We start from the raw sequence: 288,358 nt of genomic DNA, 5'->3' as shown, positions 1-288,358 counted from the left end.
TAAAGAGAGAAGGATCTGGCCATGGTCCTAATACATGGTCCAACTTACTATAGTCAGTTGGCATAGGTGTTCATATAACCATAGATATATTTACAGGTAATTTTTTTTTCCTTAAGGAGAATGGAATGGAATGGAATGGAATGGAATGGAATGGAATGGAATGGAATGGAATGGAATGGAATGGAATGGAATATATTACATGTGAAAGGGATTTACAACATTCTTCTGCACTAACTGCCAATGTTGCCATATTGTTTTAAATGCACAGAGGTTCAATTTGTAAACTGCCATCAGGCTCTCTCTTGTAAGTGCTCATTCTTCTGCAGAAAATGTGTTCTATCCCAAACTGCCCTGCATCTGTTGTCTTTCCAGGAATAGACCAGGCAAATTACCACCACTGCCAGCAGGAGAGAACGCTTTTCTTTACATGCACCTTACCTGCCTGCCTTTTAGTGTGACATGTAAAGATAAAGGTGTGTGCAGTCTGGCATACCAACATGACACTGCACCCATCCCCTCAATGAATGATCAAATGTCAGTGTCAACTTAATCAAAAAATGGAATTTATCAATAACCAAGAGGCCAGCCTCTAACATGGTTTTTAATCTTCACATGGCTATACAACAGAAATAAATACAACATCTTCATGATGTACTCAGTACCAGTTTGGCAGGTTAACAGGTGTGGGACAAGTGAATGAGGAGTAGAAATGCTACTTATCAGAGAACATATTGAAGAGAAAGCTCATTTTTCAAAAATTATGGGCTTTTTATTGCTGGTAATGGATAGAATATTAAAGTGAAGTCTATATTTCAGAAATGGGAAGACCAAATGATTTAAAATCTGTTTTATAATGACCTGCCTGGGAGGGAAGAATCAATTTCTTTTACAGCAAGAATCTGTTAATATCATGGGAGTGAGGAACATAAGACAATGAGGAAAAGAAAGGACAGATCCTTTCTCCCTTATATCCTTTCATACATTTAATTAGACACTTCTGTCATAATTTCTGTACTATTTTTTAAGCAAAGAAACTATTCTTAAAATAAGAAAAGAAACATGCTTAAAATTTATAAGGTACTATTAAAAGAAATGTGGTTACAATGTTTTGCGAGCTGTCTTTTTATTAACAAATTATAGGTGGTACATTTCTTCCAGAAATTTAGCCCACTTAATTGGACTGATACTCTTCTGTAATATCTTAAAGTTCACTTTCCTTATGGCAATATAGGCCAAAACTGTCAGTACCGAAAGCTATTTAATGTGATTTCTGTCTTAGCACTGGCAGTGCTGGATTCTCCTTCCTAAAATCAAAATACTGACTTTCACTAAAGCACACTGAGTTTTGACAACTGTCTTGCACATTTTCAGGCATTACAGAAAACAGAGGTCAGAGCTCACCACCTCTGCTTCTTGTTGTGTGTCCTGCAAGTCAAAGGTCTGTCATCCAACACCAAGATTCACCTCTTTAACATCCCCTGCCACTTCTGCACTGTTGCATGTGGACACTGCCTTCATCCTTTGACACAGGTGGGTTCCGTGGGTATCTTGCACCAGGGATAAACATGTTATGCTGATCCTGATGGCTCAGCAGACACCTAGCCTCAAGCAGAGGATGCCAGACCTCTTCTTCCAATACAAAAAGTACATATAAGAAAACAGAGCACTAGACATTACTCACTATTTCCCTAAATTCTGTTTTCTTCTGATTTTTCATAGTTTTCATACTTATCTAATCCCATTTTCTCCAATAATCAGTGTTCCGTAACTCTTTCCCACTCCTAAATTAATGAATTTAGACAAGATTGAAGGAAAAATCCAGGCTTATTAATGGTAGGGGATGTAAAAGGTCCTAGGCCCAGACACCTACCTATACCAACAGTTCACAAAGGACATCTGAAGCACATAAAACTGGCCTTCCAAGCAACATTGAAACAGAACAAAATGTTATTTCCACAGCATTATAGGTCTAAGCACAGAGACAATTAAATGCTAATAACAGAACCTGAGACAGATCTGATAACCCTTTGTGCAAAACTCTGCAGGAGAATTTTTTAAGACATTATTTTATATTAAACAATAGATTTTACAGATATTGTATTTTGCCTTATTAAGTTCCCTATTTCTGCTTGCTATAAGGAAGCATAAGGCAAAATAAAACCATCAAAAATTGTGTAAGACAATGAAAATCTTCCTTATGATAGTCAAACAAGTCTGCCAGAAGGATATGTATCTGTCCTTGTGCTGAGCAAATAAAGAAGGATTGCAGTGCCTCTTTCCGCTCATAGCAGAGATGCTAAAAAGGCTTTACAGAGGCACAATACAAGGTTCTTTTTATTTCTGCCACACTCTTCCATATCTTTGCAAAAATTCAAAACCAGTTGTAAAACTCCAGCCACACTGAACATTAGATATGTAAGGCTGACATCCTTGTTAGGCATATGTTTCTAATTATTTTGTTTACACTTTGCATTTTAAAAAGTTCTGTAAACTTAAAATTATTAATATAAATCCATAAATTGCAAATGGCAATCATCAGGATATCAAAAGCAACATGTAAATATCTTGCTGACTTAAAACAACTAGAAAGCAAAGACAGTATTTATATGAGCTAAGTTAATTTTTTTTCAGGAATACTGCTCAAAATAACATCATGTTAGCACATAAAACAATTTCACATTTTATAAAATATACTGATTTCCTAATGAGACATAGGAACTGTATCTTGCAGGAAGTTTTCAATGAAGTAGACATTTAAGGAAAAGACTGAAGGCTTAACAATGCAAAGAGATTATTTGGAGCTCAGCCACAGTCATCCAATAAAAATTGATCACAGCAATGACAGGTTAGAGTAGGTCAGAACCTAATCCCATGGCAGTTCCAAAACCAGACGCCATTTAATAGGTGCATTGGTTTTGCATGGCTTGGGTTTTGGTGGGGAGCAAAGAAGCCATCCACAGAAGTGATTTTCTGTGAGAGATTCCTCCATGCCTGGCAAATCCAGTCTCTGGCTGGTTCTGAGAACAGACATGCTGATAAGCCAAACAGAAAAGTTGGTAATGCCTCTGTGATAACATCTTTAAGAAGAAAATCAAAAACATGCACAGTTCTTCTTTTCTGACAGGTGAGGAGGTGCAGTGGCCAGGGCCACGTGGCTGCTGCCATCTCAGCACGGCCCACGGTGAGCTGTGCCTGGCCACTTCTAGCCTGCCATGCCACGGGCAGAAAGGCAGGGGTGGTGGCACCAGCTGCTGTTTCCTGGCACCACCACACAGCCACATGGTTGCAGACATCTCAACACGATCTGCAGTGAACTGGGCTTGCTTGGCTGCTTTTGAAGCCAGCTGTGCTGCGGGCAGAAGGGCAGGGATGGCGGTAGTGGCACCTCCTTGCAGGTGCCCCCATCAAGAGAGGCGCTGAAGGGTGCCAGCACCATGGTGGTCAGAACTGCCCACTCTGGGGCACACAGCCAGTAGCAGAAACATAGTGAGCCACTCTTTGGCACGGAGCCCAGATGAGATCAGCCCTTCAGCACTGCAAAACCTCGTAAGAACTTTGCAACTGATAGAGCCTGAGAACAAAGAAAACTACAGACAATAATTTTCTTCGAAATCAGAGAAAAGGAAAAGGTGAAAACACTTGAGGAGAATCGAAATGGCAGTACTGAGGTCACTAAAGAAAGAGGGAAAAGAAGTGCTCTGAGTGCCAAAGACAAAATTTTCTTCTGTAAACTGTGGTAAAAGAGTACAGTTAAGTAAACTGTGTCGCTGCAGCTCACTGGGTCCACGAGAGATGCAGAGGCCCAATCGCACAACAGAGCGAGTGGATGCCTAAAGGAGGCACGTGCACTCACACAGACAAGCGACTCACAGGCAGCAGGTTGGGAAAGCCCATTTTGCCTGTGAGAAGCATTCACATTTGCACCAGATTGAGTGGAGCTGCTGCCCATGAGAAGAGAACCAAATTGGAGAGGTTCACAGCGAAGTATCGCCAGTGACAAGGAGACCCTGCAGTACAACAAAAGAAAGACCCTTCTTTCCCTGAACAGCCAGAATAAAATTAGAAGTGATAAACTGACAAAAACCCCGTTTTGTCTCCCTGCACTATCGATGAGAAAGAGGGAGGGGCTGGGAATAAAAAAGTGCTCTAATAGTTTGTCCCTCTTAACCCTCTTTTAATTCTGATAATAACAAATTTTTTGTTATACCTTCTAAGTTTGAGCCTATTTTGCCCTTAGTGTTTTCTCCTAATCCTGATCTCAACACATGAACCGTTTGTGGTTTTTTTTTTTCCCCTCCACTGTTCAACTACAGCAGAGGAAAACAAATGAGTCATTTTTCATGGGTATCGAATGTAGCATCAAACCAAAACTTCAGGTTAATATTAAGTTGTAATATAATAAGAAGTTACAACCAGAACTTCATATTTCCCCTCAGTCACATTTCTTCATGGCCATGAAGTACCCCAGCACAAGTGGAAGGAAAATTAAGACACAAACAGGAAGCTGTTGGTTGCTTAGAATATGGATTATTCATTAAAACAATATACCTTGAGTAAAATTACCAAAACATCACTAACCTAACATTTTAGTAAGACATGAAGCAGCTGAGGATCTGTAACAAAGGTGAAAGTTAAATGCACAGAAAATAATATTTTTGAAAATACAATATAATTCTTCCTCACAAATTTTCATGCTCCTCAGTGATCTGCCACAAACAGTTATTACACCCAAATCTATAACATGTCATTGAAGGTTTCACAGCCAACCACAACGGAGTAACAGGGGATAGGAAGAGTCTTGAATTCTTACTGCACATAACTTAGTTTTGATTTTTCTTTATTTTGTCTACTAGAAATACAAGACCCTCAACACCATAAATCAGCAGATTTACACCAACTTCAAGAAAGATTATACTATCTCCCCCTCTTGTGGATGTAGCGCTAAGCATTCTGCAGCAATGTTCAATGGAAGAAGTTCTCCAGAAAGGAAAGAACAGGTGATTAAACTCAACAGTTTATAGCGAGTTCACAGTTTACGCCTTCTGTTCTCATCTACACCTGAAACCACCAAACAGCTACACACTACTGGGTGATGTCTGATGCCAGAAATGTCTCCTGATTACAACATAAAATCATATATATATATTTTGCCAATTTACATAGAGTCTATTTTACTTTATCTAGCTGAGACACAAATAAATGAATAATTAATATATGTACAATTTGTCATCTGACATTTGAAGACAAGCCTGTCTTCAGAGTAGCAAGTTCTTTGCTACTCTGACAGCAAAGAACTGGGATAATGAAGGAAAGGAAATAAATTTGTTGTACATAATCTGCTACTGATTTGGTTTTTTTCTGTGAAGCCATCAAGGATATCTGTTCTGTTGCAGCTGTCACATCACTTCACAAGCACTATTTTTATTCCAAAGTTCAAGAGAAAAGAAAAAAGACATTAGTAATAAGAAAAAAAAAATAAAGGAGAAGTATGTAAAGACATTTTTGAAAAGTAAAGAAGGGACACAAAAATCCCCCTAACTACTGTGAAGAGGAAAGGGGGAAACAAAAACCAGTAAACATTAAACTTAGGAATTTCAGAGGATGGGAAGAAAAACAAATAACATTCAGCACAGCAAAGCTTATGTACTAAATGTTATTGTTTCATCAATTCCTCAAAGCTGCTAAAAGCTGTCTTTGTATATATAGCACTTTAAAAGTCACAAAAGGAAATAGGAAAATAATTAAATGCACTAGATTTTTTTTTTTGGAAGATAAATGCTGCTAACAGAGTTCTTTGCAATGGTTCAAAATTAATAAATAACACTCTGCCATTTTTTATTGTAATATTTTATTCCTGCTTTTTTAAATTCTTTCCTTAAAAATGTTTAATGTTTTTGGGTTTTTTTTAACAGAATGTTTTACAATTTCACCTTCTTAAATTTCACCAGAGACTTGCAAGTCAAACCAGATCTCACTGATTTGATATCTGCATTTACATGGTCCAATGAAACGCAATGTGTTAGTGTCATTCTCTCCTGAAGGTGAGTTTATTAGCAAGCTCTCCCTCCCCTGTTTCTCCAGTAAGGTGATGTGATTATCAGGGGTATCAAGGAAGATGTCAGCAGGTGGATAGAGATGTAAGGTGCCACTTGGTTTTCTTAGCTTGTGACCTTTGCTCACATGACAGTGAAAAACACAACCACATCATTGACACAATATAATTAGGACCCTTGCATTTCACCAGGTCAGGAAAAGAGACAAAAGAGCAATGCTTGTTTTGCAGCCCCAGTAATTAGTCCTGGAGGATTTCTCCAACAGCTACTGTTGGCAAAGAGAGCCTATGGAAAGAGCCACCACTCTTCCTTTACACGCCGGCTGAGGAGCCTGCTTCCTGCTTGAAATTCAACTGAGCACAGCTCTGACCTTTACTGTCACATTTTTCATTTCATCGACAGTTTACAAGGCCTCTCCACCATGCAGGTCATGTTTTAGTTTAAACAGAAATACTCTCGTAGGTGTTAGATGCTAGTTAATGATTATACTGAAATCATTCTAATTAGGCTCTGTTGTTACATGCTGCCCTTTGGGGACTGCTGCTGTTGTCACATAAAGTATTTTGTAGAAAAATAATTGGCCTGAGATCTTCTTTATTCTATTTTTTTTTTTTTTTTTTTTTACTTTTTACATGATTCTGTATTTGATCATGAGAAAGACTGCACAAAACTTTTAGCAATGGCTCCCACCCATCATCCCCCAGTTCAAGAAATGAAAGCAGGCAGGAAGACTTAACAGACGCATGACACTTCTGAAAATTTATTAACATGATCTGGGCAGGGAAATCTGTATTTTTTTTTTCATTTCCTAACCCACTATCTTGTCATTTCTCTAAGAACCTCGTTCATACTGCAGCCAGGGGAGGTTTACAGACCAGAGAGGCACTGCTATGCTTTATGCACTGGTGGGATGACTAGGATTAGGGAAAGGAGGAGGGAATTTGAGTCTACTGAAGAACTGAGAAATAGGACAAAGACTACAGCAAGTAGCAAGTAAAGAAATGCAAATGGAGTAGAGAAGGTTTAATTTCAACCTTTTACATTTGGCAAGGGACATTAATATATGTTAGAGTGCTAGAAGGGAATCTCAGCCAGTACACCTCTCTCAAACATGTCTTCTTTCAAAAGATGTCATGCAAATGCCACTCTTTTCTGTGTAGCTTAGATTTGTAAAATGTAAAGTGGATCTGGATGGGGAGGAAAAAAGGAAAAAAAAAAAAAAAAAAAAAAAGGAAAAAGAAAAAAGAGAAATCCTAGAACCTGAATTGCAGAAACTCAAATCACCCTGTTACTAAAGTGATAGTCAAGAATTCAGAAGCTTAAAATTAGTCAATCTGTAAAGTTCAGATAAACTCTCTGAAGATATTCAGGGCCCTTTCAGTACAAGACAGAAACTTCTTGCTTCATTAACTGTTGTTTTCTCTTTTCTAATTTATTAAATTATCTTTTTTGTGATGGGCAATTGAGTTTATAGTCAAGATGGTGGTAGTTCAGGCTGTTGAACTGTAGTCTTCTTTTTCTTAGCAACAGTGTCAACTGCAGAGTTATCAGGACAAATTCTGCAGTATTTGTAAAGCAGTAAATCCATAATCACTGTATTCATGGGAACAGATTTCCAGTTTGTACTCCAGATACACAGTAGAGTTGGCTGATTACCTACAAGGATCTTCTTGTCTACGACTACTACTAGTCTACAGCCATGGCAATATATTACTAATACCTTTATCACTGCCTAAATGAAGCATCAATAATTCAATTCCTATTTAAAAAAACAGGAAATTATTCATACCATCAGCCCTCACCATCAATAACAGAAGTAAACCTAACTATCTCATTATCCAATTGCAATGTGTGCAAACAGAACTGCCCGTTGTTGACAATAAATATTTGATAAGTGAGGAAACAGGAAGGATAAACCAAGGATGTATGGAGTGGCTGCTTTATAGTTACCACAAGAATTGACCCAGATGGCAATGGTTTACCCTGCTTGTACCTCAACTTATTTTCTTTTCATCTCAACAAGAAAGTGATCCCAGCTGGCTGGATATCAACCATGGATGCAAACCATCTGTTCTCTCCCTGTCTTTGTTTATGGTATTAAGTCAAGCTAAATACCCAGGTTCCTATCAATTTCTGCAATTCCCACATTGTTTTCTTTTAAATTAGCAACGAAGTGATAACTGCGGGGATCAATTAACAATATACAAATAACAAAATATTTACTTGCTAAGGGTACTTGAGCATGCTGTGATTTTACCTCTGTTCAGGAAAGGCAGTTGCTGATTTTAGTGTAGCTTTAGCTTTATATTTACCAGTGAAATCTAAGCAATCTATTTCTACAGAGCAGAGTTTGGCAGAATGTAATATATTTTATGTGTCAATTATAAAACTTGCAAAGAAATGAGGAATCAGCTTTCGGAAACACCAACCAACAGCAGAATCAGATGTCCAGGATCTAAAAGTCAGCTTCCCTCCTATTTGGAAGATGTTTTAAGCTCAACCACTTTCATCTGGATATTCACCACCACTTTGCTCAGAGGACAGTGATTCCTAGAAACATGTCACGATTTATTACTGAAATAAAATCACCTGGATGTTACTTCAGGAAGGATACACTGGTAAGATACACAACCAGCATAATTCTCCATGAGATCAGTCTACTCTTTCACACTGGGCAATAGCACATCTCCGGTGAGATCAAAGAGCATCTTTCACATGGCTGACTGCAAAGCCTAAGCTAAGCCAGACCTGCTGCTGGGGTATGACACCATGCTTTGCCTCCAAGAGCCTCAGAAATGGTCCAAATGTGTGTGACAAAAGCATCCAAATCTGTAAAACCATCTGCAGTCCAAAAGATGAGCCAGTATTGCTTCACTTCACACATGTCAGGGGTGCTTTGCAAAAGTGAGAGGACAAGAAAATGGTATCACTGATAAAAGGGTTAAAAAACAAAAAACGGATTTCTAGTAGTCATTTTGCAGACAGTGAAGTGAACCTGTTTCCAAAGGGACAGTGCAAGGTCAGTCTGACTGCACCACATGAAGCCTACATAACTCCTACAAGAAGAAGTCAGCTTGACACAGGAAACTGTAGTGTGTCCTGTGAAAATAGCTGAGATCCTTTATAGTAACAGAGCTTAGGTGTGTGTGTACTGTCCACCAGGCACATTCTCTGGATGGTGTTACTGTGCTGATAAAATTGTTTACTGAAAGAACAAATCAAACATTTTTAAACATTTAAACATAATTCATTTATGAAATATTCATCTGTCCAAAAAAATTCCATTATAAAATTGTAAATAAAATAAAAACAAATAATTGAATGCAAATAAAAGAGAAAATTATAAAGGAAAAAAAAAAACCCAAGCAAAAAAAACCCAACAAAACAAAAAATCCACAAGTTCCAGGCTGTCTCTGCAAAATTACACATCAGTGAAGGGAAATTATATACACATTACCACACCTACAGCCTTATACCCAGCAGGACAAAAAGCACAACTTACAAGCACTAACAATTCCTGGCCACCACCCTACCAGACACTGAGCAAGCAATGTAGCTCTTGCAGGAGTCAGTGTTAGGAAGAAATCAGTTGTGTCAGTTGTGGAAGAAATCAGCAAGTACTGAGACTATTTTGCCCAGTACCAGTTGACACAAATATTTTCCTTGCGCAGTGCTTCTATCAGCATGTCTCAGTCTGCGCCAATATGGCTCTTCACCCTCATGGTCATTTTGATAAAGAAGAGCTCGCTGCATTGTAATTTCCCTTCCTCTCTAATCCCTTTCTGGATGTCTTTCTTCAGAAATTTCTTTCAATTTCATCTTAAAAATTTAGTGAAGAGAATAAGAGTGTATGAGGCCTGCTCTGAGAATTCCTGAGAAATAGTGAGTGAGGCACAGTGGGGAAGAGGGCAAGAGATGCAGGGGAAACATTAGATGAGGACCAGAAGTTAAAATGCTTTATTTCAAGAATAAATGGAATTTTCATATTTCTATAATACTTCTATTAACTCTGTTGTCTGCAAATATTTTTACAAGCAATAGGAACATACACTAGCCTCCTCAATGGAAAGTACAAGAGAATTGCTTGAGTTGACATTAAAGGATGAGCAAGTCACTCATACAATATCCAGTATTGAATATTTAATACAGATATTGCCAGTTCTATAGTAAATAAAGAGACTGAATAAGTGAGATGACAGAAGCTGAATGTGATGCTGGTTGCACTCCTTTAAAAAATGCTAAAATCAAAAAATCGAGCCAAGAACATAAAAGATATTGTCAAAACATCAGAAAGAAAAGAAAATTTGTCAAGGTCATGGTGTGAGTCATCTGTCTCAATTCTGTTGACAGATTAACGTGTATAGCTAAAAACTATGGTGCCCTTTGCAAAGAACACAGTGTTCCATATATATCCAGTGTAGATGCAGCATTGCTGGAAAGGGCCAGACCTTTCCACATTAACAGCAGAAGGTGTTGGGTATATTGGATAGATATCAAATGACAACCCTGTTGTTATTGAAACTCTCGGGGGTGGAGGGTTGTCTGTTCAAAATTAACGTTTTGAGATATCAGCTTTATTTTGGGAAATACTTGTGTGTCCCTAGTAATGTTTTTTTTACTAGAATATCTTTTCTGTGTGTATTTGTCGTCTCACAATAAATAATCTTAATTTGTTTAAAAATGCGTAGTGAAATCTCCAATATTTTCAGTATTTATGGCTCCTAGAAGTACATAATTGCACAACTATTAACTTTGTTTAAATTTAAAATCTTGAAAGGAAGTTAAATTCTCAAATCAGAAAAAATAAATCAATCTTTTAAATTATTTTTCTTTTCATCTTATTCCTTCTGTTCTATAATTTATTTTTGGTCTTTGCAAAATGTAGTTCATAGATAATCTCCTTGGTTAGCACCAATTTCATTTGATGAAACTTTCCTGCCCACCACCTCCACATATATCTCTCCCTCTTCCCACTCTTGACAAAGACAAGCAGTGACTTAGACAGTCTTGGCAAGCTGTTAATGCTGTGGATTAGTGTGTTCTGCCTTGAGTGAAATCAAGTTCTCTGCCCTTTGGGGATAGCACAGCTATCAGGTTTAATTTCATTTTCTGATATTTTAGCAGTCATGTCAGGACTGCTGCAGACAAGTGAGAATGAAATGCCTTTTTGACAACAGTCTTCAGCACACCACAGGAAAGGACGTATATGATTTTATATGAGAAAGAGGAAGTCTAAGGCTATCGAACACATAGATAGGACTAAATCAAACATCAAAGTGATAGATGATAAATATAAGTGGATATACACTTGATACATTTCACAGTGTTTCCTTTTATTATTTTCCAGTTTTGCTACATTCTATGGGAAAATTTAAGTCAGTGTAAAAAAAGTTACAGGATACATACCTTTATAGCTTTTTTCCAAGTTGGAAAAATTTTTTATATTATCCTTTGTCTGATAAAAATTCAGAGTTTTCTGAATATGTAATAATATGCTAAAAAAAAGTGAAAATATTTAGAGTAACCAGTGAGAACTCTTACTTTGCAAGGGGATTGAGATTCTGAGATCAAATTTTGTTTGTCTCATAAAATCCCTCAGCACCTTTATACTGAAATCCACATTAACACAGTGAGTTTTATCCCACAAGTGCCTGAAATTCCTCCCCAGTCACAATACACTATTAAAATTAACTAATAAAAAGCAGATGTAAGATCATTATCTGTAATGAGTGCTTTCAGCACTCGCTACCCACTAGCATCTGACAAAAACATGCAAAGCAGACTGTGAAACAAAATTATGCAGAAGCGGCAGTAGTAAGCAGTTTTTGGACTTCCACATCTTCTGACAAGTGAATCATTGACTATAACTGATTGTTTTAATAGGTTTGAAAACCAAATGCACTGAATTCAGGGGCAAAGCAGTTGATGATCTCAGTAAACTTTGACTCTGTATTAATAAAGTTAGAGGTCTAAAGTCTCTAAAATAGAATTCTTTTGGTGATATGAATGAAGGACTGAGAGCAAAGATTGCATTACTGTCATTCATGGATTGGGGGAGGGGTGGGAGGGATGGAGGGAGGAATTAAAAAGGATATCAAGGTGCCAAATATAAAATTCAAACATACTTCTGCAATCAATCATAGTACGTGAATGATCCCAGCACTTCTGTAGGAAGCTATCTATCTATCTGGAAGAAATCCTCAGGAAGCTTATTAGCTGCGTCCAAGTTAAATGATAGTAAAAGGCAGAGGTTCTGCTGTAAAACAGGTTTCTATACTATAAATCAAAACTTCTCCTAGGAATACAAATAATAGGAAACAATTATATAAAAGTATATTTAAATGAAAAAAATATTAAAATAAATACACATATTACTAAGCCAAGTTCCCCTCTTCATGCATTTCAAAGTTTCCATTGACTAGTGTAGTGGCTTGGTGGTGTGACAACAGAAATCAAGATACTGATGAACTGGGAAATCACTGTCAGCTATTGATGCCCCACACTTGTGAAATGTAGAGGTCTGGTTCCTGGTAAAAATTTCCATTTCTTGGACTGACAGGCTGTACAGGTTGGACTGTCAGAGATCCTGGGTTTGGAAGGTCAGATTTGCTGTGATATATATTTCCCTACTGATAACGATGGAGGGAGGGCTGCAGCGAGGTGTTGGAGTGTCCCTGGCACAAAAATTTGATGCCCAATTAGGTTTAGAAATAGTGACAAAGAGTTGATGCCCAATTAGGTTTAGATAAAGCTCTTCTCTGTAAACCTCAATTACCTGTGATGCCTTATGACATTCAGCGTTTACAAAGTATAATTACACAATAGTGTCTGACATTTAACGTCTATGGATAATTTAAAAGACTTCTACTTCAAAAGGGCTGCTCATGAGCAACAGTAATCACTTCAATTAGCTTGGCACCATTACAATGTAACAAGACCATTTGACTGCCTATTAGGACCAGCCAAGCTCTTCAAGTGTGTTAATTTAGCAGTCATTGCTAATTTCTGGGCTTTGCTGCATTTGCATAGGAAAACATAGCCCTGTTAGCCAGAAAAGGAGTTTCATTCCTGCAGCAACTTCCTATTCTTAGTGAGGTTTTTATGCTGTTGTTGTTTTCAGCTAGAAACATATTTCAAATTGTGAACTATTAAGAGAAAGAAGAGTTTTATTCACCAAGGGTCTTTTCAGGATCTATATCTTAATTATTAATATAGTTTCCAAGTTGTTTTTTTTTAGGCACTCAAGACAAGAGATCCCTGGATTAAAAAAGAAGCGGGGCAGGGGGGAAATTCTCTATCCCTTCCATGACTCCTTTATGTAGTATTAAGGATTTATCCTGTGGGAACTATCAGTATCTTCAGGTTTTTCCCAGAGCTCGTCGAGGCCTTGTTTAAATTTACTGGCCAGTCAAAGTATTATGAGGACTGGGACCAGATACATCATCACAGATGCTTCCCTATTTTCAAGCACTTGATATATAGTATGACATTCGGCAGAAGCAGGAAAGCTCTGTGAAGTAGAAGAGTTGTCCAGGGAGAAACTTTATCAGTTTAGTAATCCCCTTTAAACTATTGGGACTAATCAAAGGATAGAAGTGGAAAGATAAGTGTTATTTGTGCCTCTACATGATAATAGGTAGGCTAGGATGGCTATGAGTAACCAGCAAAAGCTGAAAGTTCAGATCCTATAAAAGAATAGTTCCAAAATAATTTTTTTTAAAAAAAAACTTTCACAAAACCCAAAACCTAGACCAGACAATATGAGGACTAGTTCTCCTCATGAAAAATCTCACACAGATGCTGCAATTCACATGAATATAAATTGAACAACCCATTTATTAATTGGAAGACTTAAGCAGTGAGTGGTCAGCATGTATAGCCCTGCTATAAACTCAAATGTGTCTTGTCTGTCACCTAAGGGAAATTTCAGAATGTCATCGCTGCTTTCCATTACAGTGATGTTCATTTATTAAAACACTTCTGAGGCATCATTTCTGTTAGGGATTAAAAATATAGACTTTACTTATAATGCTTAGTATTTCTACAGTACAGATGGTGAATTAACTCAAATACAATAAAGCAAGTACCTACAAGAAGAAAACTTCTGGCAGAGGGATAGCCACAAAAAAAAAAAAGCATTCCCTCTCAAGTAAGTCTAGTGGGCTTTTAATAATTCTAGTAACAACAGTAGTCCAAAATATACTTACAACACCTAAATATCATTGTAATTTGATCTTTTGGATAATACCAGGGAATTGCAGAGGAGACAAGGCTGAATATGAGCCAAAAATATGCTCTCACCACAAAATAAGGCAAACCTCATGGAGACTACATTTGGACTTCAGCCAGAAGATGGAGGAAAATTATTGTATACTTTCTTTGGCAGTGCTAATTTGGCATCAGCAATATTGTGTTCAACTTTGGCACCATTTTCTGCATCTTTTAAATCAGTGACTATATTTTTAAGAAAATAATCTTGAAGATAAATGCTGAAGTGACCTAAACCTAAACCTAATCTGTGTATCCCAGGTCTGGAATGCTTACAAACCATACCCTACCCCCCTCCCCACCCCCCTCCCCCATAATTTTCTCACATGCCTTCTTGAACTTCCAGCTCCAAGCTAATGTATATGACAAAATTTTTTTATGTCTTTCTAATAGGAGCAACAAAGCTTACGAAAAATGTGAGTGAAAGTCATTTCATTTCCACTGGTTTCTGTGATGAAAAGTTAACCCCTACCACTTCAATGCATCATTAACCATTCCTTATAGTCAGATGGGAATCACACCACTAATGAGCTAAATACTTAATGACTTGAAGGTTGAAGGACTGAAAGTCACATCATTATATTGCTTCTTTTAGAAAATGAGGTGAGTTCAAAATCCTGACCATGTGTTAGTAGGAGCAAGCAATTACCTCTATATGATAATACAGAAATAAGGGGAAGTGTCAGTTAAAATTGCCTTGAAGTGGTCAGGTGGAAAACTCAAGCAGAATTCAGTGAAAGGAAAAGTTTCATGCAACATTTTCCCTTCATATCAATTTACCTCCTTGACCAGAGCAAAATTGAGCTCTGTGTGTTTGTACGTTATTTCTATCTCATTTTCAAAGATGTCAGAAAAGTTTAACAAAAGTTCCAAATGCATTACAGCTGTAGAGTACATGAAAATTACATATTATCATAATGTAGGTCAAGGAAGATTTGATTTATGGTTACCACAACATCTTGACACATAATTTTGCAGCAGTATAACATTTTTAGAATTTCCCAGGAATGCTAGACACTAGCAACTCTCAGGCCCAGCTTTAAAATACAGTATTAACATAAATTTAATGCAATATCAGACAGCATGATTCTGGAAATTCCTTCCATATAAAAGACGTTCTTTGGCTTTCCAGAGCTGGAGAAACACTTCCTCTTTGTTTTTCTACCTTCAGCATCATAGGTAAGATATGCAAGTAGAGAAAAGGGAACATCTCTGCTTGTCCTACAGTGATCCATTTGCTGATTTCCTAATAAATTCATAAATACACACAGAGAGACAGACCTTTGTAAATTGTTAAAAGTTCCACCCCTGATCTTGTCTAGGATTAAACAGGAAAAGAATAAAAGTGGACATTTTCTTCCAGTTCTCTAGTGTAACAAATACAGCCTGCACAAATTGCAAGGACTACCTCTGACAAATACCAAAACCACCAAGAGGATTTCAGACCAAATTTTCAACCTCCATTTTCTTCATTTATTCTTTCACAAAGTAATACAATTCAAAGACAGAAAATACAGACAAATGAAAAAACATATAATCAGCTTTATTGTACTTTTCATAGAAACAATCAGACAATTTTCTTTCTTTAACCCACAAAGAAAAAAATAAAGAGACTGAGAGAGAGAAATTGATTATATACATAGGCAGGAAATCAGAATGATACATTTATAAGGGGAAAATACCAGTATAAACCTGATTCATCAGCAAAACTTCTAGGAGAAAAGGGCACATGACATATTTGTTCAATATTGGAAAATCTTCTTTAATTTACCCACTGTAACAACTCCCTCAAACTTGCATCTTTTATCAGAGACAAGGCTCATCAGAACATCATTTTACAAATTCTTCTATGGCCTTTCTGGTGTTATTTCTTACAATAAACTGGCCAGTATATGATTACTCTTTACAGCACAATTTTCATGGAGTCATATGCTCCTTTCAAGGTCATGCTCACTGCGCTCCCCTGAGGTAATTTGTTTGGTGTGGAAGAGGCCTCTGTTTCTCTTGTGGTCCTTGTGCTCACACTACCAGAACCTTATCCCATCTATGTAGCAGCTTTCTCATTCAACAGCAATTTCCAGCCTGACTCCTCAAAGCTCTCTGTGGACTTCATGAACTTCTGCCACCTCACCCCTTGCTGGCCTTCAGAAGCAGGTGAACTAGAACAGCCAGAATGAGTATTCTGACTGGGGCTGCGCTATAACACCTGAAAGAGAACTGAGAAATTAATCTGGACCACAACAACCTTATGCTTTGTTGAACAGAATGGAAGCAGTTCTTATTAATATCTGTACTCAATGAACTTTTTCCTTCCAACTCATGCCATTAGTGAATGTGGTTCACTGGATATTATGTTCAAAGGTTTTGTGTGTCTGTAATAAAGGATGCCAAAACACCAGAGGAACAGAGAGCAAAGGAAGCAAGAAAGCAAAAGATCTAGACACAGCCACAGTAGGAATAGTAATGTGACCTGTGAAAAACTGTCAGAGATCAGACTTTGGGACTGAACTGGCTCGGAAGGTGAGAAAGCAGTAAAGTGAAGAGGCATAAGCTCCTACTCTACTGAGGGAAACAGAACTTCTATCTTCTTTTCCAATAAGCATAATAATATGTGTAACAAACATTCCTGACTCTACCTGGAGTTTCTCCCATTAGTGTGTTTTCCAAACACTAACCTTTAGCTATTCAGAAAGCACAAGGCTCCAATGTAAATCATCATATCACTGAAGATTATAGGATAAGAAAAATTCTCTCCCATTTTCATGGGAATGAATGGGAACGATAATGGCAGGAAAGATGAAAATCTTGGCTCAAATTAAACACCTTTCTCCTGTTATTCTTTCCAGACAGCCATTACTTCCTCTTTTTTCTTGTTTTTCCTTACTCCTATCACTCCAGCATATATAGTTGCTGAAGGGGCTCACACTTTGGCACTTGAGAGTGACAGATCTCCTCTTCAGGACTTTACATGACTTTGCCTCTTATGGAAATTTTTAATTTCCTCCTCATTGTACCTAATTCCTCACCAAACCATCAGAATAATCCACACATCTCATACAATATGATGATCTTACACCAGGTAACTGAGAGACAGTTGTATATTACATTTAAGGGAAGCAAATAGCAATCCTAATTTTCATTTCTTTTCTTCTATTCTCTCCCTAATATAGAGCTATTTCCTTCTGCAGCCAGGGTGTGAAAAGGGGTGGTAACCTAACTCTGACTGTCCCCATACATTGCTCTTTTACTCCGTGTAACTTGATGTAACATTTATTTCTCTTGCACAGGTGACAGACACCAAAATATTCAAGGTGCCCTGAATCACAGTTGAAACATTTCTGTGAAGGACACTGCCATATTTCTTACCCTAAGCAGCCTTAACTGTCCGCAGCATGGGACTAAAGAGGAGAGTATTAGAAAATTGGCACCAGCTGATCGACTGCTCTAGGGTCATATCTAACACCTAACTGGTCTGATGAAACATGAACTTTGGCATCCATAAAATCAGCACCAAGATTGATGGCAGTGAGCAATGAAGTTAACCCAAATGTTCTATCTCTCTGTGGATTCATCCTCCACGTGGTTATGGCTAGCCCAGTAACAAGTCATCAAGATTTTACCATCCTCCTATCCCAAGACCAAAGCACATGACTACAAAATTAAGTAAGTGTGAAACAAAATCTCTCAACCTAGTAATAGCCAGTGTTAATTTACTAGCTTCTGTTCTGTTAAAGCCTTTTCAGCAGCAGACAGGAGAGAAAAGCTGTCTTGTTCTTGCTTGCAGGGGTGTTTTGATGAGCTGAAATTTTATCTACACTGACAAGACAGTAGTGAGCAAGTGTCAGAGCGTTTTTATTCAGATCTCGACCACACCTTTGCAATGCTTCTTGCATCTCTGGGGACTACAACAGAGGAAAAAAATACAACCCAGATAATAAAACACACTACTCTGACTTTTCACCCAGCTTTGGTTAAACCTCTAGCAGCCAGAATATACAATCAGATTAGTCAAAATTATACGACCTCTCCCCTCTCAGAAAGATAGTCCTGAATCTAAAGTTATATACACATTACAGCAGGTGGGTAAAGGAGATGGTGCTTGTGTGCCAGAGCCAAAGAAGGAGAGAATACAGTCTATGTTGCCACTCCTCTCCAAAACAAGAAATAGTCAAGCAAGGAATAAAATACACGTGAAGGGAATTTATTTTATTTAATCAGCAGAAGTAAATTGTAAAATTACTTCTTCCCTTCACGTCAGACTATTCAATGATTCTCGAGCCCTCTCCTGTTCTTTCAGCTGAGGAGACACAGGGCATCTTTGTCAGCAGAGGCAGCTGCTCAGGAGGCTGAAGCCATCTGTCCACAGCTGATCAACTCATCCCTGATGCAGGTGAATATGCCCTCAAAGAGTGGAGATGTGAGAAATAAATGTACTGACTTTACACGAAGCAAATTTTAAGAGACAAGACACAGTACAGAGACAGGTACAAAACTGAGAAGTATTTTACAGTCAGTGGGTGAAGTAAGAAAGAAGTTCCTTCCATAAATGTAAGCAATCTCTGCTCCAGTCTTTGCTGAAAGGACTGGCAATTCAAGGAAAACTGACTTAATACAATTGTAATAATTTACCCGAAAAAAAAAGCACTATGAGACCAAATCAGTACTTTATTATAATCCTATTCTTCCAAGCTCACCTTACTCAAGAGAAAAGTGGCACACGATGAGCAGCTCGTTTTTACTTTCTAGCCTTCACTCAAGAGACTAACCACATATCAAAGGATCTTATAATGTGCATCATTTAAGCATCAGCATAAGATGCCCCAGTACATAGAGTAGTCCAGTACATTTTACAGGTGTATTGCAGATAACATGTTTTTTTTTATGTCTCACTACATAAGCCACTGAACGCAAGCTAGGGTATTTCAAGGGATTCCAAATTCCTTAATAAATAGGCATTTTCAAAGTGTTATTTTTAATAGTATAATTATATTCTCTATTTCAATACTCGGTTTCCTAAAGATACACAAAATTAAGAACCCACAGTGCTGCATAGTATACCATAAGATTATTATGAAATCTCAAAAAGTCTCACACAAAAAGAAGCTGAACTCCTTTTGACTGATCCTCATTGTAAATATTAATAAATAATCAGAGCTAGGGTCCATTCTAGCTGTCATGCTATGAGATTGACATTTTGCGTGTTAATCCCCATTTTTTTTTGTCTCATGACAATGGTAAGAAATCATAAAACTCTAATTTAACCTAACAACCAAGAAATATTTTAGTAGCATAGAGTCATATTTAAAATAATACTGATTGTAAAGTTGCACTTACACTAGCTATTCCAGGGGCAAGTGCCTTTCTGAAGTTTCTCTTTGACTCCCTCCTGGCACCAAGACCCAGCTTTCTTGCCCTGTGTTCTCCTCCTGTAAAAATATGGAATTATACTTTTTCCCTAGCTACTGGGGGGAAAAGCATAGCAGCGCTGTAACCCTCAGTGATGTTTGTCTATATTGGACAGCTGGTGGTCCTGTTTAGAAATCCACAGTCACATTCTTAACTAATTAGTTGAAAATTGAAATTCAGTGTTGGAGACCTCTAAGGATAACCCTTCTTATATACATACATAAACATACAGGGTGATGAAAACTCCAAGGTCACTTGGAAAAGAAAGGCTTTGGATTCATTCTGGACCATTTCCTTAAAATGTGAATTCAAGGCTAAGAATCAAAAGATCTGCAAATCAGGTTGGTGGTAAGCTCTTGGTGTCCAACTGTAAGATAAGAATTTAAGACTGCTTTCAGAAAATAAGCCAAACCTCACAGCCCAACCAGAGTTAGAGCCCTGAGCCATCTGAGGCATGTGTCAGAAAGCTGGATGAGAACACACAGTCCAAGTAATGTGCTATCCTGCTCCTGACTCTTAGCAGCATTAAAAGTAATGTATGTCCTATTCTTTAGTTGTCTAATATTAGAACTGGGAAATTTTCAGCTTAATAATTCTTCTGAGGTATGCACTATCATTAGTTATTGCAATTCTGAATATTCTTGTTAGCTATCAATGTCCTACCCTTTTTTCTCATTCATATTAACTTTAGTTTCAGCGTCATCTTTACAGCAAGGAGTTCAGAGTTTTAATTAACATGGTATGAAAAGACATTTCCTTCCCTTTGTTCTGAGCCCACAGTAGAATTCAGCTGTAATGAATCAACTCTTAACCTGCATTTCCTAAAACACTAGATTTTTGTCTTCTTTTCTAAATGTATAATTCTAGAATCAGCTTCAGACACGTGGATCTCAAATCTAATTCATCCACATTCAATTGCTATAGTCACGAGAATAAAATAAAATTCTTTGTCCTCTCTCTGATTTTACTACTCAGAAACAAAGACCAATGGACTTTAGAGTGATTTCCCCTTTGAATTTTGTTAACCACCATTTGGTTTTTCCCTTCTCACAGCCATACCCAGGCCAAAAATAGCGAAGTGAAAGTGATATTTTTCCTGAGTTCAGTCAATCTTACTACAGAACATCTTATGACAAAAGAGACACTATTTGGCTGTGTAAAAAAGACACTATTTATCTCATTAGAGAGCTTTTCTGGTTTAGATTATGCAAGGCAGAAGAAGCAAAGCCAGTACTGCTACAGGCAAAGATCAGAATTTTCCTCATCTCACATTCCAGCTAACAGCTGTAGGTCTGCCCACTTCTATGTGTCTAAATGTACAGTCTCTCCTGCAGACTTCCCACTCTTACCAGGCAAAAGCCTGTTAGGCTGGTAGCATTTTTACTGCTTTCTCCATAGCAGTCATGCTTTCTTGCTGAATTCCTGGATTAAGTGTATTTTAGTCAAGAGCATAGGAGTAAATAAAAACATGGGGATTTTTCTCCCTTTTTTATGTTTATCCCACCATTTTCACATGCTGATTCTAGCTGCTAAATTAAGTGCTACCAAGTCTTGCTGTTTCATCATACCTGCATGTTTATAGACACAGAGTCCTTGACCAGCCAGATCTAAAGTCATTCATGTCAGTCAATGAGGAGAAATCTTATTTGACTGACACAGATTATTAGTAGTACTGGCATCATTTTAATTACAGTATTACATACATTTTATATGGAGAGATTCTGCCTTACTTTGCCTTATCCAGAACTGTAAATCCTTCAAGAAACTCCATGTGTGTACACATGTATAGTGTGTGTGTATATATATGCAGTATACACACAAGTGAACTGAATCAATACCCCTTTAAATTCTAAAGGCATCTAGTCACCTCAAGCAACATCCTCCTGTCAAAGGGGGAAAGAAATGCACAGGTACAGAGTAATCCATGCAAGTCAAAGAAGAGCATAGCTAGAACACTCAAAGGAGGAGCAGCCTAAGAGCTGCAGCAGAAGGGAGCCCTGACCTGATACAGTCTTCTGGACACCCCAGCAAGTGCATCGTGTTGTTTCCAACAACAGTCCAAGGTGAGAGGCACAAAGTGGTTTCTCAAGCAGCACAGCAAGCAATATTACTAGCTCTGTTGCACAGACAGAAAATTAACATGCGTGCTCCCCAGCCTGCCCCAGGCGGATAAACCTGCTGCCTGTCAGCTTGCATCCTCGTAGGCAGGAGACAGCAGCTGGGGCAGCCGCCAGTGCACACTGCCTGACAGCACCCTCTCCAGAGACCTGATATTATTACAGAGTGCACCTCTCTCTCCACACGCTGAATTAACTTGTTCTGACTGTGTGACAGCTCTGACGACTGCCCGTGCGGATGCAAGAAGCCAGGGTCACATGCTGTTGCGTGCATGGCCTGTCACCAGCCGTGCCACTAAAACCAGACAAAACCTTGTCAAGGGAGATAAACTCCTCCAGAGGCAGAGGTAAGCGACTCAACTCATGGCACAGCTTGAGAGGGTTTTGATCAAGTTCAAGGACAGTATCTTCTGACAGGGGAGCTGGGCATAGGAGGGAGTGAACACACACACACTGGAACACGCATGCATGCACACACATAAAGAAAAAAGCAAAGGCAGACAGGTTCAGCCGATGGAGCACAGGCAGGAATGCTGGTGGGGGCACAGCTTGCTGTCAGCAGTCTCATGATAAAAGGGGCAAAGGAAAAAGCTTCCAATTCTCACTGCAAAATAACATCAAAAGAGAAGAAAACTAAAAGCATGTCCACCCACTTTGAGGTTCTGGGAAAAATTAAGTTAGGGAGCAGAGAAAGTGAGTTTGCAAAATAATGTCCTGTTAAATTTAGCAGTTAGCTTCTGCTGCAGATGATACCTCTGCTCATGGCACACCTGGTAAACCTAGCTGAAAAATTGCTTAACATTAAACTTTTTTTCTTCATCTTTCTTCATGAGCCTTTATCCTAAACATGAACCCCACAGGCAATTGTGCTGACAGTATTTTCAAAGAGCTCCTACAGAGTACTCCCTGCTCTGCATCTCAGTGAGCTGTACTCTAAGATAAGGAAAGAGTGGTAGGGCTAAAGAACCCACCAATTGTTATATTCTTTTTACTTGAACCACAGAAAATTTCTGTTCTACTTCTTCATCCTAAAATACCAAGGAAATGTGTTCATTCCCTGTATTATTTGTCACAAAAAATACTAGGTGTCTGAGAGATGCAATGTTTTTTTTACTGTTCACATGAAAACACTCAGCTTACCAAGCATGTTTTATCAGTATATATGGAAAGCAGTTACTGGAAATAATGTACACTTTGGAAGTCATATTTAGTCCAGATATGGTCTCTCTGCTTCATATTTCTGCCATAACACAAAGAAGCCTCCCCACAGTCTAAATACCTAAGGAAACAGAAGCTTCTGCTGCTTTACATTACTGGCATAGCACAAAACTACTGGAATATGCTGCTTTGGCCCACCGACTTTGCTAGCAAAGGGAAAACAGAGGCTTACAACAGGGAGCGTATTATTTTACAAAAAACTTTTTCTTTTCATGAGCTCTGCAAACAGAACCTACCCATGGGAAGGGTGTTACCACCATTCAGAGTAAATGAAACACTATGTGTTCATCCCATCAGTAATAAAAAAGAAGTTTAAATGCACACTAATGTGTTAAAAAAGCAACCTTTCATGCAATTGCCTTGTAAGTATCAGGAAAGTGTGTCAATTAGAGAGAATTGGTTGTAAGAGGGGATTTCTACATCTTTTGTCCCAGGCCAGAAGTGATCAAATGTGATCTTTTTTTTTAACAGCTCCTGTATGAAAACAGTTACTGGCCATATTCCAAAAAAATCACAGGAAAATCAACTCAGTTGGGATACATTCTAGTATTAATAGGATCCTGACTACAGCTCCTACCTAGAAACAATGACAGTGGGATGGCATCAGTTTATTTTGCTTTTGTCTGTGCCATAGTCTTTTCTGCAAACCTCCAAAATAAGAAAACTTTCAAAGTTTAATCTTCCATAGAATATAAAAATGTCATTGAGCAAGCAATGAGCCACTTTCTGCTTATTTTAAAAAACATATTTGGCAACAGAAACCTAGTACTTTTCTGAAGTGAATGGCATTTTTCTTTGCCAGTTAGTGTTTTTTAAAAGCTTATTATGTAAGGAAGCAAACTAACATGTGTCTATTTGCACTGTGTGCAAATAGTGTGCAAAATGTGAAAAATATGCACAGCGTGAAAAATGCATATGATATGGCTCTATGCAGATAGTTACTATATGTATTATGTTATATTGATTAGTTTTGCTGTACTAACATTTTAATAGTATGGTAAATGCAGTTTTGTAGTTTAAATTAAGCTTTAGTAATTAAAATACAAACTATGTATGTGGGGTTTTTTTTAAGGAATGAGATACTCACTTCGAGGTAACCATCACAGAATACCTAAATCTTCCAGAGAAGAGCAATTTACAGGTTTTTTTATCAGAAGAAGCTAATTTCTTCAGGCCTTGCTCAGACTTGAAGATGCCATGGGGATTCAAGGAAACAGTTGACATATAACAGACAGTTTCTTGTTTTAAACAGAATGTATGCATAACTGTGAAGTATTATGAATATGCAACAATGTATTGTTATAAGGGTAATTCCTTTATTCATAAGGCATGCTTTTCATGACTTAGTGTCCGAGAGCATCTGGACGTCTGTAATTCTTTGCTTTTTATTGTCTTGTAATTGTCCTAACTCTAATTTTTTATTACTCTAATTGTATCGCTATTTTTATAACCATTTTACTATTATCAAAATTTTACAATTTTAAAAACCAAGCAATTGGTGTTTTTCACACACAGAAACACCTGGAATAGAATACTTTCAGGGTAGGAAATACCCTGAAATACCCTGGAATAGAATACTTTCACGAAGTAGGAAAACGGCGGCTTTTAAGTGGGACATGCCCATAGAAGGAGAATGGGGTGGGTATGTGTAAACATAAAACCAATAGGGAAGGGGAAGGGGAGAGTGCATACCTAATGTGCCAGTGAGTGAAGGAAAATATCACATTGACAGGGAAGTTTCCAGATAAACGGGTGTAGCAAATAATGACAGACAAGGTGCAGGGACAGGATTTGGAAGATAGACAGGGAAGGGTCTGGCAATAAGGGAGGTATATCCCAGGACTGACACAGGGAAAGGCAGGAAAGCAGGTGGAAAATAACTTTGGGGAGAGACTATTAGGAAAACTGAACAGGGGTGAATAGGGACAAACCATTACAATTATGTTAAACAATTTCTTATACATAAACTTCAAAATCCCACTACTACAATACTGAAAATAGTATTGTACAGGAACTTCTAAAAACGACAAGTATGAACCAAAATCCAGACACAGATATCCCAAAGGTCTGAAGGGATTTTTTCTGTGTGAGCTCTATATGTGTGATCTCACAGAAAGACCTAAAGGGACCAATCCCCTGTTCCCTAGCAATCGGCAACCTCAGGCTAATGACCAGCCTTAACTTAAAATGAAAGAAAAGAAAATGAGAATTAAACTACTTTCTTATGTCTATTCATTCACAGGAAGCCTGTGATTTTCAGAGGAAAGTCTTATGAGTGGTGAGTCAAAAGTTCCAGAAGTAGAAGATCTGTTAGCACAATTTTTTTCACTTCTAGGTATTTTCTTCCATAGGCTTAATGAATTTTCATTCATATTTTTGAGTCACTTCTCATTCATCATACCTATCCAACAGAAAAAGCACAATTTTCTATTGACCTTGACAATCTTTAGACTTCTTCTAGGCTATAATATTCCTTTTTATTTTAAGAGAAAAAAATAATCAAGGTTATAGTCCTCAGGATCATGTAATGAAAATCCTTTAAAGCAGAACACAAGCATATCTGGCTGAGAACAGTGTAACCAAAACCAGCTTACCAACTTTTCCTGTCAGTTTATCAATTTGAAATAATCATGATACTCCTGATCTTTATTTAGTACGGAAGTGGTACAGAGTGTCTGGTCTGTAGAAGAAGCTTAGCACATTATGTTTCATACAGATAGGAGAGGTTTAGCACATCATGATTCACACAGGGAGAATTGTTCTCTGAGACATACATCTTTTTCATCTCTCTTAGTGATTAGTTGGGGATTGCTCTCTCCTAACCTTCAGGTTCAAAAATAACTAGAGGTTTTTACCCACAAAGGGAACGGTCTCCTGCCACCAGTGACTAATTATCAAGTTATCATTACTTTACTTGTCAACTGTCAATAAGGTAAGTCAATAAATAATAATAAATAAATATGTGTAATAAAATGCTCTAGTGCCTTACTGTCTAATGCTGAAACTATAACAGAGCTCCAATCAGCAAATTTCTCCAATCTATCATGGTTTGCAGATAGAACACATCTTGGTTTTTTGTGTTTGCTACATTGGAGGCTGTTCACTGAAGCAATTGAGAATTGCTGTAGCAACACTACCATGCAACACATTGTCTGTGAACTGAAGTAGGTATGTTTAGCCTTCTAACAAGACTTTGTTAGCAGGCTAAACATATGATAATGACAGTTCAGTGCATTTGTAAACATCAGCTTTTTATTCCTAACTCCAAAGGAGATGGTACACAAATACACAGCAAAAGTCAATCACTCAAAAAAAAAAAAAAAAACCTGAAAGGATATGCCACTTCTGGATGCCAGTGGGAGGAATAATCCTACCCAGATTCTCCACTTTTATCTGGGGGCTAGAATATGACTGCTTCTTGAAGCTTGAGGAATGAAAAATCCCAATTCCATTTTTCATTGCTTCTGGCTGAGATGGAGCTCATTTTCTTCAGAGCAGCCCAGAAAGTGCTGCTTTTCTGATTAGTGCTGAAAAAAACCCTGATAACACAATCCTGAGAGCTACTGGTGAACGGTGCTTGCACAGTGCCGAGGCTTTCTCTGTTTCTCATCCTCCCTGCGCCTTCCAAATGAGCAAGATCTGTGGGGCAAGTGCCTGAGAGGGGACACAGGTGGCACAGCTGGCCCCAATGGGCAAGGAGATGCCCCATGGTGCCCAGCAAGCACAGTTCCAGGAGGGAGGCAGGAGGACCAGTCAGGCTCATGGTGTCTGTGTTCCCAAGCCCGTGTTAGGTGTGCTTGGGGAGTCTGCTGGGGCATCCGCTTTGCCCAGGGGAATCCCTTGTTCTGCTGGGCCTGCACGTGCAGCTTTTGTGTCACAGGTTAAACTGTCTGTGCCTTCACTCATGAGTCTTCTCCCTTTCCTAGTATTTCATTCCTACCTGACAGAAGCGGGGAGTGAGGGAGTGGCTGGAGTGAACTTGGCTGATGGCTGGAGCCAACCCACCACATACATGCATATGTACTGTTTCCTTTCAGCAAAAGTTCCTACTAGCTATAGAAATCACTTAGAACAAAACTAAGATAATTATTAGGGTTCCAATATCTTTTTTTGCATCTCTTTTAAAACCCATATTTATGCAGTGGAACTCTGAACATGTGTCTGTTGCTCACAGTCAGAAGCATTTCTCACAGACTAACTGAGCACCTTTTTCTTAATACTTATTTTTAATTCAAATATTTTAGTATGAATTATTGTCCAGAAAAGTCACCAATAAGGCAAAATATGTTTTCCACACTGGACAAAGAAAATGGAAAGGTTATTGCATTGTATCTTCCTATCTGTGTCCTGAAAGAGTCCATAGAAAATGCTGAGAAGACACAATAGTTAATTATTTTGTTTATTCCAGCATGAGGGAAGGCATCCCAGACATGGAACTTACCCAAAATGCTTCTGTTCTGCTTTTATGTCCACAGAATTCTCTGGCTTTGCAGTAATTCTGTGAACATACTTTGTAACATGGTGTCCATATCCAACCATGTTCATTTTGCAAATAAATTTGACATAAAAATGTTATTTTTAATACTGTGATATTCACCTCATGCAAGTAATGATACACAATTACACAACCATAATTACACTGTTAGGACTATATGTAGAATGTAGATGCTTTAATTGGGATTTAAGGTGTTAATTTAAACCATTGCAAATGGGGGTATCTCTCCATAAGCAGTTATTGCAGAGCAAGAGTGGGCTGCTGTGCCTCAGCCGCTCACCATGGAGATCCCTCAGTGACAGAGAGGATTATACAGACTAAAGTTCCTCTTCTTGCCATTCTGAACTGTTGCCTCATGATTTAGCCGGAAAAAGTCCTAAAGCTGCTAAGTGGGCAAATAAGATTAACAGTTGGTGTACCTAGTTGGTTGTTTGCATCTTCCCATATAGCAAACTTCTGGATTATGCTACACTGTTAACTTGCTTCAAATCTTCTGACCCAAAAGAGTGGTCCCCAGGTGCCCTATTAAAAGAACTTCACAGAAAAATAAATTTTTTTCTTTCATGGAAGCACAATCTCACCAAGGGTTAATTGTCTTTGTTATCTCAGTGAGGCATAACCTGAAAACCACTACCAAGGGGTCCACAGCTGCAGTATCTTGGCAATAATTCTTTTTCAGCATATTTACAGTATGAATACTTTGTAAGGTAATATATGCTTACTGTGTTGTAATCTGAACTAACCTAATCAATATGGATGTACTTCATATTCAAGTTCATTTTGTAATTGTACTTGCCAACACAGGGTTTTATGAATATAGACTATAAAACAATTAAGAAACATATAAAAATAATACTTTTGACATTTTTACTCATACTAAAGACTCCTAAACATCTGTGCTTCATTGGATTACATTACAAGCTTATATATATATTTCAGGGCTCCCAGCAGGACACATGAATCTAAAATGAAGGTATAATTTATTATCCCTATCAATGAAATTCTCTAGATTTCAACCACTGTGGAGTTTTATGGTGAACTTCTGAATATCAAAATTCCATTTGCACAGCTGACCCTTGTTCAGAATCTCTGGCCTTGACAAGACTCATTTCAGTATATTAGGCATTAGGATTTCAGATCATTTAAAAAGGAAGTTGTGGGATTGGTAATTTTCTCTTCTTCCCCCCCCCCATTCCCCCTCCTCCCTTCCAAAGTGTTTCCCCTTTTGTTCTGCGTTCCCTTATCACTCCCCCTCCCTCTTTGTTCCCTTATCACTCCCCCTCACCACACGGTCTGTCCCTGCCCCCCCGCCTTTCCCATCGCTGTCCCCGGTGTTTCCCTGCCCCTCTCCCCTGCCTCCCGTCCCATTGGCCACAGCTCAGGTCCCCCCCGCCCTGGCACAGGGTATAACCAACCCCCGGTTGGTGTCCCGGTGTCTCGGGAACACGCTCCCACAATAAACACGTGTTTGCACCTGAGTCCCATGTCGCCATTTCGTCTGTTCCCGCGCTAGAACTGAGCCTCGCAGAGCCGAAGGGGAAAAGCGGCCGCCGCTTCTCCCCTCTCTCGCCATGTCCTGCCAGCGCCCACCCGGAGCTGGTCTCGCACAGCAACAAATGGTAGCAAAAGATGGCTATTTCCATCAATTTGTAAAAGGGGGGAGAGAGAAAGGAATTTTGCCGCCGTAAGAGCTCTGCAGACGCTAAGAGGAGTGACGTGCCGAGCAGAAAACAAACCTGAAGCTCCGGAACTCTCTTCCATCCTCGCCAGTGTGCTCTCTAACCCGCCCGGGAGCAGCCGCGCTGCGGGGGCAGCTGGACTGCAGGGGCCAGGAGCCGGGTAGACTTACCTGAGGACAAAGAGGAGAGTTTGGCAGAGGCTCAATGGACTGAGCTCGAAAAGTGGCCTATCAGGGGACGGCATCTGAATGGAGACCAGAGGCTGACAGTGGCTGAACCCAGAAATTCAGGGGACGAACTCTGGGTTAACAGGAACACCCAGGTCTCTGGGAGAGCCAAACTACAAAAGAATACGTCCTCAGTTCAGCACGATGTTCCACCGCTGAGGAGAGAGATTTCACTGCCCGAGCCCGGAGGGTAAGTTGGGTCAGAGCAGGGTGGGACCCTGGCGGCGGCTGAGCTACATTTTTTTCTTTTCTGAGTTTTAACCACCGTCCGCGTCCAGACGGGGACTGTAGCCGTGCATGTCCCCGGTGGCCGGGAGGCTTTTACTTTTCCGAGGAGGACACAACATCGTTCGGTCTTTTCTGGGGTAACTCATACTGGAAAGCTCCTTCTCTTTCTCAGAAAGCTGCCTTTTCTACCCTCTCCTCCCTATTCTGGGCTATGAGGACGGGGGGGGTCGAAAGGACACCAATGGGACAGAATTGTAAACAGTGACACATCAGGTATGGGAAAATTGTTAACATCCTAAGAGAGGCCCTACACATCCATGAATTTCATCAGCTTCCAACCGTGTCGGGCCCCTCTCCTGTAGATTTCCCCCTTGGCTTCTGTGAAGCCCCACCTTCCCTTTTCCCCACAGACTTCCCCAAACCTTCTCCCTTGGGGATGGCAGCAGCCGAGCCGCCCCAAGCGCCCTGCCGGACACTGTTATCCTCCCTTAGGGGCGGCACTGGCCGTGCCTCCCCGGGTGAGATGCAGTGCACCCAGCACCCCCTCCCAAGATGGCGCTGGCCATGCTACAGGGATCCCCTTTTCCCACCTTGATCCTTCTCTTCCGCCCACATTTTCCCGCTGGCCCCACAATCCCCCAATGGCCCTGCACCATCCTGCAGCCAGCCAGCCCCTACTGGGGGGAGGTGAGGTTGGATTAATCCCTCAGTCCTTCTTCTGGCCCCCCCTTCTCTGATGGGAGGGATTGCCAGAGGGGCGCCTCCATTAGAGGACCTCCCTTTGTAAGAGAGCTTGCCCCTTTGCTGTGGGGGGGGGGGGGCCTTCGAAGAGAGTGGAGCTGTAAACCCAGATCAGAGCTCCGCTGGTTTTTATCCCCTGAAATGGTGGTGCCCAGGTTCACCCCTTCATCCCATCTCCTAAATGTACCTTGCCCAAAGTTCCCTTATTATTTCAATACAAGTTTTCCCCATTGCTTGTGATAATTTGGAAATAACTCCTTGGATTGAGTTCTATCTTATAGAAGGAAAGATCATCCTCTCTAACTACTGCCCACAATGCTATGCCAACTTCACAATCAAATAATCAAATTGGAGAAACCACATCACTGTTCGCTGCCTGTTTCTGCTCTGCTAGAATTTGAAAAACCGCAAGCATCTCATCATGAATCCTGCTTTCATCCTCGATACAGAATGTGTTTATGATCATTTTGTACCCTTTATCTTAAATTGTAATGTGGAAAATATTTTTGCCCCATTCATTGTAACTATGATTGGTGTATCACTTTCTGATGTCTCTTTGTAACATTGCTAATTTTTTTTTTACCTCAAAACTCCCTTTCCTTTATGTAAATCCAAAAGAATGAGCTGCGGGGTTTGTAATTTTCTCTTCTTCCCCCCCCGCCATTCCCCCTCCCCCCTTCCAAAGTGTTCCCCCTTTTGACATGCATTCCCTTATCATCCCCCCTCCCCCAGCGGTCCCTTGTCCTGACCCTGCGTTCCCTTGTCCTTCCCCCTCACCACGCGGTCTGTCCCTGTCCCCCCGCCGCCTTTCCCATCGCTGTCCCCGGTGTTTCCCTGCCCCTCTCCCCTGCCTCCCGTCCCATTGGCCGCAGCTCAGGTTCCCCCTGCCCCAGCACGAGGTATAACCAATCCTCGGTTGCTGTCCCGGGGTCTCGGGAACACGCTCCCACAATAAACACGTGTCTGCCCCCGAGCCCCGTGTCGTCCTTTCGTCTGTTCCCGCGCTAGAACTGAGCCTCGCAGAGCCAAAGGGGAAAAGCGGCGCCGCCTCTCCCCGCCTCCCACCGTGTCCCGCCAGCGCCTGCCCAGAGCTGGTCTTGCACGGCAACAGGAAGTGTATTGAAAAAGAAAGTAATTGTTACATTTTTTTGTAATTGCTGTTAACAATTTAACAATTGTTACAGCAATTGTTAAATGCCGACATGAAGAATTCCTAGCATGAAATATGTGAGTCTGCTGTTGTTCTAAACTGTTACAGAAAAATACCACAATTTCAATGTGAATTTAATATTTGGTGGCATCCAAGTTATTTGAGTCTCAATAAGTATGACTGCAAACTTAGTATAATAAAATAAATTACTGGAATGGTTTAAGCCCAGCTAGAGATTAAGCACCACACAGTCACTTGGTCAGACCACTTGTCTCCCCACACACCCCAGTGGAATGCAGAGAAGAACCAAATTCTAAGTCTGAGTTGAGATAGGAACAGTTTATTAACTGATAATAAAGTAAAATACAATAGTAATAGTAAATTATAATAATGATTATAATAAAAAAGAAGCAAGAAAGGGATGTACAATACAATTGTTCACCAGCTACTGACTGATGCCAGACCTTACTTCCCAAACCCATATCAGCCTGCCTGTCCAGGTGCCCCCCCCAGTTTACATACTGGGCCTGACATTCCATGGTATGGAACACCTTTTGGGGACTTCAGGGCCACCTGTCCCAGCTGTGGTCCCTCCCAGTTTCTTTTGTGTTTATCCTCAGCGGCAGAGCATGAGACAAGGAAAAATAAGTCCTTGACTCAGGATAAACACAGCTTAGTAAAACCCAAAACAACAGTGTGTTATCAACACCATCCTCATTCTGAAATCAAAACACAGCATTTTAGCAGCTGCCCAGAAGAAATTAATTCTACTCTGGCTGAGACCAGCACAATGGTTAAACAATTCCAGTTTTCTTTTATGTGTGTGAAATGAGACCTTTTCCGTCTTCTAAAAAGAAGAGAAGAAAAGCTTATAATAATGCACGCACATACACAAGCACCTCCTCCTTCAAAACAGAGGTATATGCCAGTATTATATTCATATCTATGCAGAATATTCAATTCAATACCAATTATGAGACCCAAGATCAGAAAAAGGTCTCTAACAAATACCTTTTACAAAAGGAAGACAGGAGAGTTCAGCTCTTTTTCATAGTAATAATATTTCCAAAACCTTACACTGCTTAAATTGTTTTGAAGCTGTATATCACAGTCAGCAAAGAAGTCACCATTCCTCCTTCACTTACACCATTTTGTATGTGCAATTCATAAAATATTTACATATGTTCCCTCTTTTTTGTTTTGGAAAGCAAAATAAAGATAAACCACAAATTTTGTCAACAGCATGTGTATGCAGAAACACATACATGAAGTAGGGTAATTAGTTTATCTTTTATCACCTTGGTAAATTAGGGGCCCTCTTATTACATCTTGATTATGTTTGCAATTTTCTGATACCAAATGTTGCTTCCACCATCTTTCCACCACTTATATTCTCTTTTTCTTCTCTTCCTGTCTGCTTTCCTTCTTTCCCTCACTTTTTAATAGCTTATAACCATGCCTTGTTGCATACTGGCTGAGAGCTCTTTCAAGTCCCAGATGCAAATCCATAAGTTATAGTGATTCATAAAAATAAGATTGTCATCATTATTGTTCAATTATTGCCATGTCTGAGAAAAGATTCTTCAAGTGATGAAAGTGTCTTCACTAATATTTATAATCTGCACTGAAAAGTATTAATGAATGAGTGGGTGTACATTCTGCTGAAATGCAGTCGTATTTGATTTATACTAAGTCCAGGTCTGATTGTTAAAGCTAAATCCATTAAACTGTCTCTTAGATCTGCCTTAATGTACTTCCCTGCATACAATAGAGTTTAAACATTACTTAGCTTTTCATTATTGGTTGAATATTTGTCTTTATTAGATCATCCTATGATAAATGGGACTTGGAGTATTTTGAAAAATACCAGTTTATTAAAGCTTCACTTATCAGAAAAAAATATTTTAAAATTATCAGCATGTTTGCTAAAAAAATAATCAAGTTATGCTAAAAGTGTAAGAAGAAATTCAAAATATTCAACCTTAGTTCATAAAACCAAGATGCTCAAAGAAGAAATTCACACTTCATCTTGGGGAAAAGAAATTCACAAACAGTTATCATTTGGAAGGAAAAATATACTTTGTTTACCTAAGCTGTCACCTTCTAAGTGTCTCCAAGGGGGTAGGTTTTTTTTATCTAGCTCAAAATTCCTCTCTCCTTAAAAAAAATCCATTAAACAGAAGTGTAAATGGCAAAGATAGGGTAGGGAGAACATGGATAACACGTAGGAAATCATCAGCTTCCAGCTCAGGTTAGGCATATCTGCAAGGGCCATTGAGTATTAAATATGAAGACTGACTACAGCATTTCTTCTCATCTACAAGAGTTTTCCATTCACAGTACATACAAAGCCAGAGACAAGTCAGTCTGGGTTGTATTTATGATACTGTCCATGCAACACTTCTGTTTTTTTTACCTGATGTTGGCTACAATCAGAGAAAATTTCTTCTATTAATATATTATTTTCAACTAATTTTGCTCAGGAAGTAAAGCCTCGTAGGCTTGATTCTATCTTAAGAGGAGTGATCAGCCATTGCATAGAATGCAGCTCATTTACAAGTAGATAATCCTTCTTCTTTGGTGCAGGAGACATTAAACAACATAGCTTCTCTCCTTATATTCCTGCTGTTCTTCTAGACAAATCTTTTAACTCCCAAAATTTCTCTCAAGCCAGCAGCACCATAATCTTCTCAAACATCGTGGGCTCTGATATTCTAGCCCTCTCCTCTCCCCCCTGCATTTTCTTGTCTAAACTCATATTACAGAGCTTCTTCATCAATTACCAAATAGTTTTGTACAGAGTACAAAATGTGCATAGTAATACGTTGTTACCTGCCTGCCACATGCATTAAATGAACTAATTTCACAATCTAGTGCTGTCACTGCTGTGCATGACAGGTTAGAGTCAGAGTTGTGTCTTTTCACCATGCAAGATCACTAGCAGCACAAGTTTATCAGCTCCCTGAGGGTCCCATCTTTCTAAGGGTTCACAAAACCCACACAGTACATGGAACACTGGAGCTAAAAACTGTCTCTGAGGAGGGAGATAGACCTGAAAGTTCCATGCACATGGACACACGTCAAAAGGCAGCACCTGTGCTTCAGAAAGGATAAGACCCTTGTGCAATTTTTACATTGTCCCTCACTTGGAACTCTGTCTAGAAATGCAGTATAGATCCAAGTGTATAAACAGCTGTAAATTATAGAATCACTAGGTTAGGAGACACCTTGAAGATCATCAAGTCCAACTCATCCTCTAACACCTCAACTAAACCATGACATCAACTGCCACATCCAACCTTTTTTAAACACATCCAGGGCTGGTGACTCCACTACCTCCCTGGGCAGACAATTCCAGTACCTTATCACTCTCTCTGTAAGAAACTTTTTCCTAATATCCAACCTGTATTTCACTTGGTGCAGCTTGAGACTGTGACCTCTTGTTCTGTCAGTTGCTGCCTGGTGAAAGAGACCAACCCCCACCCAAGAGACCAACCCTGAGCACCATTCAGGAGGTTACAGAGTAAGATAAGGTCACCTCTGAGTCTCCTTTCCTCCAAACTGGCCACGCCCTGCTCCCTCAGCCATTCCTCACAGGGTTTGTATTCCAAGCCACTCACCAGTCTCATTGCCCTCTTCTAAATGTGCTCAGGCATCTCAGCATCCTTCCCAAACTGAGGGGTCAGATCTGGACACAGCACTCAAGGTGAAGCCTCACCAATCCCAAGTAGAGGGGAAGAACGACCTCCCTGCTCCTGCTGGCCACACTATTCCTGACACAGGCCAGGATGCCATTGGCCTTCTTGGCCACCAGGGAACACTGCTGGCTCATGTCCAGCTGGATGTCAACCAGCACCCCCAGGTCCCTTTCTGCCAGGGCACTGTGCAGCCACACTATTAGCCACAGCTGATAATGTTGCAGGGGGTTATTGTGGTCAAAATGCAGGACTCAGCACTTGGACTTGTTAATCTTCATCTTATTTGACTCTGCCCATCCATCCAAGTGTTCCAGGTCTCCCTGCAGAGCCATCCTACCTCCCAACAGATTGACACATGCTCCCAGCTCAGTGTCGTCTGCAAATTTACTAACGAAGGACTCGATGCACTCATCCATGTCATCTATAAAAATATTAAATAGACCTGATCCCAGCACAGAGCCCTGAGGGGCACCACTGGTGCCTGGCACGAACTTCTGAAAGTTCGTGAGCTAAAATCCCTCTGCCCTTCACAGAGAGATGGAGCCCATCTGGCTCCAGCAGGCCAGGTGCCGTGAAAGTAGCCCTATGATCAAAGAACCCAAAATTCTGCCAATGGCACCAACCCTTGAGCCACTTGTTGATAACGTGGGCTCTCCTATTCCTTTCATTAATTTCTTTGCCACCAAAGGGACTGAGCAGAACACTACCTGCTCTCTGGCTCTATCAACCACTTGACCCAGTGCCCTAAAGTCCCTTCTCATTTCCCTGGTGGTCTTCTTTTCAATCTCATCACTGCCAGCCTGGAGTACCAGAAGTGGGTAATAATCAGAGGGCTGAACCAGCCCAGGAAGTCTCTCAGTGATATCTCGTACCCAGGCCCCAGGGAGGAAGCAGACTGTTCCCCTCAGTAGGGAGTCACCCACTATGACTACCCTTCTTTTTAATGATAGAGGTGGTGATCTGTGTGACAGATAAAGCATAACTGGGAGGCCCACTGGGCAGATCATTTTCTTCTACATCCTCTGCCTGATCCCCTAGATCCAGGGCCTCATACCTGTTCTGAAGTGGCACCTGGGTAGATCTTGTGGGTCAGGAGGAACTTTTATTACCTCCCTAAGCAGGGACCCATTTCCACTCCCCTTCATCCACCAGATGTCCTCCTGTTGCCTGACAGTGGGAGTCATAGGAGTCCTCTGAGTCCCGGTGGGCCTCCCTCAAGGATGGAAGAGCAGAACTCCACCAGTCTATCTCCCTTTCTCTTTTCCTAATACTCCTTAGTCTTTCAAACTCCTCCCTAAGCTTGGCCACCAGCAAAAGGAGATCATTCACCTGTTCACACCACAGGTAGGCTTCTTCTGCAACACCCCCGATACCACGGATAAGCTCAAAAACTCCACACAGGAAGGGTTCTGGACAGACACATCTTTTTTGGAGGGCTCTTCTTGGCTACATTTACTTTTACTAACTGCAGTTTTTGACCGTGTAAAAACCATTACTAACAAAAAAAAAACCCAAAACCAACCAACCAACAAAAACACAACAAACAACAAACTAAAAACCCTATTAGCAGGACAAAACCTGCAACACTGTCTGCTTGCCCTGCCTGTGCTAACTCCCACGAAAACTGCCATGCCACACCCATTCGCCCACTCCTGTTCACTGTGCTCCCTAAAGCCCTCTCTTAATCACCCCACCGCTCGCTGGAGGAAAACATTATTAATAACATATCTGGAGAAGATTTACGGAAGTTCCACAGATTATTTTTATATTAAGTTTTCAGAATTTCATTCTTCTGAATTCTTATATTCTTATCTCTTTGGAGCTGAAAAAACAGAACTCAGTTTTCCAAACATGGTCCTGTCAGCACAGGCAGCCTGGGTTTTTTGCCTGTGTAATTCTGGACTTGGCCAGCATGAAAATATGCCACTTTGGACTGGCAAAAACCAGTTGGATATGTTTGGATATGTTGGATATGTTTGAACTCAGTTTTTTCCTAAGGTTAGGAGGGAATTTCCTTTAAATCTGTACCTTAAAGCTGGTTGGGATATAAAGGGCTATGAAATTACTTGTTCTTCTTGCTAAAAGAGATTTGCCCTTCTTTTAGTGTGTTTCCTTCCCTAGGTCTGACAAAATCAGACTATCTTCAGAGGTGACATCCTGTTTTCCTAGCTGGAACAGGCTTTGCTGGCTTCCAGAACTAGCAGGTAAAACAAATTTCCAAGTGATACAGGTTTATTGCAAGCATTAGAGGCTACTTGCAGATGAATGTTCGTTCCTGATAGTACCATGAACCCTGCTATCATCTATCTCCTAGAGAAGACTCCAAATTCTACAAAACATTTTGGCATCTGCTTAATGGCAACTTAGCGAACAGAATGATAACTGAATGTAGATTACCAAAGACCAGTTCAGGTCACAAAAATTGTATATGTTAGAATCTGGAACTGTCATAAAATCCCATTAAAACATCATGTTTTCACAATTCATAATTCTGTGACCTGCTGGTATACTTTTCTTTTGATTCCCTTCTATGACAGAGGCTACAGAAATACTTATCACAAATACTAAATAATATAGGTGACTAGAAGAATATATACAGAAATTTACAAACATGTGGTACTTTTTTTTTCATTGTTTTGATTTTATCTCAGCATTTCCAGACTTCTAGACAAATAAAAGAGAAAAAAAGTAAGAAAACCCACTTCCATCTCCTACTGGTTTCCAAGACAATTTTTTTTGTTAGTTTGTTTTTCTAAATAATTATATTTTCTGAGCTCATTATAGTTAGGAGTGGAGAAGAAGGGATATATATTGTCCATATCATAAAAAAAAAACACAGTAGATGCTGACCATGGACTTTTGGGAACACCACCATTTTTAATGTGTTTGCCTGGCAAGGTTTTAGTAGTAAGAGGGTTGTGGCTACAGAGTTCTTCTGTGAAAAGCTGTCAGAAGCTTCTCCCACTCTGATCAGAGCCAAAGCCAGATGACTCCAGGATAGAGCTGCTGCTGGACAAGGCTGAGGCCGAGCCCATCAGTGATAGAGGTAGTACCTCTGGAAGGACATACTTGAGAGAGGAGGAAAAAACTTGCTGTGCAGCAGTAGTCAAAAGAGTGAGAATATGTTAAAGGACACTCTGTGTAGACACTCAGATCAGTGCAGAAGGAGAGGCTGGAGGTACTCCAGGTGCTGGAGCTGAGATTCCCCTGCAGCTATGGAATAGTGTGTGGAGGTTCATGGGGTGCACAGATCCACTTGCAAGCTGTGGAGAACCCTACACAAGAACAGGTGAGGGAGAATCAGAGACAATGTGTGGTGAACTGACCACAACCACTGTACTCTGTACCTCTCTGCTGCTAGAAGGAAGGAGGTGAAGAATTCAGGAGTGAAGTTGAGCCCAAGAAAAAAGTGAGGTGTGAGGAAAAGGTGTTTTATTTCTCATTACCCTACTCTCACTTGATTGATAATAAATTCAGCTTTTTCCCCACATTTGTCCACAACAGTAATTGCTGAGTGATCTCTCCCTGTTCTTACCCCGATCCATGAGCTTTTGTTGTATTTTCTCTCTCCTGCCCAGTGGAGGAGGGGACAGATAGAACCATTTTGGTGTGCACCTGCTGTTCAGATGGGGTTAAATCATTACACTTTGCTAGCTAGCTCTGATGGCTGAATTCCTGCATCTTGCTTTTCTGTAGTTAGCACAAAAATATCACACCAAATGTGCCAGGGGATTTGGATGATCCCACCATGTATTTTTGCCTGCTGAATATGCCCCATGTGCCAGATCAGATTGCTTAGGTAGTTATTAGGTTACATGGCCATTCCAACCTACCTGAATTTACCAGATTATTTGCTAATGGACCTAGGAAATCCTCCTCTGAGCAGAGCCCAGATTTTAGAGTTCCACAACTCCATCCTAATTCCCGGTTTTAGGATTATTACTGTGCCTCTTAAAAAGCAGAGGTATCAGTATGTATTCTCTTTCAGACCAAACTGATAGCCAGTGCCTATCATAAGGAAAATTATGTATGTCTTATTACAAGATTTGTGATAGCACTTCTTAAGCAAATTGTACCTTTATGAAATTAACTTATTACTAACAATAATTTAGATCTGTTTGCAGTACTGTGAATAGAGAAAAGGGAAAGCACAGATGTCAAGAATTGAAATCCAAGCCAAAAAATTATATAAAACCTGTACTATTCTCTCACCCATGTTCAAGATTCCTCTAAGGGAATGTCAAGGTTCATTAAGGAGATAGTGGAAGAAACTTGTCATGACAAGTTATTTTGCCCACAATTAACTTGCACAGGGAGCCGTGTTTGACTTTGGCTATGCTAATTCCCAGAGAGGTCATGGGTTCCCCATCCCTGTGTTCAAGGCCAGGCTGAGTGGGGTTCTGAGCAGCCTGATCTAGTGGAAGATGTCCCTGCCAATGGAACGTGATGATCTTTAAGGTCCAACTTGATGATCTTTAAGGTCCCTTCCAACCCTGATAATAATTCTATGATCTTATACATTTACAGTTATCAATCTGCTGCTCCCACCTAGTGTGCTTCTGTAAGGTCCTTTAATGTCATGAGCATAAACACGCAGGTGCTTTCACAACTGGAAGGTGTTTAAAAAAGGAAACATCTTTCTATTAGGTATGCACTTCCTAGCTGAACGCATATTTACCATCTTATGGTTTGATCTGGTTTCCAGTGAAGGTAATAGTCTTTCCATTTCAGTGGTAGGCAGAACAGAATTTTAATTATCTTTCTGCGGAAAAGAAAACACTTGAGGCTAGTGAATAATAGGAATACCTCATATTTCTGTGCACCCTGGAATCCCACCACAGTAAATTGCCACAATTTGTGTTTCCCCATGGTAAAACTTTGCAGAGCAAAGCAGTTTTCTTTGCTTGGTGTCACTGTGCACCTTTAGTGTCTGGACACAACTCAGAGATAAGCATGTAATTAAAAAAGTACTACAGATAAGAAACAATAGGCCAGCAAACCATCCCATTAAAAGGCTAATAATAAATTCTGAAACCCAAGTTTTAGTCATAAATATGCTTACTTTAGCTGAACAACTATTTATAATTCATCATTTTGGTAAAAAAGGGAATGGTTAATTTGCCCTAGAGTTTCACTTCTCAGTCTGGGCAAGAAAAAATTAGTGATTAACGTTTTAAGGAGCACAAACACACACACAGAACATACCAGACTTGAGAAATAAATGGGTTGTGCCAGTATGTAGTATTTATGACCTTCAAAAAGAAAAATATATTCTAGGAAAAAAAATAAGTAATATCTTTTTCCTAATATATATTTCTCCTGTGCAGAGTTGAAGACAAAAAAGGAGCCCTCAAGAATATATCTGTTCTCACCAGATACCATATGGTGATAAAAATTTAGAAATCAGGTCCTGATGGAGGGAACAGCTGGCAAAGAGTAACTGTCTAATCAGGAATTATTAGACAGTTACTATGACTCTATGAAAAAGAAAAGCAGGACTTGATCCAACATTTCCCATCATGAACTTGCTGGTAAACCAACAAGTTACTGAATGACTGGATTTTTTTTTTTGCTGAATTCAGTCCCACAGCTCCAAGAGCTTTCAAGGAGAATTCAATCTTAATGCATAGAGACAAACTTCCTCATATAGACTGTGAATAGCCCCATTAAATCAGTGGGGCCAACACACAAGTGCCTTAGATAGTATTATTTACTTTTCATCATATGACTGGAGTCTTACATAACTTTACAAGGAAAACAGGTAGTCTGTCGCCAAAAGTCCTTTCTGGTTATGTATACAGTCACTTTGCTTGCAGCAATGTTTTATCAGTGTTGTACAACTGTCCTTATACACTGCTTTAATAATTAAGTACATTGTGCACTAGATTGGGAAAATACTCATTAAAAGTGTCTACAAGTATTATATCCAAGTCTGAAAAACAGATCTGAATTTATATTCCCTGTGTGTTAGTTTCTTGCACAGCATCTAACAAATAGACCTAGCTGTATTCTCCCTTATATTTTATCTTGGTGTAACTCAGCTAATTTAATTAGTTAATGGAATGTCTCTTAGTATGCGTGTAGTGTTAAACATTAATTTTTCCTCAGAGGTACAGAATGAGTTTGAACAAGAAACAAGACTCACTGAAACAGTAAGCCCCAGGGACATATGGAACAACACTTGTAAAAACATACAGCTTTCTAGGTCCTGCTAGGTCACTGAATCTCACTGTCTTCCGTTAAAGTTGGCCATTTAAACACTTCTATGTTTTGGTGCATACCAGATGCAAGAACACACAAACTTTCACTCTGGTCAACTAAGCTGTCTTAGCCCAGGGCCTGTAAAACCTGTTTCAGTAGTAGCATACAGGCATGTTTGCCTACACCCAAAGACTTCTGTGTGTCTATCTATCTATCTATCTATCTATCTATCTATCTATCTATCTATCTATCTATCTATCTATCTTTCTATCCATGTGTGTGCATAAATATATACCTATGCAGAAGTGGGGAAATATGGCTTGATGTGCCTACCTGTAACTTTTCATACTCTTCACCTATGATATTCTGCATGCATGAGATACAGGACTGACATGGACAGAAGACAGTAAGGTATAATTTTTAAAAAGTTACATCTGTGATTAATATTGCATCCATAATGATAAAAGTTTGCATGGTTCCTCTATCTAGTGAAGTTATTGGCAGGACTATTCATGGAGTACCATGTTTTAAGAAAATAGTTTGCTGAATTTGCAGTGAACTGACTCAAAACTTGTAGAGATAAGCCCTGTTCCCAGAAGTCTACCATCTTTCCATCTAGTTCATGCCTTTTCACAGTATGCCATGAGATACTGCAGGTGCTTTGAATACATTCTGCATTATCATCACACCCCTAACCCCCCTAAAAAAAGAAAGTAAAAGGAAAAAATAAAGCAGCTGTCATTAACTTATGGTTGACCATGAATTTGAAGCAAAATGTTGAAACCATAAGGTGCTTCTGGATGACTGTGGTATATGACAGAAGTTTGACAGGCAACCCCTACAAGTGTCAGGCCCCCAAAGCAATGAAGCAGAAAATAAAAGTGCTCCCAAACATGTTTAAAATTATTCATCTCACTGTTTTGCTTTGAAACAAGGAACAAAAATGGAAGCATTCCTATTCCCTATTGAAAGTAATCACAGTTTTATATCCTGCAGTATTTACATAGGGAGAGCTGTTTATTTAGAATCCTTGGTGATAAGGACACGGCAAGCTCATAACTTATTATATATTCTCTTTTCATTTTGTCTTTTTTGGGGCTAGAATTATGTATATTTTATGATAACCCAAAATGACTTATACATAAAAAATACAGACTTTAAAGATAAAAAGGATTAGTAGCAGGTAATGCATTTTCCATGAGTGGCTATAGGGCTCTCAGTTCCAGAATGTACAGGCTGCATACAAATGAATTGATAAAAGTCTGAGGCTGCGGATGGGTAGAAAGGCTCATGCTTTGCTGGAGATGATTCTTAAAGTTACAATAAATCAGACAGACAGTGTCGGCCTTTGAGGATAAACCTGTGATGGCTTGTTGTGCCTCTTTGAATCGCCTCAGAGGCCCAGGGACTAAAAAGTGCCTAGATGTCACATTAAATCTACCAGGAGGATGGAGCACTTCAAAGAGGAACGCAATCAGATCTGATAGAAAATACATTTTCTGAAAGCTACTGACAAAAAAGTAATCTTTGATGTGGATGTTGAATAACAATTGATATTGTCTTTCCTGACATTTTTCATTATTGCTGTCTTATACAGCCTACTTCATGTATTAAAGCAATATTAACTGTTTGACAGGGACAAATCCTCAAACTATCACATAAGCAATTGTTTCTGAATTGTCTTAGCCCGCTGCCTGTAAAAGCTGTCCCAATAACTGCTTTTAAATATGATGGTATACTCCTTTCCTTGACTACCTAGACAGTGTCTGAGCTTTGTATAATACAACAGATTCTAGGGGATATTAAAAATGGTTAGGTGGTTATGAGGTGTCATTTGATTATAAGTAAGTTGCAGCAGTGTTTTCTGAAGGTGACTTTTAATGAGAGAAGTCTATAAAAATTAAGTCCTTATTATTCCCACTCTACAGTACACATTTATAGCAAGTATATCTACCCAGAAATTTTGAATCTCCTATAATACTTACAGCTTAAAAGAAGAAAAAAGAAATGTACATTTATGCAATGGAATAAAGAACTCTGTAGCAATACAAAATATGCAGATAAATCACACAGTTTTTACTGGAGAGAAAATCATGCAGATCTAAAGGGTACATGTCATTTGAAAGGGCTGAATCCCTCTTGAGATTTGATGTCTTAACTCCCTACTCTAACAATGTGCTTCTTTGCCAAAGATCTCTGTGCATCTAGAGCCCCTAATTCCTGGATGACCTCAAGCTACTGACAGGGTAGCTGTAGGTAGGTGGAAAGGTAGCTGTAGTTCTAATCAGGCTGGTATACAGGGCTTAATTGCACTACCACCAGGGAAAGGCACATGCACAGGAACCCCAACCTGAAAGTAAATTGCAACAGTGAGGTAATCTACTGCTCTCAAGCTCTCACATGTTACTCGCATTTCTCACACCATAAAATAGTGAAGCTGTAGATGTCTCTGTTTACTTCCAATTTTCTTGACAGTCTTCAGTTTTTCACATGCCTGGAGGGTGGTTTCACCAGTTTTTTCTCCCTTATCATGACTATCACTATCAGAGCCAGCACCAGGAACCTTTTGCAACCACTCATTTCAGACAATTGTTTTTTTTATTGAAGAGTCCCATGGTAAAGTTTTCTGTGAAGTCCCTACCCAGGGAAAATGTTTAATGGTTTACAGTTAACCTACTGTATAGCATAAACAGAAACTAAGAAATTTTTTTAGAAGGATCCATAGAGAAACTGAAAGAACATCTCTATCAGGATAGAGTAAGCAGCAACACTGACCAACTGCATAGTGTGCAGATGTAATGCGTTTAATATTTTAATTGAGCAAGAGAATTTGAAAGAGAGTTCAGCTACACCTCTCTCTGCTACACAGAAACACACTTCTGTTGCATTCTCACAGGGAGGACAAGTTTCATTTGCCACTCTTCTGCATCACTCTTTGCCTTGCCAGTATATGTGCTCTGGAAGGCGGTCATCCCCAGGAGGACAAGAATAAGTCATGCTGCCACTAACATTTCTGCCAAAACATAGGTGATGCATGAGTGGTGCTGAGTTGTCAGATTCCCTGGGGCAAAACATTCAGACATACTTTGTTTCAGCCCAGAAGGCAGTTGCTGTCTTCTCTTGAATCAGACACAATGAAACCGTCTTCTCTTAGATGACTTGCAATTGATGAATGACTCTACTTCCACCCTCAAAATAAATAAATAAATAAATACATAGGGAAAAAATACATCAGCGACATTCTGAAGAGCTTCCAAGGTTATTTTCTTATCTCCCAAGCTTGACTCTTGTTTTACTCTTTCAGAGTTGACCAAGGCCAAAAACATCCTATATATACTTCAATCTGAAGTCCTCATTGGCCCCTTTAGGACTCCAGCTCCTTGACACTTCAACTCCAGTTCCTCCAGGAGGGATTTCTTTTCTTTCATGCTCTCTATTGCTCTATCCCTGGTGGGAGTTCATCCACTCTCAGGTTTCCTAACATCTTTCTTCTGAGTTATTGAAATGAGGCTGCTTGGCCAGCTGAAACTTCTTTGAAGTCAGGGGATACTTCAGATGTCAAGTCATGAAATTTCCTCTCTCTTTACTTTAGACTCTTGCCTGTGTTTGTAAAAATCTATGAACTATTAACCATTAAAGCTCCATACACAGTGAACTCCTGGCACTAATTTTGTAATCCTACAGTAAATGGGGAAAGAAAACCACAGAAATTACACTGCGGAAATATTAGAAGGATAATTGTTGTTGGGGTGGTGGGAAAATAAAGACTCATTAACTGTCAAAAGATGTGTAAAAAGCTTATAGTTTTGCTTTTTTGTTATTGAGGTCAAGCTAACAATACTCCCTCTGCATAGGTCATGATTTGACAATAGAGAAAGTCTGGCTAGCACCACTTCAGAAATACTGCAGCCACATGCTATAAGGTAGCCAACCAGTAAGAACTCATACTGTTGCTTCCCATTTATCCGTAATTTTCTGATGGATTTTTACTGGGCATGCAGGCTTTACAACAGATACACCATTGTCTATATGCCTACACCCAGCAGACATTTCATCCCACATGCTCTGATACTGACAGAAACACTGGCACATGCCCTCCCATCACTTGTGCTGCTGCTCAGTCTGGCAGGGTCTGGCAGCACACAGTTCTGACACTAAACATGGGGCAGCTGCCACTTCCCTTGCTGGTTTGGGGCTTAATTATATAAAGCACAAAAATAGAGTGTGCTACTGCTAAATTCAATAAATGACAGTAAGGAGCTATCAGCAGGTCAGTGTGTGAAAGAAATCCAGTTTTGCACTAATAAGGACAAAGCAGCTGTGAGACAGCTGATTTCCAGGGCAAGCAGCCAGAGCAGTTGTCTGGGACTCCAGGCTCATGGTGACCCTCTCAAATATGAATTTTGGCTACATTGAAGGGTCAGGAAAAGGAGGAAGAGGGGAAATGTCCAAGTTGTGACTTCTTTCCATGTTTCCTTAAGCAACCAAGTTGATCCTGCTGTGTAGCTGACATCCAACACAGCATCTGTACAGCAACTACTATGATTCAACCCAGTTCCATGCAGAAACCACAGTCCTCTGCTTCAGCTGATCATTTTCACATGCACAGAGAATGGGAGTGCCATGACATCTTGGGGGCTTTGAATCACTGCTGCCAGACAGGAGGAGCCCAAATATAGCACTTCATTTTGCTTATGCACTTTTTCAACTTCTGCACACACCTCTGCATATTGAGCTGGGCTTAGAGATTCACAGCTTTCCTGAGCAGATCTGTGAAAGGATGCAAATTGCTCCATAATTACTTAGATGCCTTATGGAGGCCTGTGCACTCAATGTCCAATTTATAACCAATCAGCCCTGTACAACAAGCACCTTCACGTACAATAACAGCTGATTCTGTCTGGCTCTCAAATCTTAGAAGTTACAGCCTGGCAGGATATAACAAGACAGTTTTATAAAGCTGTGCAAGTAAAAAGAATCATCAAGGTCACCATTTTCAAAAGTACCCAGAGCTGCAATGAAAGGCTAAGCAGATGGTATATGGCACAGAGTCAAACCTCTCCTAACTATGGTCTTTTTTTCCTCAGCTCTCCTGAAAAAAATTGTGTGCATAATTGTCTACATAAAATCATGTCTGATTTTCAATATTTTGCCTTAAGATCATTAAACCAATATCTATTATACTGTCATGTTTTCAGAAACAATCTGATGTACATGCAATTCTTTGTTGTACCTTTGAACTGGTAAGCGCTTATTCATAAGTAGATATTTGTATGGCAGAGAGCACTAGAATTCAAGATTATGGAATTCTTACTTCTTTCGGAAATACACTGATTTAAAGGGCAGAACTATTACAGAAACACAAAGTATAGTTTTCACACTGCTTATACCAGGATCGTATTCTTGAGTTCTATTTCCTGTTTTATCATTTACTCTTTGTCCACTCTGTGGTTTTCGTTGTGGGTTTCATTCATACTGTAAATTAAAGGAATTGCATAACTAGCAGTTAATTCACTAGAGGCTAATAAACCCACTACATGAACAATGTGGGTTGTTCCAACCACCAAATTCACTCCAGCCACTCCCTCACTCCCCGCTTCTGTCAGGTAGGAATGAAATACTAGGAAAAGGAGAAGACTCATGAGTGAAGGCACAGACAGTTTAACCTGTGACACAAAAGCTGCACGTGCAGGCCCAGCAGAACAAGGGATTCCCCTGGGCAAAGTGGATGCCCCAGCAGACTCCCCAAGCACACCTAACACGGGCTTGGGAACACAGACACCATGAGCCTGACTGGTCCTCCTGCCTCCCTCCTGGAACTGTGCTTGCTGGGCACCATGGGGCATCTCCTTGCCCATTGGGGCCAGCTGTGCCACCTGTGTCCCCTCTCAGGCACTTGCCCCACAGATCTTGCTCATTTGGAAGGCGCAGGGAGGATGAGAAACAGAGAAAGCCTCGGCACTGCGCAAGCACCGTTCACCAGTAGCTCTCAGGATTGTGTTATCAGGGTTGTTTTCAGCACAAATCAGAAAAGCAGCACTTTCTGGGCTGCTCTGAAGAAAATGAACTCCATCTCAGCCAGAAGCAATGCGATGAGAAATGGAAATGAAAATGGAATTGGGATTTTTCATTCCTCAAGCTGCAAGGAGCAGTCATATTCTAGGAGAGCTGCACTGGCCCCCAGATAAAAGTGGAGAATCTGGGTAGTATTCTAGCATTCAGAAGTGGCATATTTTTTAGTAACCTCCCAAGAGACTAAGGCAAGTATTTCTCCATTGCTAATATATTTCAAAGGTTGTTCTGCTCAGCAGATTTTCTTGATGATATGTTCTTTCCCATATGCCTTTCTTCCTAATTGATTCCTCCTGCCTGACAAGGTCTTCATAGAACTCCCCATTGAGGGTTCCATTGACAATCCAAGTGAAGTACAGAAGATGGTACCTAGATGTACTAAGAGCTGTATCTTTTCTCCTCCTGAGGCAAACAGACTGAGACTTGTGCCCCAATAACATCCTGACATCTGTCAGCTGAGGGAATACAAGACCCAGCTTTTATTTTTTCATTTCAGATATATGTAAATGGTTCTTCTGCTCTGTAATTACTTTGCTGATAATTACACAATTACTCTCATTTATTGTAATCATTTAAAAATGAGTCGATGTTAGCCTAGTCTAATTTGCAAAATAAATTAAGCAAATTATTACTTGATCTTAAATCAAGTAAATCTACCCCTCCATTCAGTTTGCCTGAGTGGTGCCACAGCCCAGTGGTATGCTGCTGGACATTGATGGTGTTCATGACAGATGCAATTATTGCAGCCTCACAATAATGCAGTAGGGGGAAGACTCAGGGGTGTTGCTGCCTCTAGTGTGGAATTTCACTTTTCCTGAGCTCCTGTTTAAACTGACCACTTTGATCTTTCTCATTATGAAGATTTATACCATCATCTAGTGGAACTCCCCTTCAACTGCAACTCTTTAACTCTTTTACTCTGCACTTTACATGCAGCCTGAGAGGGGAAAGGTAGGCAATGAGGTTCTTGTATTCAGGTTACTAAATATAGAAGGATTTTTGACATCTCCAACAGCAGAAATATTTGACATAATAATTGCAATTAAAATCTTGTTCAGTATTTGCCTAATGTCACATTAAATCCATATAATGCTGCTGCTCCCCCATCCATCTCTCAGTGTTATCCTTCAGAATCTAGAGACATAAGTACAGCAGTAACCACAGATGAATTTATTGTACAGAGAGGAAAAAAATCCTGGTTTAAAAAGCATATTATAAACCAAGAGAATAAACATGCAGCCTATGCTCTCTCCACATCAGATGATAAACCATGTCTGAATGAAAAAGGTATTTCATCCTAATTTCTCATCACATTTGAATAGACAGCATTTCCTCTTCTCTTGTTACAATCACTCTTGTGTAGCAATACACAATGCTTTTATCAGGCCTAGAAATGAGTTGCCATTCTCACAGTTAATTCTTTTAGCTCTGAAAAAATAGCATCAAAGATATTTCCTTATTCAATTCAGGAGTTCCCCCAGACATCTTCCAAATGAATTTGTCCTTCCTAATGCAGGAAAAAATGGGGACTCACCTATAGTCCCATACTGCTTCAGGGTATCTAGAGGAGCTTCCCATTGGCAGAAGCAGCATGCTAATTCCATGGCATGGAGTTGATTAAGAGATTAAATCAGAGGTAGTATGGCCTTACATGAGTGCATCAGTCAGGAAGTGCATTTCCTGTTCAGGGCTCATGCCTCACACACTGGTTCCTGACTGTGTATTTCCCTCTATAGCTGTTGACGGAATGTAGTGTACACCTCTCCTCAAACCTGGGCAAGCTGAGGAGGAAGCCATGTGCCCCCCAAGCTCATGAAATGCACATGGTGAGGTGCACACCGCCTGCCCTATAGAGTATTGCTCATTTTTGATTGAGCTGTGGCTGTTGGATCACAAGGATCTAAGGAGTAATTCCAATGACTATCCCCACGCCAGTGGCCCATGAGGTCACACCCAAGATCATGACAGGATCTGTACCAGGTGTCCTCTTCCTGTTTCCATTTTGTGATTGTACCCAGTGAGCAGCTACACCAGTGCTAGCCCCTCTACCCCAGAGCAGGAGCGGCACCTTCTATTTCTTTTTGGTACATACAGTTATTTTCCCACAAAATGCTTTGTGTCCTTTCTACTGTTGCAGCAATAGCCAGTTGATACTGCTGAAAGCCTTTCTGGGGAAAAGTGCTGACCATGCATCCATGCTGTAAATTAGTTTGCTTTCACTCTGATTTAACACTAACATAATTTTCTGTGACCAAATGCCTGATGCCTACCCCTCCCCAAAGGCATGATTATACCTCTTCAATCCCAGGCATATGAGTTTCAAAACAGTCAAAAGACAATGCAAAGGAGAATAGTAATCCAGTGTAACAGCACTTCTCTTATAATAGAGTGTACTAGAGAGCTACAGTACAGCTGTTTCATCTAATCTGAAGCATGTGCAGTTCATATTAATAGTTAATTTAATCTGCTTTTAAATCACAGTAAGGTAAAAACAACAAAAAGGCGTGACCTGTCTTTCCTGGAGGAGCCCAGTCACGTTTCTCTCCAACTTCTCCATGTGACAGAGCGGTGCTACAATTAAAACACAATAATGTGCTTGTTATTCAAGTCAGGCATTAGTTCTAGTAATGGGGTGCTTGGTGGCGAGATGGATTTCCTTGTTAGGAGCTAAGCAGAGGATTAGCTGAATTCTCCATGGAGAAATCTTGATTTGTTCAAGGTCTTTCATGTTTTCTACAGAGAAGGGATTATGTCTACTTAAAGAGGGGGCTTGCTTAAAAAGCTACAAAGTATAAGAAAAGGATTTAGGGCAGTCGGGCCTGTGGTTAAGTAGCTGAGGGGTAGAGGGAGTTTTAAAGCAGTGGATTATTTAAAGCCATAAAGTTCAAAAAATAATTGGTTTAGCACTACTGGGTCAATGCAGAGTAACATGCTGGAAAGGCAGTTAAGCATAAGCTAATATTCATTTTACTTCAGCTAATTATTGCAAGGATTCTGAGTAGAGGGTGAAAGAAGAAATGTTCTAGCTCTCTTCTTTGGTGTCCAACCATACAGCATGCACTCCTTAGCTTTGCTATAGATATATGTTGTGACATGCATTACTCACCCAGCACAAGAATTGCAGAGGACTCTTTTTGAAGCTCTAACACTGTTCTCTTAATGAGGACATGAAGCAAACCATTAAAAGCCTTTTAGAAGCGTTATAAAATTCACAGTCTTCTTGCAGCCTCCTGTCTCAAAGGCAAGCTCTGATCCGTCTTCCCCTCCTTCTTCAATATTCTCTGGCAATATCATTAGTTCACTTTGACTGCAGTCAGACTTTCATGATCGTCAGTGTCTCTGCGACATCTAAGCAGAAGCATCCTGCCTTCCAGCCTGTTCAGGGGAGTGGCCCAGCCCCTGGGGGCCATGCCAGAAGCCTGGCAATGCAGAAGGCACAGGGAACTACCACACTACAGTAGAGAGCATGCTTTCAGGGAGCAGAGAGCATTGAGGGAACAGATGCAGGCTGCAGTTCACCCTTTAGTCACAGCAGAGATCTGATGACAGCAGAAGCAAATCTCACCACAGCTAGAGAGAAAGCCCTGAGTTCTCCTAGACAGACAGGCCAATCCTAATGGATTAAGGCATCTAGAGATATTACTTCCATAGGCAGAATAGCAAAATTACTCATCACAACCTGAGGACAACACAAGCACACAAAAAAATGGATAGATGGTTGGAAGCAGCTGTTTAAATATCCTGTTGTCCAGGATGGACAACAGCTCAGGAACCAGAGGGTGGTGAGAAAGAAGGTGTCTTTAGTAATTCACTGGGAACAGTTCAGTTTAATGAAAGCTAATGAAGAAACGTTCACTAGGGTGGTGGTACATATACTCTCCAGGCAGAAATACTCTGGGTTGATTGTGCAGGATGGAAAAGAAGTGGATGTAGCCTTAATTATGATACAAAGCAATAAAAAAAAGAAAGCGCTTAGATTTGGGTGTCACGTGAGGAAACTGAAATGGGCTTGTCCTTGACTTGTGCAATTCTTATATATTCACATGTGGCATATTGCATACAGTCCACAGACCAAAGTATGTTGACAAACAGGTGGGGAGTTTATACCAGAGCTTCCCAAAAACTAAGGTTCCACAGGCGAATAATGAGGCAGAATTATAGGAGCTAATTCTGCATGACAGCCTGGCTAAGTGACACCTCAGTGCATAGTGGGGAAACATAAAAGGAGATGTCAAATATTCTAAGCTAGAAAAACATAAGTAATAAATGGAGCTATTTAGAGAATGCATAAAATATAATGGTATGAATGGATACAGAGTCAAGAAGATGTTCAGAATGAGTGTCTAAAATTTACTGAAGTAGCGAATATCCTCCCCAAGGGAAATTGCTAACATAATTATTCTGGAAAAGTAAAATGTGTATAAATTTATGATTAAGAAATATATATTAGAGAAATGCCACAGGTGGGAAAAAGGAGTGAATTTTTGTATCTGACATGCACAATATGAGTCAAGGTAAATTGGGATCTGGACAAAGCAATATATTTGGCAAATACATAAACATTTGAAATGTTTATTTTGGTAGATTCAGCCAGGCACTTGAAAGCCATTAATATTCATACATTCATCCTTGCAAGGGTTCTGCAAGGTAAGAGGACACATTTATTAGCATTCTATGGGTCTCTAATTGACACAGTCTAAGAACTAAATTCCCAATGAAATCAGGCAGCCACACTTACAGTTACAGACCTGACCTAGCTCAAGCCATGAGTTTGAGTGTGTTTGCCAATAGAGTTAACATATACTTTTTTCTACTATCAATGCAGGTGAGTTTGCATTCTCTGCCATGACCGTAGACTAGATTCTTTAGCGGTTTGTCCTTTGCATAATTTCATTTCCAAAAACCAGTAAACCACTTTTATCTTATGCTCTTATGATAATGCATGTCCTATTCCTGGCTCTTAGTACAGGTTGCCTATGTTAGACTTTCAAGAAAACACTGTTCTTCATTTTGTCTTGACCTAGTCCCCCCTCAAAGTGAAATATCAACATTTGCAAACAGTATATCATGAGGGGAACTAATTTATTCCTTTTTTTTTTTTTTTTTTTTTTTTGCTGATTCCTTTGGATGAAAGGCAGGATACAATTCAAAATACTGGATTTTTCTTGCAAGTTCAATGCCATTGAAGAGGTGAAAAGGTTCCTTTGAACAAAAGCTGTTGATTTATCTGCATTTTAGTGGCTTCCTTTGTTCCCTGAAGCTGCATATTTAAACTTTGCTATGCAGGAATTTATTACAGATACAGGAAGCCAGAGCAGCCTTTTTAAAACTCAACTGCTCTGCTCAGACCAAAGTTTAGGGATGAAGTAAAATTGAATCCACTGGAATTACATATAATTGCTTTTTCTGTCTCAACAACTTTATGGATTTGAAAAATAAAAAATACAAACAAACCAACAAAAAAAACCCACCCAAATGGAAGCAACCAACTACAGTAATGATTATTAAGAACTCAGGTAAGAATATCTAGCCCCCATTTATTACCTTTCTCCTTGTACAAATAATTCATGAGTATCTGAAAACACTCTGTAAATTCCCACTTTGCTCACTCAACACAATAATTTACCACCATTGCCTTCTAGCGTCACACATGGCATCTCTTCTGCATGAATACCCAGCAGCTATACAAGAGATGCCAGTAAGTCGTCATTACCAGCATGGCAAAGAAGCATTTGACTGTCGTAACTCCCAGTTCTCAAGCCAGGCACACATTTTTCACATCCTGATTCATCTTCAGAAGTGGAAGTGACTGTGTGAGGGACTGCAAATAAGCAAAAGCATTCATACTGGTAATGACTTGTAACTACTCTGACAGATGGGTAGTTTTGTGATAAATTGAAAATCGCATGATGGCGGTGTTTATTATTAATTTTGATGCTTCATTTTTTTAACTTCAAATCAAAACAAGACTGGAAGGAACAATTTGGGTAATACAGTTGCTATTTAATCGAGTGTACAGAACACCCACTCTGCACAAGGCTACTCACTAAGTGCTTTTGGAATCCTTTATCAAATTAATACATGCTGATACAGAATACAAGCAGTCCCCAGGAGAGTGGCACAGGACACCAAGAAAACAGAACCAGCCTCACTTTCAAGAACTGCCTTTCCTGTACCTGGTGAGGTGTCTGAATGAAGAAATGCCTGTAGCCCTCTCATCAGGTGTCTGGATATACTGCTGCCAGCCTGTCTCAGAAGCAATGTGGTGCCTGCCTGACAGAAACCTCACAGCCCTGTAATCCTTCTCATTGGAAAAACAGCTTGAAGGGACAGCCAGAACAAATCTTGTGTAGCCATGGTGACTAAATCCAGCTGGTATCTATTGAAGTCTTCATCCCCTTTCCCTTATATATATAAGCACATAGCCCATGTAATACATTTGACACCATTAGGTGTTCCTGTCTTCATGATTTTATCCTTCCTGTTTTAAATTGCCTTGGTTTCCATGCAGCTTTTTGTTACTTAATTAACAGTTAGAGTTTCCAGAGCACTATCTCCATCATCTCTGGTCCATGGAGAGAGACAGCAACGGAATAAGGCATTGGAAGGGTGTTTGAAGAAGGAAGACTAAAATTTAAATCTGAATGCAATTCAGCTGATTTAAAGAAACAAAAGCAATCAAAAATCATCTCTGATTCACCTCTGTACCTCTGAATAACAGGTACCAACTAAATTAAAAAAAGAAAAGGAAATGCCTTATTTGTAAGAATCAGCTGAATTTTACTGTACTGCATACGTAATGTCTGCATTTCATAGCATATCCAGTGAGAGATTAATCTCAAATCTCTGTCTCATCATTTCAAATATTTCCAGTTTCAAAATGCCCTCCTTTGTAAGTGGGCTTTTGTGCCTGATATATATTTTTTTAACTGGACTGGCATGGCACAGTAGAGACATCCAGTGGTTTGTTAGATTATTAACATGACTGAAGATATAGTACAGAGCTATTTCCATTAGATAATGGTCATTTTAATTTCACTTCAAATACAAATTTAAGATTTTATATTTATCAGCACTAATTTGGGAACTTGCAGCAATTTCACATCAGATATTTAATTTGCCACACATCTAACTAGTTTCTAGTGATTTATGTGAAACACGGGCTCCATCTGTACTAAGGTGTAAATTTCAGTCATAGTCAAAGTAAAGCTGTTGAAGTCAGTGGAGTATTGTCAAGTTACTGTCAGAGGATTTAGGCCTATCTAGTTTGGAGAATTTGAAAGGCATGCCTATTAAGAGTATAAGATTCCTTAGAAGAAAATACTGGTTTGGCTTGACTTACACTCTCCATCTAGGAATGCTGAGAGACAGAATAAAGAGTGTGGGCTTACCCATCTTTGCTAACTCACTAATTAGCAGCAAATATATTACAGCACTTGAAGATGGAAGAAAGATTGCTGGGAGCCAGCAAAGATCTGGCAGTTGAGAGGAAGAAGGCAGCCCAACAGACAGACAGAGACAGAGATTTAGCAGCTGAGTGATGGGGCTAGAGCTCTGGAAACACAGAAATAAAAGAGAAATGAAATTTTGAAAGCAGATGAGGGGAAGAGACAAGCTAGCATGACAGTGAACTTTGGATCAGAAAAAGTCAACATCAGAGAATAAGAGTCAGTTCTGACTTACAATCTGTAAAACTCTATTTAGGTTCAGTGAGGCTGTACAGAACGTAAGTCAGGGTTGCTTGGGTAGAATAAAATCCTCAAAAAAACAAGGAAAACCCTAAAGCTAGCAGGCCATAGAGAAGCACAAAGGTATGCAGCTAGTCAAAGAGGCTGAAAGACTGTGATTTATTAAAGTGCTGCCATTGATAAGAGCTTGATCTTAAACACATTTAACCCAATAGGAGTCCTCTGGGCCCTGGATCAGGCTCTGAAAGCTCAGCATTGTTTGACTGACTTATAACGTGAATAACAGCATGTATCTTTTCTATTGACAAAAGTGAGGAGTTTTTAAATTGCTTTAGTTTAGGCAAGTTATTTACAAACAAAAAGCAAAGCTGGTGAATGCACAGTGTCCTGTTAGAAGGAGACAGAGGGAAGTTAACACTTACCAGTATTAATTAGTAGTTGGCATATATATACACTATACTATATTTACTGTTCCCACATTTTTCACCCTTATAATAAATACACAGCAGAGAAGTGAACACTGGTTTAAACCAGTGTCCTTTTCCTTGTGGTGAGTACCAGCATGCAGCCAGGGAGAAGTAAGATAAGGCCAAGTATATCCCTATGTCCCATTCTACCACATATTTGCTGGTCACTACATACCTCTGTTATAGGTAAAAATAATCAAGCCAAATTCATAATTAATAAAAGAGATTTTTATTTCACAACCGAGATTCGGCCTAAGATAGCCACAATCAAAAGGCAGTGCCAAGACTGGGATCTCAGCTGGGTGAAACACAGGTCCAACCTCTACAGCATAGGGTCTCCTATGTTCACGGCAACTGCTCTGTCCAAGCAGTTCTTATACAATCTATTCTGCCTGAGGCAGGGTTTCTTTTCTTCTTTTCGGAGGTTCACATATTCATGTAGTTTCTTTTCTCTTTGTGAAGCTGAACAAAAGCATGTCTGGGAAGTGATGTATGCCAGTCATAGAGTTACTGTAACTCGGCATTGAGATGTGTCTTCCTCATGGCTCTGGCTATCTCAATCTTACATATTTATCGAGTATTGGGTGTTCTGTGGGTGTTCCTCTGATCACCTTGGGGAATGACCCATCTCCAGGCAGCTACACAGCTACGTGTATATGTTTGCAAATTAAGCCCTCCTCTGTCTTGTCAGCTGTGGTTGCAACATATGTGAGGCAATCCCCTGGCTCTGGCTTGCATGCTTAAAACTTTATAAGAATATTTCTTGCCAACATAACATATTTTTATATATTTATCTTCATAGGCACGAATTATCGAAAACACACATAACAATCCCTCCCCTGCTACATAAACATATTAATTTGTGCCTTTTCTAAAAGTTTTACATTTTTCGATTATCTGTGGATTTTCCCCGAACCTGTGCAACTACCCCATACTCTTCAGTACTCAAAAAAATTCCTAATTCTCTCCAGATTCATTATCTCACTCTTCCTGTGGATTTTTTTGGTACATCTTGTAAACATTCCCTTCTCCTTTTATTCATTCTTCAAATTTTGCCAAGGCATCTGCTGCTCTATTGTTTGGGTCTCCTTCCTCCAATTTCATTATTTTTGATACTTGATTTAATTTTCTGGTGGCAACTTCCAGATCCATTGGCATGGCTGCTACTTGCATGCCCTGTACCACTGAATGAATTAGTCAGATAAAGTAGGGTACCAAGCAGGACAGGAATGTAACCCCAGCTATTGAACATAATATGAAGAATACCACTTTCTTCCACCAAGCTCCTTCAAACAGATGATCCCAATGGGATACTCGGAGGATGGAATTCCACTACTGGACTGGGATATGTGCTACCCTTTTAATTTCAGCTGCCAGACCTCTGATGGTTGTCCTGTAAGTCTATAAATAGGTTTCGATCTGAGGCAGGCAACCCCCAATTGTTATATTGTGTCTCCAGGTAGTCGTATTGTTTACTTAGGATTTTTTAACTTCTCTTGTTATTTCTTTTTTAACTTCTCTTGTTGTTTCTTTTTCTCATTTCTGACTCCTGTCTTGTTAGCTCTTGTGCTACCTGCTTCATTTTACTCTCTGGGTTTACTCCCTCTTTATTTCTTGAAAAACAGAATATCTTATCAAATTGTAGACAATCCCAGTCATCGTGATCCTCAAGGAGGTCAAGAACAACCAGCGCATCTTTGAGGGAGAGTTGTTTTCATATTTCAAGTTCTTTCTGACTCAGTATGTTTTTTCTCCCGTTACACACATTCCCAGCTGATTATTATCATAACACAGTTGGCTAGCCTGAAAGTAAGCTACAAATACTGACTCTATTTTCCCTCCAATCCATACCATGTGGTTACATTTATCACAGAGAAGAATAGGTGTTTGCCCAACATCCCTTTTAGATATTTTGTGCTTTGACTGGCCATTCTTAGAGGTCGCCCTTTGTAAGTAACACTTTATTTTTTTCCTTTAATTTGCATATCCCCTGCTGAGTGCTGTTTACAGAAATTGTCTGCTTAGTTTTACCCTCGCTGCAGTTTTTTGGGGCTAGGTATTTTGGAGCCTCCGACTCTCCTTGTCCACCCTGGACAGTCTGCACACATTGTCTGCAGCCACTACCGGGGCCACGCCCCTCTATGCTGGATGGGTTATCCAAGTGCATCCTAGTCTTGAGGCACATGGCTTGACTCAGGTTCATCAGGATCCCCACTATTAGGTATTGCTCTGCCTTTGCCTACGCCCACTGGGTTGCCACCAGCAGTGAGGTAAGCCATCTTCTTAGCAGCAAGAATAGTCTTCCGTGGTTTCATACCTGTACCAAGCTGCATACCTCCTTTTAAAGGCACTCCACCTCGATAGTTTAACTTAGATAGTATATCTGCGCTGCAGGGTACTTTGTTTAATCTCCAGCACTCAGTGGTAATGATTTGAGCCTTTGATCTTAGTTTTTCTCCCAGCCTGTTTTGAAACAAGCAAAACCAGATCTCGGAGTCTACTTTGATTATTCCCAGACTAGTAGCAAGCTCTAAGACACGGTTAGTTAGGCACTTATCGCACAAACCCTTCGGCCAATAACCCCTCCTACAATGAGTGACCCAAACTTCATTACGATACTCATATTTTAAATGTACAAATGGATAGCGTTCACAACCAGGTTCTGTGCACCTTATCTGATCTCTATCAGTCATTTACTTGGACAACGCAAGATTATCTTTAGGTCTCCAGGGGGAGAGGTGACTTTCCACTCCAGCATCTCTTCCCAGTGTCTAGTCTTCTTCACTCAAGACACTTGTGTCTAATCTTATTCCGCTGTTCGTACTGCTATGTCTGTATTTAAGAGAACCAGAAAAGGGCCTTCCCAGTGAGGAGGAGAGGGGAGGCTCCCTCCAGGTTCTTATGAGTACCTTGTCCTCGGGTTGTATTTTATGTATAACAAAACCCAAAGGGGTATTCTGTTATTATTCCCTGCTTTCGCAATTCCTGCAGATTCCTGCTTATGGCTATGAGATATGCTGTGTCTGTCCATCCTCTATCCTCTGGTCCCCGACTAGCATACCATGTTCATATGGCATCCCATATAGCATTTGAAAGGGCAATAGCCCAGTCTCAGAATGAGGCATGGTCCAGATATTTAGCAAAGCTAAGGGGAGACACTTTAACCAGGACATTTTTGTTTCCAAAATCAACTCTGCCAATTGAGCCTTCAATGTTTGATTCATTGTCTCAACTTGTCCTGAGCTCCAAAGATGCCTCGGGGTTTGGTATTCCCACTGGATCCCTGGAGTGTTGGCTAGTTGCCTAATAATTTTTGAGGTGGAGTATGTATGTCCCTTGATCCAAGTCTATGTATTTTACTAACCCGTACAGGGGTATGATTTCCTCTAAGAGAAATTTTGACAGTGCTTGAGCCATAGCCCTAGGGCTTGGAAGGGCTTCTAGCCAGTGGGTTAATTTGTCCACTATTACCAGTGAAAATGTCTATCTCCCTACCCTGGGCAGATAAGTGAAGTCTACCTGAATTATTTTGAAAGGTTGATGTTCTACTGGGCGTCTTCCCAATGCCACCTGTCATGCTTTAACCCAATTAACCTTTTGACTAATCATACACCCTTGCACCTCTTGTTTAGGCAAAGAATCTCAGAAATTGCTCTGCCAGGGCCTGGGCTCCCCAATGCATCTGTTGGTGTAATTTCCCCAGGATTTTTCTAGTATAGTCCTTAGACAATAGCTCTCTCCCATCTGGCAATTTCCACTTACCTCCTTCTAATCTGCCTATTTTTTCTGTACCCCTCAATTTCCTTCAGGGAAGGATGCGGATGATATTCCCAGACCTCACATTCCTTGATTTCCAGGAAAGCCGCATTCTTGGCTTCTTTATCTGCTAAATTATTCCCTCGTGTTTTGAACTGCATTCCTGTTTGGTGCCCTTTCACATGGACAATCAAAATTGCCTCTGGTCCCCTGATAAACTTTAAGATTTGCCTTATTATTTCTTCATGCACTAATCCTCGTCCCCGAGTATTGAATAATCCTCTTTCTTCCCAAATTTTTCCAAAAGTGTGTACCACCCCAAATGCATATTTTGAATCTGTGAAAATTGTTCCCTTTTTCCCTTTTAATTTCTGTAAAGCCCTTAATACTGCATATAATTCACAAGCTTGTGCTGACCACCCAGCATTCAAGGGTACTGATTCTACTACTTCCCCTATTTTGGCATTCACTACTGCATATCCTGATTTCCTTTTCCCATCTATGACTCTTGCTGATCCATTCACAAACCATTTTTCCCCTTCTTCTAACTCTTCTTCTTCCAAATCTGGCCTTATTTTCATTTGCAGCTCCATCACTTCAGCACAATCATGGATAGGCACTCCTGAGACTTCCCCAAACAGGAACTGAGCTAGATTTTGTGCTGAGGTTGTTTGCAATTCCAAATCACAACAGTGGATAAATATAGTCTCATACTTTAAGAGCCTAGCATCAGTAAGCCATTTGTCTGCTTTTTGCTGCAAAATAATCCTTACAATGGTGTCCTGAAGGTCACTTTCTTAGCCTCTTCTACTAATATTGCCACTGCCACAATTGCTTGCAAGCAAGTAGGCCACCACCTGCTTACAGGGTCTAAAAGTTTTATCCAAAACACGAAGTATCCAAAACACACGTACCACCTCCACATGAAATTTTTTTAATACTATTGGGAATAAGCAGCACAGTTTAAGAGAGCAAAAAGCAGTACTTTACATGTGCCAGAAGCATTCTCAGTCTGACCTTTTTCTTGCAGTTAGACCTACATGTAAATGTCTTAAGACCCTCTTACTCTGCAGATGAAGCAATATTGCAATGTTTTTTATTGAATGTGCTTTGGAAAATTACATATCAGGAGAAACTGTAAAGCATCTCTGCAATGTAAGAATTTGGCTTCATTCTCAGCCTTGACTTGATACTATACAATTGCTTGCAAGACCTTAATTTCTACACTTGATTCTTTAAAGCCAGAACTTTTCACTCAGACTTGTTGGCATAAGCCAAGAATTTTTCTACCCCTATCTGAAGTGCATTCACAGAGCTGAATTTGAGGGCAAGGTAAATAGAGGAATCATTTCTTCAACTGAACAAAACAGCTCTGCCTGCACTAATGCTTTTTAACATCTGCAAAGTGAGGCCAAACTTCAATAGTTGACAGACCATTGTGTTGAAAGAGGTGATAGGGCAACAATTCAATTTTTTTATTGAACCATGTTTCAAAAATTCAGTATGGGCACATATTACAAGCTAACATTCACAGTGAAAATAGATCACCAGGTTTCTAGCACAATTAGCACCTACCACATTCTTCTCATGATACAACTGAAATATTACAGGTGACATTCATGAGCAGTTTTTCTTCAGTGTCTAGTATGTGACAGAAAGAATGTATCATGAGTTTTTATAACCTCTGCTCAGTCAATAAACTAAACAAAACCATAGCCTTCCTCAAGCTGCCTACCAGCTTCTCCGTACCAGCTTGGCAAAGTAAGAGCAGCTTTAGGGACACTTTAATATTCAGTCTCCATGCTTATTAACATACTGAGATTCTTTGGCTAAACATATCCCATGATCATGTGGCAAATTATTCTCTTTTCTGTCACCCCTATTATTATGGGGAACAAAACTGCCTCATGTTTCCTGTCTCATTTCATGTAGATATCAAATGAAATATTGTTCAAGTTGGCACTGCTGAAGAAATCATTTGCACCTTTATTAAAAGTTAACAGAAGCTGCCAGCACAGGAATTCACGTGGTCAGCAAAAACAAGTACTTGAACCCCTCACAACTCATAGAGGTTCATTACAATATGTATTTGTGTAAAGATAAAATCTAAGAAATTTTTTCTTTCAAGGCATCTTCTTATAGGCTGTTGACCAGAACCGAGAAATTGAGTCACTTCACAGGCTAGAGCTTTAGATGGATTTTGTTGATTTTCATTTCCATTCTCTTAAGATTTCCACATATGTTACTCAAAAGAAACTCTGAATTCAGAAATAAAATTAGGTATTAAATGTTGAGTTAAATTTGAATACATTTAATTATTCTGATCCCTTGGGAACTGAAAATCTATTAGGCATTACACAGACCAGGAGATTTAAGACAGAATTGTATTTCTGATAGGCTTTAATCCATAAAAATAAAGACAGAGAAACAGTGATTTGACCAGAGATATTTCCACCTCAGGCTGAGCTGGCCAGCCCTTATTTTAGCTCAGTCTTCACAGCATCGGTTTTGTGTAACATTTCTAAGACATTTCTGCTAGAGCTCCTTAGAAAAAATTATTTTCATTATTTTGATGGCCAAGCAATAAATCACTATTGTTACACTGCCAAGGTTTATGAGGATTTTATTAACATTAGAGTCCACTTAAAAGTAAAATTTCATATTGGTGAGAAAAGAAAATTCACCGTAACCTGTGCATTTATCATGAAAACCTCGTAAGTGAAACAACCTTTTTTAAATAGATGTCCTTTCATTCTATGCTAGCTACAGAAGGTGCTAACAAAAGAAAAATAGCAATTGAATACATACAAAATACCAGACTGCAGGGCAGCCCAGGATACAGTTGAGGCAGCAGGAGATTGCAACTAGCTTTTCTTCTGAGCTCATGGGTAGTTTTCAAATATCAAGGTCTTCCAGCTGGATTGTTCTATCTCTTGAATGACTATCTTTTACCTCTGTTCTTCATAACTGTCAGTCCCATCACAAAATATAACTCTCCGGATAACTACTTAGACCACATAAATTATATGTAGTACAGTGGGTGGAAAGTTGTATTCTTTGCACATTGTACCCCAAAAGGCACAATACAGGCTAAAGTCTACCAGCATATATCTGACTGACTTTCATCAGCTCAGAAGCTGAGCACTCACTGCCATTAGTGGTGCAAGACCCTTAAAACAAAGAGAAATTCTTCTTTTGCAAATGAGGAGCCTTGAGCAGAGGGAGTGTAAGTGATTTCCCCAGGTCACAGGGAATCATGACACTCTGCCAAGGGGTCTCTCTGAGTCTCTTCAGATTTCGGTTCAGGGCACTGAGGTCGTTCCAGCTATGCTCTTAATGGCCATCTCTCTGGGACACCTGCAGTCTTTCTCACTTTAAATTCTTATGTAGCTAGTTAAGAAAAAGGCTAAGGGATTTTTCAGATAACTAAATCTGCAACATATCTAGAGTCCTTTCAAAAAGCCTGCTTTGAATGGAATGGACAGCTACATTAGAAGAGATACGCTATGATGAGTTGAAGAATGCAGGGCTCAGATGATTGATTAACTTGTCATCCTAATTGCCTCTGGAAACAGAAGGAAGAGGGTATTTTATTTTTAAATTTTTGTCTAGGTAATATCTAGTGAAGCTGAAGAATGTTTGCATTGTCTTCCACTACATGTGTGAGTAGAAGAAAATGAATGTGAGGTTTCTCATGATTTCTGTGTGACAGAAAAAGACAGAATCAAAAAGTAGTTTTGAATCTATATGCAGGAGATATTTATCATAGGATTTAAGTGTTGAAATTGATTTAGAAGAGCAAATGATGACTGGAACTTTTTCCTAAAACCAAATCTAAATTTTATATTTTAAGGAAAACCTTCTGGTTCAGAAGGATAGGAGAGAATCAAGCAGATTCCCTGTTCCTTTCTGCTCCTAAATATGTCTATATCAGCAATTACTATTAATTCTGCCAGCTTTCACAGAACTCTCAGCCCCATGCTTCAAAATCAAGAACTACACATAGCTATGAAACTTAGTTGAAGTAGTCCAAAACTGAAAAACAGACAGGAGTAGAGGACCTTCATAGGTGAAGAAAGAAGTCATAAAAAGAGTTAAAAGGGAAAAAACATTTAAAAAGCCAAATCAGGGAAATACCTGGAGCAATTATTTACCAAAATATCATCTCTACCTTTTCTCTGCCTAAATATAAAGAGCTCAGGGCAATGCTTACAACTTGTGTGAGGAACTGATTAATTTGTCTCAACTTTGGCTGTCTGTGGGGGATGGGTTGTACATTCGCTATGTCCAGGAGGCAGCCAGAAGATGAAGGAAAACCTTGTCTCTGGGGGGACTTTGCCTGGCCACCATTTCATGTCTCCCAGGGGACAGGCAGTCAGCAGAGGGAAAACCGAAGGCACTGAGCCCAGAGACACTGCAGCCGGCCGGGAACGGTCTGTGCCAATGGATTGCACTGGGACATCGGGCGGGGCCAGGGTCTCCCGTCAGCAGGCGGACTCGGGGAGGCGCCGGGGGCATAAAGGTGGCTGCACCGCAAGCTCCGCGGCTGTTCTGGCCCTTGCCTTCCGTCACTTTTGGGGGCTTTTCGAGCTTGCTTTGGAAGTTCTGCCTTTTGCCCCTCCTGCCCTCGCTGGCTCTGGCTCGCCCTGGCGTCCGTGCGGCCGCCCCGGGTCCCTGCCCCGCGCCCTGCGCGCTTCGTCCCCGCGGCCCCGGCCCCGCCCGGCGCTGCCGCCTCCGGCCGGAGCCGGCCCGGCCTGGCCGCGACCTGCCCGGCTGTGCCCGACCCCCCCGTGTCCGGGCTGTGTCCGGGCTGTGCCCGACCCCCCCGTGTCCGGCTCTGCCCGGGCTGTGCCCGACCCCCCCGTGTCCGGGCTGTGCCCGGGCTGTGCCCGATCCCCCCATGTCCGGGCTGTGCCCGACCCCCCCGTGTCCGGGCTGTGCCCGGGCTGTGCCCGACCCCCCCGTGTCCGGGCTGTGCCCGGGCTGTGCCCGACCCCCCCGTGTCCGGCTCTGCCCGACCCCCTCGTGTCCGGCTCTGTCCGGGCTGTGCCCGACCCCCCCATGTCCGGCTCTGTCCGGGCTGTGCCCGATCCCCTCGTGTCCGGCTCTGTCCGATCCCCTCGTGTCCGGCTCTGCCCGATCCCCGCTCGTGTCCGGCTCTGCCCGATCCCCTCGTGTCCGGCTCTGCCCGATCCCCGCTCGTGTCCGGCTCTGTCCGATCCCCGCTCGTGTCCGGCTCTGCCCGATCCCCTCGTGTCCGGGATGTGCCCGATCCCCTCGTGTCCGGCTCTATCCGATCCCCGCTCGTGTCCGGCTCTGTCCGATCCCCGCTCGTGTCCGGCTCTGCCCGATCCTCTCGTGTCCGGCTCTGCCCGATCCCCTCGTGTCCGGCTCTGTCCGATCCCCGCTCGTGTCCGGCCGCCGCAGAGCCGTGCCCAGCCCGGCACGGTTCCCCCTCTGCGGGACATCGACGGCACCCCCGACCTCCGGGGCAGCGCCCTCTTTTCCTTCTGTCGCCTCTCCCTCTCTCTCTACACCCTTCCCCCCCACCATTCTTTGCCCGTTTTTCTTCTCTTGGTCTCTTAAGTAGGCTGTTTTGTTTTGTTTTGTGTTTGTTTTGTTTTGTTGGGTTTGGTTTTTTGGGTTTTTTTTGTTGTTTTTTTTTTTTTTTTTTCTGGGGGGGGTGTTTGCTTTTGTTTGTTTGTCACCAATAAACGGTTCTCAGATACAATGTTTGCCTCATTTGGCTTAATTGCGTTCCTGACCATCTATTTTTAAAAGAACTTCTTGCTGTTCCCCACAGTGGAATGCAGCAACTTGTTACTTATTATACTGTAAAGTAATGTCAAGTAATACAATTCAATTTGGACTCACACAGCATGACCATCGAAGCAATAGCACTTACAGAAGAAGCAGTTACAAAATAAATGGTTACTTGATGCTGGAATTGTGATAATTTTATCCAATCTAACTTTGAGAAATTGCTAAACTTGTGTTCTTGCTCAGCAGTATTTCTTATAGAAAATTGACAGAAATATGTTTATATTATCAGCATGTTATACCAGTGATTTCTTCCTCAGTCCACCCATGAGCCCCTCTACCCTGGTTTGAGCCCTTTTCACAATTAATTTCAGCCCCTTTTGCTTCCATATACATCCACTGCCATTTTTACCTTGTGCTTCTCAAAACCCCTGTCTGCAAAATGAATTTAAACCCATCCTGGGTGCAGAAGAGCTATCACTTGAAGGGAGTTTTATGCCCTATTTCCCTGCTCACCAATGTGAAGACATCTGCCCTCCACTGACTGTTCTCATTCCCACCAGCTAGCCCCAGCTGCCAGAGAAAATCTGTCCACTTTGGGAATGGAAAGGGAAACCATTCTTCAGCCAACCACTCTTTATCATTGTATTAATAACCATGTCCCCATCTGTCCTCCATGTCCATCTGCTGTCCTCTGTCTTATGCTGGGCTTGGAAGATCCTTGGTGAATGCATAGCTCTTGGTGACTGTATTTTTGTCATACTTCCAAAAAACTGATTAGACTTAGCCTTGATCTATGCATAACAGATAATTTAAGAGAAAGAGAAGGAGGAATATTTTTATACAAGGAGACTTGTCACCTGCACGCCACAATATGGTCCTGGAAAGGCCACCAACTGTCTGCTCCTGTTCTGAGATGGGAGCTGAAAACAGGATCTCACCTATCCCACTCCACCTGAGGACTGAACTAAAGACCCATAACCAACTGATCAGTCTAAGTCAAATGGATTTTAGGAATCTGAAGTCAGCCAAGGGAGGCAGTAAAATGACTAGCCAAAACACATGACTGAAAATAAAGATAATCTTTTTCATTAGAACAATGTGGGATCCATAGAAGATTTGCATGTTTTCTCGGGCGAGGTGGGGGTGGTGGGGAGGAGTTGTGATTGATTATTCTTAGGGGTCAGTGAATGTGGCAAAAGCAAGGACCTATATTCTATCTATAGCAAACATACTTAGTAACAAGTATCAGTGTGCTGGAAGTATTTAGATTCATGGGTATTTTTTATGACTATTACACTAATGGTGTGTAAGTCTTTAGATAAATAAATTTATAAGACCCTGATACTATAGTTTTAACAACATTTTGTGTTTCAGCTCTTTCAGCATAGCCACAGGACAGAGTGACATTTGCAGAACAATGACCATGAGCCATTGGAAATTCTCAGGATGACACACTAATTTCCACAATTCCAAAAAATTTTCTGTCATTCAAAAGAGATGTACCAGAAAAAAAATAAAATACTTTTTCTCTCCATTAATTTTTTCTGAGTTATCCAGTTGTAATATTCTCTTACTATTTTTGAAATCTCACAAAATATCACAAAATGTGCAAAGGCAATTACATGAAATGAGAAAGCCACAGGCGCAGCATTGTCTTGCTCAACTCATTGGAATCTGTCACTGAACAAAGGAACCAGAAAAAAAAAAAAAAAGAAAAATAGAAAACCCACTGTGTTGGAAGAAAAAATGTTCATGCAGGCGCACAAACCAATAAAAGCAAGGAAGTTCTGAATCCAGGTCACTGTGGAGTCCTAAACACAGGCCTATTGTGTTTTGATGCAGCAGAAGCCCATATGGTCTTCCATTAGAGGGTCTCAAAGCAATGGGCAATGTTACCATACCATATGTGCTGATTTGAACTACTGTGATGATTTATGTTAGTGAGCATAAGGATTTTTTGCCTTCCCATTTTTTTCTTGTTCTGTTAACAGAAGCCTACAAATGGACAAACCTTGTCATTGGGGTTTGCAGCATTAATATTAAATTTTTCTCTGAAAAAAAAAAGCTAGCAAAATAACTATAAGGCCAACAGAGATGGACTTCATGTTTAAAAGTGAGTTCTCTAACCTGGAACTACAATTTTCTCCCAAATGAACGATCCCAGTTTCTACTTCAGCTTCACACTGCTTCTAATCAATTCCCTGCTAGGAAGCTACAAAAAGGCAGTGGCCAAAAATGAACCTTGCAGAAATTTACCTTTCAGAAACTGAGCCCCACAAGGCAGGATTGTTTCTCAATTTCCCTTTTAAAACAAAGCAACTGGAAGGATAATCAAACATTTAAAATGTCAGTGAGTAAAAAAAAAAAACTCTTGCTTTCTGGGAGAAAGAAACAGTAATATAGCTAAACAAACAAGCAATAAAAACCCAAGTATCATCTTTCTATTTATCCATAGTACAAACCAGAGCTATCCATGGCTCTCCTACCATGGATTGATTCTGTGCATAAAAGTCACCACACAAGATCCAACAAACGTGCCACTCATCCTGTTCTGCTGAGTATTGCAGACTTAGACAAAAGATCATAAAAAAGACAAAACAGCCCACTAAACACAGGAGCAGATTTCTTTCTTGTCTCCATGCTGTTACAGCTCTAACTACCCCACCCCACCAAATGTCATTGTCAAGTGTAACTGCTTGGTGAAGACACAGGTTGTAGTCTACAAACTCAACCAGTTGAATAATTAATTCAGCTGACAGTTGTTGCTTTTCCATATTTATAAAATGTCAAGACAAAAATGGCATAGAAGGAAATTTCAACAGCACAAAGATAGGGGGTATTCGATCCCTTATAAAATCTTGGGCAGCTGCCAACCAGCCATAACAAGTGTTCTCCTTTGACTCAATGTAATCTTCCAAATCAACTTTCCCTACACCTTTTCTAAATCTCAGAGAAATACCAAGTGCTCCAATGTCAGATGGGGCTCTGAGCAGTTGAGCTATTGGTTTAAGAACATGGGGAGGAAAATTTGAGGTAACTCATCCAGTTACATGTACATAGCTTTGTGTGTAGAGATGTATATGGACTGTATGTGTAAACACACTGACATAAGGTTCTGGTAGTTTTACAGATTCTTTCTTTATCATCAGCACATTTGCAATTGCCTATGAAGCATGGGAATTAAATCAGAACTCAAATAAGCTGTTCATATAGTTTATAGAATTGACTAGCTAAGGCAAGGCACATTCTGCCAAAAAGCCAATTACAAGAAGGATCCACACAATGAACTCAAGGAAAACCCATGGGAGTTTCTGTTAGGGCAAGGTGAACTGAACTGGGCAAAGAGAAGCGACAAGCCAGAAAATATGTGGTTGTCCAGAAACATATGCAAAAAGAAGTGCTTAGGGCCAAAGTGCTGGCTAGAAAGTCAGCTTGCTGACCACAGGCAGAAAAGCAGACTGATCTCATCCAGTAAATGTAAATCATGTCATTCCATTAAGTTATTCTGAGTCTAGCAAATAGAGCTCTTAACAGAATCCTTAATCGTTGTGTTTTGAAGTTGTTTAAATGCTAAATCTTTTGACTTCAGAGTGCCAGATCTCAGGGAGGACAGAGCTCTGTTTGGTGAGAGGGGATGACAGGGCCAGAAAAATGCACAGAAATAGCAGAGCAGCTTTCTCCTGGAGTGAAGACCTTCTCACTGTAAGTAACAATCAGGTAGTTCAGACATGAGGAACCTGAACATGGACGTAAGTCCATGGGACTTCATGAGCTGCATCCCAGCGTCCTGAGTGAATTCACTGGTGTAGTTTCTAAGCCATTTTCCATGATACTTAAAAAGTCATGTCAGTCAGGTGAAGTCCCAGGGGACTGGATGAAATTGTGCCCATCTTTAAAAAGGATAGAAAGGAGGACCCTGGGAACCGCCAACTGGTCAGCCTCCCCTCTGCGCCTAAGATCATGGAACAGATCCTCCTAGAAGCTGTACTAAGGCATAAGGAGGACAGGGAGGTGATCCAGGACAACTGACAAGACCTCATGAAGGGCAAATCTTGCCTGACCAACCCAGTGGCCTTCTATGATGGGGTAACTACATCAGTGGAAAAAGGAAGGGCTGCAGATGTAATTGTCTGAATTTCTGTGAAGTTTTTGACAGTCCCCCAAAACATCCTTCTCTCTAAATTGGAAAGAGATGGATTCAAGTGTTAGATGGATAAGAAATTTGGATGATTGCATCCCAAGGGTAGTGGTCAATGGCTCAGAGTCCTGATGGATATAAGGGACAAGCGGTGTACCTCATGGGTCCATGCCAGTGCTGCTGCCTTTTCTAACCTAGAAATGAAGCTCAAGATAATTTTAATATGGGAGGTAATATAAAAGTGGATCTTTATTGAAGGTGTTCAGGGGTAGTTATGGAAAAATGTCCAAAAAACCTGCACATACAGGGTGAATACAGTTTTTATATGTTTAGCAAATTAGCATAATTGACAAAAAAGCACCAGTTAAGAGGACAAATTATGATGAAATTTTCCCCTAGGTCAAGCTCCCTCTTTGGAGCCCCCACCTTGGTGCTAGCTCTAGTTTGTTTATGAAGATATATCATGAAGAGTTGTTCTCAGCCTTGGTTCTCAGGAAGAACCAAGATAAAATAGGGGTCTTGTATCCCCCAGGGCTTGGAGTTCTGGAATCTGCCTAGGAAAGAGCCATGGAAAATTACTGAGAAAACAAGCCACTAATACAATAGGCTACAGAGCTAAAAATATATGTGCAAAGAATACAGAGAACATAGGAAAAAGTGCAAACCAAAACAACATCAGTACCAGTGTTATTTAACATCTTCATTAATTATATAGATGAAGGTATTGAGAACACCCTCAGGAAATTTGCTGGTGACATCAGGCCAAGTGCTGCTGTTGTCTGAAAGAAAAATGCCATCCAACGGGACCTGGGCAGGATCAAGGGCTGCACATCCATGGCAATCGCATGAGGTATATCAAGACCTCATGAGGTATAGCAAAGTGCTACACCTGGGTTGGAACCCCTGCTTCCAGTTCCAGCAAGGCTATGGAATTAACAGATGGAGAGTGCCACTGGGGAGAAGGACTTGGGGATGCTGGGGAATGAGAAGCTGGACATGACCCAGCAATGAGCACTCACTGCCCAGAAAGCAAAACATGTCCTGGGCTGCATCCAAAGCAGTGTGGGCAGCAGGGTCAGGGAGGGGATTCCCTCTGAGACCCCACCTGCAGGGCTGCATCCAGCTCTGGGGTCCCAGCACAGGAAGGACATGGACCTGTTGAAGAGAGTCCAGAGGAGGGTCACAAAAAGAATTAGAGAAATTGAACACTTCTCCTGTGAAGAAAGGCTGAGAGAATTGGGACTGTACATCCTTGAGAAGAGAAGGCTTTGGGGTGACCTAATTGCAGCCTTTCAGTACCTGAAGGGAGCTGCAAGAAACATGGAGAGAGGCTCTTTATTTACAAGAATAGGGGGAATGGCTTCAAACTGAAAGTCTGTAGGTTCAGATCAGATATTAGGAAAAAATTGTTCACTATGAGGGTGGTGAGGCACAGAAACAGGTTTCCCCGAGAAATTGTGGATACCCCATCCCTGTGAGTGTTCATGGCGAGGCTGAGCACTGAGCCACATGGTCTATTGGGAGGAGTCCCTGCTCATGGGAGGGGCATTGGAACTAGATGATCTTTAAGGTCCCTTCTAACCCAAGCCATTCTAAGGGTCTATGATTCCATGACTCATTGAGCAAGTCCTTGATTTGGCTACCAAATAGATAGAGCATGGTGGGATGGATGGATGGATGGATGGATGGATGGATGGATGGATGGATGAATGGATGGATGGATGGATGGATGGATGGATGGATGGCAGTTGCCCACCAAGCTTCTCCATCACTCTTGACCTCCACAGAACACAGGGGAGAAAATAACCTGGACAAAAATTGGCAGTCAAGATAAAGGCAACTTAATAAAGCAAAAACAAAGGTTATGCACAGAATCAAAGGAAAAGCAAAGTTTTGTCCTTTATTTCCCCATCACCAGATGATGTCCAGTCGCTTTCCAGGAAGTAGGGCTTCCAGATGCATAGTGGTGGCACTAAAAGACAAATGTATTAATAACAAATGCCTGCTCCTCTCTTCCCTCTTTCTCTTAGTTAATATTGCTAAGCAGATGCCATATGGTATGGAATATTCTTTTGGTCAGTTTGGGTCAGCTGCTTTGGCTGCAGTCTCCCAACATCTTGCCCAACCTCACTGGTGAGCGGGGAAATGTTGGAGGGCCTGCACTGATGCTGTGACAGCACTTCTCAGCAGTAGCTAAAACCCTGGTGTGCTATCAACGCCTTTCTAACCACCAGTGCAAAGCTTGGCACTACAAGGGCTGCTGTGGGGAGATTTAGCTTCATCTCAGCCAGAGTCAATACAGTGGCTGAGTCCAGCCGTAGATTACTTCTTTCATTCATTTTTTGCATTATGACAGAATGCCTCACAGGGAAGCCTAAATAACTCCACTTTATCAGTTCTTAAAATAGAGTCACATGTCATGCAGAACTTAATGAACTTGGAAAAAAACAGTTATCAAGTTGCAAAAAAATCAATTTTTTTTTTAACCCTTTTTATTTGATCCTAATCACTGTGTGCTATAGGCGGTCAGTAGACACAGGATTGGAAGACAAATAAATGCACCCTGGCGGTTGGCTCAGCTGCCACTGCAAGTGCTTTCTGACACATAATTAGAAAACAAATGGAAGATTAGCTTAATAATATTCATTAGCATCTACCAAAACGAAGAGTGTTTCTTGTTCAAAGCATGTTGGGCTTTTAGATGAGTTTAAGAAAATTCTGTATTTCCACCCTTCAATTATGAGAAGATTGGGGGATGGGGCAAGAAGGGGAGGGAGGAGAGGTGGGGGAGAGAGGGGGAGAAGGAAGAAGGGGGAGAGAGATCTTGAATAGGGTTAACCCCTTTCTCTCCTGTCCATTTTATTTATTAATGTGTTTTTTTCCACCAGTCTTTCTCCTAATCGTCAGGGCAGGAATAGTTAACAGAGAAGCAGGGCCTCCTTTCAGGCATTGTTGTTTTTCCATGCTCCCTTTCTCTTTTTTTTTCTCAAATTATCCTAAGTAAGGATTTTAATGATATTCAGAAATCACGGCTGTCTTGCTGAATCGCTGTAGGACTGACCTCCCTTGACAGTTCTTAAATTATTCAGCTATCAAGGGCCTGCTAAACATTAAATTAAGCATCCTCTCTCCCCTGTCCTAAACCATTAAGTTATGCAAATGCACAGATAATGGGGCATATGACAGCTGGAGGCATTAATCAGGCAGCTCTGTCTCTGGGCTGTTGTTATGTAGAAACTGCATCTGCCAACAGACAGAAGAGACACAATTAGATCTCACTTAATGGAATAAGAAGAAACTACTGAGCTCTCTACACTCCTGTTAGGTTGTAGACCTGGGAGGGAATAAGGCACTTGGGAAATCTCACTCGCTCTCTGTTTCCCTTGCTCTCCTTTTTTTTAATACCTGTTCTTCCAATTGAAATGAAAAATTACCTGTAATTGTTATCATTTGCAAACAAAACCTGTCAGAAGACCCACCCGCTGTTTACAATGGATGTTTTTCTTGTTCCTTGCTAAGGTTCTTTGGGGAATTTTCCTCCATTTGTTTTTCTAACTAATGCTCTGTCTTTTGCAGGAGGAGGGTGGAGGGGGGAAGGAAGCAAATAAATAGGTCTCCCTTTACACCATTCAAATTACTGCTTTGAAAATGAACTGGCATGCTCAGTCATAGTGAAGAAGCATATTGCTGAGGCATGACTCAGTTTTCCATTTGTACATATGTGATGATTTCTTTCTTATTACTTGCTAATTATTGGAGACCAGTCTTTGCATGCAGATTTTTCTGTCACTTTTAACACATTTTCCCCTCCAAAATTTCTTCTCCGCTCTAATGAGGTGGGTGGGGATGGTGCCCAGAAGGTTAGGGATGACCTATGAATTTTTTTAAGCGGTTTGGAAAAGAGTCTAAATAATTTCATGCAGCTTACTTTAAGAGTGGCTTTAAAAATCCTTGTTCAGAATTTGGGCTGTGATGGAACATAGATCAAAAAATAGTGAGTAAGTGGGTAAGTGTGCATGCATGAGTCACTGTGTTAGAAAGCAACCTCTTTCCTATACAGACTGACCTTATGTAATCTGCTGGAATTTCTCAAAGCCTTCATTATTAATAAAGTATATGGTGGAATTTTCATACTGCAAAGATCTTTCACTCATGGTAAGCTCTCCCCTTCTCTCTGAAAGAAAACCTACTAAAACAACTTAATCCTTTAGACAAAATCTTTAATATAGCAATTTTCTCATGGAGAACTGTCTTGGTTCAAAAACACAGGCGTCTGCTAAGGAAGGAAGGAGCCTTTCTTGAAATTGAAAATGTAAACCCTCTCTCTCCAAATTATTATAGTTTTGCAATTAAGGGGCTCTCAGGCAAAGATATGGGAGTAGGAATAACAGATCTTTATTAAGAATATAAAAATAAAAATGCAGTAATAGAAAACAACACTGACAGAGTTAGAATACAACCTGACACCTCTTGGTCAGGGTGTTGGTAGCAGTCTAATTAAATGGTGGATGCAGTCCTCCTGGAGTGACAGCCATGATTCTGCTGAAGCAGTGATCCTGTAGAAGAGTGTAGTTTTCCTCCAAATGTCCGGTGGTGGTGTAGATGGGCCTGGTCTTCCTATGGGAATCCAGTGGGAAAAAGCTGCCTGTGGTGTTCCAAAACTCAGATTATATCCAGGTAGGAATGCTTGGCTCCTCCTCCTGGGTGGAGCATGTCACATTGGGATAATGTAATTTTTGTCATTCATGCAGTAAGACTCAATGGCCCCTTAACACAAGATATCTCCCTGGAGGGAGGATGGGTTGTGGAAGATATAAAGAAAACTGCTCCACCTGGTTTTAATGGATGACCTATTAAGAGAAGATAACTGCCCAACCTAGTTTTAACAGATCTCAATAGAATACACACCCCCCCACCACATCTTGTATTGCAACCTAAGTCAAGAAGCTGGGCTTTTAATTTCAATTATGTGTTAACTTACTTAATAAAAGCAAACAATCTTTACTGGTACCAACTTTGATTTTTGGAAAGCAGTGTCTTTTTTTCTGGGACTAATGTTAAGATTAAAATGTTCTTGAAGCAGTGGAACAGGTTACTGAGCATACATCAGTATGCAAACTGATGCTACTCAAATAAAGCCAGTATATGCTGCATGCAATTAGTAATACGGATCTTTTTCTCCCCAGCTGCCATGATCAGAACTTCTGCCAAAGGTTTTACAATCCAAACTGCTACCTGAAATATTGGAGCACTTAAAATTGCTCTCTATCCCCACACACAAAATAGTCACATCCTCTTTCACTACTGAAAGCCTGAGACCCTATGAGCTTAAGTGTCACTACAGGCGAGCAAAGCTAGAACCCTGTCTCTAGGGAGGATGAGAACAAATCTCAGAATCCCAAAACTCCAGGTCTTCCTTAGCAATCCACTTTGGGAAAAAAAGGAAACACTAGGATAAAAATTTTAGATGGTCACACCTGCCAGATTTCCACACTTAGAAGAGAGAATGATAGAAAATGCAAGCTGCTTCTCTTATTTCTATGACTGCATCTCTGACAAGCAGCTGGAGATCTAAGACCTTAAAACAATAGATCATGAAGCAGTACTAAATTAATGATGTGACTTTCTAATTACTTCTATTCATTTTGGTTTTCTCTGTTCTTTTTATCTCAGGAGTACTGGGAATTTGGGTCAATATACGTCATCTCTATCTTCACTTTTTATGCAGAGGACAGCTTTTCCTACTGGTCCAACAACCTTCAAGGTAGGAAAAATAGGAGCCAGGTAGAACATAATACCACCAAATATTACTCCTTTCATTTTAATTTTTGATAATCATAGTATTTCAGACACGACTTCAGCACAGATTGGTTGATGCGTTTGCTTCCAGTGATCATATAGACTTGTGAGAACCCTGGGCTTTGTCTGGGGCCTCGTGTGGTGGTAAAGTCTCTCCTCCAACCCATGCTTCCAAAGAAAAACTCCACAGCCTCTTGTTGTTCTGTCTCAAGGCAGTTTCTTGTGAGTTATCTAAAAGATTGTCTTCTCTGACTACTGCGGTTTGGTCAGCAGCCCAGGCAGAGGCACAAACACACCCTGACATCCTCTGTCAGCTGTCTTCTTCTTCTCTCCCCCCACCCAGGGCTGCTGCTATCTTTTATATGATATATTACATATTACATGTTATAGTTTTCCCCCAATACCTACTACCTATATTACAAGGTGCTTTTCTACTCTAAACCAATCCATAAGTGCCAGCATCACCAAGAACATGGAGGCAAGGAAGGAGGAAGAACAGGGTCAGCCCACTTTCCTCCAACTTAGAACTTCTGACTCTCATGTACAAAGTAAAAACCCCCCTGTACAGGTGCTAAAATCCCCCTGTACAATACTAAAAAAAATTCCCCTCTGTTTTGTAACTACTTTTACTATACTATCAAACCCTTTGTGACTGCTTGTCCCACCTTTAAAGTTGGTAACTCATTCCATGGCTCAAACTCAAAATCACAGCTGTTTGCAGCTGCCTGCGAGGATCTAAAATGCTTCTGGCCAAGGCCTGGAACCTCTAAAAAGGTCTGAGAGACATTTTGAGTTCCAACATAGACTCAGGTATCATTCCTCTTGTTTACAAAGTGCTCCCAAAGATCTGGATCATTAACTTCTCAGCAATAAAAAGGACATGCAAGCTAAATACTGGTTTCTTCAATATTGAGATGTTGGATGGCTTCTGATTTGGGTTTGCAAATCTTCATTGAGGTATTTTACTTTGAAATCAAGTGATAAACAATTAACATCTTAGCTTTTCTGTAAGTCTAGAAGTATTGTGTCAAATCAATAATATGTGTATAAATTATTGTATACAAATTCTATGTGTGTAAATTGCATCAGTTTCTGAATCCTTCACTGGAGGGGATGGGACAGATGCAGAGAATCAAACCCAGTTTGTCCCATATTATATGCTTTGTGACATTTAAGGACTTTCTAGATCCAATTCTGAAACTGTGCTGACTATGAAGCAGCAATCCATTAACAGTAAATACAGTTATTTTTGAAATTCCTCCATGCCAATGCATACTAAGTTTTCAGTTGTATGTTTTAGAAGAAGCTAAATAGAGTATCTGACCAATCTGAGTGCTTGTTCTGTGTTACGACAAGATAGTCATGGCATTGTAATTAAATACCTCTATAAAAATGCCTCAATAAGGCATATGTATAGAGGACTTACAACCGTTCCAAAATTTATCTAAGGTAGTCTTGGCCTATTACGCTACTTACAGTCTAATTGCAAACTTATAATAAAATAATCTTCCTTTTCTGGCCACTGGTTATATTTTGACAAACATATGTGGGAATAATTTCTTGGGTGATCCTGTGTAGCAGGTGAACTGTACAAAAATATACATATATATTGAATTCTATTAGCAGAGATTGAGCATATCAAGAGACAAAATATTTCATGATGCAGAAAATTTTCCTTGCATGATGGCATCATACAGAATCTAGAGATCAGAGCATATATCTGTGTTTTAAATAAGAAAGTGCATGCATATTCTTATTGTGACTGTTTTTATTGGTGGTTAATAAAATTTAATATAAAATATTAAATAGGTTGCAGTAGCCATTCATGTACATTCATGTAATCACCCTGCTGTTCATTTGTTTCTGGCAGAGTTGCAACCATACAGTGCTCTCAGGCTGCTTTATAAAGGAGAGTGGCAGCACTATCTTCACAGTCTCTCTTAGGGGAAAGTGTGTGTTCAGCAACACTTCTGTAAGTGAGACAACAGTGGAGAGAGCAGCACTGAAGTTGTTGATTGGTGGAACAGCTATCTTACTCTTGTTTAAGAAAGCTTGTCCTCAAATATTATTTTAAATTGATTTATAAGCACCATAATTTATAAGCACCATTATAATAAGGCATCCTGCCAATATATGTAAACATTAGTTATTTTTACTGTTTGGAATCCAGAAAAAGTTGTACTGTGATCTTCATATGTGTTTTACACTACATATGTAGGTACATTTATTTTGAGATGAACTGGAAGCTTAAAATGTGCAAGAGCAGATAGTCCTATGCTGACTTTCTAAATATAAAAACAGAATTTACAATGTGTTCTTTATCTTGAATCTGCAAGTGCTTTTTCATATATGCTGAGTGGCAATATGTATCAAGCTAGGACTGAATATGTAGATTACTTTTTGAATGGAAGTTGACTATGAAGAACACAACTTCCATTATGCATACATATGTACAAATATGCTCTTTGTGTTTGCCTATTACAGTGTAATACTGGACTGTTGTTTATATTTGCCCCTTCTTCAGGCACAATTTTTTTGCTACTTTGTTACCTGGGACGGAGCTCAGACTGCAATGTTTCTTTGAAATTTATTTCTATCTTTCAGAAATTCAAACCTTCTCTCACAGCTTTGCCACCAACTTCATGACAATAGGACTGCACCTAGTGTAGTAATTTAATATGAAGTTACATTGGCTTAGCCTATTAAGGCAGTAAACAACAGCTTTCACTACTGTATGGTGAGAAACAGTTACAAAAATATAGCAATTAAGACTTATGTTCTAATTTCAGTCATCTACATCAGCAGAATTACTATATTGGTCTTCCATGCTAAGCTTATTTCTGATATTAGCTGTTATTCACTGGCTCCAAAGCAGAACTTGATAATTTCCTGCTTGGTGCTTTCCTTGATTGCTTTGACTGATTATCTTCATACAACTTCTCAAAATGTAAAAACTGACTCTGTGTCTTTACTCATTTCTTATGTTTTCATGTCTGGAACATGATCATTTTCAAGTTGCACTCATTTTGTATTGAAGGATATTTTGTACATGTCAACATTTCATACAGATTCCTATCCCTCTCTGTTTGTAATCTCAAGCATGTTTGGGTTTTATCGTTCTGAAAGGAAATACATTGTTTCACACAGTTCTGCTCATGTCATCTGTGGACACCATTAGACCTTACTTACTGTTGCTCAGATACTATATTTTCTTTTCACTTGCTTTTACAAATAGCCAGTTGTTGAAATCCTGATCTCTAGTGACTTTTGCCTACATTTTGATAAAAGATTTTCTCACTGTCGCTTACCAGTTGCCTGAATTTCCCTTGCCACAGCTCACCTTTGTCCTCACATTTACACATTCTGTCAAGGCTTGTATTTCCAAATCTGTAGGGACTGGCCACCTTTCTCCATTCACTCTCCTTTGGAAGTCAGCCTCCACCTGAGTACTCATGACCCACCTGCTTCCAAATGCATCCAAAGATCTAGCAGATCCATAGTTTACTGTCCTGTGAAATATAATATTGGGCAGTTGGCAGTCTGGAAGGAAGAACAAAATTATCACTTGTGCTCATGTGCTATACACACAGGCAAAAATTGCCATCAGGTTTGCCTCAAGACTTCCTCAGTGTGAGTGTTTCCTGGACAGTCATCAGCAGAATTCTCATCACATCAATAGATGCATCCTTCTCAAACCTATGTCAGGCTGCTTCTGATCATTCTGCTTTTCACTGTCATTAGTCAATAGACACTAATGCAAATCCACTGGTCTTCCACAAATTGATGATCCTTCATCAGTAACTCAGATCCACCTCAATAGATTAAGCAAGACCAGCTTCTAATCAGGCAAGAAATTTGGCCCTGTAATTAACAAAATTTTGCCATACCTAATTTCACCATGACATGGGAGTTTCTTCCCATCTTCTGCAGAGTATCAGGGCACTGTCTCTTTCGTACCACTCCTCACACTGCACTAAAGTGAGAACTCTTAGTCTGCACATCCTGGGCTACAGGGGACTTTCAAAACTGTCTGTCAGTCTACTGAAAGTGTATTTTTCTAGGATGTGATTTATGCATCTTCTGGTAGTCAGCATGTGAATTTACACAGAATTCTTTTCAGAGTTTCCAGGTTTTCTATTAAACTTTTACAAATTTGTTAAACCATCCATTGGTCATTCACATTCTATTTTCACCTGTCTGATTGATTTTTATAATGGCCCAGGGAGCAGCAGGTTTCCAGTAAACACAAACTGGCTCTCATAATCTATTTCACTCACTTCCACCAGACTACTTACTGGTTGTTTTCCTCACATTGTTTTATTTCTGATAGTCTTAGACATTGAGATTCCCCCCCCCGCCCCCCGCCATTGTTTTAGCCTATGTTCCATAATCACTGCAATCTATTATCTATATAGTCTGTATAAACAGGGAGATATAAGATATTCATATAATAAGATTTATGAGATAAAAGATATCTCCTTTGTATTTAGTATAAAATCTGTCAGATATATACTTCTATTATGTATCTCATATATAATACATTTTTATATCTTGACACACACATTCATTATAGAGATCAGCACTTCCTGCATGGAGAGAAGTTGAACTCTGAGCCCTCAGGCCTCCCTAATTTCAGGGTCATACTGAAAATGATAATAATCTGTGGTTTATTTTGTCATATTACTTAATTAATCCAGAAGCTCTTGAATTGCATTCTTTCACTGGATATTAAACCAACTTGTCAATTGTAATTGCAGAGTGTGCCTTTTACCTTTCTTATGTCGTTCAGGCCAGTTCTAATGAGTCTATCTTTTCTTGCATGATATTGCTTTAGTTCAGTCATTTTTAGTCCAAAGGAATACATGGTATAGAGAGCTGAAATAAAAAAAATGGCCAGCAAGTTCATGAAATAATACTCTTCATTCATACATAAACTTAATTAATATTTCAACATATTTTAATTATACAGCTGTATCTGTAGAAACATAAGACTTGTACAGATAATGCTAATACATCAGTATTCAGTAACTTCAAATTCTTAGGAAGTTTCCACTCTGAAGTGTTGAAGATGCATCAGTCTGTTAAAATGGGCTCACAGTGCAACCCTGCCACTTATAGAGGAAAACAAGTACTTCCAAGGAATATCAGGTGACATTCAGTACTTGTAAAGTTGCTTCTTTCTCTGTGAACAAGCACACAAAGTTACTTTTAAAAATTAGGTGCATAGCTTTCTTGTCATCATTTAATTTTTGCCTTCCTTCTTCTATTGACGCTGAACAGAAAAACATACACAAAGAAGAAACGAACAAAGCATTAACAAATTAGGGTAAATTAATGACATTACATCCATCACCACTTGAACCACAGGAATATCTACCAGATATGAATATTCCTGGCCTTCAGAGAGACATAACCTTTGTGTCATAATTTCTGTTATTTTGCCCACCAAATATTCTAGAATCAAGACCTTTGAGCAGCTCCCTTAAGTACACGAAATTTCAACCTTTATCATAACTGTGAGTATGATCAGGCTCAAATTAACAGGCACATGTGTAGTCACAGAGATTTGCCAGCTAGAGACCATAAATGAGCCTGATCCTTTTTTGTCCTTTTTACAGAACAGTCCACATTTTCATTCCTTCTTGAAAGATGTGGTCCTCACAAGTCTTTCCAAGTATCTATATGTCTGATGTTTAGCTCCAGTAGTAAACTTTTGTATATTTCCCAGGGAGCTGAAACCCAAAAACTACTGAATCAATGCTAACATGTGATCTGCTCATCTTGTTTATCTCTTTGTGAATTTGTTCTGTTTATTTTCTCAAGCGTATTTAGTGTGCAGTCTCTTTGTGGAGTATTATATATTTCTAAATAATGCAATATTTCTGACAGAATTTTCATGATGGAATCATTGATATTGATGTGACAGCCTTAATATCTCTCCATTTATTATTATGAAGTATCTTTGCTATGATACAGAAAGTAGTATTCTTCACTCTATGTGATTAGTTGTGCTGTCTTAAAATAAAATCATAATTCATTCTGGATAGTGACAGTGATCTTGATAATCAGTAACACTCATCTTCAGTGTGATATCCATTCCCCAACTATTCCTTTCATTCCCCTTTATAAGGCAAAATCGCAGATTAGACAGATACCTCCATTACTCACCTGAGTCATCAGTCATCCCATGAACCGCAGGCAGGCAGGGTACCCCAGCTGCACATGGAGCATGCTTCCACAAGGCTCCAAAGATACTGTTACAGATGAGAAAAGTAAACCTAAACATCAGTAAAGGGAGAAACTGAAGCTCTTATGTAACCCAAAGTGAGTTCTTTAAGGTTTCTCAAGTGTTGTATCAGCTAGAGCTCAGCATCATAATCTCATTTAGGCAGGAAGGCAGGCAGGAAGTGTCTACAGTTACCTTTTCTTAAAATTTCCCACTGGTGCTATAGTTTTCTTGTAGTTCTGTCTGATTGTTTATGGCTAAGTATTTTTTAGCTGCTCAGAAATCAGCTCTCTAAAACTCCAGCAGATTGTTCTATGCTAATCACTATTGCCAGCAAAGATCTAATACAGAACTGACATAGCAGTTGCTTCATTTTAGAAAACGGACTGTAGAGAGAATAGTACTGCCACTGCCACATAGCCCAAGCAGCTATTCCCAGACTGCTTGAGAGCTCATTTTGCTGTATATATTAAAGGTATGGGCTCTGGCTATGCACTGTTTCAGCAACAATAGTTATTAAATAGCTCAACACATCCACCATCAATTTACTATCAGTATTGTTCTTGTTTAAGGAACAATTCCCAATGCTGCTTCTTTTACCCAGCTGCAGATTCCCCATCCCTGGAAGTGTTCAGGATCTTGGATGGGACTCTGACCAGCCTTGTTCATGGCAGGAGGGTTGGAACAAGATGATCTTTATCTCTTCCAGGCCAAACCATTCAATGACTCTATGATTTTATAATTCTATGATACTGCTAGAGTACGGTGAATCTCTCTATAGTAAAAAAAATTACTTTTAGTTTACTTTGTTGATCTAAAAGTCACAGAGATGCTGCACCTGTGTAGTCCAAACACATACTTACACTAAACATCTGGTTTGCATTTTCTTCTTAATAGTATAGAAGTCAGCCATGTTTCAAGAGGTTTTAATAGTCCAGCAGAGTAGTCCTTTATTTTATTTCTGTATATTTTTTGTCACTATGAATTGCTTTCACATGTGGAAGTAAGATAGTTTTTGGCAGTTTGGAAATGTTGATTTCCTAGTTACAATTCATAACAACACAAGAAAGGCTGGGTGATTATGGATCTGAGAGAAGGACATAAAATCATCCAGAATTGAACTGGTATCTAGAGTAGAGAGTAATACTGACAAATTTGGATAAATTTGGATAAATCATCTCCTGAATTTAATTGTACCTTAGAGTCCTTGGAATTATTTTTACACAATTTTACTGTACCAAAATTTAAAGATTATTGGTGTTTTCATTTTAAAATGTTGTACGCAGATATAAAACACAAAAGCAGTATCACAAGCCCACATAGAAAACTACTCCTACCATTCAAAAATTTGTCCACAGTATCACTTTGTTGCCTTATCATATCCAGCTCTTTCCCATGTCACTAAATCAATTGATAGGATTCATTTCCAGTGAGTTTTGTTTTCTTAATATATGACTGCAATGAAAAGTCCATCCTCGGACTCTTTGCTGGCCAGCATAAGCAGTCTCAGTTTAACTCTCAGCAAGGAGGGAACCATTTCAGCAATCAGAAAAAGGAGCAGACCTTCAATCTCAGCAGACAGACCTTGTGTGTACAAGAAAAATTAATTCAGGATAGGCTTCTTCAGAGATATGGCTAGCTCACATTGGCCAAGCCAGGCATGTTGTTGTACTTCTGCTGTAGGGAAAGAGCGCTCAGGTTTCCCAGGTGCCAAACACTCAGCAAATTTCCTCAGCTCTGCTCTCACTGCAAACTACGAAGACTGTAAAAGTTGTGCAGTCATGGTTTGCTATTTTTTTTTTATGCCAAGAGGTTTTGGAAGAAAACAGTTTTAAAAATCTTTATTATATCAACTCTTTGCTAAGAGTTCTCAAACAAAAGAAAGCACTGCAAAACACTACATGCTCATGGCAAATGGTGCTCATAAAAAAAAAAAAGGTGCATCTTTCTGCAGAGACGAAATAACTTTCATGTGATTCAATGTAATTTTTCTATTGGCAATAATACCTCAAAATCAGCTATAGGCAGAGACAAGTCTATCTGTGATAGAAATAAGCTAAGAAATTACCACATTTGAAGCAATTAATAAAGGAAAAATATTGACCCCTAAAAAAAATGTTAGGGGCAATTTAGAAAGCAATATGATATATGATAAAAATATTATTTTAAATCAAACATAGTACTTGTAAGTCACCAGCTGTATTCACTCTACCCATTTCTTTTCCAAAGTTTAGCTTTTAAACGTGTCTGTGCATCTGTCTTAACCAAGTCTTTGTCTCCCTCCTGTGTTCAGAAAGTTATTAACATGACTTTGACAGAAACAAAGATCTTCAAATATTTACAGTCACTGCTTTAAAATAATTTTTTTAACCCAGGTCATATGTAAAGCATCATTAATATTTCTCAGATGAAGTAAATACTTTCCATATAAAGGCAAATTCACATCTGATAAAAGCAGGTCAGAAGCAATTGCAAACAAATAACAAAATAAATTTGCAATTTATGATTGATTTTTTTTCCCTGCTAAGATACTGCATCTAAAATTTCTCGGTACTTGCAATATAGTAATTTTCAAAAACTTATCCAAGACCTCTAAACGTTTCTTTTAACTGTCAGACTGCTGAATTTACATGGTGTCATCAAGCAGTGACTTTCAAAAGCATTAACATCAGAAGGGGGAGAAATGATTAATGCATAGATGAAACATATCATTAAATCTTAAACTAATCAATTATTAAATTCTGCAATATCTTAGTAAAGTTGCCTGGGTTTATTTCCAACGGGATTATATGGAGCTAAGGTGGATATGTCATACATTTTTGATGTACACACACATCTATGCTTCACTCATTAAGTAGTGTGAGACTGCTTTAAAAGACAGTGCATGGGAAAGACCCTTAAACATGTATATAAAATCTACCCATTTACTTTTCCTTTATTTTCCTTTTCTTCATATTTGCAACAGCCGAGACAACTGTGTTTGTGAAATTACAATATGTGGTTTGTTGCTGTATTTTTACATTTTCTAGTGATGAATGTGTTCCCCTTTTTAAAAGAATTTGTAGAGCAGAGTCTTTCTCTTTTGCTGTAAGAGAAAAAATTTCCAAATCACATCCCATTATTTGGAAGGCACTGCATCTGATATTTGAATATTTGAACCTCCAGGGCAGTAGAAAAATTGTTTCCAAATAATAGACACCTTTTTGTATGGACTTTTAGAAATTTGTAGAAGAATATTCCAAATATTTCCAACAACAAAAAAAAAAAAATTATACACATGGATTGCTACTGTCCATGTATTCAGCATAAAAAGATTTTTAAGAAAAGCCATAATTTCAATCTAATGGAAGTCTGGGATAAACCCACAACACAGTATCTGTCTAGTTACATGTCTTACTTGCTGTAAGCCTATTCCATCAGCAATGGCCTTTAGTCTTCCATTTCTCTTTGCTCCTATGTGTCTATAGTTGTCCAAAAGGAGAATGAGGACCTTAAGCCAAACCTTTTGTTGCTTGTTTATGTGCTTTAGCCACACACACACACCTCAAATTCAAGCCTGGTAGATTGCTTTCCAATAAGCTGAGGCAGATGATCCAATTCTAAAGGTATTTAAAACATTAAAAAATGCCTTTTAAAATGAAAATTACTTTTGTAGTCCTTCTGTGGAATTTGGATATATTTCCTATCATTTCTATTCCCACTTCTTGCTTGCCCAAGAGATCACAAAAATCCTCTGGATAATTCTTACTTTGGTTTGGTAAAATAAAGAAATGAGCAAAAACACCTTTAGGCAAAGAATCTTTTATTTTAACCACCAGACTGTAAATAATTTGGTATAACATAGCCAATAACTATCTAAAATTTGCACACTCTTATTATCATTGTGAATTAGTTAGCATACATTGAGTTATTGCAAACCTTTTGGGGATCATACACTAAAATGCTACCTCATGCTTACGTTTTTGACCCAAAGGAGGAATCAAAACTTTTCTTCAGTGTTCAACTCTCAGTTGCTCTAATAGAAAATATTAGCAGCTTTCAAATCCTTCTATTTTTTTCAGTCACTGGAATTCTCTCTTATTCAGCAGTCTGTAATCTGATTTTCTATAAACCTCTACCTTCATTGACTTCTACAGAATGGCACACATCTCTCTGAAGTTGTAACCCGTCACCCTGGTATGTTATTGCCATTCCTGTTTCAAGGAGAAATTAAATAGTTGTTAGTTTTATGGCTTTAAAAATCCCTCCAACAGGGATAGAGACTACATTGAAGAATTTCTCACTGTAACCTTTTCTCACCTAGCTAAAGAGAAAGGCAGCACAGTAGAGCTAGAGTAAAGCATGTTCACAGATTTTTCAGCACTTATCTTCTATACCTGCATTTGAATATATTTTGTCTCCCTGAATCTTTGCTTTCCTTCTTTTCCATTTTCTACAGTTCAGAAGGTAAATGCAACCACAATAATGTGCAAGTTGGATTTGTAATCCATCCTGAGAGGGTGAACACTAAGTAGGTCACAAGAATACCGATACTGATGGGGTGGTTTGCCTGTGGGGTGAGGAAGAGCTCCCACACTTCTGTCACACACCTTTTGTAATGCAATGTGATAGAATTATCTTAGACAAAATGTCAACTCAAGTAGGCTTTTCTTAGGCCTTCAGAGATGATTTTGCTTAAGTGATGAAGTACTTAACCCACCACTCAACACCAGTTTTTAGTAGTAACATTATTGAAAATTAGCTTTGAAATAAGCAGAGGAATGAGTGCTTTGTTTGGCAATAGATGTTGCACAAATTCAGCTGCAGTTAGACAAGCCAAGCTTTCAATTACTGCAGACACCATGGTGGAAAGAGGACCAGCATGTGGGCAGTAATTGTTTGCTTTACTCCTGTATCCTTTGATAGCCAGCTGGTGATGGATGGGAAGCAGTGTAATGATGCAGACTCTCTCTTCTGAAAGCCGTTTTGTACAGCAATCCAGATACTAATAAAACCCCATGAAATACCATATTTTTACGAACTGCTAAACTGATATGACTGTTACATATTGATAATGGTAAAATGAAGGAGTAATTGGCAATAATTTATTACCCTTTTCCTTGTGAGCAAATTACTTATACTGCTAAATTATACCAGTATATTATGAAAATGAAGTCGTTCTCTTACCAGGCTACTCCTCTTACAGCTAGAAGCTATGTCTGCTGGTTTTGCATCTTTCACTACTGTTGAATTGTGAACTCCATGCAAAAGGGACTGCTCTTTCTTTTCTTTTTGTGATACAAAGAATGCTACGATCCAGACAAGGATCACAGGATTAAAATCTTTTAACAGAAATAATGGCTCCAAAATATTTTTGTAGCCTAAGGTGATTGAAAGAAAACTTCTTTATACAGCATATAATGATACAGTCTAATTTCCTGAACAAGTAACTGATTCAAGATAGTAAAGCAACAAATATCCTACTGAGGAAAAAAGTTCAGAATTAATTAAAGAGGAAGAAATAAATTATCTGAATAATTAAAAAGTCATCTCTAGTTGTTCAAAGCAAGATGAGCATACAGGAATATCTCTTTAGTTCTCATCTCTGAAAACAGATCATAGATTACCTCCTTGGGATGAGAAAGAAATTCATTAGTTCCTTAGTCATTCAGTGGAATCATTCACCTCAACAAAATTTGTTTTCAGTCAAGTTTGTAATTCCAGAGATGTAATAAATACACCAATAGCAGGGAATATCTTTCAAAGAGCCAAAGGAAAGCTTTTGATAGCCACATTGACAGTGGCATGAGGTCTCCTGAGCATTCTTTTTTATAGGAAATGTTTAATTGCTTTTTATTGAGCAGAACCTTTCCTTCTGCTTGTAAAAGAAATTATTGCTTTCTGCCTCTGGTTCAGTCAGAGGAAGTTAATAGTCCCAGTTTCCTCTGGCAACAGACACAGTTAATGACTGGAAGACTATCATAAACAGGGTTTATTGCCCAAATTACAATCCAGTTCCTAACCAGCCTTCTCATTTCAAATTGCCCTCCTGGCATTTTGGTGATTTTTCTGTCTTATTATCTGGTTCACAAAGACAGTTCTCTGATATTTAAAAACTTTATGTGCTTCTTCTTCCTTTTTAAATTTTTTTTTAATAGCATTCACATTGCTGGAAATTGTTAAGTTCAGTGTGAAAGGTATATTTATTGACTTCACAACACCAAAGTGCTTCTCAATAGAAGTGATGCTTCAGCATGCAGCAAGACCTATGTCCAAATAAAAAAAATTAATTATTCCTTCTCTGCCCTGAAGCTGTTCCTTCTGGTGTAATATCTAAGTGCTGTTATTAAGGCATTTGTTTAAAAAATACAATTGTGTAGGAAAATACTTGTGAAATCTTTAAGGTAAAAAATTAATAGATTCTACACATATGATAATTATTCTTATTATGACATCATAAATGCACAGAGAGATTTGCCGTTAAACAAAATTCTCTGCTTTATAGTGCTATCAAAGTAGTCAAACATATTGACTAGGTGTAACTGGTACTATGGTTGGAACACATCATGAAATGAGGAGACTTAAAGAAAAATTAAGGCAGATTTTCCCTAATTATTTAGCAATGAGAAGTGTTATACAAAGCAAAAACTAAAAATTGTATTTCTTTGAAGGGGATCTCAGAAAGGGAGATTTTGGGATTGCACACTAGAGAATTTCTTTGGTATTACACCTCAAACTAGGCGTCAGGTTTTCTAAACAGATAGATACATCCAAGACAGACATTAACTCAGAGTGAAATACAGTAGCAAGAAAAGTAAAAGCCACATTCCTGTCAGGACAAGGACATAATTACAAACACTGCATAAAACTAATCATTGATTGTACTGTCACAGATTGTCAGAGGTGACAAAAGTCTACCAAGAACATGGGTTTGAAATGTGATCAAGTCTCACTATGAACTCTAAAAGTTATTACTGCATTTATAACAAACAAGTCTCCAGAATTTTACATAATTAAAAAATAAAAAACCCAAAACAAACACTATATGGGAAAAGAATCTTAAATTGTGGGAGAAAACAATGATTATTTTTAATTATACTACCCACTTCCTAAATCTCTGAAGCATCTGAAGACTTCCAGCTCTATCAGGGCACCTCAGTGATGCTGTCATTTATAATTCAGACCAGTGATCTTTTAAATTTAAGCGTTGCATAACCATCAGCATTGCAATTCTGAAAATATTTACTATCACTGCATCAGGATTTTTGCCTCTCATATTGGTATTTTTATACTCTAAATATAAATAGCTGTATATATTATGTCTTTTAATTTTTTATTGAACAAAATGAGGCTTCTATAAAGAATTTCAAGACTAACAGGAAAAAAAAAATCTATGTAGAATAGAGGTAACATCTAGTTTGCTTATGGCTAAGGATTCATTCAAGGGTATATCCATGTCTCTGTAAGAGGTGTTGCAACAGGCACAATAAAGATAGTAAATATTTTGGACAATCAGCCTAATTTATTAGCATGCCTAATTAATATTTATAGAACATTTCAATATCTAACTATGACATACTACACGATTGAATTAAAAATCAACAGTAGCAAGTGACAGAGGACTGTGTAACCAGGGCAAGTCTTCCAAATATTGCTTATTTTTAGTGATAGTAAAGATGGTAAAAATAAATGTATTCTTTCTAAAAAGCAAAGAGTGCTTTGAAGCACAGAATCTTAAGTTCAGTTTCAGCCTTACTATATTCTTTACTTACTGTGTCAGTATTCTCTTTGGCTCAGAAGCTCATTTTGTGCATAGCAAGATACAGAATAATAATACAAAAGACTGCAGCTGATGACCGATCCCTTAACATTTTTTATTTTGTGTTATTGCTGTGATATACAATAGGTGATTTCCTGAGTCTGGTACCAAACCAGGGAGTCACAGACCATAGTAAACATACAGATTCTCCAGAAAAGCTGCTCCCAGTTTCTGCCTGGGAATGGAAAACTCTTCCACAACATCAGCAACAGCTGCACCACAAACATAATAAAAGAGTTACATCAATCTGATGTAACTCTTTTAGAGTGGAGAAAAAGCCACTCTAAATTAGCCCTGCTGAGCAGCACCACTTTCAAGAGACCTCTCCTTCTAATAAAAGCCATCAGACATGAAATTTGTCACTCTATCTTTCAGCAATCAAGTGCCATCATTTCACTTTGACAGCAGAGAAATGAATTAATCTCTATCAAAAATATCAAATAGACATACCTTGAGTAGCACATGAAAGTGAAGTTTAGGGCTAGGTTGTTGTCTGTAGCAGGTACTTGTTTCAACAATTCCAGAAATGGGAGAGAAAAAGGGTATCTGTAGCTAAACCAGAGCCTTACAACAGTGATGGAATTGCCACTTCAGCATTTCTACTCAACATGTCCATTTTAAAGCTCTCAATCTATGTTTCAACCTGACTAAATCCTGAATGTCTTCTCTGAGTGACAAGTAGACAATCAGAGGACTTGGAAATTAGGGCCTAACATGGGAAGAACATGGTACAAAGATAGCACCTTGCAGAGCACCTCTTAGAACAAAACTGCACCTTGATGTTTTCAGATACCACAGTCTGAGTATAGCACTTGTAAAGCCCCATCTTATGTCTGCCCTACTCACAAAAAATGTCCCAACACTCCACACACCTGCAATGCTGGCAATCTGACAACTGTCTCACTGCACAAACCTGCAGATGGGAGAGATGGGTAACAGGAGATGGGTAACTGAGGCTGTGGGAAAACAGGAAAAGGATAACCTGAGATTGGTCTCATTAAGAGGAGATAACCCCTGGAATAGACTAGTTCTACATATTCTGTGGCACGTGAACTCCTTCCTCTAGTCTGGGACACAACAGATTGGCATTATGGTAAACTCAGTAGCCTGTAGGTCTGTTGTTAAGAAAGGCAGAACATGTGTCACAAGTCCTACACCATACAATATGATTACACATACCTGTTAATGGGACCTTTATTTTTTAAGTGAAACAAAATCCAAACAGATTAATCTGATCCTTCAGCCTCATAGCTACCATATGTTGAATGAGAGGATAACTGGTTTGGAGTTCTAGGAGTCATAAAAATTCAATTTATATCCATTTATTCCCGAACTAAAAGGATATGTGCAGTAAGATATTATAAAGTATGGTCTAGTGGACTATTACAGAAGCATGGTATAACTATGTGGCAGAGAGCCTTTACTTTTCATCACTAAATAATTCATTAATGACCAATTAAAGAATCCCCCTGAACTAGCTCATTTGGTGTTAGAGGTAAGTTTTTAAAGAATATTTCAGAAAGCTAAGTTGTTACTATGAAGCATATTGGAAAACATGGTGCATCAGAAGGATCTACACTACTATTAATTACATGTCAATAAAGTCCATTATCATTCATCCAGTTATACTTCCAGCAGTATTCAACATTACCTCAGGAAAATCAGATCTGGAGCATACAACACTCCCCTTAATGTAAGTGGCAGGAGTGATGCAGCTGCAACTAACAGGGACACCACAGTGCAGGCTGTTGCTATCAGTTATAAGGAAGAAACTGAAATAACTTTCAGTGACTGCAATAAAATGCACTGCCTTGTATACAGCCTTGCTTTACTGAAATATTTACAGATATCTTACTTCAATATCTATATGCTGTCTCAAGACTTTGGGTAATTTCATAGCGTATACTCAATTATTGTCCAAGGGAAAAAAACACAAGATGGACATTGTTATAGGTAAAAATTATCAAGCCAAATTAATAATTAATAAAATAGATTTTTATTTTGAAACCAAGATTCAGTCTTAGATAGCCACAATCAAAAGGATACAATCCCCGCCGAGCCCAGGATCATTGCTGGGTGATCCAACCTCTACTGCATCAGTTCCCCTCTGTTCACCAATGCTGCCTCTGCCTGGTCAGTTTTTATACAGTTTGTTCTGCCTGGGGCAGAGGTTCTCCTATTCTTCCCATTGCTTCGATATTAATGGGGTCTCCTTTTCTCTGTGCTGAGCTGGACAAAGCTGTTTCTGGGAAGCGATGAATGCTGATGTTGTGTTATGGGAACCTGGTATTGGGATGCATGTTCCTGACATGCTCCTGATGACTCTGACTATCTTGATCATAGATATCTCCTGTGTATTCATCGCTGAGTTCTCCTGGATGGTCCAGGAAAGGGCCCATCTCCGCACAGAGCCATGCTTTTTCATTTGTAAACAAGGTCTTTCTGCTTGCTGCCAGTTGTGGTTCTCCGACCTTTCCCCAGTTGCAGCTTGTGGTTTAAAACTGAGATTTTTTCATACAAGCACCATTTATTACATATATATATATGTAATAAGCATGAATTATTCCATAATATGTATTACAGGCATCACAGTTTAAATGGAGGACACAGAGATTCATCTACCTCTCTACAGAACAGCAGCAGCCACAGCCATGAAAAGCCTTCAGCTGTCAAGCTGAGCTATTTGTCCTTTGGTCAGTTTATCCCCAGTTGTCACAGATTAGGAAAGAATTAAGAAAACAAAAGGAAAAAAAAATTGCATGCATCACCAAAAGAGTAATCAGGTTATTTGCTCCACAGCTCTTGCAAAAAGTGCCACCAGGACACAGTGCTACCAAATGAGCACCAAATAAGCTAGACCTCTGGAGAGCAGGTTTTTTTTTTTAGAGGAGGAGCCCCAGCCTACTGCTACCTGAGCTGATAAGGGGTTGGTTGAAAGCATGTGGCTGGAGCCTGTCTGTTTCTCCCCTTTGAACTGAGGGCAGATTCCCCCTGTCTTTATACAGCTCTGTGAGGAAATATACCTAAATTTTTGGCCTTGAAAGCAGCATCTCTCCAAGAGCACTGTACTTGAGAGCACCTGACTGAACAATCAGCAGCAAAAATGGCATTTGCTAACACTGGTACCCAAACCATGACTTCTCACCCTCATTCCTTCTCTTTTGCACTTCGTCAGTCCCCATGTTCCTGCACTGCAGCCACCTAGCTTTGTATCTCCAACACCATTTTTATCTATCTCCCTGCAAAGGAAAGGCCCTCTGGGGTCCTAAGCCACCAATGTGACTTCTGAAAATTCATAGCATGCCCAAGTTTAGGGAAGGAGCAGGAGTACTTCATTGTAAGGACTTTTAAAACTTCTGCACCAGTATATGGGAACTTGCCATACTGGGCATCTCTTCTTTACCGCCAACAGATCTACTGTCTTTCTGGAATTCAGAAACAGCTGAACAATTTCTCTCATCTTTGCTACTATTTCCAGCTCAGTTTCTGAGTCCCTTATCTTCTCTTGCTCAAAATGTTGTCTTAAGTGTGAATCCTAACTACCTCTGTCTTAAATACATGTTATTGAATAATGTTTTCTTTGTAATAGGACAATAAAACTCTGCACCATATTTTGTCATAGGCTGCACAAATGTAATTTATAGTGTGTTTTATGCTTATTGTCCCTCAACCAATGGAAATTGCTTTTCCTTCTCCTTTACCCTAGCATGGGACACTGTGTGTGGCCAGCCAAGTTCTGATTGTGTTGCTCTCCTTCATTAGTCCTCTTGTATTCCACTCAGTAGAACCAAAAGTGGCAGCAGGAGTGTTGAGAGCAGTGCAAGGTTTCTGGGATCATTGCTATTGCTGCGATGAACTGCAAAGGATCCTGCAATATACTGTAATCAGTTGCACATCACCTTCAGCCAGCTAACCTACTGGACTGAAGGTGTGAATGGGGAGATTCAAGAAGTGCCATGACTCAGAATATGCCTGGAGTAGGACATACCAAGGCTCACTGCTAGTGATGTCTCTGGCTTCTCCTCTAGAACTTCACATCTTGTTTCTAAAACTAATAATCTGGTATCAGTTCTCTTTAATAGCACTGTAAAACAGAAGTAATCTAAATTACTTAAATGAGCATAAGTAATGGAATGAGCCTCATAAAAATTCTCTTTTATCCTACATTTCAACAGTAATTATATTCTTTTCAGAGAACAATCACCACTTTCTAGAACTGAGCTTTCAATAGTATTGCAGTAATTTAATATAGGGACTGGAATTTTTGAGACTTCATTTTAGAAAACATAATATCCCTTTCAGATAAAAAAAAAAATAAGGTAGGCATCACACTAAGAATAAACTCAAAGCAACCCCCACACTCAGCAGCCTGGGACATTTCAGCTCCTAAGCTTCCTGATATCACAGGTTTTTGAGATGGGTTGCTAGAGAAATATATTCCGTAAAACAACCTAAAGATAATCCAAATGTAATCAGTCAGACATGTAACAACCAATTCACTGCCCTTTCAATACCTAAATGAAAAGAATTTCTCTTTCACAGTTCCACACTGCAGTTCCAGGAGCTCATGATTTCTCTGGGATGTACAGCAACTTGTCCACTAATTGCCTGTGGCAATTGGAATCTTCCCCATTTGTGAGCCACACTGGTGAACTAAGGCAAGAGATTTAGGCCTTGCAAGTCACATCAGAGCTGTGGCCATCTCTGGTGATGTCCTGAGTCAAGTAAAGCACTGCTTATCTGGAGCTTCACTCTTGTGCAACTTATGAACTATCTTCTGTATTCTTGGACCTCTGCTCTACACAGAGCTGAGTTAGGCTAAGCTATTAATTGTCCACAAAAGAAGTTTTTGTCCCAACCTAAACTACAATTTGCTCTGCAATGTGTAAGTTTGTTTAGCCTTAAAATATGCATTTTCTGACCTTTTATGACCTTGCTTAGAATTGAACTCACACCTAAACACTGATCATCTGCTTTACACTGAGTAGGGCGCCATCCCAATGTCTTTTGCACAGACAGGCACACAAAGCGTTTGCATGCACTTCAGCAGAGAACAAGAAGTATGATACTGTAAATCACTGACCCCCTTCTGCTCTTGTGGATCTTTCCCATCAGTGTCTCCTGAGACAGAGAACTTCCCAGCCTTTCACAAATTTCTTTCACAATTTTCTAAATGGTTAGCCTGTAATCTGACTGAGATCAGACTGAGACACAAGGTTATTCTCCATGTGTAAAAGACATTACAAGAAGCCTTCCACATTCTCTGGGGTTAACACAGAAGATAATGGGTATCAACACTCCAGATTATTTATGCTTGTCTTTCTAACATCTTCCTCTTTGAATACAGTTTCATTCTTCCACAGACATATACTTCCTATCTAGTTCTGTCTCAGTTTTATTCCAGAAGGAAACTGCTTTACAAGATGCCTTTTTGCAAAATATCCTTCCTTTCAAAGACATGGTGAGAGCCATACAAAGTGTGTGCTGCTTCATATTGCATCCACAGATAACTAATCCTTTAAGTAAATTCCTCAATGCTTTCCATTCTGTATGACCATTCTTGATATAATAAGCTCTGAATTTTCTACAATCAGGAATGAGAATCTAAAGTGAATTGTCTAAACAAAGTTTTTAGGAAAGTGAGAACTGGAAGTAAATATACTGAGCACAACAGTCTTCCATTGCTGTTTGCTTTCTTTCAGTAAGGATTTGGAAATGCTCAACTGCAGTTTGTCTCAATATTTAAAGGTATTTAAAGTATTTTCAGTACTGCAGAGCTGTGGCAATTCTGTGCTTGAACTTCCCCTATTATTCATTTCTCCCATTCTGAACATCAATTGTCACACAAATATCTATCATTTTGCTAGGTGTCACACTGATTGTGGTACAAGTTTTGAACTAAGATTTATACTAGCATTTTTCCAAAGTAAAATGTTTGCTTCATCACAGAGTGGTTTGTGTTGTAAGGCGCCTTCAAAGATAATCTATTCCAACGCCCCTGCTGTGGATAGGGACTCCTTCCAGGAACATGAACAGGTTGTTCAGAGCTCCATCCAAACTTGAACACTTGAACACTTCCAGGGATGGGACACCCACAGCTTCTCTGAGCAGTCTCTTGCAGTGCCTCATCACCCTCATCATAAAAAAAATATTCTTTATGTCCTATCTAAACCTAGCATTTTCAGTTTAAAGTTTAAAACAGTTATCCCTTTGTCCTCTAAGTACAAGTCCTTAGAAAAAGTCTTACTCTGTATTTCTTTGTATACTGAAAGACCACAGTAAGGTCTCCCCAAAGCAATGTCAATGGAATAACTGTGGAACTATTTCCATATAGGATAAATAAGTCATGTTTAAGGGTATATATAAAATCATGAGAATCAGCACGATCAGAACACAAACTAAAACTTCCTAAAACAAGGGTATCTAATATTCACCTATACATGGTATCTTTAAAAATATAAAGGATCTGTAGTTGATTGTTTTGAATGCATTCCCTTACATGTGTATCACTGAATGGATAATGGAGGCATTATGGTAGGTCATCTGCTTCAACCTTCCTGCTCAAACAGGGTCATCCTAGAGTAGAAAGCACAGAATTGTGTCCAGATAATTCTTTAATTTTCCCAGTGAGGAGACCCCATACACCCACTGCTGTGCACAATCTGTTCCAGGGCTCAGTCAAGTTCTTCTTTATATTCAAAGAAAAGGTCCTGTGCATCCATTTGTGCCCACTGCATCTTGTCCTATTGCTCAGCACCACCAAGCAGAGCCTGGATCCATCCTCTTGATGCCCTCCCTTCAGGAATTTATTGACATTGATCAGGTCCCTTCTCAGTCATCTCCGCTCTGTGCTCAACAGGCCTCCCTCCCTCAGCCTTTCCTTGTAAGAGAGATGCTCCAGGCCCCTTGTCAGCTTTGTTTTTATCCACTGAACTTGATCCAGCAGCTCCATGTCTTTGTTGTGCTGAGAAGCTCAGAAGTGGACATAATACTCCAAACATGTCTCACCAGGGTTGAGCAGAAGACCAGGATGATCTCCCTTCACCTGTTGTCACTGCTCTTCCTCATGCAAGCCAGGACAACACTGTCCTTCTTGGCTACAAGGGCAAAATTTGGGGTTATTTGCAGTACTAAAAACTCAGAAAAATTAATTAATTAAGTTAAAAAGCTTAATATGGAATCCAAATTAGATATTCATAATTCACAGGGCAAAAAGGGTTCTTTAAGCATTCATACTAATACTTTTGTTTCCATGGCTCTTATAGGAAAGACTCTTCTTGCAAAGAAATAAAACACACATGAGGGAAACTTGCTTTTTAAGGAAAAGAAGTAGACCAGAATCTAAAATTCTGACACATATTAGTCTTGATTTTCATCCTGAAAATGACAAAAATCAAAAAGTTTCAAACACAATGGTACTTCACATCATGACACGATTAGATTTTATTTGTTTCACATTATTTACTTACTTTGAATAACACTAAGTTGACAGAAATCTCCAAACAGTAGTCTTAAAATTATGACTTTTCAGATAGGAACGTAACTCAACCCTAGCACATTCCACTGACTTGCTCTGAGGTTCCATCAACAAAGGGATAGTGCATCATTATCATTAATAAATTGTTACCACTGTACTGATGTTACACAAAAATTTAAAAAAAAAAAGAAATCCCCATTATGTGTCAAAGAGTTTAGTCTGAAACCAGCTGTAGTAATGCTAAACACTTTGACAGTAGCAGATAGCTTCTTCACAAGTTAAATAGGAGATTAAGGTCAATATATGAGTAGTAAAGTCACAAGCTGAGAAAAAAAGTAACTCAAGGGTTCCACAACAGGAGAGCCTTCAAAGATCTTTGCATAACCACAGTGACTTCTCTAGCCCAGAGTATAAAAGAGTGCAATAAGCTAGAAGGACCAAGTGAGAAAGTGGGACCAAAACTACACTTCAGTGTCAGGAAAAGGCAGAGAAGACTATTATTTACTCCAGCTGGACAAAGTTCCACATATAAAAGCCTACACAACTGAAAGAATGAAAAGGTAGAGCAAATACTGGAGCAAATAGAGCACTTAAGAAACACCAGACAAAGAAGTCTGCTGCACTTCAGGCTCAAAGTCAGCACAGAGAAAGTCACAGGCTCGTTGAGTGGAATACAGCAATCCAGTCTGGCACCAGGTCAACAAATGAAAAGCAAATTCTTTGCAGCAGCAAATATGTATGCTCCAAAATAAGAATGTAACATTAATAACCTAGGCGTTTATTATACAAAATGCATAGAGAAATAAAATACATCTTAGAAACTGATTTAATCAGACTCATGAATCTCAGCTTTAAACTAATAAATGTTAATCGGAAGAAAGGCCCAGTCCTGCAGACTTTAAGCACAATTACTTGCAATGGTTATGACAGTACTTCTAGCACTGGAGCAGTAGTCTGAAGGCCTGATTCTCAAGTTAGGAACGCCAGTGTTAACTCCTAAATACTGCTGGTGGTACACTGTTGCAATATACCCCATAAATGAACTAGATGACCCTAGAGACCATGTCAGTTTACCTTCATTATGCAGAGAGTATTTGTAAAGCATTACAGAGAGCTTATGACAAATTTTGCTTCCTGAATTTTACTAAAAAGAAGGCAGTACTGAAGTCAGTTGTAACTAGAAGTGAGAAAGAGACTCAGATCCATAGCATCTTATAATGTTATTCATGCTTTAACCACATATTTTCAAATTTTGCAATCAATCATGATCAGTCTGGGGATCGTCACCTTCAGCAAAGCCAAAGTTGCCACATTACTGCAAGACTGGGCTTCTGTTCCATTCAGTTAATTAAAATTGCTACAGGAACTAAAAGAAAATAAAACTTGTGCACTACAGCTGTGCAGTACCACCATAATGTTAAAACCCTTTAGCTTTTATTTCGTAGATGTGCAGCATGGCTCTAACCCGTGGGTATTTATGACTGATGCATCTGCATGAAGCTTCTCATGAATGTTGCAAGCTTCTGAACATCTTCTACAGTCACTGCATTATATAAAGAGGCACGGATTCCTCCCACAGACCTAAATTGAAAATTAGAGAAAAAAAAACAAATCCAGGAAAGTTTTCTATATTCTAAAAAAATACATTAATAGCAGTCACAGACATTTAAATCTATTCCTAGTCAAAAATTTTAAAATTCACATTTATGTGCATGGGAAGCAATATTTAATTCTTCAAGGCAGGCTTCCAATCTACAGAAGCTTAGTATTTATTAGCTGTTTACAGCTCCAAAGCTGTAGCCCAATGATATCAAAAAACTAATCCCACAAACATTATTGAACATGGGAAAGAACTCTTGCAACCAGGCAGACAAGCGATCTGAGAGATTTTATACACTGATACAATATGACCTCAAAAGATATCTGGCGTATGCACAGAAGCAGATTCGCAGAAGAAAGCAGAATTAAGGATAAAGCTCTCTGAAGCCCACCTCTTCACCTAAGCAGTAGCTGAGCCACCAGCAATCTCTGAGTACAATCTCTAGACTGCTATTCTCAAGTGTTGCCAAACCAGTGTTAGAAACAGCTTATGCATGAGAAAGGCTGGTAAGTCAATGCGCAATGCCTAGTGCTGTACCACTGTAGTAATAGTTTATTCTGCACAGGACAGAGATTCACTTGACTAATACTTACCGATGTCCTTTCAGAGATATCATGTTAAGTTCCACAGCCTTCTCAAGAAATTTCTTTTCCAGAGCTTCATCACCCTTGACACTGCCAATGCGGAAAGGTACATTCATTCTGCTTCGGTTTTTTCTCTCCACTGGACATCTAGAGAGGTTGCAGAATGTAATACTTAACCCACTTCATGCTAAATTTGAATTTCAGATATATGCAGTTTGAGAAATTAATAATCACACCTGTTTAGAACCAAAATCAATCCTTCATAATCAAAATTGTAATTATTTTATGTAAAAGAAAGCAATCTTCCTTTTTTAACCAAGTATAATAATAGAAGTGGTAAAGTATAAGGCTTATTAACCCTTCCTGTCATACTCAGAATCATGCCAGAGAAATGGACACAAGGCTTGTATACAGACCAAATTAAATAAATAAAAAGAAAAAAAAAAAAAAGAAAGAAAAATAAATAAACAGTTACTTTGGATAGGTAAGGTAATTACAGGGAATTTTAACTAAGTCTAAAGCAGTTTCTTCTCTTCCTCTTCAAAGACTGACACTTCTCAACTAGTCAAAAGTGCTACCAGAATCACACTCAGCTAAACAGAAATAAAGGAAGTATAAGAACACAGCATAAGTAAATTTTCATAGACATTAGAAACGTCTGTTAGTGATTTCAGTCCATCTTCTAAATTAGCACTACTCAGAATCATGAAGTAGAGAAGAAGTATGTCTAGAACAAATCTTGCACTGCATACATGGCCACAACATTATATGAGATGCATCACAGCTCCTTAATTTCTTATAATACCATTTAATCTGAAGTGGATATGTGCAATTTCTCTTCAACTATTTTGTCAAGCTAAGAAATTACTGGGGAAGAAGAGAATATTTAAATATCTTTTTTAGTGTTTCTACTTATAAATGAGATCTGAGGCCTTCATATTTATTTTTTTCCAGGGCTATGATGTAGATTCTTGCAGGCATTCAATATAAATGAGTTTTCATAAACTGCACGTGGATTTCATACCTATTATTATGCTATTTGGAAAAGAATGTGTTTCATTCTTTTTATTTCCTCTCCTGTTCCGTTGTCCAGATGTCTTCATGATGAAAAGAAAAAAGAGTCATCATAACACCTTCCTGTGCAAATCTTCTACTTCAGGTTCAACCAGGAAAATAATGTTTTAAAAGGCCTATGCTTCTAAGCACTCCCATATCTGAATTACTGCAGCCATGCTTTAGTTTTTAGAATATCCAGTTGCTACTGAATATTCTATCCAGGCAATCTGATGTAATTCAGTGCACAGACATTGAAAAACAAACTACAAATGCCACAGAGCACTTCATGGAAGAAAGGGTCCATTTGCTAAATGGCCTGTCACATGGCTTTCTCATGGAAGTGTGCCACAGATTAAGTGCCATGTTACAGCTGGGAAGGCAGCTTCAAATTAAGTCTTCCTTTTAGTTATGGATACAATTTAAAAATTCACAGTCTTAACTGTATTACTTAGGAAGCTGCATACAGCTCACTTAGTGAAGCTTGTTCTGCTTTCCCAACTGACTATTTACCATCCATTTTGCATTTCCCACTCATTGCCTTACAGACCAACTTGCCAGATACAGATTTCTGTTTCTCAAAAAATGTTTTTTTCAAGGCTTCATTTGCTTTCTGACGTTTATGAAAAGCCCCTGGGATTTCCCTAGAGTAGGATCACAATCCTGATCATGGTGGTGCTAAAAGCAAAGCTGTTTTCATTAACTAAATGAATAAGAAGAATGTATTAAATATTCTGATTAAACTTTATCCCTGACAATTATGATACAGACAGCTTTAATTTAAAATCCAAATTTAATTTGCTCTATCCTAACTTGGACTTGAAAGTAAATTAGGTCCTCCCACTGTTGCTTTTACACTGAAGGTGAAAGAAAATCTTTTGCAGTTTCATGGTCAATTAGTAGTCTGAGCTTGGCAAATATTAAAATTATTACAGTATCAGCTTTTTAACTAGGTCCTGTGAGCTCAAAAATACCTTGCAACTCTATGTAAAAGTCAAGAGGATTAAATCTGCTTTGGAATCAACTGTGCATAAAGTACATAAAGAAAATGTATTCTATTTTGAGGTCTGATAGTGTTTCAGAACTTAGCAGAATTTGCTAATAAAAATGCTCTGCTTGACAGAGAAAAAGCAGAGTCTTTGACTCCTGAAAGGGGGTAGACAAAATACAATGCAAAGGGGCCTCTACAATTTCTTACAGCAATTTTCTCTGTTTTGGCCTATGTGTTACCAAGAGTGTCCATAAACATACAAACCAGAATCTGCGTATCTGTTCTTTGTATACTCTTCTCCCACGCTCCTGTTTTATTAAGTTTAGAATATGTTTTTAGTAGGGTTCACTACTGATCTATACACAATAAGGTGAAATAACTTCCTTCTGGAATGAGACTTATCCATGGACAGCTACCAAGAGAATGGTCTGCACAAATAGTCTCTAGGAGTCCTCAAAAAAAGTGAATTCAAAAATACAATTAAACTCTCCAAAGTTATGAATGTTTGGTTATGTAGCAAATATTGAAGCAAAGGGGGAAAGCACAGCAACTTACACATAAAATCCATTAGATTTGTCTATAATATCATAGATCATCCGTGACTTGATTAAACTGAGTTTATCCATAGCTGCAGCTCCACCATTATTCTTTATCCATTCTAGTACCAATCCCATGATATAAATACTGCCAAGGGAAAAGAACATTTTTCAGTTAAATTATTCAAACAGGAAAAGAAAAAGTCTTGTCTAATAGTTCACAAAATGTTTCAGTAACAAAATGCCATGTTTGATTTAAGGGCACTTAAGATTAAAAAATCAAAACCTAGACTATTTTACAAGTTATGACAACTCTAAACAGACAATGTTTTCTGGATGAAATATCCTGAAATTTAAATGCCACACATATCTGTTGGACCTGTTTTAATCCTTTGTACCACATAAGGACATGTTCTGCAGACTTCCTGCAGCCCAGCCAGGCTCCCAAAGACATCCCCAGACATGATGCATGCACTGTTAATTCATTGCCCACACAACTCCCTGTCAGGTCCAGCCCAGAAGGATTACACAGCTGCCTACAAGGAGCCAGATTTAGCAAAAAAGTTAATATCATTTGCCCTGCGCAGCTGCCCTAGCAAAAAAAAAACCCCAAAAATCTCAAATACATGTACATTAATATGCTAGAAACGTAACCATATTTTCACAAATGTTAAAAATAAGAACTCTAATCCCATTTCTGTCTACAAAGACCTTTTGCTCACATGAACAGTGAAGTTTTGTGAAACAAATTATGATGTATCACACTTGACTGTTACCAGTCAAGTTCTTAGTAGAGATCTGGAAGCCTACTGGTGTCACATGGCTTGAGACCAAGAATTCCAATGCTAGTCACTAAGTGCAACATAAAAAAATCCTTGACGCCTTTTGCCTTTGTGCTTTTGCTACAAAACTCAGCTTGTTCAAGTTCAGACATTTCCCACGACTACAACAAATAACATAAAAACCTGCTCACAAGTTTTTATGGCCTATATACAACAAGTTCATTCTTATGAATCCCTTCATTATTGATTCCAAGGGAGTGCTCAGAGAACATTACCCTAAAAGTTTCCTTAACACATATCTTGTAGGAGGCTGTTTTAAATTTTGCTGCTTTTTATTTCTAAAGGGATGCTAGTACCAAATCCTTGAAGACTTCCAAAAGGTTGCAGAATAACCAATGTTACAGACTGACATTTATAGGGAATACCTTACTGTTCTAAGAGCAAATTCTTGCCACATTTATGACATCACACTATCAATTACACCAGTGTAAATTATTTAAGTGAAGTATAGACAATGCCCTTGGCAAATATACAGGGCCACATTCACATCTTGCCCTCACTTCCTTGAGCAAACTTTTTGGACAAGCGAACTCTTAGAAGTCAGCCTTATAGTCATTCACAAAAACCCAGACAGCTGAAACCTTTTATCCTTCTTTTATGTCAATCAAAATAATGTTTCTGGAACAATTTTAAGTGCAAAATGCATTTCAGAGCTGGCAAATGAGATTTTTATAGCAAAATCATTGTTAATTTTAGCTAAACAGATTAGGGTCAAAGAATCAACTATATAGTGCCATGAGGTTAAGCCGTTAGCATCACCTATATTTAACATCTTGCTGAAGTAGTTTTTGCAAATTTAGTTTATATTTCTTGCTTGTTTGCCAGCAAACAATTAACAAGTGCAAGGAAAAGAGCAGAGAAAAAGAGAACTAAGAAGCTTTGCCAGTTCCTTAAACTGGAACAGGCAGTTAGAGCCAAGCCAAACAGATGTGCATCCTGCCAACATTTCAGTCTGTTACATTCTGGATTCTGGAGCATACTCCAATGTGAGTCTGTAGCATGAAGTGAAATCTGGCAAGATAGTGATGAGAAAGAAGAAACTGTTAATTCAACTTTATTTTCAGTTCCCTTAACCACCCACTACTCTGTTAAGGCTACTGTCAGATACTGAGTAACAGCTAAAACAGCACTTTCTCTTCAGAAGTTCTTTGCAATGGCTAAAATAAGGCTGCAGAATCTGATTTGTTTTGCTTTTCAAATCAGAGGAACAACACTGTGTCCAAGTACTGAGATTAAATAGAACTTCAGTTTTTCAAATGGAAATAGCTTTGTACTTGGAAAACATGAATGGCCGGATTTAAAACCTGGCATATTCAAGTATACAGTGTCCAAAAACAGTATGTGTGACTTGGCAGTCAGGCAAATAATCGATCATGAAACAGAGGTTTCATCAAGCACTGGAAAAGACATACATCCTGCCTATGTTACAAATCTACACTGAGCACTCCAAAATCTGGAAACACTGAATAGCTAATTCTTACTGGGCGTACCCAGCCAACAGGGCAGACAGGCTGCCAGTAAGAATGCATAATTACAGCACTATATACTGTACAGTATGCACACAACTTGGGGGAACAAGTTCTGCACTGTAAAATGTAGCATAAACAAATGTTCATAAGATTTACTGTTCTGTTGATAAAGATAGCTGCTCCTATGTCATGGCAATAGTACACTGCAGTGACAATCAGAAGATCCAGAGATACTTAAATTCAGTGAAATTTGAAGTGATACTAGTTGTAATGATGGGATTAAGTTATAGGGTTTATACAAAATCACTGAACTTTGGGCCTGTACAGTTCATTTAATGCGTGTTGGAGATCATTAGGTAACCTAACTTTGCAATTCTGGAACATACAAACAAGCTATAAGAGTTGAGACTAAATATCAGTATAAAATTCCATTATGAAATTATCCTGAAAAGGAAACCTTTATTATCAAAGAAATTTTAAAAGCTTCTGGGAAAAAAAATAACTAGATTTTTTTTTTTAAATAATAATTTCAGAGGATGCTGGCAGAAAAATTCTTCAGGATAAGAACAAGTAGATACTACTAGCTCAACAGCTAAACATACTAGTAGTAAATCACCATTTCACTAATTATGAGAAGCTACAAGATAGCAATTTTTAAAAAGCAAGCTGCAGTCTGATCTGCTTCTTGTATAATAAAATCATCAGGTACATGGCAATTTTATGATTTTGATTGCTAGCAATGTTTATAAAGCTAGGTCAATTTTATCTTTGGATTCCAAACCAAACACTGTGGCAGTCAAAGAATTACACAAAACTCTGCAAGAGAGTAAAAGCAAAGAAACTACTAAAATGCCTTTTTAAAAATTCTTCTACAGTTTCATTTCAAAACCAACAGTAGTGAAAGATGTAGAAAGAGCAATAAATATTTTTAAATATTAAAAGAGTACATATTCTTGTAATATATTATTTAAAACTTTAATCACAATATTATTTACCATTTTCTAATAAAGAAAGTCAGTGAGGATCTGGAGGTTCAAATGCTGAGAACAACATCAGGAAGAAATTAATTCAAACTGTATTTAGGATCAAGAGCTAAGTCTGAGTGCCAAATTATGTCCTTGCAATGAGAGAAGCATCACCACTGAATTGGCTAGAGCTGTGCTCATGTAAACCAGAACAGCATCCTGAAACTTCTACAATGGAACTATGACATGTAATATTTACTCTGAAAAAGGTGACATCTTCTGTGGCCGAGTCACACTAGGCAATGCAAAGCCTACTAGTCACACTGCTGGACACTTCCCATGTTCTCACAGGAATCACATGAAACACTCCCAAGGTATCAGTGACTTGAGGGCAAATATGCAGCTTTGGAAGCTTTTCTAGATAAGACTGGGAGACGGCAGTGTGGCAGCTTTCTGAGTAAGGGGTATCACATAGCAGGGTGAGTTACCTGTAGCATGGTGGAGTGTTATACAATGAGCTATTTGCTGCCTGTGTTTTGTAATCCAGTACAACAGGGCATTCCTTCAGTGCAAATCCCAGCAAGTCCTCACGTACTATTACAACAGTAACTCCAGCACAGCCAACATTCTTCTGAGCACCAGCAAAAATCACACCAAACTTTAAAATGAAGAAGAAAAGAACTTGGTACATGCATTCACTTGTAGATCTTATTACTGAATAATATCCCAGGCATACTAGTCAGCTGAACATAACAAAGAATGTGCTGAAAATTAGCAAGCTGTAGGTTAAAAGAAGAGTTAGCAGAAGTTCTGGTTTCAAAGTGCGCTTAGTTTGCTAAATGTATATTTAATAGCTACAAAAATTCTCAAGACAGCCTGTTGCATTTCACACTACTCCAGGCAAATTCCTACACAGTTCACAGCATTTTCAACCCATCTAGTATTTCAGAAAAATTATCATAAACTCCACCTGTAAAAAGAAGCAGATCAGAAAAGGAGAAGCTGAATGCATTAACAACTACTTCCTTTTGCTACACACAGGTAAGAAAGGTCAAACACACTATTTCACTAGTCAATAACACTTCCACTCATAGTATACTTTACAAACATAGTAACTGCCTATGTACTATCTGTGAAACAGACACCAGAATTGTGAGGCAGAGGAAGTTTTAGGAGCTTAAAAGAGGTTACAGATTTTTCATGTAACAGGCAGGATTAAAAAAAATTATTAACAGTACCCTGCTGTACTATCTACAGACTAAATATTATTTAGAAGATATTTATTTTAGCTGTTATTTTATTTTAGCAAGTACTTTCTTCATCAGTGAATATCAGACTAACTAAATAATCTTGGGCAGCTATTAACATGAACAATTTCAACATATTTCAGTATGTTTTTACAAGAAAAAGGAAAAGTGACCTTGAAATCACAAACCTGAAATTTCAATACCTCTATCTATCATCAGATATTCAATTAACAAAATGCGACTTTCTTAATTTCACCGCTCAGCATCTCTAGCCATCCAAACATTCCAAAGTGCTTCACTATATGCATTAAATTTTGAAAATGCTTTGTGCAGGTCACTGTGTCCAATTGTTTACCTTGGAAACATCGACAGGTTTGGACAGGAAGTTTGATGACATATCACAAACCAAGACAGCTCCTTTGACATCAGGTACAAAGTCAAACTCCACACCATGAACAGTTTCATTAGCACAGTAGTACACATAAGATGCATCCGGATTAAGATTCCAAGTGCTTGGGTCAGGAATGCCTAAAAGACAAAAGAGAAACTCAGAGGTCACTGCAGACAAGTAATTTTCTTGGCATGTAGTTTTACCTGAACATTAAATTTAGTGCCAACAAAGAACAATTTTGACACTAGACTATTAATAGTCTATAGACTATCAGTCATGTTGTTACCAGGAAGATAATGTATCTGCAAAGCCAACACATTCCCAAAATTCTCTGGTGCATTCCCAAAATTCTCTTGTGAGCCATCATTAAGTTTGAAAAACCTTTTGATTTTCACCCCTTATTCTTCAAATTATTTTCCTCCCATTTGCAATTGCAGACTACTGTCCTAGGGGTTCAAAACAGCATTTCAAAGGAATTCAGACACTAAGTAGAATCTTCCTGCTGCCTTTAGAACCATGAAACATCCAGATTCTCACCGGCAAAGTTCTCTATAAAACTCTGTTTCAGTGCAATCCCAGAAGCATTTGAGTCTTGCCCAAGCTGAACAAACACAAGGTCACCCACCTTTCTCCCACTTTAAGCTTTGCAACTGATTTACCAAACTAAGATCTCCTCTGTCAACAGGCAATATACAGGCATGTCCTGACACCACAGAACAGGTTTGACATAGAACAAATTGTTGCTCTCCCTTTCTTTACTCCTCCAGGTCCTGATAGGAGGTGGAGGGAAGGGTGGGAGATGGCAGCATTGACTTCATCATTATTTACTGCCTCTCCTCTTATCCACAACTACGAAATGGTGAATTATACTCCCCTAGACTGGACAGTTGTAGGTTCAATTCCTTCCTGTGCCTCACAGAATATAAACATACTTTCCAAGTTAGTACCCTAATTGCCAGTTAATACACTAACTTATGGGGATATTCTTTGTCTTGCTGCCACTCTTTTTAGTTCAAATGTTGTAATTTGGACCAGAGGGAAGAAAAGTGAGCAAAAGTAACAGGAATAAAAATTCATGTGTTCCTGCTCCAAGAATTATTTATGTATATTCAGTAACACATTGGTGGGAAAGAATAATTTAGGAATCCTTAAAAGCAGGTAACAGAATTCAAGTCTCCCATATCCTGGGTCAACAAGGTTAAAATCTCAGAACTGCTTCTGAATTTTAGAGCAATCTTATTACAGAGTGTACATTAAATTGAAATATGTCACAATATCCCTCTGAATAGCTTAAGAACTAAATAGAAAAAAAACAGAGATTCCAGACAATTTCCCTACTTAGACACTTTTGTCTTGCCACTTATTACCTGGCATTTGTTCAGCTCCATTTCAGCATTTTTTTTTTCTGGTGGAAACTGTTAAGCCATTTAATAAATCTCCCAGTGTTGAACAAGGAGGAGTATGGCAGACATTCTTTAGAGTTCTGGGCAATCAACTCTAGTTAACATTCAACAGCCCAATAGCTACATTGGATCCATTTTTAGAGCAAGTCAAAAAGCTAAGCATTCACATGGAGAGATGTAATCATCAACTTACTTGTGTAGGTTCCTAGTTTGGGATGAACAATATTTACTTTGGCATACTTCTCTGCTTCTTTAGCTGCTTTTGCCGACCAGCCTCCAGTAACCACATAATCTGCCTGTCTTCCCTCCTTTAAACCAATAAGGTTAAGCGGGACTGCACTGAACTGAGCAGATCCACCTCCCTGAAGGAAAATAACTTTGTAGTTGTCTGGTATATTTCTGCATAAAAGAAATAACCATTTATGTTATTCCCAGGTGACACAGGATGCATGCATAACTTTTCCTTTTAAAGTTTGATATTATGCATTTAACCATGACTGAGGAAGAACACTGTCATTTTAGAAGACTCTGCCTAGAGGTTAGATGAAGTCCCACTAACTTATCTTAGCACTGGTCTTGAGAAACAGATTAAATATTTAAGAGTAAATGCTGTGAATTTTAGGGATAAAAATTTGATGAAAAAAAGTTTCTTCTCCCCAGCCCTGACACTGTGTGAAACAAACTCACTCCTGAGTAGCTGTACACACAGACTTGAGAGACAAACCATCAAAATTTATGCTGACTTTTAATTTTATCTATTGGTAGCTTCATGACTTTTCTGCCATGAAGTCACCAAAATGCTTACAGTAGCACTTGGCTTTGAGACTCTTAAATTTGAAAGTGCAAGAGTACAGTAAAGTGTACATGCAGAGCAAGTGAAATAGTGTCTCATACAATCACAAAAAATACATATTCAAATATTTCATTGAGATCCCTTTGTCAATGATTCTGGCTGGACTGAGGGTGAAGCATTTGTGTTAAATGACCAACATTAGTAACTACTGTGAGAACAGTAATTCTAATCCATTATATATTTATTTCAGTTTTTTTTTAAATGTGTCATTCTATGAATAGGAAAAGGGCTCTTGCTCAGGGATTCTAACACTGATCCACAGAGCTTTTGTTAATAAAATAGGACTTATGGACAACATGTAGATCACATTTATATCACTAGAGAACTGATTTTTATTATTTGCATTTATTTCTTTTAGTCCATGTCCTTCATTAATTCTGTGAAGGTGACGAAAATCAAAATTTCAAAAAAACTCAGCTAGACATATAAAAAACATCTTAACCTAATAAGAATCCATTGTCACATGCAAAAATACAAGCATCAAACTTACATATAAGAAGATCAGCGTCTTCCTCAAGGTTATTACTCTACAATACACAGTAGCCATGCATGAAAAACACCACCAAAGATGTGCTCTTAAGAAAAGGTCTCCACATTAGACATTACTGATGCAACTAGCACACACATAACAAAAAAAATAAGAAGAAAGTAATTCACTTACAGCAATTCACGCATGAGATTTTCAGTTGTATTCAGAATTTTTGTGAAATCTGAAGACCGATGGCTCATTTCTTTGGTGGAATAAAGAGAAGAAATAACATGAAACAAGATGGTAATACATTAATTTGATTTTAAAATTGTTAAGCTTTAAACCTTTTACACTACAGACCCAAAATGCCTGAAGGTTGTCATTCCCAATTTAAGTACTTAAATAATCCTAAATACCCAAAGAACACCTATACCTGCAATCTTGTCTAGATACAGGCAAATCCTGTTCATTAACATTTGGCACCCACATGACCTTATCACCACTAGGATCAACCACATTTGTGGGTAAAAAAATAGTCTCTAGAAAGGTTTCATTCTTCCTCATGTTGAGAACCTTCTCTGCTGCTAATGCTGTAATAAGCATGTAACAGTATATACAAAGCACAGGAAAAGTACAGGTTTTGTTCTCTTACCTTTAGCAAGGCTTCCTCACACAGTAAAGCTAAATAAACATTAAGGACAATTACACAGTAATTCCTTTAAAATCCATAGGCTGTCTTCCATGTGTAAGTGTACAGTTTAAACATTAATCTGCATTGTGTGGAGACATCTGCATGTACTTTTAGCAACTAATACAACGCAAAACCAGCTTGATGCATAAATCATTTGTCCAGCTGGGGCTGAAAAGCCAGCCAGCAGGAGAGCACTGCCTTCCTAGTGGGACAGATGCTATACATCTATATGGTATCTATACACATCTGTACAGACACACAGGTATTAGAAATGGAGCCAAAATACCAAGATCAGAAAGTCTAATTAAACAATTCAGTTAAAAAACAAATTCATGAAATATGTAGATTTTTTAAGTCTTACCAAGAACACTTATACCAAGTCCTTTGTAGTCCACCAATTCTTTCTGTGCTTCTAATAATACCTATCAGAATAAAAATATCCAGAAATAAATTAAGGGACTTTTCCACTACCTGGAGTCTCTGATGCATCATGCCTACACCAGCTACCCCATATTGCAATAAGTTGACACTTGTCAAGTGAGATTAACAGAACTATAGTTACCTATAAAATTTTGCTGTACCTAGAAACTTAAGGCTTTTCATAAGATAGCAAACTTAAATAATATGCTTGTTGTGGAGACAATGTTGTAAGTTATTATTTCAAATGCTACATTGCCAGATTTCTGAATGATTTCTAGGAATTGAATGGAACTCTTAACCTTTACAGAACACCTAATGTTTGCATATATACTTTCTAAGCAAGCATCCTAAATACCCACTCCCACCACTCCATCCTGTGTCCTTTCACTTGACCTGTGCAAATAGGAAAGCCAAAGTATTGAAGAAAACATAACCAGAAAGATCAGCTTGGGGAATTTGATATCTTAAACTGAGCCAACATGACAATGACTGGTTTCACAAAATGAAGTTCCACACCTTTTGGAGATGAGTCTCTATCTTATTGAAAGTTAAGAAAGAAATTAAGCAAAATTTTGAGAAAACAAAAAAACAGGTCACTAGCCAAGTAGTGTTTCAGCCATCCTTTTTTTTTTTTTTTTTTTTTTTCTCTGCCTTCTCCCCTGAGTATGAATAGAGTAGCATGAAATTCCAACCACTGGATCTGCAGCTTCTGATTTTGGTAAATTCTTGTCTGAGAGCCAGAACAGTTTGGATGCTCCTAAAGGAAGCAGGAGAAGTGGCTGCCCCAGTAGAACCAAACAAATGCTGCACATATGCACCCTAGCATCTGACAAGAAACTGCACACTCTGGACAATTTCAGGAATAAGAAATCCACCTTCTTGACCGGGTATCTGTATGGCCTGTCAACTGTAACAGCTGGCTACCAAAAGGTCAACTAAAAGATTGTGAAGTTTTAACCACCGCATTTTACAAGCAAACTTATCCATGACAGAGAAGGAGGCAAAAAAAGGGAGAACATGCAGACTGTTAGAGTAGCTCTTGCTAAGCTGCTTCATAAAATCCAATTCTGTCTATAACATTCTTTATCTGAAAATCTGCACATGCCTCAACAGACATCTCTGACACACGTTATAATCTGTTAATTGCTCCATCTTCTTGCTTTACCGAGTCTGTGTGCTTCATGGGCAGCATCAGCCCACGATCAAGAGAAATAAACCATCAAGGTGATACAGCAGCCTACACAAGAGCACTGCATTCTCAAGAGGGAAACTGATTAATAATAGGGAGCTCAGCTGTGCCCACCTGCACTCCTCAAAACTTAAATCCAGTTTTTAATCATTTCTGTCAGAGAATTGGGTATGGAGGCAGCGTCTGTGAGAGCCCCTTTGGAATCTAGTGCTCAACACAGAACAACAAATTTCTTTGCAACGAATTTTTTTGCAACCTTATCCACGGGAGGGGAAAGAAACCCAAACAAAAACAGAAAAGAAAGTTACTCTGCAGCAAATCTGTTTATCTAAAGGATTTTTTTTTAAGAAGTAACGCAAAATAACAAAGAGTACTATGAATACCACAAACTATGAAGGATACTAAGAAATTAATCAAAAAAATTCCACAGTAGATAGCCCTTAAAAGGAAAGGCACATACAGTTCGGCAGAAACCACCCCTCTCTATATGTAATCCACGGCTGCTGATGCAACTTTCCAGAGGGTTGAGTGTACACAACATTCACTGTAACTTCATGTAGAAAAGCGTCTCGGGGAATTACCAATCTATTTACCAACTGACAAATCTCACACTCTACAGAGCTATCTTTGTGCGCTTAGGTCCTACTTCCCATCCCAAAACTAACGATATAGGAAGTGTTGGTACCAACAGTGCATCCAGCACTGAAAAAAAAAAAACCAAAAAAAAAAAAAAAAAAAAAAACAAAAAAAAAAAACAAAAAAAAAAAAAACAAAAAAAAAAAAAAACCACCACCACACAAAAAAACCTAGAGAGTATTAGAGAGTATTCGAGGAACCACACTCGAGCTCCTTTGCAAAAATCCGAGCTTATCGGGGCAGCTCGTTGGAGAAGGGGGGAGACAGGAGGTTTCGGCGCTGTGCGGGTAAACTGCAATTACGATTTCTTAGTTTCCCCATCCCTCGCTTCGCAGCCGGAGTCCCGCGGGGCGCCGGGGACGAGGGCGCCCAGCCCGCCGTGCCCCAGCCCGGCCCCTACTCACGGAGCGCGGCAGCTTCGCCGGCCCGGCGCCGAAGTTCGCGACCTGCCGCCCGCCCTCGGTAGCTGCCATGCCGCCGCTCCGCCTGCTGCAGCCGCGCCGCGAACCCCTCCGCTATAAACCCGCGGGGGCCCGGCACTTTCCCCTCTGTCCCGGCCGCCCATTGGCAGCGCTGCCGCGGGAGGCGGCGAGAGGGGCGGGCGGCGAGAGGGGCGGGAGGTGAGAGGGGCGGCCCGCGCCGGGCGGGCGTGTGGGCACAGCCACAGAGAAACACAGACACAGAGAAACACAGACACACACACACACAGACACACACACACACACACACACGGTGAATGCACGTCACACTGTAACTTCCTGCCTGTGCTTCCCCCCCACGCGGGTACTGCAGCAGCGCTGGGATGCTTCCTCCAAAAGCAGTCTGCGTGAATGCGCGAGAACTTAAAAGCAATGACGATCCACAGTTACAGTGAATTTTAGGAGATCCTTCATATGAAATGACAAAAGGCAACGGACAGAAACTGATGCACAGGAAGCTCCAACTGAATACAAGAAAGAACTTAACCATGCAAGCGATCACGCACTAGAACATGTTGCCCAGAGAGGTTGTGGAGTCTCCCTTGCTGGAGACACTTAAGAACCATCCAGGTACAATCGTGTGCAATGTGTTCTAGTACATCCCTGATTAAGCTGTGACGCTGGAGATCACCCACTGTCTCCAACCAGACTATTTTTGTGATTCTGTGATTCATCTTGAGAGATGGGTTTACAGTACCCAGATCTTATATTTTGTGTCACTTTCCTTGTAGAGGAGGAGGATCCCTGCCTTCTATAACCCAACAAGTGTCTGCACGTTATGCACTTTCTCCAAGCCAACAAGTGTCTGCATGTTATGCGGTTTCCCCAAAAAGTCCATTGCAGGCAAATTGTTATTTGAATTTCATCAGAGAGTAAAAACAGGAGAGCTGTGAAACTTGATCATCTTCACATAATGGATAGCATAGCTTGGACTTGTCGAGGTTTGCCAAATCCTAGGCTAATATCCCTGAATACTAAAGCATTCCTCCCACATGTATCTATGGAAGTTATCTGTGGTATCTTGGTTCATTGAAAACAGAGTACAACTGAATTGTTGTAACAGAGACTTTAGCTCCTTCCATTTTCTGACTGTTGATACTGCCTATGAAAAAGTATTTACACTTTTTCTTTTACTCTGTCTTGTTTTTCCAGTTATGCATCATAGTAAATACAGCTATCTTTACTTTTGTGTTAATTACGCAAATCCAGGTTCATCTGCAGAGACTGATCTGTGGCACTTGAAGGGTCAAATTCTCTGTCAAATGGTACAAGTTAGGAGCATTCTTGGAAATCATGGTTTTGAAAGCTTATATTGGGTGAACTATGAATACTGGGATGATTCCATGAATTCCATCATGGACTCGTTGATTGAAGTCAGTTTTCAAAGTTATTTTAAAGGCAGTAGCAGTAAACCAATTTTGACAAAGCAAGCCATGAAGTATGATTGAAAACAGATAGGCATCACAGAGTCCCATAATATCTAAGTACCTTCAAAAAGATTGATTCACAATTCTCATATGCAGCTGTATAAAGCACAGCTCTTGAACACATTAGATTGCCCAGTCTTTCCTACAATGCTGGCCCTATTTTAGTCTCATGGGTGCTCCCCAAGCTAATCATCAACATTAATCATCTGTAGAGAAAACTGCCAGTATCAATGTCTGCTATTTTGTGAATTCTGAGATGTATATAAAATACATCATTATCAGTTATTTCACCAAAGAAATAGTGACTACATGAATTTGTCCCTTTTTCTATCAAGCCAGGTGATACCTGGAACCACAAAACTAATTTACAGACCACAGCCTGATATGGTATTTAGTTGAAAAAGTTTCATCTTAAGGAAGTTATTTTGTTTAAAAATTTGTAAACAGAAACATTGGTATTAGAGCAAAGATAATTTTCATTTCAATGAGAGTTACAGCTTCAGAAAAATCCATCAAAATTGCCTTCAGGCACCAGAAACCTCCGCAGTTTTTAAGAGATAATAGCAAGCTTCGCAGACAACACAGGCTTGATACATTATATTCAAAACACCAAGATAGTTTTAAAGTATGTCTCACACTACAATACCCAGAACAACTATGTTACTTCTTAGTTATAATTAAATAGAAAATGCTACTGAAATGTTTAGTAACATAGATGTGACTAAAAATTTAATTACTTTTACTGGTGTTTCAAATAGAAATAAGATCAAAAGATACAGGCTTCTCATGAGTTTTTCCAGTATTAAATCTAAAGCACCTGTGTAGTCCCAGAGCGGCAACTTAAAATTCCAGTCTGCTAGGAAAACCGTATCCAAGGTAGTAAGGGGGAGTGGAAGCAGTCAGAAACAGTGTAGGTTGGGGATTCAGGTCAGGAAGCCTGCCCACTACTACAAAAAGTGCTTCAACATCCCGCCAAGATCAGACTTGAATCTAATTGTGTGGCACAAACCACAAGGGAAATTAAAACTTTGGAGTTAAAAATGTACTTCAAATGCTGGCACAAAGAGCCAGAAAACAAAAATAGAAACAAGGCAAGCTAGTGCTGGTATCAGCTCAGAGCACTGGTGGAAATACCAGGTATTGGAGTTTTCAGTTCACCGAAGTCTCATCCTGACCAGAAGGGTCAAAAATAGCAGCTCCCACAAGATCAAAGGACAACTCCACTGAAAGTCTTGTCACCCAGAAGCTCTAGAAAACCCTCTTTGTGCTCTGCATTGATGGGAAGTATATAAAATTGTAAAGAATGTATGGATGTGAAATTTTTGCTGTGGACAAGGGTGATTATGCTTTTGCAGACAGAAAGACTAAAGAGAAATAGTAAAGGCCACATTTAGTTTTGTTTGTATTGGATTAAGATTTCTCCTATTTTAGTAATTTACTAGCAGCAATTATAATTTCATGTTTTAATTACATCAGAAGTCACGAATTCCATCATGGAATCATACCAATAGTTCATCCAATATAAGCTTTCAAAACCATGATTTCCAGGAATGCTCCTAACTTATACTACTTGACCCTTCAAGTGCCACAGATCAGTCTCTGCAGATGAACCTGGATTTGTGTAATTAACACAAAAGCAAAGATAGCTGTATTTACTATGATGCATAACTGGAAAAACAAGACAGAGTAAAAGAAAAAGTGTAAATAATTTTTCATAGTTTTCAGTGAACTTTTATTAGGCTCATTGTGACTTCATGTTATGCTGGGCAGCAAAACCTTGATCAACTCCTGGAAAATAACCAGCTCACTCAAGGAGAGCACATGTACATAAATTCCCTGTCTGGTTCCACAAATGGACGTCATTATTTTAAGACAAATAATGCTGACTACATAGCAACCTGGCAAGCATTTCAGGAGGCAGCTGGGATGCCTGGTCCAGCATACCAGTGAGATGAGCAAATTTTGGTGAAACCTTACACTTCAGTGGTTCAAAAAAATGTTTGGGGCTATTTTGTTTTTCAAAGATCAAAGTCCTGAACTGTGAAGAGTAGGTGTTGGGAAGACTAAGTGAAAAGAGAAAAAGTTATTGAGCTTTATGAGTAAACAGTTCTCTAGCAAATAGCTAGTCTATTGATTTCAGGCTTTTAGGTCAAACAAGAACACAGACAATTATGTAAAATATTAACTAACAGCAAGAGAACGAAATTGTTTCTATTCAAACTCAGGGTAGAAAATGGTTTCCTAATAATTTAAAATAAAAATATTTTTACTTTTTATTATAATACTTTACTGTTAAATATGTAAAGAATATATATGTTTATATGTGTATAACACTTTTTGTAAATTAGTTTTTAATAGTTAGAAAAAGCGTTGGAAGTTCTGATGTATTCATGATAGCTCAAAAAGAATACTTGTCCCCTAGTAGCTTCAATCTATTGTCTTTGCCAATTTCATATCCAACTATATATAAAGTATGCACCACAGTACGAGAGCAATACCATAGCCCTAGTAACATAAATCAGAAACATGAAGGATTCTTCAACAGAAAAACAAAGGTTAAGTACTAATCCACTGAAAAAAAGTATGCCCATCTAAATTGCAAACTGCTTGGTTAATTTTGCTTTAAAATATTGGTTTTGAAATAATTCATACTCTAAAATGCAAATACTGAAAAGCAAGTATTTAACACGAAAGGTATTAAACATCACCTGCATTTGGGCATGTAATATATAAATTGTTCTAAGTTCTTCAAGGTACTTTTAGGGACAAGAAATAGATTCCTAACTCTTAACCTTACAAATAAAACACTGCTGAATTTATAATTTTATCCAGCATTTCTCAGCAATTAGCTTTAGAATTTTAAATTTAAAAGGGGGAACAGGTAGTTTTTTTACTGCTGAATATGCAGATTGCATGTAATCATTTAGTCAGACCAAAATCACAAACAAAGAATAACTGAAAAATTAGACAAGCAGTTGGGAAAATATGTAAAAAATTACAGATTATTATATTACCTTCTAATATTCTGAAGTGACAAAGTCTGTACAAAGAACATACTTTCATTGTGCAATTACTTGTGCAATATTGCAATAGCTAAGGTAATCTTGTGCTATTTGCTCTGTAGGATTGAATTGAGGATTCATGAGTTTTTTCGTATTTGTCAAGCAACTGGAGTCAGGAATTTCTACAGATGCTATGTGTTCCAGAAATCACATAGCAGATGATTGAGTAAAAAATAGTTATGGGCTGGTTTTTTTCCCAGTTCAGGCTAAATCATTCTGCCTAGCTCCTGTATGTAATTAGTATAGTCTAGTTCAGTTAAGCTGCAAACCACCTGCCTGTGCACAAGGACAAGAACAAGATGCCAGGGCTAAATCCCAGGAGTTTTAAAACAATGGTAATTTTCTTAGTTTTACATTTTCACATTTCTCTAGGTCCTGAGAGCAATCTGAATTAGACTATACATCCTCCAGAGGCTCCTTCCAACATGTGGTATTCTATGATCAGCAGACATAGCACTAACGATGGTTGTATTTAAAGGCTTCCTATAGCAATATTTCTGAGCTCGTTTTTGACTCTGAAACTTCCACTAATTTTCAGAATGTCATAACCACACACTGTTACGCAGGAATTGATGTTTGCCCCAAAGCCACTTCTGCACTCCCACTGGAATACACTGAAAATAAACACTAGGGAAAAACTGTAATCAAATTAACTTTATTAGCTCAAATATCTGTGATAATGAAATCCGTATTTTGAGTCCCTCATGTTTAGTACAAACTCATGGGTACCATTTTAGGTGTATCACGTTTTCAAAACTAAAAATCTAGTGACAAAGAATGCAAATACAAAACAGGAATACTAAGCAGTATACAATGCTCTAAAAAGTCAAAGTCTACAGAACTTTACAAAAAATTCAATAATTTTACTGAGACATCCAAGACATAATCTTGCAAGTCTCAAGAACAGTTCAAACATTCAACCAACTTCAAATGCTGGTAACACTTGGTATACTTTCCTGTATTTCAGAGACAGATCCTACAGTATCAGTTCCAGAGCTAACATTTACTACCTGAAGTCTACTTTTGTCTCCTCTCACTCCATTACTTGGACTTGCAGTTTCATTTGTTTCAAGGATGTGTTTCTTAGAGGAATAATTTTTGCTTTTTTCATCAGGAATACCATTGGATATTCTGCTATCATCACTTTTGGTTTGTACGCTGGAATCAGCAAATGAATGCAGACTGGTAGCCAACTGCCTTGCTGAGTGATGTCCTTTTGCTTGTTCATTTTGTTTGACTCTCCACTCAGATAATACTGGAGTACTACTTCGAGTTTTATTCTCTTTATTTTGGTTAATTATTTGAGCTTCATTTTCTTTCCACAAACCTGGCTGATACTGCTGTCCAGAAGCCTGAAGTTCTCTTATTTCTCTAAGTGATGAAAAGGCATTATTCACAACCATCTGGGACTGAAATGTGCCAGGAAGTGGAAGTTGGATGTCCCCAGCCCTGTTCTGAAACAAAAGATTCCAATGAAAAAACAGGCAACTAGAGGGGAAAAAAAAGCAGTTTTGTAAGTGCCATATATACTGCCATATTGAGTCTGCAGAGCAAAATACAGTTTTTACCTCGTAAGATGTAGCAGAGCAAAAGCAATTAAACAATTTTTATCACCCTTCAAAACAGATTTCTGAAGATTGCTAGGGTGATAATGACACAGGGTAGGCACATTACGGTTTCACATATAACTTGAAATTTATACCAGAGATATGTCAGTTACACAAGAGCAGACAAAACTTAATCACATCTATCATCCCAAAACACCTGCAATTCCTTATGTTTCCTAGCAATTCACAGAAGTATAATCTCAACACTACACCACAACACCCAGCTGCTACAAGAACCCAAACTAATCACCAGTATTGGGAGGTAAGAACAAGAGTCTTCAAACTGCAAAACTGGAAATTCTCTCCACACTGTTAAAACAACCGCCAAATTTTTAACATTAGATTTAAGGAACCCATTTGTTCTTGAGGAATTTAAAACAGAGTGGAAGACTTTGGATATAAGAAACACACTGGAATGCAGAGTGATTCTTGGTATGACAGTTTTACTCAATTTAGACATAACTGTAGTCCTCCAGTATCTAAATTTTTAACAGCCTTAAAAAAGCCTGGGTCTTTTTCCTTTGTTATAGGGATTTTAACATATCCTTTGAAAAATCCTCAAGGTTTACTATTAATGCACACAGTAGAACCTAAAACCTTATGCAATATTTAAAAATACTAAAAATGTGTAGTTGCCTGAAGCTCGTGTCATGGCCACAGGGAAATCTATACTGGACATATACACTATAATTACTTAAATAATTTACAATTTTCAGGACATATACAATATAATTACTTACTAGATAATATACCATTTTCAGAAGGTACCCCTGTAAGACCAGGGTTCTTAGAAACACTATACTTCATTATTAAATGTTTCTAAAAAACCTTATCATGGTATTTTCCAATTTGAATGGATGCATTTCACTACTGGAACTTCCTATTTCAGACTAGTAAACAACACAATTACCACTAAAGTTTAACAGGTTACAAAATACTTCAGTTTGTGCTCCAAGTGTTAAACACATTAAAAGCTTACATTAATCAGTGAATTATTATGCTATGTATAAATGCAGCTATAGCAAAGGGTTCCAGTAATAATTTCATGAATCAGAGGGGAATTAACAGCTGAAAAGTGCATTAAACAGTATAAAGCAGAATTGCCTCCAGCATTCCTTATAAAGACTTACTTTGCTATTCTCAGTATGCTCCTGTCTTTCTTCTTCAAAAGACTTCTCCTTTACCATGTTCACAGGCTTACTAAGAGTAGCATTCATATGTGGATGCCCCAAAATACCAAAATCTGATTGATCTATCCCAGCTAATACAGCAAGTTGTCCAAGCCTGTAAAATAAATGTTTAGTAGAAAATCACACTAACCATTATTACTTTGAAAGACCAAACATTCAAAAACAGAAGTAGAATCTGTTAAAGCTTTGAACATAGTTTTCCATTACTTTACGTGAAACTCAGAGTATCTTAACAAGACAAAAACAAGTAGCTGAAAGTATTTTCTTGTCTTTGCACAAATTAGCCCTCAAATTCAAAACAAGTGTTACAAGGCTGAGAATGAAGCTCTTCTAGTTAGCAGTGAACTCAGAGCAGCATACTGGCAATGAGATTCCCTGTCAGGCAGAACAAAGATTAACACTGCCATTCAAACAGAAATTGGTGCACAAATAGCATAATCTCTTTACATGTCAATGACAAGCTTCATAAATACCATTATGTTGGGTCATGTGCCAGCTTGTAAGATGGCCAAACCAATCACATGCGGGTTTTAAGCCTCAGTAAAAAGTGGAAAGGGCAGACATTAACTGATAGCATGGCATATGATATATATAAGCTTACTGAGAAGAGTATTCTTCATGACTGGGATTCTTTAACGTTCAGTGAAGCTCCTTATTGCTATGAATAGACATAGGGTCCATAGTAAAGAAACTTATTTCATGTGGTAAAAATGCATTTTTCCTTTCCTGAGAAGTTTGAAACTCCTGTGGTAATGGCAATACTACAAACTGATTGTCACAAAAATTAAAATAAAGCCTTAGGGTGAAATTTACAGTAAGTTAGAATCATTGAATCATGGAATCATTAAGGCTGAAAAAGATCTCTTAATATCATCAAGTCCTGCCATTAATCTAACACTGCTAAGTTCATCCTTAAACCATGTCCCTAAGTGTCCAGATGTTTTCTGGACACTTGCAGGGTGGAACGTTCCTGGACAGCCTGTTCCAATGTCTGACCATACTTTCAGAGAGGAAATTTTTTCTAATGTCCCTTCTAAACTTCACATGTCACAACTTGAGGCCATCGTCACTTAGGTGCTGAGTTATATCACCACCATTTGGATAGGGAGGACAAATAAAATCTTCTGTGATATTCTCTGAATACACAGAGTAAACTACAACACATATTCATATCATTCCCTTCTTGTGGATGAGACTGCTGTGCTTGGTCATACAAGCTTTACAAATTGGGTTCAAGCTGAAATTGTTTGAAAAATGGGAAGGATAAATCATCCTGACAAATTGCAGGTACAGTGGTAATACAAACTTTAATTAATATTCTCTGAAATAACTGTAGTAGTAGCAGTACTACTAGTAACAATATATAGTGACTTAAAATACAAAGGCTGGAGATATAAATCCCATGTATCCCAGTACATACTGCAATGTAGATTTCCATACTTCAATTAGTGAATGGAGAGCACAAGGTAACAGGACATTGTCTGAAGGCAGTTCAACTGCATTTTAAGCCTTTCATATTAAGGGAATGCTAAGAGCCAAAGGTGATCACTAAAGACTTGTAAACAGGCTTTAATAGAAGCTTTCTACTCTTTTGGCGTAGGCTTCTTGAAAGCCTTTCCCAAAGTCAGATACATGCTCAGCTGTAGAGTGCTTAGGTCATGCTTTTGCCACTAGGAAAATACTAAATAATAGGTACATGGCTAATTTATTTTCCTTTGCTCTCTGAGAGTACAGACCTAGAAATCTGGCAGGGTAGCAGGCAGCATACTTCATTGAAAGAGTAGTTTTGGAAAGATCTCAGGAAAAACAGCAAGACTTAAAGTGACAACCTACCCAGCACCTTTAAGGAGGTCTAAAAAAGCATGAAACTTTTGAAATGAGTTCTCAATGCTGCCTAGAACACCTTCATCTTCCAAAATCATGCTGGTTACTGATTGTGCATGAAGAACCTCGGATAGGGAGATATTTAGACTCCTTAGTCTTGCATTTTCAATTTCCAGCTATGCAGGGGGGGGAAAAAAAAGAAAGAAATTTCTTTCATTTTCAGTTTAAAAGACCCAAAATATCAAACCTCACCTGTTTAAGCAGCATCATAACTGATGTAACAAGATGCAGAGTTGGCTGTACCACACTCTTTCAAGGCACTGTTACATGAGCTCTGTGCAGGTCTGCTTATCCACAGCTGCAGTTCTATGCTAGCACAGATATTCCTGCAGGCACTCAAAACCACTGGCTTAGCACTGCCTTCAGTATGTACAGGATGTTACAGATCAAGTACAAGCAGAAAAAATTAGTTCACATATTGTTTTACTTTGCTTGTATTATATGACATGTTAACACCAAAGAATTTATTTTACTAGTAAAAAATTATTAATGAAGGCCAATGTCTTTATATTTACCACTCTATACTGGGGGGATGCATATGACTGTTATCTCTCCCCTGCACTTGTATCTCTCTCCTGCCTTGTATTTTTTATGAGGATGAAAAAATTATAGATTGTATAGTGGACTGTAGGTGATAAGCAACAAAATAAACACTTTTAGAGATTAATGCTTATTCCATCTCCTGGTACAAGGTGCCAAGTCCAACCAGCCTAGCCTTTACAGAGGAAGATTTCTTGTAGGGGGTGTTTAGCCTAAAAAGCATTTAAGGATCTAAACAACAGACAGGCAGCAGAGCTCACTGTGCACATCACATTAAACATGAAGATAGTCACACAAGAGGTCAACAATCTGTCTTTGAGGAGTGCAGAGTTCTTGGTGGATATCTGTTCCCTGTACTGTGGGCTATCACTTGTTGCTCATATTTCAAAGGATACCACCACTTTCACTCCCCTCTAAATCACATGTAAGGACCAAGTCCAGTTGCTTACACTACCTTACACTCAACTATATAACAAGAAATTCTGCTTATTCATGCAGAAGAATATTTTTAGGTTAGCAACAGTAGAGGAAAACAGATCTTGCAATTCAGCTGTGGTAAGTTGTTTAGTTTTGTCAAAGTTGAACTGCACTTCACAACAACTGACATGCAGAAAACCATCCAATATGGTTAATGCCTGCAAAAATAAAACTTAAAAACCAAAGGTACAGAATAAACCAAATGGAATAACAGTTGTGACACACAGCTTTCAGCAACAATCATGGTAAGTGAGTTGGGAGACAAAGAACTATCCATGTGTACATACTGCAAATAGATTTAATCACTTTCTTGAGAAAAGCAAGTATCAGGATGCCCCAGATCATAAGTGTTTCAGAAAATGAATAAAACACATTGAAAGAGTAGCTTGAGTTGGAGTTCAAGGCTCTGGAACAGAATCAGTAGAACAAACATTACTAAACACAGATTTCATCACTGCCCTTAAGACCAGTAAACGATCCACGTGACTTTGAACTGAAACTCTGGAAGCTACCACATTAGTCATCATGGATAATTACCCCTAAGCAAGTGCATTCTCTGAGCAGTGTCTCCTTTAAAAGTAAAGATCATTAATAGTTAAGTATCTTTACCTCTAGTAATCGTTCCTCAGCTTTTACTCTAGCTTTCTGTTCTTCCTTTAGTTTTTCCATGCATTCTTCCAGCTCCAACTACCAAAACACAGATAAACTATCATGAAGTTTATCTCAAAATGCCACACTAACATGCAATAAAAAGAAAACAACTTAGCAGCTAACAAATGGCATTCCAAACATACCTTCTTCAAAAATACAAGACAGAGGTCTACCAGTACATGGTAGGATAATATTTTGCATCTAGGATGCAAAATATTAAGACAGAGAAGTAGAATTAAGTGTAATTCACTTAACAGATTTGTAAGACTTGAACAGATCACATGAAATTACAGTCCAAGTCTCTTTGGTCTATGACATAACCATCAAGAATGCATACTCTTCTCTACTTCACCTTTTCAAGCATCATTTTTAACTAAATATATCTACAACATCAAAAGCTCAAATTGGGCTCTAATAAGAAATCCTTAGCAGTTATATCTAGATTTTCCAACTATACTCTTTATCCAGGATTTTATTCCTTCCTTTATTCCTTCTTATAGTTGTAAGAATACAAAATTGTGAAGAACTGTACTCTCAGTAGTGAGAATACAAATTCTGAAGTGTAAGAATTATACTCTTTCTAATTGGTTTCACTTAGGTCTTCAGTAAAAAGTTTTTCACAATTCCTAATGTTGCATTAGCAACAATAAAAACAAATCCAAAACACCCTAATAAATATATTCTAGTCTTATTCATAATATGCCTAAATTTGTATTTTAATTAAAATCTGCTTCAGTAAGAGTAGCCAAGATTTGCAATACCACATTTTCTCGCATCCCCACAGAGCATTATTGTCTTTAATTACAGTATCTGAACTAGAAAAACACATAAGACTTTTTTGTTCTTGCACACCTAAACAATCTTCTGGTTCAAAAGATGAAAAATGTTCAAATTATCAAGCTATCCTATTTTTCAGAGGTTAGACTACACAAATCAACAGTATACAAAACTTCTCCCTTTCACTTTGTATACAAGCAAATATATGTAAAAGGACACTGCATTTTGTACACACTGTGTCAACTAGTTCTCAAGAGAATCAAAGATTCAAGTAGTACTGAAATAGTTTATTCACTAGTAAAAGCTTATTCAAGTGATGCTACTGCACTACACATAAGCAATCAACTGAGAAGACTAGTGTGCAACAGAATGCATAGTAAAAATAAGCCTTCTACAAATGCAAAGGTGTTATAAGTTGCAAGGTACTTTTGCAACTGGTTCCAAGATGCAGGTTCTAGAAAACTCTATGTAGACTTCCTAGTGACAAGCACTCAAAGTGATGATTATGGGTCTGTCACTATTCCAGTGAAGCCCACTCCTAAAATCCTTAGACTAGCATCGACCAAGCAAATGGTGCAAGTAGAAAGTTAGTCATACCTTTATCATACTCATATTTGAGCATCAAAACAGATTTAGCACTATCTCTAACCTGTAGGCATAGGGTGGAGGGCAACTACCTAAGGAGAACCATCCACAAATACCATAATCTTACTGTCATCTACCTTTGAACATGTGGAAATAATGGGAGCTATAGAACTTCTACATAAACAGAAACAGCACAGAAAGTAGAAAACATAATGTTCTGCACTGACAACTTGACATGTAACCTGGAATCCCCCAACCTAGCTTTGAAGATCAGTATTAGCTATCACAGACTGAAGAATTCTTACCCTCCCAAATAGCGCAGATGCATATATATGATTATTTGTATTTGGAAGTTTCTAGGACATAGGCTAGGAACTCTATTTCTAATATTTTATGTTATGGACATATTTTAGATAATTTTAAAGATGAAAGCACTGGCCTTTTTCTTCAAATTGCTGGTTTGTAATGTTAAAAATCAATGGCTTAGACAGTAATCAAATTATTATGATTTTTTGAACAGAAATGTAGGTGTTTTATCACACTCTAGATGTACATAGTATTTCATGGTTATGGGCCAAGTTCATAACAAAACTGAACACTGCACTTGCACCTCCTTGTAAGCAATATCAAAGCCAGCATTTAAAGAAACTAATTGTCACCATTATATTACAAGTATATATACATTTTTATCTTTGATTTGCTTTTAAGAAATTCATTAGTTGACACAACGCCCAAGTCTCTGTGCCAAAAAAAAAAAAATAAAATTGATATCAGAGTTAAATGTACATCCAAGCTACAAGACTAAGGCTTCAAATACTACAGCCAAAAAAGCAGCACTGATAGACTTTAAGATGAAACTGAATACCAAAATATAGGGAGCCCTCAGAATTACCACAAGCAGTATGTCTGTTCAACACTAGACAGAGGTATAAAACTGAAGTTTAAAAAATATATATTTTAAAGAATGTAGTAACTGATCAGCCATGTTCTTCTATTTAACTGCATCATACTTTAAAGAAATAAACAGTTACAGTGCAATCTCTACTTCTTTGCAATTCACAAAGTAGTGAGATGTAGAAAGAGCTGCCCTGCTAACTCAATTAAGGGTGAAGTTCATCATATAAATCCCTAGTTAAAATTTAAAAGTATGGGAGTTACCTCAACTACATACTTCATCAAAACCAACTGTGACATTTCATTCCCTCTAGTGGAAGGAGAGAGTATTTATCAGTTCTCATTTTCCATTTAAGCAGATACTAGGCTTTCACTGGCCAAGGCTTTTTTTTTTAGTGAAAACACAACTAAGTACTATTTGTTTCATTAAGCAGTATGCTTAAAGTCCCTTTTTCTGCAGAAGGATGTAGAGCCTTGCATACTTAAGTGAAAGTCTAGTCGTTCAGTCACATCAAGCGATGTTTAGAGTTTTTTTTTTTGACAAAGCAGCAGTTTAAGGAACTTCCACCTCTTCCTGTTTACTCCCACTCTGCATTCCCATCATTGCTCTAACACAACTGGTTGTCCCATTTACTGAAAGGCCTGCTACCACCAATTACACTGGACTATTTTTCCATTAGATCAGTTCCTCAAAGCACCTCCCCTCCCAAGCTGCTGCACAGTAACAGCTGTTTAATGACAGTCTTACGACCAGATAAATGTGAAGAGGAGCACAAGACAAAAAGATTGAAGTAAGAAAGGAAAAGGCACTAAGTGACAGAGGGAAAAGGGACAATTCAGTGGGGCCAATCTGGTGGTCTGATTGTGCCATAATGTGAAACACGCTTTGTGTGAAGGTAACAAAACAATGGGTGAGGCACAAAATCAGGTGCAGAAACTGGTGCTATCTGATAAGCAACCATGGCCTAAGAAAGTATTTTGGTTTTCAAATTCAGAAAGTCATTAAAATCTGGACCTTTACAAGTACACAAAAACCAAAATTTTGGGGTAGGTTGCCAAAATTTGTGGGTTTCTCTCTAAGGAAGTTCAAATTGATCACAAATTGTCTCTTCCTTATAGCTGCCCTACATGTAGTACTACAGCTAACATCAACGTGTTACCTGTAGTATGGTCAGTATGACATCCTATTGGTCAGTATGACCCTTCCACAAAGCACAAAACACTGCCTGCCTCTGCTGTGTGATGTGAATGTAATATTCTTCCCTCTCCAAACAGTAAGAATAAATACATCAAAAGCTTTCTACATGCATAGTAGTTCCTACACAGATGTTTTCAGAGCAATTTGCATATCATACAGAATTCCATGATTTCAGACACAGTGCTCTTGGTAAAAGTGTTGAAGCCACCACACAGCACAACATCAATACATTGCACACTAACAGTAGAAACTGCCATTAAACTGATTTCCAGCAAGATGTGAAAACCTTGAAATCTTCCTGAACAAAAGCTCTAGGGAGAAGATCTAAAGAAAAGTATACATCAGCTGAAAAGGCTGGTTGCTATTAAAATACTGCAAATATGCAATCCTTTTGCTTTCCACAACTCTATCCTACCCGAAACATTCCCACTACTGATAAATCTACAGCAAGTTAAAATTTAATTTCACTCCTCTTACAAAAAGACAGGTATACAGCCCAGTATTTAAACATACAACCAGCATATTCACCCAGTGTGGTGCTCTGACAATAACCAGGAAACACTAACTGTAGATCTTATTTACAGAAGTAATCATTGGTTCCTCTGAAAAAAATTTAAATCTTAACACTTCAGAAACAGTTAACTCATTTATTCTGCCTGCAGGTGTTACTTTATAATAGTGCTAGATTACCTCAGGAGCATTACAGAGCCGCTGATATATATCTTTTTTCCACCCCTTTCTTTTGTAAGAACATTCCCAATCAAGACAAGTAAAGAAATAGTCCATTTCACTACTGCTAAGTTTAAGTATTGAAGTAGAAGGAATAATAAAAAGCAAATTAAAAAAATTACTAGGCTCAATTATAAAATGGAACTCAACCACTTTCAGTTATTTTTGTAATTATTTTTAAACAACAGTAATTTCTATATTTTAGCTCTTAGAAACAACCCTAAGTTATTTTTGTAAAGGAAACACTTGAAAGAAAATACTACAGGCAATAACACTGACCAAAAGATCTGTGCACTATGATGCAAGATTGAACACAGAAATTACACATGCTGCAGCTGTATTAAGTTATTCTGAAATCCTGCTCCAAAACTGATTATTTGCTTAATTACAGTTTTCTGAATAAAATATGCTTGAATTTATGTAATTTGCCTTTATGGAGTCTAAGACATGGAACCTGTTGTTACCTGTAACTGTTGATATTGTGCTACATCAGTCTTATCTAATGATTTTGACAAATCAGTCTGCTGGACAACATCCTCTATATCTTCTGTGTCTTCAGTTTCAGATGTAGAAGCACGTTCTAGTATCACTTTCACAGGAACACCTGTCTAGTTATACCGGAAAAGAAAAACAGGCCCACTCATAGCATTAAAATGTTCAGCAAAAATCAAAGATTAAATAATATCAAAAGTCTAATTTAAATAAAGTTGTTTCCCAGAGTCCTTTATAATGTATACACATTGCCCAGCCATACAACTTTGAAATAAATTTGCATTAAAAAAACAATCCTATGTGTGCCTGTGTTGAGTATTTGTGGTGAGGATTTAGTAACAGAGTCAGCCCCTGAAAGGCACAGCCAGGGCTGCCCCACACAAAACATACCAGTCCCAGCTGACCCACCACAAGGCAAAAAAATGCCAGACAGGAACAAAAAGTGGGAACAAAAAGAGTGAGAAAAAGCAGAGGGAACATCAGGCTGGGAGCAGGAAGAGGCATTCCATGGTGGAGCCAATACCCTCATTCCAGCCAGGGAAGACCCATGTCAGAACAGAGGGATGGGTCAAAGGAGCTGCTGCCTACAGGCATCCTGTGCCAGCCCACGTTTCCCCAACAGACTGCAGTCCACAGGAAGCCTACACCAGAGCAGAGGATAACTGGTGGCTTCTGCAGCCATTGCATCCTTCTGAAATGGAAATGAGATACAAAGGAGAAGGAAGAAAGATGGGGTTTTTCTTCTCCTGCTGGCAAAGCAGCTCACAGAGAGGTGCAAAAACAAGTACATAATCTAAGACAGGAGAGATGGCGCAGAAAGCATTCTGAGAAAAATGCTTTGGTTATTCTTATTGCCTAAGGAGGGATTGTGCCTATACTCCAACTCAGTTAGCTGGTAAGACTAAGAACCCAAAAGCTACACAGATAGAAATGGAAATAAACTAAGTATCAAAGAAGCTTTAACCAAAGGCCGATATAAACTACTTTTTTTCACTCCTGTCAGTAAGAATCTTTAAAATTATGCTCCTGTCTTAACTTTCAGACAATGAGATTCTGTTAAGAACATTTTCCCCTTTTTTCAAGCATCTACCCACTAAAAACAAAATCAGTGTGTGAGGAGAAATAGTACCTGAATCTTCAATGGCAACTCTCCAGCACAATCCGCTGCCCTGCCTCTGAAGTTTGGGGAAAAAAACCAAAACGATACTTTTGAGGAAAGTAGGTTTATAATGTTCCAAACACAAGATTCTAGGACAGGTGAAGCAATAAGAATAAATAAACAGCATCAGACACTGCATTACATCCCTGTAAGCCTCATTACATTCCCATTTTGATAAGTACTCCCTAGTTAATTATGATTTAGAGCAACACTACTGGATGCTAACATTAATATCTTCAGTACATATCTTACTTAGTTAATTATTTTGAACTAAAGTCAAAAGGAGAATTTGGTCTTCAGAGTTTATGTGCAGCTTAATAACCACACTTGCAATAGAGTATTATGGAATTTTTTGTTTAAATAGTTATATAGCTTCCATTTTGAGAGGCCAAGATCTAGGGAATGGATTTTAAAAACAAAAACAAACAAGAACTGTTTCAAAAGACGACTTTATTGTGTAAGTTTTATTTTAATTTACAGGTCTTAGATGATCTTTATGCTGAGATAGAGTGGGGTGAAGCAACAAAAAGAGGCAGGAAAACACCTAAGCACTATGAACTGGATCTCAAACCAACCATACTACAAGTTTAGAACACTACCTTGCCTCTTCAGCTATGATACATTTCATAAATCATTATTAACAAAAGAACAAGCAGACAAGGCAGGTTTGGTTGTGGTGGGGTTTTTTGCTACATATGAATACTCCTATGGCTATCATGTATTTTTGTGCATTTAAAATCCTTACAAGAGAAAAATTAATGTAAAATCCTCAAAATTTATATAACAGGAAGAACTATGATGACATTCTGTGTATAATTTTCAAATCGAATTTTAAAATGCTAACATTGCTCTCTACTGTATTTATCATGCAAATTTTATTGTTTAGTATTTTCTCTTGTATTATAAAAACCTCACCTGTATCTCTTTGCACGTTCTGCAGTCCGCCAGGGAAGGAAGCCCCTTGTACCTGGTGGTAGTGGTTTTGGTGAGTAACTCTCTCTCACAGTGGAATTTTTTTTCCCAGGACTTACAGATTTTTTAGATGATAATCCTGGATTGAAGAGTAAGACCAGAAGAAAAGAGAATTCAATACCTTATTATTCACATACCAATTCATAATTATTAACATACTCATTGTTCATAAAATGTTCTATGTAATAATAAAGACTGTAAGAAATCTGCCACTCAGTCTAATTTTGCTAAAGTGTCCAAAAACTTGAGATTATAAAATGGTATAGTTAACTGCTGTTAGGTTGATACAACACAAGCTGGTTTTCAAAAAAGAAGGCAAAGCTTTGTAGCAGAAGAGGTTTAGATGGTTTTAGACCAACCACATAGATAATAAAGGCATATGTTTGAAATTGCCCTCTAGTGGCTTTAGAATGAAGAACATTATTTTATTTATGGGCAAAATAATTAAAAATAAAGCTTGTACAGAACACCAGCAATCTCTTCCCTTCACAAGACTAATAAGAAAAAGTAGGGTTCACTGGTCTGATCTTTTGTTATTGTTTAAATCAGACAGCATCAAAGTAAACTCAGAAAGAAACCCAATAGGGATCATCATTCTACCTCACAATCTCTCTAAGCTAGAAACTAGTAAGTCTTGAAAACTAATCATGTTGTATTTCCTACAGTTAATCTAGTGAGAACTCGGGTTATCATTTCTCTAAGATGAGTAAAATAACTGATTTTGTAATGGTATAGAAATGCATCCCTTAGTGAATGGGAGTCAAAATATCTATTCATTCTGAACATAATAAACAGGATGGTTTTCACCTTGACTCCCTTCTTCACTTAAAAAAAACAACCTGAAAGCACATAAAACGAACAACCCCAAAACAGAAAAGACAAAAAACCACAAAACTCTCCACAACCACATTTGCCAGGCATTTTTAGTTTCCACCACCACCCTGATCACTTACCTCTCTGCTTCCAGATAACTAAAGTGAAGACAAGAGACAGTGAAATGTATAACAGTGAAATTTTTAGTAGCTTACTGAAAAATATTTACTATCGCAGCTATCAGTACTTAATTATAAATATCCAAGATACCTATGTTATTTTAAACATACTATTTATAACAGGTTTACATGAAGTTAAAGAAAAAATCTTAAAACATTTTGTACATCAGTTAAAAATGCTTGTTTGTTTGTTCTGGCAGAGGACAGCCTGCTACAGAAAGGTTACAACAGTAGACAAGTAGACAACTTGCTACTGCCAAGCTCTGAAGAAGTGAAAGCTTGTGGAGACACAGAATAAATATGCCTGATGCTTCCACAAATTTTAAGGTCAGCATATCCCACCATTTTTCCAGCCATGTATCTAGCAGCACTAGAAACAAGAGCAAGTTTCCTACAGATACCAATGATGATAGAAGGTGCATTATATAATTAAGAAGAAACAGAATGGGTTTTTTTTGAGACAAACATTCTGTAAAACACTAACATTTAGACACATAATATATTTTTAATTTAAACTCTTAAGCATTAAGATAAAATTTCCTAGACAAAATGTACTATAGGCAGAAAACAAAGAATTACCAATACGAATAGTAGCTTTTCCTTTCCGACCACTTCCTAGGACGATAGTTCTTTTCTTTGGCTTAGTTTTCAAAGCATCTTTGGAAGATGGAGAAGTCAGCCACTTAAACTGGAATTTGGTTTATATTTTAAAGAAAAAAAAAATCTGTTCAGCAACTGAAAGTTGGAGAGGAGCTTATTTAAATTTAAAGGTAGTTTGTCAGATATAGAGAACACTGTACTTACAGGAAACTACAAACTGTAAAATCAAGAAAAAACTGAAGTGTAACAAGGCCCAAATTTAAGCAGATGATAGTCTACCAGAAAATGTTCTCAAAACACCACTATAATATCCCATCCAATATTATCCTTTCTCCTGTTATCATTCTACAGCAAAAATGCCCCAGCATCAACCCTATAAACAGGCAACCCTGGCTTCTGCACTTCATTCTCAGACAACTGGATTGATAGGAATGACTGGCTCAGACCAAAGTAATAAAAGCTTCCCTAATGTGATTTTGTATTACTGATAAAATCAGTATTTTAAAAAACATGAAGTTTATTTTTATTTACCTGTAACGAAAATTCATCCTTACAAAGTAAAAGCCCCAAAATAAAATCAAGACACAGTGATAATCAAAGGCCACAGCTGTACATCAAACTTCATTTCCTTACAGCAACAGCTCTATTCCTAAAGCCTCCCCTTGCCCTCATAAAAAGTTTAAATACTCCTGGTAGATATTCTAAAATTACTCTGCACTTACTTTTCAGTGTGCATCACTAATACAGGGCCTAGTGCTGGAGCAGTCATTGAAGAAAATACAGATGACATCAGCACAAGCCTTGTCTCACATAGCCCTTTTAAATCCCACATCAGAGTACTAGGAACAGTATGCCAGAACTATTCCCATTTAAAGCACCAGAATTATTAAAGTGCCATTACTGTGCTCTAAGTTTAATTCAAACATAGTCAAGGAAATTTTTTTTTCTCTTTGGATACAATTAATGCTTGTATAAATTTTGCTGTGTCTCCTGATGGATCTGGTCCCTGTGCAAGCAAATTGATCATTTTAAACTAAAACACACCCAGAAAGAGTTAAATTAAATTACAAGCTTCTAAGGGCAAAAGTAATTTTAATTTTGTTTTGCTAGACACCTAAAAGGGCAGTTTTACTAGGTTAAACCAAAAGTTCATCTTGCACATAGCCTGTCTCATCTCTGCTGTTGTTGTACAATATTTAAGCATCTAAGTATAAAGACAGCAAAATATAAAATCAGTGTTTTGAAAGTATCCTGTTTTGTAGATACCTTCAATGGATTATCCCTTGAGCTAGTCTCCGAGAAACTACACAAACTTTCATCACCTATTACACTTGGTCATATCTATGATGACAGTTCACTATACTGCTACACAGTGCTGCTAGAATATATAGCTTTTGTTTTAGCAAAAGCATCAATTAGCAGTAGACAATTATTCCTGCAAACCCAAAAAAAAAAAAGAGTCCAGAAGAGAATCAACCACATGCTACTGAAAAACAAACACCCACATTTTACACAAAGCAGGATGGAAGAAAAGACAGCTGTGACTAGCGGAAGCAAAGCTATGTAGCAAACCAGTCGTAAGTTCTTCTTCATCCATGTTGTTAATGAAGAACGAAGAATTACTAGCACTGCCAATAAAACTTAAAATACCACACTAACTGGCTGAATATAGTACTAATGTCTTGAGTCAAGTAATCTTTCAGCATATGAAAGATTTCCCAGAGTTGCTTCTTTCTGTGGCCTGGATATCCAATTATCTTTAGCATTTCCAGGCAGATGTTATTTTCATGTGATCCCTGTGATATTTTTTAAGTTTAAATTGCATCTGCCAAGCAGAGAAAGTACCTCTTCACAACCAACTTCAACTTCTCAAAAAGGTATTCTAGAGTTTGAAGTGGGGAACTGTATTAATCCTCCAGAAATTCTACACACAAATTTTTACTTTATTAGACAGTCCCTACACATCCATAGCTCTGTCTTTATTTAGTCTTTTCAAAAAAAGAAGACATTAAATACCAATACAAGAACTGGGATTGCTGGGACTCCTTTGAGAACTGAATCAGATTTCTGTATATTTCAACAGCATACCTAATCATAAATGGTTTTAGATATTCAGTTTATGCACATTACTGTGAACTCTGTGTGAACAGTTAGACAAAGATGAATGGGGGTAATGCACTGTAACTGAATTCTGTTTTCATAGATGGTCTGCATTGTAAGGACAGTCCTGAGCAACTTTAAAAAATTTGGTTACAGGAGACAAGAAAGCACTAAATTTCAAATTGTACTTTCCTTTACTTTTTAATTAGAAGTTAACTCTTACCATGTTGACAAGGATATACGTAGTAGAAAGCCCTCTGGCAGTCCTATATTTAGTTAATATTCTATGGTAATGCCCAAATACACACAGATTTTCTTTTTTCTTTCCACTAAATGTATATCCAGGTTTTATGACATGTGACACCTTTAATTCCATAAGAAATCATACAGAAAGCCCAATACATGTTTATCATAGTGGTTTTAGGTTTCCCCCTAGATAGTGGGGTTTTTTTATTTATACTGAGTCAAACATCTGTTTAGAACTAAATAGTTGTTTTAGATTCATTTTGAAAAAAGTCATCCTTAAAAAATTAAATGCAATGGAAGCTACAAAGAAAATCCCAAACTCATTCAAAATGTGTAAAACATACCTCTGAGTCAGCACTGCTTCCATTCTTGAGAACTCTTTCAATAATCTGTTTCATTAGAACATGACCTAGAATGAATTAGAACACCTTTTTAAGAATTTTCTGTAAGAGACAACACTTTTTGTGAACAAAGAGATCACTGAATAGTAAGTACATATTACCTATCCTGGTTGTTTTCCCATTTTAAAAATGTTTAGCAAATTATTGTGGCATGTTCTTTTTTTCTAAAAGCAGTTTACATTTCCCCATATAGTTACTGAAGAAGAAAAAAAACCCCAAAAACACAAAAAGAATAAATGCAGACACAGACACATACCAATTAATGGATTTTTTCTTACGTCAAGTACCACTAATGTTGTATTAGTTTGAAGAGCATCTAACAATGACCTCGCTCCTTCATTGGATATTCCACATTGCTGCAAATCAAGCGCTAAAATGTTTAAGGAGGCAAAAAAAAAAAAAAAGAATCAGTGGAGGTACTACATTTAGTTAGTAATTTAATTTAATAGTTAATATCTAAAATAAATTAATCCTGCTGAAAACCTCTATTTCACAGGACTTGAAGCATGAGAACTAAGGACATGATGGTAACAGTCCTGTGTAAAAACAGGAGTATTGCTTTCGAAGAAGACAACTAGAACTTTTCAACATTAAGAAATAACTGTTAACATCTGCAGAGGAGGCAATATGAACCACTCTACAACCACTGTGGGCAGCCTGTGGCAGTGCTCAGTCACCCTCAAAGTAAGAGGGTGTCATCATGTTGAGGAAAAGCCTCCACAGTTTTCATCTCTACCCACTCCATCTTGCATTGTCCCCAGGTACCACTGGAAAGAGTCTGTCTCAATCTCCTTTACATCCTCCCTTCAGATATTTGTACACCTTGATCCCATTCTGAGCCTTCTCTTCTCCAAGCCAGAGCCCTAGCTTCCTCAGCCTTTTTGAAATTAGAGCTGCGGTAGTCCCTTCATCTTTAGTGGCATTTCACTGGACTTGCTCTAGTAGCTCCAGTTCCCTCCTGCACTTCAGATTCCATGACCTCACTTGTGCTGAGTAAAGAGGAAGAATCACCTCCCTCAACCTGCTCACAAAGTCCCTGCCTAACGCACCCCAAACACTACTGGCCCTCTTTGCGACAAAGGCATTCCACTGTTTCATGGGAAGCTTATTATCCATCAGGATCTGCAGCACCCTTTTTGAAAAGCTGCTTTTCAGCCCCCGCATGTTCTAGTGCACAGATTATTCCTGTCCAAGTGCAGGACTTTGCACTTCCATTTCTTAAACTCCATGGAGTTTCCATCAGCTCATTTATCCAGCCTGCTGAGGTCCCTCTAGATGGCAGCACATCCTTGCCTTTCTAGGGATCCAAGTAAGACGGCAGTTGCCTGCATCCTTCTTCCCAGACTTCTTGAAAATAGGCACATTAGCTATCCTCCTTCAGTCCTCATGCACCACCTCCCAGTCACCACGATCTTTCAAAGACTACTGAGAGCGGCCTCAAAATTACATCAGCCAGCTCCCTCAGCACTTGTGAATGCATCCCATTAGGGCCTACGGACTGCTGCTTGTCCAGTTTGTTTACGTATTCTCTAACCTGATCCTCTTCCATCAGTAAGGATGTTATCTGTACACCTGCCTCAAACTAAAAAACCAAACTATAAAACAGATTATTTTATTCTGGTTATACACACAGAATGTTACGATTTACACCAGCACCATTAATAATTTTGTATAATTACTAGATACAGTGATAGATATACTGTAGAACAAATTCATTCTCAAAGATACTGAAGGACAATACTAGATAACACAACAGTATTCTGATACTTCAAAAGAGGAGATTTCTTTGAAAAAAAAAGAGTACTCTTCCCAAGCTACACAGGTAAGTTATTCCTCTGGCTGCAACTGTTATAACTGATAATTTTAACTGCCTGCCACTACTGTATTTTAAGAGATGCAGTAGTGAGACATAGAAATAGTAGAAAAGACAGTAGCAGAGAAACAGAGATATGGAGATCTTGCTGAAATCCTTACAGCAACTAGTAATAACCAGATATGAAGTATATCAGGGATTTGCTGGTGTAGGCCACATTCTACATTATATGGAATATCTCAATACCTGTGTATCAGTATGTTTATAGTTACTATACAAGGAAACTCCTGAATTAGTTTGCTGTTCATTAGTAAAAGACTTAGTAATACCTTTTAGCCAAAGGTCCTCTCCTAGACAGTCTGCAAAGGCACTTGCTCCTCTATCTCCAATAAGCATGTTGCAGTTCAAAGTAATCCGTCTCAAACCCGTCATATATTCAAGGTCAGGTCTCCTGTAACGTAGGCTTTCAGCCCATGCTTCACCATGTCTTCGTATTGCCTGGTGCTTTGCAAACAAAGAAGCTGTTACCAAGTGAAATGGCAAAGCCATAATTGACAACATGATCACAAATTACCTTTTTTTGTAAACCATATTCTATGGCTTGAAAGCTGTTATAAGAAATATATGCTGGTATAAGTACACCATTCCTGAATTCAAGAAACATAACTAATTTTTAAACCTTACCGGTAACTTGAATCTGTTTTGACTGCCCAGTTTGCAACACAAATTATTAAACCTGGCTACAAAGTATTTTATCACCTTCTTTTGACTTTCAAGGCACATTGCATAGGAAATAAATACATACTATAAATAAATACGAAATTTTGTGCTTTCACAGAAATCACAACTAACACTAATTAAAACATAGTACTAGGCAGAAACCTTCTGATCAATTAATCAGCAGCTTCTAAACTGCAAACTTGATTATTCTTACCCAGAGCTTCAGAATACTTGAGACTCTTCTCAAAATTACTGACAAATAAAGAAGCACCCTGGTAACAGGCCTAGTCTTCATTTAAAGAAAATACTCTACTATTTATAGTTTTTTTCTAAGAAATAGCGAATTTAAATTCCACACTAATAAAGTAAACAAAGTCACAGCTTTCATAAGACCATACAGTTAATTTTGGTATTCACACAAGCTCCTCATGCCTTAATGGATTTTGAGCTTTAAAGCAGAAGTAAAAAATTTAATTGATTAAGTTCTTACAAAAGACTCCATTCTAAGAAAGTTGATTAAACTACCTTTAATAAATTTGTTATATGTTCTGCCCCTCGCCACGTGAGGCTACATGCTGTGAAGTTTAGAAATCTGATAGTCACTGTATTCTTTATACTCTGACAGATTGCTGAAGAAAAAACAAAAGCACACGTTATCTATACACAGCATTTCCACGTTATCAGAACACACGTTTTCAGCGGCCTATTAAGAGGCAACTTTAACAGCCAAAAGCTTTGACAAAGAACTAGTGCTGAAATACAGAGCATATTTTAAATACAATTAATGTGTCCTAAGTTTATACATTTCTAGTGCAAATGTTCAGCAAAGAATATCTGAACAAGCTAGAAAATATTTGATTTCAGTTAATTTATAGAAACTTAAACAAATCAGGAAAGGGTAAAGAAATATGAATGCTGTTTTAGATAAAAAAGTATAAACATCACTATAAAGTAGTATAGATATTTACTAGCCTGAAGTGAAGAAATTCAAGTCTTTAAATGCTACTAAGTTATGCAGAATAAAGTGAAGATTGTTCTTATAATCTCCATAGACAAATTTAAAACAGGAATAGAAATACTGAAAAATTTGCTTACCTATTTGGAAACTTAAAAGAGAAAAGTATATTTACAGGTTGTGATTCTGAACTTACTTTCCAGCCCTTCATCTCCAATTGGACAGTGGGCTAAAGAGACACTCTCCAGAGATGAAGCTGTGGACAAGCCCTAAAGAATAAAACAATGTTATCTGGCTTGAAAAGCAAAAAAGAAAAAAAAATAAATAGACAAGACCAAGTCACCCAAACTGCTCATCCTCTGTTCCTTACAAGAAACTCTAAGGGATTCAAACAAAGGTCAAAACCAGCAAACCTTCACCTCCAGTTTAAGCGGGTTCATTTCTTTAGCACAGAGGAAGCTTGCCCGTGGGCAACCAGCAGCAACCTCCCTCCCTAGAAGCCAGTCATGAGCAAACTGGAGCTTTTCAGTAACACATCTGAAGATCAGTTTTTATCTCCTTGGTGTCCCACAACTTCCCTTCTATAACATACACAGTGGTTTCAGTCATGAGCCTAAGTTACATGCCTCAAGCACACAGCAGAGATACTGCTAAGATCTTTCTAGTAAGCCTTGTGTTTCTATGACATTCAGTTAAGATCAGTTTATACTAAAAGTCTCAGCAGAATCATTCTACAATCATTCACGTAAAGACTACACAAAGATATCTTAGGAGACCTTGCCTGCAACAAATATATGCAAAGATTAGTTGCTACTGTTCTCTGTTCTGGGCATACTTCCCATTTATTTGTACTATTTGTATCTTTTGTACTATATGCACTGTGTATTTGTACATACTATTATATTCTCACCTTTGTTAAAAGTGCTAGGTCTCTTTCCCTCAGAAACAAACCCTGCAGTTCTAAATGTTTTAGTACATCTGATATACTGAGGCAGCCTTTCACAGCTTTGCATAGTTGGCCAGTCAAGTCTTTTGATAGAGTTGCTGGAATTCTCCTTCTAAAGTTAGTTTTGTATCTTTCAACACCTAGTGAAAAATAAAAACTACACATCAGTAAAATCCAGTCCCTGTTGCCTTAAGAGCAATTATAATCATACCTTCCTTTTTTTGTGTACTTTCTTAAATTATAATAATTCCTTAGGCATAACAATTCTTCCCCCCATGTATTCAATCACACAGAAGTTTTACGCATCAAGTTTTTAACATGAATACATCAACATACTTATCTTTTATACAGACCTGATTCTTCAAGACCATGTTGATGTAAACTTCTTATTCCAATAGAAGTCAGGGTCTTATTATGCCTGAGAGCATTCAGTAGTGGTGCCCAATCAGTATCTTTGATGTGATCTACAATTAGATCAATAGCATCACGAGTCACATTAGCCTTCACAGCTTTCAGTGGGAGAGAGCCTTGAAGTTCACAAAGATGTTCATAATGTGAGTAGAAATCCAGCATGCACCGTCTTCTTAATTTGACTGACTCAATCATTTCTTTTATGTGATAAATTTCTCTCTAAAATAAGAAAGGGGAAAGAAGACAAACTTTTTTTTCAATATATAACTATCCTGCATCACAGTGCCAATTCAACACATCCAAAACATGAAAATGTTTCTGGATATTGTACAGCATTTACACATCTTTAATGTGTAACCAAAAACCTTATGATGCTTACTACCTGTGCAAGTAAAGCTGAATGAGTAAAGGGCTGAGGGAAAAAAACCCAAAAAAACAACACATCTGCATTTTTATTCTCCTCACTCTAATAGGTATATCAAGAACACAAAAGCCCTGATCTTTAAGCACTGACTGTTGTAGAGATCTTTTTATCTTAAGATTTATCTCTATAGCATCAAGGTCTGTCCAAAAGCCTTGGACACTCCCTGACCCACTATCAAGGGAAACATACAGAACAGGTTTACTTCTCTACACAGAACTAGTTAACTTCTCTGCTACTTTAGTTCAAAGTCTTTATTATAATCACACATAATAAAATTTATTTTCTAAATATTTTTGCTATTGCATACCTGATATACATATCCCAGTAAAATTCCCTAAGCACTTTTCAGGCATAAGGTTTTGTTATACTTTAGTACCCACAAAGAGTAACACTAGTAACTTCCAAACAGAATCTCTAAATACTGTTATGACATAGCTATTAAGGGTTAAGTAATTGTACCATCTCAATAGGGACATTTGTCAGTATATTTAGAAGATACATTTATTTATTTATTTATTTATACTCAGGACAGCATTAAGCATTTCACATAGGATATCAAACATTATTCACACTGTAAACTTTTTTCTTTCTTGCACACACCAGAAAGATTTAACCAATCTTCTGAAATATTCTGAATGTCTAATTAAGGCAAGTTATACTGGACATATAAAAGCATGTGAGGACAGCCATTCATAAAAGCATAATTTAGAAAAATAATATATTGTTAGCATCTAAATGACTGGAAATATAATAAAATACAAACTCTAATAATACCGTTTCTCCACACCCTTTTACTTTTTTTTTTATCTCTGATTTACTAGCATTTAACGACCACACTGTGGCCTCAGGAACAGAGATGACTGAATTAAAATCCAACACTTCAGGTTCAGAAAATGGCCATCAGTTTTACGGCACCAATGGCTTTTGGTAATGTATCAATGTGCAAAATATTAGCCTTTTTTCTCCAGAGCATAAGCAATATTCTTTTCACGGGGGCTTTCACTGCAACACCTTGACACTACAACTCTAACTGAGAAAGGAACTCTTGACCCTACCACTAAAGTTTAACCCACTTGTAGGAAGACGAAAAGGGACAAATTAATCAGACACACAATGCTCGCCAGAAGCGCTCCGGAACGGGCATCACCCGGTCGCTCCCGCACCCACAACGGCCCCACCGTCCCCGGCCCTGACGTCCTCGTCTTCCCGGAACCGACTCCGCGGGCACCCCCCCCCTCCGCCCGCGGGCCCGCAGTTACCGCTGCTAGCGCCGCTAACCGGCACTGCCCGGCGTTACCCGCCGTCCCCGGCGCTGCGCGGCGTTACCCGTTGTGACCCGGCGTTGCCCGCTGTAGCCGCCGTTGCCGGGCCCTGCCCCGCGGTGCGTTCCCGCCGTTGCCGGGCCCTGCCCCGCGGTGCGTTCCCGCCGTTCCCGCCGTTCCCGCCGTTGCCGGGCCCTGCCCCGCGGTGCGTTCCCGCCGTTCCCGCCGTTCCCGCCGTTGCCCGGCCCTGCCCCGCGGTGCGTTCCCGCCGTTGCCGCCCCCCGCTCCTGGGCCCGGCGCCGCTGGCGCGGCCGCCGCGTGGCGCGCGAGGCCGGCCCCGATTGGCCGCCGCGCCGCCGCCCTCCCGCCCGCGTGCAAAATGGCCGCGCCCGGCCGTGGCGACGGCGGCGGTGTTACATAGCAACTGTACCGCCGGAGAGAGTACCGCTGCCCTTTCCTGAACAACAACAAACAAACAAGAAAAAAAGGAAAAATATCCACCCCCAAACATACATACAAAAAAAAAAAAAAACCCCAAAACAAAAAACCCCAAAACAAGCAAAACAAAACCAACAAAAACCAAACAAAGAAGCCCAAACCACCAAAAAACCCAGACCCATTAAACAAACCAAAAGCCTGCAACGCAGTGCTAGAAGAAAGCAGGCACTACTTCAGCTTTCCGTCCGCAAAGCACGCGGGTAAGGAGCTCCACAGGTAGGGAAACGTTTTGATATACAGCAGTATTCACAGCCAGGAGGCCTGAGCCGTCCAGGAGGGTAACAACTCGTATTTCACAGCTGTGATCCCAATTAGGTTGCTAGGTTACATCCACGGGATCACAGAGTTTTCATTAATATTCAGTACAGTGCATTTAGGGCAGAATAACTCAAAATGGAGTCCAGGTGCTGCTTCTAGAACTTGCAGTTCATTCATTGATAGGGACACCAGCTAATCAGGAAAAATTATTACTGTAGGTTGATGACTAAGAGCAATTTGGTTGTTTTAAAAAATTATGCTTCTAATCCACTCACAGGCAGCAGGATTTAATTTCTAAAGGTGAGCAAACTTCAGAGAGCTTTCCACAGAAACTAGACAGGCCGCTGGAACATTCAGAGGACACTGTGTTTACACAGATGCAACGTTATTCACTGTCTTTGACTGACATCAGAAGCAACTGAAGCACCTTAAGTGCTATCAAGTGTACCAGAACCAGACTTATTTCAGTAAGTCTGATATCACCATCTGTACAAATTGTCTCACTGTGATGTTTGGGAAATTCAATGTAAAAGAGAAGAAACGCGGTATCATTATCAGTGAAATGGCAAACCCAATGTTTCCATAACTGTATGACAAAATATTTCCTGTGCTTGCCATAACTCTCAGTGTCACAGACCAAACTCAAGCAAAATAAAATTCATATATTTTCACGAATCTTTACTTTTAAAGGTTTCTTGTTCATGCTACTTATTTACACAGATATCTCCAAAATTGAAATTCAAAATCTTGCTGAGAAACTGCTTTGAGTTGCTCCCTACCAACCTTGGTTTTCTTATAAAATAATGCTAAGTGTCCCTTTCCTCTGCATTTGATTCAGTGCTTTAGATTTGGTTTCTATTTGCAACTCTCAATTTTTTCTTTTGGTTTGGTTTGATTTTGGTTTGGATGGGTTTTTTTTGGGGGGGGATTGGTTTTTTTTTTTTTGGTTGGTTAGTTGTTGGTTTTCGTTTTGGTTTTGTTAGTTTGGGGGGATGGGTGGTTTTGTTTGGGGTTTTTTTTGGTTTTTTTTTGTTTTTGTTTTTGGGGTTTTTTTTGTCAGTTTGTTTGTTTGTTTGTGGGTTTTTTTTGGTTGGGTTTTTTTTGTTGTTGTTTTTGTTTTTGTTAGGTTTTTTTTTTAATTGGGTTAGGGGTTTTTTGCTACACAGAATTTTGGTACACTTGACACAGAGGTTTTGGTACACCTTCCAAAAGAGAGGATTACTGGGGAAGTGTCAAAAGTGTTCTGTGTCTATCAGTCATTGATAGGCCCTAAACACAGGCTTTATGTGATGATGTCTCATTCTGCATTCTCGTGTCTCATGTGTAGGCCTTTTGCAGTCCACAGACTTCTTGCAGAGCACACCTAGTGCAGGTAGCTTGGAGTGCGAGCTGCAGGTTGTGCTCTGGTTGGTGGGACACAGCTGCAGCCCCAAACAATGAGCTGTGTACAGGCAGCTCTTTTCTGCCTAACAAAGAGCACAGCACAGTCCTGGAATGCCAGCCATCACACAGAGCCTCTGCAGTGAACAGTGAATACTGAGAAGAACCTAGCTGCCACATAATTTTTACTGCTTTATGTTTTCTCTTTGCTTAGAAATCTCACTCATTTTGCAAAAAATCCTATATATTGCATTTGCCACTATAATCACTACTTTCTTTTGTAGTCAAAGGCAGTTCCCTTTACTGTTTTAGAGCTTCAAAAGCATAAAGTAATTTGGTGAGATACCAGATGTCTCTGTAGACAACAGCCCCAAAAGAGACCCAAATCTGTCACTTTGGCAAATTATGTCTTCTTCCCCAGTCATCATTTTGCTGAATTTGTTGAAGCGCTTTTTGTTCTCACTGTTTTCTTCCTGTATCTCTCCAGGCAATATGCTCTTGTGAGTTTCTTTTGTATAATTGTATAATTTAACTATGTATAATTTAATTTTTTTATCTGATTCAACAGTACAAGCATTTCTCAGTCTCACACGATAACCAGTGTTAACTTTTTTAGAGATATTAGGAGATGAAAAAGGGGCTGTGCAATCTACCGTTAGTGGGTGGGCAGCAGATGTTTTCTCTTGACTTTATGAGTATGTCTGGAAGTTATCCTACTTGACTGGTGTTCTTCCACATTATCACTTACTGCCTAGTAAGGATGTGTTAAAGGAACCGTTTCACATTTTGTCCTTTCTCTTTTTTTTAACTCCTCTATCTAGCCTTTTAAAGCCTGCTTCCAAGCTGTCTTGAAATAGCTGTCTGATTCCAAAACTAAATAGCTAAAAATTATTTTCCTCTGTTCTGCAGAATGCCAGTGCGGTTGAATGCTAAGTGCAAAAAAGGAAAAAAACAAAATTTCCAGAAGTATTTGAGAGGTTTCAGGAGCTGCTTACAGGGCAGCTCTGTATAGCTTTTGTCCAGCAGCCTGAGAGGGTCTTTTATTGATAGGTGGCAAGGTTCATCAAGCAAATCTGTATTGGAAGAGCCCGTAAATCTGCCCGTAAAGCATTGAGGAAACAGTTATTTTCATTCCGCCATTATTAGATAGCTTTATCATATTTTTATTGGAAGCTCATAGTTGCATAATGACAGTGCCCAGTGCTCCTTATTATATTATATATTATAGATATAACAGGACTTGACCCTTCAACACACAGTAAATGTGACAAACTACAGAATCTCAGTGTCTACTTCAGGGCAACCTAAAAGTACATCAAGTGAAAAAGAAGAAAGAGTCATTGTTTTCATACCAAGAGATCCAAAAAGGTATGAAACTTGGTCTGAAGACAGAAGTTTTTCTGATAATACTCAATTGTACAAAACATATACTTTCAAGTAGAATCCAAAAGGAGGAATATTGTCTGTCTTCATTCAAGATTTGTTATATTAACACATAAGATTATGTTACAAGGGGATTCTAAAGCCTGAAGAACACAAAATTTTCAAGATAAAACATCTCCCAGGCGCTTTAAGGAAGCAAGACACCCAGAAAGCTACTGTAATTGGCACTGCTGCTGAACAGCCAGGTAACCCCTCTGAATGCCTGTGCACTTTGACCAGAAGAAGACCAACCAGAAGCAATTACCAGTACAGGCAGAAAATGTTCTCTTACAACTTTTATTGCCAGACCTGTTCCAGAGCTATACTGGGTAAGATTGGACCAAGTCAAGAAATTGAATTAATTCATTAACTATTTAGTGCATAATTACAAAATACTTTTAGTTCTTCTGTTCACCATTCCATCATTACTAATTTAATCACTTTTGATATTTTTACAGAATATATATTTGTCATGGTTTAGGGATGGTATTCTGTGGTCGCCGTTGAGGCAGGACAGGAAGGAAAGAGCTCTAGTTCAGAAGGCTAGGTGATGTGAACACTAACTACTACATCACTCTTTTATAGAGAGCATCATGCAGACTAATTTAATAGGTCCTAAAGTAAAAACATCTCAACCATTGGTGTGCAGTGAATGACATACAGTGGCAGAATGTACCTATAAACAACGTAAACAACAAGGAGAGATACAGAATTATTTACATTCCTTTGCAACTCTTTCCCAGGCTCTAGCCTGGTTAGAAACTCTCCTTTCTCTCTGACTGAACTGAGAATACCCATATTCCTCTATTTAGTGTTCCCACCAAAGCAGTCAAAACAATGCACTGCTTGCTCACTACCCTTCTCCTCCACCTCCCTGTGTGGATGGCTGGAGAGGAGAACTGGAGGTACAAAGGGTAAAGATCACAGGTTGAGATAAGCACCATTTACTGGAAACAGCAAATGAAATAGCAAAACAAACAATAACAGCAACAATATTAATTGTAGCCCACAGGTCCATTTAGATTTAGAACTAGTCAGATGTGTTCTGACCTGTTTTCAGCACCCTTTTGGTGATTGCCAATATCCGACTGTATTTTCAGTTGCTAAAGCACAACTGGTTTATAGTGACAACTTCTAGAACCCCTTTTGAGCTGTAAGTTTGAGTTAGGCATTATAAAAGCATCTAAATGTGTCTTAGTGTATTTTGCATTCTGAGTAGAATAATTTTTTTTATGCCAAATTTTCCTATGCTTCCTCAATCAAAAAAAATAAGCTCCCATTAACACTTATTTTATTGAAAGAAATACCTCTTCTGTGGCAGTCTTCATCTTTGGTCTGTACTCCATGAAAAGCCATTTGTTTGAGTTTAGTGGTAGTGGTTTTCCAGAACAAAAAAAAAAGACCAAAATTACAACAAAAATGCTTTTTGATATGGAATCACTTTTCTTCATATAATACATATAATAACAAATTTTCTGGTTATTAACTTCTTCCAGGGAAGATTTACTTTTATTTACAGAGGATTTTAATACTGTGCTGGATGCTGTTCTAGAGGTCATACAACATTCATCAAACATGTCTTAACTATTAAAAAGAGCTTGAAATAACATTGTTTTGGCAAGATGAGGCAGTTGGGATGAAATAAAAAAACTATAGCAAAATTTTAATATTGTTGTTTAAAAGTCTTGGAGGAGTGAAGTTTTTTCAGAAGTAAGAGCTGGTATTATTCTACAGAATCCAAACTAAAATCTGAACAAAAACTAGATAAGGAAACTTTGTCTATTACAGTAAGAAAACTCACTTGATTCACTGAAGGTTCTGCACTACCACTTGAACTTTCTCAAGATGATAGTCATATAGAAAATTGGAAGACTGGAAATTCAGCAATTAACTGAAATGTATATATGGTTGATAGTTAGAAAACAAGAAAAACATCCAATTTTCCCAGAAAAGTCATACTTTTCAGAATTGTAGACAAGGACAAAGCAATTTTCACAGCAGTGATATATTAAATTACCAAAATATTTGCCCAACTCAGGAAAAAAAAAAAAGTATCCAGCATCACATTCAGTTCATGTGGAGGTAGGAGGAGACACAGAATGAAGGAGTGGGAGTATAGAAATACTCCCACTATAGAAATAAAGAACACTAGGAGTATAGAAATGTAGGAGTAAATAAATTGTCCTTGTTCTAAGCTGGTATTTATTTAATGGCCCTTAAGAATTGCCTAAACAGATTTTTTTGATCAGCAAGTAAGGGTTTTTTTCCCCTTGGATTTCACTGCCAATAGTGTCACAATCTGGATGTAGATTGTTCTTTTCTCACTCATTTTCCCCCTGTTCTGATCAACATAATTTCATGGCTTTTTCCCCTGCTTTCAGCTTATTCAGCTTGAATACCCAGTTTCAGTTTTGTCTAGAGAAGTAATAAAGAACTCTTGGTACTGGCAGAGAAAAATATCAGAGGAATCCAATCCAGTGCAATCCCTAGTACAAATACAAGCTGGGCAGACAATGGAGCAAGACTAGTCCTGCCAAGAAAGACTTGGGGGCGCTGGTAAACGAGGAGCAATGTGCACTTGCAGCCCAGAGCAAGCAGCCGTGTCCATCCCTTCCAACATAAACCATTTTATGATTTTGTAATTCTAGGAATGGCATTTCTGTGTGTTCTCCAGCATGTGTTAACTGCTGAATATAAATCCACTGTATGAAAAACATTTTGGTGCATTTTAGGTAACTATTAATAGATCACCTTCTTTACATTATTGAGCACTGACATCTTGCAAATTCAGATCTCCAACTTGTAAGGAGAACCAGCACAACACAACAGGCACAAACCATACTGACATTGTTTCTGATGCAGTTTAAGTTTTAATGACATGGTAATGCTGGAATTTTTAGTCATTATTGAAATTATTTAGTTGTTGTATATAGTGCCTGCTCATTTTACACTACCACATGAAAAGTCTAACAAAGGCTCAAGTTTTACTGTGGCATGTGAACTAATGCACATGTATGTGCTGTGTTGACCTTGGCTGACTGCTGGACACCCACCCAACCCAGGTGCTCTTTCACTAGTCTTACACACAACAAGGGAAGATAAAATAAGATTGAAAAGCTCATAGGCTGAGATAAAGACAAGGTGAAAGCTTACTAATTGTTATCATAGGCAAAACAGACTTGTCTTGGGAAAGATTAATTTTCGTGGAGGTAAGAATCAAAAACACTTACCTAATCCCTTTCTTCCCAGCCTCAGCTTCCCTCCTTCATCCCCAGCTCCCCTTCTTCCTCCCATGTCAAGTTGCATGAGGTACTGCCAGTGCCTGTATGATTATTGGGAAAATGTAAGTCATACAGGATTGTCAGTCTCGAAAGATTCTGAAGTTTCTGAAAACCAAGAACAAATTAAAAAATATCATTTCTAATTGGCCATTGTTCTGGTTTTGGCCAGGAGAGGACAGGATTAAATTAGGAGGAGCATGACTAGGACAAAGAGGTTATTCTCGATGACCTAATATCATTGATGGGGCAGGGTGAAGGTCAGGGTGCCCTCTCTTCTGGCAGAATGGAGTTTATTCCAGTAGAAAAAATGTAGCAGAAGCCACCTTGTGTTGTTTATTGTCATGGGGTCTGCAGTGAGCATTTTTGCATGTGAATCACTCTCTTTTGTACACTCCTGTTATTAATATTGTTGCTGTTGTTGTATGTTCTCTTATTTCATTGCTGTAAATTGTTCTTAACCCATGATCTTTGCCTTTTGTACCTCCAGTTGTATGGAAAGGAAGGGGAGAAGCATATATTTTTCTTTTTTTAGTGGGAATTGAGGAATACCACCTCTAAGCCAGGACTGCCATATATCTTTAAAGATAACTTATTATCTGTATAACAGAGGCAAATGGATATCTGCTGGAACACCAGCCCCAGAGACAGTAAAGAGCAATTGGTAGTGAAAGTCAGTACTGCCCACTCTATTTCTAGCCAGGTCAGAGGAGCAAACCAAACTTAGAGTGAATGAAACATATACAAAGTAAACATCAGTAGTAGGTTGATTTGTTATAGAAAATCTTTTTGGACAAGGAGTTACATACAATTGCCATCACAGTTGTAAGAGATCATGTTATCCCAAAGAGTACAAGATGAGAATATCCTCCTACATTGAGTGGTAAATAGAATCTATGTTAATGTCTCAAGTGATGGTTTCATTAACAAAAAAAAAAAAAAAAAAAAAAAAAAAAAAAAAAAAACAAAAAAAACAAAAAAAAAAAAAAAAACGAGAGAAAGCAAAGCTAGAGCTGGGAAGGTGCATGTAGAGATGTACAAGTATGCAGTCCTGAGAAGAGTGGGAAAGAGCAGTAAGGCAGGAGTAAATCAAAGCACCTGAAAAGTGTTTTGAATGCAATGGGTCTTGTCACGATTAAGTAGATAGCAACATGAAATCATTCCACTGTCATAACATGACATCATTGTGAATAATACACTGATGCTGTATGACCCAAGATCAAATGCTCTCCTCTGACATGTTTCAAAAACTCCAAGAGAAGGCATGCCTGTTTGAAACCATATTCCCTTAACAATCTTCCATCATATTTCAGTCTTTCTTTACAGGTAGATTTTCTTTCTAACTTTAGATTTTACTAATGAAATGAATTGACAGACTAGCATTCAATTTTGTAGAAAATCAACAGCTTCAATATGGAGGATGATGCATTTTTTTTCAGGGAGGTAATAATAACTGTTTAACTTTTTGTTTTTTCTCATGTCTGGTAATGAGAGATATTCTTTTCTTGACTCAAATTGATAAACGTATTATCCAAGTTGATGATGCTACTGTAATTTACTGTACTGAGAAAATGCCTTTCTGTACTACCAAAATAGGAATGCAAGCACTGAACAAAGTCACTGTGCTTGACTGTGTTCACACATTTTCTTGAACAGCAGAAAGATGCTGAATTGGGAGTTTTAGACAATATTTGGCTAATATTGGATAGCTAATTTTTTTGATCCAAGTAACTCTCTAGGCTCCAAGAAAACAAATACAAATTAAAAGTTGTGATAAAATACCTTAGAAATAGATTCTAAAGAAGACAGGGACCTGGGACAGAGAGTCTGATCAATTCATATACCCCCTACATGGTGAATAAACGGCCCACAAGCAGACATATTAGGCTGGAACGTCAGAAAAGTCCCCGACCATTCAAGCAGCCATATACTAACTTCTGCTTCCAGCAGTGGAAGCAAAAATGGTTTCCTGTAAGTTTGAGCTCCATGTATTTATGAAGGTGGTTACACTGAGTTCCCAAAAGGACTGCACAAAGTTTAGTAACTTGCTTTGGGAGTGGAAAGTGTGAGATCAAATCCCAGGTTGGACTCTGCAGCTAGTAGCTCTTTTCCCAGTGAGTTTTTTTTTTTCTTTTTATAAGTAAGAACATGGGACGTTTTTCTTCCAACAAAGGCATGCACATAGCCTGTGACTCTCTGTTAGATTTTATATTAAAACATTGGCATTCCCTGGCAAGCAGGAGAACGCCTGTTATCACAGAAGAATTAACTTGACTCTGTACAGAAATCTGGCTGATCCAAAAATTAGGAGAAGGAGGGGTGTGGTCTCACTTTGGAAGCCTAGAAAGTTAATTAATAGCAGAATTATTATCAAAACCTCGGTCTGAGAGAAGATGGCAAGAATTAAGTTATTCAGAACTATTTGCAACATTCTTAGATCAGAGGCATACGAATCTGAAAAAGGCTGTTTTATGATGGTTTTAAGAGTGAAGACTTTTAGTAAAGATAGAGGTTTTAAGATAAGGAGGAGCCTCTTGCTAGCCCAGTCTGTGTTGTTAAGTTCGACATGACTGATGTGGCTATGGTGGCGCCCGCTCCGCGGGGGAGAGGGGAGCAGCACCCCCTTTGTCGCCCCCAATGTCCCCGCTAGTGGCAGGGGTGGGTAGGAGAGCTGCAGCGCCAGCTCTGCCCGCCCTGGCTGCGGTGACAGAAGCGGAGACAAGCGCCAGGGCTGCCGCAGCCCCGGCCCGCCCCGACGGCAGCGACGGGACGGAGACGGGCAAGGCCCGGCCCGGGTAGGGGAGCACGGCCCGGCCCGGGTAGGGGAGCACGGCCCGGCTGGCGCTGAGCGCCCCAGCATCCAGCAACAACCCGCATCCAACGTGAGCGGGTAGCTCCAGCACTGATCGCTCCAACGCTGATAGCTCCGCAGAAGATGAAACCGAGGGCAAAGCTGCTGCAGCCGCTGAAGTGAGAAGGAAAAGGGTGAAAGCAGCCCAAAAGGCCGTAGAAGAACCCGACCCAGGAGCAAAACATACCAGATCTAAAAAGAAGGAATCAGAAAAGGAGGAGCCTGCCATACAAGCAGCTTTAGGCTGAGCTGTTTGGAATCAAGGGGTGATTTACATAAAAACACTGTTTTCTCTTGTAGAACTGCAGCAGTGGAAAGCCTCAGTTGGACGATAGAGACAATCCAGAGAAGGTATCTAATCTTGTTAATAGGGCTATTAAGACACAAAACCCAGACTGGAGTGATCTGAACGCAATGCTAGATACATTATTAGATGAAACAGAAAAAGAGATGGTTTATAAGGCTGTTATATTTCCTACAGAGACTCTAATTACAGCTGGAAATCTTCAAGGGCCAGTTAACAATATTTTTCCCTTTAACTGACCAAGGGTGGAACCCTTTGTGGCAGAACGAATGACAAAGTTAAAATGTTATCAGAATTGGATAGTTTGGACTAAAACACGCCATTCATAGAGCAGTGAATTGGTCCAAATTATATGAAGGCACAAAAAAAACCCCCATAAATAAAATCCCTACAGACTTCTTGAATAGGCTTAAAGAGGCTACATGAAAATACACAAATCTGGACCTCAAGGCACCTGCAGAGCAAACCCACCTGGCCTATTTGTTTATAGGCCAATCTGCAGATGACATAAAAAATAAGCTGTCAAAGACGGGTGAGATGCATGACACAGGTAAATTGTTGTATACAGCCTGGAGGGTATGTCAAAATAGAGATTCAAGACAGGGATAGAGAGGGATAGCAGAACAGAATGGTGATCAGGGAAGGTCATCTAATGTATTGAAAAGGAGAACTCCTCCTCTAGACAAAGATCAATGAATGGGCTATTTGCAAGAAAAAGGGAGACTGGAAGAAGAATATCTGATGGGGTGGAAAGGATACCCCCAGTACCTGAATTAGATGTGAATGGGAACTGATGGGGACCAAAGGGACTATCCCGCACAGGCAGAACCTTTGGTTATAGTTAAGCTGAGGAAAGAGAATGCTGAATTTCTGGTAAATATGGGCGAACATATTCTGTGTTAAATACTTTAAAAGGGAAACTGAGTCAAGATACTATAAATGTGATTGGTGCCACAGGGCCTCCACAGGGTCAGTGAAACAAGGCCTTTCTTCTGACTTTTAAATTTAAGTTAAGAAAACACTGGGTGGCTCACCTATTCCTTTATATGCCAAACTCCCCAAAGCCATTATTAGGTAGGGATTTATTGTAGATATTAGAAGCAGAAATCACATTTTCCAAAGAAGGTGGGACTTAGTTATAATTCCTAAAATTAAATTTGTCAAAGCAGTTGTTATTTTCATACAGGAGAATTATGGCAAAATTCCCAAAGAAGTTGAAGATTGTCATTCCAATAGTGTGAATGCTCCAATGATTTTCCTGGGACATGCAAAAGTGCCGAGCCTGTGAGTATTACATTCAAATTAGGGGCTACACTGGTAAGGCAGAAACAATACTCTTTGAAGCTAGAAGGCCATAGGGGATTGGAAAATATAACTGAGATTCATTAAATTTGAGCTATTAGTGGAATATGAATCCAGATACAACACATCCATCCTTCCAGTAAAGAAGGCTGATGGTAAGAGTTATTGATTAGTGCAGGATTTAAGAGAAATTTAAAAAATAACCTAAGATATATACCCAGTTGTAGCAAACCCCTACATTTTTTTGACCATGTTGACAGATGATTGAGGATGGTTTAGATCTCAAGAATGCCTTTTCCTGTGTTCCTGTGCATAAGAATAGCAAAAAACTCTTTGCTTTTGAGTGAGATAATCCTGAGACAGGGAGGAGAACCCAATTCACCTAGATGGTTCTACCCCAGGGATTCAAAAGCAGCCCAACAATATTCGGAAACCAGTTGGCAAAGGAGCTGGAGGACTGGAGAAGACAAGAACAAGGAGGAGTTATTCTTTAATATGTTGATGATATCTGAATTGCAGCTAGAACATGAGGTGACTGCATCCAACATACTGTAAGTCTTTTGAACTTTCTGGAACTAAGTGGGTATAGAGTCTTGAAAGAGAAGGCACAGGTTTCCAGGGAAACAGTAGTCTACTTGGGCCTAGAAATCTTCCATGGACATCAACAACTCAGCAGAGAACAGAAAGAAGACATCTGTTATTTTCCACAGCCCCACACTGTGAGAGAGACATAAGCCTTCCTAGGAATGGTAGGTTGGTGCTGCTTATTGATACCCCATTAGGTACTACTGGCAAAACCTCTGTATGGAGCCCTTAAGGCAGCTGAGAAGGGAACCATCATGTGGACAGAGAACACAAGGGCAACATTTAAATAGCTGAAATGTTCCTTGATGTCAGCCCCAGTTCTGGGGCTGCCAGACTAAACTAAGCCTTTTTGAATTCTTTACATATGAATGACTGAATGGTGCTCTGAGGATACTGGTGCAACACCTTGGAGATCAATGAAAGGCTGTGACCTACTTTTCAAAACAGCTACACAATGTTAGTCAAGGGTGGCCTGAGTGTTTGAAAGGTGTGGCAGCTACTGTCATCCTGATACAAGAAGCCCATAAATTCACCTTTGGGCAGCATAAATTCAAGTATGTGCCCAACACAATGATAACTGTACTAGAACAAAAGGAGGGACTCTGGCTATCTCCTAGCAGAATGCTAAAGTATCACTCTGTTCTGTTGGAACAGGATGATGTTACCTTAAAAACATCTGTTGTAAATCCTGCAATGTTTTTGTTATCTACAATAAGTTACATCATGCCTGAGCATGACTGCTCACACACAATAGAAAAGGCCTATTCCAGCAGACCAGACCTGAAGGATGTGCCTCTGGAGAATCCAGATTGGGAACTCTATACAGTTTGAAGTAGCTTCATGAGAAATGCTAAGCAAATGACAGGCTACACAGTAACAACCATGGATAAGGTGACTGAGGCAAAGGCCTTGCCATCAGAAGGCTGAACTCATCACACTGACAAGAGCTCTAGTACTGAGCGAGGGAAAGAAGGTGAATATACGACTGATTCCAAATGTCTTTAGTGTTGTCTATGCCCATGAACCCATCTGAAAGGAGTGACTCAAGGTCATGAAATTAAGCATGATTAAGAGTATTTGGAAGCCTTCAGAAGTAGCTATTATGCATTGCAGAGGTTATCAAAAAGGGAAACGTCCCAGCTGGGAAATTGCTTTGCTGATGAAACTGCGACTCAGAGTTGGCCCCACAATTTGCATGAGACTTTAGTCCAAAATGTATCCAAAGTTCTTAATAAGAACAATTACTGGATTTATACTCAATTGCCACCTTTCAATGGGAGTAGTAGCTGGCCACTGATTGGTGTTTTAATAGAAGCAAACTGTATTGAAAAGTAGTAACAAGTCAATAAGACTCTTCTGCCTCCTATACCCCTGAGCAGCCTAATAGGTCACAGGAATGATACAGTTACTTGTGCAGGTATAAATACCACAGGAAAGGCCATTCTGCCTTCGTACTGCCATAAAACAAGATTAATGGGATGAATAAGCCCAAGAACTGTGAGGAAAAATGGAACTGACATCATGGAGACTAGTTCTACCACTTGGGACAGAGTGGTATTGGACATGTGACAATAAGGCCTGTAAAATCCTACCCATAGATAAAGCTCAGGTGTGTACCCTTGGGGCTGTAACTCCAAATACAACATTTGATCAAACTGAAAATCCAAATGGGAGGAGGAAAAGAGCTGTTATCCCCCACATTGAATGTCATGGAATGTTTCCATAACAATGAAAATGTTTCCATTCCAACTCTCAGAATAGTCGAGCTGGAGAGAGCAGTTACAAACATCTCAGCCATTATGGAACCTATTGAACAGCAGATTGTGGATGTAATTCTGGCCTTACAGGAAGAAATCCATGGTATGTCTCATTTTTATGCAGAACACAATGGTGCTCAATTTCATACTGGCTGTACAATATGTGCTATTATTAGTACCACTTGTTGTTCTTATGTGGACCAGAGTGGAAGAAGGATTTGGCTGACATTTGGAAGCAGACTCAAATTTTACATAAAGTAGCTTCAGAAATAACACTTAGACTATATCTTCAGCACCCTTACCTCATGGTTATCAAATAGGGCCTGGATAAAGAAGTGGTAGTAGCTGTAGTTACAGTTGGCATCTGTATAATCACAATAACTAGTAGGATAGCCGGGTGTGTAAACTGGTGCTGTGGTTAAATAAAGAGTAGAGACTAGACAAGATAGAGTCTTGTTAGTCTCTAAAAAAATGGGGAAATTATGTCATCTTGATTTTTACAATTTTTTCTTTTATATATTCTCTGTATTCTTCACACAAATATTTGAAGCTCTGTAGTGTACTATCGTAACTTCAGTATTTTCCCAGGCAGAAAGTCAAAGCACATTCCAAGACCCCAATGCTATCTTGGCTCTTCTTCAAAACTAAGATTGAGACCAGCTCTTCAAGTCATATTTCTTACAGAGTTTAGGCTTCATCGGAGGGAGATGATTTGGAAGGTACTAGACTGCAGGGCATGATTTTTACCGTGTCTCCATCTAACTGGGAATTCTTGCCAGATATGATTATTTGCAAAGTTTATAAAAATTGTACATACATTATGCAGGATGTGCATCTTCAGCTGATGAATTGGGTACCTAAGAATCCTTATACAAAGAATAACCCCTTTTTATCCCCTGGCTCATATTCCTAGGACCAGAGAAAAAGGCATCAGTAGGTGCTAAATGGATACCAAAAATTTCATAGACAGAAGCAAAATAGATCCCAAATATTCACTGAGGAAACAATGTCCTGAATCAAATAAGTCATAACTGCTTAGTAACAAGGGAACTGGTAACTGATGGTGACCTTTTCCTAATAGTGGTGCATGTAAATGTGAAATGAGTTACATTCTTATGGGACGCATGGCTGATGTTTTCACCAAACTGAGTTCTACTCCTTTCTATGTGGTCTACTTGAATAGAGGGAAGGATTTGATATAGCAGAGGGAAGAAAACATACCTGTAGAGAGAACTTCTCTGGTTGAAATAACTGTATTAGCACACAGGGCTTTGCATATGAATTTCTCTTACAACTACTAGCCATTAGGGCTTGAATCCCAATGGTCTGGACACTAAACAGAATTATAGAAAAATTGATATATACTCCTAAAGTGTTTATGCTTGTGGTCTATCCATATGCATGACAAAACAGATCTGGTACTAAAGCATAAAAATACACAACATAAACAAAGCAGTCAAATAGAACAATGGAGACAAAATGGGAATGTAACAGATTAAATAAACAGTAGGATCTATGTTTTATAACATAGAATTCTAGCAACTAATAATATTCTCAGCTCACTGCTAGAACTGGCTCTTCTCAGTATGGTCAGCTGTTTGAAGTATTATATCTAATGTAAGCCTCCATGTAGCACTTGATAAACCTTTTGTGAAGACCATGGAGCTGTTTTATTCAATTCACAAAGGAATAGACAGCAATAGTAATCATTAAGGTAAAAGAAGATTAATTGAGCATGTAAAGAGCAGGAAAAAGGAATTAAAACTGCAGTTAAATTGAAATTCTCTTGATCACAAAATCAATTAGATTAATCAATCACCCATGTTACAGAATTTCTGAGAGACAGAGGTCATGATTTATGTTTGGAATGAGATTTGAGCTACCCAGTCAGACTAGGCCTGATAATTGGCCTTGATGGGGCCTCTGAAGCCTTTGATGCAGTGAGAATTCAGGGTAACTACAAAGTAATCAGCTATCCGAGCATGAATTAGAGTAGAGCTGCAGTGTGAAAAGTTTGACCATCTTAAGGCAAAGGTAAACAATGTTAATGTGCCAATCAGAGTGCCTTTGCAACCTGTAAACTCTGTAGAACTGTATATAAACCACCATCTTATCTCGAATAGAGGGAGAACGTTTGATTAACCACATTGGTTCAGACCTGAGTTTGTCCTGTCCAGCTTCCCATTCTTCTGAGATTCCCTGGCTTTTCACCCGAGATTATCAAATCCAACCTGTCATGACACAAAGTGCCCCATCTAGTCTTCTCTTAAACATCTCAATGGATGGATGACTTCACAGCCTCTCCAGGCAGCTTGATCCAGTGCTTAACAGCTCTTTCTGTGAAGAAGCTCTTCCTAATGTCCAGCCTGAATCTCCCTTGGTGCATACTTCAGATTGTCCCCTCATCCTAGTTGCCGGGTAGAAGGGGTTGACCTCACTTGGCTACAGCTTCCTTTCAGGTAGTTTTAGGAAGTGATAAGGTCACCCCGAGTCTCCTTTTCTCCAGGCTAAGCAACACCAGATCCCTCAGCTGCTCCTCAAATGAATTACCTCTAGACTCTTCACCAGCTTCATTGCCCTTCTCTAGACAATATAGGGAACAGAAAAATTGTGAATGATCTGAGGTTAAAAACAAATGTCTTCATGAATCTTGGATTGCTGTCTCTCTAATGAGACCGCAAAGCGGCATCAAAAATCAATTTCTCGTGAACTATCACAAAGGTGCAATATGATATATGATCCTTGAAAAGAGTACAGGTAGATTTGGGGTCCTTGCAGAAGACATTAAACCTGAGGAGCTGGTGATCTTGAAAAGGCCACATTTCTCCTATTGGAACTTGCACTTTATAATGCCATGTTATTAATATGATTTGTAAATTACAACATATATTTGGGAAAGCTAAAATGTATAGGGATCAAGGGATGGAATGCATTGGTCCTGACTGGGAGACAGCTGTACACTGCAATTAATATGGGTAGCCCCTGCTCAGCACTGCCATGATATATCCTCCATGGACTTGCCCTCAAAAAACCTGTTTTCTTGTAAGGAAGTTAAAGATGACCTCAAATGATTGAAAGGATGAGTTTCTTTCCCCTGGCAGGATGTGCTCTGTGCAGTGTGCCATGGGAAAATCCATTGGGGCACTGTTCAATGCTGCATGGAGTGCCCATCACCTGAGGAAACATAAGATGCTACTATCTGTACCCCTCTTCTTCATCTGTCTTTTTGAATTACCCAGATTAAGCCAATTGTTGTTGGGTCTTTCTCGCTGAAATCTAGAAAGACCCCTGCGCCAGCTCACTTTCACTTCACCCCACACCTCCATGTGGAACAGATGGTATTTGGTGTTACCAGGCCAAAGAAATAGAGGTTTGCTTAACTGCTTTTTGGAAATCATAATGGTAAAAAAAAAAGATTATTTCATTAGAAGAATTTTGAACTCCATAGGGAAATTCAAGGAAAAGTACCAATAAATGTATGATACATTAGAGAGAATTTTGACTTTTTTTTTTTTGCTACAATACTACCACCTTAATGTCACCTGTAAAGAGACTAGCAGAGACTCTTTATGAGAATGGGTGTAACAAGACTTGAAATAATTAGCACATTAATGTTTTTCAGTTATTAAAATAATGAAAGCACAGAACTCCAAAAAAAGCTCAGCCTTTGTGCAAAGACTTTTTTTCTGGAAAAAAAAAATCTTATTTAACAAAGAAATACTAATAAACAGATAAAAAGTGCTTTGATCATGAGCACTGATGATGAACTCAGAAACTATATTATATACACAAATCTGGACATTATGAGATTAAACACTTTTGGTGAAAAGTATTTGTAATGTCAATCAGTACATAGCTCAGAATTTTAATTCTTAAAGTACTCTTTGTAACTTGCAATAGTAATAATGTAAAGGGACTAAAAAACTAGATTTACAAGTAGCAATTTATTGTAAATTTCAGTGGGAGTTCCTAAATCACTTACCTGAATAAATATCAGCTTTTTGAAAGCTATCTGGAAAAGTAAATATGAATATGCCAATATTTAGTAAGTTTTATGATCCACCAATTTCATGTGAAGAGAGCAAGATTAAGTGTATGCATACTCAAACACTAAATCATATCTTCACATAGAAAACTTGGAAAACTATTGTATGTGAAGGTATATATTCTCATGTACATTATGCTATGAATGCCAAAATCTTTGAGAGAACTAACAACTTAAAAAACACCTTAAACATCCTGGTTCTCTCAACTGTTAATAGCACATTACCAGAAACTTAAAGTGGTACTTCTGTATTGTTTAATTTCTCTTCTATCTGACTGATATTTTATCCATCAAAACAAAATTCAGGTTTTCCATCCTTTTGGATAGAAACAACAGTAGGGGGAGCTCAAAGCTTTTTTTCTTCCCTGTAAATCTCAGACTTACAACTGATTTTTTAGCAGAAGCAGGTATTAATGACAAGTTTCCCCTCATAAATAAAAGAGGTTTGGCTATCCAATATAATTCAAAATGCAGCTGTTTCTCTCAGTATCCAAACTAAAATTTAACCACTGGTTCTTCTTAAAATTTCCTAGTCTCTTCAAAGTTTCAGTTCTGTTAAACACTCTTTATTTTGGAGTTAAAAAAAAAAAAACCACTTTTGCTTCTTTCAATCTTCTTAATATATAACAATCAAAACAAAACCAAAATTAGAGAGGATTTTTATTTAGGTTCCCTGTAAGGCAATGCAAATCCACAATTCAAAATACAATCAGATTAGGAAGCAGTTCCATAGAAATATGGTACACTTACAGCCCGCCACGCAATTATACCCATACCAGGATAATACATGGATTTTACCCAAATCTGTATATTTAAACAATCTTAGCACGCTATCCAATTCTCTATATATGCCCAAATCAGAATTTTCTAAGTGTTGAAAAGTCTCTTTTCTCTGTCTCTTAGGACAAACGAAAAAAATGCTATCCTTTTCCCTACTAATGAATTTCCGTAATTCCCTTAAATATTATAATAGATTCACCAATCTTCCTTAAGAGTACAATCTAAATGCCATGTTAACTGCGGGGTAGTTTGACTAATAACAGCAATCACTGCACTGCTACTATTAGCTGTGCATCTCAGGCATAAGAGTTTTTCCTATTTCTGCCCAAATTCAAGTTTATATATCATCCCATACTTATTGAAGAAACATACTATCTGGCTATCTGGGGTTATAGTTATATAAACTGAGGTTATAGGTATAACTAAAGTTATGCAACTGTAATTATAGTTATAAAATGAGGCTTACAACTCAACCCACATTTTTACTTCAGTACGTAACTTGAGTGCCTTGATTCCTGCTCGATATTTCCTAAAGTATTAAATGGAAGCCAATTATTTTGCTATCTTCCAACTCAATTTTCTCCACTACTTTAAATACTTCTGTGGAAATACTACTTTAGTCAGTATTTGTGATGGCTTTGCATAAGACTTAATGAGGACCATTTTTTCTAATAGATTTTCATATAGAGAAAGAAAGATACTTCCCTTATTACTGTACTTCCACTCAGAGGAAAACACTGATCACCTGCTGTCTTAAGATCCTTCTCTGCATTCACTTTAAAACCATAAATACTTGAAACAGTCTCATGATGAGCTTCTGCTATAATGTTTTAAAATTATATATATCAATAAAAATAATTTATTTGCTCATCTGAAAACACAACTGACTAGGTCATAACTTTATGTCACTTATCCCTCACACATTTACTTATGATTTCTATTAGAAGATTTAGTAGTAATGTGCAAAATACATTGATGCTCCTATTAATACAAGACATGAAGCACATATAAAGTACAGAATTCATTCCTAAACCTTCTAAATTCTTGCATTTAATTTGTATATAAATTGCATATTGAAAAAATAGTTTTATGAACTACTATTACATGCAAATGGATATTTATTTTCTGTTCATCTTCACTAGAAAAAGTTTTTCACTTTACATACTAAACTTTGGTGCAAGATTGTAGAAAGCATTGAAGAATGCTTTGATTTTGGATTAGTCTTCCATTTTAAAATTATGGGCAATGAGATAGCTGTCTGTGGTCCTTCTAGTGACATACTTTGGATTGCAAGAAAATAACCTCTGCTAATGCAATCTTTGGATGATGGAAAGATTTACAAATAATACTTTTCCATGAAATACCAAAAGAATTACCTCTGTCTGGGTGATGTGTACCTCTTGCCTCTGTCCTGTGACAGTGAGAACTAAAATGGGAATGAGGGCTGATCAGTTTATGCTTTCTAATGGTTAGACTGTTTCTGAAATAGCCACTGAAAAAACTGGAGGAGTCACACAATTACAATGCTTATGCTAAATATCTTAAAGGAAGCTCATGATCTGACACTACTGTGTATGATACTGAAAAACAGTGCAATTCCATTGAAAATGATGGAGTTACTATGCTATGAAACTTATATGAAATCAGAATTAGGAAGCACATATCCAAGAATAGACTGTAAGGTAAGAATAAAAGCTAGAATAGAATGTTTGAAGTTTTAGATAAATAATCTAAACATACAATACCATTAACCTAGCAGAGCATAAGAAGTCCTACTGATGGCAAATGAACTAGACATTATACAAAGTCTCTCTAGGTTAATAAATTGGTGTGATTATATGTATGAATAACTTACTTTGGACTTGCACAAAAATAAGAAATCCATGAAGAATAAAAGCCACCTTGTCAAATATTCTATAAACTGAAAGAAAAATGTGCTTGAATGTGATGAACATAATAAATACACATAAAAGGTATTTTGATAGAAACAATAGTATTTCTACGATGACAAAATATTAATTTATAATTCATGTCACAGAGGGGGAAGACTAGTATCCCCCATAGTATATCCTAGCCTGAACACTTAATCACAGGTTTTGCTGAAACTTTTGGGAGATTTTAACCTATATAACTAATAAAAATAATCAGAGAAACAGCTGGTGCCGATACTGAAGACTTAAGTATTCCTTTTCAGTGAGTGGCCATATTACTGTAGTATCAGCTCATACTCTACCAATTTATTAATGTAATTTGTGTCATGTGGCTAGGTCAAGCGTGGTGAGATTTTTTGCTTTGTTTTGGGTTTTTGTTTTTTTTTCAGGGTTGAAATTTATGATCCTGTTCCAGCAGACTTGTGCAGAACAATAGAGAAACAACTGGCTCATGCAGGTGATACAGCAGCTTATTCCCACAGAAGTGGTGGTCTGGATCACACTGTGCCTACTAGACGTTTTCCACAAACAGGATTGAAGAATCAGCTGAGACTTTGTGAAAGACAATACAAATCCTTAAACAGCAAACTCTGGGAAAATACCCAGTCAAGCAAGCAAGAAAGCAACCAACAAACCCTAACAACCAAAAAAATTCCCACCCAACACAATACACCAGGATTCAGTTCTGCCCACAGTTAAGGTGCCAAATCATGCGGCTGCTAGCCTGTCCTGCTGGAGCAGGCAGCGGCCGTGCAGGCAGGCGAGGAGTGGTGTGGGCAGGATGCTGGCTCCTGGTGCAGCGCACTCAGCCGGGGTGCGCGTCCTGCACCGCGCTGCGCTCGGGGACTGCCACACGCGCTTCTCTGCACAACACCCCTCTTCTAGTGCCGGGGCAAAAGAATGTTAAGAGATGCGTCTGAAGAACAAAAGTGTTTCAAAAAATAAAAAAAGCTTTTTCAGATACAGGTCTTCCATAAGAACCCTGACATACAAACACACAGAAGGGAAGAAGTTTCCAAAATTCCAGAAAAATCAGATGAGAAAACAGCGGGTTAACTCTTCCCTAGTCATTGGTCTGTACCTTAGCACCTTGGCAGACACTTTTTGCTTTGAAATAAGGAACACTGAGAAACATTCAGAAGATAATTTGTCAAAACACACTGGAACAAATGGATATCTGCTGAAGGAAATTGCTGGATGTTATTCATTTAACAGCAGAAAACAGCAGATACATTTTATTTGGGTTTTTCCCCCTTTAAAAAACCCCAAAACCAACCAAACAAAAAAAAAAAAACCCAAAAAAACCTCCCAGAAACTCAACCAAACAAAAAAAACACACAAAAACAACAACAGCAACAACAACAAAAAACTCCAACCCAAACAAAACCAGCAAAGAAAAACCTGATTAGGAGGGCATACTGGAAGGGTAATTTGCTCAACTCAGACATACTGACAGCCTCTAAATTTACTAGAAACATTCACAAACAAGACTGGGATGTACTTCTGCATAGCACTGTGCAAATATCTTCTTAATGAACAATGGCAACGAAAAAGCACTCACAAATTATGAAAATCCTATGATGTTGCTATACACAATCTTCTAGTATACTGTCATGTGAGTACCAAGTTCAGATACCATTTGGAACCTGTCAAAACATCACAGAAAACCTTTCTTAGGCAGAAAAGACGGAAAAAAGAGACAATAAATATCTTTAGGCATATGGAAGGAAGAAATTGAAAACTAAGATAGCTTAGTGCAAAGAATGCTATGGACATGATTAAACATAGTGGTAGTTTCCAAATCTTTACTGTTTTATGAGTAAGAATACCAAGGATGCAAGTATATCTTTTCTCCCTCTGACAGTCTCACTTTTAATTTCCTGTGGCAGTAAGCAACATCAAAACATCTCACAAGCAATGGGTTGCTATGAGCCATGCACTAGAGACTACTTGGATAGAGGAATATGAGATTAGTGCTACGGGAGGCTTATCAGGAAGTATCTGTCCAGGATTAGATAACAGCATGGATAGTATCTATGGATAATAATTACCTGCATACGCAATAAAGATTTCTGTTATTTACTGATAGTTGTTATTAGGATAAAATATTTATAAAGGATGTTTCACATTTCAAAACAAAAGCCAATCATTATGGAATTGAGGTCTGGAAAGAAATCTCCTCATAGGTTTATTATCATGTAATTATCCATAATGGGGTTCTTCTGACTTTCACTAAGTCATGAAGCAAATGAGTAAAACAGTGTATAATGACTATCTGTTGATGCCATATTCAGGACTAGATGGCTCATCCATTAAAAATATGAAGATATTTATTCTGTAAATATTTGAAATCCAGTTATATCAATAAAAGTGGTACATGCAGATTACAGTTATGGTCTGTGGCATGTCTTGTCTTATTAAAAATGCAAAATTAAATGCAGTTCTACATTTGAGGTATACACTGTGTTCATGCCTTTTATACTGAGCATATAAAACAGGTAAGAAAGTTTAGTCCAACTTCTTCTACTGTAGACAATTACAGTTTTTATTAGAACAGTGTGCCCTCAGTTTTGGAGAAGATATTGATTCAGTTTACCTAAAGATTGAAAACTCATTGACCTGTTCCTAATATTTTTTCAAGATGTGATTCCTGGAGATGATTGCTGTGGATTTGGGCACAATGTACAAAATATCCAACAAGAATTTCTTGTGAGCTTTACCATACTCACCTTCACTCTTTTGGACTCTGGCATTTAGAAGAAAAAACCCTGATATCTCAAAAACCCTGATAATTGTTTCCTTGAAGTAACCTCCCCCTCTTTTTCTGTTACTCGTTGTCTCTGTAATTCACTGCTGGCACTTTAGAAATCTAAATTGCATGTAATATTAATACATCTGGGACCAGTACACAATACAGGTGAATACATAGATACACTTCTATACCTACAGGTTTTAAAAGAGAGAATATGCTTTGAGTGAAATATAGTCTATTCTTAGTAGCTTAATCTACCCAATTTTGACTAAAAGTCATTGACTGGAATGAAGTAAAAAGATTCCAAGTTGTATAAATCATTTTTACACACTATTCATACCAGTACAATATAGATCTACATGAAAATCATGCAATTTTTAATAAGTAATTTTTTATGCTCTAAAAAATTGGTTGTATTATTTTCCTGGTTGTTTTTATTATCTTTATATGTTTATTTTTAATTCCCTCATTGTCTTGCTCTTTATAGCAGACCTTACTTAAATAATTTTATCAGTACATATGGAAGCTTTTAGGAAAGCGCATATAAATTTCGAAACAGATGTCAGCAGGTGCTGGTGAGGTTTCAGATATGGAGCTAAAAGAGTGATGTGCCTTTCTACCCACTATCTAGGCTAGGTACCAGATTCACAACCGATTTGGCAACATTCCTAGATACAAGTAGTTTAAAATGGAGGTGGCCAAAGGAAGTGCAGGTGTGGGAATTCTGTGAGGAGTTTATGAATTCACAAAAACTAGAAGGTGTATGAGTGCATTCTGCTCGATTGTATGCCATCACCCCGAGAGCTACCGAAAGCTACACGGGGATGCTTTCCAGAAATCGGGCCTAAGGCAGGGGCCGGGGCGAGGAGCGAATAGAACTCACCGCAGCCGAGTATCGGCCACGCCGGTGGCGTTCCGTGGGGTGTCCCAGCGCGTTCGTGCCGAACGCACGGCTTTGCCTTCCCAGCAAGAAGTCAGGGCGCTAAACCTTCCGGGTGCCTGACGGTGTGCGCGTATCCCGCTCTGCCTTCCCATTCCGGCCAAAGGTGGAAAAGGCATTTTCGGCTCCTTACTCCTTCCTTCCTTTCAGCCGGCCACATTTTCCGCCAGACCCTGCCAACCCAATTCATCTCTTCTAGGATGGGAACCGAATAAAAATGTGTGCCCACGTCTAAAAACAAAGGAAGCGAAAGCAAACAAGGCGTTAGGGAAAGCGCTGCCCGTCAGGACAAGCCGGAGCAGGCACAGCTCCTCGCAGCCATTTGGAGTGGGAATCCGTTCGGTCTCTTCCCGCACTCCTCCTCCGCCCTCGGCCGCCGCAGGGCGGGCGGCGCGGCCCTGGGGGCGGCACAGCGCGGGCGGGGATCGGCCGCCCCGGCCGCTCGCCCCCGCCGCGCGGCGGGGCGGAGAGAGAGCGGGAGCGGCGGCGGGAGCCGCGCCGCCATATTCCTGCCGCACCACGCCCGCGGAGCCCGACCATTTAAAAGCCGGTCGGGCTCGACCCCTGCTAGTGCACTCGTTTCCCTTTCCGTTGCTCTGTCGGCAACGCGAGCAGGGCCGAACCGAGCGGAGCCGAACAGCGGCAGCTCTCCGACAGCGAGCTCCGCTTTCCCTCACCACCACCACGCCCGCCTCCTTCTTGGAAGGGCGAGCGGCCGAGGCGGCGGGAAGGAGGAGCGGCCGCGGGAAAGCTCTTCCTGCCGGGTAGCGGCGATCTCGCCACCCCGCAGGAGCCGGGCTCCCGCTCTGGGGGCGGGGAGCGGCGGAGAGATGTGTGCGTGTGCGGGGCGGGGGAGGGATTAGTGGGCATTAACGCTTCCACGGGGGTGGGGTGGTCGCGTCGGAGGGCGGCGGGGGTGTCGGCGGCCGCCAGGGACACTCGGGGACCGCGCAGGCTGCGGGCGGCGGCGAGGGAAGGGAAGCAGCGGGACGAGGGACGGCTCGCCTGGGTAGCGCTGCTGCTGCCGCCGCGGTGGATGTTTCCATGTTGTTCGGTGCATGATTTAGAGGAGAGGAGGAGTTGGCAGCGGCGGGTGTCAGCGGCAGGGAGCGGGGATCCGCGCCGCCAGCGGCCCTGCCTTTCTTCTTGCCCTTCTGTGGCATCGAGGCTGCTCTGCCTGCGCGCCTGCCCTGCGGCGGCCCCCGGGCTCTCGGAGAGCGCCTGTGCCCCCCGGGGCCGGAGCGGCGGCGGGGTGCGTGTGTGCGAGTGTGCGTGCGGGTTTAGGGGGGGTGGGGGCTGTGTCTGAACCAGTTAGGAAGAATGACTCTGGAGTCCATCATGGCGTGCTGCCTGAGCGAGGAAGCCAAGGAAGCCCGGCGGATCAACGACGAGATCGAGAGGCAGCTGCGTCGGGACAAGCGGGACGCCCGCCGCGAGCTGAAGCTGCTGCTGCTGGGTGAGTGCGGGGCTTCCTCCTCCCGCCTGGAGCCGCTCGCCTCGGGCCGCTCGCCTCGGACCGCGCACGCCCCAGGTGCCGCCGGCCGCTGCCCGGGCATCGCCGCCGGCGCGGTCCGTGCCGGCGCAGGTATCCGGCGGCGGGCACGGGCGGCGGCAGTGCCTGCGCTGCCGCGGGCGCTCGGCGCTGCCGCGGGCGCTCGGCGCTGCCGCGGGCGCTCGGCGCCCCCGCCGCGGGGAGCCGCAGGCCGAGCTCCGCCGCGGGGAACGGGGCGTGTGTGCCCGCCTGCGGGCATCGCCGGCGGGGGCGTTCGGTGTGAAACGGGAAGCGGCCTTCCAAAATGGAGAGGGAATGGATGGCGGGTGAGTGAGCGGGCTGCGGGGAGAGGGGCAAATGTCGATGTGTGTGGGAGAGCGATGGTAGCGAAGCGGATTAAGGAAAGGATTCCCAGGGGGAGTCGCTGTGCAGGTCGATGGTGGCGGGTGTGATATCTGCATTGTTCCGTGGGCTTCGGCAAGGTTGTTAGCTCACCGGTTGCATTTCTCATTGTGATTTTTATTTATTGAGGTAAAGTTGGATAAGGGGCTTGGGGTCAGCTTGCATACCGGTTTCTACAAAGGGAAGGGAGCCGCAAAGGCCCAGATGCACATGGCAAGCTGAGGGGTAACCTGAAGTGTGCTGGATGATTACAGGATCTTTAATACCCTTGGCATCCACCCACTGGTCAGGGAATAAAATCAACTGTATCGTTTCTCCTTAATTAAAGCAGAGGTTGCTATTTTAGAGTTGCAGAATATTTTAGAAATATGCAGAGGTGGCATTTATCTAATAGAAATTTGGCTTATGTTAAAATAAGGCTTTCGAATTAAAATCTGCTTGACTGTGTCCAGTCTGATGCACTGTGTCGCGTAGCTCCGTGGTAATAGTTCCTGCCTGGACTCAGGCCTTTATGTATTTTTGTGCTACTCTCTGATGTGTGAATGAGTGAGTATGTTCCAAATGGATGTGGGATGTTTACAGGGAAGATGTTTTTCTTGGGCCATGTATATGGAAGTAGTGGTTTATACTGAGGAAGTAAAGTGCCTATTCAATAAGGTAAGGCAAGTTGGAAGGAAAAGTTTGAATTCGTTTTAGTGCTTCCATATGAATATGCTATTTCTTGAAGGTTATTTCCTTGTAGACAAGGTTGGGATCTCTAACGGATCTGGGAGAGAAGTAGTGACATGGATGCAGCACTCAACAATAATAATGTTCTTTTGGATTTTTGACTGATTTTGGTTTATGGCAGTGTGATCTCTGAGATGCACAAAGAAGATAAAATAGACTGCCCTTGCTTAATATTATGGATGTCTAAGTATGATTAATGATAGACACTTGCTTCGGGAGAGGCAGTTCATACATTTGACATGTTATTCAGGTCCAGATTTTTTCTGTATGTTCTCGGTATCTCTTACAGTAGTGCTAGAAGCTTCTCCCAGATTTTCAGAAATGTATGAAATTCACTGAATGAGACCAATATATATTACCTAGAGAAGAAATTTTTCCTAGAGAAGAGATTCTGCAGTTAGGAACACGGAACTTGAGCTGCTTTGCAAGGTCCTCCCACCACTAACATGAAGTATTGAGGTAGATGGTGGTAGACTGGAGTCCAGTTATGGCATCACTTTGGACCAGATAATGTGTGGTGATTTGAAGAAGAACAGGAGAGAAACCAACCCATAGAAAAGATTAGGAAAAACTCTTGAGTTCATCAATGCCAGCTAAGACTTCCAGCAGGCTTGTGAAAGTGGAGGCATGATGTAGAGATCTGGAGGTGTGAACTTTTGGCTGCATGTATTTAAGAGCACATCCATACACCTGGTTAATAAAACCAGTACAGAAATTGTTACTGTGCATGCATTTTTTCTGACTAATGTTTTCTCAGCCTCTGTCATATATTTGACTGAAAGAAATAGTATGCGCACATTTGGATTAACATAATGATCTTGTCTTGAGAAATGCAGTGTGTAGTGAAAGACTCTTGGTGTCTTGGTATTTTGTAGACTTAAGTTTCAATTTCTAAAAGAAATTTATGGGAACTTCTTTCATAAGTGGATTTATCTTAAGTACCTTAGAACACTTTTTTTTTAGCCACTTTCATTGTTTCCCTAGCATAAGTAAATGCTCAGTTATTTGTAAAACGAATGCTAAGTTGTTTGTATGGGTCATTTACATGGTTATGAGACAGAGGAAACCATTTTCGAATGAAATATTCATCAAAAATAGTGAGGCTGGTAGCAGGAAAACGATCTGATTTAAAATAATCTGATTTTTTTAATATTAAATAAATGTTTACTGTCCCATTTCATCTCTTTCCCCCTCAGCTTTGGGGAGAAAATCACTTGTGCTGGTTTTTTTAATGTAAACATAAGTGAACATCTTTGGTTTTTTTTCTTTTTTTTTTTTTTTCTTTTCTGGAAGTGCCAATTTTGCAGTCCCACTCTCTCAAGTGTTATAGGTCTGAAAAACCTAAGCGTGTTAAGATTTTTAAATACAGGACTAAGGAATATCCTTTGACTTTTAAAGAATATTAGTGTAGTGTAAGCTGAGCCTCGTTAAGTGGCTATGCATGTTCTTCAGACTAGTTGCAAGTGCAAAGTGAAAGGTATTATTAACCTTTAAAGGCACAAACAAGCATATCTATGTTAGGTTGTTTTATTATTACGCTTGCTTAAAAATTAGATATACACACATAAAAATGCATACGGGTAGCAAACATAACGAAAAAATTAATCTTTTGCTTCAGAGGAAAAGGATTTTTTTCCCTCCTTAACTTGTGAAAGACATAGTACCTTCTTGGAAACAGGTTTCTCTGAACTGCTACTGTGTCACACACAGATGCCTGCACACATACACAAAAACACGCACACTGTTTAATGTGCTCATGGTATCTTTTTACTTTTCATGAAATCAAAGAGTTCAAAGTCGGAGGTAATTTGTGCAAAACTTTCACTGTGTGCTAAGATTATTTTTAGGTATTAGTTTAAAAATAAACACTGATTAAACATTAAAATAATGCTTTTAGGTACTTTTTTGTACATCATTATTTGATTTTTTAAAACATATTAGAACAGGACAAAATAATTTTTCCAATTGCAATTGGAATGCGCACTGAAGCATATTGCATAGTAGTAGTTTCAGCTAGCACAACTTGTCTGTAGTCTTTTGAGACACTTTGGAACTAATTCAGTCTTCCACTGAATTTAGTTTTAATCTGTACTTTAACTCTTCTGGATGTCATTATTGATGAACACTTTGTAAAACCGTGATTGTTCTCCAGAGCTTAGAGTTGTTAATATCCGTTGTTTACTCTTAGCTGTAAAAACACATTGTTTTTATAATTAAGGGAGAAAATGAAGAGGTGTACTAATGTTTTATTTTGGCCTATGCCAATGTGTTCTGCATGCTTTTATTTTATACATTTATATACATATTTATTTTAAAGTAGTAAGAGCTATATACTTGCATATGTATTTTTTGTCATGCTTCCATGTGTAATTTTTTCCTGCCATCCATGTAGCTTTTCCAGGGACTCAGAAAGCAGCATTTGAACCTGCATGACAGACAGGTTGTAGTCATAAACCATCAGTCCTGGACATAGTCTGCCTGTAGACTGTATACATTAATATTGTACACTATTTTCTCTTTGGGAAATGCCTTGAGTATCTAAGAAAATAATCTGCAGGTGTTGTGCTAGCTATGCCTATGTGTCTGTAAACTCTGGCAGATTAGGTACTGGAGATATGTGTGACAGTGCTATTTTTTTTTTTTTTTTTGCAGCATATTGGTTGGTATTGTGTCATGTGCAAAGCATTTTTTTAAGACTTAGGTACTTCTTAGGTACTTAAGATAGTGAATGTGTCAGTGAAGAGACTTGCCTTGATACAAGTGTCCTTCTATTCTCTGTGCTGTAGCACAGAAACTAGATGGATGATAAGCCATTTGAATTGGCGTGAACAGCAGTCAATCTTATGCCAAAAGATGCTTTTGGACATAGTAATATGTATTATTTCTTAAAGCTGTGTTAGCCGAATTAGATGTTGAACATGCGGAACTTGGTGTGTTCACAGAGGTGGGCTTTGTGTAGATACTTTGAAGAGTAAATGGGTCCCTTAAGCCAACAGTGGCAGACTCTTGTTTCATGTAACTTCTTCAGCTGGAGAAACAAGCTTTCTTATTTTTCTTGTAGCTTGTATTTTTATCAGTCTGTCCTACTCACGCTGAACTCTTTCAAATAATTTAGGTAATTGACACAGTAGATGTTTATAAATAATTTACTTACCTCTTAATACATATTGTAGCTAGATAGGCAAATATCTCTTATTTAGCAGAAGCTGTTTCTAAGGAAATAAAATTTCATTCTGAAGGTTCAGTACCTTGATGTATTCTCATATACACAGATATGTCCATATATAAGAGCATTTTTTTTTGTTGAGGAGGAAAACACAAATCATCATTTGGATATCAGTGTGATAATGTGAAGAACATATATTTAGAAAATATTTAAGATCATTCCTTTTTGGTGCACCACAAAAAGATACCTTGTATGCAGCCATTAAAAAGGGTTTGTTGCTCTTTTGTATTTACTACTCAATAAGTGATCTACACCCACCAAAGTTAATAGGAACTAGCAGATGATCTGAACAGTTAAAGAATTCAGACTAATTTAGTTTTATTTACATTTCAAAGAGCCAAGTGGCCCCTAATTTTTATGTTACACTGGCAAACAATGTTGAATGAAAAAATTGTTGTAGGATGAAAAAATATATGCTGAGCAGAGAAATCTTTGGAGTATGGGCATTTAAGTGTGTACTGCAAAATGAAGAAATACTAATTCTCCTCCTTTAGTTGTTTCAAATTAATTGTGTTGTTGTATGGTAACAGCAAATTCATAGGGGAAAGCACTGCCTTGCAATCTCTGAAAAACAAATCACAGAGGTGTGAAATAAAGTAAGGTAGAGGTCAAATTAATGGTGATCAGCTTTGTTGCAGGAATAGAGTGCTACAAGCACAATATCTTTTCCTTCAGTTGAATGGTAGAGGACTGAAGAAAATCTAGTCTTGTAGACAAATGTAGCTATGTATGAACAGCTGTTACTGATGAAATTATGGAAGTTTTTCAGTATTCACCTTTTATTTACTGTAATTATCAAACCTGGCAAGAACAAAGAGAAGGAAAGCAGAAGAAAACAAAGGAAGAATTAGCATATAGGCAACACTAGGAAGTCATACACATGATGTTGGCCAAAAAGAAGGAAGCATGCCACAGGTTTTAAATATTATTAACTCTGTGCAAAGAAGTTAGATATGTTAAAACTGGATAAAGAAGTCCAAGAGATACCAATGTTTTAGAAGTTAAAAGTTTGGAAAGTCTCCTGTTCCTGGAGAGTTCCAGGAACAGCACAAATGTTTTTTCAGGCTAAACTAAAGTTTAAAATCTGAAGTGTCCTGAAACCACATTGTTCCCTGAATAAGTAGTGCTGATACTGAGGCTAAGCTGAAGCATGATTTTCTACAGATTTTTGTCCTTTTAAGTTTTCAAAGGACAAATGGCAGGGAATAATTAAACTACCTAATTTGAACATTCTTCTTATTGTTTTATCAGTAGTGCAGAGTTTTATCCCAGAACCCTGATGCAGATGCAATTGCCAACAGAAAAGTACTGTTGTTCATTTCATTCTGCACTTGAGAAGGTGGTGTGGCTATTCCAGGGACAAAAATAAACCTTACCAAGCAAGACTCCTCCTTTGTCAATCCATTCAGGCAGAATCATCTGACAAACTACTGTAATGGACTACATGATTTAGGTGAGCCCCACTGTGTTGGTTCAGCTCATCTTTCTGTGGAAAGCAGATGGTGTGCATACGTGTATTGCTTGAATAAGCAACAGAACATTAGTAAGTTGATGAAAGTGGAAGCAACTAGTGATTCAGTAAATTGAAAAGATAAAGACTATATCACTATTGCCTCAGCGCAGCTGAGCTGTGTATTGACAACTTCATCTGGGAGCTTTGCTATTTGTAATTTAGATTGATCTGTGTGTGGAAGAAGCATCTGATAGGAATGAATGAGACTAGGTAGTTTTGACTAGTGGCAGAGTCTGAGTCTGTTTACCTTAGAGTACATGGATGAGATTTCTACCCAAGGCCTTGTTCCCACTGATATCTGTGTCTTCTGTTTTGTATCTAGGAGATAGCCATTGTGGTCCTTGTTGAAGTACTTTGGTACTCAGTCTCAGCTGTCAAAAATCTGTTGAAGAAGTATTTGTTTTTCCCAAGGAAATTGTGGAAAGGGCAGTTAAAATTTGAAATATGCCTCTACTCCCCATTTCCTCTTCTCTAAAGAGCTGAGTGCAGTTAGATGCTTAAGTCTTTTGAAGTTAACTGAAAAATACAGCTCAAATCTTGGAAAGTATCACCAAATGTGCATCAGAATAGTGTTTGCCCAGATAGGATTGGCCACCTTTAAGTTAAATTTGAGGTAAGAGTACAGGTTTCTGTTCTGTAGGAACTTGGTGTATCTGGATGTGAAAGAAAGTCAACCTGTTAGAGATTCTCTGAGTAAACAGGAATCAAGGTAGAAATTACTCATTTAGTTACTATAGAGCCATGAAATCAACCTAAAGATATCCCATTCTTGATCATACTTTTATAAGCTAAGGGATAATGTAGTGGACATATTTTAGGTACACTTTGAAATTATACATTAGGAAAAATATTTTAATTGTATTAGTATTTAGTCTTATGGCACAGAATATACATTGCTATCTAGTTTTATTAATGTGCCTGTCATTGTACCTGAGTTATATGCTCACTAGACACTTGCATAAGCTTCTTGGTCCTTAGCTAATTCATTACTCTAATGATAGTCTTTGTCAAGAATCCTTAAACTGAATGAGAATATATCTGCGAGTTAAGGAAACTTTCTATTTCCTTATTCTATAAATCCATCACAGGAGAGTTTTTATCTCCTAAGTCTTCAGTGTTAATGTTCATTATCTTGCTCGTATTAGAGAATGTTGAAAGAGAATGCTGAAAGGTATTCCAGGCCACAATTCTGGGTGAACAGCATCATCCAGACAGCTAAACAGGTTTCTGAACCAGCTGGTAACTCAGAAGGCCAGAAAAACACAAAAGACATAGAGGTTGGAAAAGATTCTTTCTGCTTTTTTGGGAAATGATCTGGCTTGGGGAACTGGTAGTCAAGTATGGAACTTAAACTTTGCTCTGATAATGGATTTGCAAAGCACTATGAGTGCCTCTTGGTCTCACAGACCACAGCAGAAAAAGCAATTGAAATTAAATGCTGAAAAATAAAGGCATCATTCACATATCTTGAATAGATTCGTACACAGCTGTTCAGATACTTGGAGGATCTGATGCCTGTGTTTTTGCAGTGTGTTGCCTAGATGGTGTTGAAATGAAATGTTTATGTTGGTGGTTAAAACCTTTCAAAGATCGTTCGCAGAAAGAAGAAATAAAAACAAACAAAAAACAAACCCAAAGTACTCACTTTTAAAATTTGTTTTAACTCAGGTAATCTTTTAGGGGGAGAAACAATTATTCTTACAATACTTCCCACTTGTATTTCTGTTTAATTATTTGTTTTTAAAAAGAAAATAATAGTAGCGTGGAAACAGAGACACTGTGTAGTTGTGCTTGGTAAAGAACATATTCTTACACCTATATTTTAATAACTCTGGTAAATTCTCCTTTCCTTCTTTTAATTTCTTGTTTGTGTGTTAATAGAACCTGATGCCTAGAAGAGTTTTCATACACAGCAACAATCTTCATGCCACTTAAATCTCTTCTGTCCTGCAATTGCCTGTTTTTTTGAGGGGTGGTTCTAATGTATGCACCTGGTCATCTTCAACAGCGATGGGATTAGTAGTTAATCCCAGAGTACAGGCCACCAAACAGCTCTCTGACTGACTTAGCCCATTATTAAAATAGAGGTTTAGAGATCAAAATCTGTTTATCTCATTACCATTACCCCAATCCATTAAGTCCTCTAAGTGATTTTTTTTTTGGTGAGAGCTTTGATCTGGGAAGTTACAGGTGTTGCATGTCATCGTAAAAGGATTAAGTATAAAATCCCATGACAAACACTTGATAAACGTCTTTAACTCCCACCAAGTAGGGAAACCTCTCTGGCAACATTAAAACTCAAGGCAAGACTCAGGCTATAATTTAGGCATTAGGTCATGGAACAGATCTTCTTTAAACATTTATTGAAACATACAGAACATGTGGAGGTGTTCATTATAGAGTCAGCCAAAAAGATGTGCAAAGGAGTAACTGCCTGACTAATCTTTTGGCCTTCTGTGATGGAGTAACTGTATCAGTGGACAAAGGAAGAGGTAGAGATGTCTTCTGTCTAGCCTTTTGTAAGGCCTTTGATACTGTGGCCTCCCAGCATTCTTACTGTTAAATTGGAGTGAGGGAAGTTGGAGGGATAGACTCTGTGATGAATAAAGAATTGACATGATGACTGCTCAGAGAAGCTGTAGATGCCCTGTCCTTGGTAGTGTACAAGGCCAGGCTGAAGGAGTCTTTGAGTAACCTGGTGTCATGGGTGGCATAGATCATTTTTGAAGGTACCTTGCAACCCAAATGGCTCTGTGATGCTCTGATTGGACTGCTGTTGATTTCCTGAAGTTAAAGCTGTTGTACATCTTCCTAACTTGATAGCTGTAAGAAATAATGCTTTATACATGTATTTTTCCTCTCTGAAAACACAAAATGCACCTAAACATACTTCTGTTTTTCTTGGTAAGAAGAGAATATTGAGAGGAAATAACATAAGGGCTTTTTTTTTTGTACTGTATTCAGTTACCTTTTGGTCTGTTTATCTCAGCATTGAATTGGTAAATAAATTAAAGGAGATATAAACATTTAAGTGATGCAAATATGGATTTCATTTAGGAGACTCTCTCCTGGTTTGGCAGCTTATTTCATAGAAAAGCATAACAGACAATTTAGGAGTAAATTTGCTTTCATCTAAAGACTGCATATTTTCTGCAAATGGAACAAAGATTCACTAGAATTACTCTATTTCATTAAATTGACTAACAGCATGCTTCATAGAATCACACAGCAGTTGGAATGGGAAAAGATCTTAAAGTTCCAACTCCATGGACAGGGACTATGCACGATACCAGGTTGCTCAGTGCCCCATACAGCCTGGCCTTGAACACTTCCAGGGATGGAGCATTTGCAGCTTCTCTGGGTAACCTGTGTCGATGCCCCACCACCCCCACAGTCAGCATCAGTAAAATGGCTTGTCTTACAATCCTTTAAGCTTGGATTTTAATGCTGTTGGTGTTCATAGAAATCCAGAAACAATCTCTGCCCAGAATAAATTTTGTTCTCTTGGGGTTTATTTACTTAATTGCATTCATCCTGGTTTTTTACCTGCAAGGCAAGATCTTAGTGAATTCGGATTTGCTTTGATTTTGTTCTGTTTGACTCCACAACATAATTATATACTCCTATTAATTATTACATTTAATTAGGGTTAAGAAGTAGACTCATGGTAATCTCTGAAGATTTTGGCCTTTGAACCAAAACTACAGGAACAACATGAGCAGAATTTGCTAACAGCTTAATTGTGGCTGTATTTCCTTCCCTAAATGCAAACCTCAGTGAAGGTAGTGAAGTTAGTATGTATGCCTTTGAATTGTTTTCTCTGAGAAATTTATGGCACATTCTCTGGGTAATGACATTTTTGTGCTTGTTTTTGTTTGTTTTGGGTTGTTTTTGTTTTGTTTTGTAAATTTACGACCATGTTAGTTTTAGTGCATTTTTCCTTTGGTTGTTCTTAAAAAATACCTTGTGTGAATGTTTTGATTTGTAGATTTTTGGTCTACAGTTTCTTGTAGTAAAGTGAGAAGGATAGATTTAAATATTTACATTGCGTTTTTCATCTATGGAGTTTTCCCATTAAATAATATAAAACCAGTAAAGCAGGAGGAGATTGTCTTTTGTTGTTTAAAATAACAAAATATGGTGGGATTTCTTTAACTGGGTAATTATGCAAAATTACTATATATGACTTCATGACTTGTCAGGCTGCTAGGACATAGTCTTTTGTTAGAATGGGTTAAAAAAGGGGGAAAACTATCATGAAAATACTTTTTAATGCTTTTGCCTTATATTTTAGTTATTTTCAAGAAATGACAGTATTTTCTGGAATAATCTATAGCTGCAGAAACGTGATCACCTTCTGTGTCTGTGTTGTCTTGTTTGTGTGATACCAAGCTACTTCTGCTTAGTGACATGAAATTTCTTACACCTTCCCATGTCTTTACAGCTTTTTTTTTTATGTGCACAGAGGATCAAAACTCTGCAGAAGTAGTAAAAAAAGCAGAACCATAAGCAAGATAAATGTTTATTTGTTGACTGAGTGTCAGTCTTACTTAAAACAGTATTTCGACCTATCAATCTAGACTGTAGTTTAGTTTACTTAGGTGTAGTGATATTAATTGTATATATCACTGTACTCAAAAACTCAGGCTTGTTTGTGGGTTTGAACAGGTTTCTTTTTGTAGATCATACATATCTACAAAAAGAAACCTGTTCAAACAAACAAGCCTGAGTTTTTGAGTGGGATTTTCTTTTGTGAATGTGTGTATCTTTTAAATGATACGTGGTTTTTTGAACCAAAATACATGGGTGCAGAAAATGCCAGCAACCTGTCTGATAAGCTCTTTCTTAATATATTGTAGAATTTGTTTTCTGACATTAGATAAAGCATAAAAAGTAAAGTAACTGCACTACTCATTTTTCTAAGTTGCTCATAACAATGAGCATTACTTTTTTTAATCAATTTTGAGGACAGGAAGAAAATACTCCAGTACTTCGTAATTCAGTCTGGATGGTTCCATAGTTCAGTCCTAACTTTGTGACTGTAGAGTGGATTTTATGGTCCTTTAATTGTTTTTGTAGCTGGTTTTTGACTTCTTTCCAATTCAAGGTCAGTACTGAAGTACAGATCATGAGAATTGAACAGTGATGTGTATATACTTTTTATTCCAAGTTTATAAGTACTGCTAGGCGGAATAGCACTGTTGAGGTGTGTTCAAGGAGTGTAACAACCTCCTGAACCATGACATTAAACTATTCATCTTTAGATGACTGGTGTAACTTAAATGCTTTTCTAAATAATTGCTTTTTAGGGTGGGTTTAGTAATTGTTTGACAAGTTTATACTTAACAGTATTTGCCTCTTTATGTTTTACAGATTATTCTAATATAGTTTTCAGCATAATATCATCATCGTTTACCAGTTCACAGCTTTTATATCACCTATGAGTACTGTCAGTAATGATTTTATGTTTTTATTTTATCTCATGCAGGAAGATTTTTAAAGTTTTCTTTTAAGTCTTAATATTGTTGGGATCCTGTTTGGAAGACAGCTGTCTGCTGAGGACTTTTGCCTGTGCAGTTTACTCCTTAACTTTTAAACAACTGTTACTGAATGCATGCTGTGTTGTTCTGTTGTATGATCAGTTGCTTAGCAGATGCCTAGTTCTTCAAAACCACTGACTTTGACAGTATACCATCTGAATACTCTTAACTCCATCAGTCTTGGTATGCAATCTCTTTCCCTCACCCTTTGGGGTTTTTTGGATGATACTTCAAGAGTTTCAAGTCAGTATGCCTTCCTACCCAGTCCTTCTAAAACATTTTGGACCTTCTGACTGGCATTCTGACTTGAAAAAATCCTATGTGTTGTTCATCTTACATGTGGGCACTCTTTCATTGTCATTGCAAATGTGGTCTGTGCTTCCTTAAAAGAAAAAAATTGTAGAATTACATGCGTGTTTTTCTGTGTTAATAAATATTAAGTATTCTACAGCAATAGCTTAATGAAGGACCAGTGTGGTTTGTCATTAAAAAAAAAGTGAGGCCTTATATGGAGCCCCATAGGTTAAAATTTGATATTTTCTCTTAAAAATGGTTGAGATTTCCTATGTTTTTGGCTTACCTATTTCAGTTTTCTTCTTTTACTTCCTCTCTTATCCAGGCTAGCTTTATTGTTTTTCATTTTTCTTTTTTCTTTGTATAATTGTGGCTGTCTAGGCTGCTTCATGAAATGTTCTGAAATGACTCCCAGTTGTTCCTGTTTTAAATCTAAATCCAGTAACTTACACTTCTAATTGTCAGGTTTTTGCTAAAGTAGCTCTCACGAATATGATGTGCTTATAATGTGCCTTTACTACTGGTTTTGAAATTCGTTCATTTCAACATAGCAAAGGGTGTACAGTCAGTGTACAGTCATAATTGTATGCTCCTGCAGTTACATTTGACTGTGGTTCTGACACTTGCCCCTTTTCTTAAGAGGTATTTCTATATGGTGCTTTTCTGGTTTAGGAATCACAATTTTTAAACTTGCAAAAATACCAAGGTAATTTGCTTGAGACCTTTAGCGTCAGTTACATGGCTTTAGGAGATTATATTTTTCCATTTTCATGAAAGTGCTAGAGGAGCCCCACTTGCTTGCCCTATTATATTAGTTGTGACTGTCATCTGTTACAGCATCAGCTTTTGTTTCAATTTTTCCCTATTAGAGTTTAAACCAAAAAGACAGATCTCTAGCTGCTAGCCTAGTCTGAAGTATAAAATAAAGCCAGTAACTGAACTTCAACTTGGTAAATCTTTAATTATACCTCCTTGTTGAAATAAGCATCTATATATCAGCAATTCTGTGGGTTTATCGCCTGTCTAGAATATCTAGAATATTTTGCCCGTTGAACAAACAGTTCAGTCGCTTAATTTTATTTGGTTATTCATTTAATTTTAATCTTTCTTTGATTTTTCTGCTAAGTATGTGCACTCTGCTTGCCATCCTCCCCTTCACTTTCAACAGCACAAGGATACTCTGACCTCTCTGGCCAGCCTGCCTTTCAGAATGCTTTTCTTCCTCTTCTAACAATGGAAATTGCCCAAATTCTGCAACTTCCATCTTCCACAGAAATCCAGGGACTAATCCCTTCCTCAGAACTCTGCTGTGTATTCTGTTCCTGTCCAGGAGTTTGCCTCCAGGTTTTTCTGTTTCCTTCTAGTAGAGCACAGTAATGTCTAAACTGTCAGGTGTCAGGATGATGAATGTTAGGTGTTTAGGTATTTATCATTTACAAGATTCAGAGTAATTATTCTGATGGAGCATACTTCAGGCACATGTACCATATTGCTGTCATTATTTCTATTAAATAGTGTTTAACAATCCCTTTGAACTATTTGCAGGATCTTGCTCTCATCCAGATAGAGTGCAGTGTGGTGACATAAGAATCCTAGCTGTCTGCCTATGCCTTGGTTCCTGCTGGCTTCTCCTGTGTACTGCATGCACAGTGATCATGGCTCATCCACCTTGGGACCACTGTCTGGCTATACAGACTACACACCAGTCCTGCTATGTCAGGGTCAATGCTTGGTGAATGCTGGTAGCAGCTGCTTAGCTCTTACTGAAATATGAAAACAGCTTTAGTTTGCACCTTTAGGAACACTGGCTCTAGAGGCCTGCTGTGAGAAGTTCTGCATTTTCAGCAGAGGAATCAGATTTATTGATATCAAGGAAGAACTGGATGTTCCAGGACTTAACTGCAGTTGGAATTGTCTGGGATGCAGTAGAGAGAGCACTTAGCCCTCTTTTTCTTTTGTCTGGTGGGCAGTGTCTGAGGTTAGACTCATCAGTATGAGAGATAGGTATGGAACTTATGGAGGGATTAAAGCAAGGAGTGTCTAAGGTAATGAAGGGACTTGAATACTCTACTGTAAGGAAATGTTGAGGGCTAGGTCTGTTTAGCCAGGAGAAGAGAAGACTCCGGGGGGATCTTGCAAAGAGGAGAGAGTCAGGCTCTTTTCAATGATGCTCAGTGATAGGGCAAGAGGCTATGGGCTGAGACTGAAACACAGGAGATTCTGAATATCAAGGAACACTTTCACTGTGAGCATTGATTGGCACTGGTTGCCCAGAGTGGTTTCAGTGTATGCCTTCTATGAAAAAAATTGGTCCTAGGCAGCATGTTGTGACCCTGCTTGAGATCTCTTCTGACCTCAATTAATTTGTGCTTCTGTGAAATACAGCACTGCAGCAGCATTGGATCAGCCGAGTCACCAGTTGACCCTGACCTTTAATCATACAATGTGGGGGAAATCCTATGGGATTTATTTTTCATTATGCTACACTCGCTTATCAGTGCTTTTAGGTGTACAAAGAATTATTTTGTAAGTAGTCTGGACCACTGTGACCAGTTACCTGAGGGGAAATCAGTGAAAGTGTTAGTTTTGCAATTCAGGAATCTTGCAGTGGCAGTATGCCAGCATGCTTTTCCCAGAGCAGCCACATGTGCAGCTTAAGTCTGTCTGGGAAGACAGCAAGGTAGCTCATTACCCTGAATTTTGGGCTGATACAAGGCTGTCTTTCAGCTGATCCCTGAATATTTACAGGACTGACACAGGCTGTAGCTTCAAGCAGTTGATTGTAGGCTGAGGGGCCTCTGGGTCTGATCCAGTCTCAGTGCTCCTGGTAATATCACACCATTATGCATCATTATGTAGGGTAGTTGTGGTTTAAGGGGTTTGACACAAAGGGGTTATTATAAACTAAGTAGATGCAGCATGATTAAAACCCTCCAACTTGTAAATGCACACTTTGGCTACATCCTGAGATTATGTGTAAACTAGGTGCACAGTGCTGACTGTGCATGTAAGCCCAGGTCAGTGCCAGCACATCCTGATATATGGCACATGGATGTGATCACAAAGTGTTGTTTTGGTGATACTCAAAAAGATGTACAGTGCAGACAGCTGTATCTGCTGTCAGCAATTCCTTTTGCAGAAGACAAATTATTTCTGGATAAAGTAACAGAAAAATAATTTCTTCTCCTACCCTCAAAACACTTATCACTGGTAGAAATGTGCTGCAAAGTCAGAAGATTATTTGCAATGATGAATGTTACTTCTCAGTGTGAGAACTTATATTCATGAGAGAAAGAAATGGATAAGATTTGTGATTCTCTATAAAGGTACTGTGCACCAAATACATGTATTCTAAAATACATACAAATAAATTTTTCAAATGACCAGCTTGTTCAGTCAAGATTGACAAGACTGGGAGTAAGAAAAAAGTGTATGTACTGCCAATCTATAGCCCAGCCATGCTTAGGCCAGGTACTGGAATAGCAGAAGAAACCAACACCTGCTTTGGCTCTTGGCAGAACTTTACTGTTTAAGCTGACAGGACTTTGCTCTTTAGCATGTGCATGCCTGCTAGAGGGCCTGGTGGCTTCTCTTAGGGAATTTTTGGGAATGGTAGGGCAGGATAGAGGCTTTTATGCAGAGAAGCACCTGCTTCTAAACTAAGGACTACTCTGTCATACTTATTTCTTCCTTTAAGAATCCCCCCTCCTAGCTAGTGTTTGAAGATGAGCCTGTATCCTGCAGTTGAGTGATGTGGTACATGACATCTCCAGTGTCCCATCTCCAGTACCTTAAAGTATCTGCTGTCTTGATGTCCAGTGATGACTGTGATATCTGGGACAGTGAAGCGTGAGCGAGGCTGTGAAACACACCTTAGTTGTCCCGTCTTGACTGTGCTGCAGGGAGAAATGGAGATATTGGCATGGTCTTATGGTAAAACATCTCATTCAGTACAGTAACAGAGACATGTGACATTTGTCAGGCTGTACTGGAGTTGGAACCTTGGCCCCATCCATAGGTCTCTGTTTTAAAAACTGGTGCTCGGTGGTCCTATGGAAACGAGGCACTGAAATTGGTGAGGAGGGCTAGACCTTAGCCAATGAGTATGTAGTTGGACTTGGCTCTTTGCTGTTACTTTCAAAAATGGTTACTTTTTAGAAATGGACTCTTGGGTTTATTTTCCTCTTGTCATAACACTATGTACTGTTGGGAATTTGGTGTTGGATTTAGGTTGTCTTTGGAGCTCTGAACCTGTAGGATTACTATGTATCTTAACCTGTAAAATCAAATTATGGCAAGTTGTTTTCCATGCTCTCCTGAGATAATTCAGTAATGAATCAGCTGTTTGGGAGTACACTATTTTCTTTCATTTCTTTGTGAAAACCAATAAATGGAAGGAAGGTAAAATCCATTTGAATGCTGGATTATCTTTTCCCCTGTCCTTTCTTAATAGCCTGCTTTAAGTGTGCAAAAGCCTTTGCCTTCTACAAAAATTTGTCTTTTGGTCTTACCCACTCCATCTCAGAATCAGGTATGTTTAAAATAAAACAACATCAAAACCAAAAATAAGAAAAAAAAAAAAAAAGAACACATCCTTAGAAAAATCAAGCAAATCCCAGAAAACAAAACAAAGCAACCCTCTTCCACATTATGGAACTACCTTGAAATATCTCATGTTTGCAGTTTTAAATGAAATTCAGTTTTGCAATTGTAAATTAATTGTAGATAAAAAATAAACCTTCCTGCCATTCTTCCTTTGGGCTCGCCTTTTTAATAAATCCCTTTCACAGAGAGGGGGAAAAATTATTTTCTGATGAAGTTCTTTTGAAGCAGAAAACCTAACTGAACAGCTCAAAATGCAAATTGTGTAGTTTATTGCTTTCACAGTAATCTTTTTCCCAATTTCCTAGGCAGTCCTTGAGCTTGTAAGGTAGATTATTTTTTAGTCCATCAGCAAGCAAGGTAGATTATTTTTCTGATTCTATGTTGTGACATGAAAGTCACCTAGGAGTATTTATTCATTTTTTTAAATGAATGGTATCTCTGTAACTTAAGTGTCTTGAGCTTCTTGCTCTGCCCAGTAATCTCTTTGTAATTGTAGTGTTATGGATTACATTTCAGAATGATACTGGAAATGAAACCAAACTTTATTTCTGGATCAATTAATTAATCCATTCCATCATTTCTCAAATAAAATCATGATTCAGACTGATCTAGAGTTGTGTTTGTTTGTTGTTTTTTTTTTTCTTGTCATTTACTTTGTAATGCTTCTGCTGCTGTAAATTACCTGTGAACGACAGCATGTTGCCAATTTTTCTGCGATCCAGAAAATAATGGATTAAAATAATTACTATGGTTTGGATCATAATGCGTGATTCTTTCCTAAATTATAAGGCTTTAACTCAGGGCTTTGTGGATCATTATCTTACTTTCACACAATAGCTTTTCTTTTTGGAAAAGTGTCATACTGAAACTAAATTTTCAAATAGGGAAAGTAGAAGGCCAGTAGTTTTTACTTGCATAGGTGATGCTGTTTCCCCCTCTAGCACATCACCCAGTTTATATACTCTGAGACAGAAAAGAGACTGAGGTACCAATGCTGCCAAAGAGCTAGCTTTTTATTTACATTGGACTGGAAATGCTTGTCTAGGAGTAGTAAGTTTTTCATGTCTTAGCCAGTACTGCCTTAATGTCTGAACTAAACTTCATATTTTAATATCTTGGGAACATCTTGTTACAACTCCATAAAACATAACTGTTTATAGAAGTTCCTTTTCATTCTTTCTATCGTGTACAATCAGGTGTGTATGTTTTTGATGGCACCAGTAGCTAAATTTTTTTCTGAAAAACTTTACTGTAAAATGTATTTTAATGTTCTCTTTTATTTGGTCTAACCTATATAGTCATACTGGTATTTGGAAGTAATTTTGACTAATAAATATTAATGAAACATCCTGTCACTCCTCTAAACATCTGTTTAAGAGTATTGAAATTCATTAATTTATTTGCAGTACATGTAGCTTTAACTACAGGTTTTTCAAATTGCAACTTTTGGCATGCTTGAACAGCTGATGGTTTGTGTTCATTTTCATTATGCCCATATACTGTCTGGGTGAAGAATCTGTTCAGAGGAGATTGCAGATTTCCTGAAGAGAACAGTGACCTCTGCCAGCAAGCACTGAAGTACTTATCAATTCTTTGACCTGATTTAGAAGCCCCAAGAGAAATGGGTGAATGAGTAAGCATATGTTTAAATAGCTAGAACTGGCAGGGTCAGAAGCTGAGGCTAACTTTTGATCAAGGATGAGAATGTGACCACTTTCCTTCCTTCATCTGATGATGCATCTGCTTTTCAGCCCCTAGATGTGAGTACTTGGTAGTGTAGTTGGACAGCAGGTTGTCTTTCTTGAGAAGTTGAAACTGGGAATTTGAACTAATTTGGCCAAACAAGAGAATGAAAGTTTTTCTGTATAGTATATGACTAAGCTAAGCAGAAATCGTTTGTAGTAGGAAGGGTTATTTTCTCCTGCAGTTGTATTTTGAAGCATGGAAAATGTCGTCACACTTTGTGAGCCTTGATCTGACTCCTCAGGTGAGCTCCTCTGGGGCTATTGCCGTGCTGCAAAGCCTAGGAGGTAAGGAACCGTGGAAGCATAAGTACAGTGCCAAAATGAAACATGGAATAGTAATTAACAAAATTTCTATCTCTAAAGTACTTATTAATAGATTATTTACATTGTCTTTGGTTTTACTAAGCAAGAATAAATAAGCAGGAGATGCATGAGAACAACAGTAGGTACTTATTGCTTCTGTTGTGTATAGAGTTTTATTGAGGAGTCATTTTGTTGTTCATAGGTTCTTGGATCCTGACTGATCAATGCTGAATACACTTTTAAGATACAGGAAAGCTTATACTATATGGACAGACTTGTATTTCCACAGACAGACTTGTGCTGAACTGAACAGCATCCTAGCTGTTCAATGTTCATAATGTTCATAATCAATGCATGTAATTTGACTGGACTTTTCAGATCAAGTTCCATTAAATAAACCTGCTGTCACCAGAGTGGCTTCAGCAAGTGGAGCAAAGTCATACTATAGAGAGACTAAGGATGTTCCAAATGGATTCTTGCTTATACACTGCTGTCTTTTTGGATTGTACCTGCACAAGAGTATTTTTTAATAAGAGAGAATAGCAACATAGCACTGCAGATTTTCAAAGTACTGCCCACCTACTAGCTAATCAGTCACTCTGTCACCTCCATAGAATTCATAATTACGACCCCTGTGGTGATAGGTGGGGGAGTCCAGACAAAGGCTATTTCTAAGTTAGCAAATATTTTGAGTGAGAATGGGTCTGTAGGGTGAAACCATAGGTGTGGAGAAGCTGATGTGCATGGTCAAGGGGTGCTTTTTTTTTTGCTTTATCCAGGTCTAATCTGATTCTAGGGATTAAATGCTTGTTCATAGTTAGAATGTATTAGTTATGGTCCTTAACTTCAATTCTTGCTGGTTTCATTCTAAAGAAATCCATGTTCTCGCCTGGGGATGCTTTGATAGCAATGGGAAAGAGAAAGAAGGAGTTGAAGAAGTTTAAGCTAGGTTCAGAAGAACACTTTTGAAATAAACGCTAGTATATATCTGCCCACAGGGACACTCTGGTAAAGGTTTCAGGTGGGAACTTCACAATATCTACAGGTTAGCTGTTTAGCCTGGAGAGAAGAAGGCTCAGGGGTTCTCTACAACTACCTGAAAGTGGTTGAAGCAAGGTGGGGATTAATCTTCCAAATAACAAGTAATAGGACAAGAGGAAATGGCCTCAAGTTGTGCTGGAGGAGATTTAGAATGGGTATCACTAAAAATTTCTTCATGGCAAGGGTTGTCAAACACTAGAACAGGACGCTCAGGGAAGAAATCAAGTCAGCATCCTTGGAGATGCTTAGGAATGCGGTTTAGTGGTGACCTGGCAGTGTTAGATTAATGGCTGGACTTGGTGATCTTCAAGGTCTTTTCCAACCTAAATGATTCTATACTTCTGTGACAGGTCTGCTAAGGGCACTTCAACTGAAAAGAGATTTGTGCTTGCAGAGCATCTCCCAATAGCATTTTATATACATGAAAAGAATCTGGTCTTAGCAATTGGCTGCTATTTCACATGAAAGTGGTGGAATTTGCATTTCACCTTGGCAGTTTTGCTTTCCCTATAACTGCTGAGAGATAATGAAATATTAGTTCTTTGAAGTAGGTTGATTTATGCTGAGAACATCTTCTGATCAAGTCTGAGTTTCATGAAGAACATGAGCTACTTACTCTCTTTTGCTGTGTTTCAGTGCCAGTATTAATTAGTCCATTATGTGAAAAAACTTGGATTAAGTTGTCCTCTTTATTGTTTATGGTCTTTTTTGTTCTAAATTGTCTGAACCATTAATGACATTTTCACTCCCCCTTTGCTTTTGGTGTTAGATTGTGCAGTAAGTTTAAATTGCAACATAACTAATAGATCAGAGAAGTGTTTATTCTTTGATTAGGCAGGTCTTTGTTAGCATTTAAATTATCAGTCCTTTTTGTTTGATTTGACTTTTTGTTTCAGTTAATGGTAACAGCTACTGTCAATTCATACCAATATTGTTCAACAGAAGCATCAGAAAAACAGATTTTAACAGACGTTTTTGATTTAAAAAATAAGGAATTCAGCAGGGAAAAATACAATCCTTGTAGGCTGTCTTTTTGTTAGGAAGCAAAAGAATAGCTATCCTTCTGTCTCTCTTTGCATGTATGAGTATATTAATTCAAACTTTAAAATAATTTTGACCTGTAGATTTTATGTAGCTGTACAGCAGTGCCATTGGAATGAGAGGTTTGATGCTGGCTTTCCCATGTGTTGGTTTTATGTCTACAAAATTACTACGTATGGAACTTTTTCATGCTTTAAACTGAGCTATATGCCTTTAACTTTATGTACAGTTACCTTTTACACATTCCTCAGGAGATTTTTGGCTACCAGTAAAATTGGGAAAGAAAATTTTAATTTAGTAAAGAGACAGGAAATTTATTTGTATAAATTTGCTTTTTGGAAAGCTTATTTCATTAGAAAGATGATCCGTTCAAGCAAACAAATCATAGGATAATTATATGATGCATTAGAGTCTAACTGAAATTGCTGGTAAAATATACAAAAAGACATCTGTTCATGTAGCATTATGTTAGCAATCCTTCCTTGCAAAAGTCAAATCACTATTTTTGTTTAATAACTGGTTTGTGACTTTACAATCTTATGTAATATGTACAATATTGCATATGAATCAACAGCTGTGCATCAGTAGTTGACATAAAGGATCTGTCTCCTTGTCCTAGGAAGTTACATTGGCAATGCAATGGCTTTCACTAGTTGCAGTCTGAAACCCAGTGCTATAGGTGTCTTCCAATATCTTCTACAAAACTAGAAACAATTGTATTTCAGTCTTGGTAATTCAGAAAATACCTGTACAAGGGAAGAGTAGAATTTAAGGTACTTAATTTTGGCTTTAGGCCACAGTATTTAAGGCTTTGAAGATGTAGAACTTTTATTTTAAATTGTACATGCTTTCCAGAGTTTAGCCTGCAGATTGCCTGCAGTCATATGTTGTTTGAGAGGAAAAGTGTTCATGTCACTGGAAGTCGATACATAGTATAATGTACAAGTCATTGCATCTGCACTTACTTCATCCCAGGCTGTTGTCACAGCATCCATGTTTTACTGAAGATAGCCTAACACAGCTTCCAGTGGAGGGTATGGAGTCAAAAAGGAATGTGTGTGATCATGGAATGCCTGTAAGCAGAGTTTTGAATAAACCCATATGGCAGTGTGTGGAGATGTAGTCAGAATGGACCACCTTCTCTGCACTGAGATTAGTCTTGATACTGCATTTAGTTTTAAAAATCACAAGTATGCAAAGCAACAATTAAGGTAACATTTTAATAAACTGATATGAAATGGATAGCTCATGTGGATTTTTTTTCTAAGCCTGACTAAAATCTGGCATGCAGATGAGATTTATAGGAAGGCAAAGAAACTCAAGAAAAATAGTGGTGAAATTGGTGCTTATGTTAGGTACCAATAGTCTTTAAAAGTAATTAAGAAACAGGTCATTAATAACTGGTCTGTTTGATTGTTTAGTGAGTAGAATAAGTACTCTTTTTTTTGTTGTAAGAATTAACAACAGTAACATAAGTACATTGATAAGGAACTGTTCAGAGAATCATTGCACACAACAGATGTAACTGCACTGTGCTGAAATTCAGGTAAATGTATGTTTCACCTCTGTGTTGAGAAGGAATGGGATCATGACCTGTACACCTAGTTGTGTGATGTAACAAAATAGCTTACCAAAGAATTGTTTCTCATCTATCTTCTCAAGTGGAAGTTAAAAAGCAAGTTAATAATAAACTTGTAACAGCAGAGCTGCAGTAGAATAATATCAGAGAATTAGTAAAAATTGAAGTCTTCTACTTTCATCTGATACTTTGAAGTTTAAAAATAAATTAGTTTCTATAAAGTTATATACTTCATAATTCAAATACATTTTTCTTCATTTGCTAATATGGTATAATGTAAGCGAAGTCACTTTTTAGGACAGTGTTTAAAGGTATTTAATCTTCTCATTAACTCTTCAGTGCAGCAAGATTTACTGAAATAAAAAAGGTCTAACAAATCAGTTTGATAAAACTTGACATTTGTACATAACAGAAGCTACCCATGCAAAAGCCACTGTGGAGCAGCTAATATATGGTAACCAGTCACACCATGGTAATTCAATTCTTAGACTCTCCCATCTTAAGAAATTTAAGTACTTTGGTTATTAAGTGATAGGCAGAGAATTTTGGAAAGTGTTTGATGCTCTTTATTTCTATTCCTTGTTTTTCAAGAATACTTCTAAAAATTTTAAAATGGATATGCAGTATATTTTGTCTACTCTGTTTTTTACCCTCATTCATATTAATAAGGCCATAGTTTGCATTAATCTGTTGGGACTACTTAAAGAGTAAGGATGGCAGAAAAAATCCTTAATAAGGATCACAGGAAAAAAAAGGGGAGGGGGAGGGGCTTGATTAACCTTTCCTGAGGTCATTACCACTTTCTTTAATTTCTTTTTCCAAACTCTTCAGTAACTTAATGTCTTTAAAATATGATTGAGATTTTTTTTAAATTACTGACATCAGAGAAGTCAGTATATACAAGAAAGTAATGCTTGCAAAGCTGGGGAGGGTGGTAAGTTGTTTGGAGGTTTTTCCCTGCAAATACCCTGAACATACCTTTCATCCTTTTAGGTGCAAGAAGGTTTGAATTTTTATTTTTTTTTATAGTTCTGGTAGTTGAAATTTAGTTATTGGCTGTAAGCATAGTGTAAAAATCCATATCTTTATGCAAATAATGTACATTTTCTCTTGTTTTCTGCTGCAAACTTGGATTGCAGGAACAATTTTGCACTCACAACTCAAATTTCTCTTCTTGTGATTTTCACACTTTGAAAATTTCTTATTATAGGAATCCCTCTCTTAATTTTCTGACTTACCAAGTTTTTTGTTGGGGGGGAAAAAAGAATTTGGCAGTTTGAAGTGAAGGTGCATGATACTTGAGAAAAGTGCTAGTTTTTGAAAACTTGTGCAGAAGCCTTTAAAATCTATTTTTGTCATCTTTAGAAATAAAGAAAGCTGTTAAGGTGGTGTGAGAACTTGACCAACAAAATAGGTGATCTCTGATGACAATCAAAAAGGATTCATATTTATCGGAGCAGAAATGTTTATCTTAGATTTTGTATCAGGGAATAATACAGGGCATCTGGGATTCACTGATCTGTTCTCTAAAGCACATTTCCATAGCTTTATTCTTTGTCAGTCATAGTGAGAAAGTAGTCTTTAGTCTTTCCTTTTTGACTCCATACCCTCCACTGGAAGCTGTGTTAGGCTATCTTCAGTTGTCTTTCATGGGACTTGTTCCCATGTGGCAGAGATTAAATTAGTTGTGGCAGCATCCTTCCTCGTGCAATAAATGTCAGAATGCTTGCATGATTTTAGAGATTATGTTAAAAGAGAAAATTGACTGCAGCTTCATCATGGCAAACATTTTTTAAGTGTTCTAAGTGTTTTAGGTAATTGGCAATTGGTGTGAGGTGTTGATGACACTGGATGTGTACATATGTTTCAACAGCCTGGGAGGGCGCAGTGGTTAACCTTTTACTAATGCTCAAAGGCTTCCAGTGGTGGTTGTATCTGTAGGGTAAGACACATATTGAAGCAGCTGGGATTTTTCTTTCTTATTTTTTTTATTTTTGACAAATGAGACAGCTGCAGTCAGCAAAATATCCCAAAACCTGACAACTGACCAGGCGGAAAAAGGAAGATAGTTCAGAAATCCCTGGTTATCACATTGTCTTCTGCTTCCCATTGTCCCAAACATTGCAAAGTGTGGACTAAGTCTTGGCTGCTGGTGCTGAAAGTGCCATCCTTGTCTTCCTTCAGACACCTCTTGCTCACCAGTGTGACAACAGCCAAATGGCTCTATGTTGGTTTTACTTGAGGGCTGGGGAAGGAGCTTAAAACTCTCCAGAAATGAATTCTGCACCATGACCTTTATAGGGAACTGGCTTGTCAGCTTCTTGTCAGTGAGTAGAGGAAGGGCTCTTTCCTGGTCCTCTCTCTCCAAGGGCCAAGATGTGCCTGACTGGGGAGAGTTGGCTGGCAGCTCCCACCATCATGTCCCAGGCAGACATTGTTTTGGCCACACACAGCTCTCCTCTCCTGCTTGCACAGTGTAGAAACCTGCAGGGTGAGGCTGGACAGCTGCTGGAGGGTTTTGGTGAACATGTGCACATTTGTGCTTGGTGGCGGTTTTGCCAATTATGCAGAACAACAGTGAAAGCTGTGTGGAGGGGTCTGTTGGTTAGAAATTGTGATGTTAGTGTAGAAAATGCTGTTTGTTCTTTGTTTTGAAAAATGTTAGTGTTTTCAGTATTTGTACTCTCCATAAAATCAACGTTATTTCACAAAATTCAATGCCTTTAGAGCAACAGGGGAGTTATGACATGGGAATTTTTTAGAGATATCTAAAAGGAGTGGGCTATTTTCTAGTCATGTAAGCTATTGTATGTTGTCTCTTTCTGCCTGCCTTTTTCTCCTAGAACAAACCGATAACAAAAGGAACATTTGTAATATCTTCTGTTGGATTTCCCAGAGTTTTTCATTATAGATTTTCAGACAGTCCAACCCTATACAAAAGGGACCAAAGACTACATTTTGTCAAGAAAAGTATTTTTAAAAAATTGATAAATTGAACTGTGTAAGTCCAAAAGAAGTGGTGAGGGGGCGTTTTGTTTGGTTACTGGAGGGGTATAAAAAGAATGATGCAAAAGTAGAAGTAAATACAGAGGTGCCAAATATAATCACCTTTCAGCATCATGCCATTGTGGTTGTTTTAAGTAAGTCCTTGTTTAGCTTTGAATGGTTAACTCTGGTTTGTGGTGACAGCTGGATATGCCCTTGGTTGTTTTGTTAGGGGATTTTTTAGCTGAACCAAAATTATAATTTAAAAAAAATTACAAAGAATGTTGACTTGGTGGATAACATTTTAATAGCCTAAAACATGAAGATTTGGACTCAAATACTTCTTATTTGACTATTGCACAAAGGAATGGCATGTTAAATAAATGCATACTTCCTGGAAGTAAAAGTTTTCTCTAGAAAGAAAAACTACTGGAGAACAGAAACTAGTCTTTCATCCTGCCACCTCATGCCTGTGTGAACTGCAGCTGTGTTACAGTTCTTTGCCCTGACAGTTAAATGTATTTCTGCTTTGGTGTACTAAATAAGAACAGGAACAGATTCATAGTATTATCATGTTCTTGAGTGTCTTTTGCCATAGCACTGAAAGTAGCTAGAAGTGTACTCAGCGTAGTCTTTGAAACCAGATGCCAACAAAACAAATGAAAACCAGAATTACATGAATGTTCATAAAATGAGAACCTGTCAACATAGAAAGCTTAATTACTTAGGATCTTAAGTGAATTTAGAACTTTATCTCAGATGAGCCAGGATTTTTTATGCAAGTAACTTGCTTAAATGCAAATGAACAGCATGTGGACTTTAATTAAACAGAAAGTCACATGTAATTTCAGAAGAGGGTGGAGCAATGAGGCAACTAGGAGGGAAAGGAGGTGACATTTCCTAAGTTACGTATCCATGTCTAGGTGGTATGTGCTATTGGCTAGAGTAGCTGATGTTTGAGTAAAACAGTAGTTGTTTTGTTGAATTCCAATGCCATCTAGTTAATGAATTTCTGGAGATTTCTTCTAATATTGTAATAGTATCTAGCAAAACAAGACTTTCCTGTGACTCATGAAGGCGTGTTGCTTATCCACAATTTTAACTGAGTTTTGCGTGTTACTGTCCTATGGGTTTTATTACCTTTATAACTAAAAAGTAGTTATTTATTAATCTATGCAATCTTTTTGTAATACGTGTGTAAAGTGAATAAAAATACAAAAAAATGAAAAACTTTCAGAGTAGGTAATAATAATCTGGTATATAATCAGGTGTAAATAAATTTGTAACTTCAGCAACAAGGTTATTATAAGGAGGATCAGAAGTTTCTCTTGAAGAGGAGTCATGTAGCTGTCTGTTGTGATATGTCAGAGATGTGACTGGAAACTCTTCCTTTGAGCTTCTGAAGTTGCTGAACTGAGATCAGTGGCATGGGAGTTGGGCCCTGCCTGGGCATGGGAAGGGGCGCAAGCCATGAATGCTGTCTCTGTGACAGTGTGGTTGGTACTCCAGAGTGCTGCCACCTGACATGCCCTGCTGGAGAAGCAGAACATTAAAATGTCATTCAGTTCAGCCATACCAAAGTGATGCTTTAAGCAGTATGCATTCTAGGACACTGTGCTGTTAAAAATGCAAATGCAAAGTGATTGCACTGGATGCTTTGACCGTAAAATCTGCATGCTTGTACCTGTTCTTACTGACTGTGACAGTCCATGTTCTTACTGACCCAGTAGTTGTTTTCATCCCTCACTTAACCCAAGCATAAAGGTTTTTTTTTCAATTTTTCATCTATTTGCTTGAGCAAATGCAGCATCTGAAAAGAATGCTGCATTTGTCATGTACTAAGCATGGAAATACCTATATGTTGTAGTGTGTAAAGCTAGCAAGGATGTCCTCTCAGAACTTAGCTATTTGATTTGCTTTTTTTTTCTTAACAAAAAGCAGAGATTTTTTAGTGGGAGGGGGTGAAGAATCTAATTATAATTTTCTTAATTATAAAATTGTTCTTTGCTAATATTACCCTTGACCTGATTTCTTAAATTCAGAGAGTGACAGTGGTGTATTTATGTCTTTAGAGCCTTTATCACTTTGTGTGTGTATGTATGCGCATGAAAGTATGTGCATAGGCAGTATTTATATTAAAATATGCAAAGAACATGATTAAAACATGATTTGTTCAGTCTTTACTCTTTCAGTATTATTCCAAACTTGCTCAATTTAAAATTGTTGAAATAAGAGCTAGTTGTGTCACTCCTATCCAGCTAATGAGCTGACTTGTTCAGGACCCCTCTCCTTGTAGGAGCAACAAGTGTGCAAGGGGTCTACCTTCATTTTAGAGGAGCTGCTTAATTAGTATATGGCTTCTTGGAATACCTCAGAGGAGATAAAATATGGGAGGACAGCAAAAACCCTCAAAAACTAGTGACTTTCCAGGGGAAGTAGCAGTTAAAAAGCACTCTCAATTAAAGGATGGTCTGTCATAAGCTGCAGGAAATGTGCCACAATATCTGGAACTGTGCTTCCCTCTGGGTGGATTTATAACAGGCTTGGCCTTGGAGCTTGCCTGGATTTCACAGTGTATGTGCACACCCCTGCAGTGTGCACTGAGCAGCACGTAGAAGTTATGAGCTTCCTACATTGATGTTCCTACATTCATCACTGGGAATGCAGGAACAAGAGGAACACAAACCCAACATCTGAGCCTCTCACAGTATTTGTGGGATGAAAATAAAAATGGAGTCATATGTTTTTACGTATAGCTGCTGTGCCAGAGCTTCTTATCATGGTCTGTCAGCCGTGCTGGGCTCTGTGTGCGCCTTGGGGGGTGAAGAGATGAAGGAATACTGCCTGTAGTAAGGGACAGGTCTTCTGTGGACAGAGTCTTTCTAACGGCTGCTAAATAGCCTCTGAGAAACTTGCACATGGAAGGAGGCTGGCAAGAGGAACAGCCCTGGGCTCCGCAGGCCTGCCATGTCCATGGAATAAAGGCCAGCCACGAGGAGCTTTGCCTTGTAGGGAATGGCAAAAGTTCGTCCCAGGGCTACTCACAGCTGCTGATTCGAAAACAGTGTCTGCACTGGACTTGCCTTTGTTCTCCCCAGTTCACCTCCTTTTTTGCTCTCCCATCAGCCTATGTCTGCTGGAGCTGTCTGCCCATTCTATTTCCTGTTAGGATGTTTCTTTGTTCTTTATAAAATACCTAAACTCCCCCCACCCCACCCTCCTTCCAGTTTAATGCTGGGATCAGCTGTGATGACCATGATATCCCAGATGGAGTAACTGGGGTTGGTGGCATGTGGGAGTGAAATGGATGCTCATTCACTGAGAGGGCCTGAAACCAGGTGAGCATGGTACCACCACCTCTTCAATCTCCCTGGGGAAGGAGGAGGAACACCTTCACAGTAGTATGAGAGAGAGGGGTTAAGTGCTAGAGAGAAACACTTACTATAAAACTTTGTCTTATACCATTAAGTATTTCCTTTATGATGCTCTCAAGATGTGTTCCCCTGGGAAACCAGGAAGATACAAAATGTGTAAGATATAATACTAAAAAAACCTGTTAATTACTCCAGCTGATTCCTTACTGCAGTCAGTTCAGGGCTCTGCTTGGCAGACCCTGTACTTTGTACTTGTTTGTGTGTAGTTAGTCTAAAGCAAAAATTACTTCATCATTTTAATTCTAGGGGTGTATTTGGGGCTTGAAAGAAACCTGTCTTAAGTCTAGTGCTGCTGGTGAATGGATCAGGGAAGCTGTCTGACAGGTATCTGCATACCAACGTTTGATACATAGTTCCCTTGTGTTTCTAGTGTAAGTTTCATAGTTACACTGGAAAGTTGACTCTTGTCTAATTAGGTGTTCAGCAACAGCTGTCATGTCATCATACTAGTACAGAGGTCACAGAGAGCTCTGAAGCTTGGGCAGCAAAGAAGCAAAAGCAGAAGAGACCAAGAGAACAGCTTAAATGTCTTCCTCAGGAGAACATAACCTAACATGGAAAGACCTCAAATAACTTTGGGGGAAAAATATTATTCTCTTCATGTGTAAGAAGAACTAGCATGATTTGCTTTTCTGTCTTACTTTTAAATCATCTCAATCCATATGAAAATGTTCTTTCTTTGGCATGAATGAAGGACATATAAAAAGGTGAAAAGGCAGAGGAGTTTTCTGTTCATTCATTTATGTTTCTTCCCTGGAAGTAGTGCTTCGTTATATCTAGACTAAAGCATGGAACTGGGGTGGCTGTCATTCTTGGAAGCAGTGGTCAACCATTCTTGAGGATAAAACGTACCAAAATGCTACAAAACAGTTGTTGTTCTTAGTTTCTAATTTCAGATAATAAGATTTACTATTAGAAATGCTACTTGATATTACTTTATTGGATCATAACAAATGTGCTATTATTCATGTTGTTTGTTTTCAATAAATTAATATTTATACTAGTTTTGGTATAGCAAAGCAATTCACTTGTATGCATTTCCATGTTCTAAGAAGTAAAATGCTCTGGGATGGAGCCTTTTTGTATGAGTGATAGGTCAAAAGTTTATATCAGGCTTTCAAAATACAGCTCACAAACATAGAATAGAATAAATATTATTTAAAAAAAAACTTTGGAGAGGATGTTTTCATGTTTTTGGACTTAGTTGTTGATAACATATTGTTAAACAAATTGCATAATATACTGTTTTATATTGGTATTTCAGATGGATTCAAGTGCACATCTAATATCCTCTGAGTACTACAGTACTTTTTTAAAACACAGATTAGAAAACAGGTCACTGAATTTCTAACTATACTTTACAAAAGCAGAACATGCAAACTATAAGGCTTTGTGTGCTTGATAAATACAGCTGTTGTTTTCTTTGTATGTTTGTAGATGGAACATATCAATAGAGAAATACTCACCTTTTGCAGTTTTCTGTATGGTAGAAGAATGGTAGCCCTTGGCATGGGGAAAACATAGATGGCCAAACTCTGTTGTGTTATCTTAGACATGAAGACCACTTTTTCTGAAGGCATAGGGTTTTAAGTAGTTAAGGTTTTTTTTTCCCTTCCATATACTGTCCCCAAAATAGTGTCTCTCAGAGTTGGTAGGAATCGGAGTTGTGTTTATTTGTTCATAATCCCTCTGAGTAACAGACGGTGAAAGAAACTTGAAAGACTTAATTATTAGGTAAATAAATTTTATGTTAACTTTTATGTTTATATTTTAAGGTAACTCAAGTCTTTTCTTGGAATGCAGGGAAACTTAAATGTCATAATGAAATTTGTGGAGAGACTTGCAGGACATGTAGTATTGTATGGCCTCTCTCAGCCCCCATCATCTTCAGTCCAGCTTAGGTGCAGAGTGAAGAACTGTTAGTATAATATGAAGGAAACATAAAAGATTTAAACCCTAAACCCAATCTCCATCGAATTAGTAGTTAAGGTAGTTTTCACAGAAAATCAGGTGGTGGTCAGAAAATTATTACCATTTTAATTTAATAAATAGCTTATGGAAAACATACATGTTTATTTATAAATAGTTGTGTACTACACTGATCTCGAAGAAGATAATAAATAATCAATTTTTACATGCCTGTGCCTTGGAATCTATTGGAGTCTGCTTTCCAACACCCTCATATAAAACATTCCTTTGAAATTAATCATACACAAGTTTATAAAGACAGATTTTTCCTTTACTCTGTGCAAGGAAGGTAAGAGGTTGTATCATACCTTCTTTTATGAATGCTGATGTTTGTTTCTGGTTTTGTTTATAACATTTCCATGGAAGAGCAGCAGCCAACAGACTGACTTTAAACAGTTTGCTGTTCAGTTGAGTTGTGAGTAGCATCAAGAACATATTTTTGAGAGTGAAATTTGATTTATGACACTTTTTCTGCACAGATGAGTTCTTTAGGCAGAAGTTGTCAAAGCTGCTCAAAACAATATAAAATGGAAAATTAAGCACAGGCTGGAAAGAGTTGATTCTCTTTAGGGAGTCTGTGGTTTATCAGAGGGATCCTTTTAAGAGGAGGGAGGAGAAGGTCACACAAGGTGGCATCCTGTCCTGCCTTGAACCCATTTACAAAGCTGTGCGAATTCTTGAGGAATTACTTGACCTCTCTGAAGGCACCCAGTTTCTCTTCTCTTGTTTTCTTGCTTCTGAATTACACCTAAACCATAATAAGATACTTCTAAGATGGTGGCAATTATCTGTTTGTAGCTATAAAAGATGAAGAGGAGATTGTTTTGTTGGATGGGGGCTTAGACAGTGGTGGTATTTGTTGCTGCTGATTTGTCTGGTTGTTTTGATTTCTGGGGGCCTTGCTGGTTTGGTTTTCTTTGTCTGTTGGGTGGGTTTGGGGTTTTTTCGGAATTGAAGGTGTGGAGAAGAGAATGAGCTGTGCCTAGCTGTATAATAGTAGTTTTGCTGTATAGTTTTGATTATCTGGCACAAAGCTGTATTTGATTAACTGCATTTCCTGTAAAGAGTTTGAGGTTCTGGTTCACAAAAAAGCTATTAACATTAATTAAGAAGCTGCAGAACATCAGCTGAATTTTATGTTTCAGTTCTATCTTCCATTTCCTTCCAGTTTTTCAGTAATTCAGTATGTCTTAGGCTTTATTGTAGGAGTCACTTAAACTATTTTGAGTGCATCACTTGTACAATGAGGATGGGTATGTTGTTTCTCTAAGTTTTGTGGCTGCACTAGAATGATTAACTTTATTATAGTCTCAAAAAAACCAGATTAAATTTGTAAGAGTATTTTTCTGCTGTAGGAGGCACTCAGACTAACTGTCCACATAATGGGAGGTATTCTTTTCCTTTTTTTTAAGGAAGATGGTTAATGTAGTGTAGGTAAGGAAATGATGGAACAGCTTTATTAATATTTGAAATGGATAACATTTGCTTAGTTTTTCATAAATATTTAAGCTATTCAAGATTATTCTTGAAACAAATTGCTCTACATGAATGTAGATGTTTCATATTCCCTATTTGAGGTAATTATGTACTTCATGAGCTACTTCATAAAATTCCATCCTTTTTTGGATAAATATTTTCTCATCTTATTCTTTTTTGTTGTTCTGTTAGTAATTCATGAAATAATTCTGTGTAGAATATTGACAGTCATCTTAATGAAATGTTTATTAATTACTAAAATGATACAGAGGAGATAATTTAGTCAATGGTGACATGATTATATGCTTACTCTGTTTTTAAAAGCAAGTGGAATATGCAAATGTGGCTTTTAAGTAAAACAAGTAAGAAAATTATGTAGTGATTTTTAATTAAAGATATTCTGTCAGTGGAGCAAACATTTGGCAATAGAACAATATGTACCCCTCTTCCTTTTTTTCCTAAGTGGTTCTTCAACCTGTGCATTGTTAAATCTCAAAATGCTATCACTGGAGTTCTCACCTAATTTGGCTTTTTGTGGTTATTCTGTTCAGTTTTTAACATAACTGCAAAACATGGTGCTGTTGATGTAGGAACAGACTTGAGGACACCTTAATTCTCTTTCTGGTTTCTTTTTTTTTTTTTTTTTTTTTTTTGTGAGATCCTTTCCTGTTTCGTAGGCTTTTCTGTAACTCTACTTGAAATGTTTCCTAACATCAAGCAACTCTTGTGAGGTTTAATCTATTAATGTCAATTAATAAGTTAGATAATCATAGAAGGAAGATATAATGGTTTTACTGTTCATTTTGTGAAAAATATTCATATGCCTACTGTATCCATTATCAGAACTGGTAATTCCTTACAGGAATTCTGTCTCTGCATGAGTTGTCACTGAAATTCTTTGGTGTTTCTATGACCAAGGTGAAAATGGTCAATATTTTATGGTTAATAACCAGAAGTTACTAACTTGTGGTAATATAAATTGGTTGGAGGTGTAGGTTGGTATTTATGTATCTTTCATGATGTATGATACAGTGTTACAGAGATAATACTTTTTAAGCAATAGAGAAAAAAGTTCGTAGAGTAACTAGCAGTTTTGACTTGAAAAGGACTGCCCGAGCGATAGCTGTAGCAGCTTGAAGCAGGTCAACTCAGTTGTGGCAACTATTGACAGAGGTGATGGTCAAGCAGAGGTGATGTAGACGTGTGGATCTCTTAGTAAGATATCAGGATGAGAGCACGGTCTGCCTAGGTGCATGACCACATCAGATGGACTGAGCTGTTTGTTTCACTAGCTCCTTGTTTCACTAGCTTTGCTTTCTTCTTTTGATAGAGACAAGATACTGTAGTTCTGCTCCAGAACTTGTCCAGATACATGCTACAGGGTGAGCTGGGGAGCTTCACCTCCACTTCAGGGAATTTTGCTCCAGTCTTACCAACCAAATATCCCTCCCGGCAGTAGCCTTCAACTGTGAGCCTGAAAGCTGCTGTTCTAAGTGGTAGGAAAGACTGACTGGCTTCTTCGCTTCAGTTCCAGGGTGGATCTTCGTGCATTCCATACTGCATTTCAACTGATTTGTCACCTGCAAAGCCAAGCAGGTCCAAAGCCGGAATTCTACACAGTTTTATGTTTTCATTTAGCCATACTTGGTTTCAGTGGAAATATGATCCCGTTGTAATCCACTGCTGGAACAGCAACAGACAAAAACTTATCTTTTGTTTTATCTATTGCTGAATTAGTGGTAGCATAGTGGACATTAAGCTCTCTTCCAAGTGTAGTATAACTTTAAGTGAAATCAAGTATTTTTCTTTTCAGTCATTACATCTCTGTTACTGTTTTAGCTCTTACTCTTCTTAGGAATTACTCTGCAGCTTACTATCTGATGAGATTGATTGCTCCCCTTTTTTGTAAATCTGTGAGGCAGTGTACAACCCACTGCTTTGTATGAGTAAATGTTTGATGCAACTGTGGTTATAGTATGGTTCTGTTCATCTATGTAAGATGTTGGTTCCAGCCTGATCCATGAATCTTCACTTTCCAGGTACTTGTCAGATTTCTTTCTTCATCCAAGCCCAAGATGAAAGTTAGTTTTCTGCAGATGTACACACTGTTATTTTGACAGTTCCTAGTACGCGTGTGTATACTAACAGTGTGTGGATTTCAGTTACTTTCTCCTTTCTTACCTGTTAAGAATGTCCTCTTCTATCTAATTTAATATAAAATTTCAAACAATAAAATAGCAAGTTTTTATTGCCTTTTCATAGGTCAAACCCGAGGGAAAAAAACACTATCGGGTGTAGTTTAGCAGTGTTTCTGTTTAAGAGATGCCAGTGTGAATTTTGCTTAGAGAATGCTAAGTTTGTTGTTTTAGTTAAAAAACAGTCTTGTATTTGATCTGAAGTTACTATACCTAAGATTTTTTTTTTAAGTTGCAATGCAGAAAAATGCAAAAACAAGTACAGGAAAACCATACAAAGGAAAGGCTTGTCATTCTAGGCTTCTGCAGTTGTTTTTCTTTTAAATTAGTCTTCTGTATCTTCTTTGTCAGTCACCACAAGTTCTGAAACCTCTCTGCCAGTAGTTGCATTGTCACCTATTTAAAAATTAACCATGTTTAAAGTTTTTTTCCATTAGTTTTGTGGAGTAAAGAATGTTGCATTTCAACATTCTGTAGCTTGATTTTTGCAGGATGTGTACCAGGAGAAATAAATTGTACATGACATGTATATATCTGGGTGCAAGTGCATGCATAAGGATCTATTCTGCATTTAAGCAACCTGCCTTCTTTCCTGATTCTGCTTGTGGATGTAATACTGCTAGAAATACTTTCAGATCTCTGGTTGTAAAATTCTTGATGATACAGTAATAGTTGTAGCTATTAACATTTCAAGGGAAAGGAAAAAAAAGCAGTTTTGAGAAATTTTCAGTTTTTAAGATGTTAAGCTCTTACAAATTTTGATAATCCTCTACTCCATGATTGAAAAGTTCATCACTATTACAGACATTTCTTGTTATTTCTAGAAGACAGTTAATCTTTTATCATCTATTAGTTTGATTTTATCTGAGAAGTTTAAAAGTCAGATGACCAACTGAGCTGTGTGCTTGAAACAGGAGTGTGGGGTTTTATTCAGTCACAATTAGATTTTCACCTAAGTACTAGACAAGGAGGGGATGGCGGGGGGAAAGGTTGAAAGTAATGCTTTTTAAAAGATGAGGGAGTGTGATGGTGTTATTCTGATTTTGACTGAGTTTGAGGTACATTGTGTGGCCTCAAGCGGTCTTCTGACAGATGAGAATATACTATGTATCTAGCTTTAGAGAACTGACTTGACTAATGTAAATGTGCTGTGGTAGCCAGCAGAAAATTGGTCTCAGTATAGTTTTAACCCCCATTGGTCCATTTTGTTGATCCACTGCACTGCTGTTTCACCTTTACTCTTGTCTTGTATCAGCTGGAGGCATTAGTAGAATGAGTGGTGGAAGCAGTTGCTAACAGAGTCCATAAGTAATTCATATCATCTCAAAAGAATATGTAGATTTTTTTTTTTCTTATGTAATTTCAGGTTTTATTCTTTCTACCAGGTGAAACAGACCCACTTGAGGTTCCTGTTTAGGCTGTTACCAAGTGGTTTTTTGGGTTTTTTTTAATTATCGTAAATTGATAAAATTTTAAGAATTTATTGCCATGATGTATTTTTTAACTTGTTCTGTAATGAATGGATGAGGCTGTAGAAAGCACAAGTTGATACCAGTCAGTGTCTTGATCTCTAGGGAGATGATCTAGCAACCTTTCTTTACCTAAATGGAGCCTACAAGAAAGTTGGAGAGGGACTTTTATGAGGACATGTAGTGATTGGACAAGGAGAAATGGTTTTATGCTGAAAAAGGGTAGAAATGGAAGGAATTCTTTACATGTGAAGGTGGTAAGGCACTGGCACAGGTTACCCAGAGAACTTGTTGTTGCCCCATCCCTGGCAGTATTCAAGGCAAGGTTAGATGGGGTCTGAACAAACATACTGTTCTAATGGATGATGTCCCTGCTTATGGCAAGGGGATGTTTTGATTAGATGATCTCTAAGGTCCCTTCTAGCACAAGCCATTCCAATTCTGTAGTATGTAACATGTTTGATTTTCTGGGAATGTGTGAGTAAAGAAAACCTGCATTAGAAGTTCATTATATGTGTGCAGGAAATGGGAGTGATGGTTTCAAAATTATGCTTGTGGTAAGGACAGAAGATTTTAGAGGCTTAGATTTTGCAGTGTGTGCTATCTCAGAAATAATTAAGAGCTACTCCTTTAAACTGCAGTGCTGTGAAACACAGATTTTTGGGAAGACCCTGAGAATATTATCTAAGAAGCCTGTAAGTTTGCCTTTTTCCTGGACATGAGTATTATGGTATGAGGCATGAAAGTTTTACAGAAATTATTAAAATAAAGCCCAGGCTGAAAGTCTGAAAAACAAAGCACTGAGCAATGCATTTTGTTTTCTGCAGAGCTGGGTAACTGCGTGAACACAGGGCTTATGTTGCTGTGCAGATTCAACTCCTCCTCTTAAGCAAACACAGGGATAATATAGATAAGCTTTTGTAGTCATAGATGAGCCTGTTGAATTGGAGCAAAGGAAAAATGTTGTGTGTTGTAACCTTTGTGAAGTTTCCAACAAGAAGATCTTAACTTTGACAAAATAGTCATATTTCATCAATAAACTACTTTTAGTACAAAGTATAAAAAGATGAAAAATATTTAGTGAAAGGAATGACTACTTATTAATAAATATGAACCAAATTTGAATTAACAGTGATTTCATATGGTTCTGCGATTGAAGTTTGATGGGCTCTGTTTCATTAAAAAACCCAACCCAACCATACCCCCTCAAACAAACAAATAACAAACCAAGCCAACAGGTACAACAAAACTGAAAACTCAAACAAACAGACATCCCTGAAAAAAAAAAAAACAAAAAACCAAAATGCATATATCAGTTGCTTGTAATACCAGATTACTGTAGTGTCCTGAGTGTTAGCCTAGGAAGATTCTTTTTCTTCCTCTCTGAACTTTTGTGATGAAATGTATCATGAAATTAGAGTTTTGGACAATTGCATCTTTAAGAACAAATTATTTTCAAATATGAAGTTATATATAATATGTATATTTTGGAGTGCTATTTTTCTCATTAGTTTAGTTGTTAAATCAAAATGCAAATTTAAATTAAGTGCTTCATTTGCTACTGATTTTGCTGTTTGACCTTGAACTGGTCCTTATAGTTAAGCACCACTTAACACTGTTGAGCCCTGCAGTAAACAAGCTGTCAGCATTGTGCAAAAAAAAGTCATGTTTGTGTCCACTGGGTAAAGCATGTCCTTCTTATTTGTCTTGCAGGCACAGGAGAGAGTGGCAAAAGCACATTTATCAAGCAAATGAGAATCATTCATGGATCAGGTTACTCTGATGAAGACAAAAGGGGCTTTACAAAACTGGTGTACCAGAATATATTTACAGCAATGCAGGCCATGATCAAGGCCATGGATACTCTCAAAATCCCATACAAGTGTGAAAATAACAAGGTAAGATTTTTGTTTATTTCTGTAGCTGAAGTTTTTCCTCTTTATTTTTGGAAATATACTGAAGGTCTCAAAAAAATGACAAATCACAGAAGTGATACTAAAAGCTTAGAGGAAAAGGGTATTTCCTGTCCTGCATTTAGAAATCTGCCTTTTTGTCTACTTTTACAGCACAAATATGCTTTTAAACCAGAGACCTCTCTTAAGATGCGTGGGGGACATTGTCACAGAACGGAGGTTTAATGGCAGGCTGCCATTTGATTTCAGTAACTCTTGTCCTTTCCTATGTGGCTGTGCTCTGGTTAGAGCAGTTAAACAATTCTTGCGATGTGTAGCAAAACTTTACTGCTTAAGGACTGCTATTACATTACAAGTAGAAAAAATTCAAATTATTAGACAAATAAGTGAAGATATCTGTGTGTGACTAGATTGTTAAATTAAAATTTTCTACACAACACCTTAAAACAGTCAGAGTCTTTTGAAATTGATGTTGCTACTGCAGTTTAAATGGACAAAATATGTTTAAAAGTGTTTCTAAGGTTCATCTCTTTTAAACATTTTTTTTTAATATTCAGATTTTAATAGTATGGTAACTACAATAGTTTGTCTCAGTCTGTGACTAGGAATGAAATGCTTACTAAAGTATATGGTAAGGCACAGAATTACATGTCTGTATCTCCCAATATCACAGAGTCACAGAATAGGTCAAATTGGAAGGGACCACAGTGCATCATCTGGTCCATACTCCCTGCTCAAGCAGGCACTGTTTGATAGCAGTTCCCTGAGAACTTGTTTGTATTTTTACTGTTGATCTATTATTAGCAACTTTACTGAAAGGAGAATTTAAGATCTGTGACAAAGTGGATGGCTCGCCTTTCTTTCCATGTTGTGAAAGAATATTTAACTGTCCAATGCTCCTGGATGAAAGTAATACTTTCTTAGATAAATTACTTGGAAGTTCTTTTGTTCTATTTTTTTTTCTTTAAGAGAAAATACCAAAGAGTAGCAACATTTACAATAAACTAGGCATCTAACAACTGGAAGAGAGAAAATGAGATAAACTTGGATTAATATAAGAATCTTTTGTGTCTGAACATATGAAGTTTAGTTATTATAACTGAGCTGCTGTATGTGTTTTATGACAGCTAGCTTATAAGTAGGAAAGATAAAATTTATTAGCAGGTTAACGATGAATTGTTTTTTTTATTTGCATTTGCTGAAGTCATTGCACATGTTCATCACTTTGTTGGTGATGTAATGTTGCAATAACATGGGTCTTACAGGAGCATGATTTCATACCGCAGGAAGTCAGGAGGATCCAATCTGTCAGAATCAATATTGTTAACCTTCTTTAATGGTGGGTGGGGTTTTTTGTGCACATAAAAAAGATTGAAAAATTCATAATTGGTAAGACCTCCTGACTGTTGAATTTCCTAGTCCAGCTGCATGCAGGTGCTGTCTGTTTTCCCCTTGTCCTCTATAAATCACAATCAAATGTCTGATTAGTTTTAGAATTGTATTTTTATTTTCATTTCAGTCTTTTGCCTCCATTTCAGTCTTTTGCTGCGTACAAAGCATAAAACATACTGGCCTGGAAAGTTAGTTCATTGTACAGCACATTTTATCTTCCAAATTGGTGGTGACTGTCACTTAGCCTTAATATCTGGAAATCCTAATGATAGATTAGGATTATTTTTTTCCTTGTATTATAACAGAGTGTGTGTTCTGTTATTTTTTAGATGTGCTGACTTTTTGTAGAGTTTTTATATAGCTGAGTGAGTCAGGTAGGTTTGCCATAGCTGTACACGCATGGCCAGAACTGTTCACTTTCTCTACATAAAAATTACTTTGCTGAAAGTAGGGGTCTCTGCTCAGCTCTTTCACAAGCATTCCCATCAGTTTCGAATAGGGCTGCTTGCAGACTAAAAGAAAAGTCTCTCAAGGCAATTCCTGTACTGATTCCTTCAGGAATGCAGGCAAAGCCAAACGTGCTACAGCATTGTGCCTAAATAGACATGATTGCGGTCTACTACACTTTGGCTTTGTATACAAGGTCACTTCATTTCAAAGCACTGAACACCAGTCAACAAATAAAACCTGCTCCTTCATTTTTTTACAGGCTGTTGAAAACAAACTCATTAGTCTAGCAGTCTAGAAAACACAGGAAGGGCACTTCCTATTAATTTGAGTCTCCTATCAGGAAATCCTATCTCTGGAGAGAATATCTTGAAGTTTGAGTAACAGAATATTTTTAGCACAGTAGCTGTTGTACACTGCAGTTTAGAAAATTGCTGGTCAAGCTGGTATTGATGTGGTCGAGCCTGAAGAAGAATTACTCTTTTTTTGGGTCAGGTTCTTCATGTTCTTCAATAGCTTTTGGGGCTACAGTATAAATGGTTTTCTCTTACTGTACCAATTTTCATACTTTTAACTGTGATTTATTAAAACTGGAGTATTTTGAATCTCTGAATGCTGCTGCAATTTGAAGTGTCCTAATACCTAGCACTCAGTTAAGTAGGCAGCTGTGTTCTTTGTGTGGTGTACAGCATCACAATATTTACGTTGGACTACTTTAGTATAATTAACATAGCCATCAGCAAGTTCTACATTTTGTAGGTCAGTTCTTGTGAGATTGTATTTGCCTTCATAGTCACCAATGTAACTAAAGAGGCAGAGAGTGAAATGCATTGTCCTATATTATAGTAACCTAGACTGTTTTGAAAGATTATCAGAGTAGTGAAAGCCAATTGAGAAATATAACTGTGTTTAGAAGCTAATATCTCAGAACTGATGGTAGAGCATTATATAATGAAAGATATTTATTTTTATGTGTTTAAACTTCAGAATGTAAGCTCTTCTGAGGTTTAAGATAATGGGTGCGCATGATCTCTTTTAGGAATTTGTCTGTCATAGGAAATGGTTGCTTATAGATTGTTTTAGTTTCCTTTTGAGTAAATTTTACTGTGCTTCCAGTATTTCTTTTTCAGCTATAAGTTGTGAAGTTGTTGTATGGCTTTTGAATTTTATGGTAAGAAGTATTTTATGAAATAAGGGAAAGTTAGTTTTTTTTAGAAATGTTCAGAAGCAATTTTGGAAATTGCCTGTCTTTTGCAAAATTTTCTTTGTACAAACTAACTCATGCAGGTATTCCCACAGGAATGCAGGAATAACCACAGGTATTCAAATACAATTTTTAAAAAATTACAGGCTTATGCTTTTTGCAGTTTGTATTTTTAGACAAATTTATCTACCAGTATAGTGAAACACCAAATAGTACTGTTGTCCTATACTTTTCCATCTTAATGTAACTTTCAAAAGACAAGTTGCTACTCTGTTTCAGCAGACAGTATCAGGAAGGCGTCACTCCATGGTGATTAACAGGCAGGAAGCCTTACTTCAATCCCATTCCCATAATTTCCTGTGAGACTTCTTAAATATTCATAACAATAAGACTAATGTGAGTAACTGTAGTCTTCAAGAACAGGTGACAGGAAAGTTTTTCAAGAAGCTGGAAATGTAAAAGCAGGTTTTGTGGTAGACGTTTGCTGTTAAGTTTCTGAGTGTTTTCTGATTAATTTTTGTCTGTATTTGTGCCTATTTCCTTTGGGAAATGTTTTGCAGTCAAAATGAGCAGATATTGGAAATGCTTTCAAAGTTCAAAATCTTACTAGCATTATCTTCAAGTCCATGATTGTTTTATTAGCTTGTTTTTTTCCACATCAGACAGATCCTCTGGAGAAAGCTAATAAAATTACAGGCAGAAGTGGGACAGTAGGAGCAGGAATGGAATCAGATGGCATAAGTTTTTGTCTTGGGTAAAGAGTTGGGCATGTTAAGTGGTGAAATCCCGTGGTGAAATTTTATGTTGAACAAACATAGTTTGGAGGAAAGGCCCTACCAGTGTAAAGGATTGAATCTAGAACAGTAGGGTGCAAACTGTGAGGAGAAATCTTTCAGTTTATAGGGGGGTTTTATTTAACAGAAAAACAAGAAATATGTTCTTGGGACAGTGACATAAAATGCTTATTGCTTTAGAACAGGGATAATCAAATGGCTCTTCAAGCAGATGGAGAAACCTGTATGGTTCTTGGTTAGTATTTAGGTTCTGTGAGGTGTTTCTCTAAGCACTCAAAACCAAAGTAAAATTACCCAATAAATAGCAAGTTAGCACAAGAGTTAAATGCTTCTACCCACAGGAAGCTCCATAGGCATTATTTTAGCAAGAAATAGCTGCAGTAAGATAACATGCAAGAGTGTATAGAAGATTTAAAACATCGTGGTCATTGAACTACATATATTCTGACAAAAGGGACTGAAGACAGGTTGCTTTTTTTCCACTGAAGCTGTATATATGAGGGAAAGCCCATTTCCCCGAGAGCTGTGTTTCCTCCCATGAGGATATCGATCCATGAGCTTTAGGTCTTCCAATAAAACCACAGTTTCTTTCTGAGTGCTTCTAAAGCAGCTTTGTGAAGATTTTGACAATCTTAAATAGATAGCAGCCTCTCCTCAGCTGTCTTTCTCATCTTTTTATTGGTCTCCAGTCATTTGCTCTTCTCATTCCCTGCCTTTCTTTCTGGCATGTCCTCAGTCTTACATGCATTTCGTGTCAGTACACCTTTATGTACTTACCTGTGACCTACCATTTAGTCCTCCTTTCTCTTTATACTTGAATATAATTAAAATTAATGTGCAAAAAGCTCATTATGTATACATTCTGTAGTATACATTCTGTTTTCCTGGTCACTAATTTGTTTGCTCTCTGTTTAGAGCAGAGAGCACTTGAATTTATTTGTATTGCTCTAATGGATTACTAAATTACTTGTTTCATCTTGTTATCTTCTGCTTAAGTGTTTCATACTTCATCCCAACAGAAGCCCAAGTTCTAGCTCTTTTTTCAAATGTGTAGGGAAGATGATGGTATATGAGAAGTATGCTGGAGAAGCAGGTTGAATACTCCCATGAAGAGTTTCAAATACTTTATTTAAAATAAACATATAGGTAAATGAACACTCTTCCTTTCTCTGGGGAATGTTCACATGAGTGTGTACACTCGCAATGAAGATGTGAAATTGCTCAGGGCAGCTTTTATGTGTAATTGGAGTTTGGTATGTATTTTAAGGCAGTGAGGTTGTGTACTCTTGGAATGGTTCTGACTTTCTTCATGATTAACAGCCATTATATAAATATAGGTATTTAGACAATACAGTTTTATAAAAGTAATGGATAAATGTAATAATATATAAGTATTTTCAAGAAGGAAATATTTAGAATTCATAGTTTCCTAATTACTTAATTCATTTCTACAAGAGATAGGCCAAGCTTGTCTAATACTTATCTCTAAATTAATTTCAGGTTGAAGTATTTTTGTCGTATTTTCCTCTGAAAATTTATAAGAATATTTCCTTCTCACAGTAAGGTTTTTTTTTTGGGAATTCAGATCCTGTTGTGTTCTGGTTTTATTATGCAGAATGACTAAAAGTTACTTGTTTCTTCATTGTAATTCCTATAATACACAAGATGCTTGAAATAAGGTTTATTGCAATAAATTAATAGTTCTTCAGGTTAAATGGACAATATTTTCCTCCAGATTTTGTCATTCCCTTGTTCAGTGTGCTCTTCCTATATGGTAAAAATTACAATGCAAGCAGGTTTTGTCTTGTAATAAAATTCAGCCTTGACTTGACAAAAGAGTAATTAAACAATAAAAAAAAAATCAAAACACAACCCGCCCTTCCCTCCTTCCTCTTCCCTACCCCCTTTTTTTTTTTGTTTCTGAAGTTTAATTTGTTTTGTGTTGTTGGATATATTGCCTAGTAGAGGTATTCACATAATTCCGTTGACCTCTACTTTTTCTGAAAGATTTTGCTCTTTTTTTCTCCCTGGTTAAATTAGGATTAAAGTCTGTACATGAAGAGGTGATTACGTATTCGCACTTCATCAGTCCAATCATATGCCTACCTGTTTTTACACTATGAGCCCATGTAGCTCCACTCTTAGACTTTGTATTCACATTGGGTGATTGCATAAAGGTGAGTAATGAGACAAGAATCCAGGATTTTGCGTCTGGAAGAGTGGGTTGGCAGAGGAAAATGAAAGCATGACATTAGTCATGTTACAATTTAATTTTTTACTAACAGTTACATAAATCACAAGGCTATGGTTATGTAGTTCATCTTTGTCAAGAAAGTATAGAGCTCTTAAGTGTAGATTGTTTAGATTGCTATGGTGGACCTAAGTTACTGGGTAGGTAAAAAAATAATTTATTATGAGCAAGCCACTTCTGTGAGCTGTTTCAAACATGACAGGAAAAAGCTGAATGTTGAGTTGTAGGGATGGTAATTACAAAGAGCTGCCTTCTAACATCTCTATAACTCTCATGTCTTTCTTCAGTAGTCCTGTCATACCTACGAGTTTCTGAGACAAAGGATACTGTGGAAAAGCTGACACAATTAAAGTAGTAGTTAAGGTTGTTTTGGATGATGACGTGCCATTTTTCTTAATACGACCTTCTAGCCAGTGTTAAAGTTTGGCTTACCATTTAGTTGTTAATCTTCTAAGCCAATTTGTAGATAAATGTACTAATAGGTTTTATCCTCAGTTGTAGACCCATGGAATTGAGTAAAACTGACCTTGGCACAGAATATTTTTGAAACACTTCTAATATGTTTTTATTATTCCTTTGACCCTTTGCATTTTTTAAAGCTGCTTTTATTCAATGAGAAAGAATTTCTTTAAAGCTGAAATACAACCCTATGACTTAATGCATTTTCTTTAGTTATTTTTTTCCTCTTTTTCTTTCTTCTACTTTCTCTGTCACTCTTAAATACTACCTTGATCTTTGAAAAGTTGAAAGGGTAATGATGAAGAATTGAAAATAAAGCCCTTCAAAACAGTGCAAAAACATATCAGATATTGTAAATTCTGCTGTAGCCAGTAGTCTACAAATAAGAAAGGCACAGGAGAAAATGAAATGTGGTGGCGTTTTTCAAAAATAGTGTATAGATATTTTAATTTAGCTCCACAGTAGGGATTTGGTGAAGAAATTAACCTTAAAATTTAGTTTTGGTTTTGAAAAAGATGGAGTTTTTCCAACCAGTTGCCACTTTGTAAGGAGTTTTTAAAAACTCCTTTGCAGTAAAACAAGCTAAGTGGCACTTTGATAATGAGCCATGGAGGAGCTGTTGGTGTTGAACTGAGACATCACTAAAAGACATGAAAATATATCTTGTATGTGTATCTACTGTTACGTATGCAGTTTGAAATGGATTTTTATTAAAGAAAGTTGGAGTTCCTTGTATCTGATTCAAACTTGCTCATAAGGGAAAGTGTTTAAGACTGTGTATGAAAAGATGCATGTATGGACACATCTTCTCAGAGGTTGCAGAGGAGCTTGCACACTGACATAAATGAAGCATTCCTGAAAGAGAGAACACAGACCATGCAGGTGGTATTTAAAGTATGGTCAGGAAGGTTCTAAGGACCCTTTTTTTTTTTTTTTTTGGCAGGCTTGTTAATTTTTAGAAGCTCTTTTCAGAATTTTTATAATGATGCTGTGTTGTGTACAGTTAAATTTACTTATTGAAAATTCTATTCTATGAAAAAGTTTTAACACAAGTCAGCATTTTTCCAAGCTGAGTTGTGGAAGTTTTTAATTTCACCTGTGGGATATTCTAGTAGTTCTGATAGGGAAAAGACATTATTATTAGACTCATTGTGAAAGGCTCTGTTTTAAAAAGAAGTTACTTTTCTGGGGCAGCTTTTATAAACAAAACCATTCTAAACAGAGAGGAGCATGGCAGTAAAGCCCTGTAGCTCATGTCCTTGTTAATAAACAATGACTTGAACTGGCTGCTGTTGCTGTAGTGGTGTACTCTGTCTGCATTGCAAAATGTTTTAAATAGCAACTCCCTGCTATAGAAACCTACTCAAATTTTCGTCATATCTTTTATTTCAGAAAAGAAGTGTACCATTTCAAGAAGTAGTTTTTTGAGGATTAATGATTGGTAGGAGCTATAGCTTCCTCACTCACTAGCTTTGTTGTTTCCTGATTCCAGTGGGGTGTGTAAGTTCTTCCTGGTATGTTTCTGCCTATCTGTCCCTTTTTGGACACTTGTCAGCTTTGTGGTCTTCCTGTAGAGCTTCCTGTGCACTGCTGTCTGATGATACTATATGAATCAGCAATGTGGGTAGTGTTTTGCCTGTCTGACAAATAAGGAACCTGCAACAGTAATGTTTTTAGTTTTTCTACTTGGAAGTCAGTATTATTTAGAGTTACTTTCTTAAGGCACACTGGGATGTATTTCTGTGAGCCAGCAGGACTTTTTTGATTTATCATCTACTGGCTAGAATATGCAGTAGAAAACAGCCTTTTATGAATGCATCCCAGGCAGGTGTTGTAAATGTCTGGATGTACTGAAACAGACAGAATCCTTGCCAACATTAAATGCAATCAAATTTGTCTTTGCTAGATTTTAATGCAATTTTTCATTGCATCCTTCATTAGTGGTCTAAACTACACAAGAATTAGATTTTACAAGTTCTTTCCTTTTGGAAAGGGTTGAAAATTAGATTTCTTATATGAAGTTACTACAATGAGAGGAAATTTAAATAAATACATCTTGGGGAGAGGGGTTGGTGGAAATGTGGGCAAAGGGAGAAATATAGTTGATATGTAGGCTGAGTTGTCAAGATGCTACTTTGTAAAGAAAGGGTTAGTCCCTGAAGAGAGTTTGTTTAGTAATGTTTTTCCAGTGTTCAGATGGTCTCATTAAGTTATTAATCTTTGAGCATGACACAATTATTTCTCAACATGGTATCAAGTAAGGTATTTTCTTAGACAACTGTTTTTTTTTATTTTATATTTGGCAATTAGTTCTATTTTCTTGTGTTAAGGTTTGTGGTATTTTCTTTTTTCTTTCACTTTGCATATTCTCAGATTTTGTGCAATTGTATTTGGCAGAAGAGTGTGAGGGAGGGTACTAAATGAGAGCTGTTTACACTGCTGTGCTTTGTACCTGGTTCCCATATTCCTTTTGAGCTTTTGGACTTCATAGAATTCAGTGAGTTTCTCAGGACAGTCTTAGTTTTCTCTAGCAGCAAAGGTCATGGAAGTAAGCACATGAATTGGTATTTTACACAGTTGGAAAAATGGTTGATATGACTGTGAAACACAGGCTTCCTGATATAGTTGCATTTTCCAGCACCTGCTTTGCAGATACAGATTTATACCATCTGCAGAGTTCCAGGGTATTTTACTAAATTTCTTGTTAAAAATAAGTATTTCCAAGTGTATGAGGAATCAAACAGGAAACAATGCTGTAATTTTGAGTCTGCAGTTGTCAACATTGCACAAAAGACATAACATCCCTTCTGTACCGTACAAGAAAAGAAGAGACAGTAACTATCTCATCCTTAGGATGAGCAGAAATGTAATGCATGCTTTCAGTGGGAAGTAATTTTGTAGTAGAAATTGGAGTTCAGAGATGTTTTGAAAGGCTGAGTTAAAATACACTTAACCAGAACCCTACTGCATGCAAAATTCAGACATATATTCATGTCTGTCTCCTAATTATGCTTCACTACATCACCAGGTGAGTCTACTGAAAGAAGCAATGATAAATCTCCACTGTTACAGTATGTTACAAGTGCCATCATGGTTACCATTTATAAATAAAATCAATAAGTGAGCTAAGTATTCTCCTCTGCACTTCGTAATTTTTTTTTCCCCAGCACAGCCAATTATAGAATAATGGAAAGGCTCATGTCCCTTAAGATAATTCTTATGTTCTGTGGTAATCTTTCCATTCTGAATGTTAGTATCTACTGTCTTTCGTCTTACAACATCTTGCTATGTGGAGATCTGTACTCAATAGAGATCAGTGGTTATGTCTGAAATACTAATAACTAGACCTTAAAATGAAGACCAGTGCTGGAAAAGTGTTCAGAGCTGTTATGGGGAGACTCTTCAAAGGCAGAGATTTTCCTCTCTCCTTTCCAATATCATTAACTGTGATTCTGTTCAGTGCCCCAGACTCTGCTCTTTACTCTGCTTGCAGTAGCAGTCTTGTCCTGAGCAGTCCCAGGATGAACCCACATCCAGTTTGTACCACAGATATATAAATGGAGAGCAGCAGTAAGCATGTGCTGCCTTGGATCACCATGAACTACTAGTCTCTTTGAGCTAAGTTCTCTCACACACCTGGTGACCTGCAGTAGGCTGTAGGGATCCTTTCTTTGGTCCCTGTCATTTTCACTGGCTTATATGGCCCTGAAAATGTCAGTCTTACCCACAAGCAGCATAGCTAAGAGCCTAATTTAAATTATTATTGTTAGTTAATTCAAAGATAGGAAACTTCAAGCAAACTAGTTTGAGTGTGGCAATTGCCTATTTTTTTTTCCCTTTCTGACCTCTGAATGACACAAGACTGTTTCCTCCCTTTATGACATCATTTTATCAAGGTATTAGTCACTGCTAGTTTGGTGTTGTTTCAAAACCTGTATGACTGCAGAACTGAATGCTGGAATCATGTTTGTGGCTCATGGCTTGGGCAGCTGCACATGCATACAGAAGTCTTGAGCTGGTTCAGAAAATGGACCGCAGTGGTTTTGGATACGTGTTACTATTGCCCATAGGGATCTGCACACTTACCTCTGCTCCCCTGCAGTATCCAGTACTTGTGTACAGAGATGTGATTTGACCACCATGGGCTTTGGTAAAGTAGAGAAAGCACAGTAGTGTCTGCCAGATCCACTAGCTGTTGCTGAAAGTTAGGTCAGCATGGAGGATGTTCTAGCTGAACTCGGAGTAGTGCTTGAAGCTAAAAGCATCAACTCTCAGGAGCGTATAAAGATGATTTATCACTGTCTTGTGCTTAAGTCTTTCTTTTGAATCTCCTCCCCAACCCCCATCTCTTAATTAAATATTGCTTGGCTGATTTTCTAAGTTTGACCTCAGACCTCACATGCAGCTATAGAACATTGTAGAAAATGTCACTAAGTCCATACCAAATGATTTTGGAGGAATCTTTAATATACTTTTGTACTGGTTTATATATACATTCATGCATTTAATTGAATATGCCTTCCACTGATTAAAACAAGAAAGAGACTACTTCCCCGAGCTAAATTAAGTGATGGACATGAAGCTGAAGTAAGCAATACAAGTTTTGCTATCAGGTTTCATTTCTTGCCAGCCTGGTTTGTTTGTTGAAGATTCATTCTCATTTTAACTTACAGAGGTTGATACTATTCACTTACCAGAAAAATCAAGATGGAAAGTATTTTTTGCTGGTAAAAAAAAAAATGTACATGTTCATATTTATTTTGAGATTAAAAGTGTGAATTGTTGCCTGTCAAGAAATTTTTCTCGCTTTGTTGGTTTCTGAATGTAAAGTTCACACATTGTCAGGGGTTCTGTTCTGCTTTTGAGTGTTCATTTTTTTAATGGTGGGAAAGTTACTTTTATGAAGTGAAATTCTGTATTGTGGATATGAAACAGCAGTGATACAACTGCCATTTAATATGTAAGTAAGGCAATTTATATAGAAACTACCTTCAAAAATATTTTTTTTATTTTAATATTGGCTAAGTGACAGGCAGGAAAAAAAATCTAGCTTCAAGAAACACAATTTAAGATGAACTCCAGTACAGTTCTTTTCATGGGACAAAACTAATGCTGCCTCTTCTGACATCAGTTTTTTTAAACAGTTAAAACCAAAATCTACTCCTTGTTAAAACACATCTGGCACCATTTTGGAGCAATTTTTGATATGTTGGTAATTGTACGAGCAGTTTCTAAACATAAAGAAGGGATTTTGGTATCTAAGCTGCTAATTCTGCTTTCACTAACTCCCTTTTACTTACTTTTTTTTTAGAGTTAGGAAATGTGTTCTCTGCTGTGAGAAGTTGTTACAAATGAATCCTAATTTTGGAAATTGCTGGATTGGGGATTGTGCATAGTCAGTTTGTAGTAAATAAATGCTAATGCTTTCTGTCACCACCCTGTTTTTTTCCTTGCATTACCAAATCTCATCTTTCTAATCTAATACACACTTGCTTTTTGACCTTTCCACTATTACTGTTTCAATTATATGAAAACAGAAGGATAGGTATTTACAACTGAGTAGAAGTCAGAAAAAACAATTAGGAAGGCAAAGCTTATTTTCCTCCTGTTCCAGCTCTTCTAGTGAAATGCTGTTAACATAAGTGATTTCTGCCCAGTAAATGAACAGTGAAAGCTCAATTTCTGAAAGATACTTCTGAATTGCATTGCCAGCCTCAGACTCCATATTCTGACTCAGCTAAGAAGTGTTTTCCTCCTCCCTCTCTGTCTTGTCAGTGTGAGTTCACTGTTGGTGGGGCCTGTGACTGCCATACAGAGAGTGCACTTGAACAATCATCATCTGTAGTGCATAGGGCAGCTAAAGTTGGTGTTCTGACAGTGACATGACACCTTGCTGCACAAGGCAGGCAAACGATGCTCCTTCCATTAAAAAAAAACAACAAACAAAAACAAACAAACAAACAAAAACCCCACAGCTCAAGAAACACTAAATTTTCATCTTTGATCTACAGTTACTTTCTCATTATTTATTTAACCAGCACTCCACTACTGCTGCAGAGCAGCAGGCTGAACCAGCGCCATGTGTTCACATGCAGTTAGCAGGAATGGGTAGTTTACCCATGGAAACCTATTTGCCTCTGATTTTACACAGATTGTCAGTAGGAGGAGTTATTCTTGGCAGTTAAGCAGTACTTAGGCTTTTATTCAGGAGCCACAGTACCTATATTTCAGATTACACAGAGTTGGTAGAAAGCTTTCCTACAAATTTTCTTCAGCAAAGTAATGAAGATGAAAGATATAGTTGAAATTATAAACAAAAATGTATTATTTCTATTTATTCATTCTGCAAGGCATTCCCTCTTGACATCAAGTATCCTTCTAAGCACATTTCACAAGTCTAGTGGAAGTATTCATGTAAAAACTTTTTGGAAAAAACTAGTATTGAAAGAAATCTTTGCATGTTTTAGTAAAAAATGCATTATATCTGGCCCATAACTATTTGTCTTTTCTAAGGGTACTTAAAATGTGCCATTAATTGTTCTGAGTCCAATGGTTGTCCTCTTAATCATGTCGATAAATAATTGCTCAGACTAATACCAGATTATTCATGAAAGGCTCCATAAGCATGAACAAAGGTTTCATAATTTGGTCAGTGTATTTGAAATGTCAAGAGACAAGTCTCTAGCTACACTGCCTTCCTCTCCCAAAATATGGGATTTAACAGGTTCCTTCTTAGGGGGCTACTGCATCTTTTCTATGTTTGGTATAAAGGTTAAGTTACAAAATATGATATTCAGAGTCCTGCCAGTAATCTCTGTTCAAGAAAATTGGAGATTTATTTCTGTGCTTTGTATTTATTATATAGAACCCAGTTAAAATCAAGTTTTAGAACGTGCTTCAGTAAGTCCTTTGGTTAGCAGCATTAGCACAGTTTTTGTAAGATGCAATTATCCTTTTTTTCTGAAGCTTTTCTTTGTTAAGAGCCTGACAAACAAATGTTAATATTACTGAATACCTTACTGAAATTAAAAATACAGGGAAAGCATCCAGAGAAAGATTGCAATAGTAAGTAACTGAAATTCAGTTACTGTTTTTTTTGTCAGTGGAATATTCTGTGATTTTTTTTTCAGTTGATATATTTAATACTGTTTTTCCTCAATCATATAAATCTATGGCATTGTCCTAACATAGCAACCTTAATCACTCTTTCCACTTAGCTCTGCTATCTGTGAGGGTGGTTACAAAAAATTACACCTCAAATCATACTGCCTGAACTAATTCATTTTAGACCTCTTCTGAAGATCTAACTGCTGAAATGCCATTTCCTTTTTAATTAAGACACTAAGAAAAAAAGAAAAAGGAATTGCTTACTAATGGCATGAAGGTATTTTCAGTCTGTATAGAAAGCCGAGTCTTATGGCAGTCCTTCTCCAGAAATACATTGTTTTGGAGCAACACTCAACTCCTCAAGTTTAGGTTTGGATACTTGATGGCAAGCAAACTAGGAATAGATGATGTTACTTAATGCCGAGTTGGTTGTGGTACAGATGAGTCGCTGTCTAGCTGTGCTCTTTTTAATCTACTTTATTCATTACTTTTCCCTCTCCTAACTGTGAAATTAATATCTATTGTAGACCTTGATCAAAGTAAATCCTATAATAATGAGAATTTTTTTTCATTTCAGTATGTTGTTGTGTTTGAGGGTTTTTTTTCTGTTGCTGCTTCTGAGGCAATAGCTGAAGTAAATGGGAGGAATTTGCTGGTTACCTGGCAGAGTCACACATTTTTTTTGTAGCTTATGTAAATACCATGTCATAGTCATTCATCTATCAGTTAATTTGACTCTTTTCTTTGGAGACTTTTCACTCCTATTCCACTTACCAAGGAGACTAAACAAAATTTACCAGAATTAAATGAAATAGATTATTTAAAAAAAAAAAAAAAAAAACACCAAAAAACCACCACACAAAAATACTCCATATCAACCAAACAAATACAAATCTACAATTTGAAATACTTTCTGTTTTAAAGTCTTGGTAGCATGCACCAAATATCTTCTGGGGAAAGAAGGTAGTTATTATCTTAGTTATTCTTATATATCTTAAAGGTCCTAGACTGGAATTTCTGGAGCTCCCTCTTGCTTTAAACTGATGACAAGGTGGTGGCATTGTAACTCCTGCTCAAGGTAGAAAGAAGAGGAGCCTTTATTTATAAAGGTTATGAAAGCCTCTGTGTGTATGTTTCTGTTGACAGCTGTCTCAGGCTGCATTTAAGGTTTTCTTCCTCCTTAGGAGTTCAAGAAGAACAACAGTTCTGTATTTTGTAACTTCCCTCAAGCACTTGCAGCAGAACAAAAGTAGCATAGTATTTTAATTGTGTCACTAATGCTGAAAAAGATAATGATGAGGCTGATCGTAAACTTGTCAGTGTTGGAGTTACAAACAACAGCACAAGCAATTTAGCTTTCTGGCCAGTAACTCAGGAAGACAGCACTGTTTTAATATGCATGTGAGTCATACTTGTTACCTCTGTAAATACCAAAGGAGAAGGCAAGCAAAGTAGTAATACTTTACTTAGAGCTTAATTTATTAATGAAATAGGCTTGAAAACTGAAACAAAATAAGCATATCAAGGGAGTTAGGAAAGTGGCTGATAGTTATAAAGGAAGCAGGTTTTCACCTTGCTACATAAGCAGTTAAATAAATTGAGATAGAATGCCATTCAGGGGTTGGAGGCAGGGGGCCATTTCATTGTTCCTCTGAATTACTTTTAGAACTGAGCAAGTCAGTGCAGCAATGTCTACCTAATGTTGCTATTGTCAATGAAGCTGCTTTGCTTCCTTATACTTTCCTCTCACTGTAAACACACTAGGCAGATGCTTTATCACTTACCTCCTTAGTTCATAAACTCCATCTGCTTTTCTGTAAGCTCTACATGTGCTGTGTTTTAGATTCAAATAGACCTTTAGACACCAGGTTCTTTTAATTTCAGTGAGAAGTGGGGAACTCTATAGAATCAGAAGCAGTGTTTTTAATCCAGGCTCTGGTATTTGTGATGCTGATGTGAGAGGCCCTAAAGAGGAGAAGGCAGTGAGCTGTGTGATTGTCAGATGTGACACAGCACTGAAGGGCTTCACTGCTGCAGTTTTATTTTTTACCTCTTAGCTTGACAACAACACGAGTCATGGCAAACAGGCAGAGGTCAGAAAATATTCCATACAGGTGACCAGGCAATTGTTAGGCTATAGAAACATATCTGTGTTTGTTACTGTACAAATGTGATGGCTTGTCATGTGATCTTCTGCTAGGGTAAGGCTTGTCTCAGTGTATCTGGAGAACTGTTCTGTCCTTTGATTATCTTGTTTTGCTAACTGATTAATAGTGCTCTTAGTTATATGATGTTTGCCTTTATTAGTACAGACATTCATGTGCATTTTTAAAAGAGAATGTCATACTGCAGTTCTTTCAGAATAAGTTCCAGGCTATTTGAAAAACTGGTTTTAAGCTCTATGTCAATGATTATATATCTTCTGATAAACATTTTTGTGGATTTTTTTTTTCTGTGCTACTTGAATTGTTTTTGATTAAAGTAGTTTTGGAACAGACTGGGTAAAACACACCAACCCTAAATTATCTATGCTAAAATAACTTTGTTAACTCATTTCACTATTAAATAAAAAAATCTAACATCCTGGGTGATACCATTTAAAAGCTTAGAGAAAGCACATAGGCTGTATAAGAAAGACAATCATAAAATAATGTTAGAACCAGATTCTAGTTGATGCAAAAAGCAACGTTGGCTGCACATGACAATTGAATACAAAATCTTTAGGGCATCCATTATTTGTAGTCGTGCTTAGGAGCATACTAGAAAATATTCAGGAAATAAGAGGGAAAAAACCCCATTAGTTGATGTTAATAAAAGCATGATATTTGGGAGAAAAGTTCCAAATATGTTAACTCCTGCACAATTCAGTAGCTGTATGCACTGAACTCACTCCTTCAGTTCAGAGTCTTATGAAAATAAGTGCAGTGTGTTTGAAATGCTACTTGAGAACAGAAAAGGAGAATGAAAACTACAATTAGAAATCTCATAGGAGTTTTTGGGCTTGTACTGTACAGTACTGTAATTTTGTACACCCATGTCACTGGAAGTTGTCCCCCATGTCCTGTCCCCAGGACATATTTTTGGAAGCTGGAGTATTTATAGGGAGTATGGGATCTAAGACAAACTCTTAGAGCAGCACCTTACAAGATCTTTGAAGGAAATACTTGGAGTAACAGAAAATATGTAAAATAATGGAAGGGAAGGAATAATACAGGAGAAAATAAGAGATTGCAAAAGCGCCATTATTAATTGTATAGCAACTAGAATCCTGCCATTTATTACTGATAGTCTCCTCAAAATGATAGTAAAAAAGTTAATACTAGGTACAGAATGTGGTTCTCAGGTTTGGTTCAAAATTGCTTTGTTTGATTGGTTTGATTCTGGTGTGGCTTTTTGGTGGGGGGCTGGTTGATTACTTTTCAATTGGTGTTTTTGTTCCCTTTTTTTGGTGTTTTTTTTTTTGTTTGTTTGTTAGGTTTTGGGTGGGGTGGGGGGTTTTTTTTGGAGGGGAGGGTGTTTGGTTTGGATTTCTTTTTTGTTTGTCTTGTTTTAGCAGCCAGGGTCTCCTAGTTCTTCTGTGAGACTTTTATGTTCTGCTTTTGACCTGTCAAGGTGTTGCTATTGCATATTTCTCTTTTGTTGATAGCAGACTTCCCAAACCAAACTTACCAAAACCAATCAATTGCTTCAGATTTACTTCCCTACCTGTGTCCCCTTTTTTCCCATCAAAACCAGTTTAGATTCTGTTTAGCCCTTGCCCTTCCATATGAGGGCTTTAATTTTAATTTATACCTGGTTTTATTCTTCCAGTGATGCTTCAGAAAGCTAAACCTCATGGTTTATTTCAGGATTGTAAAACTTGCAGTTTTCCAGTTCAGAAGTTTTTAGATTGTACCTAATATGGTATATAATATGCTATATGCTTCTCTTTGTGCTGTTATATTTAACTGTACAGGTTTAGTGTCTGACTTCAGCAGGAATAACAAGTAACAAGTAACTGGAACTGTAAAAAGAAAGTCTTCATAGGATTGCCTAATTTTTTACTGTTCAGAAAGACTAATGTGTACTATTGACATTTAGGAACTGTGATAAGCATTAAGTTGCATAGCATTCCATGTTTCTGAAATTGTGATACAATGCAACAACCATCAAAGGAGCAATATTCTTTGTAATCTGTTTTTTCACTTTGATTTAACTCACTTTCAGCTACTGAATATAACTACTAAAATGGCTACATATTTCCAAGTGCCAACCCGTACAGTTTTTATCATTAATGTGAAAATAGGGAAGTATTTGAATCATATTTTGAAGATAACTAGAAATAAAACAATGCTTTAAATGGTCATTGCTTGGAGGAGGAAAAAACCCAAACACAAAGACTCTAAATTTGATAGTAAAGCAACAGCAAACACTTGCAATTTCAACAGCAGAGCATGTTCAGCCAAGAAATGTAATGCGGGAAACCGAAAGTAGCAATATTTATGCCATTGAATCCTGTCTCATTTACGTGACTTCGGTACATATGCACACATACTGCTTTTTGCTGAGCTTCAATTAAGTTTTGAGCAATTACAGAAAAAGCCTTAAATAGGGAAACTGGTTCTGTTATTACTGGTTTTGGTATTGTTTTTTCAGGAAACAGAACATTGGTCAGGATGCCACATGATGAAGAATTATTCTCCTTATATTTGAAAAATTAACATCACTACTAATTCAAAATTTACACTTTTTTTTTTCCTGAGAGTGAGCTAATTCTGTAGCAACACTTACAAAATGGTGGCATGATGCTGAACATGTTTTTATAGTTGTGCTGTACACATACTTTGAGTTGCTTTTGGATTTGAAGACTTGCAGTGGATCAGCAATACTTATGTAACATCACAGGCCTGGGGAAATGGGTCTGTTTGGCAGTTTTGATAACTGCTTGGTAAAAACATTTAGATAACCTCCTTTTTCCTGGTTAGATTCTCTGTTTGGGGTGATCTGCTGTAGGATCAGATAAGCAAACTTATCTTTTCTCAGATAATTTGTCTAATTTCAGGATCTTGATGAGATAAAGATACCTTTGTGTTTGCTGCCCTTACTTGGAGCAGTAGGTCCATTGTATCATATTTCATCATTACTCTTTCTGGAGCATATTTTTAATGCTTTTTTTATGCATATTTTTAACATACAGAAGAAGGGATTAGTGTTCCCAAGTTCTCTTGTTGCTCATAATAAAAATATTTTATGCCCTAGATACTCCTTCCTTTAGATAATTTGCAGGTATTGAAAAAAATCAGTATTTTAGAAGGCTTCATGTGTTTTCATACATCAAACCTCCCTTCTCCCAGTTTAAGAAATTTTCTTTAACAAACTTCATTGATTATGAGAACAATTTGATACTTACCTTATAATTCCCAGAACTTTCCCATTTATCCTTCTGCCCCAGATATCTTGATATCTTCTGGCTTGCCTGCCTCCTGGAAGGTCCCTAATGCTTTATAGTTATACTTTGCTTTGTTTTATTTTTTTTTTTTTTAGTTTGCTTGTGATTACAATTTGTCCTTTAGAACCATTTTTCTGGGCCTGGATAGGATTCATATTGTCGTCTATGGGACTGATCAGGCAATATAATGTCAGCCATAGGATGCCCACCCTGCCAAGAACCTTGGGAATCATAATTTATGTGGTAACTGGATTTTTTGGGGGAAAAAAATTTCCCTTCACAATTTTATATAGTGCACTTGAGTTTTATGCCTGAAAGCTCTTAAGGGAGTGCATTACTGAATGGGTTATCCTTACTCTTTAGACAGGAGGATCTGGAGGAGTGGAAATGGGTTTGTTTTTCTCACAGATCAGAGGCTAGAAGGCAGCCTGTCGGTATCCTAGAAAATTCTAGTTATTTCTTTTCCTGTTTTTCACATGGCGTTTTCTATTCTGGTTTCATAAACTAGCTGAGTATGTTTTTTGACAAAGGAGAACAAAAGACAACTCACTAACTCTTGAATTGTTACAAATCTTCATTGAATATTTCCAAGAAAACAAATGTTCGTGTGATTAGTTCATCTTTTCTGAAACCCTTATTGTCTCCCAAAGAATCATCTGTCAGATTACAGTAAGTAAAAAAACTTGAAAGGAAACTTTGTTGAAGTTAGTGGAAAGTTTGTTTTAACCTTAATCATAAAGAAGCTGCTGTGTTTGTGTGGTTCTTTGCTTTGTTCCATTCTGCATCTTTTCTACTTTTGATTGCTTTGTGGTTTTTGTTTTATTCTGCTCCTTGTCCAGGCTAACAGGTTTTTTTGTGTTATTTGCAAATAAGTTTGGAGGGAAGACCTTAAGCTGTGAGGATTAGAGTGAGGGCAGGGAGAGAGGGAGTGTCAGACCCAACAATCATAGATTAGTCAAAAAGGAAGTCAAATGCACCTTATTTGTATAATGGTAGCAAGAACTGGCATCTTTTTGTGCTCAAAATTCTCAAGCAGTTTTTTTTCAAGTGACCTTTTTCATGCTGCCCCCCCGCTGCCCACTTCTTTCTCTTAAGCCATAAACCTTCTGTCAAACTTGCATCCTCCGAGTCAAGGCTTGACATGCATGTAGGAACATGCAGACTTGGGAGACAAAATAATACTTGATCTCTCAAAATATTTTTTTTTTCTGATGATCTTACTGATTGTCTAGCTCAGAGCCAGAAAATAGTTCATTGAGAGCAGTTTTACTGACTTGCAGGAAAGTAGGGAGGAGTTCTGCTCTTTAATTTAGTGGAGCTTCTTCATACTGTTGTATGTAGTCTAGACTAGCAAAACTGCCTTGGGTTGTTTATGTTTCCCATTTCAGTTGTATCTCCTATTTAAGCGTTTTTTCGAAGGGATTACATTACTTATGCTGGAGCACAAAGCTACTGAAAGAACAAACTGAGAAGGGTGCAAAGAGTTCTGTAAGGAAGTTCAAGCTGATGTTATTACTTTTAGCTTCCCACTGAGAATATCTGTCCTTGCTTATGGAGAAACTGTCTGTTTGAAAACTTGGTTCTGTAAATTTTTCATTATCCACCTCTAAGGTTTTTCTTCTCAAGTAGTGAAGGGCCTTCCTGCCTCTTTTTGAAAGAAAAAATGTAACTGGAACAGATCAGAATTAAAAAAACTCCCTATATACATGCTGTTTCATGTTGTTGTCATAGTGAAATAACTCAAAGTACATAGTAAACAGGTTAGATAACGTAATTAATTATTCTAATTTAAATTCAACTGTTAATGATACTGAAAACTGAAGATGAAATATTATCTCAAGTACTGTATGACAGACACACTTCTGCCAATGATTTCAAGATTCAAGTTACTAAATATAAGGCTGTAAAATTAACACTTGCCCACAAATTTGTAGATAAATAATGCTTAAGAGTTCTATATGGGAGACCTTGAAATGTGTGAAAAACCTTGAATTCAGTGTTCTCTCAAGATGATGCCATCCATGCTTTTTTCAGTGGGTTTAAATTCTTGTTATATAATGCGGCCTTTAAGGAATGATTGATGTGCAATTTGAATGGATTTACTTGTTTTGAGGTATGTCAGCCTTTATGGTTCAAATTAGTTAGTTGTTATAGCTGTATTAAGCACATTACAGTCAATATATATGGACACAGCATGTTCGCTTTCCAGATTATTTTCTAGAAATATTATTTTCTCCTTATTTGCATTATGCAGCTTATCATTTTCTTATGATTTTCTGAGGCCTGTGGCTGTTGTCCTCTTAATTTATGGATCCAAAAGTAATGATGATCTCTTGTCAACATTTTTTACTTTCTCTTGCTATAGATAAATAATGAGAAGAAAAACCTACACTGACTTATTTTCTATCTCTAAAAAGAAATATAATATTTTATAGCAAAGCAGATATTTTTTCATCTGGAAACTGTTTCCTATACTTTCTAAATGTTTCATATTTTCCCAAGGAAGAAAATAGGGTTTTTTGTCTCTAAAATGTTTTTTCTTTGTGATGCAATATTCTACTGAAATCATGTTATTCTTTTATGAAATTTCTTAGTGTTCTACTTAGCATTCCACCCAAAAGGAGTCTGAAAATTTGATAGTAGCTGTATTTTTACACATTCCAGTTTAATAATTTTATGAAGTTATCCAGAATCCATTTTTATGCATTGCTTTATATACTTTTTCTCAACCTAATATGCAGTCATATATACTTTTATAAGTATATATGTGTACAAGTGTACATATATACTTTTTCTCAACCAAATATGCAGTCAGTCATAAATACCATAAATATTAACTGTGTTGAATACCAGCCTCTTATTTGGCATATATATTATACCTAGGAGAAATTAGATATCAATAGCAGAGCAGGTTGCCTTAATTGAAAATTTACATTATATGGAATGGCATCTCCTTAATTTCAGATACACGGTAGTTACTTCATGTATCCAGAATGACTGTGAACACTTAGAATCCATTTGACAGAAGAGATTCTGGGTTCATACCAATGACATGTCTCCCATTTACTGGCCTGAAGTAATATTCATCAAAAGGTGTTGCTTGTTTGATTATGTAATACAAGGTGTTGGGTAAGAGGCTGGTAAAGATTAGAAAAACATGGCAGAGCCACAGTAGTTTCAGTGAATCTATACTGATTCACACCAGCTGCAATCCATGTTCAACAATTGCAGATAACTATTATTCTGTGATTGTCCCAAGTTTCAGTAGAATCACAACTTCTCAATGAAAAGAAAGCTTTTCATTTTAAAATGTATTTTTCTACTTAGCATTTTATTTTCATTGTTAGAATATATAATGTTAATGTTTACATCATGACAGATATTGTGATGCATATAAGCAGTATAGCACTGCTGTTTATTTATTTCATCCAAACCATGTAACAGTGACTTAAATATACTTTGTGATTCATAATGGGGTGAAAGAAGTCACTGTTGCCACCAGAGGCTTTCTTTCTAGCAAGGTGGTTCCAGATTTAAACCTCTATTTGTACAGTTAAGGTGTATGGCTAGAATGTGCTGTCTTGAAAATATTTTAATATATTCAGAACTCACAAAATAGGGTTACCTAATAAGGAAAGAAGTAGTATGGGAAAAGCGGGTAGTGTGAAGAGAAGCTTCAAGTCATCCATCAGTACATGTTTTCAGTTGTATTTTAGTAAGGTTCACATATGTGGTCAAATCTAAATACTGCTGAATGGTCACAGAAAGCAACAAATCACTTTATCACCTTCTTTCTTTATTTTGTAATGTATCATAAAAGGTGTATATGGCATATGTAGAAGCAGGACCTCTTTCAGTTGTAGAATTTTGTAGAGTTGCTGACTATGAATACTTCTACTTCATTTTCTTCAATAAATAACATGGAAGAAAGAATGAGAATTTTAAATACCTCATACTGATCCTAAAAAAGGAGGAAAATTTGTCTTGAATCAGTATGTTTTGCTTCTAATCAAACCCATTCTATTGAAATAACTTAAGCTGTAATCTTTTAATAAAATGAACCAATGAGTCACCATTTAAAGATTTCAGTTTTTCAAAAATTTTTATACAAGTGGAAAAAATACGTAACTGTACTTTGTTTAGTGAAAGAGGAGCAATACTGATATAACTTTGGGTCTCACTTAAAGAGCTGCAAGGACAATAGCAGATTTATTTATGTACAGCAAGTCTTAGCCTCCATCAGCTTTAGAAAGAGTTTAATATTACGCATTCAGGAAAGGATGTGTGATAAATATCTTCATTCAGATATTGTTGTGGTATAGATGTTAGAAATCAGAACACTTAAGAAATTTGGCAAAGGATTATGCATTTTGAATTCATTCTGGTCAAATACATTTCAGTCTGTATTCAAATACTGTAAAATATTTTATGTCAGCAGACCAATTACATTTCTAAAAAAAATGGTAGGTTTTAGCTGTTGCCCTTTAAAAGGCAGCATTTCTAGTAGCTATCTTGTGAGTAAATCCAAATTAAGCATATGTTCACCACTGAAGTTTCTTGGTATTTACTTCATTTTTTCCATATAATAATTTTTACATCTTTCTTTCTCAGTTGCCATTGGGTGGGCAAGGATTTCTGCGATGGAGGTAGCTGCAGGAGCTTGCAGTATACCAGATGTTCCTGGTTAACCACTCTCCTCATAATTTTCCACAGTGAAGCAGAGTTAAGGGTGTTTTGTGTAATTTGCCACCTGCACTTGGAAACTGCCTATATGATTCTTCCTGTCTGCTGGATTCTTGCAGAAAATCTTAATTCAGTACCATGTACAGTCCCATGAGTGATAAATTGAAATTATGTAGTTTGCTACAGTTTCATGAACATTTATTGTAATGTAGCTCTCTAGATAAATACAACTAGCACCTTGAAAATTGCAGTACCTCACCTTATTCTCAAGGGATCAAAACTCACTCAGAAATCTTTTCTAACCTCTCATTCCTGGGCCAAGTAGTTGAGAAAATAATAATAACAATCTCCATTAACATATGCCATCTGTGAACATCTCAAATGTCTCACACTCAAAAACCTAGTCTTCATTTTAATACAGTTCCCTCTTTGTTTTGTTTTTTTTTCCTGTAATCAGCCTTATCTGAATGAGGGACTGATGACTGAATTAGTATGTCTACACTTCATTTAGTTTTTCTGAGGTTTTACATATGCAGGAAAGAAAAATGAAGGAACCTCTTAACTTAGTCTTAAAATAGATTTATTAAAGATTAAAAGCCCAGTATAGTATTTCTCACTGGTCAGAAAAGTATGCAAAGAAATTGAAAAAAAGGAAAAAATATGTTCCATAAGCAATAGCCTAAATTAATTTAAAAATTAACCAGTGATTGTAACTGCAACAAGTATAGCACATATCTGGAGCTACAGTTGTGATGTAACTAAATATATAAATATAAATATATATATATGTATGTATGTATGTATAACACATCAAAGAGGAAGCCCAAAGTGATTATTTAATGATTTTAAATTCAGTTCCTAAAGAACTGCATGATAAATATATGCAGGGTTGGAATCAAGTAAATGTGAGCTCTCATGCTGCCAAAAGAGTGAACTCAATTTAAGTATCTAGCGTTTATGTCCAGAAAATAAAGTGGCTGTTCCCATCTACTGTACAAAAATCACTACAGAATTACAGGAGTTATTTGCCTTTAGGGTTCAGTAGGCAGTACCTCTTCTTTTGTTGGTTTGATCTTCTCTTTTTTATGATAAACTGATGTTCTGGAACGTAAAAGCTGGATTACTTACAAGCTTTCTGAAAGGACTGAAAACAGTTTAACACCTTTAAAGGAAGTTAAAGCATAAATGTCTGGCTCCTGAGCTGTGCTCCAACTGAAGGTGAAAGAGTTAATTAGTGTTAGTTTTGCAGTGCAGTAACAAGTGACAAGTGTTACTTGGTTTTGTGTGCTTTCCTCAAAGGGGGCTAGTTTATCAACTTACCTACAAGGCCTTCATCAAACAAAAGAGTTTAAAATTGTAGACAGAGCAGTCAATCAGAGCTGTTCATATACAATTATTTGTGTTTATCTCTTACGTCTTAAGAGCTTAGTGTGGGATAAAAATGAAGTAATGAATAGTGGAAGGTTGTCTGAGGAAACAATTAAAAGGAACATGGTTTGGGTGGAAAAGATAAACAGTACTAGTGAGGATGCAGTGGTGACAAGTTAATGAGTGTGTTCATGATTTGTTTGCTGGAGTTTTTCTCTATAGCTTTTGCTGGTTGGTCTGCTTAATAGTTCTGATTCCAGAGAGTTGCTGTCTGGCTCCAAAATTGCCAGAAGTCTGTCTTCCCCCAGCAGCTTACCATTGCATTAACACAATTTCATATGCTTGATAGTTTTTTATGTCAAGGTCTACTTCTTGCCAGTTAAGTAATGTCAGTGACAGCTGAGACAATCAGGATGATACAGGCAAGGTAATCTATTCTGAATGTATGATTTCAGGTTTTAATTAAAGACAATGGTTTTTTCTCTGTATGGATCAGAGGAGTGAAATCATAGATTTTAGTTAGAAGATGGAGAAGGCCTTTTCGCCCATCTCACATGATGCCATGGAAAGCAATTTTTATACCAAAGGGTTTTGCTTGGTTCTTTTCTCTCTCTCCTTTTTTTTTTTTTTTTTTTTTTTTTTTTTAATCACCCTCTGTAGTTCATAAATATGCATTTTTCAGGTAAGTCCAATAGATGCAGTTCACTGTAAGGCCCTGATTCAAGGCACTGGAGCAACTTTCTCTTTGTCTTTTAGAGAAACTCCAGTGCAGAGTTGAGAAATGGTAGTGTCTCAGGTCTTCTTTCTCACTGTTTCCTCTATTCACTGTTTCCTAACGTAGCTCCATGTTTTCATATGCACTAAGAATTTTGAACTATTTCCAGCCACACCATTTAGAAGTAGTGAAGCACATATGTGGTGTCTGGCATTTATTCATAGTATTAAATCTTTCTCTTCTGCTTATCCTTATGTCTGTTCTGTTCCTCTCTGTTCAGCATTTCCCAAAGCCTTATTTTCTCTTCCACAGTTACTGTTGTAGTACTGGTTTTGCTGATGATACAGATTGTACCAAAAAACCCCTAGGATTCAGATAGGCTCATTCAGGTAAATGTTGTCTAGAGTAAGTGATTTCAATAGTGTGTGACTTCTGAAAATTAAAAATTAAGGTTCGGACAAACACCGAAGTATCAGTCTGTTCTAAATTTGGAGAAGAGACCACAACATTGTAGCTTGAACAGAAAGTTTTGTTACCTGTGGTATACCTAACCCAGTGACTTGTTAGAATTGTAGATGTGAATTACCTTTTTATAAAATACATTCCTGTAATACTTTTGTGTAAAAGCTTTCTGCAGTTTCTTTTAGGTTGTAGTGTGTTACTAGTTCCTCACACAGTCATATTAATGTGTGGTGTTTGCATACAACTGTAACCAAAGTGATGATGCTTATGTCTTAAGGATCAGCTGAATGGACTATTTATCATCTCTCTGGCAAGCAGCTTCATAGTACATGAAGCTGGATTAAGTACATGTGTTTGGTTAGTATGAAAAGTAAAGATTTAGGCTATAGAGTATTGTTGTCAAAGTTTAGGTGTTGAGATGGGAACTGTAATGGTGATATTTTTTGGAGTTTAGGATTGGTGTCAGCCTTCTTTGAAATATGATCTAAAGGCAATGGAAGCAGGAATAGAAAAATACTTATTTTGAGATTTCTTCTCAATTATAAATTATTTTTTCTATCAGCCTCCTTTCTGATTTATTTGCGGTTATTACCCTCACTAGATTCTTCGGTTTCAGCTTTTCTTTTGCAGCCTGACTCAGACAACATACTTTAGGGATTACCAAATATAGTACACAGTCAAATTTAGTCCCTGGTATTCTACAAATGCAATTCACAATTTAACTGTGAAAGTGTAGAATCACTGGGCACACCCATCTTCTTCTACTCTCTAGAAGCTGTTAGACATCTCCATTGTTACACAGGTTAGAAGGAGCAGCTTCTCCTGCTTTGTTTGATGCCATTTGTCTATGGCTCACAAGCTCATGGTAGGCTGTCACTGTGACACTTGGATAAGTAATTTTGTTCCTCTGAGTTCTTGTTCAGGTTGCTGCTTGTTCCAACATCTTTATTTATTTATTCATGTTGGGAGGAAAGACCAGCATTAATATGGACAAGGACTCCTGGTGAAAAGGGCTACTTGCATCATCTGTCTTCAGGTTTTTTGGAGGGTGTGTGTCTGAGGTTCAACAGTTGTTTTTCTGTTGGTGTGGGTAATGCTGGTACATCACTTGAACATTTAATACTGGGCTGTCCTTACATATAATAAGATTCTTTAGGTGATTGAACATGAAACAAGGCAATATGGTGGTGCCTTTACCATGAAAATAATAGTATAAAAATCTATAGCCATGTGGTTAGAGCTGTTTCTCTGGTATTATTATTAAATAAGAAGTTCTTTACTTCACCCACTGAATCTCTATATGAAAGTGGGGAGACCAGTATAGCAGCATCAGCTTAAATATTATAGGATTCTTTTTAATATTTCCGTGATTTCAGGATACACAGTCTTCTTTTTATAATTATAATCCTATGATCTTTGGAGAGTAGGAGTTGACGCTGCCCACAGGATACCATCTTTAAAAATATCACTTCCTTTCCCGTCTCTTCTTCCTTGTTGCCATTATTTTGGGTTGGCTTTTTTCTTTACTCAGTTGGCTGATTTTGGTCTTTTGGGCTTTTTTTCGTGGCCTATGCAACAGGAGAATGCACTCAGGAGCTGTACTTTGTATAAACAGAAGTAAGACTTGCTGTAAATTAAGGCCACAGAATTCACATAATGCTCATAGAAGGATTGCCAGGCATTTTGAACGTTCAAAACCTGTCATTAGGCAACTCAGCCCTTCAAACCTCTTACTATCATTCATCAAATATGTATGGTTAATTTATTTCCAGTATGGTCTGATCCAAGACAATTTAAAGAGTGAGATAAAATACAACACAACTTACAGATCTCTGTAAGACCCTGATGGAGTTTGCCTAATTTATTGGGTTCTTGTAGGAGTGGTGATTTCTGCAGTGCTTATTCAGTAAGAATTACAGGAATTATTTGCCTTTAGATTTCAGTGAACAGAAGATGAGGCTGCAAAATGGATGAAAAGTTAGAGAATTATGTCTTGATGCCTCTCTGTTCTCATTTTTTCCTTGACATGGAAGTATTAGTCAGACCAAATTCGTTGCTATAGATCCTGTAAGTTGTGAAGGTGAAGAAGGTTGTGTATATTTGAAGGCTGATAATTATTGAACACTTATTTATTTTTCTAGATTAAAGGCTTTGCTCACAGTTACAGCAATGGAGTTGTAAGGAGACTTAACAGGATTTGTGGATTCCTGTTAGACAATAAATTATGTGGGAGAAAAACAAGCAGTGATCTTGTCTGAAAGCACTGAGACACCAACCACAAATGTATATAAACACAATTTGACGATACTGCTTGTCAAATCCTTGGTCTTCATTGGGTCAGAGTTGACTTCTTATTAGATTTGTGTTTCCTTGCCAACAAACAAAAAAATGGTTAGCATTTTTAACAAACCTAGTTAACTTTTTTCTTTGCTAAGGCGTTTTCTAAGTGGCTTGTCAGAGCTGAGGCAGTATGAGGGACCTCTCAGCACTATGCAATACTTGTAATATTGTGATGCAGGAGGCTAAGATGGTTTCTGCAGACTAGCAGCCACAGAAGTGTACACAGGCAAAGCATCTTGTTATTGTCCAAACTGTTTTGTTCTTTATGTGATTTTTTCCCCCTCCATTAAATTTGAGTCATGTGCTGACCCTCAGGAGGAAACACTGCAGACACTTGACGCTTTCTGCTGCTTAAACTGAAAAGAGTATGGCCTAACAAGAGCAAAAGAATTGCTGACCTCAGAATGCTAACTTTTTTCCTTTATAGAATGGAGTGATTTTACTATTCTGTGAATAGTGTTTTAGGGAAAGGTAAATGTGATTGCTGTTCCAAATTTACATTTGGATAAATACTTATCTTAGTGATGAATTACTGGGACCTCTGGATATACTGGTAACTTTCTCTGTCATAGCTCCTCTAAATAAGGAAGTCTTTTCTGTACTGTGAAAAACTGAATTTTGAACAATAATAAGACTATTTTTCATCAAAGGAAAGGACTGATTACTGCATGGAAAAAAAATCTTGTAACAGAATTTGATATCCTGTTTTCTGAGGGGGTTTTGTGCTGGTTTGAAAGCAAACCAGTGAGGGATCCCAAGTCAGAAATAAATTTAATAGGAAAATTTAAATAAATGGAATAATACAAAAACACTGACAGAGTCAGAATACAGCCTGACACCCTGTTAGTCAGGGTATTGGTAGAAGTCTAATTCCATGGTGGCTGCAGTCCTTTTGGAGTGACAGGTGTGGTTCTGTTGGAGCAGTGATCTTGTAGAAGGGTCTCATCTTCCTCTGAAGGTCCAGTGGTGGTATAGATGGGTCTAGTCTTCTCTAGGAATCCAGTGGGAAAAGGCTGACTGTGGTGTTCCAAATATCAGATTTTTATCCAGGTAGGAATGCTTGGCTTCTCCCCCTGGGTGGAGTATGTCACAATGGAATTATGTCATTTTATCAGTCATGCAGTGAGACAATGGCCCATTAACAGAAGATATCTCCCTGGACGGAGGATGGGTCCTAGAAGAGATAAAGAGGTTCTAACAGATGGTAATAGAATACATACTTCTGGGTACATCTTGCATTGCAACCTGAGACAGTTTTTTAAGTCATATTTTAGAATAAAACAATTCAATATGCAGCAGTTTAACAGCTACAACAAATGTGTGATAAGAGAAAATCACCGAAACAAAGAAGATGCAGGGGAAACAGCACTGAAATATTCTAGAAAACATAAGTTCTGTGGTTCCTTTGTTCCATTACACAAATAAGAGAAAGTTTAGTATTTTCTTAGAACTGTGCTCTGAATTTTCTAGCTTTCCATCAATTTTTTTTTAAACAATTAAACATAATGCCACCAGTGTGATGCCAGTGTAGTGAATTATTCAGCTACTGTAAATCCACTATAATCCACAGCCAGTCGATTTTGGTTAAAACCCAGTTTTGATGGTATGACAGACTGCAACTGAGAGTACTTTTATAGATAGGAGGTGCCTCTGACATTGTTATGTTGATGCCTGAACCAATATATAACTGCATTTAGATCATAAAATTCAGTCTTCATTACAAGGGGCAATATATATTACATTCCATAGTTACCAGGTTAACATGCATCATTAAGTGTCTCTCCCTATCTGTTCAATGTTGACCTTTTTAACTAAGTCTATAACTCAGTCAGTTGAATATTATTTATATTATTATATAAATTTATTATACTATATATATTATATTATTGCTTTATTAATAGCATGAAGGAAAGCTCACCAATGTACAAAGAAAGTGGTAGAGCCATATTCTTCTCCAACTGTCTTCTACAACTCTTTAGCCTTTTAAACTTTTACCCTCATCTGGGAGCATTTCTGTGTTAGGATTTGTGATGACAATTATGAAGTGTGTTGTCCTGTGCAAGTCTCTTGGTGATTTGTATGTAACGTAGCTGAGATTGTTGAGGGACATCAGTGGTCACATACGTAGCTGCACAAACTGCCAAGTACTGTGGCATGGGCTGTCAGGTCAGTCACCATCAGTGCAAAGTTGAGTGATTGTGGGGCTGTGGTGCTTTGCAGATTTAGTGATCAGTACTTCTGAAGAAGGTGTTGTGTTGCTGCAAAACCAGCATAAAGCTTCTTCTGATTCCTCCCCTCTAGCAATGTTCTCTTTTCTTTGATTAATAATGTCCTGACCTACCTGCAAAACTGCAAAAGTGTTCCTAGTTGGAGATGTGTTCTGCAGTTGGGAAATTGCATTAAATCAATAAATTATCCAGTGAAGCTAAATGTTATTAATGTTTAATCCAATTTATGATTCATTTTATGCCAGAAGTCTGAAATAAAATACTTATTTACCCTGTCTAAAAATTAATTAGGATTATTATCATATTGATAGAGAGTTTAAAGCCCACTGAAGAAAAGTAATTTTACTGATAGCATCAGGTGATAACTTAAAACAAGAGTGCTTTGCCAGCATTTTTAACAAAATCCTTTACTTTTTTCTTACTGTGAACTAAATATTTTGTTCTAAAGACTAATTACACGTTATTTTTGTTAACCATCCAGTTCAATCTTACTACCAGCATTTGCATTAATACTGTAATTCCAACTAAAATTTTTCTTTGTGTGTGTGTCACAGTTGCATGCTGATTTCCTAAGTAGCTGCCTGTCTCTGATAATACTTGTGAACAGGGTAGATAAGGCCTATTAATTAACGTTCTTACTGGATAGAAGGATGTAACTCAAACAGCATGTCTTTTCTACATCAACAGCTTCCCTAAATTAATTTGATAAATTTGTTTTGAAGATTTTCTGGGAAATTGCCTTGGACATTTCTGTAACTAACAAACAGCAAAAAAAAAAGAGGGTAAATTTAGATATTTGTGGTTAAATAGAACCTGTTGACTCCAGGGGATACGATGTGATTGTCTGGATGTGACTGTTTACTTCATTATTCATGTTCACTTTTAGATCTTCATCTCTTTGCTTGGAGAATCTCCAGAGTATATTGAAGAGCAGGCTTAGGTGACTGAATTCAGAAACCTGGCTATACTAGTAATGAAGAGACAGTTTTTCTCAATAGATTGTGTTTTTGACTTTTATATCTGTGTTATTCACCTCCCATTTCTTCTAGATAAAATTTAATAAAAATTAATTTTTAAAAGCCCTCCATTTTGTTTACATTAACATAGATGTCATTCTTATTGAAAGCACAGGCTTTCAAATAAACCATGTAGGTTATTAAAAATGTACTATAAGGACACAAACATAGTCCTTCAAAAATCTATTTCTTCTCATATGATGACTGATGATACCGTGTTTTGCTTCAAGCCTTGAAAGAGGAATCGGGAGTGTTTTGCCATCCTCCTTTAAATAAGCTCTTCTTGGTGTCTGATAGCAGTCAGCACAAATACAGTCCATTTCTAGGAATGGAGAAGATAGTACCTAATTTATAAGGAAACTATAACTTTTTTAGGTCACACATGGTATAAAACTTTATTTTAATTTTCCCTCAAGGCATTTTTCAAATAGTTACTCATCACCATGGTATAATATGTCTGTGATTTCTCTAGAGAAAATAATGTTGGCTCACTATCTTTAACATCTTGGGGCTAAATTGATTCTTGTATGACCCTGCTCTAAACAACAGCTTTTCATCCGAGATTACATTTTGCCCGCTTACTTCAGTCTTGCCAACTCATTATTCTAAACATCAAGGGATTAATGAGCATACTCAAAATAAGTAGCTGATAGGGTGTCATGTATCTTTGCATTCCTAGGGTAAGTCTGAAGCTCACTTTCAGAGTTTACTTCCAAGAAGTGAGGTAATTGTTTAGAAAGACAATCTTCTTGATTGGACAGCACACAAATGCAACCATTTAAGTTAGTTGCAATTTTTACAGAGGAAAATTCCTGCTGGAATCATTCATTATTTTGAAAGGGACCCTCCCAGTTCTCTCATATTTCTAGAAATACCAGTCTGCTGTTATGTATTAGTCAGCAGAGGGCACTCTGCTTCTTGGAATATAAAAATTGCGGCTTAAAAATATGGAGGCAAAATAGTTTTTATGTGCCTTTTTTTTTTAATTATCACATTTGACAATTCTAATTAGTATGAGTTCTGTAGAGGATTACTTTTCCACGTAGTACTTTCTCTCCCAAATTGAAACACAGATATGATTGCATGTTTCCTTGTCCTGGTTTAATCCCAACCTAGCGCTACATACCACACAACCACTCGATCACTACATCCATGGTGGGTAGAAGAGTCAGAGGAAAAAATATTAAGCCTCATGGACTGAGCTGAGAGCAGTTTAATAATTGAATCAAAATAAAACATCATAATAATAGCAATGAAAAGGAGAGCAAGAGAGGAGCAAAACCCAAAAGAATCTAGACGTACCCAGTACAACTTCTCAGCACCTGCTGAACGATGCCTAGCCCATTCTGCAGCAGTGATCAGTGCCTCTCAGCTGACTTTCTCTGGTTCTTATACTGGCCATGACATTCTGTGGTATGGAATATACCCATGATAGCATGGGTCACCTATCCTGGCAGTAGTGCCCCTCAGGTTCTTGTGCACTTGCTGGCTGACAGAGTATGGAAATTTGACTTAGAGTAAACATACTTAACAGCAACTAAAGTATCAGTGTGTCATCAACATTATTGTCATACTAAATCCAAAACTGTACTAGCTGCTAAGAAGAAAACTAGCTATATCCCAGCCAAAACCTGGACATTCCCTTAAAAGGAGCCTGCTGTTTGTTTCCCTGCTCCCTAGGTTCACTATAGGTTCTTCTCTAGGTCTGAAATGCAGTGCAATTCCTGCAATTTCCTTGTGTAAGCAAGTAGATGCTAAACTGTCTGATTCAACTGGCCATGACCTCTGTGAAGAGGCATATTGTCTTCTCAGTTCTCAGGTGTTTGAATCCGTGAGACCAAGCAAGGCTGTTTCTGCTTGTACTCTTAAAAATAAAAGTCTGTAGTGCAGGACCAAGGCACAGGAGTGAGGCTCATGTGAGATCTGTTCAATTGTACACTTGTTAAGTGAGAATTCTAGTATTGGCACATTGTCCTTCTATTTTTTTTTTTTTTTTTTAATGCAGTTAGTCATGTACTGCAGTGATTGACTGAGGTAGCAGATTCTTGGAGGCTTGTGAAGTACAGATGGTTATTTTGCTTACAAAAGGAATTAAAGTTTCAGCACGTTTATGTTTCACTAAATTTTCTTCCATAAATTCAACTGAATGGACTATACAAAAAGTTTGGCAGAAAAATTTACCATTTCCAAGACTTACCAAGCACTGTTCTTCAAAAACAGTGAAACATATAAAGGTCTAAAATCTGAGATATTTATGTAGTAGAAGTATTTTGTTAAATGTTGTGTGTATAGTAATTATTTGAAGGATTATAGTACAATAATGGTTGGATGATCTCAACTTAAAAGTTATTCTCAGGAGAAAAAAGAAGAAAAAGAACCCACCAAAAAAAGAAAAAAAAACTAGGGAAAAATACTTAGAACATTCATGTATTTCTGAAAATATTATTGTATATACATAGAATGGCCTGAAAGGGACTTTAAAGATCATCTAGTTTCAAGCCCCTTGCTGTGGACAAGGACATCTTCCACTAGACCAGTTTTCTTAGAGCTCCATGCTTGAATGTGTTTTTGTAAACATTCAGGCATTACTTGGTGATAATACTATCTTATTATAGATGGAGCAGTAATTTAGATAATTCCTTTTAGCTACAAAAATTGTTGTGAGAGGAGAGCTTGTTGCCCATTCTTGCCTATGCTGGTTCAAATCTGAAATTTTTTTTGTTTCTGTCACTGAAGATTTGAATTAAATCTGTTGATAGGTTTCATTGCTAGCAGATGATTTTACATGTTTGTCCTTGTCAATTATTAATAATGAGAACTTGATGAGATTGTAATTTGTTGCTAGTGACTATGTCTAAAATAAAAAAAATTGGTTTAGTTTTATGTTCAGATTATCAGTGTTAGAATTCAAATGCTAAAATTAATTTTTGAAAATTTTTAAAAACATTAGTAGGTATATTCCGCTGTATCCTTGGGAATCTGAACCAAAGTGTTAATCCCAAAATTTCATCAGCTGCTGAAAACCTTTGAAAATTTGTCACTAAAAATAACATTTGGAAAACAAGTCAAAACATGACTAAAGGGGACTGTTTACTATTTAAACCCAGTAGTAACTTAGCAAAAATAACTTTTTGCTAGTTATATTGGATTTCTCTTTACTTACATGGATTGTATTTTACTCATTGCTCAGTTTTCTTTAAAAAGTAATTCAGTAAAGCCTGGAGAATAAATTGAATTGTGAATTAATGTCATACACTCTTAAACACTTAAATATATATAAATGTATCCTGTAATTGAAGCTAGTGTTTACAATTAGAATAAAATTGCATGTGTGGGGTTTATTTGGGTTTTTTGAAGTATTTTAAAAGTGAATGTAAACAAGTAAGATGTTTAGGCAGGCTTGACTAATTTCAGGGCAGAATATCTAGTCTCCTAACAACACAAAAACAGCTCTTTGGCGGTGAGTCACTAAAGCAGTGGAAAGGCTGTGGCTGTTGGTTGATCCATAGAGATAGTTCATAAAGTCAGCCATAGAATTTCCCCAGCTCTACAAAGCAAAAGAGAGCGAGAGAATATTTCCAGAGAAAAAAGCTGTTTCTGTTTCTAGGATCCTCAACAGCAAAAATGACACAACTTTATAGCACACATCAGGAAAGTATAGCTGTAAAATTTTAGGACTAGTGTGTGAAAATTTCATCTAAGGTGATACCTGCAGGAGGTATGAGAGTGCCTAATTTAAAATCCATGGAAATGTAACATGCCACACACACAAAAGTAAATATTAGTTACGATTTTTTTGTGGAAGGTTTTTGCAATCTGCTGTTCAGTTTTGCACAGTGATATCATCCAGCTTAGCTGTATAGCCATGCCAGTATTGGAAGAGTGTAGCAACATATGCAGTCATTAACAAGCAAAGTTGTGGTATTTAAAAGTTGTAATGTTTAATGATCGCACCTTCTAAGAAAGAAAGCAGGCAAAAGTCATGAGGATCTGTAGAGTTAGAGGTATGAAACTTTTAAAACAGAGGATAAAAGACCCTATAATTTCTGTTCAATAAATCTTCATATTTTAGTTTATATCTATAGGTGGAACAACTAGAGTTGGTGAAAAATATAAAATAAGAATTAATATTTAAAATCTGAAGGTGAAATTTCTCTTTTGCCTCTGTCATCACTGCAGTTGAGGAGATTATTGCATTATCTCTGTGGAGTTTAAATTTTGCATAGCAGAGAAAGGGAGTGAGATGTTTCCCCCCTCTTCAAATAACAGGTATTTTTTGTTTCAGCTGTTTTTGCTTTGTATTCAGCAGTACACAGAATAAAAGATGACTAGAAATTGCTGTAATGTTTTTAATTCAATGTAGTTAAATAATTTCAAATATCAGAATACATTTAAATTTCATTTTTCTTTTGAAAACCAAAGTTATATCTGTAATTTATTTCAGGCATCAAGTCTCTGAAGTGCCAGTATATCTGAAATGGTACTATATCCCTGGTAAATTGCCTTATATACCAGACACAGGCAAAACATTGGAAATACTTCACTAATTAAAACTTCCATGGAGGTGAAAAAATGCCCCAGGATACTACAATTATGTTAGTTATTTTTGGAGATGTAAGTTTTTTGAGTACTTCCAAAGAAATTACATACAATTTCCTGCCTTTATGGAAGAGTTTACTTCCTTAATGGAACTGTTTACCTGCACAGTTTGCATCTGCTTATTCCATACCTTAATTTTTGGGAATGTTTTTCAAATAACCAATTTGGTCATGGGATCATTAAAATATGATTTAATTATGGGAAGTCATGCAAGTTTTGTAATACTTAGAGTGCAAATTGTATACAATGTTTTCATTTGCATGTTTGTGTAGTATTTTAAACATTTGGGTAGGCCTGTAGTGTTGTTACTAAGGTGAACATAGATCCACATCACAAGTTAGTTTACACATGTTCTGTATATGTTACTTTGAAATTCTGATGGATTTCAGTTCACCCGACTGAGATTTTGTCCTTTTACTATGCAGAAACAAGCTGTTACACACTCTTATTTCTCCCTCTGTGCCTCCATTGTTGTTTATATCTTCATGTTGCAAGTGGAGTCATGGTGAGGAAGATGCTGCTCTAAGGTTTTGTGAGGTTTTGGCAGCCTTATAGGTAATATATGTAATATAGCACATACTCTCTGACAGCTGCATTATTCTCAGTCTTTAAGTATTACAACAGACATCCATAGTTACATTTAAGTTCAGCCTAACAGAAAGTGTTGGGATCGTCCGAAGTTGCTGTGGCATTGTCATTCTGTAGCTGGGATTTTTGAATGTGGTGATTGTCTTGCTCTGCTCTGGTGTACACTGTGGTGGCATTACTTCGAGTCTAGTGTGTGGTTTTGAGTGCCAGAATACAAGAATTTTAAACTGTTAGGGATTGTCCAAAGGAGGGCCATGAGGATGGTGAAGGTCCTTGAGGGGAAGCCTTGTGAGGAGTGGCTGCAGTTGCTTGGTCTGTTCAGCCTGGAGAAGAGGAGAGTGAGGGGAGACCTCACTGCAGTTACTTCCTCACGAGAGGAAGAGGAGGGGCAGGCACTGATCCCTTCTCTGTGGTGACAGTGACTGCACCTGAGGGAATGGCCTGAAACTCCGCAACAGACGAGTTTACACCGGATATTAAGAAAAGATTCTTCACCCACGGGGTGGCTGGGCACTGGAACAGCTCCCCAGGGCCACAGCACCAGCCTGGGAGAGTTCAACAAGTATTTGGACAATGCTCTAACTCACATGGTGTGACTCTTGGGGTGTCCTGCACAAGGCTGGAAGTTGAACCATCATCCTCATGGTTACCTTCCAATTCAGGGTTCCCTGTCTTAGTATGTTTTAACAAAATGTGAAACACTCTAAATTAGAGATGTTAAATGAAAACTGTGGCATAATTTTTTAGACAGGAACTTACAAGTCTTGTATTCATGAACACCTGAACTCACATGAGTGTTTTAATATAGTAATATAAATACAAGAAAATTGCATGGTAGAATGGACAGGGAAGTGTTTAGTTATCCATTAAATTACAAACATTTTGGATCAGAAGCTACTTCAAATCTATTTTCGAGATCTCCCACAAATTATGTTATAATTCTGGATGTTCACACATACAATTCTTGAAAATATACTTACCAAATATACTGTCTGGGTAGGTCCCAACTTTCTAAAAATCACTCCTGTAGAAAATTCAAACTTGCTTCATGCATGAAATTGAAACTTTAGCTCTCATTCGTATTGTTTGTATCATATAGTATGATCCAGAAGCCAAAGACATTGCTTAAGGAAAGTGATATTACTGTATTTATTTTATTATATTATCCATTCCAACTGTGTCAATAATGTTCTCTTTTTCTTTCTTTGGTGACCTGATCTCAAACAAAGCTAGGCAGTGAATGGTTTTTAGCAATAAAAACATAATGTGTAAGGAAACATTTCAGTAGCTCTTCACTTTTGAACAAAGTAGTTCTTTGCTTTTATTGTCCATCAGTCCATTAAAATTAATTCAGGTTTGGGGGAGTTTCACAATAAAACCACCATTGGCAGACATTTGGCAGCAAGCAGATGATCTATTTCTTAGTTTCTCCTGTTCAGTCAGTGACTTTATCTGCTTGTCAGCTAGGTCTGAAATCCTGTTGCAGATTTTATGAGAGAAATTTCAGACTTGAAAACAGTTTCAGGTTCATAATTCTGTTCAGCCGCAGGACTGCAGTAGCCTGTGGCAGCATTGGATTTCTCGAGTGGCTATCCCCCACAATCCTTAGGTGATGCCTGCTTTTCAAAGGAGACAGACATACAAATAAAAAAATAAACGGAAGAGAAAAAGGGGCTGTGGCTTTTCCCATACCATGTTTATGGAGAGACTTTCCTGGCATGTTTATTACAAATCGGGCATTTGGAAAACATGCTCTGCTTCTTGGTTGCTTTACCCTTCCATTTTCAGAGGTGTCATGAATTGTCCAGGAGGGATAACAGGCCAGTCTTCTGACTTCTAATAGATCTCTGGGCATTTTTGCTTCATACAAAGGCTATATTGGTGAAGTTTTGTCTCAGAGGTTTGGCTAGTGTTTAATTCTGAAGATTTACACTGATTTACAACAACAACAACAAAAAACCAAACCAAAGAAAGATGACTGATTTAGTTCCTCCTGTAGCTGGAAAAGTGAAATACATTTTTGGAATTAAACATTTTTATTTACTCAGTTTATTCAGCTAACTGCTATTTCTGTCATAACCACTGTGGTAGTTCAGGAAAATATGTACAGCATTTTGGTAAAACCTAGTTTAATTTAAATGCACACAAATAGCCAAAAAAAAACAAGTGCTTCACAGTAATGAAATGTCAGCTCACTGGTCTTATGCAAATCTAACCACCACATAGTCCTACAAACCAAAGAACAGACAAAGTATGAACCTTTTTCATCATAATAGTGCTGAATTACTAGAACTTTTTCAGCTCTTTCGAAGTAGGTTCTGTAGGATCAGGTATCTCCTAGTAACTTGGGAATTATTTTGCATTGGGAAAATGAAAATTATTTTCCATTATTTTCCCATTACTATAAAAATAAGAGGTGATAATAAAAATAATAACTAGAAGACTGAGGTGATGAAGCCTAGATACAAAAACCCCCACACTTTTGTAAGTATATAATGGATTGTAGCAAAAAGAATACTGCCAGGAAAACCAGCATAAAGTGATTACACTGTTGAAGCTCACAATCAGTTTTTAACCCTGCCTATAGTTTTCTGAGGGGAATAAAGTAGGAGAAGACATGGTTGCTTTTTCAGTATCTTCTCAAGTGGAGATGTCGTGATTACAATTCCCAAAAATTCCAGTTTTCTTATTCTGGAATCCTGTTTTAAGTACTTGTAGAAACCCATGAGGAAGATCCTAAATGTATGAGACATTGTTTTCCAAAAATAATTGAGTCAGTGTTTACAAGATTTCTGGTAAATAAAGGGGAAATTCTTATATTCCCAGATGGCCATGGAAAGTGTCTGCTCTTGTCAAAAGTGTCTTGAACTGAACAGTCACCTGCACCATCTAGATTTTGGTTGTGAAACAACTGAGTTGAACTGTTACTAGTTAGATCTTAATGACCAGTCTGAATTTGGTCGTACTTATAGAATCCTTCAGTTTTGTCGGTTATTTTTATTTTTTTATTTGTTTCAATGTTATGGTAACAATTATTGGTGTCACAAAAGAAAGAAGTCTAAGAAGATGCAATTTTCCCCGAGAGCAGCTTCACTCCCTGTGATGTTAGCTTAAAATTTACTTCCTTTTTGCATCTTCACAATCATCTTCATGATATTTGATTTTTCAAATTGAATATAACATGTTGGTGATATAATCAATGTGAAGAATTATTAATCTTGTTCATTGCATATGAGCTGTCTGCAAAAATAGAAAATGAAGTCCATTTTACTGTTTTGTTTGTTTTGAATTAGGTTCATGCACTATTAGTTCGAGAAGTTGATGTAGAGAAGGTGTCAAGTTTTGAGAACCCATATGTAGATGCAATAAGAAGCTTATGGAATGACCCTGGAATTCAGGAGTGTTACGATAGACGACGGGAATATCAATTATCAGATTCAACTAAATAGTAAGTACATGGTAGCGATGAACAACGATGCATAACTTTCTGTTTCTAACAAAGTTTTACTTTTTAGCTTATTATACTATATGTCTGTGTACATGTTTGCATGCATAAGGTACGCAAACATATCTAAATATACATGTACAAAAATGAATTAAGAAGTGGCATACATCTATTTTAGGATTATATCTGTGCTTATTTACTTATTTACTACAAAATGGTAGTCTGTGATCATTCAAAGTCTTAAATTAACATTCTAACTAGGACTGACTAATTTGGGGGGGATTTTTGTTAGACCTTTTCAACTTACTCTCTTCCAACATATAATCACAAATGCAATATGGGCAAAAATAATTTCATGTAATGTGACAGTAGTGAATATTGGGAAGTGCTATCAAAGTAGACCTCCATACAATTCATAAAAATGAAATGTCCAAGAACTTCTGTTTTCCAGATTTTCCAGTTTCCTTCCCTCTCTGGCATTTGCAGTCTTAGTGGTGAGGTAAACAGTACTAAACAAAGGGATTTTTTTTTATACCAAACTGTTTTTCTATTGTGGAAACAAAGTCTAAACTTTAAAGAACATGGCTGCCAGGAAGAAATCAGGAAAGCACTTCAAGTTAAATTGTTTGTTCTACAAGATCAACAATAATAAAAATGCGCATGTGATTTAAAAAATACCTGAAATGTTATCCCTTTCTTGGCACTGATTAAAAAACAATGTGAAATTTGTCATTGGAATCTGATGTTTGCCTGAAGTTTTACATGAATCTCAGTTATTTTTCATTGATGTAGCATACAGCTCAGGTGAAATTTCTCAACTGCTGTTAAAGAAACAGATGATGGCCTTGTGATAAAGGGCACAGTATGGTTTGTTTTTAAAGCCATGGTGAAAACCTCTGTGGGTTCTACATTGACTTTTGTATTAGCTATGAAAAAATATTATTCCAGTCTCCATTTGGCATGTGTGAAAGCCTCTCACTTAAAGTGCACAATGAAGCTTCCACTAAGCCCATTGTAGCAGGACATTAGACATGACAGGTGTGTTTATCTGCACAGTTGTCTAAGCATCCTTATCTAGTACTGCACTTTATAAGGGTATTAGTCAAGACAAACTTACTAGGATCTTCCTGATAGAACTTTAGGCAGCTGAAGACCTGTGGATGTATGATATAAGTCTCCTCAGTTCCATTGAAGTATTATCACCATGCCATGATTTCCCTTTGGCCTATGCATAGAGTTTATGTTGTCCTGTGCAGTTCTCTGTCCTGGTTACCTTCCCAATCCATAATTTTTGAACATACATTTTGGTGTAGAGTGGTGCAATGGCATCTCTCTTGGCATCACTCTTGTATTGTTTAGATTCTCACTGTCCCCAAACATACCATACTGTGTTCCGGCTTTAGGTGGTAAGGAAACAAATATAATATTACATAAAGAGAAGAATTTCAGGATGCATAAACATTGATAAGAACATTCTAGAAAAATGTTACTAAAAATATATTTTCACATTATTTCTGTTCTGAAATGAATGGCGAAGTTAAGTAGAAGGTGAAGCAAAGTTCGTCTCATATTTTTAATTTCTTGTATTTGTAGGTCCTAACTTTGTTTCCACAACAGATGAGGTACTGGTTTTAAGTTGAAATAAATGTATGTATTTTGTGTGTTCAACCTTAGAGGCTTAAAATAGAATTATTCTTCTAATTAGGAAATAATGATCTGATGCTACTTCAGATCAGATTGTGCTGAATACCATAGTTTTGATCTACTTTTTATTAAATTGGCAGCGTAGTGGATCTTTTGAGTAGTATTAAAAATAGTAGAGATAATCATTAAGTAGCTGTTAAAAAAACGTCCTAGTACATGGTCTTGCAAAAGGTACATATGCTAGTTGATTGGTTATTTTTCAAGCTCAGCATGTTTAGCAGTTTACCATGAATTTTTGCAGATTTGGTGATTTTATTATAGTTCATATTATGGATTTCTGCAAAATCTTTTAAATTAGTCTTGTTAATCACTGTGTATGAGTATTTAGAAAATCCTCTATCTGTACTTATACATGCAAGTAGAGTTTTTTTCCAGGTATGTAAGTCCACTAAAAAAAATCAGCAGAACAAAAGAGACATTGTTTCAAAAATACAGTAAGTGTGTTTACCAGTAAAACACCCAAGCAAATTTATTAGCATTAAATCCCTGTCACAAAGCAAGGAAACAAATTGCTTTAAAGCTACTACTGGGATTCATGAGACAGTAAGATAGAAAAACACTTGGTACTCATTGTCTTATGACCTGTTGCATGGACTGGAATGGCTTGTTCTCATATGCTCTTTTCTAAGCATATGTGCCAATGTCTGGTGTGCATATGTGTCAATGGCAGATGTGCTCTTCCTTCATCCCTTGCACGACCCTCTCATCTTCTCAGTAGTTTTCCACTGTACTGTAGTAGTAGTAGTAGTAGAAGTAATAGTATTTTCAGTCTGCTGCCTATATTGCTCTTTTCTGCCATCAGTCTTCAACAAATTTAGGTGCCGAGTCCTGCCCTTGGGTCACAGCAGGCCAAGGCAGTGATACAGGCAAGGGCAGAGTAGCTGGAAAGCTGCCCAGCAGAAGATGACCTCAAGGTGCTGGTTGACAGCAGATGAAGAGGAGCCAGCTTGTGGCTGAGAAGGCCAATGGCATCCTGGCTTGGGTCATAAATAGTGTAGTTTTCAGGACTGCATCTGATATTTCTTGTATCAGAAAGACTGTGGAAGGGGTTCATCCCCCTGCAGTCAGTGCTGCTGAGGCCACACCTCAAATCCTGTGCCCAGTTCTTGCGGCCCCCTTACTGCAGGACAGACACTGTGGGACTGGAGAATGTCCACAGAAGGGGAGCAGAACTGGTGCAGGGCACAAGTCCTGTGAGGAGCAGATGAAGGAGCTAGGGACCTTTAGCCTGGAGTAAAGGGGGCTCAGGTGTAAACTTACCACCCTCTACAACTGCCTGGAAAGGAGGGGGTAGCCAGCTGGGGGTCAGACACTTTTCCAGGTAACAAGAGATAAGACAAGAGGACATAGCCTCAAGTTGCACCAGCTGGGGTTCATTTTTCTGAGCATCAAGAATAGTTTATTTTTGGAAAGAGCTGTTGAACATTGAAACAGACTGCTCAGGGAGGTGGTGGTGTCACCATCCTGGAGTTGTTCAAGAAGTAATTGGATGTTGTACTTAGTGGTATAGTCTTAAGTAACGAGGTGGTGATTGGTAAGTGTTGGACTTAATGATGTTTGAGGTCTTTTGCAATTTAAATTATTCTCTTACTACACATTATTTTTCCTGTTATTTTATTGTTTCTAAATTACATTTCAGGTTTCTGGTATGTCCTGTATATCATATTGCTTTCACTTTCAGCCATCTTTTGTCCTGTTTTGTCATTCTTTGTCATTGTTAGCATTATTTTTGATGTTTTTATACCCACTGCTTGTACTATGTTTAGTAGAAGAAATGGGGGTAGTGTCTAAGAAAGAAAATTCCCTGCATTATGGAGAATTTGAACTTCTTGGAGGCTTAACAAATTCATTCTATTCTCTTTCCTGACCATTGGATGCTCCAAAGCTTGGATGTTCATGTTGTTTTAAAGTCAACTTTTAGACTTCTCTCTAGTAAAGTCAAGAGCACCTGAGGTATATGGAGGTTATTTCCTCTCCATGTGCATTACTGGGTGATTTAGCCACTTAATTACCATCAAATTACTTCTCTTTAAGATGCTGCCTCACCATGTAAGACAGATATAAACTAATAACATGGTGAATTGCCTTTAGTAGTAGCTATGTGAGATGAGATAATTCAGAGTATACTGTACCAGCTGCCTAGACCTTAACCCAAATGTAAAAAGGCTACCAGTGAACTTTTTTATTGTATCATACCTTTTCAAAGCCTAAAGAAAGAAGAGTCAATAGTCTTCTGTGTTAGAGAATTTGGGTTGCAGTTGGAATTTTTGAAAATTCATCACCATTTTTCTCTAGTATGACACTAAGGGCTTACCATTCATGAACAAAATATGAGGAGTGTTAAGACCTAGTAAGTGTTCCAGAGTCTTGCTTGGCTCAGATTTTCAATTTCATCTTTTTCTGGTGAAGTATTTGGCTGCTGTTTACCTCCAACCAAGGACTTTCTAGTTGCTGCACAAATGCTGAGCATATCTGTTTAGTTTCCCTTTCATGGCTATGTTTTCTAACACTTCAGATAATTAAATATAGTTATCCCATTAGTGTGTTAGCTATGCCAGTGGATATCTATAACACATTTTATTATTACGTAATGTACTGCGTCATTAGGTCATACATGCCAGTGCATTCTCATATATATATAGTCTTTCTGGCTCTTGTTTCTGCATTTGCTGTCGTCTTTAACAGCTCAGTTCCTTCAGTTGCACAGCTCTCCATATAGTGTGAGCTCAGGTAGTTGGATAGTTAGTATAGAAATAAGAGCTAATAAGTAATAAGAGCTCAGGGGTGTGAATCTGAGGTCATTTACCACATATCACTGATTTTTAACAGGAAAGAAACATATGAAACCTAGCAGTATCTGCTCAGTAAAGTACGCCTTTTGTAAAACTTGTTGCAGGAGGTGTAAGGCTTTGGTCATCTAGTAATTTTTCTGTAACAGTATTCCATTTGATTTTGAAGTATTTTCGAAACTTCAGCTGATCAATTCCTTTATACCCGTCAGCTGAAAATATAATCTTCCTTCTGTGTTACTCTTCTGAAACAGGTAAATTTCAGTGGAATTAGCACCTGTTAAATACAATGTGCTTGGGGGTACACGGGGGCAAGGTCAGCACATGAATCTTAAGGTTTTACTAGCATTAACAGTGTGGTCTATTTCTTAGCATTGCCTTTAGCAATCATTTTCTTATTTCATAAATGTGTAGGGCACTCTTAGAGTATGATGGGTCTTTCAGAAATAGTAATACTGTCCAAAATTGGGACCTGCTATGAAGCTGAACAGATAGCAAATTCTGAATGACTGTGTAGGGTATCTGAGTAACGGTCATTAGATTGTAGTGACAAAACCATGTAGTCATATAGTGATAATTTAAAAGATGCAAAAGTACATTATTATTTAATAAACTGTTGATTAGTTCATGCTTAGTTTCATTTGTAAAAATGTACCTGAAAGTCTTAAAGGTATACTTGAAAGCAATTTGTGTTATAGAATCATAGAGGTTGTTTTTGTGTATTCACAGTTTACACAGCCTTATGTATGGTTTAAAGTAGAAACAGCAAATAAAAATGAAAGTCTTAAAAACAAAGATCAGCACAGAACTATGATAATCCTAACTTATGCCTTATGTATAGTCCCAAGAATAGAAGCAATGCCTGAAGAAAGATGGGAATGCATACCAAAGTACTGCTTTCCATACAAAAACTGCAGCTTATGCAACACAACTCTGGGAAATTCAGAAAGGAAAGTAGGACTATGTAAAGTAGTATACAGTATGTATTTTTTACAGGATATTTGTTTCATGCAGCACCAGACTTGTTCTTAATGACTGTATAATTTTTACACCACAGTTCCTAAAAAGAAAAATTTGTATGAGCATTTGTTTATTTGATGACTTGTCTTTTTAGCCTTTGCTAAGGTTGGCTTTTTTTGGTACAAAATTGAGGAAGACAGCTAGGTAGGACTCAGGTGGAATATGGATAAAAACAATGCTATGGAGACTTCTTCTCACCTCACTTCAAGCTATAGATTAAGATGAGATAGTTCTAGAAACTGGTAATTTAATTCAACTTTTCATCAATGGTGTAGGGTCTTAGAAACACAAACTTCTACACAAGTTCTGAAAACACAGCCAGTACTTGTTTACATTTAGTTTTTTACACTGAAAATCAATTCCATTTATTGGACTGCTGCTTCCCAGCTACAGAACACTTGTGTCAATTAATCTGGCAGCTCTGTGAGGCCGGAAAAATCCTAATACAGCAGCTTTAGCATTTTGCATATGTGCTGTTGAAAGTCAAGCCATTTGTGTGTTTTCTCAAAGATGCAAAAAAAATAAAGGCTTTTGTTTTTCAGCACATGGTCCAATTTAGTGCTAGGGTTTTTTAGGGGAGTGGCCTCATCAACTGGCTCAAAGTTTTGCAGAACAAACTAAAAAATTCCAACCCCACCTCAAAACCACACCAAACTCCAGCAACAGTATGGAGTATAGCTCCACCCTACTCCAGAACAGCCAGGCTCCAAAGGACAGAGAAATATTAAATCTTATTAAATATTTTATGTAATTATCTTTAGTTACAGACTTCAGTTAGGTTTCTATTTTGTCTTGCACTGCTATGTGTATGAAATAGAGCATTTTGAGAGTGTTATACCCATGAATTGTCTTAATCTTAAGGAAAAAAACTGGTTCTTTGCATTAAACCACTGAACTTTGGGGTTACTATCATACCAAAATTTGTCTTGTCATTGAATGGAAAAGAAAACATTTGCATGTGAAATGCTGCTGGTAAGGCTTGCTATTATAACTGCGGTTATATTGAAATCACCAACAAACTTTTATGTTAAACAACAGAATTTGTAGAATTTCTTGAGGTTTGTCCCTTCCCTGTTCCCTGTACTCTCATTCTTCCCATAGAGATGTGGACTGGTTGGGTGAACAACTCACTTTTACTGGTTTTATACTGACCTTTCTATCAGTGTCAATAATTACTTCTATCTCAACATGTTTAATTTTATTTAGAGATTTATATCTTAGTGTTTCTGGTATGGTGCTAGTCAGATCCTTTCTCCTCAGCAGTGTGTTTCAGATGCATTCTGCTCTCCAGGGACTTCTGTGCTCAAAGTGTCTCTCAAGACTCCTAAGCACAGGGTTTCATAATGTGCCAGTGAATATTAATTCAGCACCTTGCTACATCAGTTTTGCCTGCTGAGTTTAGGAAAAGTTATTAGACTATACTTATGAGCAGACTAGTCTCATTTTTAACCTCAGAAAGGGAAATTATGTTAGAGATGGATTGAAGGCTGTATGCTTTCTACCTTTGTCTGCCTGTGCTTGCACATGATCCATTAGGCTATATGCTGAACAGAAATTCATCCTATGGATTGGTTCCTTTGAAAATGCTTCTTTACCACCTGATTATTTGGAAAAATCTGACCTTAAAGATGCTGGTAAGTAGTAGGTCATAGCTGGAGAGGGGCATTTCTTTGAAGTGTCTGCGCCATGTTGAAGGTGCTTCAAGATCTTGATTTCTGAAAGTAAATTCAAGTAAGTTTTGATGTTCTGTCTTCATTAGGTGGTGTAGCCCTAGGAAAATAAGGCTCAGTATTGAGCTACCTGTTCTTAGTGACTGGAGTCATATTCAATTTCTTAAAGAACTTTACTGATTAAAAAAACTGTGGTCTGCTTATTAAGCTTAGGGGTCTCACTTCCTTGTTCAATTTCTATATGGAAAATACATGTAGGGAAGTACAGAGTCAGTCTATTCCCATAATCCTATTCCTGCTGTTTGGAAATGTGGACCCACAGTACCTTTGACATGTGCTTTCTTTCAACAGTGTTGTTAGCCCTTCCATAGTCTGGTGGCTTCCCTGAAGCTGGCTGCAGGCCTGGACCTTGTCATAGGTGATATAAAGTGCATTAAAAATAATTACTTAGCTCTTGTGCTGACTGAGAAACAAAAGTCTTCCTCTGCTTCTGGTCAGCGTGCAGATTACAGGCGTGTTGCTAGATGCTGGCAGCTTGTTCTGACGTCAAGGGAGGTCCACTCCCAGCAGCTCTTTACATGCTCATTGCCCCAGTAATGCACAGTCTGTCTGTCACTATAGCAACCCCCTCAAAAATTACCTCAGCAGCCACTAAAATTCATTTTTATTAAAACTAACTACAGATATAATTAACTTCAGAAACTTGGTCTGTATTATAAATTTACTCAGAACCATGTATTTTCTCATTTTCTCTCCTTTCTATAATGCCTAGATGAGTAGGTACTCTTTGGGTGAGAGGCCATATAGCTACAGTGTGACTCATCAAAACACGATTTCTCAGTAGGTGGTGGGAATGAACTCTGAGTACCATGTAGCTGAGACCTAAATGTCTTGCCCAGTTGCTCCTTCCTGTACAACCAAATTTCCTGTGGTAATGCTAATAGTTACTCAGTGTTGAACTAGACCTCAGGATGGCTTCCAGATTATTTCCTATAACCATATTGTTATTACAACTTTAAAAATTGAAGGTAATAAACTGGAAAAGTACCTGGTCTGTGCAATTATTGGCTACTCTCCTTTTGTGTAAGATTGTAGCTAGGTCAAGTCTTGTGGTTTGCTTGCAAGAGTACATGTGTAGCCAGTCCTAGTATACATCGGGGAGTTAAATGCATTGGTGAGCCTGATTGCATTATGTGCTAATTCATTTCAAATTGAGCATCTGCCCTAAAACATGCTGTGCATTTCTCTTATGTTTAATTTTTTTTGATTGTGTGTAGGATTTGTTTGCCCAGGAGGGCAGTATAGTTGTCAGTACTTTAGGGCTGCATTAGCTAAGTGTTTTAGAACCACAGTGAATCAGTTTATTAGTAAGCAGATACGTACAAAAGCCCATCAAATTTTAATTTACTTCACATCCATTTGCATTAAAAAACACATTTCACATAGCCGTGGCTTCACAAATTTTCTTCTGGTTGCAGATAAGCCAGAAGAGGAAGTAACTCCACCTGCTTTGCTTCTGTAGTTTATGGACGTGCTACATCCTGGGGCATATTCACCAAATAAACTGTAATCTAAACAATATCAATAGTGTTTCTTCACTATTCCAAATAATTTTGACAGAAATCTGCTATCAAGCTTTTGCACAAGTTAAAGAGCTGGCAACTGGGGATAGGCAGAGGAGCAGCTAGGGTAGTCTGAAGCCAACAGAGTTGAAAGCAGAAGACAATTGGCATTAGCTAGCACTTTTGATGTATTAATTTAAAGTTGCTGCCTGCTAAAGTAATTTAAAAATAAATAAATTACTAGTTTGATGAGCTGTAGGATGTTTAAAGCTTATGTGTGCAATGCTGTACTTCCCTGGTGATCAGAGAATTTCTTTAAACACCAGCTTTCATGAGGGTAAAAAAAAAGTTAAATATCCAATTCTTTTGGTACAAAGATTTAAAATTAAAAGTCTTCATTGTGACAGTAAATAAACCATGGTAAGCTAAATAATGAAATCTCAATGTTACAGTAATAGTTAGAATAGTACTATGTGAAAAATGTTTGCTTCTAGTATATCTTTAAGTATTAACTGTATTCTAGTTGTCTTCTCTTTTTATGTAGTCATCTGCATTCACTTACATATTTCCTCTCAGCATTTTGAAATAGTGACTCAGCTCAACAACCTGTTGTTCAGAATAACCCAACTGTCACCACACCCCTTCTAGTGCAATGCAAAAATCCATTCTTGTGTTTCATAAAGAGAATGTGCCTTGGGTTTTGTCTGTGTACTACCATGGATTTAGAGATGTAGTGGTTTGCAATTAATACACAAGTTACAACAATGTATTGAGGTTATGTGTTTTGATTTGCTCTCATTGGTATTCTTGGAAGAGTGCACCTGACTGAAAAGAAACATTTTATTTCTGTCAAATCAAAGGTCTTCAGACAATGATATAAAACAGTGCATAAGATGGAAAGGAAAGACCCTGATGTCAATCCCAGTGATAGATGTTCTTATAGAAAATAGAGGGGTTTTTAAATTCTTATTTATTTTAGAGGTTATGTAAATTTTAAAAGAGGCATGCAGTATTTTTAGTGAATTTAGAGTATGTTGAAGGCAACTTTGTGTTGCTGCTGCTAGCAGAGCTTTCAGTTTGATTTTCAGAAACATGTTTAATCCCCCTGAAGTTGATAGCAGAACACAAAGTTATAGATCTTCATGGGGTAACAGGAAGTGTAATTGCCTGCAGAACTGTCAGTAGCAGAAAATACGAGTTCCTTTGCTTCAGAACAGCTGTGCAAAACTTGATTTGAATCTGAACTTTAGCACAAGTAATTTTTCAGCAGAAGTTAAAAACCTATTAACCTATTAAAATAAAATATAAAGAAACTTCAAGAAACAGGAAAAACCCAAACAAAAAAAGACTAAACAAACAACAACAAAAAAATCCAAACACAGGAAAACCACAAATCAAAACTAAAACAATTTTTTTCAATCTATGAAGAATTTAATTGAAAATTTGCAGTATGGTCACAGCATTAAAATAGCAATGATAAAAGACTTCAAGTTGTGCACCTAAGACCTGAGATATTTTCATTTAAATAAATTGAAACAATAATACGTTAATTTATTAAGTTTTAAGTTAGAAGAAAAAGAGATGGGGCTAAATATTACTGGAAAACAAACAAACAAACAAAAAAGAAGGATGTATTCTAAGTGACTTTTGTTAGCCTGTAGATTCTGATTATGATTGTCAGAATTTCTCTTTTTTTAGGGTTTTGGTGCATCCTTCTGTTTTGGTGTGTTTTTTGGGTTGTTTTTTTTTTTTTTTTCTATGAGCTACTGGTACTGGTTTTGACACTAATTCCTTGATTCTGGGTTTGAATGTATAATTCAGGACAGTTCTTAGAGAGCCCTACACTCTTTAACCTGTTAAATGAAAAAATCCAGGGAATTAAGTAAGACTCTATAAGGAGTCTCTGTAGGGAGCTACAGGTGAAATGAGTGAAAAGGTAGTGAGTGACCTGTGTTTGGTTACTGAGTAAGCAGAACTTGAGCATAAAGGATGAGGAGAAGAAAAAGGTAAGTATTTTTTAAGGATAAAGTAGTGTTTCTGAAACGTAGGGAGAAAAAAAAAAAAAAATCATCTGCTCATTTATGGATTCCTAGAAACACAAATGAGATGTAACAATTCAATAGTATCTATCCCTTTGATTTATCACCTTTTTAAAATCAGTCAGATGTGCATTACCAGATAGTAGCATATCCTCTATGAAAAGATGCAGTAACTGGGCTCACCTTGGAGACCACAGGTAAACCTTGCCAAAGGAATGCAACAAGACACTGTGTAGTTGGGCCACTTGCCAATTTATTCAGTTAAAATTCTCTTGCTCTTGTGAATACCAGTATAGCATGTAATGACTGGCAATCCTTCTTTATCTCCTTCCAAAATTTCATCACAAAATAAAACTAATTGTTCTGCAGGTAGGAGGGAATAAAAATCTAGTTCATAGTCTGTCACTGTCTTATGGTGATGCTTATGGATTTCATGCACTTTTATTTTTTCCTTTTTCTGACAACAGATTGATGGTGAGTTTGTTCCTGCTTATTTTTGTGTAAAAAACCTCTGATGGCAGATCCAGTGCTCAGACTCTTAAACCTTCTTCTCACTGCCAGAAACCAATTAGCATTCTCAGAAAATATTTTCAGACTAGTACCCTCTGGTATAACCAAGATAGTGTTCAATACATCTTTCTCACATTGGTATTTACTATCGAATTGATACTCCATTAATAAAACATAGTGAAGAAAATTTGATAATTTTATAATTGAGCCAACAATAATTTGGCTCTTCCCAAAGCTAACAGAGTCTTCTCTATTTTTACTGTAAGGTAGAAATTAAACTTGTTTGTTTCTGTCATTGTTCAGGATAACTTCTTACTATTTTATTTAAAAGTAATTCAGAACATCTAGAAGTGGTCTGATTATTTCTTGTGTGGGTTTATTTTAAAAGAGTGCTGTCACTAATTACAAGGAAAAAACACATTCAGAAGTCGGTGACACTTCATCATCATTTAATAAACTACAAAAATTTTGCTCTCGTCCCTCTAGAATGAATGTGGGGATCCCTACATTAGTTTATCTTCTCAGTGGCTAACTGTAGGTTACTTTTCTGCTGTACTAGCAAATGACAAAGAACTTGGTTTCCTGCAGCAGTCCTGCCATATGTCCACCTAGAGTGTAAGCTTCCTGGCACACTGACTTCATTAGATGTCCAGATAGATATCCATGTGTGTCTCCTGGACACACATGGGTATCTTCTTTTTTTGGAGGATGTTTTTCATGACAGCTAATTAAAACCTTCAGTACAGTGCTGCTTTATGGTTAAAACTCACCATTAACCAATAAGCAGAATAGGTCTATGTTGTAGTTCCTGAACCTTTACAAGCAATTTTATACAATTTTGGGTTATTTGCTGGCCAGCCGGAGTGTGTTTCAAGTACTGCAGATGTACCAACCTTATCAATCAGAAATTTCAGTGTGAATGCAGAGAGCCCAATAATTAGTTTGTGCTGCCTTCTGGTAACAAGATCTGGAGAGTATTTTAATTGTGAGTGGTTGGTCTTTTCCATTTTTAACTTGGTCTCAAAACAGTGCTCTTTGTCTTCCTGTCATTTTATAACTGTTAATGATCTATTACCAGTCAGTTACACCAGACTGCTATAGACCTCTATCTGTTCTATAGCAGTCCATTATTTTTTGGAAGGTTCATTTTAGTTTGTCTAGGTGTGTATATGTTGGCGCTACAGACTGAATATCAAGAAATATGTTACAGATTCAAAGCAATTTTGTATTTTTCACACTTTGTATAATACTATGCCTCTGAATTTCCTAGAATTATGTAATTGACATCTTTGGTGAATTTACATGTGAAAGCCAAGCAAAGTTGTATGGGATAAAAAAACCCCATAGTAATTATGCTACCTTTCTTGTAGAATTTGCTTGAACCTATGTAAGTGGGGATGGAGTACATTTTTGTATTTTGCCCCCTCTTTTCTGCCGATAATGCTTTTTTCTTTTTCTGTTGTACTTCTCCTACCCCACAGCCCACTTCCTTCCCAAGTTTTCCTTTTTCTTTTCCTCAGTGGGATGATGGTGTCACTGTCTAGCATTCCTGTTGTTTCTCCCTGTTTATAGCTATCTTAATGACTTGGACCGCATAGCAGATTCCACCTATCTGCCAACCCAGCAAGATGTGCTCAGAGTTCGAGTCCCAACAACAGGGATCATTGAATATCCATTTGATTTACAAAGCGTCATTTTCAGGTAGGAAAAAAGTTTAAGCACCCACTTTGTTTCTTTGGTTTCCTTTTACATTAGCTATGCCAAGTAAGAATATTGTTTTAAACTCCATAAAAAGCAATTATTCTGTTTCTAAAATTTGAGCTTAGTGAATTTATCTTCATGCAATTGTCCACATGTATTTAGGATCTCATGTTAAAGATGTCAGAAGGATCAAGGATAATTAGGTTTGTTATTTTTGAGGGTAGTTTTTACTAACAGAAAACCTGCAATTAATATTTTCAATAATATATATCAAAGTTTCACTATGCATACTAATCTGAAAATACAACCGTATGTCCTTGTCATTCATGTAAATTATGGAATAAAAGGTTACCCTTTGTTTAGTTGATTTTTAGAGAGATACCACCCTACTTTAGCGCAAGTATAATTGTGTAAAATATAACTACAGAATTGTAATTACAAGTTAGATACACATGTTTACACTGAGACATGGGATGAAATGGGAATACACTGCAAGCAAACATGAGTTTTGATTTTGGCTGTCAAAGCCTTTAGTCAATATGTATTGTTTTCTATTTGCTTAAAATGGGGCAGCTTTAACAAGTTGTGGATTTTGATTCTGGTATGTGGGGGAGAAAAAGGTGGTCCACCGTCTTTTTTTTGTTTATTGCTGAATACATGGGGCATACATTGCGAAGTCATTGCTCATGAGACCTTTATATCCCATAATTCTGAGGGGTTTGAGACTCACAATAGTTCAAATACAGAAAACCCATTGGACTTAAAGGATACAAAAAACTGTCCACTTATAACAGATTCTATTAAATAGCAGTGGGGAAAAAATCATTAAGAAAACCAAAGCAAACTGTTTTTAACTAAATCCTTGAATTTTGCTGCATTTGTGGCTGGGTGTTTATATGTTAAGGTGTTCATGGACTTGATGTGGTTGTTGATTTTGCAGAATGGTGGATGTAGGAGGCCAACGATCAGAAAGGAGAAAATGGATACATTGCTTTGAAAATGTCACATCTATCATGTTCCTAGTAGCTCTTAGTGAATATGATCAAGTGCTTGTGGAGTCAGATAATGAGGTAAGCAACTGTCAACAAAAACCACGAGTTCAAAAACAAATAGTTTTACTAGTCCAGTCCCAGGTGTTTTCTAAATGCATCTACAAGCAATCATGCACAACTGGCACTCAAAGGAGAAGAAGCACTTCAGGGGTCAAAGGGGAGGAAGGGTTCAATCTTCAAGCAGGGCTAAGCAGATCTTCTCCATGAAGGATTTAAAGAAGTCTCTATTTTGTGTTGAAGAGGAATAGTTGAACACAGAGAAATGTTTGTTCAGTTACTGTTATGAGCAGAGGCACAATAATATATTGGTGGTGTAAATGAAGACAAAATTTATTGATTTATAAGGAGCAGCCCCAGGTAGTAAATTGCACTCCTTTGAGGTGTGTACTGTATTTTTATTTCAAAAAAACAAGAGAGGTAAGCACGTGGGTGGGCTGAGGGTTCAAAGCACACTATCCATTATTTTGAATGGAGTTTTGAATTAAGGCTAAGGATGATATTTTTATGTTGAAGGTATTTTTTCTTTCCTAAGGGATTTTTAAATTTACTCATTGAACTTTTTTGAATTTTACTCATTAGAACTGTTCTGTGAAAAATCTTCCAGCAAATACTTTAAAAAATTAGATGAAAAAAGGGGAACATTTGACAGTATCTTCTTCATGGTTGCATACAAGTTGCACTGTTTAAGACAGTGGTTGACATGAAGTAAAACAGGTGTCCCTGGACAATCACATTTTGTATGTTTCTTTAGGATTATTGTTTTTAAGAAGTCTTGGAACTCTGGAAATTTTTACATTTGTAGCATTTTCATAAAACAAAACTATTGTTACATTAAGTGTATAATTATCTGTGTCATTCAAAGATGAATTTCCAGAAATTGTGATGCAGTCTGCACTAGCTTCATCTCCTATAATTTTGGAAGCTAGACACATGTAGTTAAAAAAAGAGAAATCTATCAGATTTGGTTTGTTTCAAGTCAAACTGGAAGTGTATGTTTCTGTCTTTTTCTGTTTGCATTATTCTTTTGTAGCTGCAAAGTCAACACACAAATACTAAGCATTTTAATGATACAAATCAAGGCAGAATTTATTGGATTGCATAAAGAAAAATTAGTTATGATAATTTTCAATTACTATTCTAACTATCCAAAATAAGCTTCATGGAAGTCAGAACTTTCTTGCAGGTGGTTTTTACACCTCACCATTGAACTATTTATGATTTTAACAACAGAAGAAAACTTCTGAACTTTTTTGACTTTTCATTTAAAATATACTCATTACTTTAATTCAGACCAGCTTTTGTTTTCAAGTTACACATACATAGCCTAGTAGGCTTTTCAGCACACTTGGGCCTGTGTTACTCTAACTCTGGACACAGTCTTAGAGCTGAGCACCAGTCTGGGCAGCATAAGTTTTGGCTTTCAGCAAACTTGTCACCTGTCTGTTTAGATTTTGCTGGTATGCCAGAACACTGCCTTGTCTTCTTTTTCTCTCACCTGTATCTCTAAGCATTGCAGTCCCAGAATTAATGGAAGAATGTGTTTATTTATTCCACACAAAGCAAAGCAGAGTTTCTCTGAATGTTGGTATGGCAGAAATGAAGGTTTAAATGTGTTTGTTGACACCTTGAATTAGGAAATTCAACCTGCAAAGCTATTTTTGTTCTTCACTGAGGTGTGTCAAGCTCAAGAGGGAAGACAGTAGTGTAACTTGAAGACTTTGGTAACCAGCCAAGGGATGCTTTCATGCTTAGTTTTAAATTGTGGAGCAGTACTGAAATTTTAGCATGAAAGTGGAGGGAGTGTGTGTGAATGTTCTACTTTCTTAGTATGTATGCCATCAGTGTGATACTAGGATAGAATCTAATCATTCTTTGGTCTATGTGGCTCATGCTGAAATTAAAATGTCTGACTTGACAATTTATAGTGTTCTGCTATTTCCTTCTCATTGCTTTCATGGCCTGATTAAACTATGATTTTTGTAAGGTGGCCTACTTTCTTTTTCTAATTTGTCCACTGCATATTGCCTCATTTCCTGTAGTACATTTTTACAAAGAAAAGTGTAGTGTTTAATCATTTGTGTCATGCCATCCTCTTAATACTTTTCATTAATACAACTTTAATGAATAAAAAGAAATCATTAAAAAGTACTACTTTCTATTTGGGGGGACAAAGCGGGTGGTGGTGGTTATATGATCTTCTAGGAAATAAAGACTTCTGATTTTTATTTCAAAATGTAGTGCCTGATGGATGGTCATTTGTAGATCTGTTTCTTTGTTTACCTTAGTCAAGAGAAATACATCTGATTTTAAATCAGATGAGCTTGCACTTAATTGGGAGTCTTTGTTAGTGTCTCTCACTGGATATATGTGAGGTGGTGCTGGGAACTGTTTCTATTTTCATGCCCTTGAAGGAGTCCAGATTTAAAAGTTCTGAGAAATTTAACTCTTGGATAAGGGGACATATATAGAAAATAAGAGTTCAGAGACATGTGCAGGATGACCTCTAAATGACACATACATGAAATTGCACTCCCATGACAAATACCTGAGGAGTTGTGAGCTTCAGTCCTGAAGACAAGTACACCTGGCTGTCCAACTGTATTTTAGCTATAATTTCTCTAACAGGTGATACTCCGACCCAATGCTATCTCTTTTAAGAGTGTGTCTAGATTGTAGATAACTTGATTTGGTGCATAAATACAAAAGAGGAGGAGTCAGTAAGGATGGTATATTTTAACAAATCCTGCAAAAATTTCAGTTGATGTACAGTCAGGAAATACTTCTAACAAACACAAAGGAGACATAGCTAACTGTTCAAATTCTGCCCTTAATAAAATAGAAAGTCTCTCCAGATTCCTTGCTGAAAATGAGGACAAAATTTAAACCAGAGGACATAATATACTAATTACATTAATAGTACTGTAAATTAAGTAAATATTCCATCAATCTGATATGATGTGACAAAGGACAACATGTTATATAAATTAAATTATTAGATGTTTGACCTTTCCAGTTTTTCAGAAAACTCCAATAGGATTAAAGGTGAGATAAAAATGAAGGAATCATCTTGCTGTTAAATGGATTTAGGATATATTATGTTTTGTGGGTCACACTCTAGCTCTGAATTATGACAGCAAATTTGGAGAAATTGGCTGTTTTATCAAATAGCACAGTTTAGAACCTTTTCTTACGTTTAAAATCAACTAATTTGTTTAAGTATTTTTTCTAGATTTCCAGGATATGCTGCATTTGAATATTTGTTAGAGATAGCTTCTTTCAATATATCAAACCTCAGGATCTTAGTACACTAATTAGAAAAATGAGCTCCAGTTTTGTAAGACAACCATAACCACTTGCAGTTATGGAAGAACTAGAGACATAACAGTGTATCTGTAAAATTAAGTTCTATAAAAAAGTGGGTTTCATTATCTTTGCACAGCTAATTAAGTACTTAGAAACAGCAAAATAGAGAAGATTGTTTATTGAAGCTTGTAGATATTTATTAGTGCACTAAAAAGTCTTAAGGCATATAAGATTTCATATACTTTGCATAGCTCTGTGGTGGTTATTTATACATTTTTATTTTTCTAGGGTTCTCAGATCAAAACCAGAAAAGACAGAATACAATTTCCTCAGTCCAGCTAAATTAATTAATTAATAGGATAAATGAAAATCAGAAATTTTCTAAATTATCAAAAAGTAAATGCTGTCTTTCCTGAGGTATTTTCAGAGGTTGCAAAGCAACAGAGGCATTGGACAGCATGAAGTATGCATTGATAAAATATGATTTTTATATGTAAGTCATAATGAGTATTCTGAACGTTGCACAAAATACATTGGGGGAAAATGCTGGTTTAGATTATTCTCATCAAAGATAATACATTTTGGTTAAATAGAAAAATGTGAGATTCTTACAGGATTGCAGGGAAATTGTGAACCTCCTTGGTAAGAGGAAATTATTGTTAAGTAGAGTACTATACCTTTTAAAAAATACCTTTTGTTTTAAAGCCCTTTTTTAAGATTGTGCTGTGTCTTAAGAAATTACATTTGATTTAGCTGCAGCCAAAGTTGGTAATTTTAACATCAAACACCATGGAATTTATCTTAAAACAGTAGCACTTTTTTTCCCTTTTTTTTTTCCTTTTTTCACTCAATTTTCATTGAAGTTTTATTTAAAGTACCATCTGCTTATAATCCATGTATTTACAGATTTTATCTCAGATTACAGTTCTTGTGGAAAAGGATTGTAATGTGTGTAGCAGGTAGGAACGGCTTAAGAATTCTGAGATTTTAAAATAATAGGAAAATTGATTTTTTGGCTTAAGAAATCCTAGACACATTGTCCTAGAGGTCTTTTCCAACCTACACCATTCTATAATTCTGTGCCTTCAGGCTGTGTCTAATATTGCCATTACTTCCCGCCTGTTCCCCTTTCACACATTTTAAGGTGTTTTCTAGGATCTGTCTCTTCTGAGAGCTTGGCAAATGCTGTATTGCTTAATGGATGTTAAAAAAAATGATGCCATAAAGATAATTTCTCCATCTTTTGTCCACTGGCTTTCACTTCCTTACAATTTGGTTTGTCTGCTTTAGGAACTGCATCATCTCACCTGGTATGATAACCAGACTGAATCTTTTTTATTCCAGTCTTGATCAGTCTCTTTTGAGATATTCTAACATAGATTTTTGCATGAGGTATAATTATCTTCATTCAGAACTGAAGGAGTTCCTCAGAAAGTTGTCTAAACCTTCTCCATTGTGCTGCAGTGTTACATACAGTGGTGTAGCAGCCAGGTGTGTGAAGACTGCTGCTTGCACTGGTTGAGAATTCTGCTGCTGTAACTTTTTGCTCTCTCATTCTGTCTTCAGCATCCCATTGTCTTACAGCTTTTTATCCTGAGTTTACAGACTTCTAAAGCAGTGGCTGTTACTTACAAAGTGCAGCTGTGATCCTCTATCGAGTCTTCCAGGTTTCTGAAATGTAGAATTAGCAGGTTCATTTACCAGTACCAGATGTTTATGTGGCACTAAAAGTAAGAAGGCATAATTTTTTAATTTGAGACATGAACAGAACCAATAGGTCTGGAGGTGGCTTGAGCAACATTTCCAATAGCCATTACACAAATCTTTCAGGAATTCAGGGGGTCTCAGACAACCTAGAACATCTATATCTTTGGAACACAATAGATGAAAAAAAGAAGGGACAATCTGACTGAGTCTTTTATGGAAGCAGCATGGAGCTAAATACTCCAGAAAGAAAATTCCTCTTAAAAATGTTTTGTTCAAAGCATTACTAACAGGAGATCATTAAAGTGACTTAACAGTATGTAAATACAGTGACCATCAGTAAAACTGTTTCTGATTTGGTGTTCCTATATCATGAGGGCTGAAAACAGAATTGTTTTTTAAAGAGGAAGGATCTTCACCCTGAAGAGAGATGTTCAAACTTGTCTGAACGCAGCCATGAGTAAAATGATGTCATGACAAAGTTTTTCCTTCTGGGAGCAAGGAGTTGTACCTGGTGACTTCCATGTAAAGATCCACTCCAATGTAATTTCTTCTTTGATTCTAGAAAAAACATTGTATGACATGTGAAAGGAGTGGTTTTTTCTTTGTTTCCTTGGTGAGCATCTTTGTAGTCATGTCATAAGGTTTTCCCATAGCTTTTTTAATACCCCTGAAGAACCCTACTTTATTTGACAGTGGATATCTGCATTAATGCAGTTACCTTCACAATACTTAATTTACACTGAAGAACTATCTTGCAATTTTATCAGATGAAGGCAGAAACAGGATATTAAGAAAATTAGGGCTTTAATATTTCAGCTACAACTACAAATTGAAACTGAACAAACTTTGTAGAGTGGTTTTCTGCAATGTTTTTGTTCTCCAAGTAACTGAATAAAGGTACTGTTCATTTGATTGATGGAAAAATTTGTTGTTTGTAGATTGTCCCACAGAGAAAGGATCAATGTTGCTTGGTTTGTTAAAAGATACTCCAGTAAAAATCTAATTTATTAAAATTTATTAAATTTTTATTAAAATAATTACATGAAACCTAGGGCTTACCGCTTAAGTTTTAAATCTGAATAAAAGTACATCTGCAAAACAGATAAGCCTAGACGGAACTTGTGTGGTGTTAATTTGTGTAATACATTAACAGGTGACAAATTGATAGAGTGTTCCAGTCACACTTTGTTCTGAGGTGCACAAAAATAAGGAATGGCATGGGCTGCACAGTTCAGAGTATGTTTACTCTTCAGAGAGGCAATTTTCTGACCAACATATTTCATTTTTTCAACAGAACTCTCATGCTGTTGACATCTGAGCATGCTTTCACTTCTCTTCCAGCACTGTGTTACTTATTCACAGGTTAGTCATACATGGCTTAGCGTGAAGGCTGAAAGAAAACAATTCTGAGATCAGAGGACTTCAGTCTTTCTACATCATAAATAAATGTAATGCTTCATTTGGCTGTTTTTTTCATCAACAGCCAGAACAATTGAGCATATGGCAGAGTGATAATATAAACTCCCAGTTAGAACTAAAATCCTCAAATAGTCTTCATACTTATTTATGTAATTATTTTTTCCCATGGGAAATCAGATCTCCAGAATTGATTGTTTGTTTGGAAACTTGAGAAAATAGCACATTAACTACCTTTGTCAAAACTCATTGCTGGATGTATTGTACCTGTTCATACCTGCCCACACAAATGCATATTTATTTTTGGCTTGTGGGTAAAGAACCTTTTGAATATACTATCAATGCTGGGAAATATTTTCATTAGGAAGAGTCAAAGCACTTTTGTTGAAGTGCATGGTTTGTAATGGAAGTAAGGGGTTTGGATGATCATGAACTGGCATACAGAGGCTGCCAGAAATGTTACTTATAAATGTTGCAAAGATGTGACTGTCTTTTTATATTTTTCTTTCTAAATAACCAGTGTCAGAACTGTCCAGAAAAGAGTTTTTTTCCAGGACAATTCGATTTTTAAATAGTTTCACTCATTTTTCTCAAATATATGTAGGCATTAAAAAACCAGCCAATTTTGGCATTCCTGTTTTATAATGAAAAATAATATAAGAGCCATTTTTGCATTTAAAAAACGCTTGACAACAGTACTTGAAGCATGTTTTATGACTATTTTGTAGACCATTTTTGCTTTGGACAGTATTTTTGGGTTTTGATGGTTGTTGAACATGTTGATTTAATGGATTTCAGCTGTCACTTGCTTCATCTGCGTCTGCTGGGTACATAAAATTGCCTTGTACTTTCAAGTGCAGTGTTGCAAATTCAGTTTTTTGGAGAATTTAGAGTTCTTCTCCCAGCTGATTTAAAAATACAATACTTATCTACAGAGACATCTTCCCAGTCCTCTACCATAAGCTGTTTCTTTTAAGCTAATTTACAGAAAGATTGAAGATAGTGAACAAAATAAAGGAATTGTTCCTGAGCTCTGTTTGAAATGGCCTCTGACTGCATTTGTGTTACTCATCAAAATATTTGTACAACCATTGCAGTTTTTATGAAGATGACTAGTTACAGCAGTAGAGCTACAAGATTATACTTCATACTCCTGGCAAAAATGCGAAGCATTTCCAATTTTGATACTGTATTTACTTTTTTACATTGTGGAGGACTCTGCACTTACCTCCCACTTCCTCATTTCCTCTACGGTTTCCCAGTATTTGCATAGCAACTTAAATTTTTAGCCAAGAAATACACTGTAGATCTTTTAGTACAGCTTGACATTGCTTCTAAGAAAATAATTGCTGGAGGTCTTAGATAATAGAGAAATTCCAAGTTAATATAGAGTTGTATATAAAAAACATATACAATGAAAGGTTTTGGTTTTTTTTAGTTTCAACAAAAATAATAGAGTCCATGACAGTGCCAGTAAGCTTCTGAAATATTAACCTCTGCTTTTTCTGAAGCTCTCTAGCATCAATATCTCATTTTCTACCATTGTCATCTCTGAATACCCTGTGGTTCAAATATGCATTTTTGCCAGCATATACAAGTTACATACACAAGTTGTTTACTGAAAAATGCATGTTTGTTTATCTCCTTGCCACCTTATCTCTCACTGCATTCCAACAAAATGTAGTTCCTAGGAATATGTGAAATCCTAATTTTTTTTAACAGACACTACTTGAATTGCTAACATTATTTTTAAAGAGAAAAGTAATTACTACATTTTTCGTTCAGTGTGTGAGTTACAGTATGCCCACTAGATGCCACTCTAGATAGTCGTAAAGACAATAATGAAACAATAGTGAAACTTCACTAGTGCTCCTCTGTTTTTTCAGGTTAATGTTTTACTAAGTGCTTTTAGCTGTGAAATGCTGCTTTCCCTTCACTGGGTACCAGCTGATTCAGCTTTTAAATGCTGTTTTAGCACTCTTGCATGTATTCTTCAGGATGTGAGAGTTGAGTACTTATACATTACCCCAATTTTATTATTTCTCTAATTGTAGGAGTAATTGCATTTTTCCAGAGCAACAGATAGCGAAGAGAATTTCAGTATTTACATCCAAACTAGAAATCCATCATTTTAATAGGAAAATTGAAAGTGGACCTACAAAAATGAAATTGGAAGGAAGTATACTCCTTTTTAATCCATTAAAATTTAAGGAAGTATAGGTTTGATCTTTGATAAAAATGTGGGAAACATGGTTTTGCTTTCCAGTATAAAGTATTTTATATAAGAGGTACTTGATATAAATTATATTTTATTTTTGTCTCATAAAAACATTTCTAGTCATAAAGTTGGACAGTCATGTAATTTGTTAGTAAGTACAGTGTTACAGTGTTTTTTCTTGCTTATTTATTTAAATATTAGGATAATTTTGTCCAAGATTAATCTGTTCATAGTTAACAAATTCACTATTGGAGTATGTCTGCTGTATTTCTTACCCTGTTTCATAATGATGTTTTTACATTAGACTGGCAACTGTCAGGTTGTATGGAAGATTGAGAATTTTACACTGGCATCTGTATATCTTAACAAGAAAAATAGAGGAACAGCTGGTGATGTCAATATATTTTTACGTAATTTGGGATTGGCTGCAGGCAAAAACTGAGCAGTGAAGTTGCCCAGGCCAGCAGATCTTTAGGGATGGTGAAGACAGTATCCTGCTGCTCATTTTCCATGTGCCAAGCCAGGGTGGCTATGATGAGCTCTTGCTGCTGTTGAACAGGGGTTGCTGTTGAAGCTTGGCTTCACTGCTGACATTGGCTGTCAGCTACTGAGAAAGCCTTGGGCCACATCCAGCTGCACATTTCTGCATGTTACTTATTTGTTTCTATCTGCAGCATTTTTTTGTTGAAGCTGAAATAAGATTTTTCTGGAAACAATTTGGTGAGATAGCACTACTCATAAAAGGAGATTTAAGTACTTGGACGGACTAGTAACTATTGCCTGCTCCACATTGTTGGTTTTTGGGTTTTTGTTTGTTGTGGTGGTGTTTTATAGGGGGTTTTGTTTTGTTGGTTTTCTTGTGTTTTTTGGCAGGAGTTGTTTTGGGGGTTTTTTGTTTTGTTTTGTTTGTTTTGTTTTTTTGAAGAGCCACACTGTCTTGCTTCATTTGGCAAAGCTTCCTTCAAATTGCATCTGACAGAATCATTGCCGGTCTCTTTCTATACTCCTTGTAATTCTATCCCTACTTCCAGTGAAAATACCATAACATGAAACTATCTTTTACACAAGAAACAGTGCATTCTGTTAAAGTTTTTTTTCAGAACAATAGTTTGACCATATGATCTTGTGCTTAATTAAACTGATAAAAAATATTATGGCACATATGTTCAATAAAGGAAGAGAGTGAGCATGCAAAGGAGTGAGCTATCATTAGAAACAGAAAACCAGTTTAAGACAAATTTTAGAGGATAATAAGCAGTATTGCTGGAGGAATTTACTCTGGCATAAAAATTGTTTTTGTCTGCTGTGACAACCATAAAAGTTGAATTGCCCTTAGTAATTGGATAAACAGAGATATGAAAGACAGCAGAAAATTAAGCAGAGATTGATAGGTCAAAAATTAATATCTTCAAATTTTTGCTTAATTAGTCAGTCATAGTAAATTAATGAAATCATTATAGCATTTTAGTATGTTATGGCAAACTGTATTTCTTTATACAGACAAAATTTATTTGAAAATCTCTAGGCCATTTTTCAATTTCTACAAAACATCTGTGTGAGAACTTTGGCTTTGCTTTGGGGCCTTATGTGGTGGTGAAATTCTTTTTCTAACCTGTGCTTCCACAGAAAAACTCCGCAGGCTTTAGCTGTTCGGTCTCAAGGCAGTTTATTGCTAGTTATCTAACAGATTATGTTCTTGGACTGCAGCTATTTGATCAGTGGCCTGGGTAGAGGCACACACACACCCTGACATCCTCTCTATCTGCTGTCTTCTTCGTCTCTCCCCCCGCCCAGGGCTGCTGCTATCTTTTATAAAATATATTATGTATAACATGTTTACAATTATTCCCTAATACCTACTACTTACGTTGCTAAGTGTTTTTCTACTCTAAACCAATCTGTGAGTGCCAACATCACCAAGAATATGGAGGTGAGGAAGAAGAAGGAGGAAGAACAGGATTAGCCCACTTTTCTCTATTTTAGAACTTTTGACTTCTATGTACAAAGTGAAAACCCCCCTGTACATATGCTAAAACCCCCCTGTACAATATTAAAAAAATTTCCCCTCTACTTTGTAACTACTTTTACTATACTATCTAACCTTTTGTAATTGCTTATTCCACCTCCAAAGTTAATAATTTATTCCATAGCTCAAACTCAAAATCACAGCTGTTTTTCAGTTGCCTGCCAAGGTCTAGAATGCTTCTAACCAAGGCCTAGAACCTCTAAAAATGTCTAAAAGACATTTTAAGTTCCCACACATCTGCAGACTACAGCTGTAAATGACAGCATATCAAAATGTCAGTTTATCCTCCTTAATACAATTTGCTTCCATTTCCCTTTGAAATAATATGCAAAGGGTTTATAAATACGATTTCATGGTCACCTATCTGTTGGGAAAAGCATGGAGGGCCCAGAGTCAATGTCCTGTGAAGACAGTGTGAGGCACCTGAGCTTGTTTAGTCTAGTGAAGAAGACACTAATACTTGCTAACAAGTATTTCTGGAGTTGCAGGTTATTCCATGGAGGTGGACCATATAACAGGTATAACTATACTAGGTAGTTCCCATTGCCTTTTCTTAAGGTCTTGTTAAGAGAAGGAGTGTATATAAAATGTTGAGAAGAAAATACCATCTTTTTAACAGCTTGTCTAAGGAGTTATGTTTTATGTTCAGCTGTGTTGACATTAGAGTTTCTTTCCTTTCAGAGTGAAATCCTGGCACTGTTGAAATCAGTATGAGTCATGAGAGCTGACTGCATGAAAGCAAAGTTTTATTACTCTGCATTAGTTTCCCAGTATATAAATTCAGCTATTTATTTTCATGCACTACAGCAACATGCAATAAAGTTTAACAGACCAAATCATCAGCTTTTGCTACAAAATTGAATTAGCTTACTATTTGGGTTTTTTTTTTCCTTTTTTGTTTTATGTTTGTTTTGGGTTTTTCAAGTTCCCATTCATGTTTATGTCGGCCTCTCTAAAATGCAAATTAATGGAAGTAAATATACACTTACAGCAAAAGTTTCTGAGTTATCTGACAGATTGTTGTATGGCTCATCAACAGCAGAATCTTCAGGATTCACGTTCTTGTCATTCTCTGGAGTTCCATTTTGTGGTGAAAGCCTTTTCAGGGGGCTGCAGCTTTAAATAATAGTAAAAGGAGTAAGTTAGTTCCTGTGTTACAAACCATATTTGCTCTGGCTCTGTATTAACCACATCAAGTCAGCCTAAGAGTTCAGACTGTAACATGATTCTACAATGACAAAAGAGTTTTAGACTATAAATAACTGTAGGCTTTGCTGGTATTTCAGCTATATTGCAAAGTGGTTTCAAGAGCAGCCAAGGAATTAAAGGCTAATCCAGTGGCGTTGTTACCAAAAATCAATAAAAATAAATGTAGCCCCAATGTAAGCATTAAGAAACAGGCATTTTTTACTTGACAAGATGCATGAGGGGATAGCTCCTCCAAATACTGTGCATGCTGAGTACAGGATATTTTATATACTGTATTTTATATACATATTCATTAATTTTCCCAGTAAAAACATACATATGATAATAATTTCCCCAAAATCCTTTACATGTGGTCCCTCCCCTCTGTACATGCATTCTTTTGTCCTGGGGTTCTCTTTGGTGGTACCTGCTGGCCAGCAACTCCAAAGTCATACCTAACTGCCTGGTGAACTGGTAAAGGTTAACATAACTAGGCTGCCTGGTTGCTTTACAATTTTCCTTCCTACAGAATAAGTGTTGTGTTCTTCCATAGGCTAGTGGGTTCTGAACAATAAGCATTGTGTTCGTCCAGGTGCAAATAATTCTTCATCTGGCAACAATGCTAGAAACAAAGTTAACTATTTACAGTTTTTAAAAATTCAATGTCATAAACCTTTGATATTGACAAAATATTCTCAGCTTTTAAATTTGCTTGCAATTATTTTAAGCTGATCTCTAAGTATTGCTGAACTCTGTACTCAAAATTTGGGAAGGCAAGTAAAATAAATAATGTTCTTAAACCTTTAATTGGTTGCCTTGTGGTGTTGCATATGTCTCTACCATTAATTATATACATTTCAAAAGCCACCAGTATGCTGGCCGATTGTAACTGCATATTCAGATTTTGCAAATAGTCCTGTTAAAACTTTCATGTTCTTGACTAGTGTTTTAAAGAATACTTATGTTTAACTAGCTGAATTATGAGGCAAAAGGAAGATGCCTCAATATGTAATTTACTGTTTGCTTATTACTTTCAGTTTAATTAATTGGATCTTATATATTGTAGGAAAGTGCAAAACAAGAAATGGATCCTTTTGCCAAATGGAGTGAAAACCCATGAATTTATTTAAAAAAAAAATTCATCACCACCAAAATTCTGCTCTCTTTTATATTCCAGAATCGAATGGAAGAAAGCAAAGCACTCTTTAGGACAATTATCACATATCCATGGTTCCAGAACTCTTCAGTTATTCTGTTCTTAAATAAGAAAGATCTTCTGGAGGAGAAAATTATGTACTCCCATCTAGTTGATTATTTTCCAGAGTATGATGGTAAGTATAATGATATCAAGGCTCATTTTGTATTTACACTGTAGTACTGGCAAATTGTGCTAGCCTTGAACAAATGCTAGACAGATCCTTTGGTATATTCCTTTAAAAAAATACTAAAAAAATGTAAAATGTGATTGAACTTTTGTGGACTTTTTAGATTGCTAATATTTTGGTTTATACTGCAATGACTTGTGGGTGGGATGGCAGAACCTCTATTGGGAAATTTTTGACTTTTAGATGAGTATTGTCTTATTAGTAGTGAACCATTTTCTGTCTTTTTTTAAAAATTAGGGTGAAATACAACAGTTAAAAATAAATAGAAGCATACTCCTTAATTGTACATATAGTCTTCTATATTTTTATGTTTGCTTTTATGTAAGATTGAATACCTAAGGAGAAGTGTCATAAATTCTATGTAACATTCAGAGCAACCACCCCTTCTACGTTTTTATTGTACCTTTTAAAATTGTGTTTTAATTTTACATTGATTACGTGAAGTTAATATGTATGACCATAAAAAAAATTGTAGGCTGTATAAGTGTTTCTATTAAAGCTGTACTTTCAGGAAGTTCTCATGAGGGGAAAAGGTACATATTTTGAGGTAACTGAGGGGAGGAGGCCTTGGTAACAGAGAAAAATCAAACTCATATAGTAAGAGGCCTAAAGAACTAAATGTTCCTTTTTTTTTTTAAGAGAGAATCAATTTTGTCCCCACCAGACAGAATAGCTGATTGAGAAGCTGGGGAAAAAAATTAAAATTCATGTTCAAATATGGAAAGTAATAACGGGAAAAATATACTTCTTGTTTTCTGTTAAAGAGGACGAGAACAGTAAAAAGCCTGCAGGATCAGATCACACTATTTATGAGTCAGTGTAAATTTAGTTTCATAGTAATGTACAGAAGAGAACTGGCAGTTGAATAGAAATATGCTTGTTCTTTTGAATTTAATTTGTGTAACAAGTGATGACAAAGCCTGTGTAAAATGCTTTTCTGGGGAAAAAAAATAATTCAAACAGTTCAAAGAAACTTTGTTTTTCTTCTCTGTTGTCATTGGTGAGGGGAAAAAACCATTATGGACTATCAAGGATGTGGGAGTCAAAACCTGCAAGTCTTCGAGAATCTCTTGTTTCCTAGTTCTGTGGATCTTGCAGGACCTAACTCCAGAGAAAAAGTTACAGTATGATATGATTGCTTCTGGTGGCAGGGTGGAGTCTGTGGCTCGCAGAGGTCACCACATGGTCCCCTCTTCTATCCCAGTACAATGGGCCTATGGGAAGTGGGAGATATGAGGAAGGTATCAGAAATAGGTATTTTAATGCTGGATTGCTTCTCTCACCTTCACAAAGTAGCTTAGGGATGGGAACTGCTGTCCAGGGTGGCAAATTGGATGGATTAAATTAAGGAGTTCTGCTGCACAGTGCATTAGTAAGAGCTTTGAAAGGGAGGCCAAGCTGTGCTCCTAGGTCAGTGTGTCACATGAAGCCACACTTTGTATGCTAGTACTAGGCAGCTGACTCACAGGCTGGGAGAGGGAGAGAGGGCAAACACAAAAAGAGGCTATAGTTGGGAAAAAAAGAAGAGAAAAATACTGATGAAGCACTTGCTACATAGATATTCATGGTATCATATAGAGCCATTTGTTGAAAACTGCTGATTAGGGGAGAGCAGTGGGCAAGAAAGCTACTAATTCATATGATAGTTCTTTTCCAGAACCACTTTGCCATCTGAATTTAAAATTAACTCACTCAATTTTTTTTAAGTTCTTGAGATCATAAACATACTTCTCTCTGCTTGAACCTCAGTCAGATAAAAGTTTAAATAACGTAAGAGAGAGTAGAGGTGTGCAAATTTGGGTATATCTCTGAATAGGCCAATAGATCTTGAGAAAATGCTGTGTGTAGCTACTGTGAAACTGTTTAACAAAATTCTAGGAAACTGTCTAAAAAATGAAGTGATTTATTTTGCGGAAATCATTGTCTTTGGAAGCCCAAGAATTTTCTTCATAAATACTTACATATATATGTGCTATTGTGAGACTTAATATTGCTGCTCTTTATCTATAATAGAGTCGAGTGACCAAGCTAAAGGCTTGAGCCAGTTGTGTTTTAGAAGCTGTAGAAGTGTTGGACAGTCCTCTGTCCTGCCTCAAAGAGCTTATTATCTGTTTATACCCCTAAATCTCAGAAAATGTGTAATCTATGTATGTATGTACATATATGTACATCTGTTCATGTGCATACACCCATTTACTGCCAAAGCTTACACCCTTTCCACACAGATTTGCAGCACACCAGAAAGTATCTGCTTTCTCTTTCATGCATTGCCTTCCTAAATTTTACAGTTACACAATTTGGGAGTGTCACAAATTTTAAGCTTGAAGTATTAAAAATTAGGTCTGTTACCAAGTTTTTAAAATGCCTGGACATGTACTGGGCATAAAACTATTGATTTTATAATTACTGAAGGACAGACCCATAACATCTGGGTGCTGGTATTTGTCTTGCTGTGTAACAACAGGACAAATGAAGTAAATAGGAGGAGGTAGCAGGGCAGAAAATGTGTGTTCTGTAGAAACTGACATTTCAGAAGCATGAGAGCAAGGGAACAATGACTTTCGGTGGCAGCACTAGAAAATGGGATAGGATTCACCAGCATGTGGCTTATGTTCTTGCTCTGGACTGCTCTTTTGGCTGTGAACATGAATGAATCCTCACTCTTCGAGGCTGGAAGTAATTACCTTCTGTAATCTTTTAGTTTAGTTTGGTTAGATTGACTCTGTCCTTTTGAGAGTTACAACTTTAATTTAGATCTGATAGGATCATTAGCATACATAAGTTAGATATCAGATAAAATACTAGATACTTTAAGTTGATTAGAACATGAGCCTTTTACAGACAACAGTTTCAGCTGGAGAGCAGCTGTGTATTTTATTATCACTTAAAGTAAATTAAGTTCTGTTGATGACAGTGTCAGACCCAGTTCAAGATATAATTTCTCTGTGCTTCCTCCTAAAATCCATATGGAACTAGTAAATTTTGCAGTGCTAAAAAAACTGAAGTATAATTTAAATATAGTATGTTTAGACTGAACATTCACCATTTCTACTAACTTTTAAAAGATTTAATTATATAGCTAATTTTTTTAAAGCAGGAGATTTATCTTGTGAAGAAAAGATAGTCAGCAGTGAAAGAGCAGCTCTGACTTGGTGAACATCTGAAATTTCTTTCCATCTTTATTTTTAATAGTTCCTACCACAAGGAATACAGCCAGTATATGATACTATTGATTAGTAAAAGGTTCCCCATCTTCTTTTAGGTGGGGATCACAGACAAAACCTTCCTTATTTTCTTTTAAAGGAGTGGAAATACAAAATAGGCTTTAAGAAAACTGAATTTTTCTTACAGGACCACAACGGGATGCACAGGCAGCGCGAGAGTTCATCCTGAAGATGTTCGTAGACCTGAATCCAGACAGTGACAAAATTATCTACTCTCACTTCACATGTGCTACAGACACAGAGAACATCCGCTTCGTCTTTGCTGCTGTCAAGGACACAATCCTACAGTTAAACCTGAAGGAGTACAACCTGGTCTAACTGTACCTGGGGCATCCTCCAAAACCAACTTTCTGTGATTGAAGACATACAAGAGGGACTGTATTATAATCTGTGAAAACAATTTGCATAATACTAATTTATTGCTGGCCTGGACTCTGTGAATGTCCACAGAGTTTGTAGTTAATATTACAATTTTATTTAAAGTATGTGGAGGAAAAACAAAAGATGCTGAAGTACATTCACAGCACATTTCCTCATTTTTTAGGTAAAACCGTGTGACTCAATGTGTTTCAAATTCTCAGTCATACATTTACAAAAGATAGCAGTTTTTTGCTATTGAAGCAAAATCAAGCTGGTTTCCTCTTTACCTTACCCTTTCTCTCCCCCTCCTTTCCTGCTCCCCATATCTTTTAAAAGGTACAATGGCCATTTTTTTCCCCCAGTTGCATTCCTGGGTGAAATATTTTCTGTTGAATTATCTGGTCAGGAAAACACTATCATCACAGTTTTAAGTCATCAGTCATCCTAATTTTATAGTGTGTACTTTCTTTGAAGGATCAAAATAGTATTGATACTGTGATTTTTAAATTCTTTACATGGGTGTCTTCATTCTGTCTTCACTTCTGAGACTAGAATATTGGGATTGTAAAATAGAATTACAGTTGTCTAAGGATCATAAATGTAACCGTAGTTCTACAGTTAAGAAAGGTGCACAGAAGACAGTAATGAAGTAATTAGGATACAATCTGGGATGTACATGGAATATGTTAGAACCTCTTTTTAATTGCCGTGTGCCATTTTTTCTCTCTTATTTTATTCACAAATGCCAAATAGAAAAGTCATAGACACTACATTTTCCCCAGTGGCTGCAGTCTGAAACAATGTTTTTCTCAGTTGTGTGGGGTGTTTTTTCTTAAGTTAGAGCTTTTTTAAATGTTCGTTTTCCACAGTAGAAAAATTATTTTTATTGTACAAAATTCATGTTGCCAAATCTGGCTTTTTATAAAACCAATGCGCTTGAAACATATGCTGATTGAAATGCCAAATGGATGGGTTGGGAACTGACCTGATTGAATCAACTGCCAAATGATTAACACACAGTTTCAGCTTATGTGTTCCTTTTTTTAGAAAGTGTACCATTTTCTAATGCCAAAACCAACATGTAAGTGAATATTCTATAAGGTGTACCATGGTAATTTCTTTTGTACCCGGATGTAGTCTAGTAATTTAAAGATAATGTAGATCTCTCATTTTGTAAGTCATGACATGAGATTGTTTTCTGTAATAATGTCAAGGCACCTTCAGTTGTGTTACAAGAAGTTATTGATGAGAGATCACATTCAGGAACCTTTTTTGATAAGGTTAATTGTTAATTGATTCACAGGCATTTGATAGGCTTTTATGCAAAAAAGCCTCTCTCAGTGTTCTTTAGAAGAGATTTATAAATGTAAATGAAGTAGTGAGAAAATCATTCTTGAAATTTAAATGTGCAATTTTTAACAACAAAAGTGCAGCACACATTGTTGAGCCTTTATTGTGCAGCTTAGGTTGAAAGGTTTTTTGATCAGGTGCAAGATTGCTAGCTAGAAAACTCTGTGTAGAGTTCAGACATGTAATTGGATTGATTATCTTTGATGCCAACGGGCACTAGAGTGCACTTAACACAAAAATGGCTGTCACTTAGCAGCAGATGGGAGGTGAAAAAATAATGGTTTATTAGTTGATTACCAAAGTTAACAATTAATACTAATGAGATATTTTTCATCTGAAACCCTCCCAAATCCAAAAGAACAATAATAAGAAGAGTTGCTATTTTTTGCTCCCTCTAAAAACACCTTGTAATTTAAAACTGGTTGTAGGTATAGTGCAATTATGAATGCTATAATCATTGTACATACATATATATATATATATATATATATATGGCAGCATCCATATTGGCTTTGTAATCATTAATTTTTGGCAAATTGAATGTGCTGTATTGATATGTATCTATGTAATTGTATTGTATGTCTTATAGCTAATTCACATTTTAAATAATGTTATTTTATTTACTTTTTTAAGAGAGAAGAATGTAAATTTTGTCAGTTTCTTTCTGACTAGGGATTTGTTGTTGTTTTTATTTACAAAAGAAAATACTATAGTACAGAGCGGTACTAGCATCGTGCTGTATAAAATCATTTGCACATTCCTGAGTAGAATTAAATTTGAGACACCAAGACAGAGATGATTCACATTCAAAACAGTGCTCAAATCTTGTCAGGGCTTTATACAGCTGTAAAAAATAATTCTATTAGAAGAACTTATGCTATTATATCTCATATTGGAACATAAACTTTAAATAGAAATTTATTTTTTTATTTGACTGATTTGCATTAGGATGCTTTCACTTTTCTGATACTTTTATTGGAAAAGTAAATTCAGAGATATTTCAAACTGTTGTACCTAAGTACAAATGCATATATGCTGTTGCCCTAAAAATACCATGATAAAACACAAAATATTAGCTCAGTCTTTCAGAAACTGTGGAAACCTTTGGTGTAAAAACAACAACCAAAAAGTCACTATTGTTAATGATTTTAAGGAAGTAAAGTGTTTTATTTAATTAAGCTAAAGCAGGTAGATCTAGATTATAAAGAGTGACACTGACATTCTTAATAGGGGATCAGAGCAGTGACTCTTTCTTACATACAGCTTAACAGAATTGGTCCTGATCATGCTATAAATGCAACAGAGCTTTTGTTTTTACAGTTCTGCTTTTGATAATATCCCTTTTTTACATCTGGGAATACATTGCCCACACTGGATTCAGTGCTATAAATGGAACTGTAGTCAAAAAAGGGAGAAAAAAAAAAAAAAAAAAAGAGGGAAAAGAAGAAAAAAAGAATACAAACACAACCAAACAAAAAGCCTAGACAGTGGTGTCTAACAAAAGTTTGGGGTTTTTTAATTTTTTTTTTTCCGTATGGGATATTGGATGGGGGAGAAGGAAATGTGGTTCCAAGTTTTGTATAAAAACAAAACAAAAGTTTACTCATGCTTTATAGTTATATTGTGATTGCAAAAGTTTTCAAGAGTGTGTGCCACTAGGCTATTTTCTGGTATGTTTTTAGGTAAGTTGAACCTGTGGCAATGCTTAGATCATTTGAGCATGTTCTGGGAAAAAAAAAATATTTGGCATGTCAAGGCAAGCTTTACATGAATCACCTAACACAGCATTGCAGTATGACAGTTTACAAAACATTTTCTTTTTAAATAACACAGCTGTTCCCACTTGTTGTGTATTCCATTGTGGTGGTGGTGGTGTTGCTGTTGTTTTAATTGGTGGTTTCTACTATGCCTTATAGTGCTTAAGTCCAGAAGTCTGTGCCTCTAACATGCAGCTGAAGGCAAAAACATGAAGACAGAAACCCTTTTAACTTTGCCAAAATGATATGTTTCCTTTGAATGTTTTAAATGGGGGAGGAGGGAAGGAAAATGTCTTGGGAACCTGTGTATTCTTAATGTTCACTAGCACAAGAAAGCTGTAATATGTGTTTTACAGAAACCTGGAACTTGCCTTTTCACAAATTAACTGTCACTGTCCTTATAGATGTAGGATGCAGCTATAAGGGCAGTTTACTTTTTATAATTCAGTCTCTTTTGATTGTCAAGGTGTATGGACTGTACTTTTTAATCATACTGCCACATGATTGTGAATCACTTTTTAAAGTTTGAAAGTGGAGAAGAGACTTTTAATGCTGGATAACAGTCAGAATTGACTGCATGATTTGCAAAAACTATAGGGGGTAAAAGGGCTGCATATAGATATTGCTAGACTCCCAGCCTTGAGTTGTAAGGTGCAGAAGACTTTCAGATTACTCAACCTCATGACCCTTTTCTTGTTAAACATTCTTTGCAGAAGAATGAAGTATTAGGAGAAAACAAATACATGTTAATCCACATGAAAAAAAATAAAATTTAGACATTTAATTTATTACATGTGCTGCTATTCTTGGAGCTCTGTGCATAGTTACCCTGCAAACTATTACATTAGTGAACTAATGAAGTGTTCACATCATATTAACAAGGCCTACACATGACCTACCTCTAGTTAAGAGATTAGTAAAGTAGCTATGTTTTGGAGAGACTGACATAAATAATTTAGAAAATTTATATGTCCTGGTATTTAATTAACTGTGGTATTTTAGAAATTGACACTTTTACAAATATGGTCCCTCTTTTAACATAAACCATAAATTCTAGAATTTAATAGACATTAAACAACTAAAGCCTTTGCAACTTGTTAGTTTAGTAGTGTTGCAAAACAATAGCTTATTTTGAGAAGTGGAGCTACTGATATTTTTTCTGTTTTGCCTTTTGGTTATCTGTAGCATTTTGAGTTCTATCAGTCAAACAAGACATTTTTCTATCTATTCAATACATTGGGGTCACAATTTAGATGATTAAAGAATTTTACTGTAGGTTTGCTTTTTCACAGTAGCCATGCTCAGATAAATAGAGAATAGAGATTTTGAAAACAGTGTAAAAGATACATAAAGTTTAATGTAAATTATTTGAAGTTTTTTTGCTCTGAGAATACAGTTTAAGCTGATTTCCTCGTTTACAATGCTGCAGGAAATCCTTATTTCACCAGTTCTTAATATTTTTATTCTTTTATGGAAGGAGTGTCAGATGCATTTTTAAACTTAAGAGTATTTAAAAATAATATTTGCTGTTCTTGAAGTGTCACTTAAATGCATGTATTGTGTGTTGCTTGAGGGATGGAAATAGGTTTTTTTGAAAAACTAATATTGTACAGTTTCTGCCCCTCAAAGATGTTGGTTAAAAATACAGTATTTTCGGGCCATATCTTCATATTATATCATCTTCATTCCTCAAAATTTAGTTTTTCTGGAACATTTGGACTTACTGTTCTCCCAAAATGCTTCTTATTATGGTAAATGCTGGAGAGATGTAATTACTTCAAAATTGCTTTTTAATTATACATACTCCATCATCGTCTAAATACTACAATTTCCAGAGTATCTTTCTAACAGCCAGATGTTCAAAACATTTAGGGTGTGTTACAGTGGAGAAGGTAATTGGACAGTATTATAAAAAGTTTGGGGTTTTTTTTGGCTTGTGTACAATGGAAACTCAGAAGCATGGGAGAAAAGAAAACCTGTGTCTCGGGAAAACTCAGACTTTGCAGGCAGGAAAATTTCTTAAGGAGTTTTGGATGATTGCAGTACTACTGCAAGAGTAGTGTGTTTCTTAGGTCTTTTTGTTCACCTATGTCATGATAGGAGTAACAGAAAGAGGCCTATGTGCTGCTTTTCAGGAATTTGACTCTTACCTGGTCAATAACCAGTGGATGTTAGATCATCATTACTGAAGAAATAGTATTTCAGGCAAGTTGCAAAAATTAGTTGGTTCTCTATTAAGTGAATGAAACAGCTGAGGTAAGAATCCTGGAGGGCAAACCATTTGCCTAAGCAAAGACAAGAGTGAATGGTTCGGCATTTTTCTTTCCAGTTGCAGAGTGTATGGGAGAAGGATCAGTCACTAGGGAAGGATTTGTTTTATGTCTTGTGTCTTAGTGAAGATAATGTCAGCAAACTACAGTGTCATTGTGACCTTCAGATATGTGAAATAGAAGTAGAAACTATATCTGTGTGATAAGCTGTGCATACTTGTGATTAAAATCTTACATCAAGATGCTATGATATCTCACCCAATTACCAAGCACTTTGTAGGATATTGTCCACAAATATCTAGGAGTTCCAGAATATTTTAAAACTGTGACAAAATACACAATTGCCACATCCTCAGGAGCACACCTATATCAGTATCTGATACAAAGGTACCAGACCCCCTCTCACAGCTCATTAGAATTAAAAGGAGCTACCCTCCAAGACCTTCTCTGATCCTGGTTTTCATCTGCTCAGAGCTTTCCCTGTCCCTTATGTCAGTCCTGCTGCTTTGTCAATGAACTGGGTGGGAAAAAAAAAAATCTTACTTTTGCTCTTCTTGCTTGGCTGCTTAATTAGTCTAATTTTCAGGGATTTCAGCCAGTTTGGCTGACCAATGGTTCCAAGAAGTACTAAGCTGACCAAGTGGAATGGGTAAAATTGTGTGGCCCAAAGGCTTAGAAATGAGGAAAAGTGGGAGTAACACTTTCCTTCCTGAAAACATCATCCTAGTGCTGTAGTTTCTAAACCCTTCATTTTATGCACTATTATATATTCTGGCTTGGAAGTGTTGCACTTTTCATTTTTAAAGGCCTTGATTGCATACTTATTCTGAAAGAAAAAAAATAAAGGAATTGCAGAACAAAGAAAATTTTCTTGCTCCCCTTTAAGAATCACAAGTCTCTGTATACATGGACTAAATGCAGCTGTAGTCAGATGCCTGATGCCAAGAAGTCAAACTTAGTGTTAGGGATGGAAAAATACAAAAATTGGACTTTTATTCATCCCACCAAAAAAAAAAAAACCAAAAAAAAAGAACAAAACCCAAACAACCCAAAATTTGTTATTTTCCAGTAAGCTCTAAAAAGAAAATGTTTTCTTTCTTATTTAAAATACTGTGTTGCTGGGCATGACATTTAAGATTTACTGTGTCTTATCCAAGGCACTTCTTTCTCCATTCATACTTATTTAATATCATACTCATATATTGCTTCCTGCCATCTAAAGAAAGTACAGTATTGCTTTATGTGTATGCACTCTGAAATACTTTCTGATCCTTGTGAATTAAATTGGTCTGGTAAAATTCAACAACTGATGATGTGTAGTACAGCTGAAGAGGAACGCACTTTCTGCTTAATCTTCTTCCTCCTGCTGTTTTGATTATTTTTGGTATCTTTCATTTATCGTGTTTGCCTCAAAGAGAAGGTTTCTTGACATACCAGATTCAATTCTGGTAGTCATTGCAGAGTTGATCATACTGGCTGCATTAAAGACAAATTGTGAATAAGAACAGCTGCAGAAGATTCCTATAATCAGGGGCAGACACAATTAGCCTTTTGGGCATGCATTTCAGAAAACTATAGCACTATAGTTGGAATACAGTCACTTGAATGATGTAGTAGGCAAACATGGGCCAAATTTTGCCATTTTAATATGTCATTTTGCATTGTCAGTAGAGAGCTGTTTACTAAGATGTTGCTGAAAATTTGCCTTTTTTCCTGCAGTCCTGTATGAGGTGGTTAATGCAATGATCAGGCTGGCACTCAACTGAAGAGATGCATTAATTTGAGAATAAGTTCAAATGTATTCTTGCAGAGACTATTGCATAAGATTACTTTATATGATGCTAACAACAACAACAAAAAAAGATACTTGCATGCAGTAAATATTTAAGATATTGCACTTTTATACATTTATTATAAAGAGGAATCACTCTCTCCCTAAAAATAAAATTCTGTTTATCTCACAGTGAAGTATCTGGAGTCTCTTAACAATTGTCAATTACTTGTGCACACAAGTGTGTTTGTTGTATACTAGATGTTAATTAATCTGTTGTCACATGCTGCAGAATACTTGGTTTATTTCAATTGCTGACTTTGGAAAGGCAAAATAATGTTTTTAACAGTGTCTTGGTGACTACTCTCCTCTCTTTTTTCATGTTTTTAGGAGAACCCTCACAGTTACTGATAAGACCTTATTTATTTTAGCTCAAGAAATTAACTGATTTACTGTTATTATCAAAGTTATTTCTTCAAGTGCTTTAGAACTTCACTGTTTCATCTCACTTTGCTGAAGTTAAGCAACCTGAGTGTAATTGAGAGGCAAAAGGCTAGATATAAACGTAGTCAAATTTGATACTTCCTTTGCATAATAATCTTTTAATGTATAAATCAATTACATTACTATAATTTAACTGATGGAGCTATTCCTCTTGAAATGCAATAGGCTGTTGTGGTACTAAGAAGAAAGCAGTTGTCCTCTATCTTATATACATAATCATATTATTCAGATTCTTTACCAAATGTCGGAAGTGTTCAAATAATGTTATGTCTAATATATGTAAAAACAGCTTAATTGATTTTCAGTATTATTTAATATGGTTTCTAGAAATTGTTGGACTCTCTTGTAAGAAGTTACAGAACTGGTGCTACAAGTGGAAGATTTTTGTGGTTATGGATTAAATAATTCTCTTTTGATACATATTCACACTTATACATGCTGATTTTATTTCTGCTAATATAAAACAAAAGCAACTCCATTGTAGATAGCAAAACATAATTGTCAATTCAAAACCAGAAGAGCAAAACATTACATAGCTAGAATGTAAATACAGGGCTTAATGATAGTGTAGATAGATGATAGTGGCAATGTAAACAAACACAACAAATTTACTAACCAGAGAAAAGTTTACATAAGCTGAGAAATCATTTGTGAGTAGTTTAGTTGACTGTTCACTTGTAAAAGGTTAATAGGAAAAAAAACAAACTGGGTTTGAGTTACTTTACTAGCATCTCTCTCTGAGACTTCTTAAAACATTTTGCAGTTCAAAGCAATGTAGGTTAAAAGTTCTTTCTCCCTTACTCTGATGTTCAAGAGTTGAGAAATGCACTGTCACACTCACAATACCTACATTGTGGGATGCTTAAATGGATGCCTCAAATTGCAGAGGGGGATAATGTGCATGGCATGGAAGGCAAACCTCACGTCCCCAGTCACGCAGATTTTGGGAGTTTACTTGCAAAATACAGATAATTTAATTATTTCATTTATCTTCTCAGTAGAAAATATGTCTTCAGTATCCTAGCATAGTCTTTCTGAATTAACAATTCTTCAGTTTTTCTAATGGAAATAGGAAGAATTGTTGTCTTACCCTAGGCTACTAAAACAGCGTAACACCTTTCCTCAGCTCTCAATTATTTACTGTTTGATTTGCTGTCTTGGAGAGCCACAGGTATGACCTTTAGCCTTCTATTGCACATCAGGCAAAAAGTCAGATCCTAACCACAAGAAATTAATGATAGGGCAGACAAATTTAGCTGCTGCAGATTCATTTTCTTCAATCTATTCATACAGGCTTAGTCTTTGCTTTCAATAATTCTGTGACCAACACAGTTTAGGAGAAAATAGTTTCCCTTGTCTGCCTGGAAGTCTTTTGAGTAAAACTTCAATTCCACTCGTATCTATGGAAAACAAATCTACATCTCAGAAGAGGCTTATTTTACAGATGATTATCTGAAATTTCCAAACATTAACTTGGTAGTTGAAGGTCTGTAAGTGACAGAAGCATTAAAGGAAAGTGTGTATTTCCACCACTTAGGCTGACAAGCATTGTTTGAAGTGCTTATAGGTACGTGGAAATTGCTGTTCAGTGCACAGCGATCACCTTGGCCTGCTGTGTCAGCTGTGAACCCAAATCCCTAGACAATGAAAGCTGTAACAGAAAGTCATGGTGTCAGATGTTCCCGTGTTCAAAGCAAGAGTAGATGGGCTGCTGCTTTTGTGGAACATAATTTCTCTACATACATAAAAAACCAACCAAATAACAACAAAAAACCAAAACCACACCCAACCACGAAAACCAGCTCCAACAAACAAACAAAACCTCCCAAAGGAGCTGGGAAGACTTATGACAACCTACACACACATTCCAGAAAACAGTTTTCAGCCATATTGTTTGAGCCTCTGAGTTCCCAGGTTTATAAATATGCCACTGACTGTTGATGTTGAGCCTGCAACTACATCAAGCCTGTGACATCAGGCAGGATTCGATATGTGGTATGAAATAGATAGGTAGTGTTCTGTAAGAAGATGCGTTTCTCAAGTGGCAAAAGAAGACATAGGTAATGACAGCTGGCCATTAACCACGTACTGATACCTATGGTGAGAACAGGCAAGACACTGGAATGTGAAGCATCCACAGACCAAAGTTACTGCTGCAGGAGGGGAGGTTCTTATTGCAGAAAACTATTATGCTTGGGCCAAAAATACACAGGGAAAACAGTGTGGCATACGTCATACCACTTAATACAAGTTCCTTTGAAAATGAAAATGGTAAAGTGTGAGGCACTTTGCCAAGGCTACAAGGCTGTCATTAAATAAAACAAGTTGAGAATATATCTGTGCATATACTACCTAGCAGAAAATTCAAGAGCTGTGACATTTGGAAAATGGCATATATAAATAATGACATAAAGAATTCAACACTAAGCCAATGTCAGGCTGCATTATTTTACTTCTTTCATCAGAGACAGGTACAAATGCTTTTAAGCACATTTTTCTATTTATACATGCACATTTCTATTGACATAGCAAGCATATCCAGGCAGTCTGTGATGTCTGAGAGTGACACAGTCTTACAGATAATGCTTACCTGTGTAAAGAATTTTCAAAAAGTTATTGTAAAACCATTTTAATTTCATAGTTGTTAATGAAAACTATAAGTTGTATTTTGTTTGATTTTTTTTTTTTTTTTTTTTTTTTTTTTTGATGTTAAGTTTATGTTTCAGGTGTTTTCTACAAGAGCGTGACTTTCTTGATATTTTACATCCAAGTACAGCTATGGTTTTGCTGCTGGCTGAAGAGGATTAGGTTTCAGAGACTACAGTGAAAACGCTGTGGTCAAGAGACCAGGAGTATCTTGCGAGAGCCAGGCGCCCCTCCTGACTCTGCCTCCTTGGGTCTCCCCAGGAGAACGGGAGGCAAGAAAAAGTGGGCGAGAAGCTTCCAGGCTGGGGCTGATGCCAGGCTGGGGGGTAAAGCCAGAGCAGCCCGTGCGGTGCCGCCCGCGGGTCGGGGGTCCCGGGACGCTGGCATCGGAGCCCGGCCGCTCCTGAGCCGCTGTGCTCCCGGCCCCTGGCACGGCAGCCCGCCTCTCGCACAGCTCCCCCAGCCCCCGCTTCCATCTGAGCCACGGGGCCACCACAGCCCCTCGCTGCCTCCGCGCTTCCCTGCTGGGGGTCGTGCAGCATCGCCAAAATTCAGCCAGCCCGTGTCCCCCCGGCCCCGCACGCACGCACACCCCGCTGCTCTGCGCAGCGATTCCCGCCTCTGGAATGTCACCATCCGTCCGCTGCTGTCGCCAGTGAAACATCCACGGCGTCCATCTGGCTGCCCTGTGACACAAGGTGATAGCAGGGCTTGGCAGAGCTGTTGGAGGTGCTGGGGTCATCCTCTCATTGTCGGCGTGCTCTCATCAGTCCAGGGGTGTCCTTTATTTCCCCGGATGGGAATTGTCCCTGTCCTTAGAATAAGCTGCGGTCAGTTAGTCATGCTTACGTAGTAGCCACACTTGCACAGTAGACAGTATCAGCCACCTATTTATGTACCTGTGTACATATGTATGCACACTTGTGTGTGTGTGTGTATATGTATGTATTTCTTCAGAAAGTTCATACAATTTAGAATCAGGATCATTTAGGCTGGAAAAGCCTTTAAGATCACCAAGTCCAACCAGTGAGTCCAGCTGCCATGCTGACCACTAACCCATGTCTCCCTAACTGCCAAATCTACTGAGCTTTTAAATTTCTCAGACTCAGCCACTGGTGACTCAGCCACTTCATGGGGCAGACTGTTCCAGAGCCTGACAACCCTTACAGTGAAATTTCCCTAATAGTCTTAATCTCCCGTGGCACAACCTGAGATCATTTCCTCTTGTCCTGTTGTTGTTACATTAGCTTAATACGTGACTGACCCCACCTCACTACAGCCTTCTGTCAGGAAGTTGCAGAGAGCCATAAGGTCTCCCCTGAGCCTCCTCTTCAGTCTGAAAAATCCCAATACCCGGTATTTATTACTGGTGAGAAAGGAGGGGTCCTGGAAGTCATTTATGTACTTGATACTTTGAAAATGCCAGTTTACAACAGCTTGGGAAAATTTTAAGAGATGCATGGAATAAAAAGCACACAGTTCTGCAAAGACAGACCAAAACTTTTAAGACAGTTACTGGATTAATAATGAAGATTCAGTAATAAGACAGATACTGCTGTATGATCATTTTTACTCAGTAGCAAAGGGAAGTGAAAGGCAGTACAACACAGAAAAAAGGATCTAGTTGTAAATCATCAGTATTCAAGGGTAGGGAATATAAGAATGGTTAAAGGGAATACCAAAGGATGATGCAGCACTAAAAAACCAGATACTTTTAAGTACATTAGAATAATATTAGCAATATCATATGTCCTACTTGGTTTTACCCAAATGGTAAAACATTAATATGAAGAGATTAGGAAGCAGGTATACCAGGTGCCTATGTCTGGTATATTTCTGAAGGGAACATAGCAAGGTGCTGTCAGGTGAGTATGATTAAATACTTTCTAATCCATTTGTCACTAAGGATAATTGTGCAAAATATTGAGCATAAGTAAACACCCTGATAAATTTTCAAAAATATTCACCTGAATGTTTACTGAGTGCTTTATGACAAACTGAACAACAGTGATTATACACAAGCTTCCTGTTCTTCCTGTTCCAGCTCTGCCATGTTTGTGATGTGATCCAGTGGAATTGCTCTCCTGCCTTCTATGTAGAGTCAATGGAGTGCAGAGAGTAAAACCAGTCCATCCAAACAGACTTGTGGGAGGTAATGCAGTTATTTTTTGGTGAAGTTTAGACTACTAAAACGAAAATATAAAAAACTTCCAAAAAGTTGATATAATTATATAAATTTAAATCTATTATATAATATTAATATATATTTATATAAAAATATAAAAAACTTGCAAAACTTCATTATATTTGCCAGCAGAAAAAACATGTATTATTTCCCAAACAATATTTAATCCAATGTTTCTAAGCTCTTCTGAATCTGCCATTACTAATGTATTTTTACCAGCATTATAAAATACTTAAACCTCAGAGAATACTGCTGCTAGGACATCACTCTAACAGGAGATGGTGGTTTTAATCTCTCTTCAGATACAGAATCATTTATGTAACATTAATCTTAATTAGTGGTTTTAATAATAAAAAGATGGAATTCTTTCCTCATACCTCAGGATTGCAGACTTATAATTAATGCACAATAAGCTCCTTCATTGCACCACACCATAAATCTTTAC

The 288,358-nt window shown here is 37.7% G+C and overlaps 3 protein-coding genes and 1 long non-coding RNA gene across 8 annotated transcripts; 1 reads left to right on the top strand and 3 right to left on the bottom strand.

Moving 5' to 3' along the window:
* Positions 1–95,784: 95,784 nt before the first annotated feature.
* On the bottom strand, positions 95,785–112,535 carry PSAT1 (phosphoserine aminotransferase 1). The gene is made up of 9 exons (XM_021530537.2): positions 112,409–112,535; positions 110,121–110,181; positions 109,261–109,330; positions 107,940–108,145; positions 106,308–106,480; positions 105,194–105,363; positions 101,449–101,577; positions 98,859–98,996; positions 95,785–98,246 (listed from the first exon to the last, which is right to left on the bottom strand). The coding sequence occupies exons 1-9, from the start codon at positions 112,475–112,477 to the stop codon at positions 98,141–98,143; spliced, it is 1,122 nt and encodes a 373-aa protein (XP_021386212.1). The 5' UTR covers positions 112,478–112,535; the 3' UTR covers positions 95,785–98,140.
* Positions 112,536–117,611: 5,076 nt separating this feature from the next.
* Positions 117,612–141,756, bottom strand: CEP78 (centrosomal protein 78). 5 transcript variants are annotated; one of them, XM_077790135.1, is made up of 17 exons: positions 141,668–141,756; positions 139,254–139,530; positions 138,865–139,040; positions 138,151–138,223; positions 137,525–137,628; positions 136,609–136,783; positions 134,723–134,836; positions 134,410–134,474; positions 131,699–131,807; positions 131,081–131,098; positions 130,071–130,206; positions 129,126–129,171; positions 127,969–128,112; positions 123,280–123,357; positions 121,603–121,769; positions 119,710–119,863; positions 117,612–118,426 (listed from the first exon to the last, which is right to left on the bottom strand). In XM_077790135.1, exons 2-17 carry the CDS (start codon positions 139,504–139,506, stop codon positions 117,899–117,901), a joined length of 2,340 nt encoding a protein of 779 aa, XP_077646261.1. In that variant the 5' UTR covers positions 139,507–139,530; positions 141,668–141,756; the 3' UTR covers positions 117,612–117,898. The 5 variants fall into 5 exon arrangements, with proteins under 5 accessions (XP_077646261.1, XP_077646260.1, XP_021386202.2 ...); XM_077790134.1 differs by having other exon boundaries at positions 141,627–141,700; XM_021530527.3 differs by lacking the exon at positions 141,668–141,756 and adding an exon at positions 141,062–141,257.
* A 4,073-nt stretch (positions 141,757–145,829) lies between these two features.
* On the bottom strand, positions 145,830–165,476 carry LOC144248203 (uncharacterized). Its single transcript, XR_013341595.1, has 3 exons — positions 165,024–165,476; positions 147,786–147,877; positions 145,830–146,446 (listed from the first exon to the last, which is right to left on the bottom strand). It is a non-coding gene; the product is annotated as an uncharacterized LOC144248203 (long non-coding RNA).
* Positions 165,477–165,985: 509 nt separating this feature from the next.
* LOC110470681 (guanine nucleotide-binding protein G(q) subunit alpha) lies at positions 165,986–283,504 on the top strand. Its single transcript, XM_021530526.3, has 7 exons — positions 165,986–166,536; positions 203,831–204,015; positions 244,405–244,559; positions 257,423–257,551; positions 258,492–258,621; positions 271,639–271,792; positions 275,198–283,504. The coding sequence occupies exons 1-7, from the start codon at positions 166,401–166,403 to the stop codon at positions 275,386–275,388; spliced, it is 1,080 nt and encodes a 359-aa protein (XP_021386201.1). The 5' UTR covers positions 165,986–166,400; the 3' UTR covers positions 275,389–283,504.
* Positions 283,505–288,358: the final 4,854 nt, after the last annotated feature.

This window comes from Lonchura striata, chromosome Z, assembly GCF_046129695.1.
Source record: "Lonchura striata isolate bLonStr1 chromosome Z, bLonStr1.mat, whole genome shotgun sequence".
In the NCBI taxonomy this organism is placed as follows: Eukaryota; Metazoa; Chordata; class Aves; order Passeriformes; family Estrildidae; genus Lonchura; species Lonchura striata.
The sequence above is the reverse complement of the archived record's forward strand: the minus strand, read 5'-3'. Positions and strand labels throughout refer to the sequence as shown.

Coding starts and splice junctions, on each gene's coding strand:
- LOC110470681 (XM_021530526.3), top strand. CDS start 166,401: ATGACTCTGGAGTCCATCATGGCGTGCTGCCTGAGCGAGGAAGCCAAG. Junction 244,560..257,422: donor TTATCAGATTCAACTAAATA/GTAAGTACATGG, acceptor CCCTGTTTATAG/CTATCTTAATGACTTGGACC. Junction 271,793..275,197: donor TTATTTTCCAGAGTATGATG/GTAAGTATAATG, acceptor TTTTTCTTACAG/GACCACAACGGGATGCACAG.
- PSAT1 (XM_021530537.2), bottom strand. CDS start 112,477: ATGGCAGCTACCGAGGGCGGGCGGCAGGTCGCGAACTTCGGCGCCGGG. Junction 109,331..110,120: donor ACTTGGTATAAGTGTTCTTG/GTAAGACTTAAA, acceptor ATTCCACCAAAG/AAATGAGCCATCGGTCTTCA. Junction 106,481..107,939: donor CAAACTAGGAACCTACACAA/GTAAGTTGATGA, acceptor TTTGTCTTTTAG/GCATTCCTGACCCAAGCACT.
- CEP78 (XM_077790135.1), bottom strand. CDS start 139,506: ATGATTGAGTCAGTCAAATTAAGAAGACGGTGCATGCTGGATTTCTAC. Junction 137,629..138,150: donor TGGAGATGAAGGGCTGGAAA/GTAAGTTCAGAA, acceptor TTTTTTCTTCAG/CAATCTGTCAGAGTATAAAG. Junction 136,784..137,524: donor ATATAACAAATTTATTAAAG/GTAGTTTAATCA, acceptor TTGTTTGCAAAG/CACCAGGCAATACGAAGACA.